The following is a 288,358-nucleotide window of genomic DNA, read 5'->3' as shown; positions in this document are numbered from 1 at the left end:
GTACGGCCTTCATGATCCTGCCCGCTTTATGTCGACGAGGTTCAACTAAGTCTACATCCTCTTCGACTTCAACTCTACTGTGGCAACATTTAAGCGTAGACTGACTGAATTGCATTAATGGATCGAGTGAGATTCGTTATTGTGAAAGAGGTGATAGAGTCTTTTTTTATTTTATTTTTTTGACTACAGTTGATATTTGAAGCCATGTTCACTTTATGTTATGTTCACGGATGTGCTTGCTTTGTAATGTTTGTACTGAATTATGAAAAGATATGGGGTTTTCACGCCATTTAAGTTGGCTTTTCTCCATCACATTCATTAAGACGACAAAAAGTCAGATGAATAAACAAATAAATAAATAAATAAACATACTATCAGAATTCCATAATTTTGTATGAATTGAGTCATCCAGTTTGAATTGTGAAAATGAAGGGCTGTGGAGTCATAATCTAAGTTGGAAAGAATTTAACAAACTGAAGAGTCGGCGTCTAAGTCAATGAAATTGTATCGACTCCGACTCTGAACCCTACATCAGAAGATTGAGTTGAGGAATTCATCAAAATATTTTTTTTATGTGCATAACTGTTCAGGCATGAGTTTTTATTTTCAGACCACCCAAGTAACCAACAAGCCCGCTAATCACCATTTTTGCAATGTAAGGCTGATATATGACTGATATAAAGTTAGGAAACCCTATATTTACCATAAATAGCAAAAAGGGCGATTATCGGGTAGTTACCCGAGCGAAGTAAAATAAAAACCTGATATCATCTTGAAAACAAGTCTTGTTATTCCAGATATCATTTTGTTTTCAGTTTTTATCGCATAACTAATTTAGTTATCAACATCGAATAATTTTGTTATCAGTTGGTATCATGGAAGAATATGAAATAATGAAAGGTTAGTTCAAAACTTAAAATATCATCCACATGGTGAGGAAAAAAACACTGCCAATTATATTTCAGTTATCAGCGTATGTATGTATGCATGTATGTATGTATATACAATCCAACTTCCACTGTCCGGTAGTGTTTTGATGGAAGATTTTTTTTTTGCAATATAATCTATTATTATCTTATACTGAATGGGATCAGCAAACAATTTTAGCCCGGAAGTTGAAAGGTGATAGCTCTGTTGAGATTCAGTAACCCATTTCAGAATTCCTGGTCACTCACGTGCATTCCGAGGTTACTTTCACTTACAACAAGCCTCGCATTCACGTAGTACCGATATAAAATGTACATTGGTACTGCGTGTACACTTCCATCATCAAAGCAGTTCCTGCTTTGTAGATGGCACGTATTTAGTAGGATGCATTTCATATTTTTATATCTAGTTGTAATCAGTTAGAGCTCACCGCTTATGAACTGTGTCCCTGCTGCTGAATATCTGTCATCTCGATTCTCGTTGAGTCCTGTTGAATAATCGGCATCTGTAGTGGAATACTCTTCTCTCTGCCTCTCAATCACTTTTCGATGTTTTCCGCATCTCTTCCTGGCTCGGAAGTATCCTAGTTTAATCAGCCAAATTATCTTTCCCTGTTATTGAGGGGGGGGGTACAGAACGCCAACACCAAAAGCGTAAATTCCTCTTCCAGAAGCGGAGGCATAGCACCGAACACGCGAAAAGAAAAACCAACCGAAGCACAAACCAGCTAGCGCGACTCTACAGCAACAATTCTATTTGTACCAAGTGCTTGTTCGGGAGTTTTCACAATAATGTTCAGAATCTTCATTTATTCACATTAATGAAAACGAATTTCTTTTTGCATTGGTGCCAGCCAAAAAGCACGCGTAAAACACAAAATTTGTGACAGCGAATTTAAAACCAACCATACTCGGGCAGAGCCTACTGCGCCCTCCGAAGGTTAAGGGAGTCGATATACTACTTAATTATCATACAGATAAACTGTCCATATCAAACCGCTGTGCGGGATTCATGAGATCTCATATTCATAATAAATCATATTTATTTTTAACGTAGGACTACGTCTTTGTTTTTAATATGTATAGAGTATTTCCAGCCCAAAACGCAAACCGGTTGGTCATGAGTGTTTCCGATTTGAATGAAACATTTCTCACGTGTTCGCTGCTACTAATGGTTGCATTTTTCATTTAAATATGATTTTTTCCTCCAGAGTAACTTTTGAAAAGGGCGTATAAAAAAATGGATAATTTTTTTTTCAAAAAATCATAACTTGAAAACTATTGATCTGATCAAAATGGCATATGAGAAGAAGTTTTAGGTAGTTAAATTATCTTTGCGGAAAAAAATACACTGAAAGAAAAACTTAGTAAATTAGTATTTAAAAAACGTAAAACGATGATTATCTCAAAACACCCCCCCTTCGATCTTTATAAGTTTTTTTTTCAAGAAAATTTATGGAATACCCTTGAATTTCGTAAAAAGTGTATGCTGGTAACTTTCTTAAAAAAAAAATTTATAATTTTTGAAATTTTTGTTGGTTTTTGCAAGTTGGTGAAATTGCATATTTTTTAGTAAAATAGTAATTTATTTGGATTTTACGCATAATTTTCAAAAACATTGCATAAAGAAACTTTTTTCCTAAGTCCAGCCGTTCTCAAGTTAATGCAATTTAAAAAAAAAATATAATAATTTTCTACATTTTAGGCCATTTTCAAATATTAGTCGTGATGTCCAGCAACGAGATGTTTTTCCATGAATATATATTAAAAAACAGACAATTCATTCTCAAATATGGTAGCTGTCAGACTTACCCGTTTCTATTTAGACGCAGCGGAAAAGAAACAAGTTCATAAGTAAATACTCTCAAATATACCCAAATAATCAACAAACCCACTCATGTGCCTTTTTTCTGTCCTCTATTAGTTGTATACCTGGATAGAATTGTGTATGTCATAACAGAGGCTCAAAACATAAACAGGTAAACAAATATGTTATTAAACCTGTAATTGAGATAAATTCTCTAGGTACTTCTCTGACGTTTACCATATTGTGCCTTAAGAGCTCATCCCGCGATATCACAACTACATAAAAAGGCACTCCGTGGAGGCTTCTTACACTCACACTAAAAAAGTTTGCTATAATCAATTGTACCTAATGAAGATAGGTATAATGTCAACATTGTAATTATTCTGCTACATATATATATATAAATTTATATATATATATATATATATATATAAATAAATATATATATATATATATATATATATATATATATATAGTTAAAAAGCAAGTAGTTTTTTACGATGGATAACAATTTCAAGTGTTGTAAACCTCCACCTAAATCAATTTCAAAGCATGACACAGTAGCAGTTCAGTTGTTTATCTCAAAATTATTAGAATTTTTAAAGTTGCAAATAACAGTCCAAAAGTGTATTTTTATGTCAGATGGAGCAGCATCACAATACAAAAACATAAAAATTTTTGCTAGCATTTGTGGATTTAAAGATAAGCATAATGTAGAAATTGAATGGCATTTTTTTGCAACTTCACACGGCAAAGGTCATTGTGATGCGATTGGCGGTACCCTTAAGAGAATGGCAACCAGAGCAAGTTTAGCTAAGCAACACGAGCACCCTATAACGAACCCTTAACAACTGTGCGACTGGGCAAATAGTCGTAAAGAAGATCTTCAAACAAAAATGTCATTTTGTTATGTATCTACGGAAGAATACAAAAAGGCTGACACGGAATTTGATCCAATTTTTAAGAAAGTGAAACCAATTCCTGGAACTCGAAAATATCATTGCTATATTCCAGTTTCAAACAACCAAATTGCAGTAAAAATATTCTCTAATTCAAACGATATACCCAAATTATTCAATGTATTCAAATAATATGAGTTGTAAAATAAAATAATAAATATATACTGTTTTTTATCTCAACAAATCTTTCATTTGACCACATCAACGTGCTTCTCTTCCGCTGCCTCTAGATAGAAACGGGTAAGTCTGACAGCTACCATATCTGAGAATGAATTGTTTGTTTTTTAATATACAATCATGAAATAAAATCTCGTTGCTGGACATCTCGATGAACATTTGAAAATGGCCAAAAATGTTGAAAATTGTTATAATTATATTTTTTTAATTTGCATTAACTTGAGAACGGCGTGACTTAGGAAAAAAGTTTTTATATGCAAAGTTATTGAAAATTATGCGTAGAATCCAAATAAATTGTGATTTTTCAAAAAATATGCATTTTCATCAACTTGTAAAAATCAACAAAAATTAAAAAAATTATAGATTTTTTTTTAAGGAAGTTACCAGCATACACTTTTCACGAAATTCAAGGGTATTCCATCAATTTTCTTGAAAAAAAAAATTATAAAGATCGAAGGGGGGGTGTTTTGAGATAATCATTGTTTTACGTTTTTTAAATACTAATTTACGAAGTTTTTTCTTTCAGTGTATTTTTTTCGCAAAGATAATTTATTTACCTAAAACATCTTTTCATATGCCGTTTTGATCAGATCAATAGTTTTCAAGTTATGATTTTTTGAATAAAAAATAATCAATTTTTTTATACGCCCTTTTCAAAAGTTATTCTGGAGGAAAAAATCATATTTAAATGAAAAATGCAACCATTAGTAGCAGCGAACACGTGAGCAATGTTTCATTCAAATCAGAAGGGGTCGAGACAAAATTGACATTTTTTTTAACGATTTGAGCTAGAAATGCTCTATACAGACCTGTACTCGCAACGAAAAATGAACATGTAACGAAAACGGTCAGGTTTTGAACGTATATTTCTCCAAAGCATTAATGTGAAATATGTAATGCAATATGCCATTCGACTAGGGCTTCAATCAGCAATGTTGTGGCATATAGTACAGCTAAGAAATTTAACTAAAATTGGTAGCATCAAAATTTTCCATACATATGCTTAGACCACAAGGTGTCTTTCCTAACACAGCAATCAAATAGTTGGTCCCAAACGAAACAAGGCGAAGCCGCATTTCTTTTGGAATTGGAACTTCGGACGTGTTCATTCCATCAATCCCACCGCTGTCAGAAGAATACGAACCTGTGATGATGATGATGATGGTCCCACCTCTTGCCCCTACAAAGGTTTGAGCTGGACGATTTATCTTTAAGATTAATAAATATGACATTTTAACCAGGTTGGCAAACAAAATCGAACTGGTTTCAGTTACAGATATAAATTCCCTCTAGAGTTTACAGTTGCTTCACAGCGATATAAATGTGGAAAAGCTCAGGCGTCCACCTCTTAGTTCGCCTTTTTGTCCACCTAAAATATTCATAAGTACTACAAGCAATCAAGAGTTAATAAACAATCAACAAGAATCCTATTACACTAGCAAACCTCTGATGCTATCATAATTTTCAGCAATGTCAGGAATGCTCACGAACCCCCAACATTTGCCAGAAAACTTACTACTAACTCAAGGTATCTTCCAAATAAGCTTCAAAATTGCATTTTTTTTTTTATCGAATGTTAAATTCAGTCCTCTATATCCGTAAAACGCGCGCGAGGCTCAAACCTTTGTAGACTACTATTTTTTTTTACTACTACTATTAAATCATATATCAAAAATCCATCATCACCATCGTGGCGAACAAAATAGTTTTTGCAGTGCTACAATAATTATTAAAAAGTCGTTATAACAGCTATCCATACAAAATAATCCGTTTGAGATAACTTCGCCAAGATACATAATTTGTCAATTCATAAAAAAAATCACTGGATAACTGTTCAAAAGACAGTTTTAACGTGTGAAATGCAGTGTCTTTTAAATTCTGTAAGTAGTGCTGAACGTTTGATATGTCTAGGCATAATGAATTTTGTGAAGCACAAGTCAAGAAATGTGGTGTTCTTATTTCAACCGCGTTTCTAGTATTATATCTATGAAAGTCACTTCCTCTTTCAATTCGATAACACAAATATCGAGGCAACAAATCGTTAATTACTTTAAAAAGGAACACCATAGTCAAACATACAATTCTTTGCTTCACCGACAACCATTGTAAGGCTGCATCAAAGTTGAGGAAGTGAATCTATTACATCTCAAAATCAAACGCATTATTTTATTCTGTATGCGCTGTTATCTCGATATTTGTGTTGCATTGGACAGAAATAAAATGGATGGGCAAAAGTCTAGATGAGGATAGATTATTGATTTGTATTATTGCTTTATTTTATCGGCAATAGTTAAATCGTTTTTCAATCGACATAGAATTCCATACTTCTTGGCAATTTTCTTGATGACATTGTCAATGTGAGAGTTGAACTTAAGTTTGTCATCAACAATCACGCCAAGATATTTAATCTCCTGAACGTGATCAATAGTCTCATCATCAATTACAACAGAGACGTTCTCATTTAATCGATTCCGCGAAATTACCATAAATTTAGTTTTACTTGTATTCAATTTTAACTGCTTACACTTCAACCATCTACTTAGATACTGCAAATCTTCATTCAAGTGTGAGACGGCAACTTCTAAATCCTTAGCTGCAATGAATAACACTGTATCATCTGCAAAAAGGTTAGTGTCGCAAAACCGTAAAACACGTCGCAAGTCATTAATATACATAATAAATAACAGGGGTCCTAATACACTTCCCTGGGCACTCCAAGGTTGTTCCCCACGGGACTGGAAACAGAATCATTAAAAACAGTCCGTTGAGTTCTGTCAGACAAATAGCTTTCAAACCATGTATATGCAGTACTCGTAATTCCAAAGCGCTTGATTGTACTTAACAGTAAGGGCCTAGAAATTGTTTCAAAATAGCGTTTCAGATCCAAAAAACAGCAAAAATCGTATCTTTACGCTCCAAGTTGGCTTTTCACTTTGCTAACACCAAATTCAATGCAGTTTCACAAGAATGCCCTTCCCGATATCCCGATTGTACTGGTATCAACAAAGAGTTGCTATTCAAATTGGAGAACAGCTGGCCTTTAACAACAAGTTCTAAGATTTTCTCTAAAGTGTGCAACATGTTGATGGGACGAAACTCTTCGGCTTTAATCGTTCCAGCAACTTTTTGAATAGGGACCACTAAGGGTTCCTTCCAAATTTGTGGCACATGTCTATTCTGCAATGATTTATTAATAAGGTCCAGAAAGATGTGGCCAATGACGTGAAAGCAATCTTGAATAACTCTAGCATTAGCATTATCTACTCCAGCTGATTTTCCTAATGAAAAACAAATAACTCTAAGTTCATCTAATGTAATTGGGTGAAAAACTTCAAATCTGCAACTACTATTAAATGGCTGTTTTATTTCGTCAGGTTCACCGACCAATTCAATAGATTGATTAATCAATGAAACACTGTCTACGAAATAATCATTAAACTTAGATGCAATTACTTGTTCTGACTGTTCTAATGTGCCATTAAAAGTTATGGACCGCGGTTTGCAATTACTAGGTTTTAATAAAGATTTCAAAATTTTCCATAACTCTTTGCTGTTGTTTTGATGCTGATCAATCTTCCTTTGAACATATTCACAACGAGTTTTCTTTATCGATTGTGAATACTTATTACGCGCGATTGTGTACCTAGTCATTATTAGATCTACAAAACTTTTTGTACCATTAATCCATTTTCCGTTTAAGACGCAAAAGATCCAAATTGTACAAGCTGTTCGAGTTTTTCAAAGAAACAAACTTTTGCTCAACTAGTTGATTGGTACACGTTTTCAAAGCGTTATCAAGAACAGCTGTAGATTGATCTAAGTTACCGGCCGCGAATGGAAAATCCAGGCTTCTCTCAACAAGGTTTGAAACAGCTTGCTTCGAATATTTCCTCCAGCACTTCAATTTTACAAAATTATCGTTATCGTTAACATGGTCTAAGACATTAATCACTAAAGTCTCATGATCGGTTATTTTCAAATCAGTATCCGTAACTGAACAAATGGAATCAAAATTGGAATAAACGTGGTCAATTAAAGTTCTACTGTGCCTGAAAATACGCGTATACTTATTAACCGTTTGCTTTAAATTAAAAAAACTCAGCTAAACGCTTTAAATGATTGGAATTATGGTTATCACGCCAATTAATATTAAAATCACCAGCCAATATATTTAATTTACTAGAATCAAGGAATGTCTCGAGCCAGTTCTCTAAAACTTCAACAAAACGCTGGTCACTAGAACTGGGAGAATGATACAAAACACCATAACTACCCATCTTCATGCCACGTACAACTGTAATGCCCAAGAACCAGTTGCCATCAATAACTTCGTTGGTACGAAGGTTGAATTGAACTGATTCTTTGACATAAATAGCAACACCGCCAGTGTGTCTAGAATGTGACAAACAAGCAGCAACAATATATCCCGGAATACTATACTGATCAAAAGCTTCAGTTTCTACAATATGAGTTTCAGATAATAAAGCTAAAAGAGGACGTTTTTCCTCAACAATCTGACGTAATGCTACGTAGTTTGTTGACAACCCCGCAATATTCAAGTATAAAAAATCGAATTGATTCACATTCCTGGAACTTGGCTGCTATTTATTGAAACGCAAGCTGCTTTTCTTCTGATCAAAAAGTCTTTTATAGAGCAAATATTCCGAGCTAAATGCGGCATGGTTGACGTCCAAGTTCATTTTTCGTTCTTTATTCGTTTTCAAACAATTAATACATTTCAATACAGTTGACGTACACTCTGACGTGTTGTATTGTTGGCTGCACCTAGAGCATCTATCACAATTTTTGCAATCCATGCTCTTGTGCCCAAATTCTCCACATTTGAAGCATCTCAACACATTAATCGCGGGAACTATCGAGCACCGATCAAACCCTACATTTACTTTTTTGCACATAACAAACATTTATAAGTATCGACATCGACTTCAATTACAACACTAAACTTGTTATGAGTGAAGCGTGGATTTTCAAACATGTTCACTACTTTTACATCATTAATAGCGATGTCTTCATTTTGACTTTTTAAGTAGTCAATAAAGACATCGGAGGAAAACTGATCGCTCATGCCCACTATTTTCAATCTTGGCACCTTGGCAGTGGGAACAACAGCACTATATTTTTCACCCAGATTGCTTTCAATACCCCGGCGTAGTGGTTAAAATCCATACCTCTCACGCCAAAGTCACGAGTTCAAATCTCACCCCCGGACAAGTCACGAATGACCCAAGAGTGTTAAAGCGACTATAATAATAAAAAAAAAAAAAACATTTTTTACATCACATACGTTTGCTCCTGTTGCACACTCAACAATAATGGAGCCATCTTTACCATTCCTAAAATTACTGATTTTGTGTGTTTTTGGATCCAACTGAGTTTTTAAAAACTTACGCGCGAGATCAGATCATTCTGCTCGTCACAACTCTGATCTGATAGACAACTATCACACTTGAACAGAACATTTGCATTATCTGCTATAAGTCTCGCCGCAGTCTTAGTGAGTGCCGCACAAGTGAAATGGAACGTTCCATTGCACGGACCTACACATGTAACTGGGAGCCCACTCAAAGCAATAGACTGCTCGCATACATTACACACATCAATTTTACCAAATTAAACGCTAACACTGTTAGCAGCAGACATATACCAGGGGAGGAGAACACAAAATAAAATTTTACCGCCTCAGCTCACTACACAAAAGCAATAGCGCGCCGGGGGAAAATACAAAATTAAACAAAAACTAGTTGCTAGACAACCTTTCCTCTACTTATCCTGTTAGAAAAACACCACGGGCACGCGTTGGAATAATCCTTTCGCGGCACACGCCACTATTTCACACGAAATTATTAATTTATTTTCACAGCACAACTCAACAAAAACACTACTTTGTACGCCATACTGCTTTCTATGTTTCTCTGTGATAAGTGGCGTCACGATATAGTGCGTGTTGTTCATCGTAAAAGATATTTCAGCTATCAGCGTAAGGCTGTAATACCAAATCTATAAAATAATTTGGAATTTTGTTGATAAAATTGGCATGGATCACAGGATTTGTTATCAAGATGTTTTCAATTATAACTAAATTAGTTATTTTTGTGATATCCCAGAAGTATTCTTTTTCAACCACAAAGATAACATGTTCAGTTATCATATCTTGAAAACCGGGTATCAGAACTTGTTATCAATTTGGTATAATCCTTTGCTCGGGTAGTGGGCTTGGTGGTTACTTCCCGAGCAGGAGAAAATATCTAATGAATACCTAATTCTGGTCTGATAACAAAATTTGGTATTGACCAGCATGGCATAAGAGGTAAAATACCAAAGAATAATACCAAAAAATTACGTGGAAAATTCTTTGTAAATACCAAAAATTGATATTTTGATACCAAAAGAATACCTGGGTGGTATTGTTTTGATATTGCATTATCATAATTTGGTATTGGAATGGTATTGTAAGAACATTTTTTTGGTATTATTGTTTGGTATTTTACCTCTTATGTCAGGCTCATCCATACCAATTTAAGGTATCGAGATATTCGTTTTTGCTCTGATGGAAATTATTTTATATTGAAACTACGTGCCAAAGTTATCCAGTTTTATGACTTATGAATATGTACATCGAACATTGTCAGATATTTGAGTATTGTATCAGATGGAACATTTGGTTTAAGCATTGGCTTGCCAGATTTATAAATTGATACTTATTACCAGGGATTTTCACATCGTGCTTCATGGTGCTTCTCCGTTAGTTGATATTGTAATGTAGAATAGCGCTTTTTACGTATAGCGTATTAATATGAGCCATTCAGCTTCAAGATGGGGATTCAAATTATCATATTTGATTATTAAATGTTTGGATGTCAAACAAATGATTGGTTGGCCATGAATGAAATTATTTAAAAATGTAAGATGATTTGGATTATTGGATATAAGACAATTTAGTGAATAATTGTTACAGTGAATTTTAAAAAAGAATCAAAATTATTTGGGTTTCGTGGACATATCGACATTTCTAAGTTCTAACTCAGATATTCGATTCTTATATGTTTAAAATTCCGTAAATCTTTCAAAGTTCCGATGAGAGAGTATGATGCGAACGGTTTTTTTTTCCAAAATAGTCGCTCAACATGTTCTGTATTTAATCACAAGCATTTCAAGTCTGGCATCTCTATTTATTTACCTACACTGAAATCTTAATTATTTTTCAAAACTCGACTCATAAGGGCCACCCAAATTAGGTACAGATATGATGCTTTACTGAAAAGTGACAGCAAAATCTTTTGCCCAACTGTCAAATTTACCCCATCACAACGCAAACGGATCTTAAGTAGGTGATCCCTTAAAGTTCCAGGAATTTCTAATTGTGAATCTTTAACTTTTTGTTCTTAACTAATTGGGAATTTGATCAAGTCTAAGGCTTCCAAAATATATTTAAGTGCTATACACTTTTCCTCCTTTTCCAAGAAGTTTGAGATAGCGGTTCCTTTTTGGCAATTAATATTACACCATATTTTCGACACGATTGAAGCGCATCCACTTTGATGTGATATTGAAGTTAATTTTTTACTGTGTGGATTATGGACTGTATTCCCCCACATCAACGTTTTAAAACCAGTCGGGAACTCCCCCCAGGAAGACTGTAACCATACTAGCCTTAGTGAGCTTTTTTTAGGAGGGAAATGTACCGGAAAAGGTTAAAAACCACGGCCTACATTCACAAGATGATTTTTTTTATTTGTTATTAAAACATTAACAACACATTTTCCCTAGCTTTTAATGCTTCTTACGCAAACGTCTTGCCTGCTGTAATTTCAGTTGTTGAAACACTTTCAAAGTTATTAATTGAATGATTTCTAGGCTAAAAAATTGACATGAATTTGTACATTGTGTGGCAAGCACGCCCAGGGAAGTCGATAAACTTCCAAACCCAAAAAACGTTCAAAACTGGACCGGGAGCCATTGTCAAACAATCACTATCTAATAAACGTCATACATTTATAAAGGACTCTTGACTCAAGCTGCCATAACGATTCCCAACCGCACCAGCTGAGTATATAATTGTCTTCATCTCCGAGGTGAACAAAACCGCTCCATCAGCTACTAAATCCAAAATGTCTGAAGCGCCATGACGACCAGCGAAATAATTAAGTAATGCATTATTTATTTTACGATTATTGCCCCCGTCGGTGTACTCTGGTCTTAAATGCAAACAATTGCTTTTTTCTCACGAGCCTCAGAATAGCTTCTTTTGGGCAGCAAACCACCCAACCGTCTCCGCGATCCGTGTTGACCCAGCACCGGCGCTGTGTCTGGTATGAGCAGGACTAAAGCATCACTCTGGGACCAACCGGTGCTGTTCACCATATTTCGTATTCGAAAACATTGAATTTTGCTTCCTTCTGACGACGACGACGACGACGACGACGTCGGATGCAGACTATTAAATTTTTTGCTCTCTTCCGCATCGCGAATTGGTCTTAGATTGAGGTCCCGGTTTCTTCAACGGGGATGTCTTGAGTATTAATGTGAATATAAATAAAGTATAGTCTGTGGGTCGTTATCCGATTGCTCTTTGCGAAATTTTGGCTGTTGGTAGGTAAGAAATCTAGGACTAGGTCAAATTGAGAAGGGATCGGTAAAAATTTCGAAAAAGAGGTAAGCAGTCGGAATTAAGCTGCCACTACAACATTTTTCATACGAGGTTTAACTATGACACTGTGAAAGAAGATTTGAGTGAGAGAGTTTGTATAATTTAGATTCATAGTACATTCATGCAGATACCGGACCTAGTTGCTGTAAGGCACCATCCCTGGCTTACCACGGACAAATATTTCTGCTGCTACAACTGACGGAGCTGCCGTAGTGGTGAAGTTCGGAAGGGAGTCAGAGTTCTGTCACCAACTGTGCTACAACCATGGGCTTCATTTAGCGGTGATGGATGTCCTCCGGAAAGACAACTCTGCTATGACTGATTCCACTGACGATACCGATGATAACTGCAATTATGACGAATATTCCGATGAAGAAACTGACACACCATCTGGTATGTTATTTTTATGTGGCTTAATGTACTTTACTTTGAAATTAGTTGTACTTTTATTTTGTTTTTTAGCGCTTTATCTTACGCGTTTTGCTTTTTTGTCCGAGACATGTCCGAAAAATCGTCAAGATTTTTCGGCAATCGCCGGTGAAAAATGGGATCTTGCAAGATCAGATAATCGCTGCTCATACAAAACCGCTGCAATTGATAATTGACGTCACGACTAGCACTGAACAGATGGTCGAACGATTCCTACGAGTCTATGAAAGCATCAATGAGACACTAACCGAGCTTGGACAGCGCAATCCACTGTCTGACAATGACGTGCATAGTCTTCAGATACTTTTTGATGCAGTGCAACAAATTAGATTGGTGTCTGAATCAATAGGCAGACGAGATTCGACTCTGCTAACTGCTGAAGGGAGTTTGAGTTTTTTTTACTTTCGAAACTAAAACAGCAACGAAACAAAGAACTGGTATTATTAATAAAGTTTTTAAAAACCAAACACATGGGCTCAACCAGCGAAATGCCAACGTGCTCCAGGTCGCATTTGATGAAATTTATGAAGGAATCTGATTGGTTACTTAAGATGGTAGAACATGGGAGAATCATCTAACTCCAACAATTCATCGTTGGCATGGGAGAGCCTTACTCTCCAGCAAGAACTAGAATGTGCTATTAAGGAACATTCTGAACTACACAACGCATCAACTGATTCAGTAGACCGTGGAAAAATTATCCAAAAGGAGTTGATGCTGTATGAGCTAAGCGGAAAATTGTCTAACAACTTGCAAAAACTGTTCGACAACTTACTATCTATTAAGCCTACCTCTACCGACAGCAAGCGAGTCTTCTCGGATCCATCAATTTTTTGTAACAAGAAGCGTTTCTTTTTGTCTGATGCTAGCATGAATGTGCTTTCATTTTTTAAGTAATATTTTAAAAGAATTTATCAGTAAAAATGTACGATTTCACAGAAATGCATAAAATAAAATGGATAAATAAAAATGTGAGAAGTGGTTCCTACACAAGTAACAATTTTGGTTTTATTAAGGTTCTATAGACCAAAGATTTAGGCCTGTAGAATGCTATAAAACCGCGATAAAACCTGCAATGTTACTTGGGTATCGATCAGAATAAATTGTGCATGTGTCTAGGATCAACAAACATATTCAGGCGCAAAGGAGCAACAGGACCGAGCTGATAACGTTTTTTAATTCCAAAATCACATACATGGAGCGTCACATATCATATAAGTTTACATTATATATCATATAAATTTCTGAGACACTTCATGCAATGAAGCAAATATTACAAAATACCATTGTTGTAAGCAACATTGCATAGCATCACTATTAAAATTCAGAATTTTATCTGTGTGTTTTGAATAATATGTTTAGGTAATGGGCAGCAACAACGGACAGATGAACTACTTAAAGGCTTCTTTTTAACAAATGCTTGATATAACGATTGCCAGCAACGCCAGCTGGGCGTATCCTATGGCTTACCCTCCCTACTAACAAAAATCTACCCTTCCCGTGACACTTATGAGGGGTCGTAGAGCTCTTTGCATCACTCTTAAGTAAGTGTCGCACTAACATTTTTCCCCAGGACAGCTGTGGTCTGTTGGAGGGAGACACATCCTTTATCTAAGAGGTAGTAATTAATTTAATTTATTTTATTTAACCACCATCTTTGACATTTTAGCCATACAGACTGTTTAAAGTGACTTAATCCTATTCTTTAAAACTGGTCATCTTATATTAATTAAGGAGACGAACCAGCCCAGGGCTGAAAGTCTCCTTAATAAAGATATAAAAAAATACCTATATTAAAATCAAAAACATCACACACATCATTTATCATCTGCAACATCTATCGAGAGGATTGTTATAACCGTAAGCAGTACGATGCCCGGGAGTCCACAGAAAGTAATAATTGCGGAGACGGTGAGCTGGTGTGTGGAAATTGATGTTCCCGAGCAAACAACTGCAGTCGATTGATTACTAATCATGTCAAATATGAACATCCTCTGGGAAAAGACTCGGCGATTTGTTAGTGTTTGCAGTTCAATAAGCGCACATCTATGCTCGTACGGAGGTAAGCTATCTGTATTTGTCCATGGCAGACGTCGTAATGCAAACTTTATAAACTGTTTCTGGATTCTCTCGATGCGCAGTACATGAACAGCATGATATGGAGCCCAAATTTGTAATCCATATACAAGAACACTGCACACCATAGAGCAGTACAGCGCTTTCAGGGCGTACACGTCGTCGAATTGTGCAGTATTGCGGCGCAAAAAATCCTAGCATGGAGTTGGCCTTTGCAACTGTCATGGATATGTGCTCGTTAAACCGTAGTTTGCTGTCCAAGATGAGCCCAAGATCCTTAATTGCATGAACCCTTTCCAGCGGCGATTGATTCATAGAGTAATCAAAAATGATCGGAGAGTGAGAGCGGATAAGGGTAATCACTTTGCATTTGGCAGCATTGGCTTGCATTCCATTCATCTGACACCAGGATGACAATCGCTCTATATCAGCTTGTAAGGCGCAACAATCCACGATCGATTTGATCACACGGTACAGCTTAAGATCATCCGCATATAGCAACTTACAGGAACTTAGCATATCACACACGTCGTTAATAAACAGAACAAAAATGAGAGGTCCAAGGTGACTCCCTTGTGGAACCCCCGATGGTATATGGAATACCTCGGATCTGGAATCACGTACCTTAACGAAAGCCTTCCTGGATGATAAGTATGATTTCAACCAACAAACGATCCACGATGGAAGACCACGGCGGTTTAGCTTCATAACGGCTAGTTCGTGAGGGACTTTGTAAAAAGCCTTAGAGAAGTCGATGTAAGCGGAGTCCACTTGTTGACGCTTCTCGATGCTACCTATAAGAGTGTTCGTGTAAGTCATCAAGTTAGAGACTGTCGAGCGCTTTTTCATGAATCCATGCTGAAACTCTGAGATTATGGGTTGAACAGCTGGATACAACTTCTCATGCAGAAGACTTTCGAGAACTTTGGCCAAGCAGTTCAGGATCGAGATAGGTCGGTAATTTTCCACTTTGTGCATGTTACCGGACTTGAAGATTGGTGTAGTTGAGGCGGGCTTCCAGGCATCCGGAAAAACGCCATCCTTAAGCGAGCGATTGAAAATAGACATAACGGGAGTGGCCAACGATGCTGCACAGCTCTTGACGAAAGACGGTGGAATACGATCCGGGCCTGGACCTTTCGATGGATCGACTGAGCAAAGGGCTTTGAGAATAGCGTCTTGACTGAAGATGAGCTGCTGCAGGTGAATGTCGTATATTGGTAGCTGATCAATGTATGTACCTGCTGCGGTGAAGGAGTTTGATCGGGTTCGAAAACACTTCGGAAAAAATCAGCGAAAAGGTCAGCAGAAGCGGTGTCGGTGGTGGAGCTTCTACTACCGTAGGTGTCGTCCACGGGAATACCAGCTGATCTTTTCCGAGAGTTGATAAAAGTCCAGAACGACGATAGATTTTCCTTGAAACCCCTCTGGAGGTTGTCAATGTACTCACGAAAGCGAGCTTCCTGCAAACTATTATACTCTGCTTCTACAAGCTGCACCGCATACTTGTTTGCTGCGGTCTGGGAACGAAAGTAACGTTTTTGAGCTTTACGCAGACGGTTACGTAGATTACGCAATTGCGGATTCTACCAAGGTTGTTGGAATTGCAAACAAGATTTTCGTGTCTTCACCGGATCCAAGATCTTCACCAGATAATCCAAGATTACTTTATAGATGTTGTCGTAGAATACGGAGACGGCGGCATCAATGGTGGGTTGGTCAAGTATTTGTACCCAATCCAAGGCGGCAATCCTCGTGTTAACAACATCCAAATGACATTGTGCAAAATTATACTCACTGCGGGCTGCTGGGAACGGGAGCGGATGATCTCTCGAACGGGAGTCAACTTGTAGAACCAACGGCTTGCGGTGACAATCAACTTTCATTATTGCAGAGGGTGGTTCAAACAGCTCGATGCAATCGGAGTCACTGACGAGAACCAGGTCAAGAAGCTTACCATTCTTGTTCACCAGATCGCTGATTTGCTTCAATCCAGCAGACAGTATGGACTCCACTACAGCGAGTTCCTGTTCTGATGAAGCATTGAGAGGCAGAAATCCTCTGACGTCCTCATCGAAGTCCCAAGCTAGATTTGGCAGATTGTAAGCCCACAACTATGGTTGTATCGTGAGGGTTCGCCATACCAAGGAGCTGTTGTACTGGCTCAGCATGTTTGGTGTAAATGTCGGGCTGACTGTTTGGTCGAATATAGATGCAGCACAGGAAGATTGATTGATGTTGTAAATCGACTTGAAGAGAAATTTGTTCGAGGCTCTCAACGCCCACAAGATGCACAGCCTTACACTTCAGCTCGGATTTCACGGCAATTAAGACGCCACCGCCACGTAGCAGTGCGCTGGTGCGACAATTCCGATCACAAATCACTATCTATCAGCAACGGATGAAGATGGGTCTCCTTCTTAACAACAGTTTGGAGCTCATACCACCTTCGACATTGTGCAACCTGGTTTATGCTATGCTATGCTAAATAAAAATGTGAGAAGAGGTTATTGAACTTTGCAAAAAAATGCTGAGAACCGTCGGGATATGAAAGCTCTAGTATACAGCCATTTTTGGAAACCCAGAAAATTTTCAGTCCGAAGCTGATTTGTCTCTCACTACTACTGGAACTTAATGTTTTGTATTTTCAGACTTCTAGTTAAAACAGATACAAATCACTTAAAAAAAATCAACATTGTAGCATTCCGTGATAAAAAAAGACAAATTCTTTAAAAAGCAAACTTTAGTCATTTTTCAAGATTTCTAAAAAATGAACAAACTTTTGGTAAAACCACACTGAGACCATAATAAATAAATTAAACAGATTTCTCTACAGATGTTTGTCAGCTACATACAGATTGATAAGATTTTTTGCGATGATAATACAGATTTTAATTCAAAAGGTGTGGCATCTAAGGCTTGTACTCGAAAGAAATGCACCATTTTTATCCGTGTGTAACTTTTTTTTCCGTGGTTAAAAATCGATGAAAATCTGGGTATAGCTAGTTTAGAGTGAATTGTTTACATGTGCAAAGTTTCATAACAATCAGTTCTGTGGTTATTGAGATGTCATCGGAGTACTTTGCGCGCCGTCATGGAAAATCCGCCTGTGACCATGAGATGGATCGGAAGACAACTGGGAATCACCCATACAACTGTGTCTCGGGTGGTAAAACCGTTTAAGGAGTCCCAGACGACCGAGCGGCGGGCTGGAAGTGGAAGAAAATCGAAGACAGCTGACCCAGTGAAGGCCCGGAAGGTGTTGGATTATTTCAAGCGTAATCCGAACCTTTCGATTCGCGACGCGGCTCTGAAGGCAAAGTGTTCCGCCTGGTTCGTTCAGCAAACCATGAAACGAGCTGGGCTTCGTGTATTCAAGGTCCGGAAGGCACCGAACCGGCGTGATCAACAAAACACGGCGGCCAAATCCCGCGCAAGGAAGCTGTATCGAAAGTGGTTAACGAAACCGATGTGTGTGGTTATGAATGACGAAATCTACATCAATGCAGACGCAAAGCAAATACCGGGGCTGGAGTTTTACGTTGCCAAATCACGGTTTGATGTTCCGGAAGACATAAGAAAGAAGAAAGTGAACAAATTCACCAAAAAATACTTGCTCTGGCAGGCCATATACCAAGGCGGTAAACTAAGTAAACCGTACATCACAATGGGTACCATCAACAGCAAAATTTACCGCACCGAGTACCTCCAGAAGCGTCTGTTGCCCTTCCTGCGGTCCCACGGAGGCAAGACATTATTTTGGCCGGACCTGCCATCATGCCATTACGCGCGATCGACGTTGGATTGGTACAGAGACAATAACGTTGTTTTTGTACCAAAAACCGCCAACCCCCTAAATTCACCAGAGATTCGACCGGTGGAAAGATTTTGGGCCATAATGAAGGCCAAAGTTCCAAAATCGTCCAAGGTGTTTAAGAACGAGCTGTAGTTGAAGAAAGAATGGGTGAAAGTGACCAAAAAGGTCGGCTCCACCATTGCACAAAATGTAATGAGGGGTCTTAAGGGAAAGGTGCGGGCTTTCAGCGATGGAAAAGAAATTAAATAAAGTAATTATGCCGAAACATAATCCATATGTATTTGTTCATTCCCTGAAAGTTTCAAGAAAATCCGACTTAAAATAAATTTTTGGCGAACACTTTTGTCTGGTGCATTTTTTTTTCGAGTACTGGCCTTACAATCAGTGTTCCGTGTTCCATCCTCATGTTGAGAATTTGAATTGAATGTTGGGGAGGGTAGTCCACTCCCAGATCGGGGTGACGTCTAGTGGCAAGTGACGAGACTGCCGGTGAGGATAAATTCACTTTCGTAGAGGTAAGTATTTAGGTATGGGTGAGCTCTCACCGACTCTCTGAGTGACTATCGTTTTTTTCTGATATTAAAAGGATAATAGGGTTTTCACATTTGGACGATTATTTGAAAGTCGGCTTGCCTGATCCGTAAATACTTTCTAGAAGCCCTAAGAAGAGTCTCATGCAGGCAAATTTACACTGGGTGTGTCGTCTCCTTTGTGGAGAGGCGCTTAAGCCACACGTTTTAAGAGACGGGCTGGCTACATTATACAATTTAATCAAACTTAATGATTGTAACGAGTAAAATCGTGCAGAGTAAATGTAATCGATCGAAAATGCATGTAACTCATTTATATTGAAAATCAGCATTGATTCCAAAAACCACAACATTAGGAGCGTTTACCCTATTCACTTTCCTCTCCTAAGGCTAAAAATCTCTTTAATAAAGAATTAAAAAAAAAAACTTTCCTCTCCAGCAATAAAATGATCAATAGAACTTGATTTTCTCTGTAGATGAAGTGCACGAGTACTGGCCATAGGTTCCTATTTTGGCAACACCTCAGAAAACCGATTAAATTACAATATTCGTGCATTTTGTAGTCGACACGTTTATGTACAGCGATGAATATGATTTGTACCAACAAACTGAAAGCAACTGAACATCTCAAAATTGCAAACAACACGTGAAATATCGTCAAAAGGTAACCAATATAGGAACATGGCCAATACTAGAGTGGTTCCCCTACTCAAACCTTTCTACGAAGAATTGAGCGTAATACGTAACCAAGAATGCCGTTGTCCGGTAAACTTCATGCATCTAATACGCAATGAAACACGTGTCCGTTGTGGCATTCGTTTGCCATCTTTATCGCCATCGGCTGCCAATAAAATGATCTAATAAACGTCGAAGAACCATACCAAGGTTTCCATATTGGCCGCTTCGACTCCCACTCTGCTCTATAAACGGCTACTGTTTGACTTTGCCAATAAAATCAAATGAAATTCGATACCGAAATATTACCCTGCCAATGCCCTCCCATGTCGTCTACATGCTTCTTTTTTTTGCGTTCACTTAGCCGCCCATACGTTTCGCTTTTATGTGCCGCCCTTTTTCATCCATTCGAGTTAGTTTGCCTTTCATCGATAAAAAAAAGCCTGGTTTGATCGGAAAATTTGCTACCACGGTCAATGGTAACAGCGCACATCGCTCTGAACGGAAGCATGGTTTCGCTGTGACCCATAAACTGACTAACAATAGAGCGAGCACGACCCACCTCGACCATCGCCAATAAGGTCGCTCGGCAGAAATTCCTGAGAATCCCCTTCCCGTCTATGACAAGTCCTATTATTGAGATTGTTTACGAGGCATTTATTTATATTTCGTTTTACGGCATCATTCTAATGGATTGTTGACATCTGATCGAAAGTGCCAAGGTGAAAGTTTTTCCTGGAGAAAGTGCCCAGCCCTGTTGTTTTTCTTATTATTTTCCTTTTTTTCTGAGCCACCGAAGAGACCGCAAAACGACCGACAGCTGTACAATACTGGGTACTGTCAGTCCTTCGGGATCATAAACAAACTTTCGATCGGTTCGTCGATGCGTGCCGGTTGAGGTGATTGGAGGAAGCCCAGGATGGGGACACTGAGTCCTTTTATCAGGGAAAAGTCATCACTCAACTCTGCCGGAGGGGAAAACCATCGCCGCCCCAAGACAGCTTTAGTTTTTATCGGTGCTGCTGTTGTTGCTGCTACCACTACTTGGGATGGATCCTGGGGGAGTCGTAAAGTTGGTCACCGTGTTGGGACGAGATGAATGGTTAACCGCAGGTTGTTGGTGATGTAAGCGAAATTCCATTATCGGATCATTGGAGGATTTTGCCATCCCAGCGAGATTGATTGCAATCAGTTTAGGACGAGTTTCCCTCAGTTAGAATTGGAGAGACTTTTCAGGGAGGAACGAAATTGCTTCTATGCAATGAAATTTTCAGTTAAAAACGATAAATTTAAACATACATTGAGATTGGAAACATTTAGCTACCTGTTACCCATTCACCGACATCTATTAATCATTCAATTAAACTTGTCATCAAAATGTTTGTTCAATTTTAATATTCCCAACAACCGTGATTCATTCCTGACCTCGGATGAGTTTAACCAATGTCGCCTGTCTCTCAACTAACAAAACTCGAACAAACAGATCACAGCCATTAATAAATTGAAATCCCGATAAATAGTCGCGCTGCAATTAAAACTATAAATCAAAGCGCGCACAACATTCTAATTACGGAACAATCTGTCTCTGTCACCTGTTTCCAATCATCGTAGGTAACCTCAAGCGGATGATATTATGTGTGAATGTTGATATTTTTTGTCTAACCGGTTGTTATTATTGCAATCAAGTGCATAGGAAGCGCTTGCAGGACACAATTAATGTGTTAAATGTCGCATGAATTAAACGGGGCTGTCCTAATGAATAAAATTGAAAATTTATGACTGGATTCATTTCCACACAATTACTCATTCATTCCACTTCCAGCGAAGGTGGCGAGTGAGCAGTTGATTTATTGGTTCTAGTTCTTAGCATTTCCTCTAGAAGCATTCCAGTAGGAGAGTGATTCATCATTTTGCAGTGAATAGAAGCCACTTACCTTGTTTCAAGTAAACAAAAGTTTCATAAATTGAAATTAATGCATCTCCCTTGGAAAAAGTACACACTTTTCTATTTGATCCCATAACCAGCCAACATCACATTCAGTGGCTTGCAGCATAAGTGAGCAAGTGTTGACCAAAGTTAGGCAAAAAGCAGTTCCCAGCGCGGTGCATTCCTTGTTTGTAGAGGGACCAGTACCCAGAAGCGTCGTCAACTTGCCAGGATAACGACGACGCTCAGAACCAACGAACCGGAGAGGACGAGAAAAATCCCAACTATTCCGTATGTAAACAGCATGTTGCAGTATGTAAATAAATGTTTTTCATTAAGTTTCATGAATATAAAAATTCTCCTCTCCGTGCATTAGAGGGTTCACCGCTTGCAGAAACACTGTTACAAATGGGGCGAAATTCAACTTCGGGTTTGGGTCCAACGAGATGCTAGGGAATGCTCCAAAGGGATCACAAGATGGATTTGCTGACTTTCGCTATTCGTTCCTTCAGTTTTGGGTTCTTCACAGAGGAAAGGAATTTGAATGCAGTTTCCGGTGGATGTGGCAAATATTTCAGCGATTCTTCTTCGCCGGGAAATGAATTCAGAATTGGTCGCGGATGTTCAGTACATTATCAATTCTTTCTGTTAGGTGAATGTCAAAAAATGGTTTATTTTTATTCTTTCTCGTTTCAGTAAAATATTTAAATTATGGAGTTGTTCAACAACCTCATTTTAAAGAGTAATGATTTTGAAATCTTGTTTTTTTTTTATGTTTGCTGTTTTTTTACATGAGTGTACACACTTTAAAAAAATCATGTAAATTTAGGTGCTCTGAGAGTGACATTTTTACGAGCGTCAATTTTGACATAAGTTTTAGTCTTAACAGACACGAAATATAGCTCAATCAAACGTACTTTTCGTCGAGCAATGAACTTTTCAGTCTCGGAGCACTTAATATTATATGAAATGTTTGTTTACGTCCAATCTTTTATATCAAATATGAATTGTCACGTGTGAAATTAGTTATTTCTAAAAAGTGTAAGGACATTAAAATTTATCCCAGGCTACTATTATAGAAAATCGTAATTGATAGATATTAGGCGGAACGCGTCCGAATGTTTAGAAAAATAGGGCGCACGCTTGATCCAGTTTGGGATACATTGTTGACTGCTTTCGGGAACGTGATTTAACTTGTTTAACCAGGGCTTAAACAATCGTCACGTCGGTCGTAGCTTGTTATGATAGCCTGAACACAGTGGCGTTTCCTTAACCTCAATCTACCTGTGCACAAACTCTCAAAACATAAATAATTATCAAAATATTGCTTGCAATGAATAGATATAGAGTATTTCCAGCCCAAAACGCAAACCGGTTGGTCATGAGTGTTTCCGATTTGAATGAAACATTTCTCACGTGTTCGCTGCTACTAATGGTTGCATTTTTCATTTAAATATGATTTTTTCCTCCAGAGTAACTTTTGAAAAGGGCGTATAAAAAAATGGATAATTTTTTTTTCAAAAAATCATAACTTGAAAACTATTGATCTGATCAAAATGGCATATGAGAAGAAGTTTTAGGTAGTTAAATTATCTTTGCGGAAAAAAATACACTGAAAGAAAAACTTAGTAAATTAGTATTTAAAAAACGTAAAACGATGATTATCTCAAAACACCCCCCCTTCGATCTTTATAAGTTTTTTTTTCAAGAAAATTTATGGAATACCCTTGAATTTCGTAAAAAGTGTATGCTGGTAACTTTCTTAAAAAAAAAATTTATAATTTTTGAAATTTTTGTTGGTTTTTGCAAGTTGGTGAAATTGCATATTTTTTAGTAAAATAGTAATTTATTTGGATTTTACGCATAATTTTCAAAAACATTGCATAAAGAAACTTTTTTCCTAAGTCCAGCCGTTCTCAAGTTAATGCAATTTAAAAAAAAAATATAATAATTTTCTACATTTTAGGCCATTTTCAAATATTAGTCGTGATGTCCAGCAACGAGATGTTTTTCCATGAATATATATTAAAAAACAGACAATTCATTCTCAAATATGGTAGCTGTCAGACTTACCCGTTTCTATTTAGACGCAGCGGAAAAGAAACAAGTTCATAAGTAAATACTCTCAAATATACCCAAATAATCAACAAACCCACTCATGTGCCTTTTTTCTGTCCTCTATTAGTTGTATACCTGGATAGAATTGTGTATGTCATAACAGAGGCTCAAAACATAAACAGGTAAACAAATATGTTATTAAACCTGTAATTGAGATAAATTCTCTAGGTACTTCTCTGACGTTTACCATATTGTGCCTTAAGAGCTCATCCCGCGATATCACAACTACATAAAAAGGCACTCCGTGGAGGCTTCTTACACTCACACTAAAAAAGTTTGCTATAATCAATTGTACCTAATGAAGATAGGTATAATGTCAACATTGTAATTATTCTGCTACATATATATATATAAATTTATATATATATATATATATATATATAAATAAATATATATATATATATATATATATATATATATATATATAGTTAAAAAGCAAGTAGTTTTTTACGATGGATAACAATTTCAAGTGTTGTAAACCTCCACCTAAATCAATTTCAAAGCATGACACAGTAGCAGTTCAGTTGTTTATCTCAAAATTATTAGAATTTTTAAAGTTGCAAATAACAGTCCAAAAGTGTATTTTTATGTCAGATGGAGCAGCATCACAATACAAAAACATAAAAATTTTTGCTAGCATTTGTGGATTTAAAGATAAGCATAATGTAGAAATTGAATGGCATTTTTTTGCAACTTCACACGGCAAAGGTCATTGTGATGCGATTGGCGGTACCCTTAAGAGAATGGCAACCAGAGCAAGTTTAGCTAAGCAACACGAGCACCCTATAACGAACCCTTAACAACTGTGCGACTGGGCAAATAGTCGTAAAGAAGATCTTCAAACAAAAATGTCATTTTGTTATGTATCTACGGAAGAATACAAAAAGGCTGACACGGAATTTGATCCAATTTTTAAGAAAGTGAAACCAATTCCTGGAACTCGAAAATATCATTGCTATATTCCAGTTTCAAACAACCAAATTGCAGTAAAAATATTCTCTAATTCAAACGATATACCCAAATTATTCAATGTATTCAAATAATATGAGTTGTAAAATAAAATAATAAATATATACTGTTTTTTATCTCAACAAATCTTTCATTTGACCACATCAACGTGCTTCTCTTCCGCTGCCTCTAGATAGAAACGGGTAAGTCTGACAGCTACCATATCTGAGAATGAATTGTTTGTTTTTTAATATACAATCATGAAATAAAATCTCGTTGCTGGACATCTCGATGAACATTTGAAAATGGCCAAAAATGTTGAAAATTGTTATAATTATATTTTTTTAATTTGCATTAACTTGAGAACGGCGTGACTTAGGAAAAAAGTTTTTATATGCAAAGTTATTGAAAATTATGCGTAGAATCCAAATAAATTGTGATTTTTCAAAAAATATGCATTTTCATCAACTTGTAAAAATCAACAAAAATTAAAAAAATTATAGATTTTTTTTTAAGGAAGTTACCAGCATACACTTTTCACGAAATTCAAGGGTATTCCATCAATTTTCTTGAAAAAAAAAATTATAAAGATCGAAGGGGGGGTGTTTTGAGATAATCATTGTTTTACGTTTTTTAAATACTAATTTACGAAGTTTTTTCTTTCAGTGTATTTTTTTCGCAAAGATAATTTATTTACCTAAAACATCTTTTCATATGCCGTTTTGATCAGATCAATAGTTTTCAAGTTATGATTTTTTGAATAAAAAATAATCAATTTTTTTATACGCCCTTTTCAAAAGTTATTCTGGAGGAAAAAATCATATTTAAATGAAAAATGCAACCATTAGTAGCAGCGAACACGTGAGCAATGTTTCATTCAAATCAGAAGGGGTCGAGACAAAATTGACATTTTTTTTAACGATTTGAGCTAGAAATGCTCTATAGAGTAAACTAGAAGATTAAGTGTATTTTTCAACCGATTCGAGTAGGAATATGCCATTAAACCTGGTTTTGAAAGTAGGTGCACAGGTAAAAAGGGAGGTTACGGGACGCCACTGCCTGAACAAATGATAAGAAAATTTTATTCAAATATCGTAAAAATACCTCTGACCAAGGCAAAATGATTAATATGGTTTTTATAAAACTTGACGATACCAATACTAATAAGGAAAGGAATTCCACATTTCCTTTTCCTCTCCTTTTTCTCTCCGAAGTCCTTTTTCTCTCCGAAGAAGGGAAGCTTCTCTTTTCAGAAAGCGAGTATAGGGCTCACTTCTTGCGTAACATTTGAAAAGGGCCTATCATCGTTGATCGATTCTCTTCATCGAGTTTCTCTTTGGTTTACCACGGTAACATAAACGAATTTCTCGCTAAGCTCGCAGCACAGTTCAACAGAAGATGATGTTAGCTTGCGTCTGAAACAACACACTGAATGGGAAATTCATTTGCAGTCGGGTTATTCGCGAAAGAGAAAATCGATCGACAATTATTGGCCCTTTTCTCGTGTTGTCAAGTCTTGACCTTTTTAGACTAGATGCTCCCAACGACAAATGATTTATAAATAACAATACAACGGAACGTACGGTACGAGATGTCCACGTTTCATCCATTTATTGGATTCTGAAGCATCGTGTTTAAATCTTGGATTTAAACAGGCCCGATATTTCTAAATCATCTTGCCTCTCAAATGCTGCACAGTAGGCCTGGGCGTTTTGATATATTTTGCGCATCTATTGTTCACGCCCAAACGCGAACGACAGTCAGTGACCGTCGTAAGCCCCACCCATTTGTTAAATTTCTCTCAACCAACGATCGAGCAAGGCGAAAACCAGAAGATGAAGAAGAAGCAGCACGATAGTATAAAAGCAGTGAAGCTAGTGGCAGTAGTATTATCATTGGAGAACATTCGCTGCCAGACTGTTGAGCAGTTCAGTCGATTTGAATTCTCTCTAAGTTTCGTTCGTTCGTTCGCAAGTCGAATTAGCTCCGCGTTGTGTAGTGACGCTCTCGCTGACCCAGCCATGGGTAAGAAATCGCGCGGTAACGCGAGTGCCGGTTTACCGGGAAAACAGACTCTCCCAGGAGACGGCGCGACCACCGAGCCAGCCCAGAAGAAGCAGAAGAAAACCCCATTGCCCATCCCGACAGGCGTTGCGGACCCGCAGCCGGGGCCTCCCGGAACTAAACGACCCAGACCTGAAGACAGCAGCGCCACCGTATCAGCAGCAAAAAAGCTGCTGAACAACAATCCGTTCTCCGCCCTGCAGAACGGAGCCCAGCCGCAGTCGGACCCTGAGACGGTGCCGAAAAAAGTTAAGTTGCCACCCTTCTATGTGAAGGGCTTCCCTCCCGGGCTATGGGAGCAGCTGGATTTCTACATTAAGCAGGGCCTTCGCTGCACCATTCAACGGTGCACGGAAGGCTACAAACTGATGGTCTCGGCCGAAAATCACTACAACGCAGTCCAGGCCCTCTTGGACAGGATGAAGCTGGAGTACTTCTCCCACGACATCGAGGCCACCAAGCCGCTGAAAGTGGTGCTGCGCGGGCTCCACGACATGGACACCACCACCTTAATGGACGAGATTAAGGCGAACGGCCTCAAGCCGGTCGAAGTCCACAAGATGACCCGCAGCAAGGCCATCAAGTATCGTGACCAGCTCTACCTGGTCCATCTGGAGAAGAACTCCACAACCGTGAAGGATCTCCAGACGACACGCACACTGTTCCACATCGTAGTGAAGTGGGAGCGGTATAAACCCACCCACCGTGGCGTCACTCAGTGCTCGAACTGCCTATTGTTCGGGCACGGCACCAGGAATTGCCGCATGGCCAGCCGCTGCATCAAATGCGGCAAAAACCACAAGATCGACAACTGCGACAGCATCGAGGAAGCCACTCCCACATGCGCCAACTGCGGTGCCGCCCACAAGGCCACAAGTAAGGCCTGTCCGAAGCGGGCCGAATACGCCGAGATCCGGAAGAAGGCCTCGTCCAACAGCCAGCCCGGTCGCAAGAAGGTTCCAGAAAACAACGCGCAGAACTTTCCTCCGTTATCACCGGTCCAATCACGGCCAATTCCAGTGTTGCCGCCGCTCCCGCTCAACCAACAGTTGGCTGCCGTTGCAGTTCCCGGTCAAGCCTCCGGGCCATCGACGGATCCCCCTGCTCCGGGATTGGCCGGTACAACCGGTGAAGCTACAGACGATTCTCCGCTGTCAACGGATGAGATCGTCACACTGTTGGCCCAGGCCATCATCATCAAGCGCACCTGCGCAACAAGAACACAACAGCTCCAAGCTATCATCTCCTTTGTCGCTAATTATGGACCGTGAACCCATAAAGATCGCCAACTGGAACGCTCGCTCCGTAGGGGCGAAAAACATTGAGCTTGCAGACTTCCTCCGCAAGCACGACATCGACGTGGGCCTTCTCACCGAGACTCACCTCAAGACCGGTGACAGCTTCTGGCTGCCCGACCACAGCATTGTCCGGCTTGATCGCACCAGCTCCAGGGGGGGCGGTGTCGCGGTCATCATCAAGAAAGGCATCAAGTACTGCACCCTACCCCACTACCGCACTTCCATCATCGAGGCCGTTGGCATAGAGGTGGAAACATCGACCGGAAACGTCCGGTTCATCGCCGTCTACTGCCCCCGGCAATGTACCGTTAGCAATGGTACAGCACAGCAGTTCAAGAACGACCTTGCCATCATAACCCACACCAATGCCCGCTTTGTAATCGGAGGGGACCTGAACGCCCGGCACGAGGCCTGGCGGAACTACCAGCAGAACCAGAACGGCCGCCTGCTATTCGACCATTCCCAGCATGGTCTCTATTCCGTCTGGTTTCCGGACGAACCAACCTTCACATCACCGACGGGCAACCCATCGACGCTGGACCTGTTCTTGGCAAACACCAGATTAGCCAAGCCGGTTGCCGTCAACGACCTGAGTTCGGACCACCAACCGGTGCTGACCGAGCTGGGCTACAACGTGGCCCCTGCACCGTGCCAGCGGAAGGACTACCATCGAGTCAACTGGGTCCAGTTTCGACGCGTGGTCGACCGCCACATCGACGACAACCCACCGCTCGACACAGTGGATGACATCGACCGGGCCCTGGAGGGTCTCCATCAAGCCATATCCGTGGCTGACGAAGAGTGCGTTCGACGAGTTCCTGTGAGGGGTAAGTTTCAAGCAATTGATTCCCACACCAAACTCTTGATTCGGCTCAGAAATGTTCGTAGACGCCAGTTTCAGCGGACTGGGGATCTGCAGCGTAAATACGAAATGGTCGATCTGAATCGGCAGATCGCTTCCAGAATGGTCTCAATCCGGAACGAGAGTTTCGGGCGGCTCGTTCAGAACCTGGACGACCGTTCCAGACCATTCTGGAAGGTTGCCAAGGTGCTGAAGTCTCACCCCAAGCCCATTCCACCACTTAGAGTCAATGACGAACGGCTTATCACCAACGAAGAGAAGGCCAATGCGATTGGGGAGCACATTGCCCAGTCGCATTTGCTTGGCTCTAAAATCCCAAGTCCACTCGAGAACCAGGTTGCGCAGTGCGTCCTGACGTTAGATGCCTCCCCTTGTGCCGTCCCTCCAGAAGAACGGATTACAGAGGAACAAATTTGCTCAGCGCTGAAATACAGTAAGAACATGAAGGCTCCCGGGTTTGACGGAATATTCAACCTAGCGTTGAAAAATCTCAGCCCGAGGGTGCACTCGCTGCTAGCTGCCACCTTCAACAGATGCTTGGAGCTGCACTACTTTCCAAGCATCTGGAAGGTGGCAAAAATCATCCCGATCCGCAAACCTGGGAAAGACCCTTCACTACCGTCAAGCTACAGACCGATTAGCCTGCTCTCAGCGCTGAGCAAGCTGTTCGAAAAATTGATCCTCAGCCGACTAAACAAGTTTGTGGAGGAACATGACATTCTTCTTCCGGAACAGTTCGGGTTCCGTAAGGGGCATTCCACCAATCATCAGCTAGTGCGGGTGATGAATAACATCCGGAGTAACAAAGCTGTATCCAAGTCCACAGCCATGGCCTTGTTAGACGTCGAAAAGGCGTTTGACAATGTCTGGCACGACGGACTTATATACAAGCTTTGTAACTCCAACTTTCCACCATACCTTGTGAAAATCACACATAACTATCTCCAGCAAAGGTCGTTCAGGGTGTCGTTGAATAGTTCCCTTTCGGGACAATTTCCGATCCCAGCAGGTGTTCCGCAAGGGAGTCTGCTGGGACCACTGCTTTACAGCATCTACACGTCGGACATCCCTCCTCTAGGAGACGGTTGCGTGTTCTTTCTGTTTGCAGATGACACCGCGATAGCTGTCAAGGGTAGGATGCCTCGTGAAATTACGAACAAGCTCCAACGATGCCTTGACACCTTTACTGATTATGCCACCACGTGGAAAATCAAAATCAACGCCTCGAAAACCCAAGCGATCATGTTCCTTCACAGACAATCATTAAAACTTAAACCGTCTCCCTCCTGTACCGTAATAATGGATGGTACAAGGGTCGAGTGGTCCACTGATGTTACTTATCTCGGGATGTTGTTCGATGAGAAGCTCCTGTTCCGCTCGCACATAGAGAAAACCCTAGTTAAGTGCTCCGCCTTGGTTAGGTGTTTGTATCCGCTCATTTGCCGCAGATCCCGCCTCTCAAGGCAAAACAAACTGGCTGTTTACAAACAGATCATAGCCCCCGCGATCTTCTATGCCGCCCCGGTGTGGGAATCGTGCGCTCAGACCCACAGGAACAAAATCCAGGTTGCACAGAATAGAGTGTTGAGGATGATCCTAGATCGTCCATTCGACACAAGAATAGCAGACCTCCATCAAGAGGCAGAAATTCCCAAAGTAGATTCCAAAATTGATGATATGACAACTAAATTTATTCAAAAATGCAATCTTTCTGAACATGCTTTAATAAGCAATTTGTACATAGTAGGTTAAGTGTATATAGTAGAGTAGGTTAGTTTTAAGCTGTAAATAGTAGTATTAAGTAGTTTCTCTTCAAATTCTAAAAACAAAACAAACCAATCCCACCAAGGTGGTCGACCGTGTACTAAGTCTAGGACTAATTCTGTAAAACAAATTTTGAATTTTGCCCATACCTAAAGATGAAGAAAGCAATTAAATCACTTAGTAAAAATTTATATGGTAATCGCCCAAGTTAAACTAAAATAAAGATCATTTAAACTAAAACTAACTAACTAAACTAAAGGCAGTAGTATTATTCAGTCATCATCATCATTCGCTGCCAGACTGTTGAGCAGTTCAGTCGATTTGAATTCTCTCTAGTTTCGTTCGTTCGTTCGCAAGTCGAATTAGCTCCGCGTTGTATAGTGACGCTCTCGCTGACCCAGCCATGGGTAAGAAATCGCGCGGTAACGCGAGTGTCGGCTTACCGGGAAAACAGACTCTCCCAGGAGACGGCGCGACCACCGAGCCAGCTCAGAAGAAGCAGAAGAAAACCCCATTGCCCGTCCCGACAGGCGTTGCGGACCCGCAGCCGGGGCCTCCCGGAACTAAACGACCCAGACCTGAAGACATCAGCGCCACCGCATCGGCAGCAAAAAAGCTGCTGAGCAACAATCCGTTCTCCGCCCTGCAGAACGGAGCCCAGCCGCAGTCGGACCCTGAGACGGTGCCTAAAAAAGTTAAGTTGCCACCCTTCTATGTGAAGGGCTTCCCTCCCGGGCTATGGGAGCAGCTGGATTTCTACATTAAGCAGGGCCTTCGCTGCACCATTCAACGGTGCACGGAAGGCTACAAACTGATGGTCTCGGCCGAAAATCACTACAACGCAGTCCAGGCCCTCTTGGACAGGATGAAGCTGGAGTACTTCTCCCACGACGTCGAGGCCACCAAGCCGCTGAAAGTGGTGCTGCGCGGGCTCCACGACATGGACACCACCACCTTAATGGACGAGATTAAGGCGAACGGCCTCAAGCCGGTCGAAATCCACAAGATGACCCGCAGCAAGGCCATCAAGTATCGTGACCAGCTCTACTTGGTCCATCTGCAGAAGAACTCCACAACCGTGAAGGATCTCCATACGACACGCACACTGTTCCACATCGTAGTGAAGTGGGAGCGGTATAAGCCAACCCACCGTGGCGTCACTCAGTGCTCGAACTGCCTATTGTTCGGGCACGGCACCAGGAACTGCCGCATGGCCAGCCGCTGCATCAAATGCGGCAAAAACCACAAGATCGACGACTGCGACAGCATCGAGGAAGCCGCTCCCACATGCGCCAACTGCGGTGCTGCCCACAAGGCCACGAGTAAGGCCTGTCCAAAGCGGACCGAATACGCCGAGATCCGGAAGAAGGCCTCGTCCAACAACCAGCCCGGTCGCAAGAAGGTCCCGGAAAACAACGCGCAGAACTTTCCTCCGTTATCACCGGTCCAACCACGGCCAATTCCAGTGTTGGCGCCGCTCCCGCTCAACCAACAGTTGGCTGCTGCCCAGTCGGCTGCCGCTGCAGTACCCCGTCAAGCCTCCGGCCCATCGACGGATCCCCCTGCTCCGGGATTGGCCGGTACAACCGGTGAAGCTACAGACGATTCTCCGCTGTCAACGGATGAGATCGTCACACTGTTGGCCCAGGCCATCATCATCAAGCGCACCTGCGCAACAAGAACACAACAGCTCCAAGCTATCATCTCCTTCGTCGCTAATTATGGACCGTGAACCCATAAAGATCGCCAACTGGAACGCTCGCTCCGTAGGGGCGAAAAACATTGAGCTTGCAGACTTCCTCCGCAAGCACGACATCGACGTGGGCCTCCTCACCGAGACCCACCTCAAGACCGGTGACAGCTTCTGGCTGCCCGACCACAGCATTGTCCGGCTTGATCGCACCAGCTCCAGGGGGGGCGGTGTCGCGGTCATCATCAAGAAAGGCATCAAGTACTGCACCCTACCCCACTACCGCACTTCCATCATCGAGGCCGTCGGCGTAGAGGTGGAAACATCGACCGGAAACATCCGGTTCATCGCCGCCTACTGTCCCCGGCAATGTACCGTTAGCAATGGTACAGCACAGCAGTTCAAGAACGACCTTGCCATCATAACCCGCACCAATGCCCGCTTCGTAATCGGAGGGGACCTGAACGCCCGGCACGAGGCCTGGCGGAACTACCAGCAGAACCAGAACGGCCGCCTGCTATTCGACCATTCCCAGCATGGTCTCTATTCCGTCTGGTTTCCGGACGAACCAACCTTCACATCACCGACGGGCAACCCATCGACGCTGGACCTGTTCTTGGCAAACACCAGATTAGCCAAGCCGGTTGCCGTCAACGACCTGAGTTCGGACCACCAACCGGTGCTGACCGAGCTGGGCTACAACGTGGCCCCTGCACCGTGCCAGCGGAAGGACTACCATCGAGTCAACTGGGTCCAGTTTCGACGCGTGGTCGACCGCCACATCGACGACAACCCACCGCTCGACACAGTGGAGGACATCGACCGGGCCCTGGAGGGTCTCCATCAAGCCATATCCGTGGCTGACGAAGAGTGCGTTCGACGAGTTCCTGTGAGGGGTAAGTTTCAAGCAATTGATTCCCACACCAAGCTCTTGATTCGGCTCAGAAATGTTCGTAGACGCCAGTTTCAGCGGACTGGGGATCTGCAGCGTAAATACGAAATGGTCGATCTGAATCGGCAGATCGCTTCCAGAATGGTCTCAATCCGGAACGAGAGTTTCGGGCGGCTCGTTCAGAACCTGGACGACCGTTCCAGACCATTCTGGAAGGTTGCCAAGGTGCTGAAGTCTCACCCCAAGCCCATTCCACCACTTAGAGTCAATGACGAACGGCTTATCACCAACGAAGAGAAGGCCAATGCGATTGGGGAGCACATTGCCCAGTCGCATTTGCTTGGCTCTAAAATCCCAAGTCCACTCGAGAACCAGGTTGCGCAGTGCGTCCTGACGTTAGATGCCTCCCCTTGTGCCGTCCCTCCAGAAGAACGGATTACAGAGGAACAAATTTGCTCAGCGTTGAAATACAGTAAGAACATGAAGGCTCCCGGGTTTGACGGAATATTCAACCTAGCGTTGAAAAATCTCAGCCCGAGGGTGCACTCGCTGCTAGCTGCCACCTTCAACAGATGCTTGGAGCTGCACTACTTTCCAAGCATCTGGAAGGTGGCAAAAATCATCCCGATCCGCAAACCTGGGAAAGACCCTTCACTACCGTCAAGCTACAGACCGATTAGCCTGCTCTCAGCGCTGAGCAAGCTGTTCGAAAAATTGATCCTCAGCCGACTAAACAAGTTTGTGGAGGAACATGACATTCTTCTTCCGGAACAGTTCGGGTTCCGTAAGGGGCATTCCACCAATCATCAGCTAGTGCGGGTGATGAATAACATCCGGAGTAACAAAGCTGTATCCAAGTCCACAGCCATGGCCTTGTTAGACGTCGAAAAGGCGTTTGACAATGTCTGGCACGACGGACTTATATACAAGCTTTGTAACTCCAACTTTCCACCATACCTTGTGAAAATCACACATAACTATCTCCAGCAAAGGTCGTTCAGGGTGTCGTTGAATAGTTCCCTTTCGGGACAATTTCCGATCCCAGCAGGTGTTCCGCAAGGGAGTCTGCTGGGACCACTGCTTTACAGCATCTACACGTCGGACATCCCTCCTCTAGGAGACGGTTGCGTGTTCTTTCTGTTTGCAGATGACACCGCGATAGCTGTCAAGGGTAGGATGCCTCGTGAAATTACGAACAAGCTCCAACGATGCCTTGACACCTTTACTGATTATGCCACCACGTGGAAAATCAAAATCAACGCCTCGAAAACCCAAGCGATCATGTTCCTTCACAGACAATCATTAAAACTTAAACCGTCTCCCTCCTGTACCGTAATAATGGATGGTACAAGGGTCGAGTGGTCCACTGATGTTACTTATCTCGGGATGTTGTTCGATGAGAAGCTCCTGTTCCGCTCGCACATAGAGAAAACCCTAGTTAAGTGCTCCGCCTTGGTTAGGTGTTTGTATCCGCTCATTTGCCGCAGATCCCGCCTCTCAAGGCAAAACAAACTGGCTGTTTACAAACAGATCATAGCCCCCGCGATCTTCTATGCCGCCCCGGTGTGGGAATCGTGCGCTCAGACCCACAGGAACAAAATCCAGGTTGCACAGAATAGAGTGTTGAGGATGATCCTAGATCGTCCATTCGACACAAGAATAGCAGACCTCCATCAAGAGGCAGAAATTCCCAAAGTAGATTCCAAAATTGATGATATGACAACTAAATTTATTCAAAAATGCAATCTTTCTGAACATGCTTTAATAAGCAATTTGTACATAGTAGGTTAAGTGTATATAGTAGAGTAGGTTAGTTTTAAGCTGTAAATAGTAGTATTAAGTAGTTTCTCTTCAAATTCTAAAAACAAAACAAACCAATCCCACCAAGGTGGTCGACCGTGTACTAAGTCTAGGACTAATCCTGTAAAGCAAATTTTAAATTTTGCCCATACCTAAAGATGAAGAAAGCAATTAAATCACTTAGTAAAAATTTATATGGTAATCGTCCAAGTTAAACTAAAAAAAAAAAAAAAAAAAAAAAAAAAAAAAAAAAAAAAAAAAAAAAAAAAAAAAAAAAAAAACTAAAAAAGGCAGTAGTATTAGTATGGTTTTAGTTGTCAAATGTATACAACAAGAGAAAAATATATAAGTGAAGCTATTCTAGTTTTTTTACAACATCCTCTGATCCGGCATTGTGTTCAACTGAGGAGGAGCAGTACAGCGTTTTTAAATACAGTCCACCGCTAGTTGAGTGCTTGCTGTCGACGGGCTTGCGGAATCTCAACCGTCCAGGACAAGAAGAGTTTTTCGTTATCGTTCGTTAACACTCATTTTACGAAGACTTCCTGTTTGAGCGGCACCCTTTCCCTTTCCTGTCTTGTCAGGACACGATTAGTTTTGCCGCAAGAGAACTAGGAAGTCCCACCATTCCCTTCATTGGAGATTAAATTAGATGCAGATTTTGCTGAACTTTTTGGTTTTAAAGCATGAATTCTCAAGAATTTCGCTCCAAATGACACTTAATTGTTTTGTCACGACAGTAACTGTGTTTCCGTAAATGACAACAAGAGGCGGTAAACAAATTTCCGTAAACTAAACGATCTTTATTAACAGTTGTTAAATTTTCCCTGTAGGTTAAATTTTCATCAGTTTTAAGCTTAACTACTACTACTGTTAGATGTGTTCTGTGACTTACGTTTAGTGTTTTCCTTTTAATTCCGCAACGTCCGGAAAGCTGTCTTGTACGGTAGTAGTTGTTTTGGGGATCCTTGAACTAACAATTCTGCCCTGACCTTTGACCTCCAACTAATGGTTTTAAACAATACGGCAAAATCTGTGCCATAGTGTAAGTTTCAGGTTAGATTTTGAACGAACTAATAAACAGCAATAAATATCTGTTTAAATTCATTTACCTTGATAAATCACTAAACCACTAATGCTAACCAGCTAACTAGCTAATTAAATTCACTATTTAAGCTCCAACTAGCTTTTAGATTAGTTTATAACTGCATAAAATAATAAAGAAAGTGTGAGCACGCGTAACTATGTGTACTTCTGCTGGTGTTGTCTATTCTTCGCTTTTTGACGCCTCTACCCCCCTCCCCCCCCCCCCAGTACGCAGGGTCCTGGTTCCTGCTTACTCGAATTTGCGCCGACGTCCAGAACTGCAAGTTTTACCACAGGTCGTTCGTATACGTTGAGTGTAGTCTTCACCGTTGTACTTGTCCGTCCTTGCATTTGACGTCTACAACGCGTCCTTTTGGCCACGAGTTTCGTGGTAAATCCGGATCCACGATTATCACAACGTCGTCGATCTGGATTGGTTTCACCCGATAATGCCATTTTGTCCGACGACATATCGACGACAGGTACTCCCGTAACCATCTTTTCCAAAAGTGGTTGGCGTAGATTTGAGAAGTGTTGGTTACCGTAGCGATGCTGTCGTTGGATGGCACGAGAGGTTTCGAACCATTGGACGAACCCCACGAGAAATGATTGGGAGTTAGAACCAAGGTTGTTGTTCGGTTCCGAACGTTTAATCTATGTATTAATTTTCCCTACACTCCTTTACACAACGATTTGCACTGTTGTGAAGCGAAGCAGACTCCTCCCAGTATCGTCAATTCCACGCAAGAACGAGAAGTCAACTTTACACAGCGGTACGAATGCAGAGAATAAAAATGTATAAAAGCAAACCATTTCGCGCGAAGCGCATCACTATTATTGTAACTGCCGAACGAGAAACATCAAATAAATTAATATTCAACCATCACCAAACGAGCATAATTTCATCCTCATGTCCTTTGCTACTGGAGCACACGATCGCTGCTGTTGATAATCGCTGCCATACAGTCCACATTCTAGCCGTTGCACCTGGAGCCAACAGGAAGGTCAATAGCGTCCCGTCCGATCGATCCGATTCACAACTGGACCCCACCCGTGGTAATTTAGTGTGAACACCGGTTCGACTTCCCTACCGGACACCCTATTGCCTTTATCCCCGACGCTGTACGCTGGGAATTTGTTGTTTTGCCAAGTTGGATCGTCCTAGTTAATTTTCGCCCAGTTACGTTTACATGTGCACCGCACATAGTTTGGTCCATCGACCCGGATAGCAGCATCGGTGTGTTTGCCCGTGTGTGGATGGATTGATGAGGAAGAGTTTTGTGGCTTTGGTGAAACTTTTTGTGCTAAAACACGTCCGAACAAGTTTCGGCTGAACATTGTAGTAGTGTTAGTGAGCCTAGTGAGGCTGAAGAAACACGTCCGAACAAGTTTCGGCTGAACATTGTAGTAGTGTTAGTGAGCCTAGTTAGGCTGAAGAAAAAAGTGGAAACGACCAAAAATGACCGAATTAAAGACGCTTGTGCACCTTCAGGGCCAAGCAAAAGCCAAAGTGACCAGAATTTGGAAAAGAATCGAAGAATTGGCTGAACTCGGCGTCGTGCAGCTGACCCTAGCACAGCTGAAGGTGTATTCCCGAAATTTGGAGGCACATTTTCAAGAATATCTTAGACTACATCATCAAATCACCGGCCTGTTGCCACCGGAGAAGATAGATGACAACGACGCTACGTACTTGCAATTTGAATCCCTCCACATTGAAACCTCTGCGTTGGTGGAAAGTCTAATTCAAGATTCAATCCCGAATACCGCACCTCCTGTGGTAGTGCCCGTATCCCAATCCTTGAGTAGTCAGCCACCGCAAATAATCGTTTAGCAACAGCCCCTTCCGGTTCCCATCCCTTCCTTCGATGGAAAACCGGAAAATTGGCCAAGGTTCCAGCAAGTGTTTTCGGATGTCATGTCAAGGTCCAAAGACTCCAACGCTGTTAAGTTACACCACCTTGAAAGAGCACTCGCGGGTGGTTCCGCTGTCAAACTTATCGACCCAAAGACGCTTAGTGATGGAGATTTCGTCCACGCCTGGGAGTTACTGCTTGACGTTTACGATGATGAAAGAAAGGCAGTTGACTCTCATATCTACGGCTTATTGAGTCTCAAGCGGATGAGCAAGGAATGTTCCAAGCAGCTGAGAGAGCTTTTGAACGAGGTAACCCGCCACGTGGAAGGATTAAGGCTGTTGGAGCAGAACTTGGAAGGAGTTTCCGAAAGGTTCGTTATTGTCATCCTATCCGGTGCACTGGATCCGGAAACGAGAAAGCAGTGGAAAGTGACCATTCCCCATAAGGAGATTCCAACGTATGATGATACCATCAAGTTTTTGAAGGAGCGATGTTCATTGTTGGGACGTTGCGAAGTTAGCCAACCGAAGTCATCGAAGGAGTCAAACCTGAAACCGTACTCAAAACCCCAACCAGCAAAGTCATTCGCTATGGCTACACCCGTAGCTAATAGTGAAGTAAAATGTGATGTCTGTAGTGCAAATCATCCCAATTTTAAGTGCGACAGGTTTGTTTCTTTGACGGTACCCCAGCGGAGAGTTAAGGTAAGAGAACTTAACCTTTGTTTCAATTGTTTGCGGAAGGGCCACCTTGCTTCAAAATGCCCTTCAGGAAAATCTTGCCAGGAGTGTCAATGTAGACACAACACTCTACTTCATGAGCCCAAGAATCCAAAGCCCGTTGATAGTTCAAGGCCCATTGATAACCCTAACCCCATAGTTGAAGGTCTGAATCCCCAGCCTGAACCAAACCAAGTTGTCTCAAGTTCCCAAGTTATTCCTCTTATTGAAAGTGTTTCATCGTTGTCCAACTCATTTCATAAGATTCCTTTGTCGGATGGCACGCTTTTGCTAACGGCCATGGTTGATGTTCTTGACAGCCATGGAAATCCGCATCCCTGCCGTGCATTCCTCGATTGTGGTTCCCAACCACATTTAGTTTCCCGTTCCTTGATTGAGTGTTTGGAAATCGACGAAGTTCCCACCCATGTTGAAGTCGTCGGAGCAACTGGTAAACGATCAGTGTTGGACAAGAAAGTAAAGCTTTCGTTTCGTTCTCGTTGTATGGATTATGAAGCCCAGATTGAATGTTTGGTCACCAATGTGGTGACTGGCCCTATTCCTAGTAGAAAATTGGATGTTCGTTCTTGGAGTATTCCCCCAGGTTTAGCACTTGCCGATCCTTCCTTCCACATCCCCGGACAAGTTGATCTCTTGATCGGAATTAAACTCTTCTTCCACTTGATGCTACCCGGACAGTTAGTGTTGGGTAATGATTTTCCAATTCTTAAGGAAACCCGTCTGGGATGGGTTGTTGCTGGTGGTACTGAGGATATTGATCAGAATCAGCATTGCTATGCAGCCACACTACGTCCGCTATCAGAATGTATGGAAAGATTTTGGTCTGTCGAGTCCATTGAGGATGCGGATGCCGTATCTAAGGAGGAGCAAGATTGTGAGCAGCTTTTCAGTTCCACTTCTGTTCGAAACCCTGATGGTACCTACACTGTCCACCTTCCGTTGAAGGAATCTGTAAGTGATCTAAGTAATAACCGATCGTTGGCCCTAAAGCGTTTCTTCATTTTGGAGCATCGATTCAGCAAGCATGCCGATTTGAAGGGTGCTTACGTTGATTTCATCAACGAGTATAAATCGTTGTCCCATTGTAAGGAAGTTTCCGAGGTAGATGACGTCCCTGGGAAGTTGGTTCACTATTTACCTCACCATGCGGTCTTGAAACCAAGTAGTTCCACCACCCGTTTAAGAGTTGTCTTCGATGCTTCGGCTCGAACAACTGGTCCATCTCTTAATGATGTTTTGATGATTGGTCCGACAGTTCAGCCTGACATTTTTTCACTAAACCTGCGGTTCCGTACACACCGTTTTGCATTAAAGGTTGATGTTTCAAAAATGTTTAGGCGAATCAAGATAGCTGAGGATCATTCTCCCCTTCAGAGGATTTATTGGAGAGAAAACCCTGATGACCCACTTCAGATCCTAGAGTTGACAACCGTTACTTATGGAACAGCCAGTGCCCCATTCTTGGCCACACGAACATTGTTACAGTTAGCCCGTGATGAATCTCACCATTTTCCAATAGCTTCCAAGGTTTTAGAAGAGGATATTTATATGGATGACGTGGTATCAGGAGCTGATACTATCGAGCAGGCAATTGATCTTCGTTTGGAGTTGACAAACTTGTTGAACTCTGGAGGCTTCCCTGTTCATAAATGGTGTGCAAGTGACCCAGCTATACTCGATACAGTACCTGAGGAAGACCGAGAAAGGTTCTTAGAGTTTGAGGATTCAGATGTCAACATGGTTATCAAAACCTTGGGTCTATTATGGGATCCAGATGAGGATATTTTCCGTTTCCATTGCGAATTGAAGTTACAGTCGTCGCCTATCTCAACCAAGCGAGTTGTCCTCTCTGAGATTGCTCGAATATTTGATCCTTTGGATCTTATTGCTCCGGTGATTGTTTTGGCAAAGGAAATCATGCAGTGTTTGTGGAAAGATGGTTTGGGTTGGGATGACTCATTGGAAGGTGAAGTTTTGCAATCTTGGCTTACGTTTAGAGATTCGTTGAAGTATATTGATATGGTCAAGATTCCCCGCTACGTGGGATTGACGGACGTTAAATTCGTCGAAATACATGGGTTCGCTGACGCTTCCAACCGTACTTACGGAGCAGCTGTTTATTTGAGAGTTGTTTCTGATACCGATGTAAAAATTTCGTTGCTATGCAGTAAATCAAGAATTGCTCCCTTGAAACCTTTGACGATCCCTAGAATGGAATTATGTGCCGCCGTATTGTTGTCAAAATTGGTTCCCAAATGCATCTCGTCGTTGAAAATGGACATAAATCGCGTGTATTTGTGGTCCGACAGTCGTATTGTACTCGCCTGGTTGAAAAAGTCTTCCAGCCAGCTTGAAGTCTTCGTCCGCAACCGTGTAACGGAAATCAATACTGCAACCGTCGATTATTCCTGGCATTACGCTCGATCTATCGAAAACCCAGCCGACATTGTGTCCCGAGGACAGCTGCCACAGTATCTTGCAGTAAATGATTTGTGGTGGTGTGGGCCATCATTTCTGAAAATGCGTCAGTGTGAATTCGCAACTCCGGATCTACTCCCAGAATCTGATTTACCCGATTTCTGTCCGAGCATGCCAGTAGTCTCTGCTAATATTGTTCTGCAAGATGTTCCGTTTCTTGAAGCTTTCGGCTCATTTCGAAAATTGCAAAGAGTGATAGGTTATGTATTACGCTTTGCGAACAATTGCAGATCAAACCGGGCAAACCGTGTGTCTTCCGTTCATTTGACTGTTCCCGAATTGCGAAGGTCGATGATTGTTGTGATTGGGTTAGTTCAACGTCTTGAGATGCCGGACGAAAAAGGCCTTATTTCGTCAGGAAAGCCTAGTCGTCGTTTTGCGATGCTGGATCCTATTATTGTGGACGGTTTAATAAGAGTTGGTGGTAGGTTGGATAACTCCCGTTTGCCGTATGAAGCTCGTCATCAAATTTTGCTTCCAAATAAGAGCATAGTTAGTGAACTTCTCATTCGTGATATGCATTTGGAAAATCTTCACCTAGGACCGTCTGGATTAATGTCGCTTCTACGTCAGAAATTTTGGTTAATCAACGCTAAGTCTACCATTCGTAAGGTATTGAGAAAATGTGTGACATGTTTCCGTTCTCGCCCTCGTTTTCTACAGCCTTTGATGGGTAGTTTGCCCGAAGCACGATACTTCCTCACCTAACGTTTCTAGCTGGGCTTGTCGGTAAATGCAAGATTCCGCTTCAAATAGCTCCGATTGATTGAGGATTCCGGTAGATGGTGGTTGACGCTGTAGTCTAGCTCGAAAGTTTTTCATGAATCGGAGAACGTACGCGGAGATCCGTAGAAGTGTACGCCAGTTGGAGTATTTAGCGACGTTAAGAACGGGTTCGCCGGCTACGTGGACGTTGACCGAAACGTTCATTTCGGAGTTGGTTTCTCCATGGTTTGCCGGCTGAACAGGCCAAGCACTCCGCTGTTCCCACAGAAATGCTGGTCCCTTGAACCAGCGGCTTGATGGTGATAGGTTGGGAGTCCGCTGCCACTTAGTGCCATCATCGGCCACGTTCTGCTTTGTTGGTACCCAGAGCCACTCTACCTGTTCAGTGCTTTCCAAAATTTCGCCAACTCTAGCACCGATGAATTTCCTGTACCTCCTGTGATCGGATCGTAACCAGCAGAGCACGTCCCTTGAGTCGATCCAGAAGAACCGTTTTCGGATTCCAATGCGATGGGTTTTCCTATAGACTTCGCCAGCTGGGTTCCGATCACCGCTGCTTGTAGCTCTAGTCGAGGTATCGAGACGTATTTTAAAGGAGCGACCCGAGTTTTTGCTTCAACTAAGGGGCACTCCACTGTGATAGCGTTCATCGACGGGCCCGACACTGACACCGGACACAAACAGAATACGTGAGTAGTTCTTGGTTGGATCCGATAGGGCTGTTAGGGACTGTTAGGGCCAATATTCAATAAATCGCCGTCAGTAAGCAAATTTATTATCTAATGCTTTTTCCTCTTATTCGGTGAAAAAAAAAACGACCTGGAGTGTTGTTAGAGTCACTTGTTGACTTAGCGTTCGTAACAAAAGGCTTTGTGTTACAAAATACTTATTGGAATTAAATAGAAAATAATCTTCTCTTTAAGCGTGTATTTTTTTTCCTTTTCGTAGTTTAAATCCTTTGACCTTGAATGGTGAACAAATTTGAAGCAACTTGATTTAAAAAATCAAAGTACAATTTGGATCATCCCACATAAAGACCAAATCGAAACAACAAACATCAAGTAAAACTAGAACATAGTTAAGATCAAAGTGCATTTTCGTGCTTCATTTGTCCGGGGTTGAGATCGTCAGTCGAAGTAACTTGTTCTGGTGTTGATATAACCATTCGAGCCCGTTGTCCGGTTTGAATAATAACTCGGAATCCAGGAACATGTTCGACTGTGACCAACTGGGTCCTGGGGTCTAAATATGACCACCGTTGATTTTGTTTTTGAGGTATCGTATGGTATGTTTGACTACACTTTTAATTATAAAGTAGTTCTGTTTTCCTAGTAATTGATCTATGCTTCTTTCTATTGTTCTTATAGTTTTTCAATAATCTGCCTAATTTTCTTTTTCTTTGTTTTCCATTTTATCTTTATTCTCTTTTTATTGTTCTGCTCTTCTTTTGTTTTGTTTGTTTAGATATAACTAATACTAATACCTCTTTTTTTCCTCTCTAATGTTTCGTCTCTAATTTGTCTGCTATATCCCACCATCACGATGAGAGATGAGCTACCCTACATAGTACACGCCAATATGGGCGCCCAAAATAGTATGCCGCAAGTAAGTATATCACCAAAACAACTAAAGATTCAGAAATAAAAACCGAAGGCGCTGCAGAATAATGAGGTAACTTCTACAATGTACTGTAATTTGTACAATAATACTCATATTACTCATATTACTTTAAACAGTCGTCACGTCGGTCATAGCTTGTTATGATTGACTGAACAATGCGTAAAGAGCAAATCGGAACATTGAACGGTCGCGTGATAGTGGAATTTAATCAAGGTCTAAATACTTTTTCGTAGCCTTTTGTTTTCGGATTTGAAAGATCGTCGGTTGCAGTGGCTTGCTTACTGAGCAGAAAAACGCGGTCCCAAGTTCTTTCATATTAAAAATGTATGATAACATCGCTTGTTTATTGTGTATTTTGCTAAACCTTTCGTTGTCGTCGGTGCCGGGTTTGAATAGTTATAACAACTTGAGTAACGGTATGATGTGATATGAGGGGCTCGGTGGCTTTAGAGCAACCGGTTTTGCTTACTGAGCACAACATCCTGAGTCTAATCTCAAGCCCATCCACATCAAGATTCGTCAATCGTTTTATTTGTTCATATGAATACATGGTAATAACAGCAACTCGATGATTAAAAAGGAGCTCGTTTGCCTAGTACAAACGTTTTTGCTTACTGATCAGAAGACCAAGCTCCTTTGCGTTATACGATCGTTAGTACATCAATTCAGCTTATCGTTTACCAAAACGAACCCTGCTGCAAACCCAACCCTCTTACCCAACAGCCCTGCGATTCCTCGTGGAAGTGCAGAGGACTCCTCGGCTTCCATCAAAGCGAGTGTCACGTCAACACATTCCTACTCATTCCTTTCTTGACCTGCGTTCAGGCGCGGCTGGCGCTGGTATTGCCTAATTCGAGATCACTAGTTTTTACACATTGAGGATGGTTGCTAGTCCCAAGCATCGTCTATTGGTTCTCTGTGGGTGGGTAAGTGGTCAATCATGCTCATTTTCATGCTCATCGCATGGTATGTTTACCTCGATACAGGTCACTTTTAGTCTTAAGGCCGGTATTCAGCAGTACATTTTTCGGCCATATCCCTGAAACCAGTTTATTAATTCCATGGGACCATATAACCTTTCGTTTGGCGGTTGTAGCGTCCATTTTGTTTCAGTGGTTTCCAAGGAACACGCCTCTCAAATTTTATAACACACACACACACACATACTCACATACTGACATTTTCCGAACTCGTCGAGCTGAGTCGATTGGTATAAGATATTCGACCCTTCTTTGAAACGAGATGTTTATACCCTTCTTTGTAAGAAGTATAAGGATGTAAGGCTAAAAAATCTCTATAGCAAGTTTTCTAGATACATTCCATATGCCTTTGAAACGAATCCTGGGAAACGTCAGGAGATTACCCCACCTTCTTTTGAAGTTCTTTGCACTTACCTTGGAACTATTTTGAACTCACCGTACTTGACTCCTTCCCTGTGGCCAGCTTAAGCTACGTCAATTTCTTCACTTTCTCATTCAAGTACAATCTAATTGCGGCAGCTTAATGCTTCTCAATATCCACACCATTGAGGATTCATTCGACACATAGCACAGCCCATGTTCAAGGACACGTTCGACAACGGATGGTAAACCCAACCTTTCTTGTGTGGTTAAAGGATTTTCAATTTCCGAGAATAACCCCTTCTCCGAACCTAACTTCCAGTATAAATCATTTGCATTTTCCAAACCGTCGAAGGCGCACACACACACGCACATACTCGCATACTTTCGGTTCGAAGGAAAAGTCCAAAATGAGATTATTTGTACTCTTTCGATTTCCTTAGAAAAGTTTCCTTCCCTCGTTGTGCATTGGAGTTGGCACTGGGCAAACACACATTCACACGCCTTCGTATGAATTCGAGGAAGGAATCAGGCTACTGGATTGCATGAATTGTACTCCACCGGCAAAAAGGATATTTGAGTTATAATCTCTGCTGGAGCACAAATTCTTTACTTAAATATTGATCACAAAATTATGCGCAAGCCTGTGAGTGTGGGTGTGTGTATGTGGTCTCGATTTTCGGCTGCATGGCAGCCAGTGGCTCCGATGAAGAGCATAATCCAGTCGAGAAAAATTCAGTCGAAGAGCAATTGAGGAAGATGTGGTTAACGAAGAACGATGGTAATGGAAATTTGCTATTTTAATTCAGTTAATCGCCTTAAACGAGCTTAAGAACAACCGGATCTTTTCGCCTGGCATCAATTTAGTTTCCTATGAGCGTTTCCTCAGTTCATGAATTGAGACATTTTTAAGCCAATACCATTGTTGTATTCTATTGAGTGACACGCAATAGTGATATTTTATGTTCAGGGAAATTTGGCTCATTAAGCTCCTGAAAATAAGCTGAGAAAATAATTAAATCGAATAAATCTTACTGATATCAACTACAACGATTTGTATCCAACCCTTCGTAATGATATTCGTTAAGTTCACGCCTAAAGCGATAGCGAATGGTGCTAAATTTAACCAAAGATGAACTTGATGGCTAGATTTAGTTCTCATGAATATTTCTCTAACCTGAAAAACCACAACTGCACTAAGGAAACGACGTCCATTCACTTTTTCACAGCTCCTAAGAGACACACCCTTTTAATCAGTTTAATCTCTCACGCTCCAAGACTTGTAATTAATTTTTCCATGGAAGATTTTAACGTTGTAATGTTCTGCTCGGTGCGGAAATTGCTGCCAGGGTCGCAACTCTATGAACAAAAACACATTTTCCCGAGAAACCACTTCCGTCATCCATTTCATGCTACGGATGCTGCGTGAAAAAAAAAGTCCGCTTGTTGTGTATTTCCGGATCCTTAACAAGATTTGCATCACTTTGTTCTACTCTTCGCTTTCGTGACTCCTGCCTCGTAAAACCTTAAGACGTGTGCTGCACCGCACCGATGCTGGATTTAGGACTGGTCGACGTAGTATCTTTTGATGCTGATGGTGCTGCACTTCTTCTCGGGATCTGACTCTGACCTCTTCAGCTTTGATGGCTCACGATGCGGATACCTCGCGGATCTTAGCCCAAGGCAATCTAATTAAGTAATTACACACATTAAATTTTATACATCCGACCATTTCTTCATTCTGCTATGGGGAAGGGGATTTTCTTTATATTTTTCACTACCACCAGCAATTTTCTTCACTTAACGAACTAGCAAGAACAGCAAGTGCCTTGCAAGTCCTTTAAAATCTCAGGGGGATGTGCTTTTTCTTGCTTCCTTGGAACTAAGATTAAAGCGAGATAATGGTTACCAGTCAGTGGCTTTGATGGTGAGATTGGCTGGTCTTATCACGACACGATAAGGCGGGTGGTTAATTTTCCGGGTATTCTCTGCGGGGGGCGAAGAATCTCGTCGATTAATTCATTTGAACAGTGTGGCAAAGCTTGCGTTGGAATTTAACAAAAATAGTTCATATAATTCAACTCCGGCGTTCACCAGATTCATTCTCTTCAAACGTAAAATAAAACAAAAACAAGTTCTGCAATAAACTCAAAACAACATGTATCAAGTAATGAACAGTAGTGCTTAGCTTGTGCCACCAAAACAAACTACAATGCCAAAACTACTACTCTCTGGAGTGAATCGCAAAACTGCCACAGAAAAACACAATCCACCTCCACTCAATATGGCAGAAGTTGTTGTTTCATTTCACTGAAGGTAAGTAAGTGAAACTTTTTCGCGCACTCACTTTCAAACCGCAATAATACATCAACCCGCTTCACGGTTACTCCGAAAGGAGAAACGCCAATTTTTGAGAAGAGTAATTTCACCCCATTTTTCTTTTCGGGATCATTTTTCACCAGAACAATTCAACTTTGAAGCGAACGTGGACGAAGGAAATGCATCATGTTTCAAACACCCAGGAGCTAACAACAACTTTCACCCTTTTTTTTGCTCCCAGTGGCATGGCGTGGTCGAATGCCCTTGACTTTTCCGCACCGCAATCGTGGGTTCTTGCAACAATACACAGTGCGGGTCCATCGTGAAAAGTTCGAGAGCTGAAATGCCATTACGATTAAAGAATGAAGCTACAAACCCACATACCCACAGCAGGGTAAAGAGCTTGGGCAATGAGGAAACTTTCAACCACTATACTGATACTTTCAAGTTCCATGCACTTGAAGTTTGACTTCTTCTTTTATTCCATGCCTCGGTCAGGATTGGTCCTTGCCGGTGTACGCTTTCACTAGATTTTCCTCGCAATAATTGTAGGGTATTACGGCGATATTCCTTTTTAGGTCGCTGTATTAGCGATGTATCAGGTCGTTTGGATATTAGTAATTATTTGGAAGGAAAATTACGGTTCTAATTATAGAGCTTTTATTGCATTTTCAAGGCACTATCCTTAGAATTAATGTTGGGTAAATGCATAGGGTACAGTACCTTGTAAGTTTTTGTTTTTTGCACTGTAAAAGATCAAAGAATGCTGTGTGAGAAGCCATGCGGATCGATCGCTTTTTTTCATTAGGACCGGGCCTCGAGCGTGATAATTTGATTAAATTAGTTTTCCGCATACGATTTGTTCTAGAGTGATTAAATTTTTTCGGTTATGTTATTTCACGAACGTAGTAAGGCCGGAACAAATCACAAGTTTTTCTTCTGTCACTCGATGCTCGCACCAGTCAAGGGGGGATAAAAAATAAACCAAAAAATTCGTTTTACATTATGTCTAAACCGTATATTTTAAACGCTAACATTTTTTCTTAGCCTCCGCTTTAGCCCTTTACTTCTTTGAAGCCGTGATTTTTGGCACTAATGGCACAAATGTTGAATTTATTATGTGTAACAGTCGAGTTATCAACAAGATATTTCGCGCATAAGTTTTTGTATCCTTTCAAGGAAGAACATTGGTAATAATGTTGATGAATAGAATCAAAGCAATTCATTTTTGGGTATTGATAAATTCCGGATAAACCATCAAGCGGAATACCACAAACGTAACAGTTCTTATGAAAAAAAAAAGTTCTGTTTTTGATACTTTCTCCCTATCCAAATATAACTCAGTTTTCTCAACAATTGTTCGTGCCAGGGCTATGCATTTTCGAAACAAATAAAAGAAAATGAACTCTATGCAGAATCGCTTCATTTCGAGCAATATCATTTTCGTGTAAGTCATCGTGTTTCTTGTTATCGAGTCACGATGCACATTCTTCCTTTCAAACATGACTTGACTATCGCTTGTTTCGTTCGTCAGGTGCTTCAGTTCATTTCATTTGAAGCAAATATTTGCTTTAATTGACGCAATGAATGACTCGAAAACTGCTTCCTTCATTTTTTCCCCTGTCACTTCAATTCGGGCTCATTCGACTTGTCACGCATCGCGTCGTCAAGCATAAAATTATAGTATCCGCACAATATCGGTTGCCGATAGGGAGGGCATCCGGATTATATGTAGTAATAGTATATTCACAGACAAACAGACATAAAACATTTAATATTTCTCACTGTAAAACATCGTCGCTAATACATTACCGCCATTTGTTGAGTACACTATGGTGGGCACTACGCTGAACAGATGCCGGTAGTGTGTAAAAGTCAAACGCAAGGAAATTGACTATGTGCGCCACAGGTGGCGGTACTACCAACTACGATACCTTGAAATTGTCCGTTAAATGCTCGTCCGATGAACAACTTACGACTGTTATGTCTGTTTGTCTGTGGTATATTATTTTATGTTAAACGAAAATTAAATTAACGAGGCCATTCTGTCTCAAATACCCTACAATATGGGTATTTTCGGAACGGTAAGTACGCAAAGGTGTCGAAAATCGATATCCGACGCCATTTAAAAATCCAAAATGGCGGCCATAGGGTTTCAGAAAAAGTGCCATTTTGGAATTCAAAATAGAGAAAATTGGTTTTCAGAAGTGTCAAATACCCTAAGATATGGGTGTTTTAGAAACGGGGACGACGCGTAGAAGCCAAAAGCTGATATTTGACGCCATTTTGGAATCCTATCATGTTTCAGTGTCAAATCAGTCAAGTGTCAAATACTCTAATATCAGGGCATTTTCGGAACGGGGACCTTTCCGATTCCCACGACGCGTAGATGCTGAAAATCGATATTCGATGCCATTTTCAGGCCATTTGACACTTCATTCAAAATGGTGAATTTCAAGATGTCGTCGGACATCGATTTCTGGCTTCTAGATGTCACCCCTATTCCAAAAAAACCAACATTGATCGGTATTTGACAGTATTTCACAGTTTCTCTGTACCAAAGCCGCCATCTTGGATTTAAAGACGGTGTGACATAAATTTTCGGCATTTACGTCTCATCATCATTCTAAAAATAACCATATTTTAGGGTATTTGACACTTTTCCGCAAATCGGAAGTCGAAGTGTTGGATTTCAAAATGGCGTCGGATATTGATTTTCAGCCTCTATACGCCATCCCGATTCCAAAAATATTTGACAATATTCCCATTTGTTCTGGAATCGAAAGCCGCCATCTTGGATTTCTAAATGGCGTCGCATATCAATTTTCGATCTGTATACTTCATACTGATTACAAAAATGTCAATATTGATGTGTATTTGTCTGTATTTCCACTGTTTCTTAAGTTGGAAGCCGCCATCTTCGATTCCAAAATGGCGTCGGATATTGATTTTCATCCTCTAGACATCATCCCGATTCCAAATATAGCTTTATTGATAGATATTTGACAGAATTTCCCACTTTTTATTAAACTGAAAGCCGCCATCTAGGATTAAAAAATGGCGTCGCATATCAATTTTAGATCTCTAGACGTCACCCCAATCAAAAAAATACCCAAATTGATGGGTAAAAAAACCACCCGACAATGATAAATTAGACATCCACGCCACGTGAACAGATCTATGCGCATACGCATACGCATGCGAGTGAACAATTCATCAAGAAGTCATAAAAACTGGATCGAACAGCTTCGCTTCAATGCAACAGTACGTTCATTTGACAATGAAAGAAGAAATGAACACGAGTCAAGCCAAAACATACAGCATGAAAACTGATCGAAAGTGGTTCTGTTGATGTTGACGGGGATCTGCTCGAAAAGAAGACAGAATGACTTTCAATTGAAAGTGATGGTTTACAGCTTCATCGTCACTTGATGATGTTCGATTGAAAGTGATTTTGTGGGGCCCTGGTTCGTGCTTCAAAAAATCTAACTAGACGTATGGGTTCAGGAAGGTCTATTCAACAAAATCCAAGCGTAATATTCAAAGAAAGGAGCCAAACTCCATCTTGGCTGAACATAAAAACCAAATTTTAACAAAAATACGTAGTTTTGTCAATTTAAACTTTGGGCTTTGGGTGTGATTTAAAAAATAATCATCACATATGAATTCAGCAAGGTCAATTTTATAAAATCTAAGCATAACTTTCAAAGGACAGAATCAAAATCCAACGTAGCAGAAAAGGAAAATAATAAAAAAAAACCTTTTCGAATTACAAACCCGGTTCAACCTTCACGTATAGATTCAGCAAGGTCCAGTCTAAAAAATACAAGCCTATTTTTCAAAGATATGAGCCAAAGTGCAATTTGGCAGAACCGAAAAACCAAATTTCTATGAAAATACGGATGGATTCAGCAATTCGGTAAAAGCCACTCCTATTTTTCAAAGGAAGAAGCCGAAATTCAACTTGGCTGAACAAGAAACCCAAATTTCTATAAAAATACGTACTTTTGAGAATTCAAACCCAGTTATCTTAAACATTGTGCATGCTTCAAAAAATTACCATCACGTATGGATTCAGAAAAGTCCATTCTATAAAATTCAAGACTGTTTTCAGAGATCGGAGTCGATATTCAACTTTGCAGAACAGAAAATCAAAATTTTTATGAAAATACGTACTTTTGTGAATTTAAACTCGGTATTCTCAAAAATTAAGAAAAAATGAACCCTCACGTATGGATTCAGCAACTTCTATTGAAAAACGAGGCTATTTTCCAAAGATAGAAGTCAAAATTCAGTTTGGAAAAACAGAAAAATTAATTTTCTATGAAAATATCTTCTTTTTTGAATATTAACCAGGTTCGTCCTTCCGGTATTCAGCAGGTTCCATTCTATAAAATCCAAGCACAAATTTCAAAAGATTGAACTGAAATCCAACCTGGCTTCAAAAAAATCTACCATCACGTATGAACTCACAAAGGTCTATTCCATAACATCCAAGCCTGTTTTTCAAAGGACGGAGCCAAAATCCAACTTGGCTGCTCAAGAAACCCAAATTTCTACAAAAATACGTACTTTAGTGGATGTAAACCCAGTTTTCTCAACAATTGTGCTTGCTTTAAAAAAAAATCTACCATCAGGTATGAACACATGAAGGTCATAATTTTCAAAGGATGTGAATCTCACAAGAACGAAGAAGGGATCTGATGGGGCAGAATCTACGTTAAAAGTTAGGTAAATCGCTTCAAGAAAGCTCAGACTAACATTCAATATAATTCAATCACTCAACAGAAAAGTTTGGACTCCCTAAGGAAGGTTTTGAACCACTTCAGAAAAGGTTGGACACCATTTAGAAAATTGAAGCTCAAAAACTTATCGGTTCACTTCGGAAAACTTTCTACACTTTCACTAAGCAAGATTGTGTCCTTGCCAAATGCCAAAGCAGTTAACAAAAATCTGTAGCTCACTTAGAAAAATATCAAACCCGTTCTGACTAGATTGGTTTCAGTTCGGAAAAAGTTGAATCAATGCAGGAAACCTAGGATTCATTTAGGAAAAGGATTAATCAGCGTATGTTGCCTCACTTCACAAAATACGAAACCAATTCTTTAAAGATTGAATTTGGAACATGTTGAATCACTTCAGGAAAGTTTTGACAACTTTAAAAAGGATTGAATAACATAACAGAAAAGTTTAGACTCAGTTAGAAAAATATTGATGACTTATTCGAAAGTTTGAACTCACTTCAAAAAAGTTCAGACTCAGCTTTGAAAAGTGTCACCTCAGTTAGGAATTTCCTGCATCGTTTCTGATTTGGTCTCACTGCTTAAAATTTTAAACCAATTTTGAAAAGATTGGATTTAGCTCGGAAATTGTTGAATCACTGTAGAAAAGAAGTTAATCATTAAGTATCATTGCAGAAGGTTTGTAAGTTAAGAAATGTAGATCGAATGCAAAAATCTGGCGACTACGGTGGGCTGGGCACATCGTAATAATGTCGGATAACGACCCACTGAAAATAGTTCTTTGTAAGGATCCGACTGGGACAAGATGAAGATGTGCGCAACGAACAAGAGGGATCGATCAGATTGAAGGTGGCTTACCTAGTGAGTTACCAAACAAGATTAGGAATGATGTTCGATAAAATCCGTTTTCAGCAACTGAAACCGGCTGATCCGATTTCAAGGACCTGTCGTGCCGTACTGGTCAAGTACCAATTCCACCTTCTCCCGCAAATTTCGTCCATTGTTCAACGGAAGTTACATCATCTTTTCATTCCAACAGTATCAGATTACAATCAGAAGTCCTACGGGCTACCGCAGGAAGTAGAAACTATTTCCCATTTCATCCGGATTTCCCACGGAAAACTTTTCTGAATTATTCTGAATGTTTCATCCGGCTGCCTAAATTTACATGGAAGTCTCTTCTAACTTCGCCCGGGAATTTCTTACAAATTGTGTCGGAAGCGTCTACCGGTTTCGTTTGGAAGATTCTTTGCGAGGGAGCTTTCCTGACTTCGCACTAAAGATTCGTCAAACTTTCTCCGGAAATTTCTATCGATTTTCCCCAAAAGTTATGTGGTCATTTTTAATATAAAATATGAGTCACATGGTTTTCGTACGAAAAAAAAAATCTGCTTCTCGGGAAGTTAAACTAGTTTCCTGGGAATCGGGAAATGATAATTCTAGTAAATTGCCCTAAGGAAGTAAGAATTTTGCCAAATGTTTTCAGAAGATTAATTTAGCTCATGAAAATTAATACTCAATCTCACAAAATCGGTCAAAAAGGTTTCATATTTTGTTGCACTACATGCCTGAAATGAGGAAACTCATCAATAATAATAATTATTAATAATTACGGTGCATCGTGTTAAGCAACATTTTATTTACCAGCATTAATTTAAAAAAGAGTGATTTAAATCTCTGAAAATATTTAGCTGGAAAATGTCAGAGTTAGGGTCAACTCTCTCCAGAACCGTTCGTTGTTTTTCCTGATACTCCTGCAAAAAGACATCAATAGACACGAGTTGAAAAAGGTTGAACAGGAACAGGTTGAATTTTCATCGTCTGGTGTTGTCATGTTGATCGATATTTAGCACAAAAGGAGCATTGTTGAACTTGGTATTTTATTAATCTGTTCATCCTAGGTCAAAATAGGTTAGTTGTGGCCAACTTCATAGTTGATTCTATTCTGAAACTTCATATGTCAATGAGCGATTGTCGAAGGGATGTAGGAACCACCACATACCATTTTTTCATACTGGGATTGTCCAGAATCTACCTTTGGATTGACTGGATTATTTGGAATCCCCCCTGAACAGTCATGAATCCCCCTCAATATTGAGTGAAATTCTTCCTATGATTGTCCGGAATCCTCCCTGGGATAGTTCATATTCCTTCTATGGATTTTCCAAAGTTACCATTAATATTGTTGGGAAACCGATCTGGGATTGTCTGAAATTCACCCTAGGCTTGTTCGGAATCTCTGCTGAGACTGTCATAAATCCCTTTTGCGATTGACTGGAACCCTCCAAAAGATTGTACAAAATTCCCCTGTAATAGAACGTCATCGGCATGGCAGTAAAGCAAGACAGCTCTAACTGTTCCGTAAGGTCACCATAAAAAACTTCCATCGATTTTGAGGGGGCAGCTTGTAGTTTCTTTCGTACACTTGTAATTGCCCTTTCATTGCTCCGATTTAACTCATGATCAAAAGCTGCCTTGCCCCAAGTATTCAGTCATCAAATCTATTCTATTATATGAATAGGATGTTCAGAATATGGATTCTGCGCAATCCAGTTAAATTGATTTTAAATCAGGTTATGACCACTATATTTAATTAGCATTTTTTATGGAAATGTCTCTAATGTTGAATACATGTCTTTCGCGTTATTCGAAAAGGAAAATCGGCATTAAAGTGATTAATTAACAGTTTAAATTAGCTTGAGAATTCAAGATTATTCAACCCAATATCAACAAAATGGATCAATCGTTGAAAGACAATTCTTCATCGCATTTTCCCTCGATTTGAAGCCTCAGATAAAGGCAAAATAAAACCCATCGCCGTATGGCTCATTATGTGTCAATATCGTAAACTAAAGTTTTAGATATCATAAATGAAAACACTGAGCACAGCAATTTCCGACTGCTTATATTCATCATTCCTTCGAATTTATGGATTTGCAAAAAGCTACAGACTTCTCATAAACCTTCATAAACGACAAGCAGTTGTTGATCGTAAAAAAGTAGGTGTTGGCACTAAAACGAGCGATGAGCTGAGCGAACTGTGGGCGTCATCTGTTGCCGACATGACAATTGATTCTCCTTCATATGCGATGAGACTGCTACTAAACAGGATTATACTAGTAGGTACGCTGACATTCATTGGATTCTTCGGAGGTACGGTCGGTCAACATTTGCGTGCCAGATGCAGGAGACTTCATTATGGTTCATAAATATTACGGTCATTGCAACTTGTCACCATTTACCAGGACACTGGCAGTCGGTCTGAGTAACGTAAAATGGGGGTAAACCGGTCCGCTTTTGCCAAATCGTAAATACAATGCACTGTTCGGACGTTCGGTACTAGCAATTGAAACTGAAGCCTCATTCAAATGGGATTTTCCCTACAGCCACCCAATGATTCTCTTATGAGCAAGTGTTGCATATCTTGATCAAATAGCTGGGCTTGTATGACTGGTCACAAATCGATTCGGCCAACAGCTTTGGCAAGAGTGAAAGCACGACGAACAAATATAATTAAAATTCGAGCATAAATAATCACCTACGAGAACCAAGGGTGGTGAGTCCACGAGAATCGTTATATTTGAACCACCATATTGGTTCAGCTGACTCTACTACTACTACACTACTCTACTCATTGAAAGTCACACGTTCGGGATATTATTACAAAACACATCGTACTGCTCGACCTACTTACCGTCATCATTCTATTTCTCCCACGCTTCATTGAATGGAAACCGAATCCTGTTCCGGTTCGAATCCTTCACTCCGAACCCCTAACCTCGAGTAAACTGTCGCGCACTAACCATCCGGACCGGACACACTGCGGTAAGGCATAATTTATTCATGTTAATTGGATAGCTCCACTCGTTGAGTCACATTCGCCAATTTCACAAAACATGCCACGGGAATTGCCAGTTGGATCTACGAAGGCAAATGTGTGTGTGTGAATGTTTGTGCCCGTAGGTCCTACACAACGGATAAATGGTCGTTGTTGACCGCAGTGATCGGAGACGATTCGATAAAAGTCAAAACAACCCACACCCTCTTGAATACACCTTTCCATACAACGTTCGAATTCCGACCCAAGGGAAAGAGAGAGAGAGATGGTTTCGTTCATGCTTGCATGAAATGTTTCTATTTTGGATTCCATGGAATCGACATCCACGCTGGGGAAGAATCGCACCGAACCGAAGATGATGGCCACAACCACGTTCAACGACCAATAGGCCAAGCCGTTGGTGATTTGCTGAACTAGGCCAACTCCTGTTTGGAGAACCGAAAGCGTTGAATATTTCATTAGAAACAATTAACGGTCCGCTACGATGTGGTGAGTCGATGGGAATCGCGGGTGGAAGTGATTGTAGCAAACCGACTTCCCATGTAGTTCGGTCGTTTCCCCAGAATGACAGAATCGTTTGTTTTGGTTCGATGCAGTGCAAACCTATCTATTACGATCTGAATTATTAACGTAACAATAGCTACTGGAACAGGTGGCAGACAATTTAATTTGTGGACTACAGGCTACAATCTGCCTCAGTTTTAAACGCGGAATTCAATATGTATTAATAAGCTTAACATGTTAAGCATGATTTTCATTAAATCTTCAACAAATTCTGCGTGCACCGATATATGCAGTCAAAACGTAATCCATTTTAATACGTTGAATCAAATCAGGTGCCAGTTGAGAAAGCGGAAAAGGCGTGAATAAAAACCATAAAGAGCTTATTAAATTACTGCAATACCCATTAACGAGCCATGTGCAGTGCACGAAAAGATTCGCTTGGTCCTGTCTGCCTGCCAGTCTGCTTTCCTCGCTTTCCTTCAAAGTTAAACACATGGGATTGTTTCGTGTATGCAACATTGATTTCATTATGCAATTACAAGCACAATTAACCTTCCATTCGTAACTCTCATGCAATATGACGACAAAGTTTTGAAAAATAATGTATATGATGTGGTTTGTGTACAAGAAACTGAAAAATATATAAAATATCATGAATAGGGTAAATGTTGGCTTCGGCACCCATTGACTGTTTTCGGCAAACAAAATTTAAACGTTAATTTCACTATGTTTTCCCATCAACGCACTTCCCTGAATGTGTCCAAACGATTGTTTAGCCTTTCAGCTTCAATCTGATTATATTTGAACGATCGAGCAATCCTATTATGCCAGATTTTTCTTCAAATGAAGTATACGCACTACAAAATGGGGCTGATTTCGAGTTGCCGATAATAGAACAGCTGGTTAACACGCAGTTCTAATGGGAAGGTTGCCGAAGAAAAAGAGGCTGCCGACAATAGTCACACTCACCTGAGAAGTTTGGAGCGTTGTAAAAACGCTTTCAAAACGATTTGAAAAATTCTGTCGATTGGAATGGATAGAAAAGCAAGCAGCAGATGAATGTAAACAAACAGACACATCATATATGTGCGTGACGCTGAGAAAATGCTAGTAGAAGTGCAGAGGCTGCTTAGATTGACGAGAATACGTAAATTCCCCTATATAAGTATGGGTCATTCCGCGCCAAGTGGTCACAAAAAAATGCAAAAGTGAAATTGACCTCTTCCGATTTGGACCAAATTTGGAGGGAATGTTCATTTAAGTTCGAATTCTAAAATTCCAAAGTTGTATGCTGATCGTAGCACCCCTCGATCAAGGGGCACATTTTTCATTTTTCATTATTTTTTAGAAACCACTACTTTCTTTTGTTCATATCTCCGGAACAGATAAAGCTACAAATTGCATTAGGTATTGTTTTAATAAGGAAATTAGACAAGAAATCTATATCTGTAACTTTTGTTTCTGTACAGTGTTGCCAAATATTTTTTATTTTTGTTCGAAAACTTTAAATGCAGTTTTCTCATAATACATGTCGTTTAATTTTTATTTTAAGGACACCATCGTATTCTTCATCCTTTTTTACATAAGAAACATTTAACGACAAAAAGTAATTTGCGTAGTTCCTGAGATATTGCATTTTGAATGAACGAAAGTCATAAATTATGAGGGTTATTTTTTAACGTTTCCTCGTAATAAGATTCATTCTCATGACTTACTTTGTTAAATAATACTTGATGGAAACAAAATAGGTATGATAAAACCAATGTTTTTATGCAGTGTTGACAAATTTAAATATTATTTAGTGGCTGAAAACTTTACACTAGTAATAATCTAAACGAATTGCATTATAAATTAAGACATTCCAATACATAAAATGTTGTATCGAACACTGATCGATTTGTTTCTTACATTTTATTATAACCATGTAAAACATAAATTACAATTTACTTATTTTTCTTCTCAAGGCTAGCACTTCGTGATGATTTCTTCCCATTATTATTCGAATCCACTTGCTTTGCACGTTTCGTTGCCACAACTCTAAAAGCTGAACCAGTTGTGGCACCTGAAACAGTTTTCATAATAATGGTATCAATACCAGAAGGAGCTGCTGCATGAATTGAACGAATACTGGGAATAGATGCAGCTGATGCAAAACGGTGGAACAGTATTTGTTTTTCTTCGGAACAGATCTCAGATGACACAAATCTAACGTTTGTATTGCAATTCTTCATTGCCCAGTCATAGAGCTCCTTTGGCGTGTGAATAGTGGCTCCTTGTAAACTAGCTCGCGTTTCTAATCTCTTCAAAGTTCATCCCAATCCGTCGCTTGGTCCTTTGCCATGTGCCGTAACAAAGTAGTGCCACTCAGTGGGCACCCCAAATTTGCTTTCGTCGAAAACCAGGGTACGGCACTATCGGAGAAGTACGAGATTTTGGACAACTGTGATACCTAGGATTTGAGATACTCTATGAAATGGCGCTGGAAAGCATGAAATGTTGTTGTGCTGTGCTCTAGAGTATCGGACATTATGACGCAGTTCAATGGTACAACTTTATTCTGGTGTACAGTGTAGGCATCAAAAGTGTGAACGGTTGCCAGCAAATTGTTATAATGAATTCCCTGTACACTTAAAAAAACAAAAGAATAGTTTTCAGTGAAATCTGCCACTACAACGACTTCACCTTCACGTAAGCTATGACGAGTGAATTTGAAAAACTCGGATTGTTTCGCTACAATATAGACGTGCTTTCGTACGGCTGGGATTGAAATGAATAATTCAAGATGAATTTTACCTGCAGATGGCTGGTCATTATCCATGTTTTTTTTAACCGCCAGATGACATTGCACGCATACTTTCCGACCTTCGATAATTTTTGGCAAAGTTCTTATTGTACTCGTCATGAAACCGTGCAGAAATAGGTTTCAAACTCTTGCGACGAATAACTGTATGCAGATTCAATGGGTTGCAGCACTGTCGTTGCATTGTCGCATAAAGGTCTCCATATTGCTTAGCATGGCCACCACAAACACTTTTCAGTTCCGTAAAACCAGGACGAAGCTTGTAATTGTGTTCCACTGTTCGGGACCTAACACCACTGCGACCAGTAATTTGATCTATTGTAGTATTTCCCGTGTCCTTAGTTTAGTGCATGTCGCATTACTCCATCACTATTGAGAAATTATGAAGTATTTGATTTTTTTTTACAGTTGTCATCCATCTCAAGGATCCGACTCTAATTGAAAGGTTCCGCTATTTATACCCTTCGGAGTGTTGAAACACCCTCCAAAGGCACGCCCCTTTGTCAGTCAAAATTGAATTCCTTAGCAACAAAATTAAGGAATGACACCGATATTGACCATGCATCAGAACCCTAGTCTTAAGCACTTCAAATTATGGAACAACGAATATAAGATTAGGAATCACATAGATGAAGACTAATTAACCCCCTTTTTCCTTGTTTTTCAAGATCATCCTCGGTGGACAAAGTCGAGTCTTATCACTATCAACAAGGCATAAAAAGTAACAAGGACTAAGATGTGTTCCTTTGATTACTGGATAATCCTGTTCCCCTAGTTTGAAGTAGTCAGGACTAGGAATCGGTGGTAGATCTTACATCCCTTAACGTACCACGAAAAGGTGATCTACCCACGTTACGGGGGGTAATTGTGTTTCTTGTGTGTTTTAGGGTGTCGGAAGGTGTTTATGGGTGTTTCTGCATGTCGACCTAGCTGTCAAAACGTTTATTGAAAATTAATGCTTACTGGCTAGCATTACATCCACTTTTCTTTATAATCAGAATTCTTTTTTTTGCTCTCCAAAAATTTACCAATTTAATCATGCACAGTGAAAGCACGGAAATCCAGAAATAATGCACACGTCTATGTAAACAACTTACAGGAATTCAAATTCGCATTACTGATCGTCATCCGCAACACCTATCTAAAAGAATGTGCTGTGTATGTATGTCTGGAGTTCCACTCCGATCTCAAAAAGTACTCCCTCAGCCGTCGCATTCTTATGTCATGATGCTTGACATCCTGGCTCAAACCAGTAAAGTCCTCTCGAATCCATCCCAACCGAATTCCAGTCGCAATCAAGCCCAGATAACCAAACCGTGCACGCCCCTTGCTAAGCAATCTCTGGGTCTAAATTTCGCAAAAAAAAACGAACCTATTTGTAAGCGGCAGCTATTAGGATGGATCTCTCTGATTTGGTGTTGTGTAAATGAAATCCACGACGAAAGGACATCAAACACATTAGAAAGAAATATCTGTCTTCAGCTATCAATCAATAATTGATATGATAATTATTATCCACTTCATTCATTTATAGTTACAGATATTTTAGCTTGTTAGAGGTTGAAATTGTCTGTTTTTCAATGTTGAGCTTGATGTTGAATCTTCTTTTCTAATTGCGGGGGTGAGGGCTACTTCGGTGTCCCGATCAGTTTTTTTGTGGAATCCTACCGATTTCTGGAGGTCCCACCTTAAGAAAAAAAATCAACAAAAACAGAAAAGGGCAAATTGGTTCTCATGGTGGTTGAAGGGTGTTTGAGTGTGTCGAAGAGTGCCGAAGAGTGTTTTTGATGTGTTTAGCACAAAATGGCAAAGTGGCTTACCCCCTGAATAGAACACACCATTTTCCACTCGGTATCTGCAAACTTCTAATGAACTGGACAAATGCGCCAGAGATGCTTAAAACATTAACGCCTAATATATGAAAAAAAAATCAAAAATGTCTTATTTTATACGTTAATAGATGACATCTTCAAAGACATCTATTTGAGCTCGAAATTCTGGATCGTATGCAAAACATGAGCAAATAACAGTTTTGTCCTATATTTCACATTTTTGTCTTGTTTTATGGCTGACCATAAATAGTTATTATGGCGTTCTTGTACCAAAAAATATAGATTTAGGTCCGTTGTGCACTTACCTTCTGAAAACTTTTAAAATAATAGGTTTGGATATTAATTCCATTGCTTTAGAAAATGCATCAGAAAAATAAAAAACACTTTTCTTTAATTTGTTTTCCGAAAATGTTACATTGCGTTGAACTTTGTTTTAGATAGTCTATCTTATGTAAAAATGCTGTGGAACACGATGGTGCAATCAAACCAAATATTTAGATGCATCAACTTAAAAAAATCACGTTTAAAGTTTTAAGTTGCTAAATAATATTTAAATTTGGCAACACTGTTCTTGGTAATGTAATCGATTTTTATTTTCTTTAAATATTATTTCACACAATAAGTCATGAGAATGAATCCACTTATTAAGAGGAGATGGAAAAAAAATTAAAAAAAAGTTTTAACCTCATAATTTATGACTTTCATTCATTCAAAATGCAATATCTCAGGAACTACGCAAATTACTTTTTGTCGTTAAGTGTTTCTCATGTAAAAAAGGATGCAGAACACAATAGTGTCCTTAAAATGAAAATTAAACGACACGTATTATGAGAAAAATGCATTTAAAGTTTTCAAACAAAAATAAAAAATATTTGGCAACACTGTACAGAAACAAAATGTACAGATTTAGATTTCTTGTCTAATTTCCTTATTAAAACAATACCTGATGCAATTTGTAGCTTTATTTGTTCCGGAGATATGAACAAAAGAAAGTAGTGCTTTCCAAAGAATCACGAAAAATGGAAAATGCGCCCCTTGACCGAGGGGTGCTCCGATTAGCATAAAACTTTGGATTTTTAAAATTTGAACTTAAATGAACATTCCCTACAAATTTGGTCCAAATAGGAAGAGGTCAATTTCATGTGCTGTGTACACTTGGCGCGGAATGACCCGTATACCGTTCTCAAATCTAATAACTAAAAATGAGCCTAATTCTATGCCTTCTCGGTTCTTGACCTATCACAAAAGTGCATATGCAATTAATTTTACATGGTCTTCTCTTAGTCTGTTGTAGTGGTGAAATCGTGTTTACACTTCAATCCTCCAGACGGTGACAGTACAACACGTTCCACAGTCCCATGCAGCATTCGGTTGTGGAATTTGATGTTGAACGCACGGTTGTGATTAATTTTTTGTATTGCTCCTCAACAGTAGGAAAAGAACAACATACGGTTATAGTGCTACAAGAAAGCCAAGCTATCTCCGGACCCAATGCAGAAATATTAGCCATTTCCGGACCTTCCACTAAGCAATGTCAGGTGATATCAGGAAACAATTCTGAGCCAGTGAGTAATCTAAAAAGGCGAAATAAGAAAACGTATACTGAGGAACATTTGAACAAAATGGTCAATCAAATCCGAGAACGGAAACTCACTCTTTATGCTGCTTCGAAGCTGTCTGGAATTCCTCGTACCAAAATTCAATTTTGGCTGAGTGATAAATTTAAACCGACAGGCTCAAAAGATCCATACACAGTTTTTTTTCACTAAAAGAAGAGAAAGCGATGGTTTCGTGGCTGAAGGATATGGAACGTAAAGGGTTTCCCATAACCCAAGACAGCTTGAGATACAAAATATCAATGTTCTTATAGGCAAATCCTAGACCAACTCCATTCACGAACGGCCCACCTGGTGAGTTATTTTTTTAGCAGTTTTAATAAAAAAAATACCAAAACAAGTTTGTTTTCCCGCATTTTCAGGTAAATCATGGTTCAAATTATTCCTGGCACGTCACTTCGAAATCACTATCAGGACTCCTGAAGCCGTAACTAGTGCGAGCTCTAAAGTGTCTCCAAAGGACATAAGAAACTGGCTCCAGACTGTCTACAGCTATTTAGAGGAAAACCACCTTCTGGATGTACTGAATGATCCATCGCGTATTCTGAACGGCGATGAATCTCTAGAATCTGTTTGAATCCCATCCCCAAGAAAGTTTTCGTCGCAAAAGGAAAGAAGGATGTTTCATTTGTTGAAACTACAAGCAGCAAACAAAATGTTACTGTAATGTTTTCGTTTGCGGTGAATGGCAGGATAATCCCGCCTGACATTATTCTTGCACATAAAAAATTAGACCTTGAAACCTTGCGATGCTTTCCCAGTGACTGGGGACTGGGGAAATCGGAGAATGGATGGATGAATACGCATAACTTCGTGCTCTACATCAAAAAAATATTGCATCCAGCTCTCGTCAAGAGTAATACTACATTTTCCAAAATATACTTTGTAGATGGTCATACTTCCCATGTCGCGTTGGAGGCCGCAGATATGTGCCAGCAATTGGGGATAGTGTTGATCGCCTTATACCCCAATGCGACACGCATTTTACAACCTGCTGATGTGGCTATCTTTGGTCCATTGAAAAGCAGGTGGGGAAAAGTAGTGGATCTATGGCGATCAAACCATCCAACCGAACGGATGTCGCTAGCTACATTTGGACAATTGCTCCAAGAAGCAATGAATAAAGCATTGAAACAATCGACTATCATCAACGGATTTTCGGCGTGTGCATTATATCCCTTTAATCCAGATGCCATTAACTATTCTAAATGCATCGGAAAAATTTCGGATGCTAATCCATATGATCTTGAAATCACCAACGGAATGGTAGAAAGCGATCAGGTAACAGTTTTTGAGAGTCCGATAAATGGTGCATTTGATGACCCTGTCGACTGTACTGTAGATGAAGATGTTAACTGTGCTCTGGCTGCTGAGCACGCCGGAAACAACGTGACCGAGAAACACTTACTAGTGTCAGAAAACGTAATGAAAACTGCTATCCGAATGTTAGGACCCTCGAGACTCATTCGCTATCAATCAGGACAAGGAGATCTTTCGGAAGAAGATAGAATCGGAAAAGAAAAAAAGCAATAACATTCCACGACTTATTTGATAAAATGACTCAACTACAGAGGAAAAATTATACTCCTTGATTTTTTTTATATTTAAAAATCACTGATCTTCAGAAGTGTATATAACTATCGGAAAATAAATGATAATAACAACAAACCCTATACGATCCATTGAATTTTATGCGACAAAAAACTGTGTGTGTGCGTGTGTGAGAGAGTGTGTGTTTGAGGGTGTGGGTGTGTATGTGTATTTGTGTGTGTCTGCTAGCTTCAACTGGCAACATATGGTGAAAATTCGCGAAAAATTGATTTTTTTACAACAACTGCTATAGACAATCTTTATTCATCTAGATGAATAAAACCCATATTTTTCATATCACCTCGAAGACGTTTTGAAATAATGAATGCAGAATTTTAAAAAAATGGGCGTTATAGGGTAAAGAATGGAAAGGACAATGTGGTTATCAACAACCAAGAAATTATTATTGACCTCCTCACCCTCCCCGGCCACACCGGATTTTTTTTTTGCATAAACTGATTAGCCCATTGTCTGTGTATCAACAATTAAGCAAAGCTTATTGTCCTAATTCTTCAAACCATGTATATAATAAAAATCTAAATATGTCTCAAATAAGAGCTCAAACAAAAGCATGCAAACCCCACATTATATGGTTGCACTATTTCTGGAAACGTAGATGTACAGAACTGCTTTTTCGGGTATTCTAGACTAACGGATTCATTATTTATTAATTTTCTCAACCGCCTTTTCAATTATTATTAGCCGATGGGCCCTTTGCGTTTATCGATAATCCGTTTATTGTTGTCTTCAGATTTGACATTTCTACATCATATGTTTCACACAGCAAGTGAAGTTTTATTGTAAACATTGAACGATTTTTTGTGTAAGCCGAAGACAATCTAAGTAGGCCGAGTTTACAACTCATAGGCCGAATTTAGGCGCTGGAGAGTTATTAGGTTTTTCGATTTTTTAAGGTAAGAAAGATTAATTCAAACTGATAGTTACCAATAAAGCAACAGTTTTATCAATAGAATAATCCTGTGTATAGATATGTGTGATTTGGTAAATACTAAGCTATCAAATACCGTCATGAAATTTGCTTATGCTTAATAGGCCCAAAATGGGATACTTAACCCTACTAAAATATTATACCATAAAAATGTTCAATAGCTCTGAAAATACTGGACTTTAAATTTTGGCTGCATAAGCAAAGTTGTTTGTTTTATATTTTCTGATACTTTAATGAACACATGAATTATCTTCAAATAGTTTACTTTTATTTTTACGTTCAAATTGCGGAGAATGTTCATACAACAAATCATCTGAAAGACTTCAAGGCTTTTGAATTTTAATTTTTTAAAAGGTCAGGCTCAAGGAAAAAATATCTACATTCTGCCATTTTGCACCACAACTGCCCACACGCGATCGCTCACCTAGTCGGCAACTCCCATCGACTTTCTGTTGGGATCTTCTAATGAAGACTAGATCCAAACGTATAAAGCTACAAGTTCTGATAAAAATGGGTGAAGGAGTACCTCGAAGAGGAAAATGGTTCGATGAAGTTCGGTACATAACGGTTGACGATCCAGTGTTCATAGTGAACGGAACGGCGAGGGACCAGTGGATCCGAGGACGCGTGGAAGAAATTATTCCCGGACGAAACCAACGAGCAACCAGATAGCATTTAGAGTTAAGCGACGACCATTTTGTTATGAGCAGGGGTTGAAACTGTTGACGTTTTTTACAACACTCGATTCGTTGTCGTACGTGACAGTATGTTTCTATTCGTATTCTCATGCTCTACCGTCGTCTCTCTTACACAACACAAACGGTAGAACAACATTCGAGAAAAACAGAAAATTATCATATAACATGTATTATTTTGTTCTAATTCCTAAATTTGGTGTAAATTAGACCAATTCTGATCAGAAATGTTATTACTAGGACATCGCTGCTTGCTATTTTCAGCATTACATATGTAAGCACATCATCAGCAGCTCTTATTATGAGAAAAAACTAAAATACATACATTCGTGACGGTCTTCGGCGAAAGTGTCGTATGCTAGAGCATGTCATATGACATTTTAGTTTGGTACTGTAATTTGATAGCTTTTTTGCAAATGATCGCTTACAACACTGGTTATGAGCACAACTCTAGAGCAGACGTTTGTAGACAGACAAAATTATCATCATTTGAAAGCTTTTTTTTTAAGCCGCGCTGGTAGTTTAGTGGTTAGCGCAATTGCCTTTCACTCTAAAAGGCCTGGGTTCAATCCCAGTCAGCGCCGCCGAGATTTTGTGAGGCATAAAATCTCTGATCACGACTCTGGAAGTGCGAAGTAAAGCCGCACGCTATGTCTGAAGGCACTTTTTGGGCAACATTCATATACCTCAGATTTTTCTTCACAGTAGTATTGATTCTAACAATCAAATCTGTGATGGTTTTAAAATATTTCATCTTGGGTTTTTTGAGAACAAGTGTTTTGAAGTTTACAAAGCTGATTATGAAGGCGTATATATATATCGACAATTGACCATACAACAGCATACAAATGCAGTTAAATAAGGTTCAAAAGTTGATTGCATTAATCCAAATGGCATTAAAGAAGTTTTCTTTGACTCCCAAATAAGATCCATATTGATTTTGTCGACTTTGTGATATATCAATTAAAATTTGTTCGTAGCACAATATCTTGTTTAATTTCTCTTCCCTCATAATAGTAAAAGAGAAAAAAGCGGGCAGGACAGTCCGAGACAGCCACGTAATCATAGTAGGCGTTGATTTTTGTCCGATTTCGAGTATTTTTTTTATGGATGTATAGTGTAGAAAATCTGGAAAAATTAAAAAAAATCTCATGAAGAAAATATATAGCTCGCTTGTCGTGCTCGAAAAACGACTCTGTAAAAAAAAATGAAGCCACTTTAGTAGCGACGATCATTGAAAGATTTTTACCGGAGTTAAATAAAGAAGATAGTAGGTATCCGAAAGTGTCTTGTGTCTTGTATGCAGCAGCTGACGAAGGTGGCATTTACCACTAAATCATCCTGAGGGGTGGAAAATTTGCTTGAATTTTTAAAAATAATTTGATATGTTTGACTCAACGGCAAGATCGAAAATAAATTCTGGCAACCATGAAGATATTTTTTTTTAAATCGTTTAACCGATAATGCCGATAATACAGGAATGAAACTCACATGAGGTTAGCTACTCTTGCCCAGTGAGTTTAGGTAGCCCTCACTTTGAATTACTACAGATTTGCTAGAGCTTCATTGCAGTTCCCATATTTTGTCCATGGAAATTTTCAGGAAGGTTCAGCGACCTTCTAGGAAATTCTGCGAACTATAGGAAACTGTGATGAATTTTAGGAAAGTACTGCAAACTTTAAATAATTTCCTCCAATAAAGCAAAGAAATTCAAAAAATTTCAGATAAGTTCATTGAACTTTAGGGAAGTTCTACAAACTTCAGGAAAATTATTAAAACTTTAATCATGTGCTTCGATCTTCAGAGAAGCTCTATAAACTTCAGAAAAATTCTGCCGACTTCAGGGACGTTTTGTGAGCTTCTGGGGAGTTTAATGTCGTTCTGGTAAGTTCTACGAACTTCAAGAGAGTTCTGTGAACTATGGCAACATTATATGAATTTCAATGATGCTCTGCAAAAAGCTCTTTAAACGTGAAGAAATTTTGGCAAACTTTAGGATGGTATGTGAACCACAGGGAAAATTTAATAACATTAGGAAAGTACTGTGAACTTTAAGAAATATCTGAGAATTTCAGGAATAAAAAGCCAAACTCAGAGACGGTCAAAGAACATCAAGAAAGTTCGAAGGATGTCATCGAAGTTCAAGGAAGTCAAGGAAAAACAGGGCTTTGAATTTGAATGTAACTTCTATAAGCTGTTTCATTGGGTCGTTGGTTGAACAACTCCTACTCTATGTCTTAGAAAACAGGTATAGTAAATCCATACAAATTTGCAAATTATGTTTGACGCAGCATTATCCTATGAAACGTCCTGCATGTAGTGAAAACTACTTTGTCGCCAAAAGCAGGCAAAAAACTAGCCGAGGAACGGCTGCACACAACTCAAGTCTTGCGATAGTGTGTTTCGTGGCAAGGGGTGCCACCTTTGACTTCGATGTCAGCAATTGAACCTTTACTTGGTCGTTGTTCAACGAGCGGATGAAGCAACATGCTCCGTAGGCAGCGTCAGATGCATCGCAAAAGAAATGCAACTCAACCTTGGAAACGGCGGCCAAAGATACGAAACATGGAATTCTGATGTCAGCCAGGATAGGAAGCGTAGCATGGAATTGCTTCCACTCATCCTGTAGCTTCTGCGGGAGCGGGCGGTCCCATTCGTAGGGAGCTTTGTCTTCGTTCTTTAGTTTCCAAAGTCGCTGCATGAACAATTTGGCAGTGGCTGAAAATCTTGGCAATGTACGAGATGACCTTTCTTTTCGTAAGAATCGGTGCTGGTAGCGGAAGATCGACGTTGAAACGGAGCATATCCGTCTTCGTATCCCACACAAGGCCAAGCGTGGATACTGACTGATCATCTTGCAGATCATGGAAAGGTTTGATCGCCAGATCTTCAGGCGGGATGCCAGCCAAAGCTTCAGGAACGTTGGAAGCCCACTTTTTTGGCGGTAGACCAGCCGATGCGAGCATGGTAGATATATGACGACGTTTTTCTATGGTAGACTCCAAGTTGTCTGCGCCAGTAAGGAGATCATCGACGTGAAAATCTTCGACGACAGCTTCTACTGCTTCCGGGTAATTGTCTCCTTAGTCTTTCGCTAGCTGCTGCAGTGTACGTGTTGTAGGATGTTCCATACGTAACCGTGAGGAGCTCGTATGTGTCGATTGGATCTGATGGCCTTCGACGAAATAGAATGCGTAGGAAATGTTGATCAGCAGGAAAGTGAAAAATCTGACGGTACGTTTTCTCTACGTCAGCCACAATGGCAACAACGTGAGAACGGAAGCGGATGATTATGGTGTCGAGATTCTGCTGCACAACTGGGCCGACAAGGAGTGTATCGTTGAGCGACATTCCGGAGGAGGTCTTACAGGAAGCGTCGAACACCACGCGTAACTTTGTGGTGGTGCTGCTCTCCTTGAAAACCGGGAGAATTGAGCTTGCGCATGTGATCGAGGCGGAGGTATTCTTCGACGAAATTGTGGTAGGCTTTCTTCAAGGCAGGATCTCTTTCAAGGCAGCGCTCAAGGCTGTAGAAGCGGCGTGTGGCAATTTTTCGGGACTCTCCGAGTGTGACTTGCGGATCTTCGGACCGAGGAAGGCGTACGACGTACTTTCCATCGTGAGTTCAAGTGGTAGTAGTGGCATAGATCTCTTCGCATAATTTCTCTTCTGAGGAATGCGTCGGGCCATTATCGACGGCTTCAAGCTCCCAGAAACGTTGAAGTGCTGATTCGAGGGATCGGTCGGTGGTCGATATGTAGCATGCTGGTGGTGCATCAGCTGAATTGGTGGACGTTTTTCCAGATACTGCCCATCCGAAGTGTGTTTCGACCAGCAATGGTACACCGTTCCCGAGTGCTATGCGGTTACCGGTGTAGATTTCGTGGTAGCATTCCCGACCGATGATGATATCGATCATGCCCGGAATATTGAAGTGCGGATCGGCCAGTGGAACGCTTGATAAGGTCCACGCAGCTGTGTTGATGGCGATAGTCGGAAGATTGGCAGATGGTTTCTTCATTACGAGAAATTTGAGTGTGGTGGAAAAAGTGTTCGTTTTCGATTTGATCGTAGCCGTGATTTGGCGTTTGATCTGCTTGACGGATTCTCCTAGTCCTGATACAGCAGCGTCCACTGCAGTACGCTGCGTGACAAGAGCGTTTGCCAGCCGCTTGGTGATGAAGTTGGACATCGATGCAGAATCTAGGAGCGCTCGTACGGTGAATTCCTTGCCGTGTTGATCGACGACGATTAGAACAACCGTTTCCAGTAGGACCGTGCTGTGGTTCGATTGGATAGCCATGCTAACTTCCGGTGGATGCGCTTATCCAGAGGTCCCCGCGTGCGCTGACGTGGATGGAGTTGGTTGTTGCTTAGGAGGATTCGACGGTACGGCAGGAGTTGTCTTTTTCGGAGCTACGTCGTGCAGCGAGGTGTGATGTCTGGCTTAGCAGCAGGTTCTGCAACTAAATTTGGATTTGCAGGCCCGCGCTTGATACCAGAACAAAAGCAGTTCCAACACAAGCTTCGCTGGATTACCAACTCTCGTCGTTGGGATACGGACAGCTTGTTGAATGTCGGACACTGGTGTAGCAGATGCTTCTCGGAACATGCAGGGCAATGAAGAGTGTTCGACTTGACTTCACTTGTAGCAGCATTGACAACTGACTTGAATGTGGATAATTTCTTCGGGTTTGGACCGGCCACCTTGATGCTAGTCCCTTGTGAGCGATGTTGTAGATCACTTGATATAGACTTCAGCATTCGAACTTGCTGGATGAGGAATTCGATAAACTCATCGTAGCTTATGTCATCCTTCTGACGCGTTTCTTGTTCCCCTGAACGTAACGTAAATGCTTATTGCAGAGGATGAAAGTGAGGGGAGGGTTCCAGTGCTTGATTGGTTCACTGAGCTTTCCTAACGCTTTCACGTGCCGCTGGAATTCGTCGACCAATGTGTTTAGCTCCTATGCTGATACACGCTTGATTGATGGTAATTCGAACAGTCCTGGAAATAACTCCTTCCTCAGGAACCGCTTATTGTCGTAGCGCTTCATCAATGCGTCGCACGTAAACGCATAATTGTCCGCCTGAATGTCAACGCTTTCAAACGGCTTCTTTGCTTCTCCCTCCAACGATTGCAGCAGATATTGGAGTTTGTTGACGGTCGGAATGTCTTCGTTGCTGAGGATCATCGACAGAAAGTTGTCCCGGAAAGATATCCATCTTGATTCATCCCCGCTGAACTTCGGCAGATCGGTCTTTGGCAGCCGATGGTGAAAACTCGATGCTGTGTGGTGAGTGAAGGTGTTGATCATCGTCGAATTTAATGGAGGCTGGCCATTGTCCATCTTGGAGAGTAGAAATCCCTTCAGTACGCAGTACCGATTTTCGAATCCGGTGCGTACCTCGATGTGATCCTCGAACTGATCGATATCTAATTTCTCCAGCTCCCCTTGGACCTGTTGAAACTCCTTCCTGACCTTGTCCAAGGTTTCCAACCGAACCGATACTTGGTTGGCGTCCTGCTCATGGTCTTATTCCGCCACGAACTTTTCCACCACATCTCGTATCGCCAACACTCGCTTAAGGATCAGGATGTTTCCTTCCAGCTTCTTTTCCGCCTTGTTTGTCATCTTACTCACCACTCGAATCACGCGCGAGAACGGAAACGACACGTTTATCTCGTAACGATTGCTCCTTCCCGACGCGACGTGCCGTTTCTACACGAACATGAATATTTGCTACTGATCTACAATGTACCTATACACATTTCTGCTGTGTGGTCAAGTGCAATTGAGTGACCACTGGATTGAGCAATCTCTCTCACGTGAGAATTGACGATCCTCATTAGGGTGGGTCATATTTGTTGTTGTTAGTCGCATTGGATCGATTAACTTTTAATTTCAATGGTTTAAGGATTCAGCTTTAGTTTTATACTTCTGATTAGGATCACGTATTTCCAATATTTACAAAATTAGTTTTCATTATAATCAGTGGGTACTGTCAGAACCACTATATCGTTTTGCAATGGAATGGCTGAATAATATTAAATATAGAGACTACACAATTGTTTAATTATTTTATTAATTTAAACATTATGAGATCATGACAAAGCTACGATATCTTACGGTACCAATAAGGGAATCTTACTTTACCAGTATTTTGACAACTTTAGCCCCATTTTGAATCATTTTCAGCTGAATTTGTTTCGATCCGTAACAGTTTTGTATCATCAATAGTTCGTATACGCCTTTGTAAACGACTAATCTAACTAAATAAGATACATACAGTGCAGCATACAATGTTTACGTTTTGAACCACAATTCATGCAACATTAATGATAGTTTCAACTAAATAATTGGTTATTCCAGGAGTGGCTATCTCAGTCTTGCTGTTGAAACGCTGGTTTCTAACTATCCTAACGTTTCGACCGTAGGGTTTCAGTTTGTACAACTTTACCTCGACATTGTGAAAACATAAATTTTGCATCTAACTTTCAGGGGTATTAATCTCAAAACTCATATCTTCAAAAGATGATGCAAGTCATTTTTATCAACTTTGCTCAAGACGTCCTCACTCGGAATACACGTTTTCATGGTGCTTTTAATTAAGAGGGTGAACTTAGACTTTTAAATCATTGTGCGGTATGTTATTTTGTTTAGCCGTGTGAGTACATTTGAAATGCAGATTAACCATCCTAGCACAAGTAGCTCCATTAATCCACCCATGGTGAGATCTGACTTTTCTTACAATATGCTTTAATAAAGAAAATCGATGCGACGAAGAGACAGCTAGCTTTCTTTTATCTGTTCAAGTCGAGCAGCTTCGCATCATTTGGCGTTAGACATCAGGAGATCTACTCTGACAACCCATCACAAACATACATTTTTAAAGCGAAAGTTTAGTGTAAACCAGGTCCACGTGGTTAAAGAGACAAAAAGTATGTGGGTAAGTTCCCTTTTAAAAATGTAAACACGGCAGTTTCACATGTACTGTAACACTTTCCTGATATAAAGGAATGAAAAAAAAACAATGGGTAGGGATAAAAAAAGTTGCACAAAGTGCATGAGCTCATTTTGCTTCCATGACATGCATGCAAAATTTACTAAGTGGAATTAAATGGAAAATACTCGCTTTTTTTCCTCTAAATATTATTTACTTTTATTTCCATTGGCCTTTGTACTGCACGTAATGCCAATCACCAGAAAAAGGTTGTGACTCCTCATATACACGTTAGAAATCGAACCCATTAAAACATGATCCAGGGCTAATGAGACCTGATCAAAGATTTTTCGCCTCATAAAACCTCCCATTGTCCTCGGGTGGGATTGAATCCAGGCTGACCGGAGTGAGAAAGCAGTCACACATACCACGCAACCAACCACCAATGCCAACGATTATTCTACTAACAACCTAATTTATAACTTCCAAACTATTGCAACGTTTAAACCCAGAATAGATGCCTTTATTTCAGAAGCTGAAAGATTATTAAGCTTTCCGCAAAATTCACAAAGCATTAAATCAGCCATTGACGCTGCAATTTGCGACAACAACAATTCTCCCCAAAACGCTTTCCCAACAATTGAAAAAAGGTTACGACACCGAACTCCATCCCAACTCCAATTGTCCCAACCCGTTAAACCCAAGTGAAAGTCATAATAATAACAACCATCTTTCTTCCATTCTTTCGACTTTGTCCATTTTCCCCGACACCACCAGCACCCGTCGTTTCCCGCTCGCCTTCAGCATTGTACCTCAGAACTTTACCCCGAAAAATTTAGCGGACAAGACGGATAAAGGCCGCAATATGACGACAATGATTGTGAGATGCTGTTGGCACTTTTTCTCCCCGCTGCCCACGCCGTCGCCAAGTTCCTGTTGCTGATTGTTGTGCAGCGAGCGAGCGCCATCCTTGCGAAACGATGATGAAGGGTTCAAAAATGTCAGCAAACATTTTCCCACCGAGTCCACCGAGGTTCGTTCCACTTTCCTGTTGCTTCCCTTTGCATGGTATTGCTTCGGTTGACGGCTTAATTTGGCCCGCTTTGACACTTTTGGCCCCGGAGGCGGCGAATTCGGTGTTCGGTATGAAATGTTTCCATTTTCAGTTGAGTGCAAAGTGTTTCGGTATCGCTTTGGAAATTTTAGTCTGATGGTTTCGATGCAGGGATGAAGTGGCGGAGAACCACCAAAGTCCGAAAATTAAGAGTGTAGTTCGCCGTTTTAATTATTCGTAGAACTTACATCGCATTTTAGATGTAAGTTCGTGATGAGTTTCATCTTGACTTGCCCTGGCCCGTTGGCAAATGGTGATGATATGCGACAAACCGTTAGCAAGAGCGGAACTAATGGCACCGTCGGAGCAACATCATGCTAGTGCCCGAACGAAAGTGGGATCTGTTTTAGCAGTGAAGGTGTTGAAAGTGGCAGGATCTGAGAGAATGACAAGGGTCAGCGCTTTCGGGTACTGCAAGATGTTGCCGACTCTACATGACTATCGCGTTGTGTTGTAGCCCTTGGCTGTTCCGGCTTGATGGCCTGCACGGATGGTCCTACAATGGAATGAATTGAAAGTTTTTTCTTGTTTGAAGAAAAGTTTCTATTGTAAAAATTTCTTTCTTCGGCCAAGAAGCAAGACGGTGAATTGTGCTGAACTCAAGCCACTTTTGTTTATTAACCAGTAGGTATTGTAGAATTCCCTTGAATTCGCGTGATATAAAAAGTGTATCAAATCAATCAAATAAAGGAAATTAAATACCAATAAGCTAGAAATAATCACAAAACGGAAACAATTTTAAGTAACATTCTTGGCACGATTCTCTGACTCACAAACCATAAATTCCTGCATTATACGACTCATCAGCCCCAACACGTGCTACCTGGCTTTCTTCGCCCTAATCATGTTGACATTTATGCTTGCGAATAAATCCTTCCCGCTATCGGTACAACCCGATCATGGCTCGAAATGCATACCAACTTCAAGGAGCAACGACAGTAGTAGCCACGCTATGCAAACTATGTACCTCACGTCACTTCCATAATTCACCATTAGAGAGGCAAATGCCACCAGAAGGGGTAAACACTAATAAAGAATCCACTCGCTGCCCTGATTCCTGATTTCTACGAGTCACGACAGCAAAGGCAGCAGCTGGCTCGTATACTCAGACGCGTGCAAGCCAGTGATATCGGGAATTTGTATGCAATTAATTTCTCCCACCATCCATCCGCCCCAAATGGAATAATCACAGATCGTGTGGCCGAAAATTTCTCGCATAGTTGATAATTTCTCATAAAACTTAATCGATCGGAAATCCCTACCAAGGCAAGTAGGCAATGTGGGGCCGAGGGAGGGAAAACGAGCACATTCAAATGACTCTTTGAAACTAATTCCGATTCGGCAAACCAAAACCCATCAGTCCTGGCTAATTTAATTGAATTAGCACTGACCCGACATGAAACCTATGTTGATTCGATTCGGAACAAAGGTTGGATGGCGCATAATGTCAAACCACGCGCTAGACTGCGGTACCGATGGTGCTCGATTGAGATTAAGATTATGTTTCTAGTCGAACATTTTATGTTTGAGTCATAGGAAGGAACATCTTTTTGTTATTATTATTATAATATTATTATTATTACTATTATTATTAAAATACTTCGGCATAACGTAACTGTCAATGTATATTAAAACAATATTCATTGACTTTTTGCTTAAGTTGGAATACAAAACAGTTCAAGTAGAACCAATCAATAAATTATCATGACTTGAAATAAGTTGAATAAATTGTTGATAATCATAATCGAGGTTATTTGTATGTTGTAACTGTATTTGAATACTCGAGTTATGATCTAATTTAATATTGCATTATATTGCATTATGTTTCATCAATTCACTAATTTATCACTGAACTATATCTATTGAACACTGTGATGGGAGGGAGTTTTACAATTGAGTGAATTGTCAACCGGAATCTTAGGGGAAATGGCTCTAATATTTGCCTATGGATCTAATATTGGGCCCATCCCTAAAAATCTGCTATTTATCGACTTTATATAGATCAACGCGTCATTGGGACGGTACTAATGGTTATTTTTGGTCGCTATTGCAAATTTAGTCAATTGCTGAATTTATGTATGGGTTCAAATTAGGGACATTTAGGCCAACATTATATCCTTGCCCCGCAATGGATGGTAATAGTGATGGCGGGGGGAATACCCTTCCTGCCCTTCCCACTGAAGACGAACTGTCCGACGTGGAAACGACAGCCACGGTGAAGAAGTACACCGGAACCATCCCGAAGCGGCCCAGGCGAAAACGAGCACCGGATCCCGTACCGCCTACCCCATCTCCTCCTACCCCGCCTAATCCATCGCCACCAACACCACCAGCACCGTCACCCCCCGCACCACCAAACCCGTTTCCCCCTACCCCACCAAATCCCTCTCCCCCCACACCGCCAAAACCGTCTCCCCCTACTCCACCTAACCCCGCCAAGAAAACAAAAACTGCCCCCCGCCATAAGTCATACCCAGACGCCTCGACAGGCCCATGGGTTGTTTTTTTCCGACGCAAACAAAAACCGCTTAACGTTAACCAGATCGAAAAAGATCTATTCAAACGTTTCTCGTCAGTGACCGACATTTTGAAGGTGAGGCCAGACAAACTGCGCGTCACTGTTGGTAACCGCAAGCAGGCGAATGAGATTGTTGCCTGCGAGCTTTTTACGTTAGAGTACCGCGTTTACATTCCCAGTCGTGACGTGGAAATCGAAGGAGTGGTCACCGAAGCGAGTTTGACCTGCGATGACTTCTTGAAGAGGGGAGTTGGTGTCTTCAAGAACCCCGTTCTTCCAGAAGTCAAGATTCTTGACTGCACCCAAATGCAGTCAGCATCCCTCGACGGGACAAAAAAAATCTACTCGCTGACTGACTCGTTTCGAGTGACTTTCTCCGGATCGACTCTGCCGGATTACGTCCGAATTGGGAGGATTCGACTTCCTGTGCGGTTGTTTATACCAAGGGTAATGAACTGCACCAAGTGCAAACAATTAGGCCACACCGCCGCCTTCTGCGGCAACAAGCCACGATGCGATCAGTGTGGCGAGAAGCATGCGGAGGGTGCTTGTGGTGCTCCTCCTAAATGTGTTTATTGTTTGGCACCTCCGCATCCTCTCGCAGATTGCCCGAAGTATAAACAGCAAGGAAAAAAACTTGAACGGTCTCTGAAGGCGCGCTCTCAGCGTTCCTTTGCGGAGATTTTGAAGACTTTCAATCCTCCTCCCAAAATCACTCCGGAAAAAGAAAACAATAATCCGTTCAATCTTCTCCCAGTTGACGAGGACGACACTGACTCAGAGGGCAATGACGGAAGTCCTTTTGTTTTCAAAGGTCCTTCAAGGAAGCGATCCAAGAATGACTCGCAGAAAACTAAAAAAACTGACTCCCAAGCCCCCTTGGATAAATCAAGAGGTCACGGAAATAAACCGAAACCCAATCCACCGGGTTTTAAGCCTGTCGATTATGACAAAGAATTTCCGGGGCTTCCGGGAACATCTAAAACCCCAGATGTCCCAGTTTCGCAACCAGAACAGCAGAACGCCATGTTCACGCTTTCTGGAATTGTGGACAGCATTCTCGATCTGTTCAACATCACTGACCCTCTTCGGAGCATCATTAACATGATGCTTCCAATCGTGAAACCTTTTCTGAAGCAATTTGCTTCCAAGTGGCCCCTCCTTGCTTCATTCGTATCCTTCGATGGATAATTTTCCAAAAAATGATACGGTATCTCTCCTTCAATGGAATTGTAGAAGCATTTTACCAAAACTAGACGTATTCAAATTTTTACTGCATAACATACACTGTGATGCGTTTGCTCTCTGCGAAACATGGCTCTCTCCAGATGTTAACCTTTCTCTTCACGACTACAACATTATCCGTCTCGATCGTCCAGATTCGTACGGTGGGGTGCTCCTAGGGGTCAACAAACAACACTCATTCTACAGAATCGACCTTCCTCCAGTGTCAGGTATTGAAATTGTCGCATGTCAGGTGAATATTAGAGGTAAAACCTTCAGTATTGCCTCGTTATACATCCCTCCGAGAACGGCTGTTTCTCGGCGAGCGCTATCTGACATCTGCTCAGTGCTACCTGAGCCGCGGTTGATCTTAGGGGATTTTAATTCCCACGGTACAGGCTGGGGAGAGCTGTACGATGACAACCGCTCAACCATCATCTATGACCTATGCGACGATTTCAATATGACCATTCTAAACACCGGTGAAGTAACTCGAATAGCCAAACCTCCAGCAAGAGAGAGCAGACTAGACTTGTCACTCTGTTCGAAGTCACTATCATTGGATTGCATGTGGGAGGTAATCCAAGACCCCTATGGTAGTGATCATTTGCCCATCAAAATTTCGATTTCCAACGGTTCATCTTCACAGTGTCCAATCAACATCGCGTACGATCTCACGAGAAACATCAATTGTGAAGAATACGCGAACGCGGTCCGTGACGGTTCAGAATCGGTCGACGTTCTCTCTCCATTGGATGAGTACTCCTTCCTATCGCGGCTCATAGTGGATTGCGCGCTTCAAGCACAAACGAAGCCTGTTCCTGGCACTACCATTCGCAAACGTCCTCCCACTGTGTGGTGGGACCAGGAATGCACCGACGTGAATAAAGAGAAGTCTACCGCGTTTAAACAGTTTCGTAAATACGGTTCCCGCGAATACTTTGAGCGGTATACGGAGCTAGAGGAAAAGTTTAAGAGCTTGGTCAGGGCCAAAAAACGCGGTTACTGGCGTTGGTTCGTCGAAGGGCTATCGCGAGAGACTTCCATGCAAACGCTCTGGAATGTCGGCAGGAGAATGCGTAACTGGAAAACGATGACATGGACTCCCCGTTTTCGATGGTAGAATTCTCAATTGCTCTTCTTTCATGCAATAACTCAGCTCCGGGAATTGATCGAATCAAGTTCAACCTGCTCAAGAACCTCCCAGAAGTCACAAAGAGGCGATTGTTGAACTTGTTCAATCGATTCCTTGAGCTCAACGTTGTTCCGGATGATTGGAGACAAGTGAGAGTTATCGCCATCCAGAAGCCCGGTAAACCCGCTTCGGATCATAATTCGTACCGTCCCATCGCGATGCTGTCGTGTATTCGGAAGCTGTTAGAAAAAATTATTCTTCTTCGTCTGGACAAGTGGGTCGAGGCGAATGGCTTACTCTCAGATACGCATTTTGGATTCCGTAGGGGCAAAGGGACGAACGACTGCCTTGCGTTGCTTTCAACTGAAATCCAATTAGCCTATGCTGAAAAACAGCGGATGGGTTCAGTTTTCTTGGACATTAAAGGAGCGTTTGATTCTGTTTGCATCGACATCCTTTCGGACAAACTTCATGCGAGTGGGCTTTCTCCGATTATCAACAATTTCCTGTTTAATTTGTTGTCCGAGAAACGAATGAGCTTCTCTCATGGCAACACGGAAATTGCACGAATCAGCTACATGGGTCTTCCACAAGTCTCATGTTTAAGTCCCCTCCTGTACAACTTCTATGTCAAAGACATTGATGAATGTCTGGCCGAAAATTGCACGCTAAGGCAGCTTGCAGATGACGGCGTGGTTTCCATGGTTGGACCAACAGCACTGGACCTGCAAGGACCATTGCAAGATACCTTGGATAATTTGTCTACTTGGGCAATGAATCTGGGTATCGAATTCTCTCCGGAGAAAACAGAGATGGTTGTTTTTTCTAGGAAGCTTTATCCAGCACAGTTTCAGCTTCAACTTATGGGTAGAACAATCACTCACAGTATGTCGTTTAAGTATTTAGGTGTCTGGTTCGATTCCAAGTGCACTTGGGGAAAACACATAGCGTATCTAAGGCAGAGATGCCAACAGCGAATCAATTTCCTTCGTTCCATTACCGGCACTTCATGGGGAGCCCATCCGGAAGATCTGATAAGACTCTACAAGACCACCATTCTCTCGATTTTGGAGTACGGTAGCTTTTGCTTTCAATCGGCGGCGGGGACGCACATATTGAAGCTCCAAAGGATTCAATATCGTTGCATTCGAATCGCGCTAGGTTGTATGCAATCGACGCATACCATGAGTCTTGAAGTTCTTGTGAGCGTCCTCCCCTTAACAAATCGTTTTGCGGATTTATCGTTCGGGTTCCTCATCCGCTGTGAAGTCATGAACCCGCTGGTGATCGAAAACTTTGAGAAGCTGCTAGAGCGGAATCCTCAAACACGATTCATGAGCTTGTACTACGAGTACATGACTCTGGACATCGGCCCCTCCTCGTTCAACCCCAATCGCGCTGTATCCCATCATTTCAGTGGTTCTTCCGTGAGATTCGATCTCACAATGAGGCAGGAGATTCAAGGAATTCCAGAGCCTCACCGTGCCCTGATTGTCCCAACTATTTTTGCGAACAAATACCGCCACGTCCCCACCGAGAAGAGATTTTTCACAGATGGGTCGGTGATAAATGCGTCCACTGGTTTTGGAGTATTCCACGATCTTCATAGCGCCTCATACAAGCTTCAAAAGCCGTGTTCGGTATACGTTGCTGAACTAGCAGCTATATCGTACACGTTAGAGCGTATTGCCTCACTTCCACCTGACCATTATTTCATTTTTACGGATAGCCTAAGCTCCCTGGAGGCTATGCGTTCAATGAGGCCGATGAAGCACTCGGCGTATTTCCTCCAGGAAATACGATCGTCATTGAGTGCTTTATCAAACAGCTCACATGTCATCACCTTGGTATGGGTCCCTTCTCATTGCTCTATCCCGGGCAATGAGAAAGCGGACTCGCTGGCCAAGGTGGGCGCTATGGAAGGCGATATTTACGAGCGACAAATCGCCTACCACGAATTTTTCACGATTTCTCGTCAGCAAGTCCTCGCCAACTGGCAACAAAAGTGGAATGATGGTGATCTGGGAAGATGGCTACATTCTATTGTCCCACAGGTGTCGATCAAACCCTGGTTCAAGGGGTTGGATATGAGTCGTGATTTTATTCGTGTAATGTCCAGGCTCATGTCCAATCACTGTTCGTTAAACGCCCACCTCTTCCGTATTACGCTCGCCGACAGCAACTTATGTACCTGTGGAAACGGTTATCACGACATCGAGCATGTTGTTTGGTCCTGCTCCTTGCATTGTGAGGCGAGATCCGTTCTGTGTGATTCCCTTAGGGTCCGAGGAAAACAACCCTTTAAGCCAATTAGAGACGTCTTGGCTTGCCGTGATATCGACTTTATGAAGCTTATTTACGACTTTCTTAAAGCTGTTGATGTATGTGTTTAATGTTTTGTGTTTTAGTCGTCCTTTACGTTTAAGTTTTAAATTAGTTCAAAATGCTTTCCCTTGTCCTCCCTCCAAATGATCAATAAATGTAATCCCTAATCTCGAGTAAACCGCGAGTAATCGGCCCCCGTTCTACTAACATTAGTTGTAAGAAAATGATATTCACACACAATAATGTAAAAAATATTCGGCTCCGCAAAGCTAACGCATTTGAGCCTTGACAAATAAATGGATTATTAAAAAAAAAAAACATTATATCCATTTCTCCTATGTTGCTTATACATTGCACTGCATTCAATTGTTCATGATATTGTCACATAACGTATGTGGAACTTCAAACTCAAAGCAGTCCAAGAGCTGAAACATTTTCCGCTTAACACATTTTCCGTTAAAACTGGTAGGGGAAATGGATTGGGCCCATACATAAATTCAGCAATCGACTAAATTTTCAATAGCGACCAAAAATATCCATTAGTACCGTCCCAATCAGGGCTGGCAAATGTCAGTTTCAATGAAAGATCTTGTAACTTATGAAGACTTCCCACCGTATTTGGTGCGGACGTCTTCACTAGCCAGCCGAGCTAACTCACCTCTTTAATAATTTTCAGGGTCGACCAAACGCACTGGTGGAAACTCACTTGCCCCTTTTCCTACCCAAAGCGAACCAATCTGAAATCAATTTTCAGTGCACACAAGAAAAGTATTCAAAGCAAAAATTTACGGAAAGCAAACTAACTAACGGTTTATTCAAATATTTAACTCCAAAATTTATTGGAAATTTACTTCGAACGGACTCACTGTACTCGTTGCTGCTCTTGCTGCTGGTCGTGAACCACGGTACCGTTGGAGGCTGCACCGCACCGGTTCTCCACCGGTCGACATCTACTGTGCTGAGTATCACCGGGTCCCAACCGGCCTGGGGGACTCCTGCTACTACTGCTTCCGGTTCCGACTTCGGTCGGAGGGGTTCTTCACGGTGGATGGCCGTATGTTGATGGACGACCTTTGGCAAACCTGGATAGCGTTCGTGTGCACACTTTCTTCAAGAGCAATTATGTTCGGTTTAGTTCACACTCGCGACACCTTGCAATTCCGGTCGGCTAACTTCCCGGATAGTCTATGTGCCGACTTCTAACGTCTCGGCCGGTTTGTGACCTCTCACTCCACTACTGGCCTCAACGTTGGCGATAAAGAGGACCAGGGCCGCGAACATTCCGCGAACCATAATAACTGTTTGTGGACCAAACCACTATTTGCTACAGCAAATCTTATTAACTTTAACGAAGTTTAGACTTTGTCAGCACAATTTCACTTAATTCACGCTTGCCAAATATTCACCGACTTGATCTTCTTGCTATTCCAGGTATAAGAGACCGTCCCTGTGGTCCGGCATTCCTGGCAGGGCCCCACAAAGTCACTTTCAATCGAAAATCGTCAAGCGACGATGAAGCTGTCAACCATCACTTTCAAGTGAAAGTCATTCTGTCTTCTCTTCGAGCTTTCGATCAGTTTTCATGCTGTTTGTTTTGGCTTGACTCGTGTTCATTTCTTCTTTCATTGTCAAATGAACTTACTTTTGCATTGAAGCGAAGCTGTTCGATCCAAATTCGTGCAGTTTTTATGACTTTTGTTGCTTGTTCATTCGGTTCATTTAAGCGTATGCGCATAGATCTGTGCACGTGGATGTCAAATTAATCACTGTCGGGTGGTTTGTTTACCCATCAATATGGGTATTTTTTTAAATCGGGGTGACGTCTAGAGATCGAAAATTGATATGCGACGCAATTTTGAAATCTAAGTTTAAGTTTAAATTTAAGAAAAAGTGGGAAATGCTGTCAAATACTTATCAATAAAGGAATTTTTGGAATCGGGATGATGTCTAGAGGATGAAAATCGATATCCGACGTCATTTCGAAATCCATGATGGTGTCTTCCGATTTCAGGTTAAGTGGGAAGTACTGTCTAATACCCATAAATATAGGTATTTTTGGAATCGGGATGGCGTCTAGAGGCCGGAAATCAATATCTGACGCCATTTTGAAATCCAATATGATGGCTTCCTATTTCAGAAAAAAATGGGAAATGCTGATGCCGTCCCATCAATATGAATATTTTTGGAATTGGCGTCACGTCTGGAGATTGGAAATCAATATCCGACGTCATTTTGAAATCCATGATGGCGGCTTCCGGTTTGAGAAAAAGTTTTAAATTTTATCAAAAACCCATACAAACGGTTTTTTTTTAGAATCAGGGTAACGTCTAGAAGCCGGAAATCGATATCCGACGCCATTTTGTAATCCAAGACGGCGGCTTCCGATTTGCGGAAAAGTGTCACATATCCTAAAATATGGTTATTTTCAGAATGGGGATGAGACGTAGATGCCGAAAATTTATGTCACGCCGTCTTTAAATCCAAGATGGCGACTTTGGTTCAGAAAAACTGTGAAATACTGTCAAATACTGATCAATGTGGGTTTTTTTGGAATCGGACTGACATCTAGAAGAAAGAAATCGATTCGATTTCAGAAGAAGTGTCAAATGGCATCGAATATCGATTTTCAGCATCTACGCGTCCGTCGTCCTCGTTCCGAAAATACCCAGATATTAGGGTATTTGACACTTGTTATGACCCGATGGCCGCCATATTGGATTCGAAAATGGCATCGGATATCGATTTTTGACATTCACACGTTGTCACCATTCCGAAAATACCGATATTGTAGGGTATTTGACACTTTCTAAGCCCTTATGGCTGCCATATTGGATTCCAAAGTGGTATCTGATATCGATTTTTGGCATCTACGCGTTGTTCCTTTACCGAAAATAACCATATTGTAGGGTATTTGACACTTTTTCTGAAACCCTATGGCCGCCATATAGGAGTCCAATATAGTTCCGAAAATACCCAGATATTAGGGTATTTGACACGTGTTATGACCCGATGGCCGCCATATTGGATTCCAAAATGGCATCGGATATCGATTTTTTACATTCACACGTTGTCACCATTCCGAAAATATCCATATTGTAGGGTATCTGATATCGATGTTTGGCATCTACGCGTTGTTCCTTTACCGAAAATAACCATATTGAAGGGTATTTGACACTTTTTCTGAAACCCTAAGGCCACCATATAGGATTCCAATATAGCAAATATAAAAAAAAAATCAGATTTCCGCTTATGACTGGTTGAAAAGTTTTTCATATAAATCCGTGAATTATTTGGCCTTGTAGAATTTACTCCCACTGCACTTTGTTTTATGAATGTGTTTCACGGTCAATGCCAACTCAACGTTTGGCCTATTAATAATTTGAAATTTGATCCAGTGCATCTTTAACGTAGAAATTCGATGTGATAGACAAATCTTATACGGCTCATGAGTCTAGCTGTGGAAGCTATACCCATATCATACATTCAAATCCAAATATAATTCATATTATCATTAGATATCGCTGCTCATAGCCACGCATCATTTAAACCGCCTTCACTTGTACTTTATGCAACTCAACTACACCTCAACTCCCCCACATTCTTCCCTTAAGCGATAAAGCATTTGAGCATTCATGAAACGATTAAAATTTTGTTATTTTAGGAAATGATTATTGCTGTTTCCTTGCCCCTCATAAAAACCAGTCCGGAGTAATTGCAAAAAGGAAACTCGTTCAATTAAATTAAAGCTCACGTGGATTTGGAGCACCGATCATAATTTTAATGAATCAGAAATTCCCTACTTTCAAATTGAATCGTTTCCCGTTGCTAAACTGAAAAAAAAAGAGTCAGCCACTAGCCTCTGACACTGATAAACAGCGAAATTATCCCGATTACGCCTGGTAATCACCGTTGGTCACGACAGCCACTTCAGGCCATACGCCACCTCGCTGGTTCATCGCCGTAATCGTCGTTTGGTTGGCGCATCATTATCTCCCCTCGACCGGTTAAGTTATGTTAATGCAGGATAATTTGATGGACTTATTATTTTAAAAAAACCTTCGCTGAGGCTCATCTAGCGAGAACGAGTTGAGAATAAAATATGAGCTCACGTGACCAGGTTTCGCTTCTGTGGATTATATCTTTATAGCTGTGGAAACTGTACTGTTTTAACTAGGCCTACTGAGAAGTGGCCAAACGGTTGACCCATTTAAGTTGAAGGATTTGCTCCTCTTTTCAGCGTTGAAGCATGCATTTCCAAGATGATGGTTTCTCGGGAGCAAAAAAAAAACGATTTTCTATTTTTTTTACTTTCTCGGCAATTGAATAGGGAAAAGTTAAATTGAAACGGAATTTATGATTCATTAACGAACATTCTGGTAGGTTGCTCTTTGTGTTTGTACCGGGAAGGGATGAAATGTCAGTTTTCAGGAAAGCTAGCCACACGGAATGACGGAACACCATAGTGTGAGAACGAAGAGTGGAATCCTAGCAAATGTGAACGTTTTATAGTGTTTTTTTTTTTTTTCTACCGCAAGGTTTCATTTATGATGTTTTTCCAAGAGGTGCCTTGCCGGCTCTGAAAAGGAGTGCTTGCTAATTGAATTCATGTTCTACAGTGTGAATTACTGTGGACCGACGTAATCGATGCAGAAGACTCCAGGCAAGTTCCATGGGGAAAACCATGTTGTATTTAAATAAAAGAAGAGTAGTTGGAAGAAAATGGCTAGATAGCGCAGAGAAATGAATTACACTGCGACGATGGTGAATGCAACCAGGATGATGCAGTTTTTATCTTGCTAGGAGGTGAACGATAGATTTGGCGTAAATTTTTACGATATTTATTGTAAACTTATGCGCAATATTGCATCAATCAGCAGTGTTTCATACAAACTTGAGAGCAATTTCGATGTTTGTGTGTGTATGTGTGTTTTTTTTATATTAAGGTTTAGGATAGCTTCAAGAAGCCTGGCCTGTAGTAAAGTTGGCACGGTGTGGTATCCACTAGTTGCCTAGTGCAGCACATTTTTAACCGATAGATGCAAACATTTTTGCCCTGGAGCTGAAAGGTGATAGTTATACTGTAAATCCAATGACCCATTTCAAGAATGCCTGTTCATACACGTACATTCTGAGGTCATCTTCATATACAATAAGCCCCGCATGAACACATTTATATATCAAATGGATATCTGAAGTGTAGTCACACTTCCAGAATTTTAAAGCATTCTAATTTGTACTGGCACGTATTTAGTTATTAAGTTAAAAAAGAAACACTTGTATAGATGGTAAATAAACTTAGCTGAGCGTTCCAAAACGTTAGTTAGAACGAACGGAACCTCATTCCACGGAACAGGAAGGATTTATTTCTATGTTCAGCTCATATCACTTATCACTGCGACAAAAATTAGGGGCACGTGGGATTTGATAATTATCACTTGAAACACTTTTTAACACCCCTTCTGTGCTTTAAATTTAACTTTTCTAGATGTTATTATTTTATTTTTTTTTAAGAGCGAAAACGACGCAGCTTAACAAAAACACGTCAATTTTGAAGCGTGACCTACTTCGATCAAGCTTGAAAGCAATTTCGATGTTATAGCTCAAAATTAAACGTGGATCTAGGGGTAGGTCACTCCGCACACCAATCTTGGGTCATATTTTTTGTCAGTGTGCCGCAACTGTGACAATTGTGCCGGTCATAGAGCAAGCTGCGATTGTTTGTAAAATACCCATCCCGGCAACCCGGTATTTCTGACACCTTGAATGTTTTGGTTTGAAATCGCATAGATAAATCGGACTGAGGATGACGCGGGAAGTGGCGGGTGTGCGAAATTTCGGTGTTTTGTGATCCATAGAGTAATAAAAGTCCTGCGTTTTAGTGTTTTATAATGCCCTCAAAGGCAGACTAGAAACCTAGCCTTTCGGCCGGAAAGAGTTGGAACCGGTGGGAAGCATTGTTGGAGACCGACTATAGAGGGTGATGAATAGACTTCTTTAGTTTGTTTTGTGTGAGTTGCAGCATTATTTGAATTAAGGGTACTAATGAGGTCTGATAAACTGCCTCTTCCTCTTGAGTCCACTCTTGAACCTACATTTCGTATTTAGATCTATAAGTGAACTGCTGGTCTGAGTTCCTTTGGTGAATTCAATTAGAAGATGTCCCTGAACATACAGTCAAACAGCACGTAATGTTCTGCACAACTTCAATGACAGTTGTGCCGAATGTATGCAGAAAATGTGCCGATGGATGTGCCCAAGCTGTGTAGAATATAATTCCGGCACAATTAGCTGAGTGACTTACCCCTTGACGTGGATAGATTTAACGCGATGGTTAAATGTCAGAAAGTTTGTCTGTGTAAACATCCACTTGTTGCACTTGATTTTGTATTCTCATTTGATGGTGTCAGGTTTAAAACGATTAAGGCCGATTATAGACTCGCAAACCGTTCCAACAAACAATACAAGCTTCAGACTAGCTAATATAGTCAAAAAATGAACTGTATAAGCCATTTTTTGCCTGTATAAGCTTATCTGCAGTTAAAAATGTACCGTCCATATTGGAATCAATTGTCCATACTGGAATCAAAATACCTTTCATTTGGCAGTTGCTGCGTCCAATTCGCCAAGACAACCAGAATGCACGTATATCGTATACACGTATAGTCGTTTTCGTGATTTACAAACATATATACAAACAAATAAGTCGTATAGAATGCAAAGAAATGGCTTATACGTACAAAAGTGGAGGCCATATGGGTGCATATTTTCGTTTAATTTTAAACGAGTTGATTTAACATCATATACGATTTAATCTGTAATAACAAATTCATTTTTAAAAATCTTACGATGTAATCCGATTTAATTTGTGATACAGTACGACGGAAAAATGAGTCATCGCATATAAGTCGGAAATTTGCATTCTATACGATTTAACTTGAACATAATGCGAGGTATGCCATTCTGATATGCGATTTTGACTTAAACTGTAGCAATTTACGATACTGTCTGTACATTGTTATACGACTTCTGGTTGTCTGGTGAGCTCCCTCAGGAGGATATACAGGACAGTAGGAATGGATTCGAATTTCTACTGCGGGAAGGTTTTCCGGTTTCGGAAGCAGTACATCTCGAGCAACAAGCGCAGGCAGCAAAATCGGAAAAGTTTTCGAACTTCTGGGCTGCTGTATCGGAGGTCCTTGCTAATAACGACTATATAGTCGCAGAAGAGATACGCCACGGTGAAACGACATGGATCTCACCACTATGCGTATCAATGCGTGATTTAATGTCCAAATGCGAGACGAAAATGCGAGAAATATTCCCTGAATCAAGGTCCAATTGTATTCCATCTTACGAATATTTTCGTCTACAATTCGTTCCGAGAAACAGTCATTCGCGAGTTTCAAAACGCTATTACGGACGATTTGACGTGAAGTTTGGGCTTCAACAACGTACGCTACACAAAGCGCATGTGGACCAGCACTATGGAGCTAAGCAGTTTCAGTTTATGAAAGTTATGGCTGGTAAGTTTTGAAGTTACATGACACATTCCAGATATTTAATTGGTTGGTTTTCAGGACGCTTCTCTACTGTTTTTTTTCTTGGATGACAAAGTGTCGATTCCAGTGGGATTGGAAGGAGCCCCTGTTAGCGCAACTCGAAGACAGCGGCATGTACTCATGGCTGGACATGATGGAAGAGGGCTTAATGCTATGGATTACGATAATGTGCCGCAGCATTTAGTTCCATCGGTTTCTATGATGATTATATTGAAGGATGCAGTATTTGAGCCTTGAACGGCGTTTCGACATGCAACGGAATTGGTCAAGCATATAGAAGAACCTGATCTGCAACGACCGATTATGTTCATTGGAACGGATGAAGGACCCGATCACAATGTGGATTCTATTCAAGTAAGACTCAGCTACGTTGCATTGTTTTTGGAACTAAATCTAGACTACCTCTGTGCGGTGCGAACTCCACCATTTTTTTTTCCGTTATAAACCCAGCCGAAAGATTCATGAGCACGGCGAACATTGCACTAATTGGAGTGGCCCTTGCCAGGAATGATTTCGGAAAAAAAGGAAAGAAAGTTCATTCATTTCTTTCCAAAAAGCAATGGCGAGATGCTCAAGAAAAGCACCCTGAAACAAAGTATCGTCAATTGGCAATTGATGGGACCAGAGACGCGCGGAATATATTGAATACCCGTTTCGAAAGTTTGACGTACAAAGTTGAACAAGTGAGGATGGGCTGTCCTGCTACCGAGGGTGAAATTGGTGCACTGAGGAATCAGGTCTCCATGGCATTCGGTGGCATAGACATTGGAGGGAAGATAACCAAATCACAAATCATGAACGAGCCTCAAATTCAAGAATTCTTTGAGAAACACTTCAGGGTTACCTGTTATGCATTCCAGGTGAAAAAATGTACTGACAAATCGTGTCCATATCATGAAAAAATCCGGTTGCCAACATCCATCTTTAATCAGATTGAATGGCTTCCCTCCCCTGTTCCTGAAGTAGATAAATATCAGAACTTTGATTCTGTTTACGGTAACGAACCTACTGATGAACACGTCCCAAGTAAACAAGCAGCGTCTTCAGATTTTAAGATAATTCTACCCAAACCGTCATTCCCGTTAGCGTATACTAGGGCACGAATGATTGTCACCTGTACGGAATGCAGCTTTCTGAGACTGCTGTATACAAAATATGCACTGGATATACTGACTTGAGTAAATATTTCGAAGAAAAGTTGTATGTTTGTGGCTCGCTGCTGGATTCATTTCCAGAAGTATTCCAGAATCCAAAATTGTCATGCCATGATCCTATCACATTACATTATTATCAAGCTGGCCCAAATTTGATGGGATATAAAGATTTATGCGCTAAATGTCTCCATCCCAACGTTACAGGGATTGAAAAGAAATTATTGTTCTGTGAACGGTGCTCCTCCAAAACAGTGACGCCAATTGATAAAACATCTGCTGCTGAGCAGAAAACTGAGCGGCATCCACGTGGTAGACCTAAGAAGAGCTAGTTATACTGTTATTAACGATCGAATGTCTGATCACTGTTTTTTTTTTTTAATCTTGCCTCCAACACGCATTTTTTTATTGGACAAAAAGTGAAAATAACATTTTTATCGGCCTAAAGGAATTAGGATTATCGTGAAATCCTTATCTGTGTTGTGAGCTCCCGCGAAGGCTAGAAAGAGAATAAAACCTCAAGAAACTTACCTGCCATAGTGCATTTGTCCCCGTTGTGCTATTGTGTAGTGGTAAATAAAGATTGAGCACAGAAACGAGTTTTTAAAACTGAGTGATTCGAACAAATGTAACAGAACGTGTTATAAACATTGGAAAAAGCCGAGACAAAGGGTACGTTTATCAAAAGCCGCAATGAAATGGAGGACAAGTACTACAAGTTGCATGACTTCCTCACCGCAAATAAAGTGAACCACCATGTTGCTGCTAATGCCTCTCAGGTTTCTACATCTGTAGTGCGCTTGCCAAAAATTGATTTGCCAACTTTTGATGGCGAGATAGACAATTGGATCCCATTTTATGATGCTTATCGCAGCTTAATCCACAACAATAAAGGTTTGGCTGCTGTAGATAAATTCCATTACTTGATGGCAGCACTCAAGGAACCCGTCAAGCAACTTCTTGATACGACTAGCATTACGGGAGATAATTACAGGATCGCTTGGGATTTACTGGTCAGTCGCTTCGATAACAAGCGCCTGCTAATTAAAAACCATATTAACTCTCTTTTCGCAATTGAGCCTGTGAAAAAGGAATCTTCTGCTACCATATTGTGCCTGGCTGACCAATTCGAACGCCATGTAAAAATCCTAACGACGTTGGAGGAGCAGACAGAGCAATGGAGCTCCCTGCTCGTGCACATGGTGTGCAGTCGCTTGAATCAAAGCACTTTGAGGGAATGGGAACGGTCAACAGGTAACGATAAAGAGAAGGTTCCTACGTATGACGAGCTGATTACCTTTTTGAAAGATCAAGCTCAGATCTTGATGTCCTTGAACAGTGGAACCCTGGTACCCTCCCCTCTAAAAGATAAACCCCGTTTCTCTGTTGCTCACACTGCATCCGTTGCAAAATCATACCCACCAAAAGCTTTCAGCTGCATCGTGTGCAATCAACCGCATCGGATTTACGATTGCGAGGTGTTCAAACGGATGTCAATCGAACAGAAGCAAGACACCGTCCGTAAGAAGAAGCTATGCTGGAATTGCTTATCATCGAGTCATCTCAGCCGTGACTGCTCCTCCAAACCCTGTCGGAAGTGCAACGAAAAACACCATACACTTTTGCATTTTTCCTCCCCCAACGATCGTTACACCCAACCCCAAGTCAAACCACCTACTGGAAATCTACAATCCACCACATACACCGGAAGCGGAGCCGTGGTCCCGGCATCGTTGTCCACTCCAATTCCACCATCACCAATCACCTTGTCCGCCACCCACCAACCTCTCACCAACGCATTAACTGCAGCAAGCTCTTCCACCACCACCTACTCGACTGTTCTGTTATCCACCGCCGTGGTAAAGGTCCACGGCCCGTCGGGGAGATCTACATTTGTTCGAACCCTGTTGGACTCCTGCTCCGAGTCAAACTTCATCACCGAAAGAATCGTTCAACTTTTGGGATTGAACCGACGAAAGCAAGCTGCAATTATCGCTGGAATGGGTGGCTCTACTGTCAACAGTACTTACTGCACCGTAGCAGATTTCAGTTCTGTTAATTCCACCTACTCTAACACACTGACGTTCAGCATCCTCTCCAAGATCACCAACGATCTGCCCTCTAGGGCAATCGACATTTCGCAATGGAACCTCCCTCCTGAGTTAGTCTTGGCAGACCCAGATTTTGCTTCGCCGCAAAGGATCGATATGGTTATCGGTGCTCAGCTGTTCTTCAGCCTTCTGCAGGAAGGACAGATCCCAGTAAAAGCTGGTCCTTCTGAACACCAGCCTATTCTCCAACGTACCGTGCTCGGATGGGTAGTAAGTGGACCTGTTGCCATCGATACCGCTACCCAAGGACCTGAGCGAGTCGCTCTGTTGTGTACCACCGATGACTTGGACCAACAACTGACTCGATTCTGGGAAGTCGAGAGTTGCCCTCAAAGCCGTGGACTGTCTAAGGAAGAATTAGCTTGCGAGATGTACTTTTCCGAAACTACCACCCGCGACTAATCAGGCCGATTCGTTGTACGCCTGCCGAAGAAAGAGCACGTCTTGAGTCAACTTGGTGACTCCGAGATCGGTGCCCTTCGCAGATTTCAATGGATGCAACGTCGACTCAGCAAGAACCCCGATTTGAAGGCCCAGTATGTAGACTTCATGGCAGAGTACATAGAACTTGGCCATATGGTTTCCGTAGACCCATTACTAGACAAAACCCATACCCGCTCGTTCTATCTTCCCCACCACGCCGTGCTCAAGCCGAGCAGCACTACCACTAAGTGCAGAGTGGTTTTCGATGGGTCCAGCAAGTCTTCTACGGGAATCTCTCTCAATGATTGCCTTATGGTGGGACCGACTGTTCAGGATGCATTATATGCTATCGTCATCAGGTTCTGCATGTACGAAGTGGCTTTAGTTGCAGATGTAACCAAGATGTATCGCCAGATGTGGGTACATCCTGACGATAGACGTCTTCAGCTCGTGTACTGGCAAAGCAGGACTGATTCACACGTCCATCCCTACGAGCTGACCACGGTAACATACGGCACCGCATGTGCGCCGTATCTAGCTACTCGGTGTCTACAGCAATTGTCCTACGATCACTCGGCGAGCGATGCTGACACTGTGGAAGAAGCAACGCAGCTGCATTCTGGAGTGCAGAGCATCCTTGCGTCCGCAGGGTTCGAACTTCGAAAGTGGTCGTCGAATTCGTCCGAAGTGTTGTCACATATCCCGGAAAACCTGAAGGATGATAGGCCGATTGTAGCAGTTGATGACATTCAAGGCTCTGTCAGCACACTCGGTCTGCTGTGGCACCCTGAATCGGATGCCTTCCGGTTCAAAGTTCCTGAGCGATTCTCTGATAATCCGATCACGAAACGAATCGTGGTCTCCGAGATGTCCAAACTCTTCGACCCATTGGGTATCTTGGGTCCGGTGATCATCACAGCCAAAGTGTTTGTCCAACAACTTTGGAAGTTGAAACTAAGCTGGGACGAAGAGCTTCCCAATGCACTCTGTACCGTGTGGGAAGACTACAGACTTGGTCTGGCTGCTCTAGGAACATTTTCCATCTCTCGTTTGGTCAAAGCTCCAGGCGCCGGAGACAACGTGCAACTTCATGGGTTTTGCGATGCATCCCAAAATGCATCTACTTGAGAAGTGTCGGAAGAAGTGGTGTCGTCACAACCCGTCTCCTAACCGCCAAATCCCGAGTAACTCCTATCCAAACCTTATCAATTCCCCGTCTAGAGCTCTGCTCTGCTGTCCTCCTCAGCCAACTGTACCAAACTGTTATGTTAAGCCTCAACATAAATGCTAGTGCTTATTTTTGGTCTGACTCTTCAATCACTCTCCACTGGCTGTACAACCCACCGTCCAACTACAACATTTTCGTGGCAAATCGTGTCGCGGAGGTGCAGCGACTCACTGAAGGAGGCACTTGGAATCACGTCGTCGGTCTGGAGAACCCGGCCGATCTCATCTCGAGGGGTATCGATCCCTGCGAGCTCGTCAACAACGCACTATGGTGGAAGGGTCCACCGTGGTTAACGTCCGATCCAGCGGAGTGGCCAAGTATGTTTCCAGTCCAAGACGCCTGTGAATTTCCTCCCGAAGTTCTCGAGGTGAAGCTTTGTACGCTTGCAGCCGTCACTCGATCCACCGAAGCTCCCGACCGCACACTGTTCACCCGCTACTCGTCACTAACGAGACTCACCCGCATCGCTGCATATTGCCGCAGATTTGTGCGGTACTGTCGGGCCAAGCTCGCTGGATTCCACCTACAAGCTATTCCGTACCTTACCTCAGCAGAACTCCTTCAAGTACAAGAAGGCCTTGTGAAAGTTGTGCAAAATGAGTGCTTCAGCCAAGAAATCGCTATGCTTCAGGCCAGATGCGAAGCGGATCTCAAGAAATCCCCATTACGTACCTTGAATCCCTTCATCCACGATGATGTACTTCTGTCCGGTGGCCGGCTGAACCACTCTTCATACTCGTTCACGCGCAAGCATCCAATGCTTTTGCCTGCAGCGCATCCGTTCACTTCACTGTTCGTTGATTCGGTGCACAAGCAGCTTCTCCACGCTGGACCGCGTGCGATGATCGCACACATCCGTGAACAATATTGGCCATTAAACCTCCGTAACCTGGCACGGAGACACGTCAAATCCTGCTTGCGTTGTTACCGCACACGACCACAAGCAGAACACCAGCTGATGGGCCAACTTCCGAAAGTTCACATCACTCCGGCCCGTGCGTTCCTGAACACGGGCGTTGACTTCTGTGGTCCCGTTTGGCTGAAGGTACCAGTACGTCGAACGAAACCAGCTCCACCGATCCGAGCATACGTCGCTGTATTCGTATGTATGGCTATAAAGGCCGTACACCTCGAATTGGTTGGCGATCTCAGCTCCGAAGCCTTCATCGCAACGTTGAAACGGTTCGTTGCACGGCGAGGCAAGCCAATCGCCCTGTTCTGTGACAATGCCACCAACTTCAAGGGCGCAGACAGGGAACTCCGAGACCTCTGCAAGCAACTCAACGATCAACAACTACGACTGAAGATAGCATCGTTCTGCGCTGAATCATCCATCCAGTTCAACTTCATCCCCGCGAACGCTCCGACATTCGGCGGCCTTTGGGAGGCCGCAGTCAAGGCTTTCAAGCATCATTTTTGGCGAGTCGCCGGCTTGGAATCCCTGTCAAGCGATGTTATGTGTACCATCCTCTGCCAGATAGAGAGCTGTCTCAACTCTCGGCCACTGACGGCCCTATCTGAAGACCCAAGTGACACGGAAGCCCTCACACCGGGACACTTTCTGGTCGGATCAGCTCTCCAATCAATCCCGGAGCCCGACCTTGCCCAAGTTCCCAACAACCGGCTTTCGCTTTGGCAGGAGGTGCAGCGCAGAACTCAAACCTTTTGGAAACTCTGGTCGACGGAGTACCTTCATCAACTACAGCAGCGTTCGAAGCACTACTACCGGCAGCCGAATGTTCTGGTCGGCAAGCTGGTACTCCTGAAGGACGACAACCTACCACCGCTCAGGTGGAGCATGGGTCGAATCGAAACCGTCCATCCCGGCGCGGATGGCCTCGTCCGTGCGGTGACCGTCAGACTGGCATCCGGCGCAGTCTTCGACCGACCGATCGTGAAGATCTGCCTGCTTCCCATCGACGATGACGCAAGTTCCACCTCCACTTCCGGCGAAGTGCCTGGTGACCCTGACGACAATGCAGCGCCAGATGATTGATTGTGAAGTATTAGTTAAGAAGTGAATTTATTGTTAAATTTAATGAAACACATTTTTCATGGTGGCCGGTATGTCGCGGACAACGCGATGGTCCGAGATACCACTGCATAAGCGACACAGAACAAGCAGAAATCTAAACCTATTGTACCCACACGCCGCACATAATTGTATTTCGCTCTACACTCCACACAGCAGGAAACAACAAACATCACGTAGGAATATCCTCCTGACTCGATCACTATCGATCGAGTCGGTAGGTATAAAGTACCGGCACCAAACTTTACCTACAATCAGTACAAATCGAACCATTATACGAATCACACCCGTTCAATATATATACAATTAATCTAACGTCGCGAGTTCATTTCTTTTCTCCTGACCGAAACCAACCACACAGCCAACCAATCAGTCTTTTTAAAGACTAAAGAGTTTTAACTTTCTGTGGCTAAGCCCCCTGAACCAGTGACCATTTCCGAATAGTTCGCTCAGCCGTTGCCAGGCGTTGGAGCTCATCGAAGAGGATCCCAGTGCGTGGACAATATTCATGTCAAAGACATAATGTTTATGGCACTGAATTTTTACATAAGGCACAAGCTTACCCAAGGAGGTTTGGAAGACTATTAAAATGTTGAATGTTTTCACCATAGGCACACAGTTCGAAAAAGTAGTGTAAATTTATGTTCAATATGATGCACATAAATGGAGCGTCACTTATCATATACGTTTACATTATATATCATGTAAAGTTCTGACACATTTCATGCATTGTAGCAAATATTGTATACAAAAGCCCATCTTTGTAAACAACATTCTTTGCAAGTTGCTCGGTTGCGTGAAATGAAATACAAGTCTACGTGAATGAATGTTTCCATCACAATTAAAATTCAGAATTTTTATCTGTGCAAACCTTTTCCCGAAAGCTTTACCACTTTTACTAATGCTTTCCTAGCTCCGAAAGGGTTAATTTTTGTGTGAATTTTCATTGTGGGTATGTCGTTTTCTTGTGAATAAACTTATATTTTGGAATCATTAATACATATTTTATGTATTGATAGTTATTATAACTGAGTTTGTTATAGTTCTGATATGATGAGAAACATCGCACAAACCACTTTTCACTAACATATTAAAATATACCATACGTTGATATAAATATTAACCATTGATATAATTCTGTTATAATTTGGATCGGGTGCAAATACAAAAATGAAAACTCAATAGCTTCATTCCCACTGTTATAGAAATAGGTAGAGCAACTAATGAAGGAGTAATTTATCATTCTTTAAACATAAAATGTCGTTGCCTGAAACAGAAAAGAACAAATGATACATACCTTCGTGCCGCAAAGTGCTTTGTCACTGTTCCTAAACCTAATCTTTTGAAACCTATGAATCCCAAAGTTATTGCTTCAGCTTACCTCGGCAATGGACCTACGGTGAGCGCTCCGTTTCAAAATTGCAAATTAGATACAAACAAAGCTTGTCTGAATTCTCCGAATCTCGATTCAAAACTGCTTCAAGATATTAGTCCCTGACCATAAACTCCCATTTTGATATGTATGTTACCTAACTTCTCTGGCTTGTTTTTGAACAATCTGCAGATCTCTTTATGCTGCACCCGCATTGTAGTTAAGTTTGTTTCTTACAGCTGCTGCAGTAGCATTACCATTGCTAGATATCTACACACGAACGGCAGCAAAGATATGCTTCCAGGCCAAACAAAGTTCAGCCAACTTCTCTCCATACATCCTGGTTTCAGCGCTGCAAATACTATCGGGTGCACATTTCGATTGTGGAAAGTATCTAGAATTTTGAATTATATTTCCCTACATGAATGCACAGCCTGTTTGTGCAACTTTCCCAAGGAAGAGGCTCGGAGCCTTTTTCCAGGATGATGTTTGCCTCCAGTCGATCCCGAAAACCACACATCCGCATGATCCTGACGGGATCCAGCATTGTGTCTGTTTATGTGATTGTGCCTGTTTGAATGCAGGATTGTGTGCTTGGTCTCTTTGGTCGCAATAAAAAAAGATTAGGTCCCGAGCGAATGCACTTCAACGGGTGTTCGACGTGTCTGCATGGGATATGCGTCTTGTTTGTGTTGAAACTGGGTGTGCTCCGACATTTCGGGCAATCTAATCACAGAATATGGTGCATTTTTCCATCCATCTACTTTGCCTTCTCCCTCTATTGGAAGGTATTCGTAATCCATTTTTTCCCTCGAATGCATCTGCAGATGTAGAATAACAGATAGTCAGGTAGTGGAAGAAATTCGAGCATTAACTCGTCGTGCACCAAACTGAAAATGAACTTGGAACTTTTTTCAAAATGATGTATCTCGGATTCTATTCATCCGTTTTATAATGGTTGGAATGGTCATTTTTTCAACGTTTTATCAAAATGTTGGTCACGCTATCTGTTTTTTGCCATTGCAAAGTAAAATCGAGATTATTATTGTATATAACTTTTCTCTGATGTCAGTAGTGAAGTTTAAAAATCGACTAGCATTCTATTAGATATTTTATCAGTTTTCAAGAATAAAAATAAGCAAGAGCATTCAAACTAACAATCGTTCCAAGCACCATTAAACATGATCAGTTGAACCAAGGGGAGAAAGAAACATCAGAAATCCGTTGAAAATTACCGAATAGTGTACATTCCATTTTGGTTCGGTGCTCGAAGAGTTAAAAGTGGAAAACGTCATAATCCGGCAGTCGTTTTCATTTGGAAAATTGCTGCCGTTTGCTTTCTATGGACTTCACAAAATTTGTGCTAAGCACTCAAAGGAAAGGCGAATTGCTATTTCACTTCCTGGATTAGCAATCCTGCAGATAATTTTGCTGATTACTTCTTCAGTTTTTTTTTTTCATTTCCTTAGTTTCAACCATATTGAATGCATCTCGCAAATAATTCCAATACACAACCACTGTTCACTTTTTAAAACGGACACCGAAAAAAAAAACCGTAACTTTTTTTTCAGTTTTACGTTGCATTTGTATAGTTTATTCTTGATGTGTGAAAATTATGATCCTAGCAAAATTATGTAATGCTTAAATTATTGATTATCAAACTAAATTATACCTTTTTAATGAACATTCAAAGCAAATCGTTAAAAAAATGCAGTAGGAAAAAACACAAAAATATTCTATGGGTCTGTCTTTCTTTTTCATTAAGTAACAAGTGATCATTTTTTTTTATTTTAGCTATAGCCCTTATCTTTCGTCCAAATAGAGCTTCATGTTTGCCCAAGAAAGCATCCAGCTAAGTAGACAAACAAAAAAATTGCGACTTAAAGTGTGTGTCCGTTTTAAAGAGCGAACAGTCCTTTGTGGTATCAAAATAATCAAGTGCTTAACCGTGTGGCGCTTCCGTTAAATTCAATAAATATAAACATCCTTGATAGCATCCTGGATCATACTCACACTCACAGATAGATCAGAACGGGAAGTACGTCCAGAGACATGCAATCACGATGTTGCAACATAAAATCTCCACTTTTACGACGATAACGGTCATTAGAGCAAACAAGCTGATTAAACAAATCGTAAAACCAAAAGGAGCGAAACCGCAAAGGCCCCCACTGCTACTGGCTTTTCGCTACATTGTGGGTGTGAGTATGAGTGTGGAGGATGTGGGCTAGCTTCTCCATTAGGTTAGCAATTTTTTTCGACCCAGTGCGGGATACATATATTGGATCCAGCCGTGCATTGTAGATATCCGAAATGGCAGCTGCTACCAGATAGAAAAGAAAGAGCATGCGAGCCACAACGAACAAAGCCAAAAAGAAGCTTGGCTTGGAAGAAGGACCCTCAGTTCGATTTTTGGCGATAATTTTTTGCACCCTCATTTGGTAGATTTACATGGTGGTGGCCTTGTTGAACCCAGCATTCATTGATAGCCCATTTGACGGCTAATGTGTGAGGTCAATATATCGGAGTTGGTGCTGCCGCTATCGTCGGTTATAAATCAAGTCCTGTGGCAGGCGGAGGGAATGGCATTCATGGTGGCGGTCTGATATGGCTCGATTTACAGCCGACCAATAAGAAAGGAATTAGTAGCTGTCGTCTTATGCTGAGAATATTCTATGGGTGTGGAAATTGATGATAAGCAGCTACATGGATTAGGTTTTTCTTTTGTTATCATCGGCTGGTTATGGACTGGAATTAGGTTAAATGACTGATAAGATTATTTTAATTGGTCTAGTCTAGTCTAGTCTAGTCTACACATACACAGCCAGTACTTGAAAGAATCCTGGAAAATGATACATCTATCATTTTTCTTGTCATTATTAATGCTTGCTGCACATCAAGGATGTGAAACAAACAATAAAGCGGCCAGGCCTACTGTGTAGCGTTAAGTTAATTTTTGTGGAAGTGAATGTTTACCATGTCTACTTAATAAGTATAGACAGTGGTTAACATTTAATCCACAGGTAATCAAAGAGCGGGGACATACCGTACCAACCGCTCCGTATGCAGGATTTGAAAATAGGCTATATAAATCGTTGGGAGTGACAGAGCTAAGAAAGTTAATGTACACTCCTTGATTGTCCGATCTCCTGGGATGGAACACAGGTATTTACCCCTTGTGTTCGAGCGTACAGTCCTCCCTCCGTACAAGCGTGGACGGCACCGCCAACCCACTGCCATCCCTCAATCGATCCAGCCGACCTCAGTCGAAGGACAACAGAGAGCGGTGTGCGGACGTAACCTATACGGAGGGAATGCTGTATTCGCCTAGGTTATAGCGCCCTTGCTCGCTACCATTTTCTTCTAGCGGTTGGGACCTGAGCACTAACTCTTGTCCTAGCCCTATATGGCATATGGTTATAGCGCCATTACTCGCTTTCTGAAAAGAGAAGAAGGGAAGGGAAGGAGAGGAAAAGGAAAAGGACTTGGGAAAAGGAAATGCGGAATTCCTTTCCTCATTAGTATTTGTATCGTCAACTTTTATGAAAACTATATAAATCATTCTTCCTTGGTCAGAGGTATTATTACGACATTTGAATAAGATTGTCTTATCATTTCCCTAATAAAAATAACCATAAAAGAGAGCTTAACGACGTGTTCGGGGTATCATCCAAACCCTATGTGGGATGGTTTACCTATCCGAGATACAGTTCGTTTATGGTATTTGTTTATTAGGGTTGTTATTCAAAATTTAATGTTATAATGATCAACATAGCTTTGGATTATCCAATATAAATCGGTAACACTGTCCTGCAACCGATGTAGGAAGCACCAAAGAATATATATAGACAAATCTCAAAAACACAGTTTTAACTGATAGTACTTTATAAACATCAAACTGTCCAATATTGGATCCTGCCAATTATAAGCACCAGAATAAATTGCAACGGACTCACCAAATTGATCCATGAACGATGTCCTGTTACAGTGATCTCCATACTCAAGGGTTGGTTGACTGGGCTCGAAAATAGGTTTTCCTATTCTTAGTATCGGACAAGCGAACCAAAAATCCTGTATGGCCAATCAGTTGATTAGTCAGATGATGAAAGCACAATTGTGGCTGAATGGATTCAGGCTGCTAAACGGAGAATCTGACCCACTTGTAAGGAACACAAAGAGCCACAAAGAACAACCAATGGTGCTAGGTTCCGAGATGATCAGTGGTTTAAGAACTCTGGGGTGGCAAATAGTTGAAGGAACACTAATTACAACTTCACAAAAGTCTAGAAAAAACGGAGCAAAAATTGACGGCTGAAAATTTTCTAAGTCTCTCTTCGAGCACAGCTCACTACGATCTCCTGATAAGATTATTTTAATTGGTTACTATTAACATGCACAGACGGATAGACTTTCCTTTATTTAACGTCGGTCTATGTTCCGCAATCTAGTGCCAATCCCCGACGGACATCGATTGCCATCCATTGACGGTAATCGAATATGCAGGAAGGCAGCTTCCACACCTGCGTAGGATATTGCACCCATTCAATCAAACACACATGGGCCGGGACCAACGGTTTTACTTCCCTTCCGAAGGAAGACGAGACCAGAGATTTTTATGCCGACCTCGGCTGGGATTGAACCCAGAGCCATTGGGGTGAGAAAGCAGTCACGCTTACCACTACAGCACCGGCGCCGGCAGACGGATAGACGTAAAGCACTGAATATATTTTACTGTAAAACACTGGGGGGAACGTGCTGTCAAATCAGCCTACTGATCATTCTTGTATGAAACTGGCTCCAAACGTAAACAATCGCTGTAGGTTTCTTATGGCTTGTTTACGTTTGGAACCATTTATGCGAGGCATGCGATGTAGGCGACGATTGTTCGTATTTGACAGCCACCTCCCCCCTTGGTAAAACATCGTCGCTGTTGAGTACACAGTGTGTAGGGGAAATGGATGTGTTGTCGGTCTAATTTGGGCCCATACATAAATTCAGCAATCGACTAAATTATCAACTCAATGACTCGTTCATCTATATAAAATTGATAAAAAGCAGGTTTTTAGCGATGGGCCTAATCTTAGATTCATCGGCCAACATTAGAGCCATTTCCCATATGAAAATATGTCTTTTCATTTTGATGACACAGTAGTAGCAACAATCAATACGAAACTAACGATTTTAAATTGGCTCACCACTTTAGTAGCCTATTGGTCCCAAGCAAACGATTAACGTACCCTATTCTAGTCGAAATTCTAGTACTATGCAATGTTTGTTTTGATTCGCTATGAAAGTTTGACAGATAAAATGAGGGGTTATTGGTTTTTCCTATGTTTCGAGGGGTGAATCGATTAGCTTGGGACCGAAGAGAGTACCAGAGCTGAGCCAAAAAGTTGAGCACGTTATTTCGGGACCTTCTAGTCTTAGAGTTACCTCTATGGTAGTAGGTAGTATGTAGTAGGTAATAGGTAGTAGGTAGTGGGTAGTATATAGTAGGTAGTAGGTAGTAGGGGGGTCTAAGATTTCGTGACAAGCAATACATAAGGTATAGGAAAAACGTCACGATAGGGGGGGAGGGGGGTAATTTTTTGCTCGATTTAGCGTGAAATAATTAATGCATGGGCCCTATGCCCTCACTGTCGAAATTAAAGGTGGGCACATCAGCTCATCTGAGTGAGCGGATCAGACCCGTCCAGCTCACTAAGGAGAGCCAATTCTTTGGAACAACCTTTAAGCTCACATTGAAAATATTGAAATTTTGACACAATTAGTCTAAAACAAAAAAACCGTATCTTACAACAGGCTCTATTTTTCAATTGATTGCGCAACAACTGACTAACCACCGCGTAAACCATAATGCGCGCAAATTGAGCCAACAACATATCAGTAAAAGCAAAAAGTGTATGCGATAGAGCTACATCTATATCACATGCGAGGATATGATTGACATCGTTTCACAAGATGTTACGCCTTTTCTCATATGCTAGGCAATTCAGTCTATATTGATGTTAATTCTCCAGCAGAAATGCTCTCAATATTCTCGACTTCAGTTCCAGATCATCAGCATAATCCGGGAAGCTGAATCATAAAAAAGAGAAAAAAGATCCAAGTGCAGGACGGATCCAAAGAACTCGACGGGTCCGAGAGCTCCTGAACAGCTCCCACTGAATCATTCGTGTCGATGGTTCAGATCCGGAACTGAGCTGTGAAGTGGAGAACTGCATTTTGCTTTTCGGTTATTTGCATTTGTGCGGATCTTCCGCTCTCCTAGAGATGGGAGGAGAAGTGAACCGCGGGTCATCAGCTCACTTTAGTGAATTGGGTCTTTAGAACAGCTCAGGAGCGCACCGTCCATCTCTAGTCGAAATAAGGTAGTGTTTCTTTAGGAACTTTATGGGAGGAGAAGTGAGAGTAAATATTCTGGAGCAATAACATCGGCCATAAGAGCCGGGTACGTAAATAAATTGGATACTACTTGTAGAAATTTAACATCATGTAACACATGTATATATGTCGCTCTATAGTTTCCTTTACCATTGATCCTACCAATTAGTAGACACATGTTGTATTACGTATGCTTCGCTATAAGTGACGGATTGAATGGTTTAGACTTGTGATATCAGTGAGCTGATGAGCTGCGGTTCCTAAAAAATGAACCGCGGGTCATCAGCTCACTTTAGTGCATTGGGTCTTTAGAACAGCTCAGGAGCGCACCGTCCATCTCTAGTCGAAATAAGGTAGTGAAATTAAATGGAAATTACTAATCCTTCTCTCTTTCTTTAGGAAGTTCAGTTTCAACCCGGATAGAAAACAAATTCGCTATTAGCTTTCTAGACGGGTAGAAGAAAATATCACAATTATGATCGTGATGTGGAAAAATGGTAGTAGGTAGTATGTAGTATGTAGTATGTAGTAGGTAGTATGTAGTATGTAGTGTGTAGTATGTAGTAGGTAGTATGTAGTATGTAGTAGGTAGTATGTAGTATGTAGTATGTAGTATGTTGTAGGTAGTAGGTAGTAGGTAGTATGTAGTAGGTAGTAGGTAGTAGATAGTAGATAGTAGGTAGTAGGCAGTAGGTAGTAGGTAGTAGGTAGTAGGTAGTAGGTAGTAGGTAGTAAGTAGTAAGTAGTAGGTAGTAGGTAGTAGGTAGTAGATAGTAGGTAGTAGGTAGTATGTAGTAGGTAGTAGGTAGTAGGTAGTAGGTAGTAACTAATTAGTAAGGTCGCGTATGATCTGGTGATTTGATCTCAAACATGCGTCTTTGAACTTTTTGAGGCTGAGCGTACTCTGCTCCTCTAGTGTCTGAAGACCAGCCAGGCGGTAGATCTCTAAATTTCGAGTTCGTGGGGACTGTTGACGATTGTCCTAAGGATCTTGTTCAAGATTCTTTGAAGTTTAAGGTGATGGAACTTAGCAAGGTAGACGACTTCACTCGACCATTCAATGGGAGTATTATCAAGGTGGACTTTCAAGTAACCAGGCGGCACAAGCCGATGTAAATTGTAGTGCGGAAATAGCATGGTCTGTATTTTAGCTGAATTGATACAAATCTTCCAGCTTTTGAAATAGTCAGACAAAACATCCAGGCCTGATTGGAGTTTTCTCGTCAGAGCATGGATCACTCGATCCTTATAGACGATGGCAGTGTCATCCGCCAACATTGACAAAATACCACCATCCAGAAGGTGACGAACATCTGATGTGAAGATTTTGAAGAGGATAGGACCAAAGAGGCTACCTTGTCAGTATTTTTTGGTGATCTTAACAAGGAAGATAGGCCTTCTCAACGTCCAACAATGCCATCGTACATGTCGTGGAAACGAACTTGTTCCGCTTGATGATGTTAGTAACCCGTGTGAGTTGGTTAATGTTAGTCTGGCCTTTCCTAAACCCGAATTACTATTTGAGAAATATGTTATTATCATTTGATAATACCAGCGGACGGCTGAGTATCAACTTTTCGAATAGCTCCGAAATATAGGCCTAGTAGGGTCTTTGCCAAACTAATGGATTGGAATAGCTTTGGCTAACTTTCAGCATGCAGGGAAGTAGCCAAGCACAAAACACTTATTGAAAACCACAGCAAGGTGCTCGAAGAAGTCAACATTCATGTTTTACAACTTGAGGTTGGCCACTCCATCGACACCAGCGGCCTTCATGTTCTTCGTTGATTTAATGGCTGCTATCACCTCATCAGCCGATATTCTACTTTCGTCAGGGACAACTACGGGGGTGGCAGCGGTTCTAGACATTGCCTCCGATAGTGCAGGCTCGTGGGGACTCAGCAAGGCTTGGCCAAGGTTATACAAATTCACAAAGTGTTGACCAAGAGCATTGGCCTTTTCATCTGGGGTTATGAGTAAGGATGGATCCGAGTTCTGATTAATCCAAATCTTTTTTTTTTTTTTGTACAAATCTACGGTGTTGAAGATTTTTATAAATTACAAATCTCATACAAAAAATCATAGCCTTAAAGACTCCTAACAAGCCCATTTTTTTAAGATTCAATTCAGTATAAAGTTCAGAAATGTTAATTCAATCTCTCACTCTTTACAATTCGATCGTTCTTCTAAAGCAAGCTCTGGGGCTTTGCAAACATAACATAAGAAGTCTCGAGCATAGAAAAGCCAGTCAACTTGTATAAAGAGAGAGAGAGAGAAAGATTAGTAATTTCCATTTAATTCCACTACCTTATTTCCTTTTCCTTGACAGATACGCATATTTCGTCTACAATGTGCAGACTTCTTGAGTGTCTTGTACTAATACTCGACTTTTAGTACAGACACTGAAGAAGTCTGCACATTGTAGACGAAATACGCGTATATGTCAAGGATAAGCAAATAAGGTAGTGGCATTAAATGGAAATTACTAATCTTTCTCTCTCTCTCTTTATACTCCACTATGACACCCACATTCATCAGGAGTCAACTTGATTTTTTTTTAAATATCTCGATAATTCAATATTTGTATATTTTATACAATAACTTCAGCTTTGAGGATCACTTCCAATTGCCTAACAGGAGACTGATAGATAAATTCATAATTTCACATGACCATAATTTAAAAACATCCTCATGCGTTTTCAAGATTGAAGTTTACGGTATATTTTTTTTGTACAAAAGACCACTGAAAAAGCACATGGGTTTCGTAAAACATTTGAAAATATTTTCAAAAAGGGGGCAGACAAAATCGGGTCATGAGTATTAATGCATACTTTCGTTTTTTTTTTTGCAAAATATTATGAACTGGGAAATTTTATTCAGGAAAACCCCTTCAAATCACTTTTGAGTAAATTTCTAGTAAATATTTGTATTAAATTAGAGTTCCCTGTATTTGAATCATTCGCTTAAATTCCAGTGATAAGTTTATTTTTTGCAGAAATTATAAAAAAGATTTCTTCAAATGCAGAGTTGAGCCTAAATATAAACAATTTTGTATAAAATAAACAGGAAATTTCTCAGCAAATTACTAATTTCTTAATATTGGAATAATTTAAACGTAAAGTATTGGATAATTCAGATTCATTCAAATTTGCTAGGTGACAGCGTAATCCATAATGATCAATTTCAAACCGGACATCAATTTGTCTTCTACCTACGGTACCAGACATGTTTTGCAGTGTCAGGTACTCTATTTTGTAGTCTGTGAAAGGGATTTCTAGGTTTGTTGACTGGTCACAGTTTTTCTTTTTTATTTCATGTTTCTGTGACCCACCTAACAAGAAGAGTTCTACCGTATCTGGATTTCGCTTTTTGGATAATATACACCCGTGACAGAAATGTGTGCAAATTATACTCGGGGTTTGAGTCACGTTTTCGGTTCTGGATGCTATCAGGAATTTTAGACTCCTGAAAGTTTATCCAATAATTTCGCCTGTGTTTAAAGATGTTACATGTCATACGTTAAGAGTATTTTAACTACCCTTATCCATATAAATAGAGAGAGAGAGAGAAGGATTAGTAATTTCCATTTAATTCCATTACCTTATTTGCTTATCCTTGACAGATACGCGTATTTCGTCAACAATGGGCAGACTTCTTCAGTGTCTTGTACTAATTCTCGACTGGTATCGAGTATTAGTACAAGAAATCTGAAATCTGAAGAAATCTGCACATTGTAGATGAAATAGGCGTATCTGTCAAGGATAAGCAAATAAGGTAGTGGAATTAAATGGAAATTACTAATCCTTCGCTCTCTCTATTTATACAGGTATTCCACTAAGACGCCCACATTCATCAGGATACCCAATAGAGCTAATAAACTAAAAAGGAAGAATAGCGCTGGTGTTCCCTTTGTTCCGATGTTGAATAATACCGGGTGCAGAACTGTCAAACTGCATAGTTTTTGTCTCGCTTTGACAGTTGTGTCCCTATTGATGTAAGGAAAAGATGTGTCGACAGCGACGGCAGCGCTATTCTTCCTCTATAGTTTATTAGCTCTATTGGATACCCTTATCCAATAGATATCGGTAGTGTTTACATGCGGGGCTTATTGTAAGTGGAAGTGATTTCGGAATGGGCGTGACGCTCCAGACATTCTAAAATAGGTTGTTGGATCTGCAATAGAACTATCACCTTCTAACCCCCGGACTAAAGCTGTTTGTATTCATCATCATTTTTTATATATAACACGTTAATTTTTCCAGGCTCATTTGCCATAGCGGTGCGGAGCCACCGATTACTCGTGGCTATCTCGAGATTAAGGGTAACAAATTGTAACAAATGGATGCCAGGGTAGGGAGTTAGAACACAAGGTTTGGAGAGCAATGTGCATTTGATCTCGAACTAAGCGACATACTGATGAAAAAGACAGACATAAGATGACACTAGCTACTAAATCCTCAGATCTATCCGTTTTAAAAACACATCAATTAAATTCCAATAGTCGAGATCACTGACATTCCATTTTTGTTGCCAGTTGGTGAAGACTTGCTGAGGGTGATCGCAGTAGGCCGCGCTTGAAAACTGACGTGTTTTTCTTTTGCTGCGTATTTTTCGCCAGCGAATTAAACATTGTTTGCTTTAAATTTGTTGATTTGTGTGCTGAAATTGATTTTCAAGTGTTCATAAAGTTATCATTAAGTGATATATCGTGTTTTGCCTGGGTTTGCCTTAAGGGACTCGGGACTCCTCCAAAATCTAAGACGCATCTTCAGTTCCATTGTTCGGTGTCGGTTTTCATTGCCTCCTGCGAGCCCGGTTCTCCGAGTTCAGATGCCACACTTTCGGCGTGTAGTTCTGTTCTATTGAGAGATTCGTCACCGTGGGCGAGTTTGAATTATCCCAGTCGGTGTGCTGATAATGTGCCTGTCGCGAGTTTTGGTGGTGATTCGGTGGCCGATGTTGCCGTTAATTAGCAAGTTTTCGGCTGTTGGTCTCTCACCCGTGGTCGGAGAATGCGAGCAATATGAAAGATGCCTCGCTGGATTCGCCCAAGACTGGACGGGTGGTAGCTGGTGGCCGCGAAAGGTTCCTGAGGAAAGCACTAGAAGCGGAGCTCCTCCCAGATGTCCATGCCAATGCAAGAAAATGTTGTGTTCGTCGAAGGAAGTATTTATTAACATGGTGAGACCAGTCCAAATAATTTTTACAACAATAAAAAAACATAAACTAAATAGGTGCCAGGATTCAAAAGAACATTTTGAAACTGGAAGTTTGTGTGTAATACTTATATCCAATTGATAAAGGTAATACATACATGCGGGGCTTATTGTAAGTGAAAGTAACCTCGGAATGGGCGTGACTCTCCAGACATTCTGAAATGGGTTGCTGGATCAGCAATAGAGCTTTCACCTTCTAGCTCCCGGACTAAAGCTGTCCACAATGACCAAAAATGCGACATTGTAGAGAGTTCTTCCATAATAACGCTGCCGACCAGTGGGGTTATATGGAGTACACACACACACACACAGTTGGTGAGGACTTGCTAACGGCTAATTGAAACAAATTCCGAGTCCACTTTCTCTGTTACCCGGAATAGAGCAATGAGATGGGACCCAGACCATGGTATAGGTGCAGTTATGTAGATAAAGTACTCAATTTGGCTAGGATTTCGGTCAGGAAATACGAGGAGTGCTTCATCTTCACAGAAAAAATAAGAAATATTACATGACATGTAAACCAAAACCACTTTAAAATTACATCGCTTTAAACTATGTTTAAATTTAATTTTACATTAAATATCATGCACATCATAAAAACATGATAAAACTCATAAAATTACACGTTTATTCGATAAATTTTCTCTTGCAGTGTAATATCAACACGTGATGTAAAAACTTATCGAAGAACATCGGATTTTCAACGGTAAAACCTAAAAATTTACATGTTCGTGTAAATTTAAATCAACAAATATTGAGAAAGCTAATATGGCGGACGGACCGATTATTCGACCAGTTTTTTCTCCGCTCGGTTTGTTTTGTTTTGTGCGCACAGTTTTGGTTATGTGGAACGATTTATCGTGCATACGCGCATCCACAAATAGAAAATGGATGACAGACAAAATATTGATTAAGGCGGATTTATACAGAGAGCAGGCTTGCAATTGCTAATTGTGACAATGAGATACTATAATGATAATTTTTATTTGTAAGATGCAAGAAGAGGTATGCCTCATTAAACGAATAGCCTCCAACGAGCTAAGGCTATTCATAAAAATGAAATAGGGATCAGATGGTAGTGATGCAATTTGCTCTACTGCGTATAATATGGCTGCTAGTTCCGCAACATATACGGAACAGGGTTTTTGCAGTTGATATGAGGCGCTATGAAATTTGTTGAATACTCCAAATCCAGTGGAAGCATTTATAGTTGACTCATCTGTGAAAAATCTCCTATTGTAATTGACATGGTGGTACTTGTTAGCAAAAATTAAGGGAACAACCATCGACCGATGGTAATTGGTATTCCACGGATTTCTTGCAACATGGTCAGATCAAAATTTACAGATGAACTATAAAAGTCTTGGAGGCAAACACGAGAGGAATTGAATGAAGAAGGGCCTATCTCCAGCGTCATGTACTCGTAATAGAGACTCATGAATCTTGTCAGAGGATTTCTGTCGAGCAGCTTCTCAAAGTTTTCTATTACCAATGGGTTCATTACTTCACAACGGATAAGAAACCGGAAGGACAGTTCCGCGAAGAACACCTGCGAGTACTTCGAGGCTCATCGTATGCGTCGAGTGCATACAGCCATGCGTGATTCGGAGGCAACGGTATTGAACCCGTTGCAGCTTCAGGATATGTGTTTTCGCCGCGGATTGAAAACATAAGCTACCGTACTCTAGAACCGACTAGATGGTTGTTCGAAACAAACTTGATCAGATCTTCCGGCAGTGCTCCCCACCAAGTTCCAGTAATTGTACGAAGAAAATTGATTCTTTGTTGGAAGTTTTATCAGTAGATGTATTGAAAATCGGTAAGTTTATTGAAGAAAAGTTCACGGGTACATGTTTTTTAGCCGAAAGAAAGCTATTTCCTAACGGCTTATATTTTAATTTAAATAGGAATCATTTAAAAAAATCATCTTTGCAACAAATGCTACGCAGTAGACTTGGCCGTTTTGATGTTTTTTTTTTTTTTTTTAGGTATCTCAGATATGCTGCCAACATTAATATTGACAAGAAAAATGATTAGGCGTCATCTAACCTAATCATTTTCCAGGATGCTTTCTCGTACTGGCTGCGATTATATTTGATTAGATAAGACTAGGCTAGATAAGATTAGAATAAAATTGATTCTTTTTTGGCATTTTTGTTTCACATATGTTTTCCCCACGTGCTTTTGGAATCGAACCAGACACCTAAATACTTGAAAGATATACTTTGAGTGATTGTTCTACCTTTTGGTTGAAGCTGTAACTGTGCAGGATGATGCTTCATAGCCCAAGTAGACAAATTGTCTAAGGTATCTTATGCATTATCATGTAAATAGGAAATTTTTGAAATCAAATGTTTATCATAATATCACTGCCGGAGTAGTATATTGTATACTAAATAACTTATCGATATATAAGTTCACAGATAAAAATTCTGAATTTTAATAGTGATGTAAACATTCATTCGCGTAAACTTGTATTTTATTTCACGCAACCGCTCAACTTGTAAACAATGCTGTTTAAAACAATGGGCTTTTGTATACAATATTTGCTACATTGTATGAAATGTCTCAGAACTTTACATGATATAAAATGTAAACTTATATGATATGTGACGCTCCATTTATGTGCATCATACTGAACAGAAATTTACACTACTTTTTCGAACTGTGTTGTTCAATAATAAATTGAAGAACATTTGACATGTAACTCGAGAATGTACTGTAAAATCCTAACCCACCTTCCTTTCATAATCAATTCCCACCTGCAAAGTGATCTCAACCCAAAAGCAGTTGAGCTTTAGTCACCCGCAAAAAGTCTGAACCCATAAACATTTCCCTTTTCTACCGTTTCCCCCTCCCAAGCACTTGTATCGGTAGGGCTCTTTAAAAAAATTAGCTCCATTTGGTGGAAACCACGCATTCGCTGCACAACGAAAAAAAAAACAACATCGAAAAACTTGACGATGTAGTCTCTCATGCGCGCATTTGCATATCTTAATAGGTGACATAAATTCGGTAGAGGAAACCACTTGCCACGACTCCCACCCACCTTCTCGCGCTGCATCATTGCTCGTGGCGAAAATTGGAGCCAGGTGACCCACCACAATGCACACCTACTCAAAGCAGCACAAAACCGGCACCAGGAGGACTGTCATCGCCACTACACAGTTGGTTCCTACAGTGCCGAACAATGGTGGTGCATGAAGGCGACGCGAAAGTTTACAAACTTTGGCTGGAACATAACAGAAAATGCAATTAAGTGAAATAGTTTTCCCCAACGATGCCCACGTGAGAGGGTGGCTTGAGCAGACGGAGGGTGTGTGGGTGGGAGGCTGAATAGCAGTGGGCAGTAAGTCGCGTGGTGACAACATTTCCCTCGGTAACGAGGGCTTTACGCTTCGTTCTAGGTACTGACACTAAGGGCCCTGTGAGTAAATTTCGTGGTGGTTTCCTTTATCTGGTTATTATAATAAAAATCAGTGATTTATATACAAAACTGTTACGGACAGTCAGTGCAGCTGAGTACGGCACTAGCTTAGCGCTCGCTAGGGAATAATTGGAAGCGATTTGAATTTGCATGTCAAATTTTGTTTGCCAAAAGAAAATGATACACAAAGGTATTCTTTCATTCACATAAAAGTTTGTTCAAACTTAGAAGCAGAACCGGAACACAATACAACTAGTTATGTTGAGCTGCTAAGCTCATCAGGAGAAAATTATTGACGTGATGAAAAGTGGTGCTGTGTGAGTCAAATTTTCTTTGGCACGTTCGTGTTTTGCTCAAGAGGAATCAGTTCGACACATAGGAAAGTAGATAGCCCCTCCCTCCGGCTGGTCGGTACTTTGTTGCCTTTATCCGAAAAGGGATGAAAAACTTTTCCACCGTTAAACTGCTCAACTCACACACGCTTTCTGTTTTCGATTGCCATTGAGTGCGACTTAAATGAGAAAAGCGGGAAATTAGGTAAACTTTTTTAATTAATTATTTCAGCATAAATTAACAAATTCGGCATTCGAGTGATGGCACTCTTGCCTATAAAACGACGCCACGAACCGAACGAGTTCGTTCACCGTCGACGACTTTGAATGGAAGGGCTTTGTTTGCTTGTTTCAAAGCCACACGCATGTTTGATGCTTCTAAGGTTGCTGGGGTAAAATTCACTAGTTAAAATTAAATGTAACAGTGAATATCATGTAATGACTTAATTCTCTAAACCATTGTTTAATTGTTTATGTTCGCAATAAACATGAAAACTTTAAAAAATACCATTAAAATGATTTTAGAAATTTATGAAATAATCTGGAAATGCCACTAATCAGGGCAAAATGTACTACAATAATGGGGTAATATGACTCTCCTTATCGTTTTATAAATGATCACGACCAGGGTAGATCACCTTTTCGTGATACGTTATGGGATGTAAGATCTACCACCGATTCCTAGTCCTGACTTCTTCAAACCTGTGGTACAGGATTTTTCAGTAATCAAAGGAACACATCTTAGTCCTTGTTACTTTTTATGCCTTGTTAATAGTGATAAGTCCTCTGGTTGCCTGGACCGAGGATGATCTTGAAACGAGGAAAAAATGAGTTAGTTAGTCTTCACCTATGTGATTCCTAATCTTCTAATCGATGTTCTCTAGTTTGAAGTGGTTAAGACTAGGGTTCTTATGCATGGTCATTATCGGTGTCATTGCTTGTTTTTATTGCTAAGGAATCCAATTTTGACTGACAAAGGGGCGCGCCTTTAGAGGGTGTTCCAACTCCGAAGGGTATAAATATCGGGACCTTCAAAATTAGAATCAATTCCTTGCGATGAAGGCAAGAATGACAACTGTATCAAAACCGAATATTTCATCATTCCTCAATAGGGATGGAGTAATACGACATGCACTAAACCAAAGACACGGGATATACTACAATAGATCAAATTACTGGTCGCAGTGGTGTTATGTCCCGATCAGAGGAAAAAAAACTACTTGGTTGTATTTAAGGCTTAAAATGAAAGAAGTACATCTTGCCTCAACGGTGCATGTCACCCCACGTACCCCTCTACACGACCAGACAGACATACTTCTCGGGAATCGATGATTCCATTGTGTAGTTTTGGGAAGATTCTGTTGCGTGCACAAATCCCTTTTCCACACGAACGATGGATCTTGATGATGATGATGATGATAATGTGTATATAGCTTCAAATGGCTGAACTGCCTCGGGAGGTACACTCGGTGGCCTTTTGTGGGTGACCCGATCCGTTTAAATTAATTAGATGTGCTTCAAACAGGAATCTTGTCTATTTGTTAAATTTGCCTAATTTAATCAGCGGCCCGGGGTTTCTGCGGATCTGCTTCACTTGCTTGCTTGTGGGCGTAGTGGCGAAGGTGGCACTCGCATTGTGTTCGCACACGCGCTTTGAATTCGATTTCCGGAATGATATTCGGTCACTAATGGACGAGAATGTCGGTTAATTATGAACCAATTAGACCGAATCATGGCAGGTTCCCATTTGCGGCTCTTGTTGATGCTCACAGGTCGAGTTCACTGTGGTTTAATGTAAGTTCAGTTCGTAATCATGTTTCATTCTGTTATTGTGTGCAGATGTAAAACTCGTAGTAACGGATATCAGAAGTCTTTGTAAACAGAATTTGACTGTATTCCAATACGATGTGGGGCCAAAGGCCGAATTCAATTAAGCCAAATGGGTCATTAGGCCAAAATTTACAAGTTACAGATTGAACTCAATTTTTTTTATCAATCTTTAAAACATTCTGGGAAGAATTTGTTTGATTTTTTTTTATCAGATCTCTATTCACGAAGGGATATTGGAGGTACAATTATGTATCTCTTATGATTTAGTTCACCCAGTCTGCTGCAATGATAAAAATAATCTTAACCTGATATATACAACTATAAATTTTACAACACTCCGCTTTCCACTTTACAAACATCATTATCAACCGTAGTAGTACTAGCGTTAAATTTAAAACTGCAATACACTGGAACCTCCATTTACGAACCAAACCAGTCAATAAAAAAAAACAGTTTATTTGGGATTCACTGAGTAAAAAAACCTCATTATTATGGATTTATTCGTAAATTTTGTTTTCGGAAATATTGTCAAATACATCCCAAAATTGGTATTTTTGGAATCGGGGTGAGGTGTAAGAACACGGCTGACACCATTTTAAAATTCAAGATGGCGGCTTTCGGTTACAGAAAACCAGAAAAATACTGTCAAATACCCCACAATATGGGATTTTTTGGAATGGTGAGTGACGTGTAGGGACTGGAAACCCATGTCTGATGCCCTTTTTAAAATTTAAGGTGGCGGCTTCCTATGACAGAACAACAGAAAAATACTGTAAAATAACCCATAATATGCGTATTTTTGGAGTCAGCGTGATGTGTAGGAACCAGAAATCCATGAATGACTTCATTTTGAAATCCAAGATGGCGCCTTCCAGTTGATGATGATGATGATGATGATGATGATGATGATGATGATATGAAACCACCACTGACTGTAGCAATACAATTACTGCTGGACTATCCTCGCTTTTCGACTTGATCAAGTGGAATATCCTTTAATTATACTTAACCTGCCATTGCATGAAGGGCCAAAAATGGTCTCGATGAATCCGTAGGCAACAACGCCCACGTGCATCCATAGGATATATGAAAATCTCCTTCCAACAACAGGATCATAAACTTACTTGATACTTGATACTTGATGGGCTACGAATCGCCAGGTTGATTCAACGCCGAACGAAGTACTCTTCTCCATTGGACTCGGTCCTGAGCCAATCGCTTCCAGTCGCCATGAACGTTTAGCGACCTGATGTCCTCCTCAACTGCAAATAGCCAACGTGTCCGAGGTCTACCCCGGAGTCGACGACCTCTACCGGGTTCTCTGCTGAATATAATATTTGCTTGTCGTTCTTCCGGCATCCGCACTACATGCCCAGCCCACCGTAGTCTGCCGTGTTTTATAAGCTTCACTATATCCGTACCGTTATACATTTGGTACAACTCGTGATTCATGCGACGCCGCCAGATGCCATTCTCCTGTTTACCGCCGAGTATTGTTCGCAGCACCTTACGCTCGAAGACACCAAATGCTCTCCGGTCAGACTCTTTTAACGTCCACGATTCGTGGCCGTAGAGGGCTACCGGAAGTATCAGCGTCTTATACAGAGCGAATTTCGTTTTCGTTTGCAGGCTACGGGACTTCAGCTGGCTACGTAATCCGTAAAAGGCCCTGTTTGCAGCTGCAATACGTCTCTTCACCTCGCGGGTAACATCATTATCGCATGTCACTACCCAGACAACCAGAAGTCGGATAACAATGTACAGACAGTATCGTAAATTGCTACAGTTTAAGTCAAAATCGCATATAAGAATGGCATGCTTCGCATTATGTTTAAGTTAAATCGTATAGAATGCATATTTCCGACTTATATGCGATGACTCATTTTTCCGTCGTACTGTATCACAAATTAAATCAGATTACATCGTAAGACTTTTCAAAATGAATTTGTTATTACAGATTAAATCGTATATGATGTTAAATCAACTCGTTTAAAATTAAATTAAAATATGCACGTATATGGCCTCCACTTTTGTACGTATATGCTATTTCTTTGCATTATATACGATTTTTTTGTTTGTATATATGTTTGTATATTACGAAAACAACTTTGAATATACGTGCATTCTGGTTGTCTGGATAGTGTTCCAAGATACACAAATTCTTCCACTACCTCAAATTGTTCACCATCTAACAACACTACACTACCAACACCACTATTGCTCCCACGCTGTCTACCAGCTACCATGTTCTTCGTTTTGGTAGAACTTATCGTGAGCCCAATCCTCGCCGTCTCCCTCTTAAAAGGCACAAACGCCTCTTCCACTGCTCTACGGTCAATTCCGATGATATCGATGTCGTCCGCAAAGGCAAGGAGCATGTACGATCGTGTGATGATGGTACCGTTCCTCTGCACACCAGCTCTCCTAATCGCTCCTTCAAGAGCAATGTTGAACAGTAAGTTTGAAAGTGCATCACCCTGCTTCAATCCATCTAAGGTCACGAACGAGGTCGAAATCTCATCTGCAACCCTTACACTTGATTTCGATCCATCTAGCGTTGCGCGAATCAGTCTAATTAGTTTCGCCGGAAAACCACCCAACAAACAATTTTAGCTGTAGATTAGCTTATACAACCAAAAATTGGCTTATACAGCTAATTTTTGCCTGTATAAGCTAGTCTGTAGCTAAAATTGTTTGTTGGGCATGTTCTAGCATAATCTGCCAAAGCTCATTTCTCTTCACTGAATCGTATGCTGCTTTGAAATCAATAAACAGATGGTGAGTCTGCAAGTTGTACTCCCGGAATTTATCAAGGATTTGACGCAGGGTAAACATTTGATCTGTCGTTGATCGGCCCTCACGAAAACCAGCCTGGTATTCACCGACGAAGGACTCCTCAAGCGGTCTCAATCTGTTAAACAGAACGCGTGACAGTATTTTGTACGCCGAATTCAGAAGAGTTATTCCTCGATAATTGGCGCACTCGAGTCTGTGCCCTTTTTTGAATAATGGGCAAATGAGGCCATCCAACCAGCTAGCAGGCAGTTCTTCGTCCTCCCATATCTTCGTTAGAATACGGTGGATTGCTTGATGCAGCTGCTCACTTCCGTGTTTGAAAAGTTCGGCCGGGAGCTCGTCCTTCCCAGCAGCCTTATTGTTTTTCAGCTCACGTATTGCCTTTTTAACCTCGTCTAGCGTTGGAGGCTCCACAGCTTTATCGTCGTCTGCGATGTTTACTCTGTTCCTCGATACTCCCTCACTCTCTCCATTCAACAATGTCTCAAAATGTTCTTTCCACCTGGCAGCCACCATTGTTTTATCTGTCAGCAAATTCCCCTCAAGGTCATTGCACATGGCGGGAGATGGCGCTGTTTTACTCCGCACGCCATTGACAGTCGCGTAGAACCTTCGCATATCGTTCTGTTCCATCCTTTCTTGCGCCTCAGCAATCACGCGTTCTTCGTATTGCCTTTTCTTTCTGCGGTGTGTTCGTTTCTCAGCTGCCCTTGCTACCTTGTACCGCTCTTTGTTCAGCCGGGTACCAGACACTAACATCCGGCTTTTGGCAACGTTCTTCTCATCCGTCAACCTCTGGCACTCCTCATCAAACCAGCCATTACGTGGTCGTCTTTGAGCTGTACCTATCACTTCTTGTGCTGTTGTGTTCACCGCTCCGTGGATTGTGTTCCACAGATTGTTGAGGTCCTCGTTCACGTTGATTTCGCTAATCCGCTCATCGAGCTTCTGGCGGTACTCTGCAGCAACACCTTCTACTGACAAGCGATGGATATTGAAACGCATCGATCTCCGGTTCGTTGAATTCGTAACGGTCGATAGACGCGCCCGAATTTTGCAGACAACAAGATAATGATCTGAGTCAATGTTAGGCCCCCTAAAAGTCCTTACATCAATGACATCTGAGAAGTGCCGGCCATCCACCAACATGTGATCGATCTGGGTGCAAGTTTCGCCATTTGGGTGTCTCCAGGTGTGCTTTCGGATATTCTTGCGTGCAAAGTAGGTGCTACTGATGGCCATACCTCTAGCAGCGGCGAAGTTTATCAGTTTCAGGCCGTTATCATTGGTTACTGTATGTAGGCTCTCTGTACCAATGATTGGACGAAAGAAATCTTCCCTCCCGATCTGCGCATTTGCATCTCCGATTACAATCTTCACGTCGTGTTTTGGGCACTCATCATAAGTTTTATCGAGACTGTCATAAAACGCGTCCTTCAGTTCATGAAACTACACTTAATTTCTCAGAAACGATTCTTGAGATCTTTAAACTTCCCCAAAAGTCTGAACTTTACTGATGTTTAAGATGCTTTCTTGAAAATATTGGAATCGCCCTAAAGTTTTACAAACATTCCTGACGTCTTTTTTTTTTTCCTTGATGTGTTTTCCGTCGATCTTGTTTTCCGTGCTAAGCAGCAATGCTACTGACGCCTGGGAGGCAGCTCCCACACCTGGACCCTACCTATCGACCCATCAACCCATGAACTTCCCTTCCGATCCCTTCCGTGATCAGAGATGTTATGCCTCAGAACATCCCAGTGACGCCAACTGGGATTGAACCCAAGCCTGCTGAGGTGAGCGGTTATCACGCTTACCACAACACCACCGGCGTCGCTTTACCTGAAGTTACTAACCTTCCCTTTAAAGTTCTTAAAGTTTTTAAAGTTCTCACCAATTTTATGAAGTCAATTGAACTGCCTCGAAGTTATTTGATTTTCTTTGAGGCTCCGGAAAGTTTCCATAAGTCTTAAAAAAAAATTATTTATGCTTCCCTAAGCTTCCTAACAAATAATTGAGCATTCAAAATGCTGTACAAGCCTGATTTTAGCTTACTAAGGCTGATCTGCAGCTAAATTAGTGTGGTTGGTTCTAAGACCTTCCATGAAGTTTTTGGCACTTTCCTGGGGGTCCCTAAATTTTCTAGCAGCTCTCGTAACTTTCTTAATATCATGACGCGTTTTATGAACGCGTCCAGGTTCATTTAAGGTTCTGACATTCCAAGTACCGAGTTTCCATTCATTGTCCTTATTTCGTTGCCGGGTCGGTTGCCGAAAATTCCGTTCGTTGTTTTCTCTTTCTTCGTTTTTCTGAGTAATGTTGGGGGTTTCAGTATGCTACCTTACCGGGGTCGCGATACCTACATCATGTTGGTGGGGCTGCCACCTTAGGTGTAGCTGACGTGATACAGCATTTCTTATTCAGCCGCTCGCTCCGAGACAGACGCTGTTTGAGCCGCACCTCCATGGTGAACAGACGCTCGAGGGTCGCACCTCCTCACTTTGCTATCACCACGATCCGGATCCATGTTTTTATCGTGGTGACATTGCCCAGACTACGCTACCAGCATCTTTTGCTGGCGGTCTTTGTCATCGGCTGACCCGTGGAAGCGTGAGGTAGGAACTTGTGAGGACCAGAGCCGTTGGGACAACACTCCTTCCAGTTTGTCGACTCACCATTTGTAGCCCAGGATCATAAAACCAGTCCCAATTAGTGGGGAGAAGAGCATGCCCTCCATACACGAAAAGTTAAAGACAGGGAGCTGGCATTTCCACTTTCCCTATCCATTTCGCCCTGGTGGACCCTCCCATACTCTGCATATAATGTTTCATATATTAATGGAATGAAAGTTAAGAGAAACATAAAGGAAAGATCTCATCCGATATGTTGCCAAGGCATCCATGACATCACAATGATTTCGAGGAGCTCCCATAGATATGCTGCCGCTACTTCTTCAATAGGTGTTGAAAGCAGCCCTCTCGCCTTTCGTTCCTCACACAATAGCGTAAACCCCCATCAACCAAGAAACACACTCTAGCTGCTCCAACTAGAGGGATCTCGACAGAGAAAAAACTACAAGGGACAGCCCAATGGGGTTGTACGCAATGATGACGTAGGACTACTTGGTTTGATATAATAAATATTTTTGTTAACTGCAGCAGGAGCTTGTGTGTTGTGTAGGAATAGGAATTTTAGCGGGAGGTTCTCTGTTTATACTCTTTGATATGAATTTAAGTTGGGATATGTTCAGAAAATTAACTCTTTGGAAAATGTTGGTGGCCCTGAAAACGGCCGATGGTAGTACAGGTTTAAAGCCTTTGATGACGTGTAGGCAGCTGCGTATTCAGTGACGGCATCGTGGATCACATTTTCTCGGCACACCTCGGGTTTCCTCGTAAATCAGACCGGAGATGAGCTTGACACCACCACGTCGAGCCAGACAACGAATGGCAGGCCCTGGATGTTATCACACGATGACACCGACTCCGATATTTACCGTTGAACGGATGAATCGCAACTAATGCGAAGACGTAGTAGTAGTAGTAGTAAAATTCTTCTTTATTTTGATTTGTTATGTGGTTTACAATTGCTAATACAGGGCAAGAGGTTAGCCAGAATGGCTCTTCATCTTTGGTGAACTTTTTGATATTGTGTTTTACATGTTATTTTTAACTGTGTAATGTTTTTCAATTTTCTTCTTGTGAAGTATGTTGTTCGAATGTATTAATTTGTTATTCCACCTACTTAACCTAACTTAACCTAACGTGCCAGATCTCTGACGATCTGTTGATCGGATCGCCTACAGCAATCTCTGATCCTTGCGATGGAGTCAGCTCTCCGTAACTCCAGTGTCTGAAGACCAGCCAGGCGGACCTCAGAATTTCTAGTCCGCGGGGGACTGTTAAGGATCATCCTCAGGATCTTGTTTTGGATCCTTTGGAGTTTGAGGTGATGGCATTTGGTGCAACTCTCCCAGATTGGCATCCCGTATTCTATTACGGGAAGGATGATTTGTTTGTAGACAGTAAGCTTATTTTTCAGGGAAAGGGTAGACTTCCTGTTCATGAGTGGAACAACGATCTTATCAAGATGTTGCACTTGGTTTTGGTTTTGTCAACGTGCTTCCTGAAAAGAAGCTTGCTGTCTAGTGTTAGCCCGAGGTACACGACGTCTTTGGAACATTCCACCACTGAGCCGTTTAAGCAGATCTTATTATTTTCAGACGGAACAAGTCTGGGAGATTTTGAGTGTGGAAAGATGATGACCTGGGTCTTTGCCGCGTTGAAACGGATATTCCAGTTGTTGAAATATTCAGACAGAACGTCCAGGCCTCTCTGAAGTTTGGCAGTCAGAGCTCCGATGACCCTACCCTTGTAGACGATGGATGTGTCATCTGCGAACAGAGACAACGATCCACCATCAGGGAGAGCCGGCATATCGGAGGTGAACAGGTTGAATAGAATGGGGCCAAGGATGCTTCCTTGTGGAACCCCGGCACCGATGTTGAAAGCATCCGATGTGATGCCATTCAGAGAGACTCGGAACGTCCTGTCCGATAGGTAGTTGTTTATTATCTTCACTAGGAAGATTGGAAGACCGTACTGCTGCAATTTGAACACCAGGCCATCATGCCAGACATTGTCGAACGCTTTTTCAACGTCCAACAACGCCATGGCAGATGTTTTCGAAACAGACTTGTTCCGTCTGAGAATGTTTGTCAGTCGAGTCAGCTGGTGGACGGTCGAACGACCTTTCCGAAAACCAAACTGTTCCTCGAGTACGATGTTGTTTTGTTCGGCAGATGTTAGGAGCCGGTGGTAGACTGCTCTTTCGAACAGTTTTGATAACCCTGAGAGAAGGCTGATTGGTCGATAGCTTGAAGGAGAGGATGGATCCCTCCCAGGTTTCCGGATGGGTATGACTTTAGCTGACTTCCAACACGAGGAGAAGTAGCTAAGTCGGAGGCACAGATTAAAAATCAGTGCCAGATGGTTGTAGAATCTGGAACTCAAGTGTTTGAGTTCCAGATTCAGGATGTTGTCGAAACCTGGGGCCTTCATGTTTTTAGATGATTTGATAAAGGCCAACAGTTTGTCAGCCGTAATCTCAGATTCCTCTGGAAAAATGTTAGGAATCTGATGAAGATTGGTTGCATTTTCAGATTCATGAGGGCTGACGATGTTTTGTCCGAGATTATAGAAGCTGACGAAGTGTTGACCTACCACGACAGCCTTCTCTTCAGGAGTTATCAGATGAACCACTGGGTCGCCGGGACGATCCAGTGGGGTCAGTGGTGGAATGGGTCTTGGCTTATTTTTAAGGATTTTCGTTAGTTTCCAGCAGGGTTTTGCACAATCTGGGAGAGAGTGGATCTTGTTAGCAAAATATTGATTTCTGAGGTCCACCATCCTGGCTTGGATGGTTTTTGTAAGACAATTGCAATGGATCTTCAAGACACGTAAACGCTGGTATTGCCTTCGGATGGAGTTACGGAGTCTGATGAGATCTTTGGTAATTCTATCAAGGTTTAGAGTATTGCTCACCTGTCTGGATACTGGCACGTGTTTTTCCCTGGCCCGGGATATCGCCTCCTCGATGGAACGCAGACACCGATCAACGTCTTCGGGCGTCTCCGGAAGGACACCGTAGTCGACAGTGGAGTCGACACAGTGTTGGAACTGCTCCCAGCTGACGGATGAACCTACTTCGGTCACCACGGAATAGTGGTCCGAACTCAGCTCCTGATGGGTCACAGGTAGCGAGATGTTGTCTCCCATGTTGCTGATGAAGATGTCTATCGTGGAGTGAACGCCAGACCGGCTCAACCGGGTGGGACAGTCCGGTGCTAATATGGCGTAGCGAGCCTCTTGCAGGTCGTCGTTCAAGATGGTGCTGTTTTGGTTGCACCGACTGTTGGCCCAAGCCTGGTGTTTGGCGGTCAGGTCACCAGCAATGATGTATTTTTCGCACCGTCGAGTTAGTTTCATGATATCCCTCCGCAGGTCTGCTGCCGACCCGTCCCTGATGGTGACTTGCTTGGGGCAGTAGGTCGCAATGATGGTGATAGGGCCGACAGAAGTGGAGACTTCTACCCCTAAAGCTTCAATGGTTTTTAGCTGGAAGCTCGGCAGAAGCCGACAGCAGATGTTTCTCCTTACAGCAATGGCCCTGAACCCCCGGAGCTGGTAGGATCATGTCTTAGAAGCCGGAAGTCAGGAAGGTAGATGTTTGCCTCCGGTTTCAGGTGGGTTTCGGTGATAACGGCAGTGTCGTTGTTTTGTTTGTTGAGGAAATCAACGAGCTCGATGATCTTGCTCTTGAGCGAGCAAGCATTCCAGTTGGCGATCTTGATGGTTTCACGGTCCATAACTTAGCATGAAGGTAGCCACAGCTTGGAGCTGGTCGGATTTGTTCTTGATGGTGTTGGTAATGTCGTGCATCTTGAGGAAGATGATCATTAGTTGCGGTGAACCACGAACCATCGTTGATTTTTGGCTGCGGTAGGGACGGTCCATCCTGACGCCAGTTTAGCCCAGGGGCTGTGGGGAGATCATGCGGCTTTGGAGCAGCGGTCGTCTCTTGGCAGTTTGAACTTGAGCGTTGATTGAGTGGCAGCGGTGGCAGTACTGTAATCGGTCGTCGAGGTATCTGTGGGAAGTTCTGGTCATTAATTTCCGACACCTTCTTGCGGCCAGGCTGGTTTCTCATCGATCCGGATCTCGATGTACTCGGTGCGCTTCAGGCAGGCCTTGCTTGTAGCTTTGTGATCAGCACCGCAGTTGGCGCAAATTGGGTTCCCTCCCCATGGACATGGAGGTTGACGGTACTGAAGCAAAGGGTTATGTTTAATTTCTTTATATTTGCAACGATGATGATTTCCTATAGTGAAACATATCACCTTATTAATGCTTCAGTATGCCTCAAACGATTAATTCTTGGTTGTTAATAGAACTTCCTTGATGAAATCGGCTGCTTCATGCAGACTGAGCAATTCTGATTATAATATCAGATTTGTTCTGTATACAGAGGAACTGGGAGGGCTTATTAGAAACTTCTCACCAATAAAATAATGATCTTCTAGTAAATTTTGCACATAATTTTAATAATATTTTATTTTTTAAGCATATTATTTTTGTTACAGTCAATTAGCATTAGCATACGATATAAGAGGTTTAATATTACTTGCTCGTTTTTGCGTAAAATAATCAATATTTATTTTACTTGTAATTACCTTTGAAAGTTATTTTCAAGTTTTTTTTTGTGATCTGAAAATTTTCCCAGTTTGGTTAGAAGTTTCGAAGCTAACGCATGTCCACAGGCCTAATAGAAAGATAGGCAGAAAAAGTGAAGAATGGTTGCATGCAGGGCTGCTTCCACTTACTTGCTATAGATGAGTGATTTTCAGAGTTTTGAATTCGTTAGATGTTGTAATGGAGATTTGTGTTAATGGATGCGGGAGGGGATTGAAGGGCGGGTGTTTGACGCATAGAGCTTATCAATTTCGCTTTCAGAGTGTCGCAGTCAGCGGTTTTATGATTCGTGAGCGCTCGCGATTCGTAGAATCGTTGATTGTGACTGCAAGTGGATTTGGCGGGTTTTGTGTGTTAGACGCTTGCTTTTTGGCCTCTTTTTGTGTCTAACATGTGCAGAGTATCATTATAGCGTCTAATGGTTTTGAGATTCCTGGTTGCGTGAAATACATTTGTGAGAATATCTTTTTGAGATTTAGTAGTCACGTTTTGTTTGTAGTTTATATTTTATTTCTTTCATGTAATTATGGTAAATAATAGTTATTCAATAATAGATGGTTCATCCATATATTCGTACCTTGACGCGAAACGCTGTGGATTATGAGATGCCCGATGACCCTGGAGGGATCGATTTTGCTTACTGAGCAGAAAATCATGGATTTAACTCCAAGCTCTTCCACAGCACAATGAGTCGCCACCATCATTTGTATATTTGATATTGAACATTAACCTCGGAAACTATTTGCATATTAAGCGAAAACGCAGTCCTGTATTGTCGCGAAGCGTTATAGTTCTGAGATGCTCGATGACCCTGGAGGGATCGTTTTTGCTTACTGAGCAGAAAATCATGGGTTTAATCCCAAGCTCTCCGTCATGACTCTTAAAATCCATGATCACTAAACAAAATGAATATGTTCTTTCGATAGCCGGCTATCGAGAGATTAAATAAACAAAAAATAAACAATACATCCTTTTGGTTGCATCGCCAACTTGAGGTGAATCCTAACCGAATACCCTACCCAACCCTCCAACTCCACACTTGATGCAACGGCTGACCATGTGGCAATTCTTCGTTCCATGCCCGAACAGCAGGCAGTTCGAGCATTGGGTGACTCCACGGCTGACCGGCTTGTATCGCTCCCACTAACTTCGCCACAATGTTGAACAGGACGCGGATGCCATGGAGGCCCATCAAACCCCTTTTTGAGGAAATTTTTTTTGACACCAAAAAACGCTCCAAATCTCGATTAGAGCCGTATTAACGGAGATAAATCGATTTAAAGATTTTCATACCCGCCAGCCTGAAAAAATTGGGTTGGGACATGTTTTTGAGGAATTTTTTTTTTTTTTAGACCATAGAGATCGGAGATAACTCCATAAGATCTGCAGGGAAATACCAAGATATGTTCAAGGAAATGACAAGAGATAGTAAGGGATATTCCAACAGAACTTCAGGGTAGTTATAATAACAGCAAATCAGGCTCTTATAACAGAATAAGCTATGCACATACAACTTAGCAATAAAATAATGAGATATGGATAGTAAATTGATATTATTGAGCTCTAGTTTTGCTATTCTCCTCTACCCGGGTTATTATTTTCTTTTATCCTATGATAAATTCATGTCGACATTGAATGTAACTGGAGCACAAAACTAATCTTCTTCTGCTGAAATTAAACGAAAAAGTAATATCCCAAATGCTTGCCATTCTTTCATTCACCAAACAAGGGATGCTAGATCCAGATAGTATATTCGCACAGCACCGGTAAAGCCATATCTTGGAATCCATTCACAAATAGATAGATGAAGAATGCCTCCTTCGCCATGATTATTAACGTTATTCTCCGATCTGCTATATTTGAATCAAGCCTCAAAAACCGATATTCATCGCAGCTCGTATAATGTTCAAATTTCGATAAAACTGCCTCCCGCACCAAAACGATGATGCCTTCAGCAGTGTATTTATTCATTATTTTTCACAGAACTCGAGAGCCATGTCGCTATTCAACCATCAGCACCACCATTACGAGAGATATCCAACACGTGTCTTATTAATAAATAGCTAAAATTTATATGGTCCCTGTACCGCACTCGCCGAGTAGAGAAGCTGCTCGCTGTTGCTGGCTGCCGGTCGTGCTGTCCTGTTTAATGGAACTGCTGTTGGACTTGCCACCGTGTTGCGCTTAGCTTTGACTTTTGTCCCCATCGCGAGCTGCTGGCTGATGCTGGACTCTTTCATACTCGTCCATTCATGGCATCCGCTCTGTATCCGCTCTCGTGTGACCATTAGCTGGTTCCGCTATGGGAATAATTTATTGATAGCAATAAAAAGCGTTATAAATAAGGAAATAGGACCCTCCGCCAGCCAGCCGGAAAGTCCGGAAAAGCGCTTGGTGAGTTGTCCCACAAGGGTCTGTTTCATAAAGTTATTACTGCGAGTTAATTGAATTGATGTTGTCCTCTCTGTTGTGAAATATAATTCCGAAGCGAGCTACGACGAGTGTTTATGCAAACTGCTTTACGATGCCTTTCTCGACAGTTGCAATCGCAGATAGAATGTCTCCCGCCAGCCAGCTGGCAGTAAGACAACCAAATTGCATGAAAGCACCACTTCTTTGGGACCGGAAGACCACGGGCATCCCCTTAATGTTTTAATTATAGTTGCTACCCTCTGAGCGTAGCAATCGGGTGCCGGTGCCGGTCCCGTTCCCGGTGGATGGAGCACTCAGTGCAAGCAATCGGATAATCCCAACTGTGGATAGTGTTTCCACGGTGTCTTGCTTGCTGTTGAATATGGTGGCAGTGTGGCACTCGTTCCTTGGTGGGTTTGTTGGCTGGCAGAAAAGAGTTTTTCCCTGGAACCATTGGGGAAGAAAATGAGCGCTCCGAGCCGTGTAGCATCTGCAAGGAAGCGCCTCTGACAAGATCCGCTTAGTGGGTGCATTCGAGTGTACGGAATGATTCTTAATTGAAATTCAAAATGCGTTTCATAATTAAATGTTTGTCGTCACCGGGAACAGTGGATTGCGGATGCGAAAGCATTAAAATGCGAAGAGGAAATGACATTTCGAAACCATTTTAAGTAATCATAATAATAATAATAATAATAATAATAATAGGATGATTGCCGAAGATTAGGACAATGGCAACCACAATAGAGCAGAAGAATAGCATTTTTCCTCTATTAGTAAATGTTTTTCTTCATCTTGCTTTAAAAAAAATAGTTTTATTTCGGAACAAACATGCACTGTTGCAAGCAATTTCAGATTTCCGATTTCATGAGCTTGAGCATGAGCATGAGCATTAACACTCCGAATACGGTGCAACGTACGGAGTACGAAGCCTCCGAAAAACGTGTAACGGCAAGTTTGCAATGGCACAACTTAGCCATTTCTTAATGAATTTAAAAAAAATTGTGGTACCTTCAGAATTCCTAGGGTTCCTAAATGATTTTGATTGCAAAAAACTTGAAAATAAAATCGTCTACTTTTTTAAAAAGCGAAAAGAGTTGTTACACGTTTTTTTGAAAGGTGTGTTTGTAGGGTTTTGCAAGTGGCGCAAGATCTGTTATTTAGATTAATGGGCAAAAATGTTCACAATTAGCCAGAATACAGTCATGGTTCCTATATATAGATCCTGGAGACAACGGAACGATCCTTGAAAAATCCGGAACATCCGTAAAAATGGTCAATCCATGATCCTGATCCTAGAACTCTGCGGTTTTTTTTTTTTGAAAACATTAGGAACTGTGATATAAACAAATATTTGGGGTCGTGACATAAACATGTACCTGGATGGCCATGGGACCGTCCTCCGGAAGATCCGGAACATCCGTAAAAGTAGTAAATCTACGATCCTGATCCTAGAGCTCCGCGTTTTTTTATAAACATTAGGAACTGTGATGTTAGAAAGAATTTGGGCTTGTGACATAAACATGAACCTGGATGTCCATAGGACCGTCCTCCGGAAGATCCGGAACATCCGTAAAAGTGATCAATCCATGAAACTGATCCTAGAGCTACGCGTTTTTTTTTTTAACATTAGGATCTGTGATATAAGAATGAATTTGGGTCATGGACCTTGATGACCATGAGATCGTCCTCCGGAAGATCCGGAACATCCGTAAAAGTGGTAAATCCACTCTCCTGATCCTAGAGCTCCCCTTTTTTCTAAACATTAGGAACTGTGATGATAGAAAGAATTTGGGCTTGTGACATAAACATGAACCTGGATGTCCATAGGACCATCCTCCGGAAGATCCGGAACATCCGTGAAAGTGGTCAATCAATGAAAATGATCCTAGAGCTCCGCAGTTTTTGAAAAAAAAACACTAAGAACTGAGATGATAGAATGAATTTCGGGTCGTGACATAAACATGGACCTTGATGGGTATGGGATCGTCCTCAGAAAGATCCGGAACATCAGTGAAAGTGGAAAATTCACGAAACTGATCCTAGAGCTCCGTGGTTTTCTTGAAAACGTTAGGAACTGCGATATTAGAATGAATTTGGGATCGTGACATAAACATGGACCCAGATGGCCATCGGACCGTCCTTCGCAAGATCCGAAAATTCCGTAAAAGTGGTCATTGTATGAAACTGACCCTAGAGCTCCACGGTTTTTTCGAAATCACTTGGAACTGTCATATATAACTTAATTTGCGGTCGTGACATAAACATGTACCTAGAAGGCCATGGGATCATCCTCCGCAAGATCTAGAACATCTTTAAAAATGGTTTAAAACTCATCCTAGAGTTCTACGGTTTTTTCGAAAGCATGTGGAACTGTGATATAAGAAAGAATTCTGGGTCATGACATAAACACGTACCGGAGACGAATCAGCCCAGGGCTGAAAGTCTCCTTAATAAAGATAAAAAAAACATGGACCTGGATGGCCATAGGACCGTCCTCCGGAAGATACGGAACATCCGTAAAAGTGATCCAGAGGTTTCTTATATCACAGTGTTTAAAAAAGAACTGCAGAGCTCTAGGATCAGTTTCACAGTATGATAAATTTACGGATGTTTCGGATCTTTTGGAGGACAGTCTCATGGCCATCCGGATCCATGTTTATGTCACGACCCTAAATTCTATCTTAAATCGCAGTTCCAAGAGTTTTCGAAAAAAAAACCACCGTTTTTTCACAGTTTCATCGATGATCCACTCTTACGGATGATCAGGATCTTCTGGAGGAAGTTCCAATGGCCATCCAGGTGCATGTTGATGTCTCGACCCTAAATTCTTTCATATATCACAGTTAGAAGTGTTTTCGACAAAACTACGGAGCTCTAGAAACAGTATCATGGATGGACAATTTTTACGGATCTTCCGGAGGACTGTCCCATGGTCATTCGGTTCCATGTTTATGTTAAGACTCTAAATTCATTCTAATATCACAGTTCCACGGTTTTTCGTTCTTGGATCAATTTTATGGCTTGCAATCGGGCTAAGGCCTTGTTGTCCTCTGTTGTCCGAAGAAGTCGTATCCACTCTACTCGATCCATGGCCAGACTTTGCCAGCCTCGTAGTCTGCGAAGGGTCCGCAGGTCGCCTTCTACTTGGTCGATCCACCTTGCCCGCTGCGCGCCTCTTCTTCTTGTTCCTGTTGGGGCGCTTTCGAGAACCATTTTCACTGCGTCGTCGTGCGACATTCTTACGACATGCCCAGCCTACCGTAGTCGCCTAATTTTTGCAATGTGAACGATGGATGGTTCTCCCAACAGCTGGTGCAATTCTTAGTTACGGTCTCGTGGCTGTAGACGACCACCGGTCTAATCAGCGTCTTTTAGATAGTCAACTTCGTGGCGAATTTTATTCGACCGGAGCGTACTCCGGAGGCCAAAGTAGGCACGATTCCCTGCCATAATGCGTCTTTTAAAATTCTCTGCTGGTATCATTTTCGACGGTCACCAGTGATCCCAAATACACGAACTCATCGACCACCTCGATTTCGTCACCGGCAATCTGAACTCGGGGTGGGAGGCTAACATTGTCTTCCCTAGAACCTCATCTTTTCATGTATTTTGTGTTTTATGCGTTGATGGCAAGTCCAATCCACCTAGCTTCAGCTTTCAGTCTGATGTACGTTTCCGCCTTCGTCTCAAAGTTCCGTGCCATGATGTCGATGTCATCGGCGAAGCCAAGAAGCTGGATGGACTTCCTGAAAATCGTGCCACTCGTGTTTATCCCTGCTTTTATGATCACACATTCTAACGCAATGTTGAATAGCAGACACGAAAGTCCATCACCTTGCCGTAACCCCCTTCGAGATTCAAAGGGACTCGAGAGTGTCCCCGATACTCGAACAACGCACATCACTCGATCCATCGTTGCCTTGACCAATCGCGTCAGTTTATCTGGAAATCCGTACTCGTGCATAATCTGCCATAGCTGATTGTAGTAGATAGAGTTAGAGTTGAATAAATAATGAGTAGAATCGAGTGAGCGTGAAGCGTGATAGTCCGTATGGAAACGGAATCTCATTGGTTAGAGAATTTTGATAGGTTAGCAGGTATAAATATGAAGTACCTAAGCTCGTTGAAGTCATATGACTGTTGAGCAGTTCAGTCGATTTGAATTCTCTCTAGTTTCGTTCGTTCGTTCGCAAGTCGAATTAGCTCCGCGTTGTGTAGTGACGCTCTCGCTGACCCAGCCATAGGTAAGAAATCGCGCGGTAACGCGAGTGCCGGTTTACCGGGAAAACAGACTCTCCCAGGAGACGGCGCGACCACCGAGCCAGCCCAGAAGAAGCAGAAGAAAACCCCATTGCCCATCCCGACAGGCGTTGCGGACCCGCAGCCGGGGCCTCCCGGAACTAAACGACCCAGACCTGAAGACAGCAGCGCCACCGTATCAGCAGCAAAAAAGCTGCTGAGCAACAATCCGTTCTCCGCCCTGCAGAACGGAGCCCAGCCGCAGTCGGACCCTGAGACGGTGCCGAAAAAAGTAAAGTTGCCACCCTTCTATGTGAAGGGCTTCCCTCCCGGGCTATGGGAGCAGCTGGATTTCTACATTAAGCAGGGCCTTCGCTGCACCATTCAACGGTGCACGGAAGGCTACAAACTGATGGTCCCGGCCGAAAAACACTTCAACGCAGTTCAGGCCCTCTTGGACAGAATGAAGCTGGAGTACTTCTCCCACGACATCGAGGCCACCAAGCCGCTGAAAGTGGTGCTGCGCGGGCTCCACGACATGGACACCACCACCTTAATGGACGAGATTAAGGCGAACGGCCTCAAGCCGGTCGAAGTCCACAAGATGACCCGCAGCAAGGCCATCAAGTATCGTGACCAGCTCTACCTGGTCCATCTGGAGAAGAACTCCACAACCGTGAAGGATCTCCAGACGACACGCACACTGTTCCACATCGTAGTGAAGTGGGAGCGGTATAAACCCACCCACCGTGGCGTCACTCAGTGCTCGAACTGCCTATTGTTCGGGCACGGCACCAGGAATTGCCGCATGGCCAGCCGCTGCATCAAATGCGGCAAAAACCACAAGATCGACAACTGCGACAGCATCGAGGAAGCCACTCCCACATGCGCCAACTGCGGTGCCGCCCACAAGGCCACGAGTAAGGCCTGTCCGAAGCGGGCCGAATACGCCGAGATCCGGAAGAAGGCCTCGTCCAACAGCCAGCCCGGTCGCAAGAAGGTTCCAGAAAACAACGCGCAGAACTTTCCTCCGTTATCACCGGTCCAATCACGGCCAATTCCAGTGTTGCCGCCGCTCCCGCTCAACCAACAGTTGGCTGCCGCTGCAGTACCCGGTCAAGCCTCCGGGCCATCGACAGATCCCCCTGCTCCGGGATTGGCCGGTACAACCGGTGAAGCTACAGACGATTCTCCGCTGTCAACGGATGAGATCGTCACACTGTTGGCCCAGGCCATCATCATCAAGCGCACCTGCGCAACAAGAACACAACAGCTCCAAGCTATCATCTCCTTTGTCGCTAATTATGGACCGTGAACCCATAAAGATCGCCAACTGGAACGCTCGCTCCGTAGGGGCGAAAAACATTGAGCTTGCAGACTTCCTCCGCAAGCACGACATCGACGTGGGCCTTCTCACCGAGACCCACCTCAAGACCGGTGACAGCTTCTGGCTGCCCGACCACAGCATTGTCCGGCTTGATCGCACCAGCTCCAGGGGGGGCGGTGTCGCGGTCATCATCAAGAAAGGCATCAAGTACTGCACCCTACCCCACTACCGCACTTCCATCATCGAGGCCGTCGGCGTTGAGGTGGAAACATCGACCGGAAACGTCCGGTTCATCGTTGTCTACTGCCCCCGGCAATGTACCGTTAGCAATGGTACAGCACAGCAGTTCAAGAACGACCTTGCCATCATAACCCACACCAATGCCCGCTTTGTAATCGGAGGGGACCTGAACGCCCGGCACGAGGCCTGGCGGAACTACCAGCAGAACCAGAACGGCCGCCTGCTATTCGACCATTCCCAGCATGGTCTCTATTCCGTCTGGTTTCCGGACGAACCAACCTTCACATCACCGACGGGCAACCCATCGACGCTGGACCTGTTCTTGGCAAACACCAGATTAGCCAAGCCGGTTGCCGTCAACGACCTGAGTTCGGACCACCAACCGGTGCTGACCGAGCTGGGCTACAACGTGGCCCCTGCACCGTGCCAGCGGAAGGACTACCATCGAGTCAACTGGGTCCAGTTTCGACGCGTGGTCGACCACCACATCGACGACAACCCACCGCTCGACACAGTGGAGGACATCGACCGGGCCCTGGAGGGTCTCCATCAAGCCATATCCGTGGCTGACGAAGAGTGCGTTCGACGAGTTCCTGTGAGGGGTAAGTTTCAAGCAATTGATTCCCACACCAAACTCTTGATTCGGCCCAGAAATGTTCGTAGACGCCAGTTTCAGCGGACTGGGGATCTGCAGCGTAAATACGAAATGGTCGATCTGAATCGGCAGATCGCTTCCAGAATGGTCTCAATCCGGAACGAGAGTTTCGGGCGGCTCGTTCAGAACCTGGACGACCGTTCCAGACCATTCTGGAAGGTTGCCAAGGTGCTGAAATCTCACCCCAAGCCCATTCCACCACTTAGAGTCAATGACGAACGGCTTATCACCAACGAAGAGAAGGCCAATGCAATTGGGGAGCACATTGCCCAGTCGCATTTGCTTGGCTCTACAATCCCAAGTCCACTCGAGAACCAGGTTGTGCAGTGCGTCCAGACGTTAGATGCCTCCCCTTGTGCCGTCCCTCCAGAAGAACGGATTACAGAGGAACAAATTTGCTCAGCGCTGAAACACAGTACGAACATGAAGGCTCCCGGGTTTGACGGAATATTCAACCTAGAGTTGAAAAATCTCAGCGCGAGGGTGCACTCGCTGCTGGCTGCCATCCTCAACAGATGCTTGGAGCTGCACTACTTTCCAAGCATCTGGAAGGTGGCAAAAATCATCCCGATCCGCAAACCTGGGAAAGACCCTTCACTACCGTCAAGCTACAGACCGATTAGCCTGCTCTCAGCGCTGAGCAAGCTGTTCGAAAAATTGATCCTCAGCCGACTAAACAAGTTTGTGGAGGAACATGACATTCTTCTTCCGGAACAGTTCGGGTTCCGCAAGGGGCATTCCACCAATCATCAGCTAGTGCGGGTGATGAATAACATCCGAAGTAACAAAGCTGTATCCAAGTCCACAGCCATGGCCTTGTTAGACGTCGAAAAGGCGTTTGACAATGTCTGGCACGACGGACTTATATACAAGCTTTGTAACTCCAACTTTCCACCATACCTTGTGAAAATCACCCGTAACTATCTCCAGCAAAGGTCGTTCAGGGTGTCGTTGAATAGTTCCCTTTCGGGACAATTTCCGATCCCAGCAGGTGTTCCGCAAGGGAGTCTGCTGGGACCACTGCCTTACAGCATCTACACGTCGGACATCCCTCCTCTAGGAGACGGTTGCGTGTTCTTTCTGTTTGCAGATGACACCGCGATAGCCGTCAAGGGTAGGATGCCTCGTGAAATTACGAACAAGCTCCAACGATGCCTTGACACCTTTACTGATTATGCCACCACGTGGAAAATCAATGCCGCCCCGGTGTGGGAATCGTGCGCTCAGACCCACAGGAACAAAATCTAGGTTGCACAGAATAGAGTGTTGAGGATGATCCTAGATCGTCCATTCGACACAAGAATAGCAGACCTCCATCAAGAGGCAGAAATTCCCAAAGTAGATTCCAAAATTGATGATATGACAACTAAATTTATTCAAAAATGCAATCTTTCTGAACATGCTTTAATAAGCAATTTGTACATAGTAGGTTAAGTGTATATAGTAGAGTAGGTTAGTTTTAAGCTGTCAATAGTAGTATTAAGTAGTTTCTCTTCAAATTCTAAAAACAAAACAAACCAATCCCACCAAGGTGGTCGACCGTGTACTAAGTCTAGGACTAATTCTGTAAAACAAATTTTGAATTTTGCCCATACCTAAAGATGAAGAAAGCAATTAAATCACTTAGTAAAAATTTATATGGTAATCGTCCAAGTTAAACTAAAATAAAGATCATTTAAACTAAAAAAAAAAAAAAACTCGTTGAAGTCATTCTTGTACCGAATTTTGGAGGTGACGGACCACCACCAGCAGCAGAAACAGCAGCAACAGAAACAGCAGCAAAATAAATTTTGGAGGTGACGGACCACCACCAGCAGCAGAAACAGCAGCAACAGAAACAGCAGCAGCAGCATATACAAATGACCCGTGGGAGCTGCATCGCTAATTCGTGTAGCCGTGACCAAGGCTGGAAACCTCGGTCCGGTCACGACACTGATCACGATCGATTGTGTCGTATGCAGATTTGAAATCGATGAACAAATGATGTGTTAGCAAGTTGTATTTGTGGCATTTCTGCAGAACCTGCCGAATCGCGAATATGCTGGTATTGCCCAAGAAATCTCTTGCAAATGGTGACAGGCGGTGGCGTATAATTTGCGAGAGTACCTTGTAAGCGGCGCTCAGCAGTGTGATCGCGCGGTAGTTGCAGCAATCCAACTTGTCGCCCTTTTTGTAGATTGGGCATACAACACCTTGCTTCACTCCTCCGGTAATATCCCCTCCTCCCAAATCTTGCCAATTACCCAGTACAGCGCTCTAGTCAGTGCTTCACCACCGTATTTTAATAGCTCACTTGATTGTTGATCTACACCAGTTGCTTTGTTGTTCTTCAGCCGACCGATCTCCTCCTCAACTTCTGGAAGATCAGGGGCCAGTAGCCTGTCGTCTTCTGCACGTGCTCCAAGGTCTGTTGCCGTGCCACCTTCGTTTTCTGCTGCATCGACGTTGAGGTGCTCGTCATAGTAATGCTTCCACCTCTAAATTTTATGGAGTGACCATTTTACGAATGTTTACAATTGTTCGCTGCCTGTTGCTCTAAGAATTTCAGTCGAAAGAATTGTCAAAAACTGTTTTGAAACGCTTTTACAAAGCTCCAATCTTCTGTAGTCAGAGTGAATATTGAATGACTACCATCCTATCTCATTGAAACACCATTGGTACTATTGATATTATTGATCTTTTCTACTTGATTGACGATGGAAATTGATTATTGCGACGAAATAACACTCTTCCTCTTTCTTATCAGATTTAATTTTTCAGCAAATTAAAGTAACTTTGCCATTTAAAAAAATGTATTAACAAATCTTTCAGAAAAGACAAACAATCCGCTGTCATACTAAATAAACATTTTTCATTCCACGCCCAAGCAACGCATTTTTCAGATTCTCAAAAACGCCAACAAAGTTCCATTCTCACTCCAGTCACAACAATGCTCCATCCATCTACGAAACCAATGACAAACGATGTTTTGGTGAGACGAGATCAATTCCAGAAATCTCCACGGCCACTGATTCCCTACAACAATCACTTCAGCATCAACTGACAACATCTCCACCCCACTTGCTCCACAGTGCAAAATTTTCCCACCACAACCCATCACATCGCATCGTGTCGTCGTAATTCGTTTCCTTTTCCGATAGTAGACCCCACTCTTCCGGCGTCTTCGTCTTCACCGTCGAAATGATACAAACATACACACACATTGATCCTCGAGTGTATTTCAACTTTCCAAATCTAGATTTATTACATTTGCTGGAGTGACGTGTGACTTCATTCTTTTGTTTTGTGCTTGCCATTCCTATCTCACCGAAAGAATACAAACCGTACACGTTGTACAGTTGATAGTATTTTTTCCCTTTTGCTCGAATTGAATGTTTCGTTTTCTTGTTGTTGAGCTTTTCTCGTCACAACCATGAGAAGATGCTTTGTCTAGACAGTAACACCATCTTGATAAATTTTACATTTGTTGTTTATGTGATAGCAAGTTCAAGGAAACGCTTTGAAAACACAGGCAACCTTGAAATTAGATTTTTCGATATCTAAGTACTGGCAACACTGCTACCTTGCATTCCCCATAGTCAAACCGGTTCAAAGTAGACTTGTGTGTTATCCTAGCTAAATGGCATTAAATGTGACAGCGCTAATGCGACGTGATGGAACCGGGAACGTTTAATGAAAATTCTTCTAAATTTTTCACATTGTTCTTCTTTTCAATGGCACCTGTTTATCTTCGTCAAGTACATAGCAGTAGCACCTTACTTTTAGATATCCTACAGTGAAGGTTAACCAATCCATGTCAGGAATAGCAAATTGCTGCATATAAATATTTGCAAAATGTTCCTCAAACTGAGTAGTTCCGGGAAACCTGTGAGAACGATGGAAACGGTGATGATGACCAGCATCTCGTAGAACTCACCACTTGTACACGGTCGATGAGATTCAACCTGAATTGCGAAAACTGCTTTTCCTCCAAATTCTCAAATCTGAGGAAAATCGACGAAAATTTTACTCAGTCTAGTATACTAATAGACTGTGTGAAACCACTCATGATTTTCCTAAAGTAAAGTTTTTCCTGGAAATTCTACGGATAAAGTTTTTGCGAATTTGAGTGAACGAAACTCAAATTTGAGTTGGTTGGATCGGCCGTGTAGTCAATGATGAGATGCAAACAGACTCCCACGTCGTCGTCACCGTTGTCATCCAATATCCTATGTGATGGTGACCGCGTTCCACTCCTGCAGGAAGACCGAACCGAAGCGACGACATCTAGTCCGTTATTTCGGAAACATTTCGCACGTAGCCAGCCACACTCTCGCATCACTGATGAATGGCAAACTTCTTGAGTTGACCCTTAATTAAATGGAATTTGCTTCATAAATATTCTTCTCATTCTCGTGTGTACACACATACCTACGCATTGCTTGGAGCTATGCTAGCTATGAAACGTCTGCCGGTGTCTTGGAAGCTGGCGCCAATATTTCTCTATCGGAATAGAGAGTGTCGCCGGGGCCCGGAATGGAGTCTAGTGGTCAGAACTAGGACCACAATAATGGAAGCACGGACGACGACGACGACGACGACGGTGGTGATGATGACGACAGTGAATGTTCATCAAGCATAATGGAGTGCGGCCAGCAGCGAAGTTGAACGCATTCGAACGTCGTCGAATTCTGATGGCCGGGGTGTCAACCAGAGAACGCACTTTCCCATTCTGGCGACCGAAGTTCTCTTCCGGTGCACGTTTGGGCAGTAAAGTGCTTCGTATTTGTGCTTAATATGCCTAATGAACTTCATCTGTGAGGTTATGAATGCGGTACTTTGCAAGATGAAGTGGTTTTGCTGTGATATAAAGAATATGAAATGTAGGTATTTGACATCAATCTTTCATGGCTCGAATTATGGATAAATTGGCAATGCCTTCTAATGTCTAAGGGACAACTCTGCTAGAATAAACTATGCAATAATTTTATTGTTTTGTGTAATTATCATAATTAAAGAGTCAAATATAGCTTATGATCACTTGTGGACCTTGTTTATTGAAAGCTTTTGGTTATTATTATTTAGTATTTTGACGTTTCGATTCTAAGGGATTTGACGTTTCGGTTCAGGGGCATTGGCGTAGCTACACACTTAAAAATAACTAATTTTACACGAGACGTTATCCATCTTTGACGTAAATTATGGAACGTAAACAAACATGTCATGTAAAATTAAATGTTCCCAAACCGAAACATACGCAACTCGACGACAAGTACGATTGATTGAATTTATTTTCTCGTTTCTTTCAACAGATTCTTATGTCATTTTGGCCGCTTGCATGTGTCGGTCACAGGACACGGAAATTTACATTACTTTTTGGTAGTGTGTAATGGGGGTGCCAAGGGGGCCAGGCCCCCTCCAGAATTATACAGGCCCCCTCCCAGGAATTTTGGGTGTTTTTTATACACCGTTATTTTGTCAAGCAATTTCGAGGTAACTTTTTATGTTTATAGATTTTTATGAATGTTTACTTTTCTTACTGTTCTAGACTAGAAGAAACATTGTCGATAATTTATATTATATCGATATTTAATCGATAGCATAATAAGACGTCTTCAGGCTCTTTCAATTGGCCAAGAGTTCAGGGAATTTTCTTTAACCCCAGGGAAATTCGTAAAACTTCAAGGACTTCATAGAAGTTCAGGGAACATCGTAGAAATTAACAAAACTACACACCAAAAAATTATGAATTTTAATGGAGATGTAAATATCCATGCATGCTAAAATTGAAGCATGTTAACTTCCTTTTTACGTAAACTAGCAACTTGCAAAAAATATTGCTTACAAAGATGGATGGTTGCATACAATATTTAGAATATTCCATGAAATGACTCGTAAATTTACACGATCTGTAATGTGAATTTGTATAGTATGTGACGCTCCATTTATGTGCATCATAGTGACAGAAATTTACACTACTTTTTCGAACTGTTTAGAAACTTAATAGATCTTCAGAAAAATTCGTAGAAACTCAGGGCGCTTTGGAAAAGTTCAAAAAAGTGCGTAGAAGTGGGAACTCTATTTAAGTGTTGGGATCTGATAACACTAGTTTACAAAACAACATAAAAAGTGTGAACTTTAGTGGTTGACCAACGTTTCTAATGCAAAATCCTACGCTGAGTTCAATGCCGTGGTCAGAAAAATTAAAGTAGAGCCAAATTTTGATTTTTTGAATTTTGGACAAAAGTACGATTACTAAAATGTCAATATCTTTGAAACTAGTGCATCAATTTTGAATGTTTTTCTATAAAATGAAGCTAAATAAATTTGCTATCGTTCACTAGCATATTATGTCTTGATCAAAAATTGAAGTCATTTAAAAATTTACAGCATTTTTTTTAATTTTTCCTGCGAATTTTCCATAAAAATCTTGTTTTAATCAACATTTTTAATGGGATTTAAAGATTCAAAAAATCATTCCATAATTTATTCTTAAAGTCCATTAAAAACTGGAGAAAATGAGAAATCGGTTGGAAATTGTCGAAGTTATGAATTTTTTTGTAAAATCATGGAAATTGAATGTTCCAAGATTGGCCGTTGTCCCGCTCCTAGGTTCATGCACCACTTCCAGTAAGCCTTTCTGCGGACGTGTACGCATACGGTGCATTTCACTAACACTACCAGCTGTCACGCAAAATTAAATGGGATATTTTCAACAATATAATTTACGCTAGTGTTTGTGAGACCGCTCGGCGAGAACCTAAAGCAACCAACTCAATTTGACAGCTTTCTTTCTTTAACATTGCTTAACGATGTATACGACAAAACGTGAATTCAAGTGTAAAAATGATCCTCAAAAGTTTTGTTACGCGTGTGGCAACTATATATTTACAAAATCGGTCAATTTCACTGCTTCGTTGCAAACTGCATACAGGCTTTATTTTAAAATTGATCCTGGAGACTTTGACGAACCGTGGATTCCAAAAGTATTATGTAGTTCGTGCAAAACGTGCTTGGCTAGGTGGATGTCAGGCGCAAGGTAAATTGATTTTTTGAATAAATTTCATATAAACAATTTATGTACAGCATGGTAGTGCTTTGTTCTTTCCTGATCGACATTATCTTACTTCATCTATTTTTGATAAGTGTTAATGTCTTACTTACTAACTCACTTATTTGTTATCTGTCAGTCGCTATTTGTCCTTTGACATGCCCACGATATGGCGCCGACTGTTTTGTCATGCAACGGATTGTTATTTCTGCTTGACAAAAGTTAAGCAACAAGGACGTCACAAAACAGTTGAGTATCCACAAGTGGCTTCTATGACAAAACCTGTTCCACATTCAAGTTCTGTCCCGTATCCTGTTTATCCAAAGCGGAAACGAGCGCCCTCTGTTGAATCGACCGTTACAAAAAGTGAGGAGGAATTCAAGGAGGAATGCGAGGAAGACTTCGAGGTGGAATTGGAAAGAAACCCAAAACTGTTTACACAATCCGAATTTAATGATTTGGTGCGAGATCTCGACTTATCAAAGGAGAAATCCGAATTGCTGGCATCACGCTTGAAAGAACACAACATGCTGAGCAAGGAGGTCAAAATTTCTTGTCACAGGAATCGTCACAAGAAATTTGACAAATATTATTCTACAAAGGACAAGGCATGTTTTTGCCATGACGTAAACGGCTTGTTTGAAGAGTTTGTTGAGCCATATGATCCAGCTGAATGGCGTTTATTCATCGATAGCAGCAAGTTGAGCTTGAAAGCCGTTTTACTGCATCAAGGGAATGAGAAACCTTCTATTCCATTAGCTCATGCCGTTAATATGAAGGAAACGTATGAATCAATGGCTCTATTGCTCAATTTGATAAATTACAATCAACACAATTGGAAAATTTGTTCCGATCTTAAAGTGGTTGCCATGTTGACTGGATTGCAACAGAAATATATGTGTTTTTTGTGTAAATGGGACAGTCGAGCTCGTAAGGAACACTACGTCCGAAAAGATTGTCCTAAACGGGATAATTTCACAATTGGTAAAGACAACGTTAAAAATGATCCTCTTGTGGTAAAAGAACGCATAATACTTCCACCACTACATATAAAACTTGGGCTATTAAAAAATTTCGTCAAAGCGTTGCAAAAAGAAGAGCCGGCATTCCAGTACTTGAAATCAGTATTTCCAAATTTATATGACGCAAAGATAAAGGAAGGTGTATTTGTTGGCCCACAGATCAAAAAACTGCTCAATGATTCCGCATTCAATACAATTTTGACACCAGATGAGGAAGAAGCGTGGAAATCGTTCCAGCGTGTTGTCACAACCTTTTTAGGAAATTTCAGAAGCCCAGATTATGAGGAAGCCGTCGATGAATTGTTAAAAAATTATGAGAAAATATGTATAAATCAAAAATATTGTGTTTGTTACATATAATTAATTTCAAATCCTTTTATTTCACTGAACACAGGTGTGAATATGTCTTTGAAGATACATTTCCTACATTCTCACATGGATTTTTTCCCGGAAAATCTTGGTGACGAGAGTGATGAGCACGGCGAACGTTTTCACCAACAAATGAAGATGATGGAACGTCGTTACCAAGGGTTTTGGGATGAAGCAATGATGGGTGACTATTGTTGGTTTCTGATTCGAGAAACAAGTTCAAAACATCGAAGACAAAGTCATTCGATTCTCAATCATTTTTAATAAAACCTAAATAAATTTCTTTTGTATCAACTCGGTTTTAAATCCTGATATGCCTTAATCAAATTGATATGTAGAGAAAAGAATCTCCCATGAAAACTTTACATGCGATTTGGATGCTTACAACGACACCTAGAAAAGGAACTCTAAAGCTGTTGTATTTCAGCAACATTTTTAAGTGTTTTACAAAAATGCTCATAACTTCGACAATTTCCAACCGATTTCATCCATTAAAGGCTCATTTTCTCCGGTTTTGAATGGACTTTAAGAATAAATTATGGAATGATTTTTTGAATCTTTTAATCCCATTAAAAATGTTGATTAAAACAAGATTTTTATGGAAAATTCGCAGGAAAAATAAAAAAAATGCTGTAATTTTTTAAATGACTTCAAAATTAAATTTTTAATTAAGACATAATATGCTAGTGAACGATAGCTAATTTATTCAGCTTCATTTTCATAGAAAAAGATTTAAAATTGGTGCACTAGTTCCAAAGATATTGACATTTTAGTAATCGTACTTTTGTCAAAAATTCAAAAAATCAAAATTTTTGTATATCTCAAAAATGGCTCTACTTTAATTTTTTCTGACCACGGCATTGATTTCAGCGTAGGATTTTGTATTGGAAATGATCATCACCTTACCGAGTTCAAAAATGCTGTAAACAAGTGTAATGTGATAATTATTTAATTTCAGGGAATCTCATTATTGTTCGGGGATCTTCATATTTTTTCTCATGAGCTTGGAATAGTTCAGGGGATTACGTACAAGTTCAAGAAATTCTACGTTCCCTTTGCTGAAAATCAACGAGAAACGTAATTTTTCTAAAAAAATATTTCAGCCAGCTTCTAAGATCTTCAGGGATCCTCGCTTCAGTTTAAGGAACAACGTTGCAGTTTGTCAGAGATCTAATTAATATTTGTAGATGGGGGTCTTTTTAGAAGTAATCCTAGAATTAAGAGAAATGAAAATAATATATAGAATTTGGCATACATTCAGGGAACTTCGTAGAAGTTTAAATTTTTATGTAAAGCTTTAGAGAGTTTTGAAGATGTTGAGGGAACGTTACATAGGTTACAGGATATTCTTTCAGACATCCTTCCTCTCCAGATATCCAGATAGACGAAGATATTAGTAAAGTTCTTCTGATACTTTTTCAAGACTTCTGGTTGATCAAGTTCTGCAGATCTCCAACTGTTTGAAAATACAAATGAAGTCTCTCATATATTCTTTTAAGACTGCAGGTTGATCAGAAAGTATTCAAAAGTACTCCAGCTAAAATAAACTTATTGAATCTTGAATGGTGAATCTAGATTTCATGGACATGTTACACACCAAAATTTAGATTCTAGTTCCAGCAAAACTAATTGCTGAACTGGTTCCAGGAAAACCACAATTCCACCGACCATCCAGCAATATGAAATAATTTGCTGGACACTCAGTAAGATGTATTAAATCTGTCAAATGAGACGTCAGTGCTTGAAAACTCAATTTCTCCAGTCGAATGTTTGATTCCTGACTACAATATTCGCAGCAAATTTGCTACATTGTAGCATTATTTTTCTCATGTAAATTATGTTTTCTGATACACCAACAAGTAAGTGCAACATTTTTAACGTTGAATCGTATAAAATATATTTTTTTCACAATGCTTGCAGCTCGAAACAAAATCGCAACATGACCAGATCAGGGACGCCGTTACCTATTGTATAGAAACTATTAACATAATTTGTGTTCCAAAAACTTACATGATACCAAACATAACTACCTTAGATTAAATAAAGATATTTAGAATGATTGTAGCACACATTGAATTCCAAACGATAAAAAATCGTCCTTTCCGCTGTAAAATAATTGCTCCTCCTAATCAGCAATGGGCTGTCACTTTATTGACAGACCATTTTACTGGTCATCTAGAAAATTATTTTGCTGGAAGGATTGCTGAACTTCGAGCTCGGAAAAATCCAGCACAATAATGTTGCTGGTTTGCGGCAACAAAATGTGGTGGCTTTGCTTGCTATTGTGAGTGTGTTGATGAGTGAGCCCAACAGCGTCCGTTTAATGTTGCCTGCTTTGATTGTAACTCACACAGTCGCGCCTGCCGAGACGAACTTGGAATGCGTAGGCATTATTTTCATTTTCTTCTGTCGTTTCGCTTTTCTCATGATTGTACTGCAGAAGTCTTCACTGTTTTCGTTGTGCTTTTCATCATCAGCAGCGAGTGTAACGTTTTGCTTGTGAGCAGCGACCATTACTGGTGATTGATGTTTTCCATGGCTCTACCTCTCACTGCGTGACAAAACGTTCTGTCAGCGAAAGTCGGTTGATGCGTAGACGAGTGTCACGTGAGTGTCATGATATTTTGTATCACTGGTGGTGTGTAGTATATTTTCTATAGGGAACACTGATTTAGCAATTTTTTCAAGAATTAGCACGATATAGTGTGTATGGATTAGAACATTGAACATTGATAATATAAAAAAAAAATTAAAAATAACGAAAAAGCTCTTATCCGTTTACATGACGAGTAAATAATAAATTGGCACCTAATGGGTTCAACCAAAACTAACTAAATTAAAAAAAAAAATAATAAAATAACCCAATAAGCATTTGTAGAAAGAAATTAAAATATTATCTAGCTTCAAACAGGGGCACAATCATACAAGTTAAGAGTTCATTCCTTTCGATTGGAATGAAAGCTAAATTAGGGACTTCAATCTTGATTTTATATCAAACTTCGTGATTTTTAAAGTTAGCTAGTCCAAAGATTGATGGACTCCGTACTAAGGAAACACCTGGGTATTAGATGTTTCGTTTATATGGATGATATCATCATCTTCTCCCCTTCTTTAGAGACTCATCTTCAAGACATTTCTAAGGTTCTGCAAACTCTCAAAGGAGCCAACCTAAAAGTGCAATGTGATAAATCGGAATTTCTCCGCAAGAAAGTTTAGTTCCTTGGTCACGTTGTGACAACGGAGGGAGTAAAACCGAACCCTCATAAGGTAGAGGCAGTTTTGAACTGGCCCTTGCCGAAAACTCCGAAAGAACTAAAATCCTTTTTGGGAACCGTAAGTTATTATCGACGGTTTATCCCAGGTTTTGCCAACATTGCCAAACCACTCACTACACAGTTGAGAGGAAAAAACAAAACAATCGATTACAATTCCGTAGAATTTCAAAACGCCTTTACAAATTTAAAACAAATCATGTCTTCGGATTTGTTACTAGCTTACCCCGATTTCGATAAACCCTTCCTTCTAACAACAGATGCCTCCAATATTGCTATTGGAGCGGTTTTGGCACAATTAGTAGATGGAAAGGAAAGGCCAATAGCCTACCTATCTCGGACGCTTTCTAAAGCCGAGCAAAATTATTCTGCCACGGCTAAAGAACTATTGGCTATTTACTTTGCAGCTAGAAGGTTCAGACCATATTTATATGGAAGACCTTTTACAATATATACGGACCATGAGCCCTTGACGAAGGAGCTTAAGTTGACTGACGCTACAGGAAGAGTTACACGTCAGCGACTCTACCTAGAACAATATGACTTTAAAATTGTATATAAGAAGGGAAAGCAGAATGTTGTGGCGGGTGGACTTTCTAGAATCCCACCCGCTGAAATCAATTTACAAGAACTATCGAATGAATGTCATCCTAATAATGAAATATAGGGTTACGGTATGTAATGTGGGTCTAGTCCTTTCATTCGGCCTATCACGCAAATAAATAATTAATTAAGGAATATTACACAAAAAATAAGGAAAATATTGATCACTGATGGTTGATAAATGTGTACCACACACAAATCAATTTATATCACAACATTTCAATACATTTTCAGCTCTCGTAAGTAATAAAACTGGTTGAGAATATCACAATGTTCGGAGTTTTTAGCCGCCATGACTTATAAGGTTAAGATGGGAAGGTTGACTGACGATCATCAAATGGCCTGATTATGGCATTTATTGATTGGAATTACCTGATAATACACACTAGACGTAAAACTTACAGTTGCTGTTTGAATATTTTATGTTTATTTTAATTGTTTAACAACGTTTTCACAAGTAAAACATGGACCCAACTTTAGGGACACATTTCTTTTCTATGTTCCTAACTATGGCCCATGAAATTCATTTGACAGCATATAGCAATAAGAGTAACGTCAACAATGTTGTTTTGCATTTGGATGATAAGGAACGAACAGGAAGGGAGATTTTTTCTGCCAAACCTGTATAATGAACATCACAATGTTCTGATTTAGATATTCTGCGGTCAAAAGACGATAAGCGAAATTTTTAATTTTTAATTTTTAAATTGAGTGATTTAATGTAGTTTTCGTAAAATTTTCTCTAAGAAATGTTTTGAGGAATGAAGAGCATTAAGTTAACAGTGATAGTGATAAAAAAAAATACATCAGAAAACGTTACCAAGAGCGTTTTTTTGAGGATCAAACAAGATAGGACGAAGTTGCATCCATAAATAGACCCAATTTGGGGACAATAGACCCATATTACATACATTTCCCTCGTGAGTTATTGTCTTAAAAAAAGTAAGTTTTTCAACTTTTCGTGGTTTCTGATAGCAAACGACATGATAAGCATATCTAAGCATACCATTTAGCAGTAGAATATCGTTTGCAGGTAAATTCATTGATGAGTTATGATTAAAAACGTAATCGATGGCTGCATATTAGACCGAGGTTAGGGACGTATACCCTACGGTTCGGAAATTGTCAACAAATTTCAAAATCAGCTTGTAATCAGGATTACTTCAGACAAAAGGAAAAGTCCACACATTATGTGTAAAATTTTTCCGGGTCAAATACGGCATGTATTCCACAAAGAAAGACTTTCAGATGATGAACTTAAAGAAATTTTAAAGAAATATTTGGATCCTACCTCCAGTAACTGCATATTCACTCCGGTGGAGATTATACGCAGTTGCGATAAAATTATTAAAGCAAATTATAGCAAAAATTTAAAGGTACAATATTCTAATATTCTTCTACCAGATCTAATTTCAGGTGCGGACCAGCAAGAATTTATATCTAAGCATCATTACTTTAACCACAGAAATTATCAGCTGACATATGAGGAAATTAGGAAGTGCGCTTACTTTCCTGGTATGCTTGGCAAGGTTAAAGCATTTATCAAAAATGGTCAAGACTGTAAATTCGCCAAATACGAGCGAAAACCATTTATTAAAATACCTATCGCTCGAAGGATTTACGAGAAACCTTTCGAAAACGTTTTCATTGACGTCTATGTCAAGGAGCGACACAAATTCCTCACTCTCGTAGATTCTGTTTCCAAATTCGCACAAATATTTCAAATCGAAAATGAGACAACAGAAATACTTCAAGAAACACTGATCGAGTATTTCAAAATCTTCGGGTTGCCGAAAATGATCACCTGTGATCAAGCGGCGGGATTTCGAAATGCTCGATTTAGAGCCTTTCTAGAGACGCAAGGGATCGCATTGCATTTTGCTAGTGACAGAAGAGAAATCTACCTAGCAAACCGCAGCAAAGTTGAAAACCTGACCCTCTATGAAAGACTCGCACTGGTTACTGCGCTTTACAACGACTCAAAGCACAGTACGACGGACTTGAAGCCTCGCGAAATTATTTCGGAACAAGCGATTCATTAAATCTAGCTGAAATTAATCTCGCGAAACAAATCAACATACAGACTGCACGGGACAACATCAGCCGATTTGCATCGAAAAATACAGAGACGCCTTTAGAAAATAGACAATATAAAAATATTGAAAAGACTAAAGTATTGGTTAAAGGAAAGGCAAAACCACACCCTTACGGAAATCGATACAGACTAATAGACGTAAAGGAACAAAACGAAAAAAAAACAGTAACTGACGACCAAAGCATAAAAATCCATAAGACTAGTATCAAACACTCTGACTGACGCAAAGTTGACCTTTCAGGCTATGTCTGCTGGCAACAAGGACACACGCGGACATACGGATACACAACGTGGAGAAAAACCCGGTGGTAATCATCCCGATAGGAATAGCTAAAATCAGCAGCAGTAATTTGAGAATTGGACATCATATAAACCTTAATTCACTTGCAGAGACAATGAAAAATCTAGACTCAATAATCGAAAACCAAATTTCTAAACAACAAATGTTAAGTCCAATATTAAAAGTAAAGTCAGAAAAACTCCATTCAATGTACAATAAATTTAAACCCTCTAGACAAAAGCGATGGGAAAGTTTAGGTCGCGCTTGGAAATATGTATCAGGCAGCCCGGATGCTGACGATCTAAATATTATTAACGGTACAATTAATTCTCTTATTGATCAGAACAACAGACAAGTTAAAATATTTTTTTTTTTCCCTTTGGTTTGTTTTTTTTCCGTCGATCTTGTTTTCCGTGCTGAGCACCAATGCTACCGACATGCCAGGAAGGCAGCTCCCACACCTGGACCCTACCTATCAACCCATCAACTCATGAACCGGGGACCAACGGCTTTACTTCCCATCCGAAGGAAGGCGTGATGCCTCAGAACATCCCGGTGGTGCCGACTGGGATTGAACCCAGGCCTGCTGGGGTGAGAGGTAATCACGCTTACCACTACACCACCGGCGCCGTTAAGTTAAAATAAATAGCATACTGGAAACTAGAATGAGAAATAGCACAGAATCAATCAATACTTTCGTTAAATTTCATGATAGATTTCAAAATAAAACCATTGACGGTTTTGAGTCAGTTAATTTGATATTTCATTTAGATGAGTTAATCGATCAGTTAGGACTAATAGAAGAAGCGATCACACTAGCCCGACGCAATATCCCCAGCAGCCGCATCATTTCACCAGAAAGGATAACCATAGCCCAGGAATTCCTCAGCAACAGTGGTCTTGGAACGGGTGCAGTCGACAACACATTAGGGTAACTGATGATGGTTGGACCTATTTAGGCCGGTTTCACACGACGTCAACATTCATGTCGTATTTTTTTTTATGAATTCAACATATAATTATGAAAAAAGCGTGATTAGGGGAAAGATCTACCTTTCTTGTTTCTAATAATAACATTAAAAGTTAAATATTATGAACAAATGATTTAATAAAACGTTTTTATTCAACAAAGAATTATGATGTTGGTTGGACCTAAAAAATGATGATGGTTGGACCTATTTTTGCAAATGCTAGTTTAGCCCATATTTGTTCAAAAACTTTGTTTAGAACTTATTGGTATCATGAAAAAACTCTTATTATACAGTTTTTATGAATTTGCTATTAAAAAAACAAGAAATTTGGGTTTAACTTCGTTTTTAAAAAATGTTCACTTTCCACGCATTAGCTATTCATCAGGGCTTATTTTCTAGGGAATCATTGACCCGATTTGGAAATTTTTAACGTCAAACTATAGGTATTGTGGTCCCATTGAAAGCTATCGAATATTTTGGAATCGGTCAACTGGTTCCGGAGATATGGCCGGAACAAGTTCCAGGGTATATGGAACATGGACCTAATTTTGACATGGAAGGAATAAAACCTATCATGCGACACTTTACATTACTTCCAAATTCGATAACAAGATCAATAACAAAATGGAGTGCCTTGGACCACATTGGCCACTTCCGGGCCTGTTCTGGGTGCCCCCGGGGAATTTAGGGCCTTAAAATGACAGAATATCAGAACTTAATTCCGGTTTTATAGTTTTTTTTTTCTAGAAGGAGTTTTTTTTCGGAAATAAGTTTCAGTTAGCAATTTTTAGTTTGTTAACATTTTATTTCAAGTTAATTCACACACAGAAGGTGTGTGTGAAGTGCTTAATGTAAATTCATATTAACAAGTTCTTTCGGTGCTTCCGTGGTAGTTCGGAAATCGGTGGTTACCCTTTCAACCAACCTGACGATAGAATTCCTCCTTTAAATTTACGCCAAACTAGTGACGCAAGGTCTTTAGCAGCTTCCAAGATCTTTTTGGCCGTCTTGGGACTGCCAGAAGCAGCGCACATACAAACCCAATCCGCTAGCTGGTTCTCCAAATCAACACTCAACACTATTTCCCTTCCATATTTCTTGCCGTGGCTTCCTTTAATTTTTGTGTCGTTTTCGGAATATTGTACCTTTTCTGTGCCTGATACGCGGTAAGTGATTTATTTCTTACTAAAAGAAAATCCTCTTGAAGGTTTTCGACCGTATAACTCTTTTCTTTAGCCATTTTTTCAATCGAAGAAACTGATCACTCGGCCAAAACGAAATCGAGTTTCAAATCAGCTGCGCATGAAGGATGTAAACAAACTGAAGTGCACCTAGCGGCCGTTTTAGGAAACATATAGGTCCAACAATCATCATGCGTAGGTCCAACCACAGACAAACAGACGTAACTCTTCATTGTGTATCTTCGTTCAAGCATTTAACGGTTGATTAGAATATTATCAGTTTCGCGAACTACTCGCCGCAGCGCTGGCATCGGATCACTTTGACGTTTCTATACATTCTATAGAACTTTTATGCAATATTGTTTGCAAGTTAGCGAGCATGCTAGTTTTCCGCGAGAAGCCCGAGAGATGTCGTTACTGAGATCCTATGTATTGAGATACTATGTTTTCAAGAACAACTTTTTCAAAGAGTTACGTCTGTTTGTCTGTGGTCCAACCATGATCATATTTAGTTATTCGAATTTCGTCAATTATTCAAACATTTTAGTGAAACCAATGGATAAATGGCGTACTAACGTGCTGTTTACACCTTAAAGCAGTATTTTACTGCACGAAAATAAAAATAAATGTGAAAAATATTCCCTTTTTGTATGTTTGAAAGTAAGGCATGATGACGAGCTATTGCGTGAAAAGTGATCTGTTTTGAAAACACATTGAAACTCAATTGTTTTGAAGTTTTTTCAATAAAAAAATCCATGCAAATTGAAGAAAAAGAGTTTTTTATGATAGTAAAGTGATCTTTGAAAATAAAAACTAAGCGAAGATTGACTAAACTAGCGATTGGAAAATAGGTCCAACCATCATCAGTTTTTGGATAGGTCCAACCAGAATCAATAACCCTAGATATATCCAGCGCCTACGTACTGTTTGGTAAGGAAGAAATTATTTACACGCTCAAAATTCCACGAGTCAAAGATGTGGAATATCACTTAAACTACATAGAACCAGTAATTTCCAACAACCATCGAATCCACTTAACGGCGAAATACTACGTGAAAGGACTTAATTCCTTTTTAACCAACACTCCGTGTAAACGGCATCGAAATCAATATATCTGCACGAATTCACAACTAGAACCGTTGGGAAAATGCGTTCAACAGTTGGTTGATGGCGAATCAGCTCAATGTCCTATGGAGAAAGTATATGGACAAAATTTCACAAAGCGAATAGAAGATGCAAACATATTGGTGAGTGCTAACAACGTCACCCTAACATCAAACTGTTCAAGGCAAGTAAGAGAGCTACGAGGATCATACCTTATCCAGTTCTCTGGCTGTACCATCAAGTTGAACGACGAGGAATACACCAACAACAACACCGACGTATTACAGAAAACTTATCTTCCAACGACAGGACTAACGGTAACTCCTTCAAAAATCATAAACAAGATGCCTTTACAGTACTTACAGGAAATCAATCTGGAGCACCGGAGTCATATAGAGCATCTGAATATGACTACGGACAACATACACTGGCAACTACATCTGGTTAGCTGGCTCTCATTTGGAACATTATCAACCCTAATACTAGTGCTCCTAGCAGTATTAGTTACAAAGACAGTTCTTTCATTCTTACCATGCAAATCGACGCCCTTCTGGATACCAAGACGAACCAACACGGGAACCATCAGCACGGAGAGACCTACAGGACCAGGGATTTCAGGACTAACGCAGGACAACGACACACACCACCACATCAGGCAACCAAGATTCATCCCGCAGGAGCCAAGGATCGTGAAAGTCGGCGACGACTTTCCAGTAGAGGGGGAATCGTCAGGAAAATACTGATAGGTGGATTGACCAATCAGGCAGTAAGGTTGGTTGGCGCGAAAACGTGGCGCATCACGCCACGTAGCTCCACCAATAGGAGACAGGTAACATAATTTTGTAATGTAAGCATATTTAGTCTTTAAAACGGTAGAGCACACGAGGCTCTACCTCTTTTTCATCATAAATGTGTAACGTGTAAGATCGGTAATAAATAGTGTTAGCATTAAAAGTTCTTTTTAAAAAGTGAACTACGAAGAGATCCAAGAAAGATCCCTTAACTTATAATTTTCTTTTTTCATCAAACATTAGAAGCTGGAAAGCATGTGGGTTTGGAATCTCAAAACAATTATTATTAAAACTTTCAAAATTTTGAGGATTGTTCATTGGCATATATTTTGAACTATTTCCTATATCCTAAATGTATTTATTCTATATGCACAATACGATAATTCAAAGCCCGAAATTTTTAAAATTGAGGGGGTTAGAAGGAAAGGGGTGTAAGTGATTCTGATCGATTCTCTTTATCGACTTTCTCTTTCGTGCAAACACATTTTTCGATTCGTGTGCCATTCTGGATATAAACGTATAGGCATGGTATGACTGCTATATCCACCCTATTGCATGCAACTTTCACAACCGATGAGAGCGACTCAAAATTGAGTCGAAATTGACTCAAAATTGCATAAAGTGGAGTTACTCAAAGACGGAATAAAACTGGCATCGATTTTCTTGCACGGCCAATCAGAACGACTCAGCGACTGAATTCAATTGACTCAGAGCATTTTCTTTCCATACAAAAGATACTCATATTTCGGAAAACCTACAGTAATTCGTTAATCGATCTGATTAGCAGTGTGATATCCAAGCCGATTTTTAGGGAAAATCGAGGAAAGTTCATCGCATCCACTGAGTACCCACAATTTTGAGTCGAATTCGACTCAGTTACTATTGTACCTTATTGGGCGTGTAGCCAACTTTTCATATGCTATGAAAAACTTATAAATTAACTCATTTTTTACCCATTTTTTACCCAATTTCTTTATATTCAATAACCAACTGTTTATCCTTTCTTTCATGCAATATATCGATTAACCTGCACGGCCGTTGCATTCACCTCAAATTTGTTTATCAATTTATTCAAATTCACTAAAAAGCTGAGCATTGATAGACTGAGTAAATACTCCTCAAAAATCTACTCGAATATGAAGAAAATAGATTGAAATTTTAATCAGTCCATGAATGTGCTCTTAGACTGAGTAATATTTTCTCGAGTTTCTTCATAATCACGTAGTTATTTGAGGAATAGCGATGTATGTATGAATTCAAGCTGAACATTGCATTAGGTCCTAAATAACATTGACAGATTCTCTTCATCGACTTTCTCTTTTTATTCCAACGGCCATGTAAAGAGATTTTCATTTCAATCAGCACACAGATTGATAAAAAAGCATTTATCCAGCATCTAATATAATAAACACAACAAGAAACGGATATGTTCTCAAGTTATTAACGAAAGAGAAAGTTGACGAAGAGAATGTTACTTAGCACCTAAGGAGCGATTTTCAGAAGTTTTAGACCCCCCTGTGTAGACAATCGTACATACATTTTTTTGAAAATTTGAATGAACCGTAGGCATTTGTCAACCCCCCTCTAAAGAGTCTACGTAGTTTATGAACAGCCCCTAATGCAATGTTCAGCTTGATTTACTAAAACCCGAGTTGACGTTGTTTCTCGGACTACACGGCCGATTAGATCAACCCAAATTTGAGTTCAGCTTACTCATAATCGCAAAAGGTGCATGAATTAAGATATGAGTAAATTTGCCTCATGTGTGGAAAACCTCAAAAATCTGCAGGAAATGAGGAAAATTTAGGAAAATTTTACTCAACCTTGGGGTATTAGTAGACTGAGAGAATCCAATCTTTACTTTTCTCACATTCGGGAAGTTTTTCCTGTAAAACCCTGGAAAAACAAGAGGCAAATTTACTCATCGCTGAGCTCCTTCACTTTTTTCGATGTATAAGTAAACTAAACTCAAATTTGGTTTTGTCTCATTGGCCGTGCATTAACGAAACTAGGCATACTGAGGCTCTGAACCATTTGGTGGATTATTTTAACTTTTGGTTAAAATTTGACAGATGAAAAGTTATCGATTAACCCTGCTATCCGAGCGTGGTTACTTCTGACAGACAAGAAGTTAAATTTTGACGACCGTGGCTCGAAAATCGGTCGATCGACAGCACGGGGATTTTCGAACATAAGAAATAACTTTCGAAATGTCACTTTTAACCACGAGTTAAATTTAACTCGGCAAATGGTTCACAGCCTGAATCTAAAATATTAGGTTATTTCAACGGCCGTGCATTTTGTTGGAGCCGTTATATTCGGTTGATGTCTTCGGTGAACGCTTGATGCGACCTCGTGTTGTGATAAAAGAAACCTAAAATTTATATTTTCAGATCTAGAGTGCTACACACTAAAATAAAAATATTTGGTGCCAAGAAGCTCTGACTTTCCGAAAAAATAATAAATCTAGATAGAGCTGGAATTATGGCGTAACAGCTTTTGTAAACAATGACTTCTTTAGATGATTGCTAGAAAGATAAGGCTCACCAACGCAAATCAACAACACCATCGGGTAGAGGAAGGCTTCCCCTACCCGACGGTTATGTTGGTTTTGCGTGGGCGTGCCTTGAGTGGATCATTGAAGATGCTGAGGTTTTGACAGCACCGTACTGTGGCTACCACAGTATTTTACATTGGTTCGTCCGTATACAGTAGCGCCAAATGAAAGCTGTGGTGGGTTCAAAACTCAGCCATCTAAAATGATCCGTTCCTAGAAATCGTCGATAGAAGTCATTGTTTACAAAAGCTGTTACGCCCTAATTCCAGATCTATCTAGAAATATTTAGAGATGTAATAGTTATATTTTTTACAAAATCATGTTTAAGCCCTGCATTAGATGAAAAAATAAGAAATAAAATTTTGTGTTCCTATGCGATATGTGTTCGTGTTAATGAGATTCAGCATTTTAATCATAATGGGAAGGCGTATGTTGTAATTACTACTTATATCCTAAAACCACTTGAACTCTATCACATCGTGTTTTTCAACGATGTACGCGAATATCAACAAGCATAGTTCCAATAACAAATTGAGTCGTTTCACAAAGGAACAACTAGGACAATAGTCTGGCTAAAATTATTAGGTGATGTTTTGAATTAAATTAAGCTCTTTGGTAATAGTAATTGAAATCAGATCCAAAACTGTCCAAACCAAAACCGCTTGTAAATGTCGGACCAATCGAGTCTGACTGAGGTCTTAATTCTAATGTGTTCATAACAACTTGATACGTAATTGGTCCATTGACTTCTCGCCGCAAAATCTCACTAATGCAACCTTGCTAGTGTAATATTGTCAACCAAGAAAAAAGGCTATCAAAGTGTTCGCCTTGACAGCAGTTTGTTTTTTTAATTTGAACCAATAAAACGCACGTAGGGGAAATGACTCTAATGTTGGTCTATGGATCTAAGATTGGGCCCATCGCTTAAAATCTGCTATTTATCAATTTTATCTAGATGAATGCGTCTTTGGGACGGTACTAATGGATATTTTTAGTCCCTATTGAAAAATTAGTTGACTGTTTGAATTTATGTATGGACCCAAATATGGGACATTTAGGCCGAAATTACAGTGGCAAACAGTGACTGAGAAGCTCATCGATTAAATGGTATTTTTTACCATTAAAGATTATCAGAAGAGAGATACGAGATACGTGCGTCTTAAAGAGCTTTAAAGTCTTTCGACCACGACTTTTAATGCCGTTCTACGTATATCTGTCCCATGCTCTAAAAGTAACATCTGAGAAAATCCCGAATAATGTTTCGAATCATTTCTGCTCATTGGAAGAAATATAAGTTAAAATAAGTTAGTTCTCATTTCAACAGAATCAATTTGTTTTAGTGAAAGCTATAGAATGTACCTTTAATGGAATTAGTTAAACCTATTTTTATACGAAAACAATTCAGTGGGACTGTTATTCCGAGAAATTTGCTATGAAGTAGAATATTCTACGCATGTCAGTCCCACTAAGAACTTTAACTTTCCGTGTTGCTTTGATGGCCACTAGACTGATGCAAAATTTGAAATTTTCGCTCCACAATGCTCAAACGGTTTCAAATCAGGTCCTGATTAGCCTCCCAAAATTTAAGCTCATTTGGTAAGAAACTGACTTGGCATAAACTATTCGAAGTTTATATGGAAATTACTATGGGAAAACCAAACTTTTTGGTCATTGTTTCTACCCATTTTCCATATTGCTTTCTTGAAAATTTCTATAACTATTATTACGGGAAATATTCTAAGCTACAACTTTGCGAAATATAATTTTTCAGCAAAATGTCTAATTAAATTGTTATTAATTGTTTAAGAGATTGATAATATTATGGTATGATCAAGCAGCTGGTCTGTAGGCAACACTGTATTCAGCAGTGTGACATAGTAGCCATGATATTTGTGCTCTATTTTTCGCACCAGAAGCACCAATGTTGCCTGCTGAACAGTTGAATGAGCATAATCATATAATCATAAGACATCAGTGACTTGACTCAGTAATAACTTTTGTTCCGTACATTTGATTGAAAAGTGGTTTTGAACAAAGTTGTAGCTGGGAAAATTTGCTACAATCACTGCTATCAAAAGCATAGTGCATAGTGGTGTGGTGATTGTTAGATAGATATGAACAAAAACACAAGTTTTCCCATAGTAATTCCCATATAAACTTGAAATGGTTTGTGCCAACTCAGTTTCTTACTAAAGTAGTTCAAATTTTGGGAGGTTAAGCAGGACCCTATTTGGAACCGTTTAAGCACTGTGGAGCGAAAATTTCAAATTTTGCATCACACAGTTCGAAAAGTAGTGTAAATTTCTGTTCAATATGATGCACACACAAATGGAGCGTCATATTTCATATAAGTTTACATTATATATCATGTAAAGTTCTAGCACAATTCATGCAATGTAGCAAATATTGTATACAAAAGCCCATCTTTGTAAACATTATTGTTTACAAGATGCTCGGTTGTGTGAAAATAAATTTAAGTTTACGTGAATGAATGTTTACATCACAATTAAAATTCAGAATTTTTATCTGTGCAGTCTAATGACCACGTTGCGTTTGACATCTTTACTCTTGTGGTTGTGTTTACATGAGCGTGCTTGAGTTCTCCGCGAAGTTTTGAAAGTGGATAGTTTGCATAGGTTTGCATCATTAACTGAAACCAACAATAAGTGCGTTGACATTGCTGCAATCGTCGTTAGCTAAATCTATAAAGCCTTTTAAAGTATGGGCAACTTGAGAAACAAATGATGAATGCTCTGTGCAGAACACAATAAGATTGCCGATCGTGAACTTCAATGATTTCAAGAAAGACTTTGGAAAAGTTAACATACACAGTAAGGATTTCTTCCGTACGGAATTGTAATTATATTCAACAAAATCTCGAGTAACATTTGAAATGGGCCTATGTCCAAAACGTGAACAAATCGGGTTTTGATGCCATTCCTTAGCACCGATTTAGCTACTAATCGTGTAGGAAAGTTCCGCATAATCGGCCAACCATTCATTTATTTCATTTCATTGATAAGCCTAGTGACGTTGAAGGGCCGATGGTTGAAAATTTTCAAACCAAAGCTAGGGCCTACTGCTTGAGGCAGGGCCGTTGATTTGTTTTGAATTTATTTGACATTGCAAAAAGGCTTAGCAAAGGCGTACCATTTATGATGACAAGCACAACGGCTTAACAAAAAGGGCCTATCCATTGAAAGATTCACACAAAGGCTTATTGACAGAGTTGCGACCTATCACAATCACGATCGCCAAACAGCTGATGGTAGTAACGCTTTGTACATTCCTATCAATGTGCTCGTCGAAGCTCTCTCCATGACCATCCATCAAGTTGACGAAAGAAGTAAAAAGCAACTGGTGAATGTCGTCCTCTATTGTGATCCATCACCGATCTGGTCATTCCCGACAATCACGACACTCATCTGTGCTCGTTTTGAAGCAGTTGCTGCTTTGCTTGCTTATGTGAGTGTGTTGGTGAGTGAGCCCAACAGCTTCCGTTTCATGTTGCCTGCTTTGTTTGTAACTCACACAGTCGCGCCTGCCGAGACGAACTTGGAATGCGTAGGCATTGTTTTCATTTGCTTCTGTCGTTTCGCTTTTTCTCATGACCGTACTGCAGAAGTCTTCACTGTTTTCGTTGTGCTTTTCATCATCAACAGCGAGTGTAACGTTTTGCTTGTGAGCAGCGACCATTAATGGTGAGTGTTGTTTGCCATGGCTCTAAGTCTCACTGTGTGACAAAACGATCTGTCAGCGATTGTCGGTTGATGCGAAGACGAGTGTCACGTGAGTGTCATGATATTTTGCATCACTGCTTATTAATTTATGAAATAAAATTGTAATCGATTTTCATATATTTTCGAAAGCTTTTCGCATATTTTGGATGTTGTATACTGAGATACAGTTACTATTGTTATTGTGAACAATGTAAATGCCTAAAATACTTCAATTTTCTTAAATATGAACTGAATAGTGGCGGAAAAATTTAAAATTCATTTTCTGGTTTGTTTACGTTTTGGACATAGGCCCATTTCAAATGTTATTCTAGAAATGCATCTACGGCAGTATATTGAAAACATTCTAACGACTAAATTTACGAAAGGACCATACGACAACGGATATTCTGAATCCGTCAACAGGAACCTTATTTTAACTACAAAATATGATAGCAGATATCAAGTTGATGAATGAACACATCAAGTGACAGAAAGTGTCATCATTGTTAACTGCGTTGCTTCGAGTTTTCTTTAGACAATAATACGTACTTTTTTGATCATGTCAATATTGGAAGATGTTTATACATCGTTGCTACATACAATTGAATTTTAAATCATGTTATTTTGTGTTATACCCCGTACAGACTATGGCTTATATCATGTAATATAGGCTACCTTGCAATGAGCACTCATACATCTAGTTTTCACTGGAAATCCTATATATGAGTGCTCATTGCAAGCCAGCCTATATTATATGATATAAGCCATAGTCTGTCCGGGGTATTAGGTTTACTTCAAGATCATTACACTGCTCCTTATCAATTGATCATTTTCACTCTAATAATGCACAGTTTGAAATCTGAACTATAACCTAGTGTTTTAATGTGAATTCCCGTTTCTCTTCATATGTTTCATCATAAAATAAAGCTGCTACTTCCCAAAATGACTCATTCAGATTTTTTGATCATATAAATCCTGTTTCAATAATTCGTGCACTCAACTCGATTCGTTAATAGAAGATTCAGTGAAAAAATCTTTGTGGGACAGTTATGCGTAGCATTTCAACGACAATTAGACTTGATGTTGTTTTTAAATAAGCCCAAAACAAATAACATGTTTTTTTTTTCATTCGAAAGTTTACCTAAAAAAAGTACTGTTCTATCACAGACAAACAGACGTAACTCTTTGAAAAAGTTGTTCTTGAAAACATAGTATCTCAATACATAGGATCTCAGTAACGACATCTCTCGGGCTTCTCGCGGAAAACTAGCATGCTCGCTAACTTGCAAACAATATTGCATAAAAGTTCTATAGAATGTATAGAAACGTCAAAGTGATCCGATGCCAGCGCTGCGGCGAGTAGTTCGCGAAACTGATAATATTCTAATCAACCGTTAAATGCTTGAACGAAGATACACAATGAAGAGTTACGTCTGTTTGTCTGTGGTTTTATGAACAAAAATGAAAAACGTCTAAAAGTAACATGGGACAGATATGCGTAGAACGACAGTCAACGTATTTCACAATCATCGAAAGATCAAGATTCACAGACTAATGGTGCTATCGCAAGGTTATCGAAGTGGATAATGAAACCAATTTTCATAGTATTTTCCAGAATTACATTTATTTTGCTTCAATACCTACAATCGAATAAATTTCTAAACTTGGTTACTTCCTTTCTCTTAGATCGGTTCCATTAAATATGGCTTTATTTTTTTTTATTTTCCATAAGATATCGAATAGCTTCAAATGTAGTTGATGACACTGTTGATCGTTCTTAATACTATGTACAGTAAATATGCTGATTACGATGTCTCGTCATTTTAACATGAATGTAAGAGTTTCCACGTGATCTTTGCAAATGCAGACGATGAAAGGATTGAAGAACTTGTTTTTATTTTTTTTGGGAAAATCAATCATGAGTAGCTACAGCGTCTATGTACATGTTATGTAACCACCTCACTTTCTTTGACTATGCGCTAATGATTTAGGGTTGCTTTAAAACCGTTTCGAGATGCTTGTACAAATTTACACCTTTTGCTTAATGTCATATATAAGTCTTACGGCTAACAAGTTATGTAAGTTTTAAATAAGAATGTGTGGAAACGGTTTTCACTAACAGGTAAAGAGATTTATGCACATCGATTGAAACTGGAGTTGCTCCTCATTTATTCCGATTCCAGCTCACTGTCAGGTCACGTGACATTGATTTCCTCGTCAGAGTCATCCGAATTGGACTCGTACTCATCGTAGTACATCCCGGACGATATATTATCGGAGGATGAGCAACTGTTGGAACGGTTGCTAAAAACAGCACCGCCTCCTGCGCTTGCCGCTAGCAGTAGCTCACGATCACGATCCGAATTAGCATAGAAACTGTTCATCAGAGGCGGCCTTGGTTGTTGTTGTTGCTGTTGTTGCTGCTGTTGTTGCTGCTGCTGTTGGTGTTGATGTGGTTGCTGTTGGTGACCGTTGCCTGAGCTACCACTGATGTCATCGAACTCGTATTTGAACTCCACGCCTACTGTGGTCGGGGGTTTGGAAAGTTCGAATTTTGGCTTGAAGTTGATTAAAGCGGATGTTTTTGCTACCGGAAGACCTCCGCCGACGAGAAGAGGTGGTTTTACTGATTGAGGAGAGGGTGATTGTTGTTGAGGAGAATGAGATTGTTGCTGTTGTTGCTGCTGCTGCTGATCGGATATGGTGGGTGGAGGTGAAGCGGGTGGCGAAAGGGACTGGGCACGATCGGTGCGAGCATCCGACAGGTCCGGGTTGGGATTGTTTTTGTTTGGCAGCGTTTGATCACGGGAACCACCGCTGGCCAGAAGCTCACGTTCCTTTGAGTTGCGCCATTTCATCCGTCGGTTTTGAAACCAAATTTTCACCTAGAAATGAAGAAAAACTTGTATTGGTTAGTGAACTCATAACAGGAGGTTTCGCAAAAAAAAACGTTACGAATTGGAATTAGAACTATGTTTATGGATTATCCCAAATGACATATCAATAACGAAGAATTAAAACCAAACATCCTGCAGCTAATGAAAATCCCAAAATGCTATTGCAAGTATATGTTTACATTTTCATGTTTCGCATTTTTGAGACGTTAATTTATTTTGTTTGTTCCTCATTCACCCATGCCACCATTAGTCTGCAATCATCGATTCAAATTTATCAACACCTAATGTTTTGACCGCATCTGGTCGATCCAGGAGCGGAAATTCACATGAAAGCGTTGATTGTCATTAATATCCTACTTGATGTTTGCCGAGACGATCATCGTCTTGCTCATATTTTGGGATTGTCCAATTTACGTCACCTTCCCTGAACTTGAACCTGTACAATAGCGGCAACGACAAATTTTGTCTTGTTTTTTATTCGTTTTCATCTACCTGGCTGTTGAATCAACAGAAACGGAAATAAGCTAATGTTTGCCAGAAGTATTAACGAGTTCTTCTCCAATCAAGGGGTGGTCTCTTCTCCAGTATCGCCTTAAAATAATAATTGATGAAAACAAAAAAAGATCTGAACGCTCATTGCTAGTCCGAAGGTCGACAAATTTCGTCAAATAATTGACCAAAAAAAAAAACAGATCCAACCCAGTAGTGGTGGCTTACCGTTGTGAATTTGGGTATTTTGTGGCTGTCCAACATTTGCAAACGGTCAACCAAAAGATGTTTGCTTGATATTCGAATTACCACTGAAAGGTAGTCGCACTTTCCGAATGTCGTCGATTGGACTTTTGGGAAAGTGATTCATGGGGTTTCGAATTTTCGATAATGTGTGACACGGAACAGCTGACGATTTTTGCGAATGGGTCATATTTCAAGTCTTGTTTGCCAGGAGGTATTGTGATTTGTAACTGTAGTTCTGCTGAGCAAATTCCATCCGAGTCAGTAATCGATTGGAAGTTGAACGTTTGTCTAGGATACAGTTTCATTCACTTAGTCCAATTGATATAATACAATCAAACATGTGATCTTTTAAAAATGTTTCCATTTGTCTAGATGAAGAGTGCCGTTCCCCTCGCTTTCGTTGTATTTGCTCTTACAGTTGTTTGCTCACTCCTAGGCTGGAGGGTGGAAGAATGTCTGGCATTTATTGATTTTTGGACGACTTATTCTTAACAGTTCCCTCTCGTAGATCATTTGTTTTGAGTTTTCAATGTTGGATCTATGAAACCAGCGGTTCTTTAAGAGTCTTTACCATTCAAATTGTTTTAAAATCCCCAAATTATTTCAAAGTAAAAAAATCGGCAATTTTTTTAACCGTCTCAAGGCTGCATTTCAACTGTATTCGAATGGAACATCAAACAAGCAGCACCGTTCAGTAGATATGTAGCCTCATTGTTGCCCTCGTACTCTCACTGTCACTATTTAGCCTATAACTATTTAGGTGTATATGGCTGGTGTCACATAAAAGTAGGTATCGCAAAGATCTCTAAAGAAACAGACGATGCTGAAGTGGCGAGTTGGGAGAAAATGAAAGTTCTCCTACAAGCATAGCCAGTGGGGTGCTGGTGGCGGATAGGAGGATCGGTTGCAGTGTCTGTGTTGCTTTTTGCCGTCGGCATCTTTTTGAGGACGACGACATAGGATAAAATCGAGCAGGACGTGAGTGTGCCAACGTTTAACTATAATTTAAAGCAAAGTGTGTATTCGGTGATTACACATTTCAAACGAATGGGGTCCTGTCAGCACCAGACTCCGACCGGCACGCGTGTTACATATATGTGGGAAACAAGCAGAAGAGACTGCCCTTCGTTGCTTTCTAGAAAATGATAGTAATTATTGATGGTGTTTTGTGTGACTGGGATTGATTAATTTATAACTCTGCAAATGATGGAATTTTTCGCTCGGCTGTGTCGTTTTTATGGTCACATACATCTATTCAATCAATTTACGACCAATTTGTTACGGAAATTTTGCAACACATTGCAATTAGTTTCAGTCTCGAACCAATTCAATAGGCTACAGCACTAATGGTTTCTTTTCTGATACTACACATGTTTGAGACCTCGATGCTCGATGCAATAAAAAAAACTTGTTGGAAACATCTGATCCAAAGGTTGAAAAATGATGCTTTGACAAATTTTTAGGATCAAAATCAATCACTAGAGCTGCAACATCAATCAACCGAACAAGGTCAAAGATTTTCCCACAGAGATTTCCCAGCGCGCTGGTTCCACTCGAGTTAATCCTACTTGGCAATAATCGCACCTAATTCAATCAGTGTTGGAAAAACATCCTTCTTTTCGTAGCCCCCTGGAACAAAAGCGCAAATCCCTCAACGACGATCATTAATTTACATTTGCAAACAAATAAATAAACACACACTCCGGAAGACTCCGATTGTCAATCCATTCTGTGGCTGCACGCAGAGCGAATTTTCCACCCTCACCAAACGCACATACCAAAAGGATAACAAACGAGGGTGGTCTGGTCTAAAGTCGAACCCGGCAGCGTTAAACCGCATCTCGAAAGAATGTAAGCCCGACGGCGCTGACAAGTAAATATTTGAGATTTTCTTTTCAGTGCGGCTTAAATATGATCCTTCCTTCACCCTAAATATCGTCAAAGCGAAGAAGGATGGAATCGGTCGGAAGAATATGTTGCTTGTTACGGACGGAATGGTTGAATTGAATTGACACCGAGGCAATTTAACCACCACCACAGGGTATGGATTTTCCGTGAAAGTGAATTGCAAACGACTGTAATAATGAGTGGTCACGTGCAGTGTATTAGCAACGGCAGATGCGGAGATTTGTATGATAGTGTTGAGAGATAACTAATTGAGACGGTTGGCGATTATGAGTTTTGTTATATGAGTAATGTCATTCTAGTACTAAAGCTGTGCAATATTGTTAATTGTATTAACATATGCTAAAAGATACTATGCAAATGAAAGTCACCAGTACTAAAACGTTCATCCAATTGATGGAGATTCATCAAAATTGTTTCGCATGACAATAAGCGTACAAGTCCAAAAGTAAGCAATTTCAGTAACACCGGTAATTCAAAATATCGCTTTTTCCTCCTCAATCGGTTCTAAATCATGTCTCCCGGATATATTGATGATCAAAACACAACTGGAAGAAGCCACTTAACATCAATCGATTTTCTATAATGTATGTTTTACGTTTATATATGTGAGTATTGTTTTCTCCGTACACGGGGTAATTTACAGTTTTTCATTTTATTTTGAAATTAAAGTTATACCAAATCACAACTAGGCTTCACAGAGTATCTTACAGGCTAACAGAGCATTCATCATCTAGGATGATTCATTCACAAATATCGACGACATTTTCCTACACTCCTTTCAGACGGGAAAATATAAAACAAAACAAAAACAAAACCGAATCTCTTACAGATATGGCACATTAAATTGATTTCTTGTCCTTTTATCTATTATAAATACTTGGCGTGACACTAAAAAAAATAAACAAATTCTCAAATAAATAGTGCTAAACAATTAGGTTATATCATATGTCAAACTAAAAAAAAAAACAATTGGCCTACTATTCTTCAGCTTCGCGAGACTCCAGGAAGCTAAAGATCTCCTTGTACTCCTTAACTCGGGCGATCATCAGGGGTGTCAGTTTCTTGTTGTTGATAGGATTAGTCTTCACGTGGTACTTGTCAACGAGCAGCTTCACAATGTTGATATGATTGCGTTGCGTAGCAACATACAGCAGCGAGTTTCCATAGGCGTCCTGTTCGTCCGCATTGAACTGATAATGTTCAAGCAAGTGATCCAGAATATCCTCGTAATTCTCCTGCACCAGATAGAGCAAGACCGGAGGTTCACTGTTTCTCAACCGTTCCACGCTGGCACCGTTGTTGAGCAAGGTTTTTACTATATCTAAATTATTGCACACGACCAACTTGATCAATGTCGTTTCGCCATGATAGTTAAGCTCGTCCACCGAGCACTTGTTGTCCAGCAGCATTCGGACGAATCGCACGTTCCCTTTGGTCACCGCTAGATGCAGCGGAGTTGTTCCGGAGCGGTTCTTTGCATTGATGTCCGTGCCGGATCAATTCACGAGCGATTTCATATTCGTCACGATCCGCGCACAGATGCAGTGCCGTTTGGCAGAATTCATCCTTATGATTAATATGCTTGGATCCAGCGCCTACTAGAATACGCACGACCTCCTTCGATTGGGCGTAAACGGCGTTGATGAAGCACAAGGGGGCACAACTGACGTCGACGCCATTTTTCAGCAGGAAGTTCAGCATCGGGATGTTTCGGTTCAAAATAGCCATGTTGATTGGCTGAAAGTCCGAGCTTAGAGGATAGCTGATTTTGGCACCATGTTTGAAGAGGAGTTTCATCAGTTTGAAGCTGTTTGTGTACATGGCGAATGCTAGGGCATTCAATCCATATTCTCCACAGGTGTCTGTGCAGACCCCGTGCTTGAGAAGTGTTTTGACAATTGAAAGATAGCCCTCTTTGCAGGCTATGTTTAGAGGAGTATTCTTCACCAGCTTTGTATTGTTCACGAGTTTGAGCATGCCCGGAATCGTTAGCAGATAGTTCAGTATTCTACCTCGATTGTAGCTGGCAGCTGCGTGGATAACGTTATTGCAATTCGAGTATATTCTACTTGGATCAACCTTCTGCTCTTCCACCAAGTAGCGAACAACGTTCAAATTATCGAACTCGATCGCTTTGTGTAACAAGCATAGCTCGCTGGAAAACGACGTCAATTCCGTACTGGAATCGATCCCCAAGCCAACAACTTCCACTGGAAGTTTTTCATCTTCGCTCATCATGTTGACATCTGCCCCAAACTTGGTGAGAACCTTAACAATGTCCAGCCAGTTCAACCTGGTTGCCAAGTTCAGTGCCGAGTATCGCAGACCACTCACAGCGTCCAGATCTACTTCACCAATTTGGGTCAGCGCCTCTACCGCCTTCAAGTTACCGCAATTCACGACCCTGTGTAGAATGGTCATCCCAGACGTATCGCATTTGTTAAAATCGAATTCCTTAAGATGTCGAATGACCTTGCTGACGAAATCTTGATTTTCAGAGTTTACAAACAGATACAAATCTTCATGGGCATCGTATCGCTCCAGATTCTTGAGAAACACGTGTACGTCTCCCAAGAATATGGACAAATACAGCACTAACATCTTGCGATCTTCCGGTGTTAGCTTGCAGTATTGTCCGACAAGGAAGTGAGACTTTACCGTTCGTCTTAGCAAGTACTCAAGAAGTTGCTTCCTGCTTTCACTTATATCATCGTAGTCTCGATTGAGCATATCGATCATATCTTTGAAGCTGTTTGCGATGGCACAGCTCTTCCAGCACCAGTGGACCGAATCGCTTTCCTCGCATATCCGAACCGTTACTCACATTCTCCTTCAGTAGCCTCAAATCGCCCTGCCGAACCGACTCGTACAAAATTTCCTGCATCTCGAACCACTTCCAACGTTCCTTGAATCTGTCCTCAAATGTAACCACCTCCATGGGCGCTTCCTGTACCTGCACTCCTCCTCCATATAGTCGAAATCCAAAATCCTTAAATACCAACGCATTTAAGAACACAGTCGCATTCGAATTGAAGACCAACAGATCCATCACCAAGGAATCCTCCATCAGGTAGCTCCTCAAACTCCTTCCACTCAACACTGGTGCACTCCCTCGCATTATCCCGACTCCACCACCCAATCCATTCACCGACACCAATATCTCCAACAGTTCCAACAGACTATACTCCAATGCTATCTGTACAAAAGTCGGAAGCTCACCAACCGACTCCAGCAATCCATCCACACTGTAGCATTCAAACTTTTCCAGAACTGCAATCACATCATTAACCTTGGCATCAAACAACTCCTGCAGCATCTCTTCATCCCGCTCCCGGTAGCCTGCCAGCATCTTTGCATCCACCTGAATACCACGTTGACGGAAGAACTCCTGCATCACCTTGTACCGATTTTGCAGCAGGAATATGTACTCATAGTACGTCCTCTTCATCTTCTCGTGCAGTTGCTCAAAGTCTTCGTCGTTCAATTGTAGTCCCATTTCCTTCACGATCTTCCTTGTAAATTGATGATACTTCCCACCCGTTTCCGTCGCTCGATGCCTCCTCCGAACTGGATTGATTCCGAACAGCCGATCCGGATCCATCAGCTCCTGAAGCTGTTCCAGATGCTTCACAACCATCAGCGTTTCCTCGTTCTCACCGATGCTGCTGTACGGCCGGAGCAGTTCCTTCAGTGCCAGGGTGGAGTCCGAAATGGAAATCGACTTGGAAATGTCATACTTCTGGTAGCTCTGATGCAGATAGGAATGGAGCAGTTTCCGTGCGCTGTCGAAGCAAGGGTTTGCCCGTAGTGCCCGGTACACTACGGCAAAATTACTCAGTGTTACTCGGAGACGGGTCTGGTGGTACTGCATATGGTAAAAGCGGAAATGAATATTCTTCTCGATGAAGGATAGGAGTTTCAGTTCGTTGGACATGCCGATGTACATCTTTTTCAGTTCGTAGATGATGCCGGCGGTTTCGTCTTCGTTGTAGAATACGTGATCGAACTTGATGTGACTGAGAGTGTGAAGATTGTGATCGCCAATGTACTTGGCGTAAGATTTGACTTGGGTGAGGTTGGTTAGACGGTAAGCCGTCCCGAGGAAGGTTTTGTAAGCCTCGATCAGTTGAATGTTGATGACGTACAGGAAGAATCGGTACACCGAACGGAGACTAGCCTAGTGCAATTAACCACTTTATTTTTCCGAAAACATCAGTTGTGGCTGGATTTGGTGAGTTTGTTCCAGTTGGTTGCTTATAAATTTGTTGTCACTGATCTTGATTTTCACGCGGCGTGTGTAGTTCGGTTGCGATTAGATGCGTATGTTGTGTTTGAAATTTCGGAATGGGAGTATTCGTGCCCAAGCCTCGTTACATTACTGAGTTGATCTATCCAGGCCTATATTGAAAAAAAAAATCGTGGATGTGTTATATCCTAGGCAAATGGTAAGTTACAAATTCGCTGTTGTCGTCGTCGTAGGCGCCGCCGTATTTGCCGTCTCAGTCACCGTAGGCAGTACCGTTAATAAATTTAAAATTAACCATCAGCCGCTGAAACTATATGAATTATCGCATATCTCTGTTGTTCATAACATACCAAGTGAATACTTAATCATATTTTGTCGTGGAGTGTTGTGGATTTGAGATGCTCGATAACCCTGGAGGGATTGGTTTTGCTTAATGAGCAGAATATCTGGAATCGCTTCATTTGGATAACTTTTTGTTGAATCGGTCGTAGAGTGTCGTAATGTAAGGGGCACGGTGGCTATAGAGCAACTGTTTTTGCTTAATGAGTAGAAGATCATGGGTTAAAACCCAAGCCTCATTACGTTACTAAGTTAATATATCCAGGTCTCTTTTGTAGAAAATCGTTAATAACAGAAATTGGAGGAACGATTCATAAAAGTAATAAGTATATTTAGACAAATGTGACGTACGCCTGAATCGGTACGGAAGACATTGTTAACTACTTTGAATGATTTCATTTTATTGTAATAGTTTCTTGTGACCGATAATGAACGATCGTCGATCGTAGCTTATGGTGATGTAAGGGACACGGTGACCTTAGAGCAACCGTTTTTGCTTACTGAGCAGCAGGGATCGACTAAAAACTCAGAGTGGTGCAAAAAACACTGGTGCTACTCTAAAATAAGGGAGCGCGTCCCTTATATTTGGAAGGAGAAAGAGACTAAGGAGAGAGAAATTTCATATTTAGGAGAGAGTAGGTGCTACACAGAAAAAAAAGTTGTTGAATATTACATCCAAACTGCTGCAACCAGGTCAATCCGTCGGTTGTGTAATATAATGTTGTACGATGTACATAGATTTTGGGTACAAAATTACATCCATTGATGTAATATTGTATCTGCTTTTTGCTATTACATCATTATTTCATACATCAGCTTGAAATACATTGATCGATATTATATTTTTTCTTTTCTGTGTGCTTGCGTATAGCACAATCGAGTAGTGCACGGTGTTATGACGGGAGTAGCACTTTTCAATCGGGAGAGACGGGGCTTAGCGATTTACAAAAATGGTTGTATATTTTAGGCTGGTTGCAGAATATTTTTACACTCATATAATATACATATGTTGCAGTGACTGTATGGTATTCAAAAGCGTAGGAAAATGCAAATTTTGATGCTTTTCCAAAAGAGTTTTTTTTTAAGATCGATGTGTAATTTTCTTCACAAGGGGGTTAGCTCTGGTCGACATTCCGGCGAAAAATCTAAACCATTGATCCAACATCGGGTCGTCTTGTCTGTTCGGGACAATTTTGCTGGGTTTCTTCCACACTCCACTGTCAATCAAATGATAGTGGGTGACTCAATTGATAGTGACAATGATTCGAATGAGAAAGGGGCTCTTTAACTGATGGGCACGAGAATTTTTTTCACATAATCGATTTTATAGTTGTATTTGTTCATCTTCAATCGAATGATATGAAAATTAACAGCACTGATGCTAGCTATCCTACAACGCTACAGTTATAGAGAAAGTACACTGTCGGAGAAACAAAGAGAGAGAGAAAGAGACTTAACACCGTTGGAGCGGCAGCTCTCCAACACAAGAAGAATGAAATGTGCTGCACGATTTAAAATGCTCTTTCACGTCTCTTTGGAAACGAAAGTGCAGTCTCGCAACAGCGTGTGTTTTACTCGCAAAAAATTGAGTAGCACCCGATCCCTGCTGAGCAGAAGATCGTGGGTTAAAACCCAAGCCTCTTTACATTACTGAGTTGATAAGGTCGCGTCATTTGCTTAACAGGTTTTATCCAGATCCAATTTACCCTTCCCACTAACAAAAACGTCCTTCCCGTGACAGCCGTAGAGATGCAGAGGTATACTCGGTCTCTAGTAGTAAAGGTTGTTGAAATAACAATCCTTTCCCTCCCCGATGACCTAAGGACGTGGCCGGCGCCGTTATATTCCTCAAAAATATGGATTCTCCAGATTGTGTACACTGAGAATGGATTGCTAGTCCCAAGCCCCATTCATATGGTTCTTAATGCAAATTTCGCTAAATCTGGTCAATCACGGAGTAGCAACTACTGAAATGTATGGTCGTCAATGCTCATGCTCATGTCAATCGGTTCTAAATCAGGTCTTGATCCCAAAATTTGAGCTTTAACTTTAAATGATCTTTATTTCTTGTATTTGTGTTTTTAAGATGTATTACTTATCATCGATACATATGTTAATTTATTGTTTTTTGTTTTACCTTCACCAAAATCGTTCAAAATATGTGTCATATTTTTTTTTGTAAATTCGTTTTAATCTTTGATCTACCTGATCCTGTACCTGGAGGAAGGTCCCCGCGACCAGCACATACCTCGGCTCCCTCAGAGAAGCTTTATCGTCAATGTCCGCAAATAACCATCACGCTGAATTGGTTGCGCTTTACCTATCGAAGGCCTACAACCGGGCATGGATGCCAGGTGTTTTGGACCAGCTGATAGCCTGGGGTCTAAAAGGACACGTGTTGAAGTTCATCCAGAACTTCCTCTCGTACCGGACCTTCCAGGTTGTCTTGGGAAACTGCCGATCCAAGATTTTCAACGAGGAGACTGGCGTACCGCAAGGGTCGGTGATAGCGGTCACCCTCTTTCTCGTTGCCGGAGGTTGCCGGTCGGAATCTTCATTTTCGTGTATGCAGACGACATCGTCCTTATGGCAATTAAGGAAACTGTCAAAGCGCTTCGAAGAAAAAATATTCCGCAGCAAAAAGCGGGTACACTCATATTTGTCCGTCGAATCACCGGATCCTCAGCACGAAGATCAGCATCCAGGACGAGGTACTTCCGTTCAGAAAAACCCTTCTGATACTTGATGTGCATTTCGACCGCTCTCTTACATTCAACACGCACCTGAACGAGGTAAAGAGTGCCTTCAAACAGCGCCTAAACATCCTGAGGACACTAGCAGGCCGACATCCTAACGCCAACCGGACCTCACGCTTCAATGTTGCGAAGGCTATAGTAAACTCGCGGCTGACCTATGGCATCGAGGCTACGTACCTTGCCAAGCCGTGCCTGGTGGAAAGGCTTACACCAGTCTACAAGCAAGCACTTTGGATTTCTTCCGGACTCCTTCCTGGTACCCCCGGGATCGCCGCCTGCATTGAGGGAGGAATACTCCCCTTCGACCGCCTGATTACCGGGACTATATGCAAACGCGCCATCGGGCTGAATGAGATAACGTCAGGTACAGACGAGGAAGGTTCCCTCCTAAAGGAGACCAACAAGTTCCTCAGGAAAATCTCCAACCGAGCTCTCCCCCCCAGTGTACAAGACACATTGGGTTGGAGCCAGAGGCTGGAACAAATCGCCAATCAAGACCGACCACACCATCAAACGACACTTCAAGACTGGTTCCAATCCCTCTGCGGTAAATCAGGCGGTATTGGATTTGCAGAGAAGGAAGTACGCTGGATACGCCATCCGTTACTCGGACGGTTCCGTAGCCCAGAAAAGGGTGGGCATCGGCATCTCCGGTGACCACCTAAAGGAGTGTCACAGGCTCCCGGATGAGTGCTCTATTTTTTTCCGCCGAGGCAGCCGCAGCTTTTATCGCAGTTACTACCCCGGATACACGGCCAATCGCACTATTCACAGACTCTGCTAGTGTAGTCACTGCACTTGAATCTGCAACCGGCAGGCACCCCTGGATACAGGCCATCCAAGAGTACACGCCACCCAACACGGTATTCATTTGGTTGCCTGGACATTCCAGTGTAAAAGGGAATGAGGAAGCTGATCATCTGGCCGGATCAGGCCGTCGTATTACCAAATATACCTGGAAGGTCCCCGGGCAGGATCTGAAGAAGTGGGTTACCAAGACCGTAGACCAATCTTGGAGCCGGGACTGGCTCACCGGAAGTATACTGTTTATACGGAAGATAAAAGGGGACACCAGCAGATGGGAGGATCCACCCCTCCACCGTGAGCAGGTCGTTTTATCGTGACTCCGGTCCGGCCACACAAACGTCTCCCACAACTATAAGGGGGACGGACCCTACCGGAGGATATGCGACCACTGCCACATCCCACAGACCGTCGAGCACTTCATCTGCATATGCCCGAAATACGATGGAGCCAGGAGAAGCTACGACATTTCCGGCAACATCCGGGATGTCCTCTCCGATGATCCCGTTCGGACTGCTACGCTGTTCATCTTCCTAAAGGAAACCGGACTCTTCAATATGATTTAAATTACTCGACCTACGCAACCTTCAATGACTAGCTCCAACTACTGGCATACACCACGATACGTTTCAACCCTGAATCCTGATGGCAACTTACCGCAATCCAATTGGAAATCCAACTGAATTAACGCAGATGTACCACGCCAGTTCTTATTTTAATATGTCCTTTATGTTTATAACGATTTGTGTTTTATTTTAATGGAGTTAATGGTTATACAAACACTGTAGCAGCTCTTACAAACCTTTTGGAACTCCCTTCTTGAGTTCCCAAGGCGAACCAGCCAATGACTGAAAGCCTTGTAAATAAAGGAAAAAAAAATCGTTGATCGGAATTTTCAATGAATCATGAGAATGTAAAATAATAATTTGTCAAACCCTTTAATAAGCAGTAATGAGAAAACTAAAACGTATTTTCCATCAGTTGAAGTTTTTTTTTGCTGGTAATCAGCTTCCCATTACATCCAACTTTCGCTCGTTGGGCTAACGCTGTAGCCCACTTACAAGAACCCCTCGAAAAAGAAAAAGCACTGTCAAAAATGACATTTGACTTCGATTTGGGTGAGCTACAGCCCAACTAACTGTAGTTTTAATTCGTTTTTGTGTGGAGAAAAATCTCTCCACATTGGCTGTAGTGACCGATAGTGTCGCCAAATCGTCAACAAAAGATTGATTGTTGGAAAATACGTCGAGTCACATTTATCAAGCACCCCGAATGCCTCAAAATTCTGGTTGATATTTATGGATGTCCTGAACCAGAGCTTGTATTCCGCCTTTACTTCACCCACACAGGTGGATTCACCGAAATAACAATTAAGTTTGTCAAGTTGGAATGACTCTCCAATATTTGTAAAACCAGGCAACCCGAAACACCGGAAGGATGTCACCATTTTGTGTGAAACGTTCCATCATGTTTTGGATCAATCCATCTTCGATAGTATTCCTCTGGTGTTTCAACTGGTTGATTTGCACGTATTGTTAGCTTATATGCACGTGGAGTCGCAATTGCGCTATCTAATACATTAGAGTATATTAGAGTACACAGATAAAGACGGCTCTCCCGAGAGAAAGAAATGATCTACATCACATCACTAAACATAACCACGAGCAATGACGAGGAACTGCATTCCAAACCCCATGATAAACAAGGAGCGGATGCATCCAACGAAACTTTTAAGCGCAAAAGAATCATTACCAACATAGGAGAACATTCGGTAAGATCCTTCCATTGCATTATTTCATGATTCTTCAATGTTGAACAAATATTTACACATTACACACAACTACACATAGTAACTTGGAGCATTTGGTACGGTATGCCCACGCATCCGTCCATCCCTGTAGATTCAAGAAATGTTTCCATTCATTTCCAAGAATCATCTTTGCGGCAAATACAACACAGTAGGCCTGGCCGTATTGATGTTTATAGCATATCTCAGATATGCTGTAAACATCAATTAGACAAGAAAAATGATTATACCTCATCTAACCTAATCATTTTCCAGGAAGCTTTCTCGTACTTGCTATGTTTGTATTAGATTAGATTAGATTAGATAAGATTAGAAAGATATAGACGGCTCTCCCGAGCAGTGTTCAAGATAGTCAAGTTGAAATCGTCGCACAAATCATAGAAAATACCCGCTCTATTGTCATCGTATGATTCGCTCCAGCCAGTACCGCATGAGTTCATATCGCCCAGTATTAGAACTGGAGATGGGAGAATAGTGATTGAACTCCAAAGCTGACGGCGGTTTATGGAAGTCCTTGGAGGGACATATACAGAAGCTATGCAAAGATCTTTGTTCTTCACATTGATTTGGCAAGCGACAATTGCAATGCCTTGTTCTTATACATTTCATAGCTAATAAAAATAAACAAAGCTTTCGGATTATAACTGACTGAGCCCATTCCCTCTCTTCAACAAAAAGTTGTGATGTTGTGACCTATTTAAACAATTTAACGTTCGGTAAAAATAATCAGAGCAGTCTCTTTCTATGTCTGCTTCATCCCTCTCTTGCCTTTTACAGTGTTTTCTGATACAGGTTAAAGGATCATCTGCTCATCATTCTCATTCAAATAGTTGATGATGTATTAGAAAATTTTGCGAAAAAGACATTTTAGAACTAGATTGTGCAAATGGTAAGTTCAAATAAAATAGCAATTGGGCCCGGCGTAGTAGATAGCATCCATGCATCCATTAGTGGAGCTGAGCACACTGAGATATGGAACTGAGCAGTAACTCGGGATATGGTACTTTCAGCAGCAAGGAGACTGAAAACGTCACTCTCTCCGGGTCCAGCTTTAATTCCAGCAGCGGTATTCTGCCGTTGCTCAGCTGCCTTATTTAGTACATCCTTTGAGCAAAGGAATTTCCCAGCATTGTGAAAGCAGTCGTATATGTTTCCTGTTTTCAAAGGTAGCAATAAACGAGTTATCACCAGTCTTGCGGCAGCGTCCAAACAGTTTGAGATCATCTTGAGCAAATTTGTCTTGAATCGCTCAAAAAACTACTTTTAAACTGACAAGCATGGATATAGCATCCATACCTCTCACGCCAAAGTCACGAGTTTAAATCTCACCCCCGGAAAAGTCACGAATGACCCAAGAGCGTTAAAGTGACTATATAATTTAAAAAAAATTGTGGGGTTGTGTACAAGACACGACCGCAGGGTTGACGTAGACTACGTTAAGCTGTGTAGAGAAATTCTCGTGCATTTTTTCTAGATATTGATTACAGTAGAAGTAACCTATGATTTCGGTCCTATGTACATATTTTGGATTTCATACTTAGTAAAACTTGGTTAATTTCAGGACCTCATAAAAATGGGAATACATATTCAATTTCATTTGGTTCTTAAATTACTATCAGATATGAGTAAGGCTTTCTTCAAGTGATTCATTGAAGCGTCGAACAATGACCGTCATGATGGCTGATATTCCCTATCACTTCAAGATTTCTAGGACACAAATCTTGGACGGTTGTGACATCTCTCATGAAATTGAAACTCCTTGTGTACTGGACGTGAAGTTCCAGTTTTTTTGTTATAAGTTTTGTGAGAGTTGATATCTGTACTCTTGAAATTTTTCTATGGTAATGAGATTAATCCTCAGCGATTCAACTTCAAAACGCTAAAAATAATTGCACACACAAAAACGGAGCGCACAATTTTGCATCAATGTTATGCAACATTTCTTAGTTGATCGAGATGATATCAATTAGCCATGAATCCCTCCAATAAGTTCTCGGTACATCTTTTATCTAACGATTGAACAAATAAAAAAAAAAATACTGCGGTTGTGTTCCATTTGGAAAATTTTCACTTAGATTTGACACTTCGAAAATTAATTAAGATGTTCGAAAATCCCTCTGTTGTAGATCGCCGATTTTCGAGGAAGTGTCTGTCAAATTGATTCCTTGTCTGTCAGAAATAAGTCTGCTGGAATAGCAGGTTTATTTGAAAATTTTTCATCTGTCAAATTTATGGAACACAGCCTTAATAACTTGAGCACATAATCGTTTCTTGTTTTTTTTGTCGTATTAGATGCTAGATAAAAACTTCTTTTATCGATATGTGTGCTGAAAATACCTGGGCCGAGTGGATTCAAGGAGAAAGTCGACGAAGATAATCTTGTCAGTGTTACTTAGGACCTAATGTAATGTTCAACTTGAATTAATCATTTCGTCCGACCACTTTCCACAGAGATGGCGCTGTTCCGCTGGTAGGAAGTGATAAAAATCCCCATATAGAAATTGAGAGAAGTGGGAATAATTCGCTTTCGGTGCATATTCAGTTCAAAAAAAGTGAACGACCCAGACAACCAGAAGTCGTATAATAATGTACAGACAGTATCGTAAATTGCTACAGTTTAAGTCAAAATCGCATATAAGAATGGCATACCTCGCATTATGTATAAGTTAAATCGTATAGAATGCAAATTTCCGACAGATATGCGATGACTCATTTTTCCATCGTACTGTATCACAAATTAAATCGGATTACATCGTAAGACTTTTCAAAATGAATTTGTTATTACAGATTGAATCGTATATTATGTTAAATCAACTCGTTTAAAATAAAATTAAAATATGTACGTATATGGCCTCCACTTTTGTACGTATAAGCCATTTCTTTGCATTATATATGAATTGTTTGCTTGTATATATGTTTGTATATCACGAAAACAACTTTGAATATACATGCATTCTGGTTGTCTGGGGACAATCTAAAGAAATTAGTCAGGGATTTTGTCGTTCACTTTTTTCCCGGAAATTATTGTTAAACAAGCTACAACTAAAAAAACTATGTTTCCCCTTACAGTTTTACCTGCGTTACTACCAGTCCCCAGAGAGCCATCAAATTCAAATTTGCGAGAGAAAATTTGGTCTCGCGACCTCAATCTCTCAACATGCCATGTATTTTGATGACACTCGATTTGTCATTTCCCTTTCACTGATTACAAAATAGAGTACCTGACACTACAAAACATGTCTGGTACCTCTATATACGCATTTTCTTTAACATTTGAAGTCCCTCCTTTTTTACATATTCTCCCCAAAAGATACTTTCTGCCCCGCTATTTTGTGTGCAGAATGTGTCAAAATGGAGGGACTTCGAATATTAATCTAAATGGATATATAGAGGTACCAGACATGTTTTGCACTGCAGCAGTGTCCTCTGTGAACAATTAAGGGAAAACAGATTGTGTGCAGTTTCCGATACATGTCACTGCAAATAACAGCAGTGACATCTGATGGAACATGAATGCAGAAGCTTGACAAAATGATTAATTGTTTCGCTTAGCTGTAAACAGAAAATCGATGAAGAGAATCAAACATTTCAAGTAGACCCTTTTGAACGCTCACTGTCGAATTTCAGAACCTAGCACTGAAAAAAAACTCGACGGTACCTCTATTTTTGCTAAGAGATAAGCATTGCAAGTCCCTCCTACTTGAAGAATTATGCAAAAAAAAAACTGGGGTTGTATAAACCGTTCTATAGCATAATTTTACAATTAGGAGGGGCTTTCATAGCTAATCTAAAAGCATAAATAGAGGTACCGTCTGATAATGTAAGTGCTTGGTACAGAAAACTGTAATCTGTGTAGGAAAATCCTTTTTATCACCACAGAAACACCTCGTTCCCATTCTCTTATGCAATATAATGAATGTGCGTTCACAAAATGCACGAAATCTCTAAAAACCATATTAAGATTTTTTTTTAAATTCAATCAATAGGTCAAAGATGTACCGAGAATTAAATGGAGGGATTTCAAGCTAAAATGTTCTGATCGCGAAATATTACCGAAATTTCGCATAAATGTCCAACCCATTTTGTGTGGTGTGTGCTGCTGTTTTTTAGTGTTGCCCAATGATTAGGGAACTTTCATAAATAACGTAGTAGTTGAGGGAGGAAAGGGGTTTCAGAAGTTGGGACCGGCCATGTATTAGGTGTATTGCAAAACATGCTCCGAGGGGGAAGGGGAGTTAATTGGTTAAAAATATACGTAATTTATGGATGGCCCTAATTTTACTTCCAAAGCTGTGTCGCAATGGGTGAGTTGAATTTAACTCGAGCGTGGTTATTTCGAACCGACTAAAAGTTAAGTTTTGGTAACCGTGGCTGAGTTCTGTTTGAAAACTGATCAATTTTCGGCATTTTCGAACATTGAAAATAACTTACAAAATGTCACGTTTAACCACGAGTTAAATTTAACTCGGCAATTGGTACACACCCCAAGAAGTATTTCTCGCTTACTTTTTCGAAGGAACGTATCAGCTTTTGTAAACAACGCATTTGATCGTCCATTTGGCGTAACTGGTAGCTCGCCCACGCATGCTAGTACTACCATCAGATAGGAGAAATTTTTCCCAACCTGTTAGCGGTGTTAGTATGTGGGGCGAGCTATAAGTTATGCCAAACCGACGATAAAATGCGTTGTTTACAAAAGCTGATATTTCCTTCCGAAAAGTCATGGTCTGCATACGAGCTAGTGTGGATTCTTCAAATAGAACATGTACAGAAAAGATTTTTGAGGTTGGCTTTGCGCAAGCTGCCGTGGAGTGATCAAATGAATTTACCACCTTATGCAGATTAATGCATGCTACTGGACCTGGACACACTGGAACACAGAAGAAAAATGCAACAATCCGTATTTATAGCGAAGCTTTTAAATGGCGATGTGGACTGTCCTCAATTGCTTTCTCAGTTAAACTTCCGTGTTACTCAAAGGATGTTACGGCAATCATCCCTACTTCAACCAAGGTTTCATCGGACTGCATATTGGTACCATGAGCCAATGTCTGCGATGAGTCGGGCATTCTCCGCTGTAGAATCAGCATTTGAATTCGGGGAAACATCGAACCAATTTCGAAACCGATTGAGAAGCGTGTGATTATTTGTGAACTCTGTTTATCTGTAGTTTTTTCTTTAATATTCCTAAGTTTTATTCATTAAAACAAACTACTGTCAGATGAATTACAATAAATAAATGCCTCTTACGCTAATTATGATGAGTTCTTATCTCATCCCTGGATAAGTCACGAATGAACTAACATATATTAAAGAATTAATAAACTTAAACCACAATCTAGTTTTTCTAAAATAAACCTTAAAAATCAAACCAACGCTCATTTGTACTTTCTCATTAAAACCTCATTTGGATGTCAAAATTCATCTCAATACTTTCAAATTAATTTATTTCAATTAAATTGCTACACCGTTCTCGATTACTTCCTTCCCGGCTTCCTTCCGGATCGGACCGCTCTCGCGAAAAACTTTTGTCCACCCGGGCTTCTCTCGCATCAGCATCATTTGATTGAAAACGGAAGAGCAAAATTACAGCAAACTTCTTCCCGTTCTAATTTCCATCGGCACCACCAACTGCTCGTTAGCACTTGCATTCCCCTGCTCTGGGATCGAACACAAAACCCTAATGGCGATCTAATAATGAAAGCGTGACGTCCACCCACGCCCGCTCGAAGCGAACCAAGGAGCAAGAAAAAAAGAGGATGATAAGTTAATTGAAGATTAATCGCCATGAAGGCAAATCCATAAATTCATACTTGTAGAAAGAAGTTTTGCCCAACAGCAGCATCATGCAGAAGCCATAAGCCATAAAAGTAATGATCCCTTTGGAGTGCCTGGGGATTTTACGGCTCATGAGCATCAATATCGAATCGCTTGCCAGAAGCGAAAATCTCCTGCCTGCCGTTCGCCCAACACCCGAAAAGGAGACTGAAATAATCGAATCCGCCGCCGTTGCCAAAGGGAGCGGAAGGCAAACCAGCGGAGAAGTGGAAAATATTCATTACGATCCCCGATAACATCAGATTAAATCAATTTCAAACTCTCGGGTTCGAAGAGCGCCCGGAGAAAACATCAAAGTCGGAAAAATGTCAACTGCAGACGCCGGAATCCGTCGTCGGTTGATATTTGCTGCCCTTGCTCGACATCGGGGGTGCACTCGTCGGAGAGTTTTTCTTTTGCGCCCTTTTTGTGGGAAGTTGCTCGATGGTTGGCAATCGTTTCTTTATTTGTCATGTTGTACAATCTTGATTGTTTCGTCGTTCCTGTGTGGTGCATGTGCTTGGTCTGGCACAAATTCGATCCTGGATCGAATGGGAGTTTCCTGCTTGTGAAACTTGGAGCGATGAACGTCAGGAGATCGTCCGTCAGCTAGCATTTACCCGATTGAGAGATATTTTTTTTTATTCCAGAAAAGTCCATTGTTGTAATCCATTGGGTGGTCAGGTTCAGATTCCAGCAGCGCCAATGGACGATGGGTGGGTGGAGAGTTGGCTTTGTGTGCACTTAATAGCTTTTCCGCTTTTCCTTCCACATGATTGCTAATTGATTATGCACTTATGTCTGGTGTTCTGATTGTTGCTTGCGGGGGCTGCCGGTTTCAGTAAAATGGAAACCTGGCAATTGCTTGCGAGGAGTTTAATGGTGGTTAGATTGGATTGGATTTGCGCTGTTTGGTAAATTTCACAGCTATACATTTCTGTATTTCTTTCACATCTATTTTCTGTCATTCAGCGAAATCGTGTCCACAATCAGTATTGATTTGATTCTTAAACTAACTTTATTGTCATATAAAAAATTGATATTAATTGAATTCACCATTAATTTAACTCCAATCACGACCGCACACATTAAACAGAACAATTATAATTATCATCCCACATCAACTCAGCAACCGTTTCGCCGAACTAATCCTCCCCGAGGCCAGCTTATGTATGATTGAAATGATACGTGCACTGAACACATGTACATTTTACATATTCTGTACTATCCAACTGGATCTCATGATTATTAGTTCCGTTCCACTCTCTGCAGTACGATTAATTTGCTCTGCTAAAACGGACTGCCTTGCCTGACTCCGAAAATCTGTTTCGGATATCTGTCTGTGAGATAACAACTTAATACTGTTTTATGAAATTTTCAACCTCATTGCCAGACACACGATGATTCGACTATCCCAAACGAATGCTCCGAGCTACAGAAGGTGGCAACAGCAGCTTTTTGCCATATTTAATTCATTATCCCGTTTCGAAGGAACGAACTCCCCTTCAACGGAACGTTCAAAAATAATCCAATGATATCTTTTCTCTGGAATCCTTGTACGGGCAGCCGCCTGGCAGATCACCAGAATCCCCCGTTCCGCACTCGTAACAGTAACCATTTAAATGTGACACAAAATAGCAACTCTTTTACCGAAAGTGTCGAGCTGCAACACATTTCTTGCATGCTTTGGCACATCCTATGCCCAGCGGGAGGGTGCGTAGTAGAAGATGTGTACGTGATGACAACCTTGTGACCAGAAGGACCGTCAGGGGAGGTGGAAAGGGACGAGGGACAACCCTCCAGCATGGCATGGCACCGAGCACACGCACTCTTGGTCTGCCACTGTCACCTTCTGAATGCAATTACTCATAAACAGATATCGATCTCTCGGACGGCGACGACGACAACAAGGCGACATTTATACGCATCCTATACACTTTCTGTTTCTGTGTAGATTTGTGGAATGGGCTAGTTAGCTAGGGAAGAAACCAGCTAGTATCTTTTTCTGTGAGTGTGATCGATAGTAGTTCAGTTAAATTCGATATGGTGGAAATTCAATTCAAGAAAAATGAACATCTGGTTGGTGAAAGCTTGAAAGCTCTGGGTTTAGAACATATTTGGAAACGTGCCTGGATAAATAAGTAAAAAGGGAATTTCCAACGACAGTCCATATTTTGCATCAATAGAAACAAAAAATGCACTCTTAAAAATTTAAAGGGCTGTGTCCTAGACACGACCGTACTATGACGTAGAACTATGCAAAATTGATGTATGTCATGTACATATTTTTGACTACTATACTTTGTTTTAAATTTTTCAAGTATTTCATTGTTTCTGTCATGGTTCAATTTTGGCATCTTTGCTGAAACGTAATAAATTATGAAAAGTCAAATGTGGAATCCTAAACAAGTCGTTATATATTTTGGAGCAGCACCCCAGTATATTCCACAAAGCCGCCATGCATGTTTTGGGATAAAACAATTGCCAAAAAATACTTTAATTTTTTTCAGTAGCATTAGTTTTAAATTAGGTCTCTGAAGCAGAGAAGAAAGTGAAGGTTGCATTTTATGATAACGCAACAGGCAGTTGTTTTCCTCATCAGAAGATAGTACCTTCAAAATAGAACAAAATGTTGGTTCATATGTCAGAGGAGTAAGGGGTATAACGGGCTTAACTACCTCTATGTTCTCCATCCATTTGGACGACAACCCTAACATAAAATTATCATGCATCATCATCATGCGTGTTCGTAGAATGATGCAAAATAGAATTTATTTATTTATTTGTCGTCAATCAGTGTAGACCGTTCTACAAAAGTTCTGTTGCCTTACATGCTATTTTAATTCATACGTTTTATTTGGAATTGTCAATAAACGTAAATTTCATATACAAATATCTAAGAAATAAAAATTGTTTTAAACTTAACGAGATGAAATCCTAGCAGTTAGTGTTCTCCTTACTGTATCTTTAGACATCGTTAGATCTATACGCTCACAATAATTATTATAAACTCTCATCATTCACTGCACCGGATCTTGCTCGCCACGTATTGGAACATCCCAGACCAGAAAGCGCTGCCTGCTGCCTCAAGGAATCCCCTGATCCACTCAACCCAGTCGCGCTTGCTAATTCCTGTCATCGTAGTCGTTCTGCCCCTGTTGTTGAGAATGATGAAGGGGTCTTCCAACCTACATCAGGCAAGTATGCGTTTGTTGAAAACAGTTCTTCTCCTGATCCGTCTCTGTGCTCTAGAGTACCACCATGCTCGTTTCGGCTGATCGATCATTCTGCAGACCTCCAACCGACTTCGTTCGACCACCTGTTGGTGTATTACCAGAACGTGCGTGGCCTGCGAACAAAGATTGATGATTTTTTCCTGACTGCCGTTGACTCTGACTACGATGTCATAGCTCTTACGGAAACCTGGCTCGATGACCGCATTAATTCATCTCAATTATTTGGAAGTCTATTCACGGTATTTCAAAACGACCACAACCTTGATTGCGGTATCCAAACGCCTAAGCTCCTGCATCGATCCTGCTCCAGTTTGCACTTCTCTAGAGCAGCTGTGGGTCAAAATAACGACGCCTCGTAGATCAATAAGTATTGGCGCTATGTATCTACCTCCAGACCGGAAATCTGATTCGAACAGCATTGCAAACCACATCAGTTCGATTGGTACCGTGTTCTCTCGACTAGAACAAAACGACCTAGCTCTGGTATTTGGTGACTTCAATCAGTCTAGGCTCTCAGTCTAGGCTTCCTGCAAACGATCTTCCTAGCATTGATGTTCTTCGCTCGAACATGCCCACATCCTGCTGTGCTCTCCTTGGTGGATTCATCCATGGCTTAACGCAAATCAACTCGATACTGAATAGCGACTCTCGGCTGCTTGAACTCTTGGTTGCTGGCGAACGAAGCTGTAGGACTGGAATGTTCTATCCTAGAAGCCCCAGAGCCTTTGATTGGCATCGACACCAATCATATTGCGTTGGAAGTTTCCATCAACCTATCTGTTCCTGTTCGCTACGATAACCCCCCTGTTGATGTACATGAGCTCGACTTTCTTAGAGCAGATTTCGTCGCGCTGAGTCACTCGCTCGCCCAGGCAGATTGGAGTTTCTATTGATGAAGCCGTCAACTACTTCGCTGAGGTCGTTGGCCGGGCTATAACTGATTCTGTCACACTGAGGAGACCCTCTCCCAAACTCGCATGGTCTAATGCTCGACTACGGAATTTAAAGCGTCTGAGATCGAAGACCCTCCGTAAATACTGTCGTACTCGTAACCCATTCACCAAACGATTATTTTCAACAGCGAGCAACGAATATTGCACATATAACCGCATTCTTTACAGAAGCTACACAAGGCGTGTGCAGGCTCATTTACGGCAGTTCTGTTCATTCGTGAATACCAAACGAAACGAAGAGGGGCTAGTCGAATTTCACCTGAGTGATAGAATCGCCAGCAATTCCCTTGAGAAATGTAATCTTCTGGCAGAACATTTCAAAAGCATTTTCAATGACACTACGGCTTCGTTGTCCCAAGTTGCTGAAGCGGTGAGGAATACTCCCAGTGATGCGTTCAATTTTTCGATTACCTCGGTTACAGTAGACCTCGTCGAATCCGCTATCAAGAAGCTGAAATTTACTAATGCTGCTGGCCCTGACGGGATCCCCTCAAGCATCCTGAAGCGATGCTGTTCTCGATTTTTGTGAATGAGGCCGGACTGATCCTCCCAACTGGTTGCCGATCGTTCTACGCGGATGATGTGAAGATCTATGTGATTGTTCTTAGCTTCGCCGATTGCTTGCGGCTTGAGCACCTAATCGATACTTTCGAAGACTGGTGCTCAAGAAACTATCTCACGTTGAATGTACAAAAATGTAATATTATCTCATTTCATCGCAAGCTGAAACCAGTGGCATTCAACTATACGATAAAATCACCAACTTCTGCAACGTGTGGACAATGTTCGTGACCTAGGAATCACGCTGGACTGCGCCTTAACATTCAAGCTTCATTACTCGGGCATCGTTGCGAAAGCTAACAGGCAACTCGGGTTCATTTTCAAGATCGCTGACGAGTTTCGCGATCCTGCCTGTCTAAAAGCTCTATACTGCTCTCTAGTGCGATCGATCTCGAAATTTAGCTCGGTAGTATGGTGCCCGTATCAAGCAGTTTGGATAGCGAGGATTGAATCTGTTCAAAGGAAATTTGTTCGGTATGCCTTTCGTCACCTTCCTTGGAATGACCCTGTGAACCTTCCGCCGTACGAAGATCGTTGTCAACTCCTGGGTCTTGAAACACTAGAACATAGGCGGACGATTAGTCAGGCCGTGTTCGCAGCGAAAGTACTTATTGGTGATATCGACTATCCAGCAAGGTTGCAAATACTCTCGACACTCCAGGAATCTTGGCTGAATTCGAAATCTACGCACCCGAACGAGTTCTTCGGTCGAGGAGTTTCCTGCATCTTGGACACCGTGCTGCAAACTACAGCTTGCATGACCCAATACGGTTCATGTCTGGGCGTTTCAACGAGTTTTACGAGTTTTTCGACTTTAACTGTGCAGCAGAAACTTTTCGTCACCGTATTCAACGCAGACTTCTGAGAAGGTGAGTAGCTGTCCATTTAATGTACACGTGAAGGATTGTGCTACCTGTTTATTTTTTGTTTCCGGTTCAACTGCATGACGGGGACTTCTACCAGATTCACGGACTACTCTATGTCATAGGAGGATAACTTTTTTTTTATCCTTTATTGCTATCGACTTGATTGATGTTCGTTGTAATTGTATTGTATTATTGTGATTCATGTATTTCGAAAAGATATGGGTTTTTTTACGCCTTTTCTAGGCTTTTCCCCATCAGGATTCATTTAGACACGTTAAGTCCGATGAAGAAAAACAAATTAAATAAATTAAATAAATGATATTTTGAGAAAATTTTCAGGGAATTCCGAATAAAGACATTTCTAGAAGAATATGGATGATTTTGAGCAGACTTTAAAGACTTTTCTTAGATGGATTGCATAACAATTCGATGGAGAATCCATGCAAATTTTAAATAAATTCGTTTTAAAGCTTAGGGTGAATTCCATGACTTTTGTCAGGAGTGGTCTGCATAAAATTTGAAGAAAACCTCAAAGAGATTTTTTAATTTATTTTAGAGGAATGCTGAATAGAACTATGCGAAAAGAACTTTATAAAAAGATCTATTTGAACTTTGAAGATAGTTAACATAAATACAACATTTTCTGTATTTGTAATAGCTTATGTGAGTTAGTGATCCTTCCACTTCAATTGCATTCGGTTTTATGATTAATCCAAAGGCGCATTGCACAAACCGGAAAACTTTCCAAAACTCCAGAGAAAAATCTGTAAATTGCTGATTGGATATGGTCATAACCCATGTAACATTGCAAGTTTTATGGGGGTTTTAAAGCATGCTACAAGTCTACAGAACCCTTATAAAACCGAAATTGTTACTTGGGAAGGCAAATGTGAAAAATACTTTTGCAGTGTGACAGAAATTTTAATTTCGATTCAGCCTAATCACATTCGACATGATAGCACTCGACCAAATGGCATTCAGCCTGTTCGCATCTGGCCTAATCCTTCATCTTAAAAAAAAAATGCTATTTAAAAACTTGCTATGCCCTTGGACTCGCTCAAAGGGAGGAGGGGGGTGAACAATTTTGTGACAAGCAATGCATTAGGTAAAGGAAAAACATGACGAAATAGGGGTGGGGGCTTAATTTTTCCTCAAATTAGCGTGACATAGTTAAAGTATTGGCATTCCTATGAATAACTTGTAGCATATCCGATTGAAATTTTGTAAAATTCCTTATAAGTTACCCAAGCGGCACACTTCCATCGAAATAAGTGGCTGTAACTTGGTTGTGACTGGAATAGGTTGCACACAAGTAACCACATTTGTTCAGTAGCAAGTGTGCTGCTAGGGTATTGTTAATTTGCCTTGTAAATGTAAACTATGAATTGTCAACGGATTTATTCGGACCTACCGTATGCGTTATAATGTTTGCACCATTGAACAATGCAAAAATTATAAAAAATCTCAAAAATTTCGTTTTCGAGTTTTTTTTTTATTTATTCAAAGGGGGATATTTCTCAGAGTCTTAAACTATGTTAATCACAGATCGAGTGGAGCAATTATGGCCTCCACACACCTCCGGAATGCACGGCAGGTTCTAATAATGTAGTCTAGATCAATTTCTCTCCAGGTACGGGTTAATGTTTGTCTGAGGCTTGCTGTACTCGGGTGGCGTTTAGAACAGGCCTTAGCCTTCATGACACGCCACATTGAGTAATTAAGCAAGCGGATTAAGATCGGGGCTGGATGGCGGCCACATATCCTTCGCAGCAATAACCCTCGGAACCCGACTTGACCTCGGACGACCTGTGGCCACCTTCGCGGAGAGTTGTCCTTTCTTTTCTCGGTCTAAAACCCTTTTGATGGTCCACCGAGACACTCCCACGGCGATTGAAATGTCTTTTTGCGACATTTGCGCGTGGGACAAACCACGAATACGCTGCCACTTCGTCATGGTGCAACTGTCAAACTAAGTAAATCATTTTCATTTATAAACAGCCTACTACGGTATGAGCTATAGGATACGTGCATGCAAAGAAAACCAAGACATTATGGTGAAACACAGGTGAAACGGGAACCTTATTTGTAAGATGGTGGAAACATTATCACGCATACGGTAGATACAATTACCCTTTGCGCTCTATTAGTAAATGATTTAAAATAATGTTTATTTTCAATAACTGGCTATTCCGGAGCCAAAGCATCTCTAACCACCATGACAACAATTCTGAGGTGTTCATGACTACAATTTTATGCTTTTAATAAAAGAAAACCGATGATGCGATGTTGGAGATATCCATAATTTTCAACATATTTTAAAAGAAGTGAAGTTCTTTGGTAGCACACAATTACAGTTTCGTTTTTACCAATGATCGACCAAAAACATCTAATGTTTGCAATATGTCTATGCGTCAAGGCTTGTTTGTTACTTGGGTAATGGTATCGACAACTAAAGCGATCATTTCGATTTAATTTTCACATCAGTGAACCACAAGAAAAACTCCATGATATGAATAAATCTTTAGCATTCGCAGAAACATCCAAATTACTCCTGCAATAATTGTTCACGACCACACCAGTAGCACAAATCATCGCTATATGTAGTCCTAGCAGTCCATTATCATCCCGCCACGTGAGAGCGAAACCATAGCACCATCACCATCAATCCCTTCCGAGTCCTACATACAAGTGAAGGCGACTGCGCACTACTCGCTTCGCTCACTAAAGGAAACCCTCCCGAAATTCTTTCTCTCTCTCTCTCTCTCGCACTCACAATTCTCCCCATCTTCTCCTATCCCAAGGAGAAATGTTCCTCCATATTTCCCATCGACTTATGTACTACTACTTCATTGGAGTCAAAAGGAAAAACCACTCCACTTATACTCATGACGGGCAAATTATTCAAACGATTTGAATCGGAGAGAAGATGAACTGTGCCGGTTCTACCTACTAGGTACTGGCGAGAAGCTGGTTTTTCTTCTTACAAACCAAACCACTACTGAAACCGTTGTTGCCACTTTTTGCCAGCGGCAATAAATAAAGCGCTACCCAGCACCGAAAGCAGATATAAAAAATAGGTTTCAGCTGTGCAATGATGATCACGATGATGATTATGATGATGATGATGACGACGACGACGACGACGGTGGTAGCATATACTGGTTTTGTATGTAAAAGCAAGGCGGAGCATTATTCTTTTATGTTTTTGCGGCAGAATTTTTCTCTTCTTTTTCCTCAAGCGCCGACCACCGACCGTAGCCACCGTTGCTATGAGATGAGCCACAAGGGTGAAACCGATCTGCAAACAGCCGCCCATCGAGACGACGCTCCTCTTAGGTGGCTTTTTTGTTTGCCGTCTATATCCCATTGTAGTGCTGGGTCCATAATCTCATTTTGCTTTGAAGAATATGCTGATAACTGCTATAAAATTCATCTCTTTTCCCTCCATGTGGTATTTTTTTTTCCTTCACGTGAATGGGGATTATGTTTGGATATTTATGTACGAGCAGGAAATTCAATTAAATGACAAAATAAGAAATCACAACAAGACCAGTGTAAACAGATGAATAAATCATTAGCAGACCCACGGGAGCTTGCCCGTGAGAAAGGAGAAGATGGCGCTGTTTTATGTGTATAGTTTGTGTGGTTTGGTTGATACATGAACATGATGTTGTTTGTACAAACCTGAGAATCCTTCAATCCGAGTCGCTCGGCTAACTTTTTCCGGTCCGGTTTGCTGATGTATTTCTGCAGCTGAAATCGTTTCTCCAGCCCCTTCCGTTGGGAATCTATGGAATATGGAGGACAGTTGTTAGTAATGTCAAGCCGTCGGTTAGTTGGAGATGCAGTCTACAGTGAAATATGTCTGAATGTAATTTTTTTTCTGAATCGAGTAATGTTTTTTAAAGTTTTAAAATGCAAAACCAAGATTTGCCAAATAAGTAACGCATGGGGTTAAAATTATCTTTCCGCCCTATTAAACGCACTCGGCACATTGCATCTCTTTTTTAACAACGTTGTACACAAATATGGATAGCTTCTAATTCATTTAATTGGATAAAAATTTAGTTTATTATACTTTGATGAGTAACTTGTGAAAATTGATCAACGCGTTTCAAAGCTATGGGCCATAGGCCTTTAAATAAGAGAATTTATTCTGCACAAAATTCCAAAAGAATTCCTCTTGAACTGGTTCCATGTTAGTAAGAGTATAAAAAACTGCCACAATCAATAGATGCAGCTTAAATAAGTGTTATAAGGGAACTCTTGGCACGAGTAGAGTACATAAGATTTTTTTTCTGAAAAACTTAGCTAGGGACATGGTACATTTCGCTATCCTGGATCTAATAAGAAGCGGTCAATTATGAATTTCATCAATTCACTACAAATGATTGAGCTGCATATGAAATTCCACCGTCAGCATATTTTTTTCCTCTTCGATCCTTGTTTGGACCCTATTGGATTTGGAAAACTCCTCTTCGATCCTTCGGATTTTATAGTAATCTGCATAAAAGTCAATTTGGAGCCTAATCTCAAAAGAAACGGGCAAGGTCATTCAATTAATTTGCTTCGATCATTTCCAGAGGGATACTGAGATAAATTCAGAGAGCTTATATGTGTGCTGGAGGGCTTATGAAAATAATTTAAATGCCATGCAAGTCTACTTCAGAGACCTTATGGGTCCATTTCAAATATACATTACATATGAGTTATGAATGAACTCCTAACGGTTTAAGTCTGGGGCTCATGAGGTCTTATTAGTCAACTCAAACTTCGAATATTTTTACTGAGAGCTTATTGCGATTTCTTTAGAAACTTTATGAAACAGCTTCATTGGTTTAAGAATCAAATTCAGGGAACTCAAGGGTCAGGCTGGAAAATGACTGAGATAATGCGTACCACCGGTACTTCGCGTACTTGAAGGTTATAAAATAGACCCGTCACGCAAGTGAAAGTGGTCCTTAGCCTCTTGCCCAGTAACTCCTATCCCCTCCTCCTCGCGGCGCCGGCTGGGGTACGAGTAACCTTAGGGAAGATCGGGTAGCCAACCCCGGTGGGAACTTTGGTCTTATGCTGACAGGGAAGGGGGAGCAGCATCCTTTTCGGAAGATGTGGCTTTCAAAACCCGAGCGTCTGTTTTCCATGTTAGGCGTGGCTCAAACAGCGTCTGACTGGCATCCAGCGGCTGAATACGAAATGCTTCTCCCCGAAAGCTATACCCAAGATGGCAGTCCCATCACGGCGGATAGGAGACCTTAGACCAACCACCTACTGTCTCCGAAACCTTCAAATTGTTACAGAAACCTATAGTGAAAGATTACGAACTGATTTTATTGCAACGACTTTTAGCGCTAAACAACGCCTAAGCACAGGCTGCGCTCCTCAAGTGGGAACCTATCAATGAGAGAATAATCGTTGCCAGATTCAGAACACGGGTCCGAAACCTTACCATAATCCAATATTATGCGCCAGCCGATGCTGCCGAATTGCATGACAAAGAGAACTTTTACAGTCAACTGAATGCTGTCGTGGATAAGACTCCAAGAGGTGATTTCTAGATCTACACAGGCGACTTCAATGCGAAGATCTGCTCCGACAACTCGGACTAGGAACGCATTATGGGACGCCATGGTCTCGGAGATATGAGCGAGAACGGCGAGCTGCTTGCAGAGTTTTGTGGCAACAACGACATGGTGATCGGGGGTTCGCTCTTTCCCCATCACCCAGTGCATAAAGTCACACATGGGTCTCCCGTGATGGATATACAGAGAACCAATTCGACCACATCTGCATCAGCCGAAAATGGAGACGAAGCCTTCTTGATGTTCGGAATAAACGCAGCGCTGACATCGCGTCTGACCATCATCTCCTGGTCGGTGAGATCCGCGTACGCATTGCGTGGGTTAAACGGCGGGAGGAGAGACTTGGGCGACGATTCAACACATGCCGACTGGAAGACCCAGCAGTGAAGAGATCGTTCGTCGAAGAACTCGAGGCTCACGCAGCTAATATTCCGGAAGGTGGCAGCGTAGAAGAGCAGTGGACGAGCATCAATAATGCCTTTATTGCGGCGCACTCAGAGGAAGAAGTGGATCACCGATGAAGCCTGGAGAAAGATCGAGGAGCGGAGAGAAGCAAAAGCCGCGATAGAGCGAGCAAGGACCCGAGGAACCAAGAACGAGGCCCGTCAGCGGTATTCGGCTATTCACGACGCCTGAGCGGGGCAAGGATGAACCCAAGGATGCCTGTGAAAGACGCGACTGAACAGTTGCTCACCGACCCCACTGACCAGTTGAAACGTTGGTTTGAGCACTTTGAACAACTTTGACTTTCCGACGACAGCAGGCAGGATTCCGTACTGGAAGATCCTGTGTGGACCATATTGTCACGCTCTGCATCATCTTGGAGCAGGTCAATGAGTTCCAAGAGTCCCTGTACTTGGTATTCATTGACTACGAAAAAGCTTTCGACCGACTAAACCGCGAAAACTTGTGGGACGCTCTGAGGCGCAAGATAGTACCTGATAGGATCGTCAACGTTATCGAAGCGCAGTACGAGCCTTTCTCATTCAGAGTGTTGCACAACCGAGCTTTATCAGACCCGATTCGGGTGATCGCGGGTGTGAGGCAAGGATGTATATTATCACCGCTACTGTTCCTCATCGTAATCGACGAGATCATGGTTGAAGCCGTTGACCGTGTACCGAACCGTGGGTTGCTGTGGCAGCCTATTACTATGGAGCATCTCAATGACTTCGATTTGGCTGATGATGTTGCGTTATTAGCACAACAACGCTCTGACATGCAGAGTAAGCTCGACGACCTTGTGGAACGCTCCTCTGAAGCAGGTCTAATCATCAACGTCAACAAGACCAAATCGTTGAATGTCAACACGGAAAACTGTTCCAATTTCACGGTAGCTGGGCAGGCAGTGGAGAAAGTCGAAAGCTTCCAATATCTTGGCAGCCAGATAGCGTCGGACGGCGGCACCAAGAGCGACATAGGTGCATGGATTAAGAAGGCGAGGGCTGCTTTTGCCAGTTTGCGAAATGTATGGAGAGCGAATCAGATCAGTCGACGCACCAAAATCCGAATTTTTAACTTGAACGTGAAGTCTGTGCTGCTATACGCCAGTGAAACATGGTGTGTATCAGCGGAGAACACTCAGAAGCTGCAGGAGTTTATCAACCGATGCCTGCGGTACATAATTCGTGCCTGCCCAAGTAACAATTTTGGTTTTATAAGGGTTCTGAAGACCATGATTTAGACTTGTAGCATGCTTTAAAACCTCGATAAAACTTGCAATGTTACTTGGGTGGTGGCCCCACAATTGGATCTCAAACTCCGAGCGTCATCGTTTGTGCTATCAGAAGCCGATAGAGACAGAAATTTGTGAACGGAAGGAAGTGGGTCGGCCACACACTACGACGGAGCGGAAACGAAATCTGCAAGCAAGCACTGGACTGGAATCCAGCAGGACATCGTAGCAGAGGCAGACCCAGAGGCTCGTGGCGTCGGAGCCTAAACAGTGAAATTAGGAACGTTGACCGTAATTTGACTTGGGGCCCGGTCAAGGCCAAAGCTAGTAATCGCCCAGGATGGAAATCTTTCACAAAGGCCTAAGCGTTAAGTAAGTAAGGGTCAGCTCAAGACATTTATAAAATATAAATATATAATTTTTAGACACTCATATCGCATTTTAATAGACATTTACTATGATGTACTTTATGAATGTTATGTGTGCATATTCATAATGATGATTATCATTTTTGTACTGGGAAAATATCCCACACACATAACTGCAGATTATGGCAACATCCCTATTTTGGCAACATTAAATTGGGAATAAAATCGGGAAGACACTGTAAAGGGTATCCACTGTTAAATTGTATCACTAAGAAGTACTCGCCAAAAATAAATCTCTAAACCGATTGTATAAAAAATAAATAATACACGATGAGGCCATCTCAGCCAATTTCAATAAAATTAACGTGAAAGGCATAATGTTGCAGCTTTATTAAAATGATGCAATTTAACTGTGGACACCCTGTATTATCAAACTAATGATTTCATTATTCCGAATAACCTTCTTATTGCGAAGTGAATGGCAAAACATTTGCTAACAAACAATCCTTTTTGTCAAATATGTAGAATCGTCAGTCACACAATTTGTTTTAAAATTTGTAAATATGTTGTTGTAGAGGGAGGGTGGTTCTAAAAACTTTCAAAAACTGTTTTTTATCGTTTATAAACGCCATCGGTAATGGATATTGTCGATTCAAATTTGTCGATACGATATCCGATATATATGCACCTGATTTCGAAAATTAATTGATCACATTTCGAGGAGCTTAGAAAGGTAATATTTTAGTAAATTTAATAAATAAATCGAAGGGAATACTGAACAGAATCAAATGATTATTCTGAAGAGTTCAGAAGGATTCTCATGGAAATACTGACCCTAATTTGAAACGAACTCTGAGAATAGCTCCATTGAAATTTTAATGATAACTCCAAGGTTATTGTTACCTAAGTTTTAGGTATTCTCAAATGAACTCCAAATAGATCCTGACATTTTTTTTTCCTTGATTTGTTTTCCGTCGATCTTGTTTTCCGTGCTGAGCACCAATGCTACCGACGTGCCAGGAAGGCAGCTCCCACACCTGGACCCTACCTATCGACCCATCAACTCATGAACCGGGGACCAACGGCTTTACTTCCCTTCCGAAGGAAGGCGTGATCAGAGATGTTATGCCTCAGAACATCCCGGCGGCGCCGACTGGGATTGAACCCAGGCCTGCTAGGGTGAGAGATAATCACGCTTACCACACACCACCGGCGCCGCTATGAATAGATCCTGAAATGAAATCCAACAGAATTGTGATAAGCATTCCACGGAAATATGAATCACAAGATAGTTCTAAGAGAATTCTATGAAGGATTTCAAATTTTCGCCACTCTCCAAGGTAAGATTTCATAGGGAATGTTGAGGAGAAGTAGTTATGGGTAAAGGATTCCATGGGAATTGAGGGGCGTTTTTAAACTTTTTATAGCCATCTTTATGCATCACTACCATCTATAATAACTTTTCAATTTTACTGCAAAAATAGATCACAAACTAACTCCTTCCAATATGACCCAGTTGTTGGGGCCCGGGGCTGGTTTTAGCTGAAAATCTCCTTATTATAGACAGCCAACCAACCAATCCGGGGCTGGTAAAGTTGATTCACTCTAATGTACATCATGCTGTTTCACATGTGATTGAAGGTCATTTTAAAAATAAAGATCATGTAAGTTTACAGCGGTCCAAGATAGGTTGAACTTTGTAAATATTAACGCCTCCTCCCAAAATATATCATACTAACGTCACACGAAAGGCAATAACCCCACTCACCTGAGAATACAGCTCGCCGCATCATCCCTCGTCGGGGTTTCCCTCGCGTCGAGTGCGCCCATGGAAATCCCTGTCCCGGCGGCAGTGGAAACACTTGAGGACCTCCTGCGGTGCATGAGAAACGGACAAGTCAAGTTGACGAGCCAGAAAGAGCTTCATCCAGCACATATCCATGTGCGAGATGGTTCTGAACAACTTACCCGGCAGATAAGGATTCCGACAGTGGGCCAGCAGCGAGTGCAGATGTGGATGGTTCAGTCCATGCTGCAGGAAAGGCATCGGCCGGCTTGGGAGTGGTTTCGCAATGATTTTATTATCTCGAGGCTGCTGCTGCTGCTGCTGCTGCTGCTGTTGAAGACGAGAACCATCATCTTGCAGCTCTGGACTGTTTGGCAAACTGCCAGCCTCGCTCGTGTTGTTACTACAGCTATTATTGCCATTGCAATTACTACCGTTACTGCTGTTGCTGCCGTTGTTGCTATTGTTGTTGTTGTTACTGTTGTTGTTGTTATTGTTATTGTTTCCTGTGGCCTGACAGGTTCCATTTATTTGAACTAGATGATGGGGTTGATGAGGGGATAGGGGCTGCTGGGGATGATGATGATGAGACTGATGGTGTGAGATTGCGAGAAACGCTGGATTTACTAGATGGTTTTGTTGGATTAGGTTTTGTTGAATATAAGGCCAAAGATGTTGAGGTTGGATAAACTCTGAAATAGAAAAACAGAATTGAAAAAGCGATCAAAATAATGAATCAACAACTATTGACTAATTCCCTTAGTTTTTCACCATTCAATAAAACATATGCAATCGATAATACAAAAAAGCAGCATTCAATTGTGACCAGTCCAGCCCTCTTCTGGCACTGTCGCGTCGGTCACTCCCATCAAAATGGTTCAACGAGAACAATACCAGAGAATCGAACGATGTGTTTAATGCCCTTTTATCGATTGCTGTTCACACAAAACAGAAGCATAGTGGGTCAAAAATTTATGCACCTCCGATTTTTCCTATCCATTCTTTTATCGCTTTTCAATAGACTCTGTCATTTAATGGATGGGCAATAAAAAACCAGATTCACCCGAGCCGATAATCACCTCGACACGCCACATAGACAATCCCACCGATTGAATACAAGGGAACAAAAAAAGGACCTCCAGCCAAGATCATAAAAAAAAACTTGCACACATTTTTTGATTGAATACCGTTCGTCAGGGATTGGCGCTCAAAAAAAAAAAAAACGATAGACCTAATCACTCTCAATAAAGCGTAAAATAAAATAATAATAACAACTGACGATCGTTGCTCAATGCGACCTTGTCTGAGAGTCTTCACACAGGCATGTTTAGGGGAGAGAGAGCAGCTCGACGCCGATGCGACGCAATGAGTGATGGTAACAGTTTATTTCGCCTGCATCTAGCATCTCCGAGGACGGGGAAAGGGATTCAAACAGTTGCGCATTTTCCAAACCTTCCAATCTCTACCGATAGCCCTCTCCTTGCAGACAACAATAATTTAAACATGATTATAAATTGATGTTTTTACAGCCTGTCTGCTGATCCGGCCTAGCCCGGAGGATTTTCTCTTTCAATGTTGTTACATTTGCCTCTTTCAAGAACCGACTTATCAAAACGCTGCACACCCCGTTTTTTAAGCGCTACCAACAAACTTACAATTGCACCACAGTCTCGAGCGTTTATGGATTGTGCGTTTAAAAAAGCCGGTAACCGCAACCGAAGGAAACGCCTTTTATTTTTGTTTGGGATTAGGAGATTTAATAAACTGTTTTATTGAGCGACGCCGGCTGCTCTGGAGTGGTGAAACGAAAAACTAAGAGCAAGGTTTTGGGCAGAAGTAGCAACTCGATTGCATTACCGCGGGCGATTTGAAATTTGGGATGGTTGCGTCGATGCTGCTGAGGCTGTCAGCTGATGCAACATTTTGGATTTATTTAATTCTTGCAAAGTGGTGCAACTCATTTAGAGTAGTGATGGAAGCTCTCTATTTGTTTAAGCAAATGAGCCATACATTTTCTACAACAGAGTTTGAGAGATTTAACCAATGAGATTTACAAAGAATAACATTGGTTTTGGTTTGACGAACCCAAGTTATGAAAAAAAACATAGATCTTGTTAATACAAATTCTGTGAAAAACATTTTCAGTCGTTTGTTTGAAGATATAAAGCATTAATCGGAGAGCATAGGTGATATTTGCTTTTCGGAGTGGTGGAGTCACACGCATTTTTTGAACACAAGGTGTCGGAGAAAAGTACCGACTCCAACATGGACTCCGACTTCCACTGGTATGAATAGAAATTTTAAACCAGAGCTTTGTAAAATTTGGTCCATGGATAACTTTTTTTGTTCTTAATAATTTGGCGTTAATTAACAATGCTTTTCTTTATCAATGACATTATTTCTCATCGCATAGCATCTGAAGCAATACTCTCTCAATTAAATTTTTATGTGCCCATTAGACCTCTTAGAACTCGACAATTATTCCATGAAAACACATGCATTACAAATTACGCAAAAAATGGTCCCATCAATCGAATGAAATACTCGACATGAAGCAGATAAACCCTACTGTGAATTACCTGAACCGAACCTTGAACTTGATATTTGCTAATTCCGATGCAGTTAAACACTGTGATGTAATTGAAACACCTGAAGCTCTTATTGATGCTGACCCGTTCCATCCTCCAGTTTTGGTCAACCTTGGCTGTCCGCCTCTGGTTCGGTACAATGACATACCTGAGTAAAGGGAGTTCAACTTCTATCGTGCTGATTATGCTGGCTTGAGTGATGCTATACGGACCACAGATTGGTCATTTCTGGATGTTGCTGACGTGAATGTGGCTGTTTCACTTTTCAACCAAACACTGACATCATTTCTTCGTGAATATGTCCCTCGACCCAGACCAAAGTTTAGGCCAGTTTGGTCAAATGCACGGCTTCAACGGCTTAAACGCAAGCGTTCTGCTGCTTTGAAGAAATACTCTCGTGCGCAAGATGTGATCACCAAACGCAACTTTTCTAAAGCCAGCATCCGGTATAGAAACTATAGCCGTCATCTATATTCGACATATGTTTTGCGTAAGCAAAATGAGCTGAAACAAAATCCAAAACGTTTCTGGTCTTTCGTCAACGATAAACGTAAAGAAAGTGTTCTTCCAGCGCAAATGGTTCTAGGTGACCATTCAGCCAGCACACCTGAAGATATTTGTAACCTCTTCGCTCAGCAGTTCTCTGGTGTTTTCGCCTCTGGCAGGGCATCAGCTCAAGAGGTCCAGAAAGCCTTGCAATTCGTTCCTGAGAACGTTTGTGATATAACCATAACTAGCTTCACACAAAACGAAGTTGAAGATGCTATGAAACAGTTGAAATCGTCAGTGTCTCCTGGTCCAGATGGAATACCCTCGATTGTTCTGAAGAATTGTGCTACTTCGCTATAACCGTTACAGATGATCATCAATCAGTCGCTTCGTCAGGAAACTTTTCCCGAATGCTGGAAGAAGTCATTCATCTTTCCCGTGTTCAAAAAAGGAAACAGAGCAGATGTTACGAACTGTCGTGGCATCACCTCGCTTTGTGCTGGCTCAAAGCTCTTTGAGATTTTAATTGGAGGCTTATTGCAGCGTAGTGTTGCGCAGTATATCTCAACTGATCAGCACGGCTTCTTCCCTGGACGGTCGTATAACACAAATCTAGTGGAGTTCTGCTCCTTTTGTCTGCAACACATGGAGAAAGGAGCACAAGTCGATACGGTGTACACGGACACGGAGCAGCATTTGACCGTGTTGATCATGCTATATTGTTGGCTAAACTAAGGCACTTAGGTGCTTCCGATGCTTTTGTGTGCTGGTTAGAATCGTTCCTAGCAAATCGCTCACTTTCTGTGAAATTGGGAAACGCTGAGTCGCGAGTCTTCCACTGTACATCAGGTGTCCCTCAGGGCAGCAACGTCGGGCCGTTACTCTTTTCGCTTTATTTCAACGATGTGTGCTTATTACTTCCTCCAGGATGCAAAATCGTGTACGCTGATGACCTTAAAATATACCTTGAGGTTCGTACAGTTGATGACTGCATTAAGATGCAGAAATTGATTGACACGTTTTATGAATGGTGTGCTTGCAACTTGCTCAATATCAGCGTACCGAAGTGCTCTGTAATCAGTTTCAGCCGAAAGAAGAGCACTATAGAATATCTTTATTCCATAAATTGCCAGCAAGTTCAGCGTGTGACAGTTGTGAAGGATCTTGGAGTTCTGTTGGACACCGGACTCTCATTCCATAACCACTACAATAGTATTATTGCTAAAGCGAACAAAAACCTTGGTTTCATCATGAGAGTTGGAAAGGAGTTTCGTGACCCGTATTGTTTAAGATCTCTTTATTATGCGCTTGTACGCTCCATCCTGGAGACGGCGGCGGCAGATTGGAGCTCCTACACCGACATCTGGTCAGCACGGATTGAATCTATACAGAGGAAGTTCATTAGGTTTGCGCTTCGAACTCTTCCCTGGATAGATCCGGTGGTACTTCCCCCATACGAAAACCGATGCAAGCTTTTAGGATTGGACACACTGGCTAAAAGGAGAGATGACATGCGTGCTGTATTTGTTGGAAAATTACTTTGCGGAATAATTGATTCCCCTAACATTTTGGCTAAGTTGAATTTGAACGTTACCTCGAGAGTTCTTCGTTCCACGAACTTCCTCCGTCTTCCTTTTCACCGGACAGTTTACGGTCAAAACGAACCAATATGTGCTATGTGTAACATTTTTAACTCTGTTTTCCACTTGTTTGACTTTAACGTTAGCTGTGAAACATTTAAATGTCGTTTACGTAATCGCAATTTAGTATAGTTGTTTTTGTACGTTTAAATCATGTAGACCATGTTTGTCAGATCATTATAGATAATAATAAATAAATAAATCACTATGTCCAGGAACCAAATAAAAACTCGATTAAGAGGTAATAGAAATAATGCATAGCATGTGAGTAAAACATTATAATCATTGTGTGAAGTCTACTTTGCTTGACAAAATAAATAAATAAATGATACATCCCATTACATTTGAGTGCCTATCAGCCAAAGTAACATGAACATTTCGATCAAACAAATGTCTTTATTAGTCAATATATCTTTATGGTTTTGAAGACTGTATTATATTCTTTTTTAAGTTTCAAATTATGCATGCATGCTGTTACTATTGTACCGTTCTGATTCATATTTTGAACACTTTTTAATTGTGTATTGAAATACCTATACCCCTCAGTGTTGGAAAAATATAAAAAAAAAATCAAATCTCATCAAAGATCAAGCTTACGCTTGATTTTCGAAGTAGGATATTTTCGAAGAAAATTATTGCAAACTTGCGGCCTTCTTTGAGTGTTTGTAAGTTGATGAGCATGCAGCGTGCTTCATATAATGGAAGAGGAATTGCGGTCCAATTCAATTTACGCATTGTTTTTGGACGGATTCTATGCGTTCCTCGTGTACCGCGATGTACGGATTCCATACTAGGTTACAGTATTCCAGAATAGGTCTTACGTATGTAATATATAATAATTGAATAGTGTATGGGTTTTGAAAATTATAGCTGAGTCTTTTAAGGTGTTTGCTTGTGGAGTCCATTTTTCCATCACACCTCACAATTTCATGAGCACACAACTCAAGATCTACGAGGTTTATGCATCTGTAAATTTCAGACATTGCTTGCTTCTCCGCAGCAAACAACAAGTAGTAGTTTCAGCTACGTGCATTAAAAGAAAGCTTAATATTTTCATATGTGAAATTTCTAAGTGTAACACGAAAAAGGACGCTACAGGGAATCACCTTAATGAAGCCCAATATACTATTTGCTTTGCATTATAATGTTCTACAAAAGTGAATCCAAAGTCTAGGATTACACCTAGGTGTAAAATTGAAAGTTACATTTTTCTACGCTTTGGTTGCCTAAAAATATTTCAAAAAGCGGTGTTCCTATTTTTCTGCTAAGTACAATTGCGTAGTATTTTTTATATTGAGTGGACTATTACTACACCAAGTGTTAAATAAGTTGCTTTCATTCTGGAATTCTTCTGTGTCGTTACAATTATTTATTCCCATGAAGAGCTACATGTCGTCTGCATATATAAGAACTTTTATTTTTTAAGTATGTTGGAAATGTCGCTCACGTACAAAATAAAAAGAATTGGCCTTGTCGTGGCCAATAGATACTTTCTTCTCTGGTTGGGGAGAGTCTTTCGTCACTAGGTCAGACACTGTTTTTGATTCTAGGAGTTACTTTTTTTTCCGGTTAAGGAGAAAAGTTTTCACTTCTAGGCCGAAAGTTCTTTAAGAATTAAAAAAAAAAAACAGAAGAAGTAACCTACGAAACTTAATTTTATACCTAAATTTTTTACAAAGTGATATTTTGTCTACGTTTTGCATTGGCAACTTATAATTATGTAAAACTTTTGCTTGGTTTGTCCAGGGTTTTACATATCCCTTTCAACACCAGACTTTTGGCTAATTTTTCCTATTCTATTAGCTAGGAATCTAATCGCCCTTGAAAAGGGTAAATTTGTATTGTTTAGACCTTATATACCTATGCCCTCTCAGATCTGGGATTTCTCGGTTATTTTGTAAATTTCTTTCTTTTTGTAACAAAGATTTGATATGGCTCTAAAAATAAGAATGTGAACATTTGTAACGTTTAAACATTATAACTATATCTTTCATTAAGAATAAACAGAGAGGGAAAGCTCAACTTAACCTAGATGCGCAAACATGCCGTGCATGGACGTGTTAATCCTACTTGAACGCATACACATTCCTAAGTAAATACTGCAGTAAGATTATGTAAAACGAGCCTTCGTTCCTTTTTCCCTGCTTTTCATTTCATTTTCTTGGCCTTGGTATCGACGTCAGTTATGGCTATGCAAACGAGATGCAACTATGTGGTTATCTTATGGTTTTGGTATTAAATTAATCGCCTCGTGGTAACAGGCCTAAATGAGAACCCCGGGGCACCCCAAAGGTGGCCGAAATAGGTTCTGAAAGTTTATTTTAAAAACAAACTATTCGTTTACGTTGCGTTAAGTATGATTCGAGCCAATTCAGAAGTCTAGATTCCATTCCAATTTTTTGCTATTTAAAGAGTAATAATGGTATGTCGATTCCGTCAAATGCTTTACTGAAGTCAGTATAAAGAGCTTCCACGTGCTTGCCGTTGTCCATTGCGTTAAGAATGAAGGTTACAAGGTTACAGGCTTTACACATGAACTCAACCGAAGCTACCGTAATGGCTGGCAGCAACTGCACCGTCATCGGTGAAGAGAAAAAAGGAATAGCATTATTATGCCTTCTCTTTCCAAGAAAACGATGTGCAACGGAATCATTTTTCCGTCGATTCAACTCTCAGTTTAAATTTTATACGATGTGAATAGTCTCGTAATATCAAAGGAGCTTGTGAAATCAATATTAAGCATTATACGGGAAATGGCTCTAATGTTGGCCTATGGATCTAAGATTGGGCCCATCGCTAAAAATCTAATATTAATCAATTTTATCGAGATGAACGCGTCATTGGGACGGTATTAATGGATATTTTTGGCCGCTATTGAAAATTTAGTCGATTGCTGCATTTATGTATGGGCCCAAATTAGGGAAATTTAGGCCGACATTACATACATTTCCCCTATGTTCCTCCAATATCACGTGTGATATTGAAAGCGCATGAGAACGGAAAAATATCAATTTGGTCTACGTGGTATTATATAATAAATCTTATTTATTAACTGCATCAGGAGCTTGTGTTTCGTGTAGGAATAGGAATTTGAGCGGGGTTCTCTCTGTTTATACTCTTTAGTATGATGCGCTTGACATAGATGGCCCACAGCGACTCACGAAGAGCTACTGATTTCGATCAATAGCGGTGCGGCTTCTCTCTCTGTCTATGAATGCTCATGTGTGCTGCAGCTCGCTGCTTGCAGGCAGCCTATCGTTGTGTACTGGAGAACAGTGATTCAACGCCACGCGCCGAAAGCACTGCTACTGCTGCTGATACCGACGACCGGACACCACCACATACGGTGATTGGAACTGAATCCGATCAGCGGTTGAGGCCAGCCTTGATAACTAGCTTCTTGCGGGGAGCTTTTAGTTGTGTACTGGAGAACACCACCACTCACCACGCGGTAACTAAATAAACACCGTTTGGTGAGATCGGATGGAATTAAACTTTGAAATCTGTGTTACAGTTGCACATTCGTGCGATTTTCAATAGCGACATTTTGAAAAACGTTAAATTCTTAAATTTACACAGATGCATAGACATGTTTCTAATCGAATGGTGATAAAATTATTGAAATTGGTCCAGGGGCAGCTGAGTTATTAACGTTCAAAATCTTTCATAATTTCGTTACATGTTCCATTTTATGTTTTGACAAAGTGTATCCCCATATAAAAATCAAAGACGTAGTCCTACGTCAAAAATCATCTATTAATGAAAAAGTCATCGGTCGTCATTGAAAAGCAATGCAACTATGTTCTGTCAATCTAATAGAAACTTTTATTATTTAATCTTCTTTTAAAACTAAAGCAACAAGGATTTGAAATAATTGGGATTGCAGATGACATAGTCATTATAGTCCGTGGAAAATTCGATAAAATTGTTTTCGATCTTAAACTAGGTGACGTTAAGTTGTCACTATCTTTAGAAGCTAAGTTTTAAGAAGTAACTTTAGATAGTAATCTCTGCTGGCTAAACATATTGATCAACAAATGGGAAAACCAACAAATGCTTTTTGGATCTGTAAAAGAACATTTGGAAAAAATGGGGTATGAAGTCAAATATGATACATTGGATGTACTCTGCAATAGTTAAACCCAGAATCACCTTCGCGTCACTTATCTAGTGGCCGAAAATCAATTAACAAACAGCGCAAGTCAAACTAAATAAGCTTCAAAGGCTTGATATTTACTAGTTCCACAACTGGAGCAATGCGTAGTACTCCCTCTAAAGCCTCAGATGCTTTATTCAATCTCCTTCATCTACATCAATGGATTCAATTGTATGCAGTAAAACATGCTCTGAGGCTCAAACGGCCCATGAAATTTTTCGATGGAGATCTTATTGGACACTTGAGTATTCTAAAAGAGTTTCAAATAAGTCCGAAGATTGTATTCTAAAGCAACATTATTTCAACCGTAAATTTGGATATCTTGTCGGGATTGTATAGCATGATTCGGTTCCAAGATAAAAGTGAGCTTTGTAGATATGAAGTTTTTATAGCAAGCTAGCAGATGTAGCTTTACTTTATAGCTTGGTAAATACGTGAAAGAGATAGGATTCGAATGAACACCTGAGTAAAATGGCGAAGCCGAACGTTTTATCTTTAAGAAATTCCGTGGTTTCTTCGGAAAAAGTAATTCTAGTCTCTGGCATTTCGCTAACAAATCGGCTGGAGATCAGTAGTGTTTGACGCGGTTTTCAAGTTCGTCAGTCAAGTGTGAACTCAGTAAAATTCGATCAAAAAGATAAAGATTTTTCATGCCTGAAGCAAGTAGTTCGCGTTTCAAACCGCTGTGTAAATAGTGTTTCTAAATACAAAAAGCTCGTTCAATGGGCTGGAATTTTTCGGTGAGTTCGGCATCCATCGTCGCCGGACCGTCTGGTTTCTCGTGGCGTCAACTTAGCCACCATTTCCGTCCAATGGATTCGGACAAAGACCCGTGTGCATTGCGAAGGCCCGCCTCTTGTACGTAGTTAAACGGAGTATCGTGAAGTCGCTAGTTTGATTAAACGATTAAATTAAACGTACCTAAGTTCGGATGTTAATCAAAGAGGGGGGAGATTTCATTTCATCTCGGGCGATCATAGCGGAAACATAGTACGCGAAGCCGTGCGACGGTACGTTTGTCTCTCTCCTCCGCGGAGCAAATCTCCCGGGAAAAGCTCGACTCCGTCGATGCTCAGTTCTCTCAAAAATAGATCGGAAGCCTTCCTTCCAGCCGCCACCACCTCCGCACCTCTAATTTCAGTCATACTGCACGTGGGTCACTTTTCGTCGCTGCACGTAACTACATCGGTGCCATTCCGAGACCGCCGCCATCATCACAGGTCGGCGGAAGGTCAACAGTCACCATCGCCAGGACTTTGGTAAGGTCACCGGTCGCCATTGCCGCTCCATTAGTCGCCATAACCGTTTTGTCCGTCGCCATCATCGAAACGCAGGTATGTTCATACTTTTTGTTCATGGCGATGAATAGTTTGCTTTTTTGAACCGAGTTTAGTCAAACCCGAATGAATGTTCAAGAATGATGAGAATAAAGATTTAAATTTGAAGTTTTTCATTGTTTTTTAATTTTCCGTCACGGTTTTTTAGCTGGCTCGCTCGTCATGGAGTTCTTGGGCTCGTCTTGGATTCGCATCAGCCACATTCATTCTAGCTTGGTTCGTTAGGTTTAATGAAAATTAAGACTATAATTTGTGGACTTCTTTAAATGGATCGGATAAAGGTGTTCTTTCGATAATTATTAGTTTCCGTCATAAGTTTCGAATTTCATTGAGGAATGTTTTTTAAATACTACCGTTCGAGTGTTTCTCTGAGGTAAAGTCTCTAAGTTGGGCAAAGAAAACACGACCGGTGGTCTCTCTTAAAGAGAGTGGCGCTTAAGCCACCGAGTTTCACCTGAACATCAAGCATTCTTCGCGAACGGTTACAAGTGGTGACCGATTAAGTTAATGATTTCCCAAACAACATACATGTTCTATATCAGTTATATAACCTATGTTGGACTTGTTGTACAAAAGTTTAGTCAACATTGTTCTATGATCTTGTGTTACTTGGGTGAGATCAGTTTATTAAAACAAAATCAGTACACAGGTAATATTGAAAGCTATAAAGAGGTTTCATAGCATTCTACAAGTCTGCATCATGGTCTACAGAAAACTCATAAAATCTAAATTGTTATTTGGGAATCACTTGAAGTTGTGATGGTTTTTGTAAATAGTTGCCTAATTTATTTTAAAATCACAAATTGTATTAAATTGTATGATTACTATCGTTTGGAAATCAAAGCATTTTGTTAAAAGTCATGCAGCAAGTTTGAAAGCAAATTGTAATTTTCATACAAAATACGTAAGATTATATAATAAATGTTTTTTTAATAACTTTTCAATTTATTTTCACGCAAGAATTATTTCAATAAGTGAATCTCTTTTAAAATATCTGAAATAACTTTAAAAAGCCAATCAATAAGTCATCAAATATTTGAACATTTTTGGCGTATGGGTTAACATCCATACCTCACACGACAAAGTCAAGAGTACAAATCTCATCCCCGGACAAGTCACGAATGATCAAGAGTGTTAAGGTGACTATATTTATTGGTAAAATAATAATTTAAAAAAATCTAACCTTTTCATAAATTAAAAGAAAATAAACTGTGAATCATTGAAGTTAATAGTTATTGTAAGAGTTGGAGTCGAAGTCGGTTGATTTAGGACCAACTCCACAACAATATTATATAATTTCTTTTTAATGTTTTGGGATCAAATACACCTGCACAACACACCCCTCCCCCTCCCTTAAAGTTTCAACGTAGTTTATGAACAGTGTCATACCATTATGCTACATTTTTAAGATATTTATAAGATGAAATTGTGGGGGTTTTGACGTATTTTTTTGGTTTGGATAGAAGCTGAAAAACAGTAAAATTATGGAAGTTTAACAACTTTGAACATAGTCGGCTGAATACAATATTTTCTGTTTCTGATTTTATTGCAGGAAATTTTAAATTTCGTTTCGTATCGTTTAGACAAAAATTTGCCAAAGCTAAATTTATGATAACGTAAAATTTTTAAGTAAATTTTGCAAAAGTTTTTATTTACGGGGTCTTACAAAACCACACGTTTACAATAAGCTTAAGAAGAATCCCAATTGAGAAATTTTCCATACAATTTAATCCATTTGTTTCTATTTGTTTCGCTGTTGTAGGGATTTCATACCCTAAAAATTTCTCCGTATGTCACTACCCCAGCAGTATGATAGAATCTGACCAAAAATGTATTTTAGGGATCGGCTGAAGTAACAGTATCATCAAGAAAACTGGCAACTCTTCCATAATTCGAGGGATAAATAAGGGAAAATGAACACGCTTGATTCTGCAAAACATTTGATCGCTATTCTTCCCTTTTGTAAGCTAAGAAGATTTTTCAGGCATGTTAACTTAAGTTCAAATATTTGATTTAATATCAAGGGTAAACGTTTAGTGGCATTCGCATTAGAGTGATGGACAAATATATTTTTGGGAGGGCTGTATTCACTATTCGAAATATTATTTTGGCCAGCATCCAAATGTTTAATAACTTTTTGTGTTTTAGACTAAACCAATCAAATTTTCACAACACATTGAATAATTTGAAGCAGTTGTAATCCTTGCATTGGCGCTAATTTTTTATTTTTTCAGGCTGAAACTTCCGAGGATTTTGGAAAAAACTTCTGGGGTAACTAAAAACCATTGAATAGAAATTTCCCAGAAAATATTTAAGACACTTGCTGAAGAAGTTGTATGAAGCTTCCAGCAGAAGTCTAATGAATCTATAGTGGAAGCAAAAGTACGAGCTACTAAGCCATCGCCGAAGAACAGAATGAGGGTCCACATCGCTGGATTCTGAAGAACTACTTCTAGAACCTGCTACAAGACAAACATGCAAAAGATCAAGAGATTTGAGTGTGTTGGTTTATTTCCTTTTAATTCCGTTATAATTGCTTATCTTTTGATAGATACGCGTATGTTGTCTACTACTTGCAGACATCATCAGTGCCAAGTACTAAACACCACTGCAAAAGATGTCGATTAGCATCGCTTCAGGTATTCCACAAGGCTCAACACTTGGTTCAGTGCTCTGGAACAAATTTTGATTTTAGTTAGCTGTAGGGTAAAGCACTAATTCGGCCAGATCTCCCATATGAATGTGATATGAATGTTTACACCTATTTTTCTCAAAAACAAAAGAAGCGCTCCGACCGAATCAATTTGTATCTTCATCCGAGGCCGAAATGAATTCAATGGCGTTTGAATGGCATTTTAATGCATTAGGCCTAATTTAGAATCCGTAGGCTGAGTTTGGGGTCAAGAAGCAGTGTTAGATTTTTAACAATATCTCAACAATTTGTTTCTCTTTAGAAAATCTTACGGTACGTACGGAGAGTTAAATAAATTTAGAACTCATTTGGAGTTAAAACATTCCATTTTACGAAAAAATTCACTAGAAAAATAGAGGCAAAGTGCGAGTATAGCCTAAAATTGATTTTGCTCACAAAAGCAGAAATTGATTTAATCAAACAATTGGAGCTACTTAAATGAACTATTTTGATGATGCTCAACGATACTAAATGATGATACTAGTAAAATGTATGTGCTAATGTGAACATAGTAGTCAATGATAATGATAATGAAGTAAGAGATGTATTGGGAACCCGTGATCTTCCCTACATGCAGGCGATCTACAAATTCCTTTGTTTGTCTGATGTTAGAGTTTGATGTGACCCTCCCCTCCTTTTCAAACAATTTCCAGCCATTGTGTCCCAGTCTTATTATCCTTCTGTTTCTGTGCTACTTGCCCCAGCCAAGCCCGGATTTGGTCAACCGTCCGAGAGTTCTGAAGGAGGCTTCAGAAACCAGTTTCCTACCTAGCTCCTTCCAATCGAAATTGTTACCCATTAACCTCGAGCCCGCCACGAGTAATTGGTATCCAATACTAACCTAGAACTATTGCTGTTTAAAATGTAAATTCAAGCATTATTTTTGGCTCCGCAAAGTGTCACACACGATTGAGCCTAGTGAATAAACGAACTAGTTACATTCAAAGTGTGTTTATGTTACTTCATACGCGAAGTTAGCGATTTTCAGAGTTGGTTGGAAATGCTAACATGAAGCTTTAGTGTGATGATTTATTAGCTAGAGAATGATCTTTAGAAGAGGGTAGGTGGATAATTCCGTTAGAGTACGGCAGTATGAAAATTGAATAGAAGCTGAAAATGAGCGAAGGGCCATTAATGCGACAGTTTTTTTTTTTTTTTTGAAGTTAGACGCACATCTTTTGCCTAACCCGTACGATGTACGCGGAGACTTGAAGTATGTCTGCGGCTGTGGAATAGTTCTAGTGACATTTTCATCACCACCTAAAGCGAACTAGTTAAAAAAATGATCTTTGTGTCCGAATTTTGAGCCTTTACAGTACCTTTTTACCTTTTTAACTCAACTCATTCTTCTTCTACTTTTCCAATCCTACTGGAAATCTGGTCACAACTAATTCTCCTTAGCAGCCTTCTGAATCACTGTTAGCTTTTCTTTTGAACGCTTAAATTTTGCCTGAAGATGCAGTTTGAGATGATCATTGGCCTCTTTATGTATAAATGTCCTATTTTATTATCTTCAGCAAACCCTAGTAGCACGCTTGTCACAAATCAATTGTAGAAACTTATATACGACTTATTGCAGTCATAAACAAGTTGCTGTAACTTTTTGTGATAAAAGTGTGATACTCGGGAAGCTGGATTCCAATTCAAAAAACGGTAGATTCTTATTTTCCAAAATAAGTGTCATATCGACTTCAAAAGGCCAGTGCTAATACAGGTGGTAATCAAAAAAGTCAATTTTAGCACTAAGTGTGATCGCCTCTCACTCCAGCAGGCCTGGGTTCACTCCCAGTCGGCGCCGCCGGGATTTTCTGAGGCATAACATCTCTGAGCACGTCTTCCTTCGGATGGGAAGTAAAGCCGTTGGTCCCCGGTTCAAGAGCTGATGGGTTGATAGGTAGGGTCCAGGTTTTGGAGCTGCCTCCTTGGTGTCGGTAGCATTGGTGCTAAGCACGAAAAACAAATCAAGGAAAAAAAAGTAAATTTTAGAAACGATGATCAGGGGCCAGCGCTGCAAAATGTCGAGCAAAGTAATTAATTCGCCACCAACTTGCCTTACTTTTGCCCATTCAATGACTACAGCCTCCCATCATCACTCCACTCCCCCGGTCAATTATCGAACACGATGTGCATTCGTTTGCATTAAATGAGGTGTTAATTGCATATAAATTATTTGTGTACCACAGAACAGTTGTGGCGCGGCGCTGCATCCCAGTCAGCGATAATGACATCGTGGCTTGTGATGGTGACGATGATGTTGATGATGATGTTGATCGTCATCGCCGTCCTATAGAAGAACAATTTACTACATTTCCGCTCAAAAGGCATGGAGAGCAAGCAGGTTCGTTCATTTGTGTGGCATTGATGAAGTCAAGTGCAATATACAATATGGTAAACTGTGACCGAGCGCGGGCTTTTAATGATGGATAAAATCGGATCATAATAATAATAATTCCTAGCAAACGAGGACATGGTACAACAATCGGCTCCGGTCAGAAGTGTGTCGTCTCCTAGCTGTGGGATCCAACTGACCGATGAATTCTCGTCGTCGTTGTTGTCATACTGGCGAGGCAAGAAGCGAGAAACCGAATAGTGATACGATTATCTCGATAACTCAATCTGAGCAGCAGGGTTTTGTGTTTTGTGCAGTGACGAAGCCAGATTCTGCTGTCGAGCTAAATGAGCTACTGTCAGAACGATGGAACGACGCATATTATAATTGCAAGTCACGGCTCGATGAGCTGAGCTGTTGTACGAGAGGGTGTTTATGTTGTAGGCCTCACTCACTGCGGATGCAACGGAACTAGTGATTAGTATGTAGGACACAGTGCAGCTGGTTAGATGAGTATGCTCACACGCGTCGTGGAAATGTGTATCCATGCCGCAGAAGCATATCCGGTCACCAGATGGCGCCATGTTCGAGAGCTTGCTCGCTGTTGCTCGTCTGATGCTTAGTAGTTTAACTAGAATCAACGTGGTGTACTCTTTAAGTTTTAGGTGGAAATTCTGAAACAGAAATCACATCAGAAAATCCGTTTTTCAAATGCCTCACAAATTATGCTGCGGTTCTCCGCGCTTGGTCAACCATAATTGGTGTCGGTTGGCACATGCATACATATTTTTGCATCCATAAAACCATTCATCCCATCCCTGGTAACGCAATCGAAAAAATATCCGTAAATGAATATTTATATCCAACTTTCCGGAACATCCGAAAAACATCAACTCAACCAAATGTGTAACAACCCGCGTTGCAAGAACAACATTGCATATTTTACAGCTTTTCGGCGCACTCAGACGATGGCGTTGGGGTGGGAACAGCCCGAAAATTGAAATTATTGTGCGGTTCGATGGTTTTCCGGTGCCACGCGGAAAATATATGGCTCAACCGAAAATGTATGTTTGTTCCATGTAACAATGCATCAAAAACCCTTGGCACGAAGCAATTTACGGCGGACAAAAATAGCAAATTGTGTCATTTTTGTCCATTCTATACGCAGACAATACGCGGAAGAGTAGTTTTTCGGCGTGTTGTTAACATGAATTGATTTCATTTTATTTTAGAGGGTGGAGTGTGGTTATAATTTTTCCCACCATTAGAGGGCATGTTTTTGCTGGTAATGTATCACTGCAATATTTTTTAGTCTCGCTGAAGAGCTGTTATCGCTTGGAAACAGTGAGTTTTAAAAGGCGAGGAGGCAGCCAAAAGTCGTTATAAATTCTGGTTAAATTGTTTACGATGTGAATAATAAATTTTAAGTGAGGTTTTTCATAATGGAATGGGAAAATGCGTGAAGTGGATGGTTTGGGGAGGAAAACAGCAAAAATTAAATCATTTCAAACAAGAGCATGCAAGTACAAAAAAATAATGTTGATCGTGTGGGCAAAAGGGCTGCTAGCGAGAGAAAGAGAGTAAATTTATATTTTACTCATCCTTTGAACGCCAACACTATAAGAGAAGCCACCAAAAAGAGTGGGTGTAATTATGTGTACATAATGCGCTTCTGTGCAGCAGCTCGTTTACAGGCATGGTTTCGCATTTATTAAATTAATTGCTTATTAATTGTGTTATGATGCATGTTAAATTATGTCCCTCTGTCAATGAGCCATGTTTTATTTTAAAGCGAAATTGATATATCATGCTGAAAATGTGGGAAAACATACACATTTTGTTATCTCTGTTTAGTGGACTGGGTGATCTTAAACATTCTCCAGTTGAACAAAAAATGTTTACCTGGAAATCTTATCATACCGCAGTAAATCTGTAGATCAATAAACCTAATTTGCATTTTAGAGATCGGTAAACTTATTCGATAATTTGCATAAATTACGTGAATGAGATCATCTAGTAAACTGTTTATACAATTGTTTGCCTTATTTATGACTGAATAAGTTCTAAATAACGCACTCGAAAGTAGCCCCGTAACGTGAGTAGATCACCTTTTCGTGGTACGTTACGGGATGTAAGATCTACCACCGATTCCTAGTCCTGACTACTTCAAACTAGGGGAACAGGATTTTTCAGTAATCCAAGGAACACATCTTAGTCCTTGTTACTTTTTATGCCTTGTTGATAGTGACAAGACTCGCCCTTGTCTACCGAGGATGATCTTGAAACAAGGAAAAAATGAGTTAGTTGTCTTCATCTATGTGATTCCTAATCTTCTATTCGTTGTTCCCTAGTTTGAAGTGGTTAAGACTAGGGTTCTGATGCATGGTCATTATCGGTGTCATACCTTAATTTTGTTGCTAAGGAATCCAATTTTGACTGACAAAGGGGCGCGCCTTTGGAGGGTGTTTCAACACTCCGAAGGGTATAAATAGCGGGACCTTTCAATTAGTCTCGGATCCTTGCGATAAATGCAAGAGTGGCAACTGTAAAAACATCGAATACTTCATCATTTTTCAATAGTGATGGAGTAATACGACATGCACTAAACTAAAGACACGGGATATACTACAATAGATCAATTTACTGGTCGCAGTAGTGTTAGGTCCCGAACAGAGGAAAAAAAAGGGCTACATGTAATAAAAGAAGAAGTAAATACATCTAATCGCTCATCACTACACAATACCCACTACTCACTTTACACATTACTCTCGACTATCCTTTAACCATCCATATCTCGTTTGTGACTGTTTTAATAAGGTAAACTTATTCATTACTCATTCTTATCCTTTCGACGACATTCGCAAAATTAAGCTAACATTTTCTTACACTCTTAAAGACTACTTTGAACTGATCCATTTGATCTCATTCTGTTCGATATTAACTTTATCATGTAATAATTAATTTCATTAATTCTATGAGAGAAAGTGATAAACATATCAAAAGCTAAATGAATATCGATTTCATTAAAAAAGTAGGAATTTTTCGAATAGAGCTAGGAAAAATAATTCTACAATACGAAACCAAATGCTTATTTTTGCTTGAAAATAGTGCTTATTGCTTATTGTGCTATCAAAAAACAGTTCAGGTCTGCCGGGACATTTGCCATAGTGATATAGTGAAATGATGATTTTCCGGGATATTCGTTAACTACTCTCTTACCTTTTCGGTAATATTTTCCACTATTATTTCCACAAAGTAAGTGGAATGGACCCCCTTGTTTGTGAATTTAGTAGATATTTTCAATTGGGAGCAGTTGAGGAACACATACTTCTCTGAACGATCTAGTATTAGAATCAGGCTTGCAATTGCTCATTACAGCTAAAATGCTATTTTCGTAACTATGAAGCTATGAGATACTAAAATAATAATTTTAAATTGTAAGAATCAAGAAGAGGTGGAAAAGTTTGTGGTTGACATATAAAATCTGTCAATTTTGCTTTCAGAAGGCCACAACTAGCGATTTTATGATCGCTGATTGCTCGCTCATCGCGTTGCTCATTGTTACAGCTAATCGCTATTGTGACCCTCTGAAAGCTAAATTGACAGGTTTTATGTGTCATACACACACTTTACCTTCTCTTCTTGCATCTTGTAAATAACAATTAACATTAAAATATCCCATAACTTCATAAATCCGAAAAATATCATTTTAGCTAATGAGCATTTGTAAGCTTGATTAGAATTGATCAGAAATTTCCAAATAACACTTGCTTATGCTTGCGTTACAGGATTTGGATAAATCTGTTAGGCGTCAGATGTGCGCCGAAAAAACAGTAATTTTTTTTCCACTGGAAACCATGTCATAGCGCTAAGTGGATCGTAAGAAATGATTTAGATTTACGGCGATTAAGAAGTTTGGCCGTGTTGCAATCCCGGTAGCCATCCGTTGATCCTGGTAGCGCAAGTCACATAAGGCAAACATCTAGGAGTTGATGACTACATTGGATCAAAACATGGTAAAACGAATTGCAGCACATTTCGTTCAGATTGAAAATACATTTTAGGAATTACCGCTAGGTGGGGAGAAACATTTACTTTCTTAATTAAGTGATTCCCATAAATAATATTTCCAGAGATGGCGCTGTTTCCAGTATGAGAGAAGAGAGAAAATCAACTGTTTCCAATAATTACAAACAGTAATCAAGAATCCACGTGGCCAAGTGCATAGAGAGAGTAAATATCTACCTAGTTTTGAACTTTTGCTTTAAAACTTTCTTGATAATTTACTGTAAAACCAATTAAACAGTTCATTCCCATAGATTTTACTTTCATCCTTACTACGAAGAGAGTAAGCTTCTTTGTTTTTCACACAATTATCTCTCTCTCACGAGCTCAATCTATGCACATTCCATGGACTTTGATAGCACATAAGTTGCGATTTCCCTCTCACAGACTTCAGAATAGAGTACCTGGCACTGGAAAAGTTGTTGATACCGTTATTTATGTTCTTATATTAATATACGGAGCCCCGTCTTTGCTGCACATTTGACACGCAATATTATTTCTAAATCACGCGTCATTCATAAAGAACGGTGGGAAATTCTTTTAGGGCCGAGGCTTAGAATGTAATTATTGTGCTGACTTCGGATGTTGATGTAATTGCATATATAGAAGAACCATACATGTTTTGCAGAGTGTTTGTAGTCTGTGAAAGGGATTCCTAGGATTGTTGATTACACTGTCCTCTGTTAACAACTAACGGAATGTAGTTCATACATAATTTCCGACACATGTCACCACAAACAGCAGAAACCATTTCCATCGAACGTGTGAACAAAATGGTGACTTTTTTTTAAATTTTTCATGAAACTTCGAGCGACTTTTGAAGTTTCCTAAGCTCCATGTTTTTTAAATAAAAATGGTCTGTATCTCTGTTTATAACAAATGTATATCCAATTACATTAGTCCACTTGATATTACATATATGAGATTAAAAAATAAAATAACTCTTTTGACGTAGGACTACGTCTCAATAATTTTATAACCAATTGATCAGATATATTTCTACGCATCTGGTAATTTAAAGACTTTATCATTTTTCAAAATATCACTATTGAAAATGGCACGAATGTGCAACTGAGCAACTGTTGCATTGATAATTAAAATTATCACCAACTGCTTACGAAAAGCGATTTCCCTAACACAGATTTCAAAGTTGAATTGCATTCGGTCTCACGGTTTATTCAACCACCGTGTGGTTAGTGATGGTGGTCTCCAGTACACAACAAAAGCTGCCTACAAGCAGTGAGCTGCAGCCAGAGATGCCAGATCTACGAAAATCTCCGTAGATCTACGGATTTTATAATTTTTTGCGGAAATACGGATCCGTAGGAAAAATCTACGGAATTCGGTACAGTTTATACGGATTTTTTTCTAGAGTATACGTCTCCTTTCAGAATCGAATTTTACAATCTAGAGTATAATTTGATTCTGAAGGGAAAGAAGCATAAAGTAAAATACAACCGTTTTCTTGCTCACTTATCCGCTTTTTGATAGAATTTCCGTTAACGGCGACTCTGTAGCTCTTCTCTCCTATGAAATATCCCGTAAGCAAACGTCAGACTGTGCGTGAAACTCTTCACTCCGGAGAAATTTTTCGACGGTGCCGTGTGAAGGCGAATAAAAGTCGTGTCGGTCGACCGTAGTCGAGACATTTTCTGTGATAATCGACTGTCTTTGCTTCCGACACTTGCAAAACAAGCTTTTAAATTACAGTACCAATGTTATACGACAGGATCTGTCATACGACACTGTCACCGAAGGCCGTAACGAATGTATGTATTTGAGTTTTTCTCATAATAAGAGCTGCTGATATGTGCTTGTGTGAATTGTGAAAATAGCAAGCAACGATGTCCTAGTAATAACATTTCTGATCAGAAATGGTTTAATTTACACCAAATCGAGGAATTCGAACGAAATCACATATATGTCATATGATAGTTATTTGATAATTTTCTTTTTACTCGAATGTTGTTCTACCGTTTGCGTTGTGTAAGAGAGACGCTGCTCTCTTCCTTGTCAGCTCGATGATGATCAGGCCTTCAATGTGTTCATCAAAAAGCACGTAATCCATAAGTCGTACTTGTCTGGCTTTATAAAGGAAACTACGGTTAAAACGTGGCTTTCTTATTAGATTACGACACCACTGTACCACCGCTATGGGATCACAATTGATCAGATCGCCATAGATGGTCTTGAAACCCCTGCAGTGGATCCTCAAATTGAGCTGCAAACCATTACCGTGGATAATGAGACAGAATTGCTACTTGGGCAACAGGAAACGCTCCTTTGGAATAAGTACAAATGCCTGGAGATCGCTCCTGCGCAAAACAGGAATTATCTGTCATTAATATATGATGAGCACGGTGAAGAGATAGCTTTTCCTGCTATATGTTTTGGCCATCTACGGAAATTCAAGCCAGGGATTCGGATGACATATTCCATCATGGCATCCAGTGAAACTCGTCGTCAAGACAGGCGTGTAGCCAAAACACAACATTTGTTTTATATGACAATGAAAGTTCCACGCCTTAGAGTTTCCGAAGGCTTGCAATGCACTTTTAAGTACACGGGGACAAGCAGTGCATTGAGCGAAATAAATCCTTCAATACCGAATTCAGTACAGTATTGGTAACAAAGGAAGATAAATTTGTTCACCATGATGCGACAATTAGGAAAGCCTACGATGTTCCTCACGCTCAGTGCTAATGAGATGAAGTAGCCCCATTTGTTGAATCTCTCATTTTTTGTCAGAATAACACAATGGCAATGACTTAACAGATCCTATCCAGGAATTGACTGCACAACAAAGAGCAACTCTGGTCAATGATGATCCAGTCACGTTCTGTGTGCACTTCAACAAGCTGGTTGACACGATTGAATTTCAGCACCGAGGAAGTCCTCACGCGCACATCTTGCTATGGCTTAACAAGGATCCCCGAGAAGCAATCAGTGAAAGTATGCCAAAAACTACAGGTGCAACAGTATCATGGTATTCATGCCTGTACTACCATCGGCCCTTTTCAGGCCACCAAGATTTTCCAAAAGAGTTAAATTTTTGAACATTTCCCAACTAAAATTCATATCAAAAGCTTCTTTTCAGGGCAATCATAGTCATACTAAAGAGTATAAACAGAGAGAACCCTGCTCAAATTCCTATTCCTACACAAAACACAAGTCCTGCTGCAGTTAACAAATAACATTTATTATATAAGACCACGTAGTCCGTTTTTCAAAAGTTCTTTCATCGATTTATCATTTAACGTAAAATATCACCATAGAACTAAAAACAAAATATCACCTTTGACTAAAAAAAATCCGTAGAAATCCGTAGATTTTAATTAGTCTACGGAATTGCATAGAAAAAAATCTGGCATTGCAGCCCACATGAGCATCCATGAAAGGAGGAAGAAGCCGCACCGCTATTGATCGGAATCAGTAGCTCTTCGTGAGTTGCTGTGGGCCATCTATGTCAAGCGCGTCACCCTCGTTCCAAACAACATACAGCTCACCAGCCTTATCTGTGTAACACCCTAATAGCACAGCATTACTCAACCATCACGACAAAACGTTCCATTTCAGGACCACCATAAATTTGTAAAAGAGTATTTTTTGGACATTTGTCAAGGTCATCAATCGGATGTCAGTTCCCATATCAAGATAGAGCTGGAATTAGCGCGTAACAGCTTTTGTAAACAATGACTTCTTTCGATGATTTCTTGAAAGTCAAGGCTCGCCCACGCATTTCAACATCACCATCAGGTAGGGTAAGACTTCCTCTACCCGACGGTGATGTTAGTTTGCGTGGGCGCGCCTTGTATTCCTAAAAACCATCGAGAGAAATCGTTGTTTACAAAAGCTGTTTCGCCTAATTCCAGCTATATCTAGATTTGTTTAAATCTAACATAGATTGGGCCCAGCGCTTAAAATCTGCTATTTATCATTTCTATCTAGATGAACGCGTCATTGGGACGGTACTTATGGATATTTTTGGACGCTATTGAAAATTTAGTCGATTGCTGAATTTATGTATGGGTCCAAATTAGGGGCATTTAGGCGGACATTACATCTGTTTCCCCTACCATGTACGAATCAAATTTTATCTTCATCCGATAGGCCGAAGTGAATTCATTGGCGTTTCAATGGCGTTTCAATGCATTAGGCCGAGTTTAGAATCCGTAGACCGTGTTTGGCGTCAAGAAGCAGTGTTAGACTTTTGATAATATCTCAACGATTGTTTTATTTTTATCAAATCTTACAGTACATACGGAAAGGTTAATAAATTTGGAAGCCATCAGTAATAATAATATTCCGTTTGGTGCTAAACTGTGCTAGATTAAGAAAGACTAAGTGCGGGTTGTGCTTAATAGGCCGGAAATGGGGTAGTCAACCCTATTCTATTTTTTTTTATCTAGTTCGTTTATTTGTAAGGCTCAATCGCTTTACGGAGCCGATAATTCATTGTTCTTTGTTTGTAACAAAATTCACTTAATTCTATGTCTAGTAGGAGTTGGGCCGAATACTCGCGGCTTACTCTAGGTTAGAGGGGTACATTGTCGAAGGATAGGAAAAGGGGGAGGAGCTTGGGGTAGGGTTTCGTTGTCTCATCAGAGCGATGTCGCCAGTATGAACGGTAGTGTGGGTTCAGAAATTCTAGATGTTGTTTTACGAAAGTTGGTTATGATGGTTTTGGTGTAAAAACAAAATATTTTATACGACACAAACTCTTACAAAGATGTCAAACTTTGCTAAAGAAATCAAAATTCTATCTCGTCAACCCATAAACCTATGAACATTTTTCAATTTTAGTTGGGGCGGCTCTGAAAAAAATGGTTATTTTTTTGCTATAACTTTTTAATTTTGCTTCTATTTTGGAACTATTTTCAAATAACTTCAAAATAAATTTTCGAAATTTAGTTGGGGTGGTTCTAAAAAAAAAATATTTACCAAATGTTGTTTTACGAAAGTTATGATTTTTGTTTTGTAAAAACGATCAATAAAAATTTTCATTCATGGCTAAAAATCTCAAAAAAAAGAAAAAAATAATCCTTCCAATCATATTTTTCTCATTAAGGGTACAAAAGGGGACAAACAGTATTCCATAGGTTTTGTAGGCCGATTCATTTAAATTTATAATATGCGTAAAACGTTTGCTACTTTTGGAGACTTCTTCTTCTTATTTGCATTTCAAGCTGATTGCTTATCGGATATTAGCTTGTCGCGTGCTCTCAACTTATTGTTCAAGGTGCACTTCCACAACTATTAATTGAGAAATTTCGATTACTGTACCATTTTTGCATTACTATAATTGTGTGGCAAGTACAATCATACTCTATGCCCAGGGAAGTCGAGAAATTTTCCTACCCAAAACATTCCTAGACCGGACATTCCTACACAAAAACCATCATAATTTTCGTAAAACAGCATCTAGCAATTGTCAACAACCTTCAAAAGATGCGTTCTCTCATGTTCTTGTAGTCCTTCAAAGATGGTTCTCGAAATTAAATCGAAATAAAAATGTCAGAGCAGAAAAACTGTTTCATCAGAACCAACCTGACTAAATTACAAAAAAATGTTCATAAAATGATATGTTGATGAGAAATAATATTGATTTTTTGCACAAAGTTGCTTAAAATTAATTATCTTACTTTGACAAGCAAACATTCTTCTTAACCTTAACAATAAAAAGTCAAAAAAAAAAAATTGAAAAATAGAATCACCTGGTATCTACCTACTTCGAAATTGCATGAATTTTGAGATAAAGATATTTGTCGTGAAATTTGGCGTTCTCGGTCATATGTCTTTGAAGCATAAATTTCGGTCATATGACAGCAAGAATCATCTTAAAACGTAAATAAACTTAAATTGTCTGCTTACGTTGGGAGATTCTTCCGACCTTCTCCAGAAGTTTCCTATGAACGAACTCAGGTCTTCTCCAAGATACATTTCATTCTTGGCATAATGATTTCTGTTAAGTTCTCCAAGAAGATTTTTATCCATTTCTTCTGGAGGTTTATCCTGGATTCCCCCGAAGGATTTGTTTTCTATTTGATGCTGATGTATTTTCTTTTCTAACTTCTCCTGGAACTGCCTTTCGAATTCCTCCAGTAATCATTCTGGCTTCGCCTGTAAGTGTCTTCCTGGTGTTCCCAGAAGTTTCTATCAACTTTCTCCGGATGATTCATCGCACTTCCGTGAAATGAGTTTCTGTCCTCTGCTTGAATTGATCATTTCCACAGTTGTTAATTGAGAGCTTTCTAAGCCAGAAACATTTTTGCATTAGTCCATATTGGGTGGCAAGCACAATCATGCCCAGGAAAGTCGAGACATGTGTCAACACGGTAATTGCACCCAGTCTCCTCTAGCATGGTATTGCGCCTTTACCATTCGACCGGAATGGGGATGACTTTTGGTAGCATTCAAAACGATAGTTTTAAATTATACCGGACGTTTTGACTTTTCGGATGAAGTTGGGTATAATTTGTTTATTTATTTATTTGTTGTTTCATCTTCGATAAAAAATAAAAATCGTACAGACTACTTTACCTAATATTCTTAATCCTATTTTTAAAAGTACTTTTGCTAATCACAAAATTGAAATCCTCGTTAGTATCGTTAAAAGCTCGCAGACAAGCGTCGAATGGATTGTTGAAACCGTAACCAGTCCGGTGAGCCGGCACAGCGACAAGTTGTGAGCTCCTCAACTGTCGGGGTGGAACGTATAGAGGGACATAGTTGAGGACAATCAATGTTGCCACGCAGTAAGTCGAAAATAACTAGTTGCTGAATGTTTGTGCGCCTAGCACGTAAGGTTTCCAAATCAATCAGCATACAGCGTCCAGTGTAGTCAGGCAGATGAAGCGGGTCGTTCCATGGAAGGTTGTTCTTTCGACTCTGATGATCAGCGATGCGTGATAAGGTGTCCAGACCGAGGCCGCGTATTCCTGGATGCTACGTACCAAAGTACAGAACAATGTTTTTTGTGCAAAAAATGTCTGTAAACTGCCACGTCGAATGCATTCAAGAACCGTAGAAGCTTTAGCCGTGACAAGTGCAACTTGTTCGTTGAATCTTAACTTCGAGTCAATAGTAACACCAAGATCACAAATTGAGGTAACACGCTCTAATTACACGGATCCAATTGTGTATTGGTGGTTGACGGTGGTGCTCGGACGGGAAAACGATATCACCTTGCATTTTCCTAAGTTGACACTCATACCATTTTCTTGGCACCATAGGAGTAGCCCATTTATGTCATTTTGCAGGGCGAGGCAGTCGAGTACGGTCGCGATGACTCTGAACATCTTCAGGTCGTCGACGAACATTTGCTTAAATGAAGAAATCTGAAGGCACAGATCGTTGACGAAAAGGACAAATAGCATTATTGCAAAAGCCTTCGAGCGTGCAGAATTGATCGAAACGAAGGAATGGCGGTCGGTCAAGTAAGAGAGAATCCAATCAACTAACCAAGTAGGGAATCCAATAGCTCTTAATGTTTCGGTAGCGTACACGTGTGGCACTGTGTCAAATGCTTTTGAAAAGTCGATGCAAATGTAGTCCACCTCTCGCCGGGCTTCAACCTCTCGAAACAGAGTATTAGTGTAGCACAGCAAATTTGTAGTAGTAGAGCGGTGCTGAACAAACCAATGCTGGAACTCCGATATTATAGAATGAACCACATTGTACAGAGCATTGTGCACTAAGGTTTCAAAGACCTTGCTAATGCAACAGAGAATTGATATTCCACGGTAGTTTTCAGCTCGGTTTCGATTACCCGCTTTATGGATTGGCACAATTGAAGCTGTCTTCCAAAAATTGGGAAATGATCTTTCGCTCAGCGAACGGTTGAATATGCAGGAGATCGGAGAAGCGAGTGAGCGTGCGCAATATTTGAGCAGAGATGGGGGAATACCATCTACCCCAGGGCCTTTAGAATCATCGAGGTCATTCAAGGCTTTCATAACGTCGTCCGGTTCTGCTATTCAGGTTGTACTCGTGGATGCGATCGAAACTTGAAGGATTTAGAGGTGGTGAATTTGTGTTGTAAACTGATTGGAAGAAGCTCGCAAACAAGTTAGTAACATCGTCAGGGGAGCTAGCAGCGATCCCGTTAAACTCAACTATGTCTGGAATACGATTACCAGACCGTTGTGATTTCCCGAGCTTCCAAAACGCCGATGGGTGCTGCTTCAGATTCTCTTGCGTTCGATGGACGTACTCCCCATAACTAGACTTCAACAGTCCGTTGTATATCGTTTCGATTAATCGGAGACTATTTTTGCTCTCGTTGGTTCTGGTACTGAAATAGCATTTGCGCGACTTACGCAATACGTTCCGCAAATTACGTAGGTCAGGGCTCCACCAGGGTTGCACTGAGGTTAACCTCGTAACACGCCTCCGGAGAGGAACTCGCGTATAGAGTGTTTCATACAGATTGTCGTAGAATTTGTCAGCAATAGCGTTGACAGAAACACCATCCAGAATGTGTTGCCAGTTGATAGTGGACAGTTCATTATTCAACGAGCCGAAATCGCAGTGCCTGAAATCCAATTCAGGTGGATACGAATCACAGTCCGATATCATGGGCGAATTGCAGTCGGCATCAAGTCGTAAGATGAATGGCTTATGATGATGATCGATATCCAGTAGAGAACCGGAGGCTCAAGAAGGTTAACGTTATCCGGATCACTGATGAAGGCTAAGTCAAGCAGTCTTCCATTCAAATTAGACAGTTAATTGACTTGGATTAGCCCACTAGCGAGCATCGGATCCATGAGAGCCAGTTCCTGTTCAGTGGACACGTTTGGTGGTAAAAAAAAACCGTTCACGTCCTCGTCGAAAGTCCAACTCAGAAACGGAAGGTTGTAATCGCCCATTGCTAAGATGATATCGGCGTTCGAAGATCTCTCAAAGATAGTCTGTTGTGCAGTAGTGTGAGACGTGTATAAATCCGGGCTGGAGAGAGGACGGAGATAGATTCCGGTGATGAATAGCAAGCGGTGCTGCAGAGTGATGCGCACAGCCACTTGCTCCAGACGGTCGCAATTCTCGAGCGAAACTGGTGTGCATGAATGCTTGGATTTTATCGCAATAAGTACACCGCCGCCTCTGGAAAGCTGACTGGTAGCTCGATTACGGTCGCAGCGGAAGAAATGATAATCTGACGATAGCTCACAGTCCTGAATGTCCGCTCGAAGCCAGGTTTCGGTGAGAACCAGAACGTCGTAGTCGCATGTTGAAAGCATTAAGCGGTTGTCTTCGTTCGTAAACCTCTTACGTTTTGGTAGTAAATGGTAAAGATATGATCAATTTGACTGCGAGGGTATGTGCATGCGCTGTTGCTGACATCGCTGGATAATGAGCTGGAACCACGAAACTATCAGGAGGCCGATGGAACGTCAAATCGAAGTACTTGCCTGGCAACGCCGACTGGAAGACCCCCTCACCATTTCCGACCGCAGGGCTGAGACGACTTTGATGGCAGGATACACTGGAGTGTGAAAATGTGGAGGTTGGCGTTGCAGGCTCGACTGGGTCGGAGGGCTCGGAGGCTTCCAAGATGCTTTGTGGCGTGCGTCTCGGTGAGGTGAATTCCAAGATTGTGGAATCAGTAGAGCGTATGGCAGCAAAGACGTTGGCATCGGTATGGCTAAAACACAGTGAAGCATCAGGCACTGGGGACTGGTTCCGGGACTTCCATGGGGTTTTTTTCAGTGCGACCCGAAGATTGCCGGTTAGTACTCGTCAGGTTGTGAGGACGTTGATTAAGCTTCCAAATTTGGCTTCCGAAAAGTTGAGGAGCCATAGTCTTCAAATTCCCTGGCCATGTTGAGGGATCCAATGCCACGTTCTTCAACTCCGGGTCGAGGCCGATTTTGAACGAGATAAATGACAAACCCGAAATGTCCTTACCCTTTGGTACGAGTTTCACCACATCAGGCTCCGTGATGATTTCCATACATTCCTTGGCCATCGCTGAGATTACATCGTTGGTTGTGTCGGGACGGATGCGTGACAAATAAAGCCAGAATTTGTCATTGTCAGCCGAAGGGTTTTGATTCGTGACCGTGACAATGTTCTTGGTAGTTTCCTTGGAACCGTATAGAGCTGGTGTGATAGGCGTGTGACGTACTCTTGGAACTTGAGGGGGCTGGAGAGCAGGTTTTGGTGGAATTGGTAGTACAGGTGAAGCGGCGGGCATAGTTGAAAGCTGCCTAATTTCGACACGTAGATTGTTGATTGCCTCCAATAACGATGCGAGTGGGGAAGGCTCATAAGGTCGTGATATTGAATTATTATTTAAAAAAAATATACGTATAAATAATTATTTAAAAAAAAAATATACAATTTACTCAGAAAACTTCATCTCACTTTCTTTTAAAGTTTCTTCCTTTGCCCTTCCCAGTGAAGCTAATTGAGTTTATTCCAAAATCCCAGAAAAAATAAAGCAATTTTCCTAGAAATGGTTTTCCATGTGGTGCCATTTTTTTAGCGAGGATAAATGTTAAGCATGCATTAATTGTTACATAATTGTTAGTTGATTCCCGGGAAATCTAATTTTTGGTTTATATTTTGTTTTCCAGTATGCATTAGATAGGAGACACTAGTAACACCTAATGTTCTATACCGATCATAGAAAAATTGACTCAAACAAAGTTGAAAATTAAAAAAGCTTTACTCTCCTATACTCGAGTAGCATAATTCAATTAGTAACTTGTTTATAACTGAAATAAGCAATTTTTCAATATTTTCCAAGCGTGTTACATGAGTTCAAATATTCAAATAAACTTCGAACAGTTCACATAAAGGCAGGCTTCAAACTAATGAGTTTTAATAATGAGCAGGGTCTAATTTGAAGCAATCAAATGTGCAAAGTTTGAGCCAGGAAGTTTGCTGCTTGGAGTGATAATCGAAATTAAATTGACAGCCACACATAATTATTATCAGGTTGTATCAACAGTGATGAGGTGGAAGCGTTTTACATGGACTTGGTGAACCGGTAAGGAATACTAATGAAATAATTTCAAAAACACGAAAAAAACAGGCTTGTTGCAGATTATTTGAGTGAGACGTTTTTTATTTCATTTAATTATATTTCCATTATTTTTCACATGAGCTTTACCATATAATCAATACTGCCGAAAAGAGTTTCATAATCATATAATTACTCTCGATGCGTGACAATCAGTAAAAACTTCTGTGTTGCCCTAAAATGTATTTGAATAATCCTTTTCAAGTGCTGTGGACAGGAAAGATTTGCGTCTTAATTTACACATTTTGTGAGGGAAAAAACAGTATTTGAGGCTTGAAATTCTTAAAGCATATTCTTGTTTTATCTAAAAGCCTCTTCACTTTCTCAAGCATTACATAATGTTTATACTTGAGCTATTGATGATTTTTCATTTCTTAAACCACGTCAAAAAACACTTCCAGGCTATTGACGTCTTTGAAATAATTTATGGCTGGTTTTAACTAAAATTCCACCCCATTATTGATGAGTAAGATGTAAGATGCGTCACTTTGTTATAAAGATAAATGCGGCATTATAAATAATATTTAATTCTCAACCTCCGTCTTACACGTCTCTGTTTTCTCCAAAAATTCTTCCCAGCGATTGACAAATTGATAGTAAAACCTAATCATTCAGCCACCAGACAAACCGATATGAGTGACGCACATTCCGTCAAGACCACGAAGAGTGACGCACATGACATGGAACCTCAAAAACCCATTATGCTTTCGGCAGCATCATCACAGTTGACGCCCAAGCGCAAAGGGTAGACTGAAAAGCGTCTGTTCCAGTCTAGTGGCATACGATAAGAAGACGATTTCACACATGCCGACGTCTTGATTTGGGAAAGTTTCCTCCCAATTAAGATCATACAATCACCTCCGCTTTGTCTAGCAGCACACGGGTAATTTTGAGTGACTAGACAGGTACCGTCATTTTAATACATTGCAGGTGTTGAAACGTGTAGAATTATTTGAAAAGTTAAGCGTTCTGCCTGCACATTCGCTAAATTATGTTATCCCAAAATAATACACTCCGCAACAGCACTGAATCGCAAATTTATAGCCCATGAAAGTCCGATGAAAAAGGGACACAATCATTTGCCCACATTTCAGAGACCCTACCTCCTCAGCAGCTCAATCACCCCTCCATTGATGATGTGCCTATCGATCGGATGATGATGGTGGGGGGATAATTTATGCGACACTTAGCCATCGGTAAATGGGATTATTAGAAGCTCGTAGAAAAATCACTTTTCCTCGGTGAAACTTTCCTCGTCGTTTGCAAAGTGAACCGAAAGAATCAATAATCCTACGTAATCGATCCGAACTGATGCCATCTTGCCCGACCAAATCCAATTTATATCGTTTTGATTTCTGTTTCCATCACCACCGTCGAATGCAGTGGAATTCTTGGAACGCCCAGATGGCGTCTCGGATGGAGGAGATCGAATACCTAGTAGCAAGCAGAGGACGACGACGACGACGACGACGTTATGATGGTTTTCCCAATCGTGACAGAGTTTCATTTTCGAACGGGGAGCAAATCGAGAAAAGTGAGCTCGTTTATGACTATGGTCGTCTGTCAGTGCCGGGGATGGTGGGCCTTTTTGCTCTCGTTCGTTTGTGGAGTGTTCAGAAGCTCGAAAATCGCCTAGAGCAGCTTCATGAAAAGAAGCCATGTTCGGATGTCGTTGCTCGCTTGTCGACCTCATCTTCCAAACGGGTTGTGTGCTTAGGGACGAACGGAAATGTGTTACATATGTATGCAAACACCACCCACTTTGGTAGGACTACCTCCGGTGGAAAACGGCACTGGTGAACTTATGAAAAATTTAGTTGAAGGTTTTGGTCGGTTTTGTAGTATTTAGATAGGGAGTAGGGGAGTAGGGGAGTAGGATTTTGAACGTGGAACATATGCATAAAATTATAAACACTCTTTATCGAACATCGAACGGGATACGATAATGGAAGAAACAGTGCCGAAGGCAGGAATTTAAACGGTTTGGTTTTGCGCTGTTATTTTAATGGGACGATCTCTTGCATGTTTTCGTTGAATACCAAGGCTGGTAATTAAATTTAAGCCTTCTTGAAAAATACCCCCATAAAGTGCCCATTTTTTTTCAATGAGTTGTAGCAACTTGAAAGAAACTAAGTTGAAAATGAAACTCGTTGCAGCTACGAGATCGTAACCGAATTCATTCAAATTTGGCAGAGTTGCTGGGAACCTCAATACAAATCGATAGAGCTGTGGGGAACTGGAGGTTGTGATCCGTAATATAAATATGACCCACTGCTCATGTTTTCAAGAAGGAGTTAACTCCAATTGAAAGAAATAACATTCAAGTATATCAGTTGGTTTACTCAAAGTCTAAGCTTGATTAACTTGCTTTACTCAGCATATTGCCTTTCCGACCTTTTGTTCTTTTTTTTTATTTTTCGATCCACTAAAAGAGATTCAATCATTTGTTTATTTAAACCTTTGAGCACTCGATCTTTCAATTTAATTTGACCTTTTACCCATTCGAAATTTTGTCCCTTCGACCTTATGTCCATTTTGACCTTTCGCCCGTTTAAATTGGAATCGACCTTTTGTCCTTCGACCTTTTTTCTTTCGATCTTTTGGTCATTGGAATTGGACCTTTTGTTCAATGCAAGCGAACACAATTTTTATTTGATACTGGCAAATCAGCCCGAATCCCAATTAACACAACCATGATGTGTTAACAACTATGCCATGATGTTGAGTAAACTTATTTTCAACTAAACCCAGTTATATAAAGGTTATATAAACTATTATAGAACTTGCTGGTTGCTTGGGATGTGACAAGACGTAATTCCACTAGGCCACCCTACTTGCATACTTGTCGCATATATGGTGTGGAAACTTTTATACAGCAAACGTAACTGAATGCGATTAGACCTTAGAGGTCACTAAGTCAAACGTGTTACTTTGGAATTTTCTCAAAGATTTTTGAGGGGGGCGACACATCTAAATCTCAAGTTAAGATGCTCAACAAATCTCACACTAGCGAATCAATCTTCGAAAAATCTTCTTTCATTTGTCGCATCTACTTGCATCGTGCATCATCTTTTTGCAGGAAATCTTCAGAATCGTCATCAATCTTCTTTCTATCTACTCAGCGTGCGTGCAGCTAGCCACAGCAAAACACAATCTTGTTTGCATCGTAGATAGAGTCGTCCCCCTCGAAGATTTCCTTAGATTCATCTCAAAAGCCCCTTTTAAAAAATTCCCCTAGAATGATCTTGGGCTCCTCTAGGAACAAAAGGTTCAAAGACAGAAGGTCGAAAGACAGAAGGTTGAAAGACAGAAGGTTGAAAGACAGAAGATCGCTAGACAGAAGATCGCTAGACAGAAGATCGCTAGACAGAAGATCGCTGGACAGAAGATCGAAAGACAGAAGGTCGAAAGACAGAAGGTCGAAAGACAGAAGGTTGAAAGACAGAAGGTTGAAAGACAGAAGATCGCTAGACAGAAGATCGCTAGACAGAATATCGCTAGACAGAAGATCGCTGGACAGAAGGTCGAAAGACAGAAGGTCGAAAGACAGAAGGTCGAAAGACAGAAGGTTGAAAGACAGAAGGTTGAAAGACAGAAGATCGCTAGACAGAAGATCGCTAGACAGAAGATCGCTGGACAGAAGGTCGAAAGACAGAAGGTCGAAAGACAGAAGGTCGAAAGACAGAAGGTCGAAAGACAGAAGGTCGAAAAACAGAAGGTTGAAAGACAGAAGGTCGAAAGACAGAAGGTCGAAAGACAGAAGGTCGAAAGACAGAAGGTTGAAAGACAGAAGGTCGAAAGACAGAAGGTCGAAAGACAGAAGGTCGAAAGACAGAAGGTCGAAAGACAGAAGGTCGAAAGACAGAAGGTCGAAAGACAGAAGGTTGAAAGACAGAAGATCGCAAGACAGAAGGTCGAAATATAAAAGGTCAAAAGGCAGAAGGTCCAAAGACAGAAGGTCCAAAGACAGAAGGTCGAAAAACAGAAAGTTGAAAGACAGAAGGTCGAAAGACAGAAGGTTGAAAGACAGAAGGTCGAAAGACAGAAGGTCGAAAGGCAGAAGGTTGAAAGACAGTAGATCGCTAGACAGAAGGTCGAAAGACAGAAGGTCGAAAGACAGAAGGTCGAAAGACAGAAGGTCGAAAGACAGAAGGTCGAAAGACAGAAGGTCGAAAGACAGAAGATCGAAAGACAGAAGGTCGAAAGACAGAAGATCGAAAGACAGAAGGTCGAAAGACAGAAGGTCGAAAGACAGAAGGTCGGAAGACAGAAGATCGAAAAACAGAAAGTTGAAAGACAGAAGGTCCAAAGACAGAAGGTCCAAAGACAGAAGGTCGAAAAACAGAAAGTTGAAAGACAGAAGGTCAAAAGACAGAAGGTTGAAAGACAGAAGGTCGAAAGACAGAAGGTCGAAAGGCAGAAGGTTGAAAGACAGTAGATCGCTAGACAGAAGGTCGAAAGACAAAAGGTCGACCGAAAAAAAACGTCGAATGACTAAAAGTCAAATAGGACAAAGGCAAAAATTCGAAAGGTCAAAAGCTGATGTAAATATTCTGAAACTGATTTCTCATGACTTTAAACAAATTCTCAAAAGTAAAACATGATTTTATACTATTTTCCCAGCTTCAAATTTTATTAAATAAAAAAAATGATCTAATTGGTTTAGCTGAAATGTCGAATAATATAATAAAAAATACTATCTATTCAATAAACACTTCTTAGAAAGTTTAATCATGAGATTTATTTGATAATTGTCCAAGTTCACAAGATTTCCAAAGTTTAAAGTGCGCATTTTTAGACTTTAAACTTTGGAAAACTTGTGAGTTTTAGGATTGGAAAAATTGATGTGAAATCAAAATCTTAAATTTTTATTAGATTTTTCCTTCATGTATGAATGATCAGTTCTTTCGAAAAAATTTTAGAACCTAAGATGTATTAATGGAGTCTCATATTTTTCAGAGCATTTTCCTTCTTTTATACGTAAGCAGTGCTTTATTGTATAAAATATGAATACAATTTAATCTTCTTTGTATTATTATTATTCCAAAACTAATCAGTTTTGGGATTTCAATCTTTTGTCATTTCGATCTTTTGTACCTTTTGACCTTTTTTTACACGACTTTTTGCTTTTTCGACCTTTTGTCATTCAAACTATTGTCTTGTGATCTTTTGTCATACATTCCTGAAAACTATTGGAATTAATTATCACATTGAAACCTAACAATTTCCGCGAGAATTTGTTACCATGTTCTGCACAGCTTCTATTAAATGCCCTTGGAGTATTCATCAGAATTTTCTTGATAAATTCTTTATAACTAAACTCTTAGTTCAGTCACTAAAGGCGCCACGACTGTACTGTATAGTACTGTACTTAAAAAAATATTCTGGTTAGAAAATGATTCCCGAGTATCACCAGTGCTGTTAACACATTATATGAATGCAAAAATTGTATAGGCTCATTATAATAATGCTCTGAATTCAGTGTTTTTTATATTTATTCTTTTAATTCACATACAGTGTATCGCAAAATTTAGCGTACACCTGAATTAACATTTTTTTAAACACTGTGAATAGAAAGAAATTGTTTAAATCTTGGCTGGTGGCTGAACAACTAGTAATTGATATATAGCTTTGGTCAATATTGGCAGAGCCTGTATGAAGTTAAAGAATTTTAAGAATAATCTAGATTTTCAAATCTATTCGCAGTACATGGAGTTTAGTAAAATTGTTTCATGAGAAAGAACTCTATTACGGCAACAAATAAGCAAATTTTCTAAAAGTTTGGTGCATTCTATTTAAAAAAAATATTTTTTAGAAAACAGCTTTTCTCAACAAACTACATTTTCTTGAAATACATACAGCAACATTTTCGAAATTTTGCAAAGTTGTAATCATAATTAGGATCTTTCGTCTTTCAGAGCAGTTCCACGTCAAATGACGAATCGGAAAAACTCAACCTTCTCCGATTTGCATGAAAGTTTTCCTAATTGTTTGTTATGGGCATTGATTTACATTTTTCCTTAAATTCGGCCATTTTGGAGCTTGTAAAATTTTTCAAAGTTTCATACAAATTCGAGAAGATCCATTCAAAAATTCCATTTTTTTTAGCCGTTTTGTCTGGAACTGCTCAATAGCTCTAAATTCTCACTCATTCAACCAAATAAGCAAAATACTTTGGAAATGGGCAACTAGCCAGAAATACAAAATTCAGCTCTTCTTCATCTCCTACGGAAGCAACTGAGATAACTGCCCTTTCTTTGTCGAGTGTAGTGCAAAGAACATTGCTAAAAATGCCTTTTGAATGATTCACAATTACCCACGAATAATTGTAATAACCCACGGAATTCTTTTAAAAACCTCCTCCGTATTGCCCTTAGAATTAGAAAAGAATTATCGTGGAGAATTCATATGGTGTTTTCCTCAGAATTGTTGTTCAATCCTCTTCAGAACTACTCTGCAGATATTCCTAAAATTCATTTTAAGCTTTCCTTTAAACATCTGTGAAAGTATCATAATAATAACCTTCAGAATTATTTATAGCTTTATACTAATTTTGTGTTCCTTTGAAAAATTTGAAATTTCTATTCCAAATGTGTAATCGTTTCAATATGTTCACCAAATTTTAAATTTTCAGAGTCCAATTTCTACAATTTTAAATTCTGGAGTTCCTCCTTATAAATTTTGCTTAATCCTAGATCTCATGTTTTTCCATACTTTATTTAATTTTATTAATCGCAAGGGTTTGAATCACTTTCAAGACTACACTTACACGCACACAGCAAATAAACTTTCATTTTTTTTCCAATTCTTCCACTCGGCACTGTAAAAACCCCGCAGGAGGCATTTCCTCACTGCTAAGTATCTTTTTCAAGTCTTTCGATTCTTAGCAGCTTTAGGACGATAACATCCAGCAGTGGTGCCTAAAAGCCAAAACTATACGTTGTGTTGTCCCCCATCGACGTCATCGTCGTTGTTATCATCGTGAACGGCAGTGACAACCGACAACCCTGCAGCCTACTCTCACTCTAAGCCCATGGAAAGTGTGTTGTTCCTCTTCTAACAAGTATATTTTCCTAACGACACAGCACCTTTTCCGACATTCAAGGTTCACGCTTTCTCTCGTCGAGGACCGGGCAAGAAAACGACTGTATTTTTCGGCTATGTACCTACGGAGACACCCAAACCCGAAATTGCACCCAGCCAACCCCGACCGGCATGGTTTAGGATGGCTGATGAGGAGGGAAGTGGATGATTCTCTAAGTGAGCTGCCAGCTGACGCAAATTATATTATTTCCAAACCAAACAGCCGTCGTCGTCGTAGCCGTCGGTTGATCCTGGCGGGCGTTCGTACGAACGAAATCGATTCCCTTTCTCCACTGACTACCAAGCCGAGCTGCGTGATTCTGTGGTGTCGAAGTGAAAGGAAAAAAGCAACGACGGCGATGATGGCGTACGTTTTCTCACTATCCTCCTCAAACCACCCCATCAGGAACAACGTCGTCGTCGTCGTCGTCGTCATCGTCGTTGGGATAATGCTTTTCCGAGAAAATCTGGTAAATGATTCTCCCATTCCTGCACCTCGTGTCGTCGAAAGACGACGACATACACGTAGCAGCCCAAGCGCATCAGTGTGATGGTACCACACTCTTCATTCATATGCCCAGTGCCTATGGCCGGGCCTTCTCCGGGGAAAATTTGGGCAACATCCGAAGCAGAACTAAACACAGCCAAAATCTGGTACAGTTTACGTGCTAAGTGTTTTTCTCATTTAACTCAATTTAGGTGGGTCGTTGTTTTCGAAGAAGAAGCTTAAATAGCACCGATTGGTCGCACGAGACGGAGGAATGGAGTGGAGAAACAGATTGAGATGGTTTTATGTGCTGGAAAAGTCTGCGTAAATGGCGAAAGATTTTTGGAAGGATGAGCGAAAGTGTGTGCAGAGGAGCATGGCGGATGGAAATCGATATTGATGACAATTTTATGTTGCCAGCACATTGCGAATGGCTAAAGTTTCGGCTGCAGACGATGGGTGGAAAGTGTACTCTTTGCAAGGGAAAGTTTTGAATTTAAATTTGGTGTGAAGAAGGTATTTGCAGAAAAGAGGGATTCTAGTTTTAGAAGGATAATAATTTTGACACAATATGAATGGAATACATAGGAAGAACACATTCTTTACAACGGAACAAAACTTGTAACAAACGGTAATTGCTTTCTGTATTTTAATATTTATAGGACTATGTAGACAACTTTACTCCGGGAGTTAGATGGTGATAGTTCTATTGAAGTTTCAACAACCCATTTCAGAATGTCTGGAGAGTCACGCCCATTCCGAGGTTACATTTACTTACAATAAGCCCCGAATGTATGTATTACCTCTATCAATTGGATATTAGTGTTAAACACACACACACTTCCAGTTTCAAAATGTTCTTTCCTTTCTTCCTGGCAAGTAGGTTTAATTTATGTGTTTTTTTTTTAATAATTGTAAAAAGTATTTGGACTGGTCTCACCATCCCGAGCAGGAGAAAATAACCAATGAATACCTAATTCTGATCTGATACCAAAATTTGGTATTGACCAGCATGACATAAAAGGTAAAATACCAAAGAATAATACCAGAAAATTACATGTAAAATACTTTGTAAATTTCAAAAATTGATATTTGGATACCAAAAAAATACCTGGGTGGTATTGTTTTGGTATTGCATTATCAAAATTTGGTATTAGAATGGTATTGTGGGAACTTTTTTTTGGTATTATTTTTTGGTATTTTACCTCTTATGTCAGGCTCATCCATACCAATTTAAGGTATCGAGATATTCGTTCCTGCTCGGGATGTTAATTTGATCCTCCAACCCATGGGATCCATACCCGAGCTGGAAAAAATAGCTTATTGATACTACATTCAGGTATGAAAATAGCATAACTGGCAACCTAAATATGGTTTTAGTGAGGCTGACATAAAAGGTAAAATACCATAAATAATACCTCAAAAATGTTCTACGAATAACAAACTAATAAATAATATAGTTATTACAATATCAAACGGATAACAGACGCTTTTTTAGATGACAGAATACCAAAGTTTGTTATTTTGAAGGTCTTCTAATACAAATTCAATAACTTTTTTAAGTGTTATTGTCTAAAAATTGAAAGATCACATTTTGTTATTTTGGTATTCATTTGATATTTTACAAAATATTTCGATAGCTTAATAATATCAAAACAAGATTTTATACCACAAACATGCCGAAATCTGGTATCATACCACATTAAGAAATTCATTTGTTATCGATGTTACACCTTTGTCGTAATACTTCCTTCAACAAACATAAATTGTCTTGCATTGCCATGGTCATCTGGGAGGAGGTTTGCGTCTAGTGCTTTCCCCAGTAACTGTTTGCGGCCACCAGCTACTACCCGTTCAGTCTTGGGCGTATCCAGCGAGGCATCTTTCAGTTTCTTCGCAATTTCCGACAGCCAAGCACTTTTGAAAGCGGAAAACTTGCTGATTCACTGCAACGTCGGCCACCGAATCACCACCAAAACTCGCAACGGACACATTATCTGAACGTTCCTGGGCTAATTCACCAACCGGACCAACCGGGTTGGAAATCGCCAACGGTGACGAATCTCTCAATAGAACTACACGCCGGAAGTGTGCCATCCGAACTCGGAGAATCGGGCTCCCGGGAGGCAATGAAAACCGACACCGAACAATAGAATTGGAGCTGCGCCTTAGATTCTATAGGATATATTCAAGGTCAACCGAGTCACTCATGGCAAACACAGGCAAAACACGATATATCACTAAATCATAACTTTGTGAACTTTAAATTTCAGCCCTCAAATTAACAAATTTAAAGCAAAAAACCCGAATTTATCCACCTATGGTGTGATCAGACCCTTCTTACTTATTCAAGTTTATTTATTTTATTGTCATTATCAGTGACCAAGCCCCCCACCCCCGTGTCATCCAGTGACGCTACGCCACTGCCTGGGGGTACCCGGAATATATCCGGGTGTAGTCTATTTGGTGAGGCTACCAATCACCTTATCATCGTATTTTAATGTGATTTAATGGGTTTTAATTCAATTCATATTCAAGCAACTTCCCCGGGGTACCCGGAACATGTCCAAGTGTGTCCAATGTGGCCTGGAACACTTAACACGACTTGCATTGATCTTATTTTTGAATTCTGTAGTAATTTGATGTGTCGCATGATGGTTTTAATACGTTTTCCGTTAAATCCAGCGTGAAGGCCCATATTCACCGGATCTTATTCCGGCCATATCTCCGGAACTGGTTCACCGATTCCAAAACCGTTCAATAGCGTTCAATGGGACTTGACTTGATCAATTGGCTTGCCCTGTCTAAACCCAGCTTTACTCTCTTTGCCTGCAATCAGATATCCAAGTGCACAGCAAAAAATGCACGATTTAGACACCCATTCATCACAAATGTTCTTCTAATTTAATTAATTAATTAATTTATCTTTATTAGGGAGGCTTTTAGCCGGCGGCTGGTTCGCCTCCATTCTTCTAATTTATACTCACACTCTCAAACCGGTCTGCAAGTATGATAACGTCCAAAGCGTACCAGACTGCTGTTTCCGTGTTGCTCCCGTTTGAAGCGTGACTGCTGAAAGTTTCAATTACAACTAGTGGTGCAAACCCCCCCTCCTCCCTAAATGTGTGACATAATTAATGGACGACCCCTTACCACTAAACCGGCACCACTGCTTTGCATCTTTTGAACGAGGGTCTTAGTTGGTTTGCAAAGTTGTCCTTGAGATTAAGCTGAATGAAGATGCTGAAGACGTCATAGTCGTTAGAGCAATGTTATGGGCTTAAGTTTATTGTGTAAATTACAACGAGGTTAAATCAATTTATAAATTGTATGGTTCCCAGCATATTTTATTAGCATTTTTTTTTTAACTAACAACCTTCATCTCATTTCAACATTACATTACAAAATTGTCATTATTTTTGGTAACGTGTTCCAAAAATTGAAGGTTTTCAACTTGCAAAATCCCTCAAAAGCATTTTGCGCAAATTGACATGATTACAGTCAAAAGTCACCATTTTGCTAAAATGTTGAAACAATTTCGCAGTGGTGTCTATTGTACATTTTTTATGTGGTTATTTATGTAGAGGAAATGACGGCTTCGAAATATTTTTACCTTGTCCTTGAGCGCTGAGTTTGTGCATGAAGGTGTATCATATTTCAGAGCATTGCACAATGGTACCAAAGCCGTATTTAGGAAGACAAAAATGTTTGCGCTAAAACCGTTGGTTTTAGGCATATGGTGTCTTCGGGAAAGTTTCTTCATATTTGTTTGCCAACTTTTTTATGTTAGTGAAATTAGGGTGGTCCAGTGCAATGTTCATTAAAGTTGCAGAACAATTAATTTGCAGCACCTTTGCTCAAGCCACAGAACTTCAATCTCTTATGGTTCATGAGTTATGATGTTTTTAACCAAGCAAGTTAGGGTGGCCCCTGAAAAATTGGTTTTCTATGCATATATTTTCATACGTTCATTTCCTGTAAAACAAATGTTCTAGACACTTTTAGAACCTTTAAAGGCAAATATTTTTGCTGAAGCAATCAAGTTGCTATCTTTTTTTATTGGAAAGTTAAAGGCGATTTTCTTTAAAAAAAAACTGGCATTTTTCAATTGTCAATATCTCTAAAAGGAGCAAACCGATTTACAAGTTTTTAATTTCATTTGAAAGATCGTTATTTTGTTCATTTAGGGTGGGAAAACTGCGATAGCGATTTTTGTTTAAAGCATTTAATTTAATTTACCAAAAATCATATTAAACTTTGTTGTAAACACAGTCAGAACTTTTAATGGCGCACAATTTTGCCGAAGCAATTAAGATACTATCTCCTTTGTTTGAAGAGTTATGGCAATTTTTTTGAATAAAAATATGAATTTTTAAATAAAATTAAATGTTTTTAACAAAAATCACTCTCGCAGTTTTCTTTTCCCACCGTAAACGAATAAAATAATGATCTTTTAAATGGAATTAAAAACTTGAAAATCGGTTTGCTCCCTTTAGAGATATTGGCAATTGAAAAAGGCCAGTTTTTTTTTTGAAGAAAATCGCCTTTAACTTTCCAAAAAAAAAGATAGCAACTTGGTTGCTTCAGCAAAAATATTTGCCATTGAAAGTTCTAAAAGTGGCTCTAATATTTGTTTTCCAAGAAATGAACGTATGAAAAGATATTCATAGAAAACCAATTTTTCAGGGCCACCCTAACTTGCTTGTTTAAAAAAAATCATAAGTTATGAACCATAAGAGATGGAAGTTTGATGACTTCAGCAAAGGTGCCGCAAATTGATTGTTCTACAATTTTCTAGAACATTGCACTGATCTATCTCACATAATAAAAAAAAATCTCATTTTCAATTCACCAATTTTATGGACCACCCTAATTTCACTAACATGAAAAAATTGGCCAAAAAATATGAAGAAACTTTCCGGAAGACACCATATGCCTAAAATCAACGGTTTTAGCGCAAACATTTTTGTCTTCCTACATACGGCTTTGGGACCATTGTGCATTGTTTTATCTAAAATGAACACTCGAAGACTTCATTTATTCTCATGGCGGTCATCGGTAAAGACGTGCCGAAGCCGTCATTTCACACAAATGCCATTTTAATAAATGCTGTATATTACGTAAAATTATTAACAACATATCTACTTCTTCTTATTCGTATTTCAAGCTTATTACTTAGCGCAAATTAGCTTCAACTTAGTGTTCTAAATGCACTTCCACAGTTTTTAATTGAGAGCTTTCGATGCCAATACCAATACACAAATTTGTATATAGTGTGGCAAGCACAATGATACTCTATGCCCAGGGAAGTCTAGAAAATTTCCAACCCGAAAGATTCCCTCGACCGGACCGGGAATCGAAACCCACCGCCTCCGGCTTGGTAATATGTACCGTGCCTTTACTGACTAGGCTATGAGGCCCCATTAACAACACATGCCATGTCAATAAAAATATACAGCCTAGAAAAGCTATCCCAAATCCAATCTGGAGCATGCTCACTAGAGTTGGTGGCATTAGGGTGGTTCAAAATGTCGATTTTCCTCCACCAAGCTCAATCGATTTTCAATCAGGTCCTGATAATTTTACCGAAATTTGACCAAAATTTGACCTCATTTTATGCGAACTCCTACTGCACTGGCCCTTTAAAGCTTATATGGGAATTCTAATGGAATTCTCATTGCTCTAGCCTTTTGCTGTAATGATCAACCGAGAAGTTTGCTATCTTTTTCTGATGTTATTTTCCCAGCTACAGCTTTGCTTTGATTGAACATCATAATACATATGTATTAATTAATTAGGTCGATGATGTCCTGTCTGAACTTGGTGTAATTGGCGCGGAGAAGAGGGCAAAAAATCCAGGCTACTAAAGATTGTACTCGAAAAAAGAATGCAACACTTTCTTTTGTGTATAACTAAAGCATGGGTAAAAATTGTTGAAATTTTTATTAAAACTAGTTTAGGGTGTAATGTTTAAATGTGCAAAATCTCGTCACAATCTGTCAAGTGGTTATCAAGATGCCTTCCAGGCAAGAAGTGCTTCGACAAAAAATTATGGGAGCGGTTGTCCCACAGGTTGATCGCGAAACAGTTTGGAATCGACAATTCGGCCGTGTGGTAAAATCGTTCAAGGCAGCGGAAGAAAAGCGAAGACGACCAACCCCGTTAACGCAAAAAAGGTGTGGGATTACTTCAAGCGCAATCCGAACCTTTCGATTCGGGACGTGGCCAAGAAGGTCAATTCTTCCGTCTGGTTCGTCCAGCAGACAATGAAGCGAGCCGGAATGCATGTCTTCAAGGTAGTGGTTGGTGCAGCCAAAATGCATTATAATGGACGACGAGGCGTACATTAAAGCGGACGCCAAGCAGATCTCCGGCCTGGAGTTTTTTGTCGGCAAGTCCCGCCTGGATGTTCCGAAGAAGTTCCGGAAGAAGAAGGTCTACATATTTGCTAAGAAGTACTTAGTGTGGCAGGTGATAGTTATAGGTATTTTACCTCTTATGTCATGCTGATCAACACCAAATTTTGATATTATGTATCATTATATATATATTAGTTATTTTCTTCTGCTCGGGTTAACATAATAAGATACCGATAAATAAAGAAGGCAGAATCTTATTCGAGGAAGTGGTCATTCGGGGTTATGTAGCACAACCTGATACCCTATGTCCAGGAAAGTAGAAATGATTTGATGACGGACCAACCGAACCCTTTGTCTCCGGCTTGTTAATTCCGTACATTAACTCTAAACAAACATTTCAAAAGGTCCTATCTGCTTTGATCGATTCTCTTCGTCGACTTTCTCTTTCGTCCATAACTCAGCTGCAAAAACATTCTCTGACGTGTTTGACTATGTGGCAAAAATGGCACGAAATCTGTTTGCACAGCCGTGGTAATCAAAAGAGAAAGACTATGAAGAGAATCGATCAAAGCAGATAAGACCTTTAGAAATGTTTATATAGGTTAGGTTTTATGAGGCGAATCTAAACTACTTAACGCGATTAAATGTTTCTACACGGCTGATACTAACTCAAGAAAGAGAGAGTCTTTTTTTTTCCTCTGTTCGGAACATAGAACCACTGCGATCAGTAATTTGATCTATTATAGTATATCATGTTAAGTTTATTTTTTTTTTTTTTTTTTTAATAATTCGTTTATTTTTCCAGGCTCATTTGCTGTAGCTTTGCGGAGCCGATATTCATTGTTTAGATAACAAAATTACTTAAAACTAACGTTAGTAAAGCGGGGGCCGATTACTCGCGGCTATCTCGAGGTTAGGGGTAACAAATTGTAACAAATGGATGGCAGGGTAGGGATTGTGAACACAAGGTTTGGAGAGCAATGTGCTCTTGATCTCGAACTAGGCGACACTCTGATGAAAAAGACAAACATGGGGGTACACCGATGGGTAGCTAACAACTTGGGAGAACACAAGATGACACTAACTTCTAAATCCTCAAATCTATCCGTTTTAAAAACACATAAATTAAATTCAAATAGTCAAGGTCTCGGCTCGCCAAGACATCTCTAACGGGTATCGAGGGTTGTTTTCCTCGGGCCCTGAGGGATGTGGATAACTCAGATCTGGCAACACGGTGTAAGGTACACGACCAAACAACATGCTCGATATCGTGATAACCACTGCCACACGCACATAAATTGCTGCCTGAGAGCCCAATTCGATAGAAGTGCGAGTCTAACGAGCAGTGATTGGACATAAGCCTTGATATAACGCGTATAAAGTCGCGGCTCATGTCCAACCCTTTGAACCATGGTTTGTTCGACACCTGTGGGAGAATAGAATGTAACCATCTTCCCAATTCACCATCATTCCATTTGTGTTGCCAACTGATGAGGACTTGCTGACGAGCAATGGAGAAAAATTCGTTGAAGGCGATTTGTCGCTCAAAAATATCGCCTTCCATAGCGCCCACCTTAGCCAACGAGTCCGCTTTCTCATTACCCGGAATTGAGCAATGAGATGGGACCCAAGCTAAGGTGATAGTATAGGAGCAGTTAGATAAAGCACTCAGTTTAGATCGTATTTCAGGCAGGAAATACGAGGAGTGCTTCATCGGCCTCATTGAACGAATAGCCTCCAATGAGCTAAGACTATCCGTAAAAATGAAATAATGGTCAGAAGGTAGTGAGGCAATTCGCTCTACTGCGTAAAATATAGCTGCGAGTTCCGCAACGTATACGTATATATATTGTTCTTTCACCTTCCTATTTTCCTGCCGTCGGGGTATCTCTGCCGGACTGGGGCACTGTCTCTTACGGTGGAGCTCTACCTTGTTCGCGCATCCATTCCTCACCACAGTCCCGTTGTAACTCCCACTTTACATTAAGTTTTTTTAAATGTTGTCTGTCCCTTTTGGTGGGTAATCAGAGCCAGTTGTACGTTATGTAATGATAGACTGAAACGCTTTCTTTCGAGGCAGGCCCTAAGCCTGACCCTCGATTATCAAATGTGATGAACTAGCCTACGGCTAAAAATCACAAAAATAAAGAAAAAAAAAAAAAAAAAAAAAAAAAAAAGTATACGGAGCATGGTTTCTGCAGTTTATAGGAGGCGCTATGAAATTGATTAAATACACCAAATCCAGTGGAAGCATTTATGGTTGACCCATCTGTGAAAAATCTTTTATCGTTACTTACATGGTGGTACTTGATTGCAAAAATTGAGGGAACAACCATCGATCGATGGTGATCTGGTATTCCATGGATTTCTTGCATCATGGTCAGATCAAAATTTACAGAGGAACTATAGAAGGCTTGGAAGCAATCACGATTGGAGATTAATGAAGAAGGACCAACCTCCAGCGTCATGTACTCATAGTACAAACTCATGAATCTTGTTTGAGGATTTTGGTCGAGCAGCTTCTCAAAGTGTTCTATTACCAAAGGATTCAATACTTCACAACGGATGAGGAACCGGAAAGACAGCTCAGCGAAACGATCTGTCAGTGGGAGAACACGCGCGAGTACTTCGAGGCTCATCGTATGCGTCGAGTGCATACAGCCAAGCGCGATTCGGAGGCAACGGTATTGAACTCGTTGCAGCTTCAAGATATGTGTTTTCGCCGCGGATTGAAAGCAGAAGCTACCGTACTCTAGAACCGACAAGATGGTTGTTCGATACAACCTGATAAGATCTTCCGGGTGTGCTCCCCACCAAGTTCCGGTAATTGTACGAAGAAAATTGATTCTTTGTTGGCATTTTTGTTTTAGATACGCAATATGTTTTCCCCATGTGCATTTGGAATCGAACCAGACACCTAAATACTTGAAAGATATACTTTGAGTGATTGTTCTACCCTTTAGTTGAAGCTGTAACTGTGCAGGATGATGCTTCCTAGAAAAAACAACCAACTCAGTTTTCTCCGGAGAGAATTCGATACCCAGCTTCATAGCCCAAGTAGACAAATTGTCTAAGGTATCTTGCAATGGTCCTTGCAGGTCCGGTGCACTTGGCCCTATAACGGACACAACGCCGTCATCTGCAAGCTGCCTTAGCGAGCAATTTTCATCAAGACAACCATCAATGTCTTTAACGTAAAAATTATAAAGAAGGGGGCTTAAACATGAGCCCTGGGGGAGACCCATGTAACTAATTCGTGAAGTTGTCGAGTTTCCATGAGAAAAGCTCATATATTTCTCAGACAACAAGTTGCTCAAATAGTTGTTCATAATTGGTGAAAGCCCACTATCGTGGAGTTTATCCGAAAGGACATCGATACAAACAGAATCAAAAGCCCCCTTAATATCCAAGAAAACTGAACCCATTTGCTGTTTTTGCGCATAGGCCAGTTGAATTTCAGTTGAAAGCAACGCAAGACAGTCGCTCGTTCCTTTGCCTCTCCGAAATCCAAATTGCGTATCTGAAAGTAAACCATTCGACTCGACCCATTTGTCTAGACGAAAAAGAATCATTTTCTCCAACAATTTCCGTATACAGGACAGCATCGCGATGGGACGGTACGAGTTATAATCCGACGCGGGTTTACCGGGTTTTCGAATGGCGATAACTCTTACTTGCCTCCAATCATCCGGAACAATGTTGTGCTCCAGAAATTGATTGAATAAGTTCAACAAGCGTCTCTTCGCGACGTCTGGGAGATTTTTGAGCAAGTTGAACTTGATTCTATCCATTCCTGGAGCTGAGTTGTTACATGAGAGGAGAGCAAGTGAGAATTCCACCATCGAAAACGGAGAACCTATTTCGTTACTACCCGACGGACTATCACGAACGTTGGTTTGAACCGACACCGAATCCGGGCATACTTTCCGCGCGAAGCTGAATATCCAACTGTCTGAGTACTCCTTGTCTTCGTTGACCGGTGATGACGCGTTTCGCATTCTCCTGCCGACATTCCAGAGTGTTCTCATGGAAGTCTCTCTCGACAAACCATCGACGAACCGACGCCAGTAACCGCGTTTTTTGGCTTTAATCAAGCTCTTAAAAGTTTTCTCGAGGTCGGTGTACCGCTCGAAATCCTCGACCTTACCGTGTTTGCGGAAGCGTTTAAACGCGGCGGACTTCTCGCTGTTCGCGTCGGTGCAATCCTTATCCCACCACGGAGTGAGAGGTCGTTTGCGAACGAAAACACCCGGAACGCGTTTCGTCTGTGCTTGAAGAGCGCAGTCAACAATAAGTCGCGATAAAAAGGAGTACTCATCCAGCGGAGGGAGTATCTCAACCGAATCAGTACCACCGAGAACCGCGGACGCAAATTTTTGCCAGTCGATGTTTTTCGTGAGGTCGTACGCGATGTCAACCGAGCGAGTGGAAGATGAACCATTGGTAATAGAAATTTTGATTGGCAAGTGGTCACTACCGTAGGGATCTTGAATTACTTTCCACGAGCAATCCAACGATAGTGAACTCGAACTGAGGGAGAGGTCTAATCTACTTTCTCTTGCTGGAGGTTTGGCCACTCGTGTTACTTCCCCAGTGTTTAGAATTGTCATATTGAAGTTATCGCAAAGGTCGTATATCAGGGTTGAGCGGTTGTCATCGTACAGTTCCCCCCAGCCTGTACCGTGGGAGTTAAAATCTCCTAATATCAACCGAGGCTCAGATAAAGCTGAGCAGATATCTGAGAGACCTTGGCGAGAAATCGCAGTTCTTGGAGGAAGATATACTGAGGCAATACTGAGGCTTTTACCTCGAATATTTACCTGACATGCGACAACTTCAATGCCTGTCACGGAAGGCAGATCGATTCTATGAAAGGAATGGAGCTTATTAATCCCGAGAAGCACCCCTCCATACGAATCTGCTCGATCAAGGCGAATAATGTTAAAATCGTGGAAAGGGAGATCGGTGTCTGAAGAAAGCCATGTTTCACAAAGAGCAAATGCATCACAAAGTGAATTGTGAACTAAAAATTTGAATGTGTCAAGTTTCGGTATAAGACTTCTACAGTTCCACTGAAGAACAGAGATCATATCCCCGACCTCATTCGGAAAATTATCCATCAAAGGATATGATCGATGCAAGGAAGGACCACCTAGAAGCTAGTTGCTTCAAAAGAGTTTTCACGAATGGAAGCACTAAATTAATAATGTTCCGAGTTGAGTCAGAGACGTTGAATATATCGAAGATGCTCTCCACAATTCCAGAAAACGTAAACATGGCATCATGTTCTTGCTGATTATTCAGCTGTTTTTCTGGCTGAAAAACTGGGATATCTGGGGTTTTAGATGATCCCGGAAGTGGCGGAAAGTCCTTGTTAAAATTACAAGATTGAAATCCCGGTGGTGGGGGTTTCGGTACATTTCCGCTACCTCTTAAATTTGTCAAGGTAGGTTGGTAGTCCATACGAGAGGTCTTACGCGGATTTTGAGTGACGTTTTTTTTTAATCGCTTTCTCGTGTTGCCTTTAAACACAAAGGGACTACCTTCACCAACCTCTGAGTCAGAGCCCTGAACATCATCTGGCAAAATGGAGTATGTGTTTTTGGTTTTTGGGGTGGTTTGGAAAGATGAAGCGGTGTTTTTTAAGAGTTCTGCAAGTGACCTCTTGGAGCGAGCTTGCAAAGACCGCTTAAGTTTTTCTCCCTGCTGTTTGTACTTCGGGCAATCAACCAAAGCATGCAGAGTATCCTTGCAGTAAACACATTTTGGGGTAGCCCGGCAAGGACCATCTGCATGCAGCTCGCCGCATTGATCGCAGCTCGGTTTGTTGGAGCAGAAGTCAGCGGTGTGACCAAGTTGCTTGCATTTTGAGCAGTTCATTACCCGCGGTACAAACAAGCGTACAGGCAGTCGAACCTTCCCAATTACGACGTAGTCAGGTAGCGCCGATCCTGAAAAGGTCACACGGAACGAGTCTGACAGAGAGTACGTTTTTTTCGTGCCAATGAGAGACACTGATTGCATTTGGATGCAATCCAGAATCTTCACTTTCGGAAGGGCACGGTTTTTAAAAATACCGAAGGATTCGGCATGAAGGAAATCTTCGCAAGTTAGACTCGCTTCGGTGACCACTCCTTCGATTTCTACGTCGCAACTGGGGATGTAGACTCGATATTCCATCGTAAAAAGCTCATAGGCAACAATCCGGTTTGCCTGTTTCAGGTCATCAACGGTAACGCGCAGTTTGTTTGGCGTCACCTTAAATATATCGGTTACGGCCGAAAAATGTTTTGTCAGATCCTTCGAAATCCGAGAAATATTCAAAGGTTTTTGTTTGGGCCGGAAAAAAACAACCCACGGACCTTTTGAGCCACTTGGGTAAGCTTTATGGCGGGGGGTCGCAGAAATTTTTAAGGGAACGGTTGGAGTAGGGGGAACAGGTGGACGAGGGGGCGATGGTGGAGAAGGGGGGGCAGGGGGTGCAGGAGGCTGTTGTTTAGACATCACCTTTGGGTAAGCTCCAGTGCTCGTTTTGGGGTCCGAAGTAGAGTCCCCTGAGGTATCCATTTTCTCTTCAGTGAGAAGCAGATTTTCGAATGATGGAGATTCAACAGACTCATCATCGGAGATATCTGCTAGCGAAATACCCCCGCCATCATTTGTTTCATCCATTGCGGGGTCTTAAGTACCTCCGCAACAGATTTCGACATAAACAAGAAGAAAAAAAAAAAATATGCGTAAGGAAAACAAAAAAAAAATAAATAAAAGAAAATAATAATAAAAAAAAAAAAAAAAAATATATATATATATAAGAAAAAAAAACTTATCTAGAAATATACGGTAAAAATAATACTTAATCCAACAAAGCAAAAAAAAAAAATGTGCCAGGAAAGTTAATCAACACTATAGGGCGATTAATCAGACTGCAAAAAAAAAACAGTAAGTGAAAAAAAAAAGAAAAAAAAAAAAAAAAATGAAAACTTTTTCAGGAAAACCAAAAAGGTGTCAGAAAAGTTAATCAACACTATAAGGAGATTAATCAGCAAAAATTAATAGCAAAAAAAAAAACCAAAGTGAAAAAGAAAAAAAGGAAAACTTTTTCAGGAAAAAACAAAAAGGTGTCAGAAAAGTTAATCAACGCTGTATGGAGATTAATCAGGTTGCGGAGAACGGGAGATAACCGTTTGTTACTTAACTCTCCACACAAGCGCACGGAGTGTGGCTGATGACGATGATCTACTGATGTGAGGATGGTGATGATCGTTCTATTGTTGCCCTCGAGTGTTTTCAACAAAGCACCGGCTGGCTCGCCGGCTGGTGAACTCGATGACCTTGATGTTGCAGTGGCGTGATGCGATGAAATTTGTTGGCTAAAGATGAACAACTCATCTGCCGGACTCGGCCGGAAATGACTGCTTCCTTTCTCGAACGGTTGTGCGGCAAATGCAATTTCGCGATGCTCACTACACTTGTGTATACTATAACACCACTCAGTGTGAAAGCGGATTGAAAAAAAAACCTCAATAGGGAAAAAAACTAGTACTGATAACGGAGTGCAGGCAACACTAGACCGAAACAGTCGAACGTTCGATGCGGAATGATCATGTTAAGTTTAGTGCATGTCGTATTACTCCATCACAATTGAAAAATAATGAAGTAGGGGAAATGCCTCTAATGTTGGCCTATGGATCTAACATGGGGCCCATCGCTAAAAATCTGCTATTTATCAATTTTATCTATATGAACGCGTCATTGGGACATTACTAATGCATAGTTTTGGTCGCTATTGAAAATTTAGTCGATTGCTGAATTTATGTATGGGCCCTTATTAGGGACACATTACACTACATTACATCCATTTCTCCTATTCGGTATTGAAACAGTTATCATTTTTGTCTTTATCAAAAGAAATCGATTCTAATTGAAAGGTCCGGGTTTATTGAAGGGTGAGAGCACCCTCCAAAGGCGCGCCCCTTTGTCAGCAAAACTAGGGAACAACGAATAGATGATTGGGCATCACATAGATGAAGACTAACTAACTCATTTTTTTTTCTTGTTTCAAGGTTATCCTCTGCGGCGCCGGTGGTGTAGTGTTAAACGTGATTACCTCTCACCTCAGCAGGCCTGGGTTTAAACGCTGTCAGCGCCGCTGGCATGTTCTGAGGCATAACATTTCTGATCATGCCTTCGGAAGGGAAGTAAAGCCGTTGGTCCCCGGTTTATGATTAAAGGGGCTATAGGTAGAGTCCAGTTCCCCGGCGTCGGTAGCATTGGTGCTCAGCACGGAAAACAAGATCGACGGAAAACAAAACAAAGGAAAAAACAAAGATCATCCTCAGTGGACCAAGCCGAGTCTGCTCACTATCAACAAGGCATAAAAAGTAACAAGGACTAAGATGTGATCCTTTGAATTCTGAAAATTCCTGTTCCCCTAGTTTGAAGTGGTCAGGACTAGGAATCGGTATCGGTAGATCTTACATCCCGTAACGTCACGTTAACTCAGGTGTATGAGAAATTTCTAAAAATGCAGGTCACTTAGCGCTGAGTTAGTCTCATCAGCCGTGCAAGAGTTTGATGATAATCTTTTCCATTTGATGGTGCAGCTGGTTTATGCGAGACTGTAATCCCAAAAAAAAAATTGTTGTAATCTTCATTTAAAAAAATAAAATCAATGTAATTAGGGAAAGTACTCTGCAGATCAATAATTACTAAATATATCGTAGGTATTTTATACTGTTTCGGTTGAATTTTACTTCAAGCTTAGGGTGGCGTCTTACCCCGTCGTCCCCTACACCACAGAACCTTCGCATGAATTTTTTAATATTTCATAATGCAATCAACTTTTCTTCCTCGTTAGTTACTCTTACACTTTGATCGAAATAATTCTGGAGTAGATTTTTCTTCAGTAACAACATACATTCTTAGGCTTAAATTGTTTTAAAGATTTTAAACTTAGAAGTTTGGAGAAATTAGGAAGACGAAAATAAATATTCAATACTACGGAAATAGAATAAATTCCAAGAACCTAGATTTCAAATAAATTAATGGCCTAGCAAAAGTTTCCAAGCTTATGAACTGTAATGCATTAATTTGATGAGAGTTTTCATGGATCTCTAGGAATCAAGGGAATTCATAGGATAATATCAGTGCATCCATCCAGTGCAATTTTTAAGAAAGTGGAGTCAGAAGATTCCTTTCAAATTAGTTAATTGGAACTCCACACTCCAGGTGAAATGTAAGGAGAACTCCAAGATAGTTCTGAGTAGAATTTTAAGCGAATTCTGAGTAGGATTCAAAGTAAATTTACAAGAGAATTCTGTTCAGAATTCAAAGACAATTCCAAAGAGAATTCAATTAGAGTTCTAACTAACAGAGTAGTAACTAACAGAGTTCTAACTAAAACGGCAAAGTTATTTTGAGGAGACTTTTTAAGTAATTTGTAAGGAGAAATGATAGTAAATTCTAAGCAGAACTCCAAGGTAAGAAGAATTTCATGAAAAGTAGGAGAATCCAAAAGGAATTCTGAAAACAATTCAATGAAAATTCTGAGGCTGATTCGATAAGTACACACTTAGAAATAACAAACTTTACTCGTGACGGAATCCATCTATTAAGAATGAGACGTAAACAAAACTGTCATGTAAAATTAAGTGCTCCGAGACTGAAAAGTTCGTTACTTGACGAAAAATACGAGTAAAAATAATTCTATGGCAAAATTAACGCTCGTATATGTCAGTCGGAGAGACCTAAATTCACATGATTTTTTCCAAGTGTGTACTTTTAGGAGTATTTCATAGTTTATTTGTGGAAACTTTCAAGAAATTTTCATATGTTCAGATTTGAGGAAAGTTTCAGGAATTTTTTTGGTTTTTTTTTTTTAGTTTCAAGGGCCTCAGGGTCCACCAGCATGGAGAGAAGAGTTGACGACGTGAAATTCAGCTCAACCAAACGTACTTTCGAACTTTTCAGTCTCGGAGCACTTAATTTTACATGACAGGTTTGTTTACGTCTCATCCTTTATGTCGAAGATGAATTCCGTCACGTGTAAGATTAGGTATTTCTAAGTGTGTATACTCAATTTATTCTTATCATGGAAAAATTTCAAAACATTTAGCAATTGGTGCATTTTAGAAATTGGCATATTATCTACACACTTGGAAATAACTAATTTTATACGAGACGAGATCAGTCTTTTACATAAAGGATGAGACGTAAACAAACATGTCATGTAAAATTAAATGCTCCGAGGTTGAAAAATTCTTTACTCGACGAAAAGTACGTTTGATTAAGCTGAGTTTATGTCAAAATTGACGCTCGTATATTTCAGTCTCCAAACACCTTAATTAACCGTTTTTTCTCAACTTAACTTAAGAGCCTTAGAACTTATCTTATATAAGCTGTTAATTGAGAACGAGTTTTACAAGAGTCTTCAATTAGAACCTCGTTACTTGAATACGGGTATTGGTATAGGTACGGCAGTATCAAACTAAAAGCGGCGGGTTCGATTCCCGGTCCAGCCGAGGAAATCTTTCAGATTGGAAATCTTCTCGACTTCCCTGGACATACCGTATCATTGTGGTTGCCACACAATATAAAAATTCATGCCATTGGTTGGCATAGATAGCTCTCAACTAATAACTTTGGAAGGTTTTCAAAGAACTCTATGTTGAGAGCCAGAAAAGTGAAAAAACTCAAGAAGAAATTTCAAAAAAATAAGTGTCGTGACTGAAAGCACGTTTGGCTGATATAAATCCATTGTCTATGCTGACTAAATTTTATGTGATGAGAGATACTTCCATGCTTATCGTCGATATTTACATGAGTTTTCCATAATGCGTGGGAATGAACGCAAAATCGTAGTCAATCGCACAATAAATTTCCCTATTTTAAACAGTAGTTCCCCGTCCAACGACTTACCATTTCGCACTTTTACACACTCCTTCTTATCACCCAATATCGCTGAAACACTGAACTTCAGCACCGGCTTAGCCACCTCCTTCAGTATCGTCTGTTTCGAAGCAATAAATTCACTAAAACCACACTTTTCACACCGAAACTCATATTCACCCTCACCGGAGGAAAAGTTCCTCTCGCTCACCAACCCACCACCGTCCACCGTTACCCCATTGCTCCTGATCCTCTGCTCCGGAGGATTCGGTTCCGACTGGTAGTGACCGCACTTGCCACAGCAATAATCCATCAGCATATTGTTTTCATCGTTAGCCCCATTGTTGTACGACCGAATCACCGTCGCAGGGCCCAGCTCATCGTCCGAGAAGGACGAATTGTTCACATTGAGACAACTGTTGAAGCTCTTCGGCGAGTCACACAGACTGTTGGAATCCTTCAGATCGGAGGCATGCTCCTCAAACTCACTATCCGAAGATTCACCGCTGGCGATGATCCTACTGGACGAGTGGTGACGCCTAATCGGGCACCGCTCCAGGTCTTTCTCCTTCAGAATGCTATCAACCATGAAGGCAGTTGACATTATGATCTAAATTTTCTCCACTTTAATCACTTCACAACAATAGCATTTTGCTGCACTCAATAACACTTTTCACCTTTTGTCATCCATGCAGTAGCTTCCCCTATTTTCCTCATCGACACAATCAGATCGCAGCACATCAATAAAATCTAATAAACGATAATAATAAATGTTATTCAAAACTGGCACCGTACTTCCCACCGATGATGATGATGATGCACCCACAATCGGATCCAACTCGAAAGAAGGCCGCGCACAAATTCCTTTATCTCCAAAGCTGAAGCAGCAGGATAGCGGCCGTTATGTTCTAGTCCGGGGAATCGCTGATCTCACACTGGTTGCATCCGTCCTACTGGCAAGGGTCGAAAGTCGAGCAGCATCGGAGTGGTAGCATATTGCTGTTTGCTACTACTAGCGAATGATATCCTTTTCCATACAAAACCGAGGAGGGTAACACGCAAGCACATAACCGACAAGGATAAAACAGCATCTGACCTGTAGAAAGTGGAAGCGGAAGTCGGCGAGGAGGACGAGGAGAGCGCAATATGGGAACCGTTGCAAAGGGGTGCGATTCACTCAAACCCTCCTCCTTGACGCGATGGATGATTGGGGTGGTTGTGATGACGATGATCATGGTGCTGCTCAAGATGATGATGGTGATGATGATACTGATTGTGATCAAACTAGAATGAGATTTATTCATATCCATCGCCGGAAATAGGCTGGTGACCGGGTTGCCAGAGCTGAAATGAGAGCTAGGTTTCGAGGAATTGGGTTGATTATCTTTCGATCTATATATTTGTTAGCTATCTATTCAGTAAATTTCTCTGAATTTCTATTTGTCTATCTAGTTCAGCTATACTGCCAGCTCAACAAACCAGCACGAATTTCAGTTGCTCCTGGAAACGCCTGCTGATAAATGCTGAAACCTGTTTTCATTACGCTGAGTACATTTTTATGCCAGTTTTAGTACATAAGCACCACCATACTAGCACATATTTAAATTGCACACCAACGGTTACTCAATAGAGCTGGTTACACTGGATTCTTTAGACTACATAGTACATGTGTTCGTTTTTAAATTAAAATTATTTCAATAAGTGTGGAAAGGACTCGTCAAAACAAATTAAAAACAAACATGGGAACTTCAGGTATGTTCAACGAACATCCATGGTGGTCCAAGAAGGAACGAATATCTCGATACCTTAAATTGGTATGGATGAGCCTGACATAAGAGGTAAAATACAACAACAAAATAATAATACAAAAAAAAGTTATTCCACAATACCATTTCAATACCAAATTATGCAAATGCAATACCACACAGATATTTTTTTGGTATTCAAATATCATGCAATTTTTTGGTATTATTCTAAATACTAAATTTTAGTATCAGATCAGAATAAGGTATTCATTAGTTATTTTCTCCTGTTCGGGGGGCCATCCCGAGTAGGATAAAATATCAAACCAATTACAAATTTTGGTGGTGAAAGTCTCTTTCTTCGACAAACTTCACCAAATCATCTAGGCCTTCCGGATGGTGGATTATTTATTTTTGAATTCCCCCACTACACGGCGCTAGTGTGCTCTACCCTACATTATGGGTATTTTCTGAACGGAGAACACGAGTAGAAGCTAGAAATCGATAAATCGGTCTCACAAAACTGTCAAATACCGAACAATATGGGTGATTTCGAAAAACTATCAGATACCCTACACTATGGGTATTTTCGGAACGGGGATGACGTGAAATCGACGCTTACCATTATTTAAGATGAAAGGAAGCGTTATTAGTTTTCAAAAATTCAAAAGCTTTTTTTCTGTTCAAAACGAAAATTACGTTCATGAAAATGTGTTCATTGCATTCTGCTTGCCTACTGAAATACAGTGAGCACATTTTCATTGAAAGAATTTCGTTTTTATTATGAATATACCCTAGTCCACAGCACAGTTGCATTAACTTGTATATCTTATCAGTCACAATCAAGTGGCAGCAACCTATTTTGATGATATTTAAGGATTATTGTATTAAAGTGTATACAAATTTCTGCTAGGCTTGATAAATGGGTACGAAATTAAACTCGTTTTTTTTAGCAGCTACAGTGCATCGCAAAAATGAGCTTACACCCTAGAGGATTTTTTTCAACATTGTAAATAGATACTTACCTTACCAATCAGGCTAAGGCCTTGTTGTCCTCTGCTGTCCGAAGAAGTCGTCTCCGTATTTCTTTCTTCAGTATTTGCAACTTTGTTTTTTTTCCAGGGTGGCTTGTTGGGCCTGCCCCAACCCCCTGTCTCGCCGGGGGACCATCGTGCACAGCTCTGTTTAGAGTCCCACGCTGGCACTTGGACGGTGATCAGCCGCTCCAGTTACTTTGGTTACCGCGCCAGTGTTCGCGTCGCACCTCTTCACTTTGCTATTGCCGGACTGGCAACATTGCCCAGGCTACGCCACCCAGCTGTGTCCATGTTTCAGCTGGTAGTCTTTTGTTATCATATGACTCGGGAGGCGTGAAGTAGGAACTTGTGAGGACCAGGGCTAGGTTTTGTCGCGAGCTTGAAAAATCGTAGCGTAGGCAGCGTCGTAGCAAGTCCAAGAGCGACCAAGACTATTGTTCAAGCTCGCGACAAAAGTGAACGATCGATCGTGTAGGGTCAGCCGGAAGCACTGCAACGTACAAATTCTCGGCTGTAGCCCTTAGTAGCAGTGAGTGCCTCCTCTGAACCGGTCCTGTGAACGCAGGCCATCCACTACCACGGCCATTTTGTTTGGTCTCGGCGGCCATTGGCCGCCCAACGTTTCAATCGATCGGATTGGGGTCAACCGACCGTCCGAACAGTTACCGTCGGAGCTCCCAGCCGCCCGCCAGCCTCATCGAAGCCAACCCGGCTGCAAATCACGGATCCGGTGAACCAGAACGGCCGCAGCGGTATCGCAAGTAAATACTAACCCCAAAATTAAAAAAAAATATAAAATGTAAGGTCAAAAGTTAAAATATAAGTTGTGTTCATTATTGTTAAAGAATTCTTTTGTCCATCATTGTTCCATTTAATTATTAATTGTGTTGAACTTCGCCCAGTGACCAAGTGTGAATAGGGAAGAAATTCTCCGGCGGACCACCACAAGACCCTGATAACCAGGGCAACTAAATAGCTGCAAAAGAGGCCTTTGTCGTGGACACCCCAGTCGGTTGCCGTGGCTAGACCAGCAACCGGGGGCTTTTCCTCCCAGGGGCCCTTCTGGCCCCTGACAAAACAGTTAGTTACAAGATAACTAAATTTCTTAAGCGATTTCATTATTTTCTTGAATTTATTGTAACATCAGCATTGAAGTTCTCTGATCTTCCCGATTTTTCTAATTTAAAAAAGTTATCGACACTACCATTAATAAGCACGGAATTTCCCATAAAATGTTCTCACAATGTGCTAATGTTTATGTAACTTCCCTTACGTTTCTCCTTTATTTAATCTGTCCTGATGTTCTCGGAGCTTCCTAAATTTCTCTCAATTCTCCTGAAACTAATGGAACTGTCCTGAAAACCATTTAATTTTTCAGAATTTCATGGGACTTGTGAAGTTGGCTGAGCACCACGCCAGGGAGGCAGCTCCCACACCTGGACCCTACCTATCGACTCATCAACGAATGAACCGGGGACCAACGATCAGCTAGTGTGGATTCGCAATCAAAAAAAAAAAAAAAAAAACAGACTGAAGAAGACGGAAGAGTTATTCGAGCGAAGGCTGAAAAAGCTTCCAAGGGAAGTCGAAATAAGTTTCCGAGAGGAATCAAAAATTAATTTACGATGTAAGGTGGAAGAAAATTCCAGGGAAAAAATGGTAGAGAATCCAGGAAGTTAAATAATGTTTAAAAAGTATTTCCCGAATCCCCTGGAATTACCAGAAAGAGCCATCGACTGTTTATCGATTCATGGGTAGCCAAAAACGGCGAGAAAATTGAAACATTAATCGAAAGAGTATCCATGAGACATTTTTGAATATTTTTTTTTAATTTTAAAGGCTCAAAAATTTGATATTCAAAAAGATACAAGTCTCTCACAATAATTTACTCCGAAATTCGAGCACGGGCAGGCAAAAATCGTTTTGATTATTTAAAAAAAAATCGGTATAAATCGGTATAAAACCTCAAAAATCGGTATTCTGGGGAACCTTATCTGTATATCGGTATCTAGTTTGGAAATCGGTATATAGTGGTAACGCTGATCAGACGTCGGTGTGCTAAGACGCATTTTAATTATTTAAGTGCAGTGGTTGGTGTTTTTGAACGTGAACCAGGACCTGCTCCCCCCCCCCTAGTAGCAGCTGGTGTACGTTAGGGAAATTTAACGTTCATGTAGCTAAATACCCTGCACCAAAAACCGTGAATTAATAACGTATTCATCCGATAGGACCTCTTTTATGTTGGAAATTGAAAACAGTTCGTGAAATTGAAAACAGTTTTCGAGCCTAATTGCCAAGGACCAAACGCTATTATCAGGCCAAACGTAGGCCATAATCCCTTCTCGGCTTGACCAAGGTGGCCTTGCCACGGTCGGCCGATCGTGCCAACGAAGGACGACCCCATGCCACCCCACCGTCCAGCAACGCCAGCTGGCACGTCATCCACTCGCTTCGCCAATCTGACGAGAGTTCTGGCCGCACAGAACAACACAGAACAACACGCACATAATACAGAAAGTAACGAATAAATGCATTTAAAGAAAAGTGAAAGTTCTTCGTTTTTGTATCGCGAAACCCTCTGATTACCCGGTAACTAGCCGACCCTGGGTGTTCCGGAGCTTGCTCTTGTCGCCTGAGTCGACCGGGTGCTGTATGTTTGACCTCCGAGTAGATAGTTGGTGAGTGCTGAGCTCTTACATAAGTTATTTATTTCAAGAAAAAAAAAACACAACCAAATAAGCCCAATACTGTACCAATAGTTGATAAATGTATTATGATTCAGCAACCAAAACTTCAGAAACGTATTTTTTTTTAAATTTGGCTTTTGCAGTTGGTTTTCTAAAATTTAAGGACATCGGTATGCTTAATTTCGAAGTACACTGTATGTATGAACGTGAAAAGAGAGAAAGATATAAAGCTGTTTTCAAAAATTATAGGTCATGTGACATCTTTTCGAAGCAAAAATCTCTCCAAATTCGTACACATAGAGCTTAGATTACCGAAGTCGGGTAAAATTTTTGCTGGGTTTTCAGTAGATTTTAATTTAACTGAAAACTCCATAAATTGCAGAATATCTGAACTGTCAGAAATTACTGTTTAAGTCAGTAAAGAAATTGCTGCCTATATCAGTAATTTATTTGTTTACATTTGTTTTTGCTGTGTTTTTCGGTTTTTATGAAATGAATAGTATTTTGATAAACAAGTCAGTAAACTCATCAAAAAATTTTATTTACGGTAGTAATGTTTTTTTTGGTTTTATACGATGGGTAGGATTAAAATGTTTCTATTTTTTACGATTTTTATTTGGGAACTGAGGTTAACATGTTTAGCGCTTCCTGGTGGTTCGGCCGGTTGGTGGCTCTCTTCGTGTGCCGGATTGTGGCAATGCTAGTGAATTGTTCAGCGAATCAGTGAATCTACAGCTTTGAAAACGTGTACCAATCAACTAGTTGAGCAAAAGTTTGTTTCTTTGAAAAACTCGAACAGCCGGTACATCTTGGATCTTTTGCGTCTTAAACGGAAAAGGGACAAATGGTATAAAAAGTTTTGTAGATCTAATAATGACAATCATTGGACTAGGTACACAATCGCGCGTAATAAGTGTTCACAACCAATAAAGAAAACTCGTTGAGAATATGTTCAAAGAAAGATTGATAAGCATCAAAACAGCAGCAAAAAGTTATGGAAAATTTTGAAATCTTCATTAAAACCTAGTAATTGCAAACCGCAGTCCATAACTTTTAATGGCACATTAGAACAGTCTGAACTTGTAATGCAGCTAAGTTTAATGATTATTTTGTAGACAGTGTTTCATTGATGAATCAATCCATTGAATTGTTCGATGAACCTGACGAAATAAAACAGCCAGTTAATAGTAGTTGTAGATTTGAAGATTTTCACCCAATTACATTAGATGAACTTAGAGTTATTTGTTTTTCATTAGGAAAATCGGCTGGAGTAGATAATGTTAATGCTAGAGTTATTCAAGATTGCTTTCATGTCATTGGCCACATCTTGCTGGACCTTATTAATGAATCATAGCTTTCCTTAGTGGTTCCTATTCAAAAAGTGGCTGGAACGATTAAAGCCGAGGAGTTTTGTCCGATCAACATGTTGCACACATTAGAGAAAATCTTAGAACTTGTTGTTAAAGGCCAGCTATTGAAGTACTTCAATAGTTTGTTCATACCAGAACAATCGGGACATCGGGAAGGTCATTCTTGTGAAACCACGTTGAATTTGATATTAGTGAAGTGGAAAAATAACTTGGAGTGTAATGATACGATTGTTGCTGTTTTTTTGGAGCTTAAGCGCGCATTTGAAACAATTTCTAGGCCCCTGTTAAGATTAATCAAGCGTTTTGGAATTACGAGTACTTCATATAATTAAGCTATTTGTCTGACAGAATTCAACGGAGTGTTTTTAATGATTCTGTTTCCAGTCCCGTGGAGAATAACCATGGATTGCCCCAGGGAAATGTATTAGGGCCCGTGTTATTTATTATGTATATTAATGACTTGCAACGTGTTTTACGATTTTGCGACATTAATCTTATTTGCAGATGATACTGTGTTATTTATTGCAACTAAGGATTTAGATGATGCCGTTTTACACTTGAATGAAGATTTTCGTACCCTAAGTAGATGGTTGAAGTATAAGCAGTTGAAATTGAATGAAAGTACAACTAAATTTATGGTAATTTCGCGGAATCGATTAAATGAGAACGTCTCTGTTGTAATTAATGATGAGACTATTGATCGCGTTCAGGAGATTAAATATCTTGGCGTGATTATTGATGACAAACTTAAGTTCAACTCTCACATTGACAATGTCATCAAGAAAATTGCTAAGAAGTATGGAATTCTATGTCGATTGAAAAACGAGAATATCGAGATTACAGCGCTTGCAGAATAAAATAATGCGTTTCGTTTTGAGATGTAATAGATTCACTTCCTCAACATTGATGCTAGACGCCTTACAATGGTTGTCGGTAAAGCAAAGAATTGTATATTTGACTATGGTATATGTGATATAATGAATGGTTTTTGAAATATAGTATCATTGAAGGATCTCACCAAATGCCTCCCATGTTCCCCAAATTCATAATTTATCGATAAAAATGGAATGATCTCACCAAAACTGGTCTGCTTGACTGTGATCATCAACTTTTCCGGACTTCTCTATTCCATAATGTTCTTCAGTAGCCCTTTAGCTGATGTATGTTGTCCTCCGCCAGACGCTTCGTCTTCATCCCGCAGCTCGCAACGAACGCCGTACATGGATCTTCGTTCTCTTCTGTATTCTTTTTACCGCGTTTGCCAATCAGTACTAGCTATAGTTCAATCACCACTTCTCATTTTTACTATCTGTCGAAGTCGAAGTTATCTCTTGGTTTAAACAACGTTGTTTTTCATCTGAATTCCGGTTGATGTTCCGATGATGTATGATTATGTGTTTACCTCTCAGTAACTATGTCATAAACAATGAATATTGATTGATAAGTCGTTAACCGTAATCAATACTTAAACAATTTCTAAACGTTCCAGAAATCTAGTTAGCATATCTTAAAAACGCAGCTTTTGCTTTTCCAATTATAACTAAATTTAAGTGTAAACACATTTTTTCTATGTCATCATGACAAACAGTTAGAAAAAATGGACCTGGCGGAATTGTTTACACTGAAAAAAATCTGAATTTTAATCATCCTGTAAAATCTTATCTTCTTTAATTTGGAGCTTTGGCCATTTTGGAACTTGTAAATTTTGAGAAATGGAGATCTTGCAATTTAAAAAAAAAAAGATCTAATTGAAATGCCGTCTGAGAGAGTATATAAAAATTATGTTATTAATCAATTCAAGTAAAAATTAAAAAAATGTTAAAAACCTATATATTTCAACATGTTTTTGCCGATTTTTTTAAAGATCATGAAAAATACAAACTTTGAAAAGTTTAAAATTATGGACACTTAAAAATTGACAAAACTCGTACAACAAAAACTTTTTGTCTGGTGTAGAAAAAATGCCAGAATGTCAAAGTTCTATTGTATACATAATTTAACATTCTCAAAAATCAATTTATGTTTGTTCTGCCCTAAAAATATCTGAAGATCTGAGTAGCATATACAGACAAAAATTAGCTGTACAAGCCGAAGTTGGCTGAATAAGCTAATCTGCAACTGAATTTTTTAGTTAGGTCGTCCTAAGACACAATTTCGATACAATCAATAGTTTATAAGATACGTTTTTTACAAACATAGTGCTCATGAAAATACATACACCCTTTTAAAATTTGACGTTTCATTCGAAATGGTCGATTTATATTCCTCCCTGTCGAAAACATAGACAAAGTTTGATTTAAATCCGAAACACGCAAATCTGGTCGTTTTCCTATTTCGAGTGGAACTGCTCCATAAACATTTCTGTTCCTTCAACTTTTTGTTCATTTGCGTTTCCGTTTTTTCGGCTTATCTTCATTAAATCGTCAAATTTTAGTTGGACCCTCACATAGATTATAAAATCAGTAAATGTGATTGCATTTTGTCCAACTGGCAACCATCCTATTTCATGTTTTGATTACAAGATTATCTTTCCAACATTCTAAAGGGAAAAAAAAATCATCAACAATCATCCCAGCAATACTCGCTCACCGATACCCACCTCCTTATTCCTCCTCATCGCCAATACACAAGGATCAGCGCACCAACACAACCACAAACGTCAGATGAAAGTCTCTCCCTCTCCTAGTGAAACATTTCACACACGCTCCCGCTCTTTCCCTCTCATCGCAAGGACCAAAAGAAGGCGGAGCATAGCTCAACCACCACCAGGCCATGCACCGCCGTATCCTTTCGCCATCGTCCTTGCCAGGCACTGGTGCTGTTATTTACCGGGCCACCGGGGATCGTTTTAAGGGTTTCATTTTTATTTTTCAACTTACACACTTGCACCCCATTCGCACGCGCACATGCACACACAGGTTCTGACGTTCGACGGCGGTCGGTTGAGCACGTGTTGAGGTGCTTGGTTCTTGGAGACGGTCGGATTTTTTTTTTCATCTAGTCGTCGTCGTCGTCGTCGTCGTCACCACTAATAAATAAGGACTCGCCCGTCGACCACCCTCCGTCGTCGCCGTGGAAATATTCTGGTTGGGTGTGCGTGCGTGATAATGATGGCAATAGCAAGTGCGAGGAAGAGAGCGAGAACAAACAGACTCCTTTCGCCATATATATTCAATAAAAATTTATCGTTTTTTGCTATACCCCTGTGAGGAAGTTTTATTTTTTTTTCCACGCTCCGTAGTCTCGAGAACGTAATCTCTGGCATTTTTTTGCTCCCATCGAGACAGGGTTTTGCATAATCTCATTTAACTTTTACTCTGTGATTATATTTCCGCTTCTGCTCCCTTCCCAGCGGATGCCCGCACCATTTTGGATCGTGGCATTATTTGAGTTTCTTTTTGGGAGAAGGGGGAATGGGTGGAGGGGAATAATCCGAGATCATTGCTTGGTTGCTATCTCGCAAATATGTTTGTTATGTCGTTTTATTAATATTGTTATTGCAAGTGCTCGGTTTTGCTTTTATTGGATGTACGGGAGCCTGGTGTGTCTGGGCAGTGCGAGTGAGTGGGAGAAGCAGTAAAGGAAAATGGAATAAATTCATGATTCGCGCACAGATTATGACCGAGGAGTTTCTTTGTTTGGAGACCCAAGGGTTCTATTGACTGAGATGATGAATTTATTTAGTTTTACTGTAATGGAGGTATAGAAAATAACATTACAATTATTGTTACGCAATACATATTTTCATAAGTTATGCAAAACGAATTACGCTTGCAATCAAACTTGATATCCGAGATATCTCTTTGCTTACCAGAACTTCTTCTACTGATTACTTTTCAGATATTGTGAATTTAGAGATAAATTCTTAACTTTCACTACACAAACTGGCAGTTACTAGTTTTATCACATTACCTTCAACGGGCGAAATATAAAAAAAAAAGAACAAAGCATTTGGTAAACGGCTGGACATTGCGTACCATTGGTAATCCACATACCTGCAGGTATACAATAGACCTCATTTAGTGGTCCTTAGCCTCTTGTCCAGTAACTCCGATCCCTACCTCCCTGTGCTACCAGCTGGAGTACGAGTAACCATAAGAAAGATCGGGTAATCAACCCCGATGAGACGTTGGTCGTATGTTGACAGTTGAGACTGTACGCTAGTCCAGTGTGAGCCACTTTAAAATCGTTAGTTTCCACCGGTTGCTAGTACTGTCGCATTAATGGCCCTTCGCTCAATTTCAACTTTTATTCAATTTTCACACTGTCCTACTCTAGCGGAACTATCAAACTATCCTCTTCAGTATTTTCTATTTAATAAAGTATCTCGCTAAAGCTTCATGTTGTTATAAGAATAGAATTTCCAACGATTTCAAAAAACACTTTGAATGTGATAACATTAGTTTTTCGCATACATTCTGTGCTTGAGTGGGTTATATGTAGAATTATGTAGAATTATGCAGCAAAATTGTAAAAATAAAATGCTAAAATGAAAAGATAAGCATTTAATTTGAACGACTTGCAAATCATCCATAAAACGTTCACCAATAAACCATGAACTAAAGAAATTGATCCATAGAAAATCAAGAATACGTTTATGCTCCTTTACTGCGCAGCTACTCAGAATTACTATTCTGCCTGTGTTTTTTATTCAGACAAGCGGAGTAACAGGCAAGCGCCTAGAATAAGTTTTTAAATGAAGCTTTTAAATGAAGCTTCTAAAAAAGCTTACAAAAAAAGTTTCTAAAAGCTTTCAAAAGACCTTCTTGAGAAGATTCTATAAGAAGCATCCAGAGGAAGCTTCATCAGAAAATTATCAGAGAAGCTTCTTTGGAAGTTTCTTGTTTTGGAAATTTCTCTAGGAAACTTAATTTGGAAGCTTCTTTTGGAAACTTCTTTTGGATTCTAGACGCTTGCCCTAGGGTTACCACATCAAAACCTTGAAAAGGAGGACATATCATTTGAGGTTTGGAGATTAAGGATGACAATGATTCCTTTTCTTAACATTAAAAGAGGACAATGAATTTTTTCCGAACGTTTTAATAATATGTGCGCTATCACAAAGTTCATGATTTGCGAAGGTTCAATTGAGATTGTTCATATTTTGTAGTCGTTATCAATTCAATTTATCTTCTCGTTATACTTCTGAAAAATGCATCAAACTAGCCTTCATAATTCATTTTTGATACTTGGAAATGATCTAGTCTAGCTGATTTGCATGAAAACTATAGCTTTACAGCCTCCCTGAACTTCCATTCATTTTCAGCTCGTATCGTGGTTCTACATTAGCGGATGGCGTTAAAACGTTTCTAAACAGCAACGCCACTGACATTCCATCAAGTTTGACCGGCTCAAGTGACGGAAGCATTATGGAAATTCATACCCAAACTAACACCCTTCGGAGTCAACCCTATCAACAAATTGCATCGGTTGGAATCAAATCAAAACCAAATCCGTCTGAACAGTTCATCTCTATTTATTATCAGAACGTCAGAGGCTTACGGACCCAAATTGTTCAGCTACGCTTACTACTGTCTGGCTGTGATTATGACGTGCTAGTTTTCACAGAGACTTGGCTACGAGAAGACATCGGCAGCACTGAAATCTCTTCGGATTACACCTTATTCAGATATGACCACAGTGAATTGACCAGTCAGTACTCGCGTGGAGGAGGAGTGCTCGTCGCGGTCAAAAACAACATCGTTTGTGAACCTGTCACTTTGCCGAACTGCGACCAACTGGAACAAGTGGCAGTTTGCGTAAGGTTGGGGCATCGTTCGCTTTACATCGTCACCATTTACCTTCCGCCGAATTCATACTCCGACTTATATTCAGCTCATGCAAAAGCAGTTCAGCATATGCCAATCCGTTCTTCAGAAGGTGACATTATTCTATCACTGGGTGACTTTAACCTGTCGAATTTGCGCTGGCATTTGGATGGTGATATAAATGGTTACATTCCCAAACAAACGTTTCTTCGGAACACGAAAAATTCCTCATCGAAAATATGTTTGTTAACGGCTTCCAGCTGATAAACAGTTTCGTCTACATGAACGATAGACTTCTCGATCTCGTGTTCATCAACCTACCTGAGCATCTAGACGTGATCGCACCCTCTACTCCACTGTTACCCGTCGACAATCATTACGAGCCATTCATTTTACTACTCGACGAAAGCAGTGACGATCTGGCTGCAATGGACGACCAAGACGAGAGTTTCAACTTCGATTTTAAAGCATGCGACTACGATCTCCTAAACAACGCGTTTGCTGTTATCGACTGGGCTCTTCTACTGCAGAACAGAACAGTGGACGAAACACTTGCAGTTTTTTTATGAAAAGCTGTACGAAGTTCATATCGAGCATGTACCTCGGAAAAGGCGACCCATTACCTCAGTTTTCAGTAAACCATGGTGGACTACCGAGCTGAGACATCACCGGAATAATCTCAGGAAATCACGCAAACGGTTCTTCTTAACAAGGACTGATAGCGACAAAGTTAACCTCCGCGAAGTGGAAACGTCGTACAAGGAACTTCTTTTCTCGTCATATAGAAACTATGTATCGGGAATTGAATCTTGTGTGAAACAAAACCCTGCTTCTTTCTGGGATTTTGTTAGGAAACAGAAATCTTCCACCCGGATTCCATGTAACGTTCATTACGACGGAACTCATGCTTGCACCAACGCTGAAGCTGATGACCGGTTTGCGACGTTCTTCGAGAGTGTGTTCACTAATGTGTCACCTGTACTTCGACATGACAGCTTTGCCCATATTACTACACATAACATCCCGCTTCCTGTTCACCAGTTTTCTTCAGGGGAAATTCAAAAATCTCTTGAAGATGTAGAAACGAACAAAGGGCCTGGGACAGACGGCATTCCTCCACTGTTATTGAAAAATGTTCGTCCACACTAACATCTCCAATCGCTCGAATGTTCAACCGTTCGTTGCAGGACAGGACTTTTCCAACTGCGTGGAAAACGGCATCGATAGTACCAATCCATAAATCTGGCAGCTGTAATCGCGTGGATAATTATCGTGGGGTGTCTAAACTTTGCTGCCTAAGCAAGGTTCTGGAAAAGTTCTATTCCTTTATTTAACGTCGGTCTCTGTTCCGCAATTTAGTGCCAATCACCGACGGACATCGATTACCAAAAAGCTGCAGGAAGGCAGCTTCCACACCTGCGTAGGATATCGCACCCATTCACAACAACACACATGGGCTTATTTTGGAAAAGTTGGCCCACAAGAGATACAGTCTTGTATAATTCCTCTTCCTCGATTATCTCGAAGAGCCAAACGTCACCAAACTGTCTCGTGAAATTGAACAAAGAAGGCAAGTAGACGATTGATTTTGCGAAAGCGTTCGATACTGTACCGCACATTCTAGTCACTGATAAAATGAGGCACATAGGATTCCCCGATTGGATAACAGAGTGGCTGTTGTCGTACTTATCGAATCGAAATGCTTATGTGGTTGTTAACTCTGCACGATCCCATTCATTCAACATCATGTCTGGTGTACCGCATACTACTTTCATCATTCAAACTTTCCTTTGCCGATGATCTCAAAGTATATTGCATCATTGCCTCGTCTTTAGACTGTGACGCTTTGCAAGAGGATATAAACGTCATGCTTATCTGGTGCGGCGACATGGTTGTCAGCAAAAAAACATTTTTTTCTTTAACTTCATATAACCTCGGAATCAGCAGGCTGTGGAAATTTTACGTCTTCAAAAGAGTTGTTTATTTTGTCAAGGTAAACAACTTTGCCGAAGACATCAAGTCTCCAAATCGTCAGAGAAAGAAGTTAAATTGTGGCGCCATCTTTGCGGAAGAGTTTGGACTATTTGTTTATGTCAATAGATGGTTCTTATTATGATGAGAAACTTTGTCCAAGACACCAAGTCACGGAAATTCTTCGTTTCGGAGTTATTAATTTTGCTCCGCTAGATTGCATTTCTGGCCCAGTGTGAGTGTTGCCTGCTGGACAGTTGAATCATGGGGCGGTAGTTACTTGGATCATTAATAGCTTTTGATGCTTACATTCTATTCGAAAAGTGGTCTTACACAGAGTTGTGGCTGAGAGAGTTTGCTTCAGGCTCAGTTATCGTTTTTGAAGCGGAGCAATACGGTGAATTGATGGATGGATATGAGCAGAATGTTTGGTTTTCCCATAGTAATTTCGATTTAGACTTTGGACGGTTGGTGCCGAGTCTTTCTCTTACCGGATGGGTTCGGGTTTTGGGGGCTAATCGGGGCCCGATTTCGGGCCGTTTGAGCGCAGTGGAGTGGAAGTGTTGGATTTTGCAGCAGTCTAATGGGCACTAAGAGAGTAGGTATATCCCATTATTCAGGTTCGTCTGGCATACGTCAGGTATAGATTGGACTTCGTCTTGTGTATTGATGCGGCCTTTGATGATTCGAGCAGACGTTTAATATTTTGTGACAAAATTCAAACGTTGGTTCCAGTCGTTAGGGCTGCTGGGAAGATTACCGAATTTACTTCTATTCATGTCAATGTCAATAGTAATGCTCGTCTGCCAAACAACGACCCTGTCAATGTCAATGTCAATTAGTTATATGATAAGCTTAATAATAGAAATGAGTGTAAATCGATTCTAAACTTTATTTAACCTTACTCAAAACTCACCTTTAAAATACTATACTAGTAAGTTTGGAAGGTGTTTTAAGTAGGTATCATAAGCATAAATAAGAATAGTTTATAATAATTACCAGAAATTACAAATGATAAAAATTAGTTTCGATATACTTTTTATCATATGTTCATATGCTGGATTTTCAATCTTTTCAATAACAAGCCTCCAATTTAATGCACTAAAGTTACATCTCGTATTAGATCATTTTCTATAGGAACTTACATATTAATATTAGCAAAACTTATGTTTAAGTATCACCTTCTTTTCTAGGTGAAATTTTTCTCTGCACATGATTACAATCCATCTCACATCACATAAAACCTTATTTAATATCAAATCCAACGGCATCGTTAAAATAAGTTGATAAATAGCATTTTAAAATCATCACCATCATCCACTATCACATTGACTCCACATAAACAAAACATCAATCATGGTTACACTGTATTTTAGTTTTTGCATACTTTTTAATTATGTTTATTATGATATTGATTAATGCTAATACTAATGTTGTCTTTTGGAATTATTTTTATGATTTTTTTATGCAGTATTACTAAATAATTTCTCCTCAATATCATCTACCGTTCAACACTACATCGACCAAATTGAATTTGAAATCGGTTGACCATTTATTTTTTATTTTTACAGAACATTACAGTTTAATTAACACCCTTATTTTAGGACAGCGATCGAGGTCTCAATCCTTCAAATCTATTTATCTACTTGGTTTGGTTGGTTTGAAAGTTACACTATTATAGAAGTATGCAAATATTAGCAAATTTGTTGCAGTATAATTTGTATCTTTCAAATTACTACCGATCGCGATGGAACCTTGAAGACACCACAGCGGGAGTTCTGCCATGCCATCTATCGTATCTATCATCTTGAATCTGTTAACTTTATTGCTTCCATTTCAAAAATGATTTATTGTTGAAATTTGTAATTGATTATGATTTAAGTTGAAAAGACATAGAGGATTTGTGCCTACGGGAGACGAGGTAGTTAAATTATTTTCACTCCCGCGTGTTTTCCTCTCAAACAATAACAAAAAATAATATAAAACACATCATAATTCCTTCCTATTATTCAGCTAGGGATGTGACAACGATGGTGAGTTCACCATGTTATATCTTCATTTTATTCCAGCAGATAGCAATTTCAACATTTAAAAAAAAATCTACATATGCCAGCATGACTGGGTGTATCCTATGGCTTACCTGCCCTACTAACATAATTCCTAAATTTCCGAGACATTTATGAGGGGTCGTAGAGTTCTCTGCATCTCTCTTAAGTAAATGTTGGACTAACATACCTTTCCTATCCCTACCAGTTGTAAGGACGTGGCCAGTAGACTGATGCAAATTTTGAAATTTTCGCTCCACAGTGCTCAAACAGTTCCAAATCGGGTCCTGATTAGTTTCCCAAAATTTGAACTCAATCGATAAGAAACTGACTTGGCACAAACCATTTGAAGTTTATATGGAAATTACTATAGGAAAACCAAATTTTTTGTTCATATCTATCTAACAATTTACCATATCGCTCTGCTTTAAAAAATGATAACTGAGCTCGTAGAAAATTTTCTCAGCTACAACTTTGTCCTTAATCTTTTTTTCAAAATAATGTAAGCATCAAAAGTTATCAATAATTCAAACCACTAATGTCTTACGATTATGCTCAATCAACTGTTCAGCAGGCAACATTGGTGTTTCTGGCGCTTGTAATAGAGCACAAAAATCATGGCTACTATGTCACACTGCAAGATACAGTGTTGCTCACAAAACAGCTGCTTGATCATGCCATAAGATTATCAATCTCTTAAACAATTAATAGCTATGTTATTTGACGTTTGGCTCAACAACTATATTCTGCTAAGTTGAAGCTGAGAAAATTTTCCATAAGTAAAGCTTTTGAATTTTTGAACAGTGCAATATGGAAAAAGGTAAGAAGACAATGAACAAAAAGTTTTGATTTCCCATAGTAATTTCCATATAAACTTCAAATGGTTTGTGCCAAGTCAGTTTCTTTTCAAATGAGTTCAAATTTTTGGAGACTAATCAGGACCCGATTTGGAACCGTATGAGCACTGTGGAGCGAACATGTCAAAATTTGCATCAGTCTAGTCGCCAGGACAATCCTTAACTGTTGAAGCGGGATATGTCTTTATCTGGGAGATAGTAATTATTTCCTACTTACTATCTGTCCAGTTATAGATATCCGTCTTGCTCTTAATAGTTTTGAATTCATACCACCTACGGTATTGTGCAACTTGTTTGATGCTAATGCTAATGCTAGTGAGAATATGTTTGCGTCAAAAATGCATGAACTCCTTAATTATTATTGCTCTTTAGGCCGATGCAAATAAATATCGAATCAAACACGTTTTTCGATTAAATCAACAATGTGCAAACATTTAATTTCTTCTTTAAAATACCCTAAACGAAATAAATGTAAGAACCCTTCTCAGCAATCTGTCACCAGCAAATGTCGCCAAGCAAATACTCTTCTAATAATTTGATAACCGATGCTTTGAATATATATCATATCCTGTCCAATACCCCTCGCACATTTTCTCAATTGACCTCCGTCCAGCACAAAGTAAGTCCCCGCCGCTACCACCGCCTCCGGACAGCCACATGTCCACTCGCATTTCATAGCTGTCGTCTTATTGCTTCACTTCCACATGGCCGAGGACAAATTTCTTCGGAAAAAGTTATTCGTTCTTTCCTCCGGGAAACCGAACCTTCCCAGCACCCACAACACGCGACTGCCTGCGCAGCTACTCGGCGAATGTATTTATTTTATCCTGTCGCTGTCATCATCATTGCCTCCGAATATCCTCGTCATATTATTATTGTTATCGTTTATTTCGTGCTGCTGTTGCTCGGAAGCAAATCACAGCCTCAGTGCTGGTTATTATTATTTCAACTTTTGTAATAATAATATATTTTATCATCCCTCTTAAATAGCAATAAAAATGAAAATTTTATTAAAAGATGTCTAAAACAGATGTCGCCATATAATCTTTTTTTTTTTTGCTTGCCTTCTCTCGATTATTCTTTCACTTGGGGAGGCTGCTACTTCGCCTGCTCGGCACCGAGTGTGACTTCCTGTGTAGAATCACGCAATCCCAAAAACCGTAGATTTCAATTCAACCTCGCCGCTGACGGTCCCATCTCGTACTGACTTTTAAGAAAACTGGGTGAATGCTTTCTGAGTGGGTATTGTGAAGGTGGGTGGTGAATTGACTTGAGCTCATTTTTGTTGGTACATGGCACTGAGAATTGCTTCGTTCGCGTATGCCAAGTCATCTGGAAATCGGAGAGGGGTGGTGATGAAAGTTGAGAAATTAAAAATAGGTGAAAAGGCCGCTCCGTGCACTCAGGAAACATAATTTGATCTCACTTTTCGGAATTCTTTCGTTTCCTACTTTATTATGCATACCCTAGTTTTAATAGGATTTCCACCATGGTATGTGATGGAACCATATGCATTCTCAATTATTATTCTAGCAGAGCGCACCCCGCAGTGCTAACCCTAGCAGAGCGCCACAGACCAGTCGTCAAGTCGGAGTCCATCTATATAAGACGGGCTGCCGGTCGCATTCCGTCATTCTATTATCCGACGCCGAACAGAGCGCATCTCGCAGAGCTAACCGTAGCAGAGCGCACCCCGCAGAGCTAACCCTAGCAGAGAACCACAAACCAGCCGATACCAGTCATGGAATCTGGCAGATCGATGCCAAATCACGACACCTACATATAAGAGTGTTCGTGTAAGTCATCAAGTTAGAGACTGTCGAGCGCTTTTTCATGAATCCATGCTGAAACTCTGAATTATGGGTTGAACAGCTGGATACAACTTCTCATGCAGAAAACTTTGGAGAACTTTGGCCAAGCAGTTCAGGATCGAGATAGGTCAGTAATTTTCCACTTTGTGCATGTTACCGGACTTGAAGATTGGTGTAATTGAGGCGAGCTTCCAGGCATCCGGAAAAACGCCATTATTAAGCGATCGATTGAAAATTGACATAACGGGAGTGGCCAACGATGCTGCACAGTTCTTGACGAAAGCCGGTGGAATACGGTCCGGGCCGTATACCGTTCGATTGATCGACTGAGCAAAGGGCTTTGAGAATAGCGTCTTGACTGAAGATGAGCTGCTGCAGGTGAATGTCGTATCTTGGTAGCCGATCAATGTATTGCTGCGGTGAAGGAGTTTGATCGGGTTCGAAAACACTTCGGAAAAAGTCAGCGAAAAGGTCAGCAAAAGCGGTGTCGGTGGTGGAGCTTCTACTACCGTAGGTGACGTCCACGGGAATACCAGCTGATCTCCGAGAGTTGATAAAAGACCAGAACGACGATGGATTTTCCTTGAAACCCCTCTGGAGGTTGTCGACGTACTCACGAAAGCGAGCTTCCTGCAAACTATTATACTCTGCTTCTACTATCTGCACCGTATACTTGTTTGCTGTGGTCCGGGAACGAAAGTAACGTTTTCGAGCTCTACGCAGACGGTTACGCAGATTACGCAATTGCGGATTGGAATTGCAAACAAGATTTTCGTGTCTTCACTGGAACAGTATCTTGGATTACTTTATAGATGTTGTCGTAGAATACGGAGACGGCGGCATCAATGGTGGGTTGGTTACGTACACAGCAAAAAAATAATTTTGATTTCACATCAAAGTGGATGCACTACAATCATGTCGAAAATTTCATGTAATTTTTATGACCACATAAATAAACAAATGCAGTAAAAGCAGCGTAATGTCAGTTCATGCATTGTATTAATGATAATTTTGTCCTTTTTAGCAAGTAATATTACACCATATTTTCGACATGATTGTAGTGCATCCACTTTGACGTGATATCAAAATTATTTTTTTGCTGTGTATTTGTACCCAATCCAAGGCGGCAATCCTAGTGTTAACAACATCGAAATCACATTGTGCAAAATTATACTCACTACGGGCTGCTGGGTACGGGAGCGGATGATCTCTCGAACGGGAGTCAACTTTTAGAACCAACGGCTTGTGGTGACAATCAACTTTCATAATTGCAGAGGGTGGTTCAAACAGCTCGATGCAATCGGAGTTACTGACGAGAACCAGGTTAAGAAGCTTACCATTCGTGTTCACCAGATCGTTGATTTGCTTCAATCCAGCGAGTTCCTGTTCTGATGAAGCATTGAGAGGCAGAAATCCTCTGACGTCCTCATCGAAGTCCCAAGCTAGATTTGGCAGATTGTAATCGCCCACAACTATGGTTGTATCGTGAGGGTTCGCCATACCAAGGAGCTGTTGTACGGACTCAGCGTGTTTGGTGTAAATGTCGGGCTGACTGTTTGGTCGAATATAGATGCAGCACAGGAAGATCGATTGATGTTGTAAATCGACTTGAAGAAAAATTTGTTCGAGGCTCTCAATGCCCACAAGATGCACAGCCTTACACTTCAGCTCGGATTTCACGGCAATTAAGACGCCACCGCCACGTCGCAGTGTGCTGAAACGCAGTAGGCTCTGCCCGCGAACGGTTGGTTTTGTTTTCCCTGGCGCTGATTTCATCTGTTTTTCGCATATTTGTTTAATTGTACCAAATCAAACAAATATTAGTTTTCGCGTGTGGATAAGTATAAATTAGGATCTATCACGTCTTAAGAAGTTTTTTTAGTGATATTGTAATTAACGTGAAAAATCAGGGACAAGTATTTGTTTCGAGAAGCTGTGTTGCTGTGGTCGCGTCGGTTGGTTTTTCATTTCGTTTGTTTTTGGTGCTTTGCCTTCCTCCCAACAAGAGTTTCACCGGGTATTTTTTTTTCTTTCTTGGTGCTGGCGTTCTGCCTTTCGGAAGATGCACGCGAATGAGGTGTCAAGCAAAAATTCGGTGCAAATGAAAAACTTCGAATGTGATTCAAAATGTTGTGTTGGGTTGTAAAAACAACGCGGAAGATTTTTTCGATTACCGCGCGTGAACAAATCGGTCCTTTTTTGGAGGCAAAATTTGGTGAGATCCATCTGATTTATAATCAATCATAAATGCATATTTCCATATATTACTAAACACGCGCCAGATCTCGAAACATCACATTTCGAAATTTGGAAGTGTGTTTGCAGTACCATTATTCATATGATAACGGTAGTGTTTACATGCGGGGCTTATTGTATGTGAAAGTAACCTCGGAATGGACGTGAATTACCAGGCATTCTGAAATGGGTTGCTGAATCTGCAGTAGAGCTATCGCTTTCTAACTCCTGGATTAAACTTGCTTCAAATTATAACATCAAGGATTGTTGTAAGCAAATTTCTTCCATAATACCACTGCTGGCCAGTGGGGGTTAGATTGAATACACACATACACACACACACACACCACCACGTCGCAGTGCCCTGGTGCGAGAATTCCGGTCACAGCGGTAGATTGTGTAGTTGCTTGCGAGTTCAGCATTTGTAGTGTCGGTATGAAGCCAGGTTTCAGTGAATACCACCATGTCGAAATCACAAGAAAGCAGCGAATGGAGTAGAGCGTTAGTTTTAGTCCTCAAACCTCGGACGTTTTGATAATATACGGTCCAATCTGTGTGAATGTTGGCAGGGTCACAAAACGCTAGGTTAGGCGAGGTGCTTGGTTCAGCTGACTCATTGGACCAGAATCTATATGCAGTACCGGTTTCCAAAAATTCTGCGTTCTCCTTTCATATTCAACGAACTTCCGAAATTCGATACCTTGTGGCCAAGAGGAAGGATCCATCGCTTTCATCTTCATTTCGAGATTGACTCCAACCTTTAATGAAACGAAGGACAGTGCTGACAAAGGCGGTCCTCTGGGTTTCAGGGATTTGGCAACAACTTCATCCGTATTCAAACAATCTTTGGCAAGTTTCTCAATGTCTGCCTCCGGTTATATTTTTGTTAGATACAGCCAGAACTTGTCGTCGGACCTGCTCATTGGGGCTGATGTCAGGTTGAGAGTTGATTGGCCTGTGCCACGTAAAACTTTGTTTGGCTGATCGGATGCCAATGATTCGTCGTCACGGGGTCTCTTTGGCGTTTTTGGATTACCAAACGTGAACATTTGAGGAGGAAGAGGAGATAGCACTGCTGGAAAGAGCTTGTTGAATCCACCCTGGATCTCCTGCCTAATTTCGGCAATTAGGCTATCTTTTATCTCACTCTTGATCTCTTCGATCGCAGCCGCGTTCGTTGATGTCATAGCGTTTTTAAAGTGATCGTTACCCATTATGTTGCCTTCCATTACCGATGTATATAATCGGGTGCGTGACGTTTTACATTTAGCATTCGCTGCCAGACTGTTGAGCAGTTCAGTCGATTTGAATTCTCTCTAGTTTCGTTCGTTCGTTCGCAAGTCGAATTAGCTCCGCGTTGTATAGTGACGCTCTCGCTGACCCAGCCATGGGTAAGAAATCGCGCGGTAACGCGAGTGCCGGCTTACCGGGAAAACAGACTCTCCCAGGAGACGGCGCGACCACCGAGCCAGCTCAGAAGAAGCAGAAGAAAACCCCATTGCCCGTCCCGACAGGCGTTGCGGACCCGCAGCCGGGGCCTCCCGGAACTAAACGACCCAGACCTGAAGACATCAGCGCCACCGCATCGGCAGCAAAAAAGCTGCTGAGCAACAATCCGTTCTCCGCCCTGCAGAACGGAGCCCAGCCGCAGTCGGACCCTGAGACGGTGCCTAAAAAAGTTAAGTTGCCACCCTTCTATGTGAAGGGCTTCCCTCCCGGGCTATGGGAGCAGCTGGATTTCTACATTAAGCAGGGCCTTCGCTGCACCATTCAACGGTGCACGGAAGGCTACAAACTGATGGTCTCGGCCGAAAATCACTACAACGCAGTCCAGGCCCTCTTGGACAGGATGAAGCTGGAGTACTTCTCCCACGACGTCGAGGCCACCAAGCCGCTGAAAGTGGTGCTGCGCGGGCTCCACGACATGGACACCACCACCTTAATGGACGAGATTAAGGCGAACGGCCTCAAGCCGGTCGAAATCCACAAGATGACCCGCAGCAAGGCCATCAAGTATCGTGACCAGCTCTACTTGGTCCATCTGCAGAAGAACTCCACAACCGTGAAGGATCTCCATACGACACGCACACTGTTCCACATCGTAGTGAAGTGGGAGCGGTATAAGCCAACCCACCGTGGCGTCACTCAGTGCTCGAACTGCCTATTGTTCGGGCACGGCACCAGGAACTGCCGCATGGCCAGCCGCTGCATCAAATGCGGCAAAAACCACAAGATCGACGACTGCGACAGCATCGAGGAAGCCGCTCCCACATGCGCCAACTGCGGTGCTGCCCACAAGGCCACGAGTAAGGCCTGTCCGAAGCGGGCCGAATACGCCGAGATCCGGAAGAAGGCCTCGTCCAACAACCAGCCCGGTCGCAAGAAGGTCCCGGAAAACAACGCGCAGAACTTTCCTCCGTTATCACCGGTCCAACCACGGCCAATTCCAGTGTTGGCGCCGCTCCCGCTCAACCAACAGTTGGCTGCTGCCCAGTCGGCTGCCGCTGCAGTACCCAGTCAAGCCTCCGGCCCATCGACGGATCCCCCTGCTCCGGGATTGGCCGGTACAACCGGCGAAGCTACAGACGATTCTCCGCTGTCAACGGATGAGATCGTCACACTGTTGGCCCAGGCCATCATCATCAAGCGCACCTGCGCAACAAGAACACAACAGCTCCAAGCTATTATCTCCTTCGTCGCTAATTATGGACCGTGAACCCATAAAGATCGCCAACTGGAACGCTCGCTCCGTAGGGGCGAAAAACATTGAGCTTGCAGACTTCCTCCGCAAGCACGACATCGACGTGGGCCTTCTCACCGAGACCCACCTCAAGACCGGTGACAGCTTCTGGCTGCCCGACCACAGCATTGTCCGGCTTGATCGCACCAGCTCCAGGGGGGGCGGTGTCGCGGTCATCATCAAGAAAGGCATCAAGTACTGCACCCTACCCCACTACCGCACTTCCATCATCGAGGCCGTCGGCGTTGAGGTGGAAACATCGACCGGAAACGTCCGGTTCATCGTTGTCTACTGCCCCCGGCAATGTACCGTTAGCAATGGTACAGCACAGCAGTTCAAGAACGACCTTGCCATCATAACCCGCACCAATGCCCGCTTCGTAATCGGAGGGGACCTGAACGCCCGGCACGAGGCCTGGCGGAACTACCAGCAGAACCAAAACGGCCGCCTGCTATTCGACCATTCCCAGCATGGTCTCTATTCCGTCTGGTTTCCGGACGAACCAACCTTCACATCACCGGCGGGCAACCCATCGACGCTGGACCTGTTCTTGGCAAACACCAGATTAGCCAAGCCGGTTGCCGTCAACGACCTGAGTTCGGACCACCAACCGGTGCTGACCGAGCTGGGCTACAACGTGGCCCCTGCACCGTGCCAGCGGAAGGACTACCATCGAGTCAACTGGGTCCAGTTTCGACGCGTGGTAGACCGCCACATCGACGACAACCCACCACTCGACACAGTGGAGGACATCGACCGGGCCCTGGAGGGTCTCCATCAAGCCATATCCGTGGCTGACGAAGAGTGCGTTCGACGAGTTCCTGTGAGGGGTAAGTTTCAAGCAATTGATTCCCACACCAAACTCTTGATTCGGCTCAGAAATGTTCGTAGACGCCAGTTTCAGCGGACTGGGGATCTGCAGCGTAAATACGAAATGGTCGATCTGAATCGGCAGATCGCTTCCAGAATGGTCTCAATCCGGAACGAGAGTTTCGGGCGGCTCGTTCAGAACCTGGACGACCGTTCCAGACCATTCTGGAAGGTTGCCAAGGTGCTGAAGTCTCACCCCAAGCCCATTCCACCACTTAGAGTCAATGACGAACGGCTTATCACCAACGAAGAGAAGGCCAATGCAATTGGGGAGCACATTGCCCAATCGCATTTGCTTGGCTCTACAATCCCAAGTCCACTCGAGAACCAGGTTGTGCAGTGCGTCCAGACGTTAGATACCTCCCCTTGTGCCGTCCCTCCAGAAGAACGGATTACAGAGGAACAAATTTGCTCAGCGCTGAAATATAGTAAAAACATGAAGGCTCCCGGGTTTGACGGAATATTCAACCTAGCGTTGAAAAATCTCAGCCCGAGGGTCCACTCGCTGCTGGCTGCCATCCTCAACAGATGCTTGGAGCTGCACTACTTTCCAAGCATCTGGAAGGTGGCAAAAATCATCCCGATCCGCAAACCTGGGAAAGACCCTTCACTACCGTCAAGCTACAGACCGATTAGCCTGCTCTCAGCGCTGAGCAAGCTGTTCGAAAAATTGATCCTCAGCCGACTAAACAAGTTTGTGGAGGAACATGACATTCTTCTTCCGGAACAGTTCGGGTTCCGCAAGGGGCATTCCACCAATCATCAGCTAGTGCGGGTGATGAATAACATCCGAAGTAACAAAGCTGTATCCAAGTCCACAGCCATGGCCTTGTTAGACGTCGAAAAGGCGTTTGACAATGTCTGGCACGACGGACTTATATACAAGCTTTGTAACTCAAACTTTCCACCATACCTTGTGAAAATCACCCGTAACTATCTCCAGCAAAGGTCGTTCAGGGTGTCGTTGAATAGTTCCCTTTCGGGACAATTTCCGATCCCAGCAGGTGTTCCGCAAGGGAGTCTGCTGGGACCACTGCTTTACAGCATCTACACGTCGGACATCCCTCCTCTAGGAGACGGTTGCGTGTTCTTTCTGTTCGCAGATGACACCGCGATAGCCGTCAAGGGTAGGATGCCTCGTGAAATTACGAACAAGCTGCAACGATGCCTTGACACCTTTACTGATTATGCCACCTCGTGGAAAATCAAAATCAACGCCTCGAAAACCCAAGCGATCATGTTCCTTCACAGACAATCACCAAAACTTAAACCGTCTCCCTCCTGTACCGTAATAATGGATGGTACAAGGGTCGAGTGGTCCACTGATGTTACTTATCTCGGGATGTTGTTCGATGAGAAGCTCCTGTTCCGCTCGCACATAGAGAAAACCCTAGTTAAGTGCTCCGCCTTGGTTAGGTGTTTGTATCCGCTCATTTGCCGCAGATCCCGCCTCTCAAGGCAAAACAAACTGGCTGTTTACAAACAGATCATAGCCCCCGCGATCTTATATGCCGCCCCGGTGTGGGAATCGTGCGCTCAGACCCACAGGAACAAAATCCAGGTTGCACAGAATAGAGTGTTGAGGATGATCCTAGATCGTCCATTCGACACAAGAATAGCAGACCTCCATCAAGAGGCAGAAATTCCCAAAGTAGATTCCAAAATTGATGATATGACAACTAAATTTATTCAAAAATGCAATCTTTCTGAACATGCTTTAATAAGCAATTTGTACATAGTAGGTTAAGTGTATATAGTAGAGTAGGTTAGTTTTAAGCTGTAAATAGTAGTATTAAGTAGTTTCTCTTCAAATTCTAAAAACAAAACAAACCAATCCCACCAAGGTGGTCGACCGTGTACTAAGTCTAGGACTAATCCTGTAAAACAAATTTTAAATTTTGCCCATACCTAAAGATGAAGAAAGCAATTAAATCACTTAGTAAAAATTTATATGGTAATCGTCCAAGTTAAACTAAAATAAAGATCATTTAAACTAAAAAAAAATTTTACATTTAGCAATCGTACGTTAGGTGTAAGATCGCAAAATTATCCTTATGTGACGGTATCTCAAAAAAATGTCAGAGCCCCAGCATTTGAAATATGTGCTGAGTCCCACATTTTGTTTCGGAATCTACTATGCCCCTAAACATAACATTACGACGATCTTTTAAAAATGAAAGTTTAAACTCAGTAGATGCTTTAGAAAACGAACTGGAAATTATGGTATCCAGTGGATCTTTTCAGCGGTGCCGGTGGTGTAGTGGTAAGCGTGATTACCTCTCACCCCAGCAGGCCTGGGATCAATCTCAGTCGGCGCCACCGGGATGTTCTGAGGCATAACATCTCTGATCACGGGAAGTAAAGCCGTTGGTCCCCGGTTCATGAGTTGATGGGTCGATGGGTAGGACGAAAAACAAATCAAGGAAAAAGAAAAGTAGATCTTTTGGAGTTTAATGATCCTTTTAATTTCGTTATATCTACTTATCTTTTAAGTCGAACCCCCCACTAACCACGCATTTACTCATTAGGCCATTTGGAGGCCCTCCTAATCTCGAACATCCACCCCTAAATCGTTTGAAAGAATGTCCTTACCCCGCAACCCATAACAACCTCGATAATTGATTCCTAAACGGCGACGACATCGTTCCGAAAGCCCCTTAGAGGATAAAACGATTAGCTCTAGCCCTTGTTCTACTGCCACTCTGCGCTCGCCGGTGTCTGCCTGTCTCTGCCTGTTGTAGTGCTACTGCAGCAGATGCTCGGCGTCGAAAAAAAAATGCGTACGATTTCTTCTAGCCACAGAGTCATGTATAATCGCAAACCCGCACACACCCCTCAACAGTCAAACACTCTAGGGCAGGGTGGTTCGGAGTCACCATTTCTCCACCCAGATGCACACACTCGCTGGAAAAGTCAAAGATATCAAGTTCGACTTCGTTAGCTCGACGCTCGACGCCTGGTTAGCAGACAGCCAGCGATTGGTTTCGGTTTTATTGTTATTGGACGAGAGTGGTCTCTTCATTTTTCATTATAATGCAATTATATGTATGAGGAGAATCACGAGAGAAGAGTGTCTATTGCGGTTGAACTACGGTCTGTGGACGACACGACTGACGAAAGGAGTTGACGCGATTTTCATCGCCATTCTTATGCTGCAGTCAGATGTCTGCTTTTTCTTGGACTACTAATGACCACTTGGTGGCGAGTATGAAATTCATTGATCGCATATCGATGGAACTCAACGTTTTCTTGTGGTTGGTAAACGCATCCCGAGTGGAGGAAAATGCTTCTGTCATCCGTGGTATGTGATTCGAAATATCGCCGCCACAGATTTCAGAAGAGGACTACACTCAGGCTTCCATCCAAAGTCATTATCTCTCTTTTTCCATCAAACATTGCCTGGAGTATCTTCGTTCCGGGCGAAATCTCTTGCCAATAATAAAAATTTCATTTCATATTTCACGCAATCGTCAGATGTTGGCAAGAGGCGAGACGAATCTGCCAATGTTCTCTGCTTTCTGTGTTCGCTTCGAAAAAGGGAGCCACAAAATCACTGCCATAAGCCATGCACCGAGTGACAGCTTGGAAGATTCTAATTGAAAACCCTGCCTGTGAATCCCGAAAATGAAGACCCCGAAGCAAAAAAATAAAAAAGGGAAGAAATGCTGGCGCACAATTGTATAATTCAATTATGGTGCAAGCGAAAAACTTTTGCGGTATGCGTGTTTCAATTCATCAACTCTCTCAGTGTGCCTTTGAATGCGATTCTGAGTCGCCGAGAGTGATGCAGATGATGTATGATGAATAATTAGATTGATGATGTTACGGTCGTCAAATTAGTGTTTTGTTCGAGGTTCAGGGCACGCCACTTTTACGGGATTCTGGAGTTAATTTTCCGACTCTGCGGAACATAACTGGAATGTGTATGCGAAATGCCGGGGTTGGGCGGCGATGGTTTTGAGGCTCACATATCGTCGTCATACGGGTGCAAATGGCAAACACAATGGTTGAAGTAAGTTGTTCATAATGAGGCGTAAAATTGCAAAAGATTGATTGTTGTTCATTGTTTTGCGTTTTTGGTGACAGGCGAGCAGCTTCCCGGAGAATAACTAGTTAAATAGGTGCTAATGGATTGATGTAGTTTGGCAAACGGATTTTTCAATTTGAATATGAATGGACGGAGCTACCGACTGTTTATTGGCAATGAAATTTGTGGAATACCTGTCAAAATGTGTCAACTGTTAGATCGTATATTCATAGCGAATTCTACGCTTAGAAATTAAATGCATTTAATCATGATTCATTGAATACCATACGATGGTCACATTCGATTTAACTAGGTGCATTCAAAGGTAATTCTTAACAACATGTGCAGATTTTCTCAGTATCTTATAATCAGGGTGGCAGTTGAATGTCGATTTAAAAAAAATCCTGGATTTATAAATCATTGTTGTTTTCAACAATTAGAACTATGCTTTAGTATATTTAAATGCTACTATTAAATTGACTAATAATTTATTTAAATATTCCGCAAATTTTTCATAATTATAAATTCAAATCGTTTTAGCAAAAATAAATTAAAACAAAATAATCTTAATTTAGAACAATTTCAAACCCAACATGATTTTAAAACGCGATTTTTTTTTTCATTTTTCATCACGCTATTCTAATAAGCTTTTCAAGTCACTGCAAATAAGTTAGCCTCAGTAGATGTTGATACTTCTGCATGAATGAATGAGAATTAAATTTCTGAATAAATTAATAAATGTTTCCAAAATCAAGAACATGTAAACCAATTTTGAATTTAAACAAAGATCATTTTTAATCTAATATGGCGCTAAATTTTACAATAGCAAATATTATAAATTATCAATATGGTTCCCTTCTCTATTGTCCCCAGGACACGGTTTTTCCCGACACTAGCGGAACTAGTGACACGAAAGGTGACTAATACACTGGAAATTGAGCGCTTAGCAGTTGATTACTCAATATCAGCAAAGCTATTAAAAACAACTCACAGTTGAGTCAAATTTTACTCAGTATTGTGAAAAATTACCTGTTATAAATTATATTACCATTTTATTCAAATTGGAGGTTTCGGCAAAACAGAATATATGTATTTCGATTATCCAAATTTAGGTTAACGATTCTTAGCATTTTGAAAGTTTGCTTCCAGTCAGTTGCAAATGTGGTAGGAGAAATTACATATTCTCCGCAACCTAAGCAGCAATCAGTGTTCACTCGGCTGTCGACAGAAGCAGACCACTCTCATCATCATCAGTTCTTTCAGTCGATGCGTCGTCGACTTTGGAAAGCAACCGTTTCGTGGTGAATGTGTGAGAGCTGACACCACGCTTTGCGACCATTGCTACAATGGAAGCTCTCTGACCCCCGTTGGCGAAACTGCCATACAATGAAACCACTGGATGTGGCTGCCGTTCTGGTGGAGGAGGCGGAAGATAAAATGTTTAGTGTGTTGTACCTTTTTTTGTTTTTTTTTTTAATTACTTTATTTGTACAGGCTCAATCGAATAAACTTTACAGAGCCGAGTTATCATTTTCGTTATACATTATTGATGTCTTATATTTATAGTTAAAGGAGCTGGACCGGATACTCGCGGTTGTCTCGAGGTTAGTGGAGATTTACAATTTTTTTGGATGGGAAAAGGGAGAGGGAGGTTTGAAATGTGGTTTACGATACAAATATTTAATTAATCCTAAAACATGAACTAATTTCTATTCATCTTGAAAACAAACATAAAAAACCCCACACGTACAAAATACAAACTAATTACAAGGTTAATCAAACTTACAATCTAATGTTAATATTCTTAAAGTAAACATATATGAGTTTCAAAAACTCTACATCGCGTCTAGCCAAAATATCCCGAACTGGAACATTAGGTTGTCTACCTCAAGCCCGAAGGAAATCGTACAGCTCAGATCTGACTCCACGATGCTCAGCACAAGACCAAATAATATGATCGGCGTCTTGGTAACCTTGTCCACATTCACAGAGATTGTTGTCCCCCAGCCCAACACGGGACAAGTGAGCGTTTAACGAATAGTGATTGGACATGAGGCGAGACATCATACGAATGAAGTCTCGACCCACATGCAACCCCTTGAACCAAGGACTCTTCGACACCTTAGGGATGATCGAATATAGCCATCGTCCCAAAATTCCTTCACTCCACTTATTCTGCCAGCTGACGAGTGACTGTTGACGATAAATGAAGAAAAATTCATCGTAGGCGATTTGTCGATCGTAAATATCGCCTTCCATAGCGCCCACCTTAGCAAGTGAGTCAGCCATCTCATTGCCCGGAATCGAGCAATGAGATGGGACCCATGCAAAGGTGATGACAAAAGATCTTAAAGATAAAGCACTTAAAAGCTCTCGTATTTTCATGAGAAAATACGAGGAGTGCTTTACCGGCCTCATAGAGCGAATAGCCTCGACAGAACTGAGACTATCTAAAAATAAAATAGTGATCTGGTGGAATTGAGGTGATCGTTTATAGCGTATAGTTTATTGCCGCCAGCTCAGCAACATATACGGAACAAGGAGCTTGAAGCATTCGAGAGGCGCTATGAAATTCGTTAAAAATACCAAAACCAGCGGATGACTCTATTAGTGATCCATCTGTGAAGAACGATCTTGCGGAATCAACTTGGCCAAACTTTGCAGCTTAAATTGACGGAACAATCATGGAACGATGATGTTCTGGGATCCCACGAATCTCCCGCGTCATAGATAAACCAAAACTAACTGAATTGCCGAAGTCGGAGAAGCATACACGATGAGGATTATGCTGTGAAGGGCTGACATCCTGTGTTATGTACACGTAGTACAATGACATAAAACGAGTTTGAGGGTTTAGCTCAAGAAGCTTCTCAAAGTTTGCAATCACCAGTGGGTTCATAATTTCACAACGGGTGAGAAGCCTGAGGGATAATTCCGAAAACCGATTAGAGAGTGGCAACATGCCCGCTAACACTTCGAGACTCATCGTATGAGTCGAGTGCATGCATCCTAACGCGATACGAAGACAACGATACTGAATCCGTTCCAGTTTGATAATGTGAGTTTTAGCCGCTGACTGGAAGCAAAAACTACCGTACTCTAAAACCGATAAAATCGTTGTCCTGTACAACGTTAGAAGATCTTGCGGATGGGCTCCCCACCACGTTCCGGTAATTGTTCGAAGAAAATTGATCCTTTGTTGGCATTTTCGTCTCAGATACTCAATGTGGGATCTCCAGGTGCATTTGGAATCGAACCAGACACCAAGATATTTGAAAGACATGGAATGAGTGATCGGCCTACCCAAAAGTTGAAGCTTCGGTTGTGCTGGGCTATGCTTCCTAGAAAAAACGACCAACTCAGTTTTCTCCGTGGAGAATTCGATACCTAGCTTAATAGCCCAAGTAGACAAATTGTCTAAGGTATCCTGTAAGGGTCCTTGCAGGTCGGCCTCTCTGGTTGTTGTTGTCTCAACGTGCAGTTGTCACTTAAACAATTGTCAATTTCTCTGACGTAGAAATTATACAAAAGGGGGCTTAAACATGAGCCCTGGGGGAGACCCATGTAACTAAATCGAGAAGCTGTAGAGTTTCCATGAGAAAAGCTCATATGTTTCTCTGACAGCAAATTGTACAAAAAGTTATCAATTAATGGGGCAAGGCCACATGCGTGGAGTTTGTCTGAAAGGACTTCAACCGATACTGAATCAAAAACCCCCTTAATATCCAAGAAGACAGAAGCCATTTGCTCTGTTTTTAGCCAAAGTCAACTGAATTTCAGTGGAAAGCAACGCGAGACAGTCGTTCGTTCCCTTGCCCCTACGGAAACCAAATTGAGTATCTGAGAGTAGGTGGTTCGTCTCAACCCATTTGTCCAAGCGAAAAAGGATCATTTTCTCCAACAATTTTCGAATGCACGATAACATCGCTATGGGACGATACGAGTTATGATCTGAAGCGGGTTTTCCAGGCTTTTTAATAGGTAAGTGAGAGTGCCTCCAATCATCCGGAACAATATTGAGCTCTAGGAACTGACAAAACAAGTTCAACATGCGCCTCTTAGCGACGTCTGGGAGGTTCTTCAACAAGTTGAACTTGATTCTATCAGCCCCCGGAGCCGAATTGCCACACGAAAGGAGCGCGAGTGAGAGCTCCAGAATTGAAAAAGGCTGGCTGATCTCGTCTACCGAATTCGTCGTTTCGCGAGGAATCATCTGTGCCGGCACGGAATCAGGACATACTTTTCGCGCGAACTTGGGAATCCAACGATCAGAGTACTCCTCGCTATCGTTGTTTGAAGACCGGTTACGCATCCTTCGCGCCACTTTCCAAAGCGTATTCATCGATGTTTCGCGCGATAATCCGTCCACGAATTGCCGCCAGTATCCGCGTTTCTTGACTTTGATGAGGCTCTTGAGTTCGCGTTCAAGAGCCGAGTACGCTTCGAAATACACGGGTGTTCCACGTTTCCGGAAAGCTTACACGCGTCGGACTTTTTACGATAAACCTCAGTGCATTGCTGGTCCCACCAAGGGGAAGGAGGTTTCCTACGGAAAGACGTTCCAAGAACCGGCCGAGTTTGAGCTCGAAGCGCGCTGTCCAAGATCAGATTGGAGAGGAAGTTATATTACTCCAACGGTGGAAGCCCTTCTACCGACGACACGGCTTCCTCTATCGCGGTCTTGAACGTTGTCCAATCGATATTAAGGGTGAGGTCGTACGCGACGTTAACGGATTCCGACGGATTGAACCCACTGGCAACTGAAACTTTGATCGGCAAGTGATCACTACCGTGGAGATCTTGGATCACATTCCACGTGCAATCCAACGATAATGCGTTAGAGCAAAGTGTGAGGTCTAATTTACTTCCATTTGAGGATGGACCAGCCAAATGTGTTACTTCTTCATTGTTAAGAATTGTCATATTGAAGTTGTCACAGAGGTCATATATCAAAGTAGAACGGTTGTCATCATACAGTTCCCCCCAGCCTGTACCGTGGGAATTCAAATCTCCCATAATCAACCGTGGAGCAGGAAGTACCGAACAGATATCTGAAAGTTGTTTTCGATTAACAACGGCTCTAGGAGGAATATAAACAGAAGCAATACAAAGGCTCTTACCTTTAATAATACCCTGACATGCGACAACTTCAATACCTGGAAATTGTGGAAGATTCACTCTATAGAAGGAATGGCACTTTTTGATCCCCAAAAGTACCCCTCCTCCACGCGAATCCTCACGATCCAGTCGAATAATGTTAAAATCATAAAAAGGAAGATCGATATCTGAAGGGAGCCAAGTTTCACAAAGAGCAAATGCATCACAATCATTATTGTGAACTAAAAACTTAAAAGAGTCTAATTTTGGAATAAGGCTTCGGCAATTCCACTGTAGAACAGTGATCAAATCCCCGACCTCGTTTGGAAAATTATACATCGAAGAAAATGATTGCTGCAAGGAGGAGCCACTTCAATGTCAATTGCTTCAAGAGGGTCTTCACAGAAGGAAGCATTACCAGAACAATGCTTTTGAGAGGATCAGAAATATTGAGGTACTTGAGGATATTGTCCACAATTTTATCAAATGAGAACAACCCAGATGAAGAAGGGGCTTCTGTTCTTAAAAATGGGACATCAGGGGTTTTGGATGTCCCCGGGAGAGGTGGAAAATCCTGGGTATAGTCAGTTCTGCGGAATCCAGGAGGAGTAGAAATCTCTTTTTTTTTTTTTATTTTGGCAAGCTGATTTGGGGTTCTTCATTGTCAACTTTCCGCGAACGGATGCGTTTTCGTTTCTGTGCAGAAAAACGGAAAGAAGTTCCCTCCTCAGCCAAGTCAGAGTCAGTCTCGTCATCTGACAAAATAGAAAAGGGATTTTTGTCGTTGGTCGATGGCGTGGCCGTCTTAAGCATTTCTGCAAAAGACTGCCGGGAACGTTCCTTAAGTGAGCGTTGTAATTTCTCCCCGCGTTGTTTGTACACCCGGCACGACGAGAGACCATGAAGAGTTCCCTTACAGTGCACGCATTTTGGTGCGGTAGCTGCACAGACGTCATCCCCATGCTTCTCCCCGCATTTGGAACAGCGCGCCTTGCTGCCACAGTGAGAGGCCGTATGTCCCAACTGCTTACAGTTTTGGCAGTTCATGACCCGGGGAACGAACAAACGCACAGGTAGTCGAAGTTTTCCCAGCTCGATGTAGTGAGGAAGGGCTGAACCAGAAAAGGTCACACGGAACGAGTCTGTGGAGGTAAAACTCTTTTTACCCTCGCTGATAGATACTGAGCCCAGTTTTTGAACATCCAGTATCTTCACCGGGGGAAGCAAAGGGTTCTTGAAACGGCCAACCGCCTACTTCTCCAAGATCTCGGGGGTCAGACTCGCTTCGGTGACCACACCTTCGATCTCCACATCACGAGCTGGGATGTAAACTCTATACTTGAGCGTGAAGAGCTGGGAGGCAGCAATCTCGTTAGCCTGCTTCAGGTTAGAGACGGAGACACGAAGTTTATTGTGGCTAACCTTCGTGATTTCAGTGAGTATCGCTTCGTCAGATCATTAGTAATTTGCATTACATTCAAAGGTTTGTTTCTGGGCTGAAAGTAGACAACCCATGGGCCAGTCGAGTCATCTGAATAGGCTCGCGATCGGGGGTTTATCTGAGCCTGTCCTTTGCCAGACTGAGACGATGAACCAGGGAGAGATGACGTACGTTTTCGACCCTTCTTGCCATCGCGTGGCAAAGTGGTGTCATCTTCCGACAAAACGTCCATTTCGTCTTGCGACAAGATGTCCATTTTGCCGTACTAGTGGGAGCGAAAAACGCTCTACCACTGAAACGATAATCACTCGGACACAATACACAAAAAAAAACTACAAACACAGAACACAATCTTAAAATTTAACTGTGGGCGAAAGAGAGAAACAAGAACTAAAACTTATCTGATAATCCTATACTACCTAAATACCTAAATACTACCTATACTACCTAAATACTACTACCGATCGTTTACACAGCAGCAGCGGAGCGACGCGTGGATGATCTTCGATCAGCGTGTGCGGGTGGTCTTCGTTGGTGTGTGCTTGTATGAGGGTCGGAACTCCGCTGAACACACGATGATAGATGAGCGGTGTAAATGCGGAGACGATGATCCGTGTGCAGGTATGCGTTACCACGCACCGATGGTGCGCAAAATGGTTGGCGAATTGGCAATCGCAACAACAATTTTCCTTCCGATGATGCCGAAAACACACTTTCTTCTCAGAAAAAAAAACTCACTTTTAGTTAATTGTTTAACTGGGAACTATGCCAGGAAACCCTAAGCGAGAAAAACTGATAATTTAAATCAAGCGAATAGCGAGAAAACTTCCAAAATAGCGGAGCGCGAACTAAGTCGACCGTACTTCTTGCTAGGACGCAATGGAGTGTGTTGTACCTTTTGATAGTTTTAAGATGTATTGTTTAGTAAACAAGAATCCTCGGCTCTGTAAAGTTAATTCGGTTGAGCCTTTTCAAATAAGCAGCAACCATTTTACTATCGCCTTTTTCTCTAAGGAACGCTAACATATGCAGTATTGGTTTGATTACAATCTTTTGCTGCCAGCTGCTCTAACAATTTCAGTCGAAACAATTGTCAAAAACTGTTTCGAAATGCTTTTACAATGCTCCAATCTTCTCTAGTTAGAGCGACTATTATGGGCAACATCTTTTTTAATCGGCATCCTTTCAATTTGAGCTGCGCGTTAAGCACCACGGCAACTCGAAATCAGCAGTATTTTGTAGTGCGTGTGTTTCATTTCAAGAAAACCCTGCTGGATTGCTTTTTCTCAGTGGTGAAAATATAATCAAATTAAAGCTGAAAGCTTAAAGAATCTATTGAATGCATTCAGCGAAGTGTTTTCGTAAGAAAATCCAGTGAAATTAGCGTTTCAATTTGGGTTGCCGAAAATAGTCTGTCATGCCAAAGCCGTCATTTCCCCTATGTAAAGAGGGATGGCAGATATAATCTGCCTTTTCTTTTATTGGTTTGGTTCACCTTTAATCTAATAGTACATTCATACCGATATGACGTAATATAAGCTTTCTTGATATCAGCAATTCTAAAGCAAAACGATAAAGTGGTTCTCGTAAAATTTGTAGCTTGGTTCCTTATCGCAAAATATTAGACCAGCATTTGTTTTTATTTTGTCATTAATGTGACCATTTTCATGTTAGGGTGGTCCAAAAAAAGGATTTTTTTCTTCAAAAAATGCCATCTGGGTTCATGTTTATGTCACGACCCCAAATCCATTCTTATATCTCAGTTCCAAATATTTTCGAAAAAAACCGCGGAGCTCTAGGATCAGTTTCATGGATAGACTACTTTTACGGATGTTCCGGATCTTCGTGACTTTTTGACCCAATGTCACCTCCATTCGTGCTAAAATTTTTATTGGCGCATTTCATATTTTTTATGAAACATGTCAGTATTTCCAAAGAACATATCATAACTTTTTTAGGGATCATTTTATCTCTTTTTAATGATCATTTCCCATGTTTTATGGAGAATATTTTTAACATTAATGATGCAACTTTGCTTATTCGTGGTGCCTCCACATTTATTTATTGAGCATTTCAATTTGAATAATGGCTCATCGGTCTATTTTGTATGGGTTATGCTGTGACGGAATTTGAGGAAACCTCCTGCAGCGATCTCGGCTACTATTATCACCTTTCTTTGAGTTTGCAAAGGCTCTGTCTCTCTTCCCATCTCCAATATGCAAATTGTATCCCCTTTGTATACCCGCTAATTGTTTCCCACTACTATGAGATATATAAGGCAGATAATTGAAATATAGATACAGTTGAATTTGATAACCTAAACAAGTCTTGCGTACTTTATCCATCCGACCCGAAATCAGTAGTTCTCCCGGTGCTTTTTTCTTAGACCTCACAAAATCAGGTTAATTATTGATTTTTTTTTTTTTTTTTTTTTGAAGAATCTATTGTTGCAAAACATGGGCTGCCGTAATATAACAACTTCCGCAAAGTATTTTAGGATAAATCAAACTGTCACTGTTATCTAATTAAAATTTTGCTGTGTACAGGTGGTAGGGTAAATTATGGCTTCGGCACCCATTGACTGTTTTCGGCAACCGAAATTGAAACGTTTATTTCACTGTATTTTCCCATCAAAACTCTTCGCTGAATGTATTAAGCCGATTCCTTACCTTTTCAGCTTCAATCTGATTACATTTTTACGACTGTGAATTCCTGTTATACCATATTTTTCTTTAAATGAAATATACATACTACAAAATACGGCTGATTTCGAGTTGCCGATAATA

At 40.8% G+C, this 288,358-nt stretch overlaps 6 protein-coding genes and 1 pseudogene across 6 annotated transcripts; 4 read left to right on the top strand and 3 right to left on the bottom strand.

Annotated features, from left to right (window-relative positions):
* Positions 1 to 69,786: 69,786 nt before the first annotated feature.
* On the bottom strand, positions 69,787 to 70,464 carry LOC135709186 (uncharacterized). Its single transcript, XM_065231409.1, has one exon. It carries the CDS (start codon positions 70,462 to 70,464, stop codon positions 69,787 to 69,789), a length of 678 nt encoding a protein of 225 aa, XP_065087481.1.
* A 20,867-nt stretch (positions 70,465 to 91,331) lies between these two features.
* On the top strand, positions 91,332 to 92,645 carry LOC135709185 (uncharacterized). Its single transcript, XM_065231408.1, has one exon. The coding sequence runs from the start codon at positions 91,332 to 91,334 to the stop codon at positions 92,643 to 92,645; it is 1,314 nt and encodes a 437-aa protein (XP_065087480.1).
* Positions 92,646 to 93,068: 423 nt separating this feature from the next.
* Positions 93,069 to 93,794, top strand: LOC135709184 (uncharacterized). Its single transcript, XM_065231407.1, has one exon. The coding sequence runs from the start codon at positions 93,069 to 93,071 to the stop codon at positions 93,792 to 93,794; it is 726 nt and encodes a 241-aa protein (XP_065087479.1).
* A 358-nt stretch (positions 93,795 to 94,152) lies between these two features.
* On the top strand, positions 94,153 to 95,890 carry LOC135709183 (uncharacterized). The gene has a single exon (XM_065231406.1). It carries the CDS (start codon positions 94,214 to 94,216, stop codon positions 95,888 to 95,890), a length of 1,677 nt encoding a protein of 558 aa, XP_065087478.1. The 5' UTR covers positions 94,153 to 94,213.
* Positions 95,891 to 127,087: 31,197 nt separating this feature from the next.
* On the top strand, positions 127,088 to 152,076 carry LOC135709182 (uncharacterized). The gene is made up of 3 exons (XM_065231405.1): positions 127,088 to 127,111; positions 148,824 to 149,002; positions 151,128 to 152,076. The coding sequence occupies exons 1-3, from the start codon at positions 127,088 to 127,090 to the stop codon at positions 152,074 to 152,076; spliced, it is 1,152 nt and encodes a 383-aa protein (XP_065087477.1).
* Positions 152,077 to 160,568: 8,492 nt separating this feature from the next.
* On the bottom strand, positions 160,569 to 250,795 carry Dbx. The gene is made up of 5 exons (XM_065231387.1): positions 249,905 to 250,795; positions 194,919 to 195,428; positions 194,719 to 194,823; positions 189,010 to 189,113; positions 160,569 to 161,285 (listed from the first exon to the last, which is right to left on the bottom strand). The coding sequence occupies exons 1-5, from the start codon at positions 250,476 to 250,478 to the stop codon at positions 160,596 to 160,598; spliced, it is 1,983 nt and encodes a 660-aa protein (XP_065087459.1). The 5' UTR covers positions 250,479 to 250,795; the 3' UTR covers positions 160,569 to 160,595.
* LOC135709177 (uncharacterized) lies at positions 164,553 to 182,684 on the bottom strand (annotated as a pseudogene).
* Positions 250,796 to 288,358: the final 37,563 nt, after the last annotated feature.

Source organism: Ochlerotatus camptorhynchus, unplaced genomic scaffold, assembly GCF_037179485.1.
Source record: "Ochlerotatus camptorhynchus isolate MF236.1 unplaced genomic scaffold, CSIRO-AGI_Acam_v1.1 ptg000353l, whole genome shotgun sequence".
Taxonomy (NCBI): Eukaryota; Metazoa; Arthropoda; class Insecta; order Diptera; family Culicidae; genus Ochlerotatus; species Ochlerotatus camptorhynchus.
The sequence above is the reverse complement of the archived record's forward strand: the minus strand, read 5'-3'. Positions and strand labels throughout refer to the sequence as shown.

What these genes read in the sequence shown, in the direction of transcription:
- LOC135709186 (XM_065231409.1), bottom strand. Translation starts at nt 70,464, where the DNA reads ATGGCTATCCAATCGAACCACAGCACGGTCCTACTGGAAACGGTTGTT.
- LOC135709185 (XM_065231408.1), top strand. Translation starts at nt 91,332, where the DNA reads ATGGTGTGCAGTCGCTTGAATCAAAGCACTTTGAGGGAATGGGAACGG.
- LOC135709184 (XM_065231407.1), top strand. Translation starts at nt 93,069, where the DNA reads ATGTATCGCCAGATGTGGGTACATCCTGACGATAGACGTCTTCAGCTC.
- LOC135709183 (XM_065231406.1), top strand. Translation starts at nt 94,214, where the DNA reads ATGTTTCCAGTCCAAGACGCCTGTGAATTTCCTCCCGAAGTTCTCGAG.
- LOC135709182 (XM_065231405.1), top strand. Translation starts at nt 127,088, where the DNA reads ATGTCTCCCGCCAGCCAGCTGGCA. An exon ending in CTCCCGCCAGCCAGCTGGCA is followed by an intron (nt 127,112 to 148,823) that starts GTAAGACAACCA and finishes GACGGTTTTGAG; the next exon opens with TCAGTTAATTTGATATTTCA. An exon ending in ACGGGTGCAGTCGACAACAC is followed by an intron (nt 149,003 to 151,127) that starts ATTAGGGTAACT and finishes AGAATCAATAAC; the next exon opens with CCTAGATATATCCAGCGCCT.
- Dbx (XM_065231387.1), bottom strand. Translation starts at nt 250,478, where the DNA reads ATGTCAACTGCCTTCATGGTTGATAGCATTCTGAAGGAGAAAGACCTG. An exon ending in GTGTGTAAAAGTGCGAAATG is followed by an intron (nt 195,429 to 249,904) that starts GTAAGTCGTTGG and finishes TTTCTATTTCAG; the next exon opens with AGTTTATCCAACCTCAACAT. An exon ending in TCGGAATCCTTATCTGCCGG is followed by an intron (nt 194,824 to 194,918) that starts GTAAGTTGTTCA and finishes CATGCACCGCAG; the next exon opens with GAGGTCCTCAAGTGTTTCCA.